This window comes from Bos mutus, chromosome 13, assembly GCF_027580195.1.
Source record: "Bos mutus isolate GX-2022 chromosome 13, NWIPB_WYAK_1.1, whole genome shotgun sequence".
In the NCBI taxonomy this organism is placed as follows: Eukaryota; Metazoa; Chordata; class Mammalia; order Artiodactyla; family Bovidae; genus Bos; species Bos mutus.
Genome location: NC_091629.1, coordinates 51177615 through 51413287, shown reverse-complemented (window position 1 = coordinate 51413287; position 235673 = coordinate 51177615). Strand labels below are relative to the sequence as shown.

Here is a 235673-nt window from a genome sequence, read left to right as displayed (position 1 = left end):
GCTCCACATTACGCCTTTTCCTCCCCAGAGGGCTGAGAAATCCAGACTGTGAAGTCTGAGAAATCCACTGGGCAGTGGCTGGAGGCACAGGTTGGACCGAGCCCAAATAGAAGTTCAGGCACTTTACAATTTACAATGTGGTGGGGTTTTTTTGTTTTTTTTTTTGTCCATCCATTTCTGCATCCAATATTCCCTACCACCCTGAGTGCATGAAATTCACACTCTAGTATGTTTCCATTTTACAGATGAGAAGACTGAAGACTGGAGAAGAGAGGCGACTGGCCCAAGGTCACACAGCAAGGGAAAGAAGGACCAGAAAACGGGAACCACAATTTGGATTGAGCTCTGGTGCATGCCCACTCCAGGAGAGCAGATGTGAGCCACTCTGAGGTGGGCACCCCACACCCTCAGGTCTTCAAGTTACCCACATCAGACCAAGACAGGGCACCTGGCAGCACAGGCTGCCCTCTGGGTACAGCAATGTTCTGTTCTCTGTGAGCTGCGAACTGGCTTTCAGCCCAGGACAAACCCATCAGGCCCAAAACCCCACCCTCTCCCAGCTGCAAAATAGCTCTCTGAGGCCAGAACCAGTGGGCTCCCTGGAGAATAAACAAGTCCTCTGGCCAGGTAACAGGACCTTTGGATCCCATCCCCTGCAGTCTGGGGCATGACGGGGATTTGGGTGAACCGCTGCACTTCCTCAGGCCTTATTGTCTCCATCTGTGAAATGGGGGGATTGGTCAAGACCAGAGATGGCAAGGGGGTGTCATCTGGCCTGTGGAACCCTCCCAAGTCTGCCTCCTTCTCTGAGTACCATCCATTCAGGCACCCTGGTTGGAAACCGCAAGTTGTCCTTGAACTGCCCCAGAGCCCCCAGATCCACCCTCCTCATCTCTCTCTAATCTACTTCTTTCTCTTTCCATCCTCCCATCCTCATCCCAGCCTTCATCTTCTTTCCCCTGGACAGTTGTAACAGTATCCTCAATGGTCCTCCTGCAGCCTCTTGGGCCCTTTGATCTGCCCTCCGCACAGAAGTTAGAGGGACCTTTGCAAAATGTCCCTCTAAGGGCTTCCCTAGTGGCTCAGACGGTAAAGCATCTGTCTGCAATCCAGGAGACCCGGGTTTGATCCCTGGGTTGGGAAGATCCCCTGAAGAAGGAAATGGCAGTCCACTCCAGTATTCTTGCCTGGAAAATCCCATGGACCGCAGAGCCTGGTAGGCTACCATCCATGGGGTCGCAAAGAGTTGGACACGACTGAGCGACTTCACTTTCCTGCAAAATGTAAACTAATGGTAGTCCCCACTTAACACAGCCTAGTGGCATCCCATGGCACTCCGGGTAAACCCCACTGTGCCCATCGCTGTGATCTACAAAGTTCTGTGTGATCAGGCCTCTGCCCATCACTTTAGTCCCCACTTAACACAGCCTAGTGGCATCCCATGGCACTCCGGGTAAACCCCACTGTGCCCATCGCTGTGATCTACAAAGTTCTGTGTGGTCAGGCCTCTGCCCATCACTTTAGCCTCACCTCACTCCTCTATCTCCATGCTGTCTGAGTTCCAACAGCACCTACCTTCCTCTTAGTTCCTGAGCTGTTCCAAGCTCTTTCAAGTTCCCCTGGAAGCAGACCTGGCAACAAGGACTAAGATACTGGTGATTTGCTGAAGAGGAGATCATGAAATCAGGGAAAGGAGAAATAGGACAGAGAAGGGAAGCAAGCCAAGGTACAATTTCAGATCTAGCCTCAGTCTCCGCCTAATTACATGGAGATTGCTGAAGGGTATTTTCCCACTGCAGGCCTCTGCAAAAGCCTGCTGCACAAAGCAAGGCCCAGGAACCCTAGAGCAGTGCTTGCTTGGAGGGTTATAAGTGTGGGCCCATAGAAGATAATATTCTGTATTACAATACATAGCAACTTCTCACCACTAAATTATAAATTTTTTAAAGTTCAACTGAAAAATAGGGAAAGGAGGGACTTCCCTGGTGGCCCAGTGGCTAACACTCTGAGCTCCCATTGCAGGGGGCCTGGAGTCTGATCCATGGTCAGGGCACTAGCACACGCCACAACTATGACCTGGTGAGGCCAAATAAATAAATTAAAATATTAGGAAAAATGGGTAAAGGATATGAATAAGTTTCTCTAGATAAGATACACAAAATTACAATAAGGGCATGAAAAAAATTCTCAACATCATTAGTCATCGAGGAAATGCAAATCAAAACCACAATGAGATATCATTTTACATTTATTAGGCTGGCTAGAATTTAAAAGTCCAGTAATGTTGGCTGGATGTGGAGAAATTGGAACCTTCATACATTGCTGGTGGAAAATGTGAAATAATGCAGATGCTTCAGGGAAAGATCTTTAAATAGTTAAACATCAAGTTATCACATGACCCAGCAATTTCCTTCCTAGGAATTATACACCCAAAAGAAATGAAATCATATGTCCACACAAACATTTCTACATGAAGGTTTAGAGCAGAATTATTCGTCATTGTTAAAAGGCAGAAGCAATCCAAATATTGGTCAACCAACAAATGGATAAACAAAATGTAGTATATTCATACCATGAGATATTATTCAGCCATAAAAAGGAATGAAGTCACTTCCGAACTTATTCTATGAAGCAAGCGTTATCTTGATACTGAAGCCAGATAAATATATCACAGGAAAAGAAAATTACAGATCAATATTACCTTATGAATAGAGATATAAAAATCCTCAACAAGATACTAGCAAACCAAAGAATATAGCACATTGAAAGAATTATACAGTGTGATCAAGTGGGATTTATCCCAGGAATGCAAGGGTAGTTAAAGATAAAACAAAATCAATCAATACAATATACCACATCAACAGAATAAAGGGAGAAAAAGCATGATCGTCTCAATTGTCTCAGAAAAGACATTTGACAAAATCCAACAGCCTTTCATGATTAAAAACAAAATAAAATAAAAACAAGAACAAAAAGAAAAAATACTACTCCGAAAATAAAAGGGAACTTATTCAACATGATAAATGAAATTCATGAAAACCCAACAACTAAAATCAAATGAGTGGTGAAAGACTGAAAGCTCTCTCCCTAAGGTCAGGAGCAAAACAGGATGCCTGTTTTCACCACTGCTATTCAATATTGTACTGGCAGTTCTGGACAAGAAAATTAGATAAGAAAAACATATAAAAGAAATTCAATTAGACCGTAAAAAGAGCAATTAACCCTCCAAAAGAAAAAAAAGGCTTCCAAACTGAAAAGAGATGAGTAAAATTGTTTTTATTCACAGATGACATGATTCTGTATATAGGAAATACCAAATAATCCACAAGAAAGCTACTAGAGCTAATAAATAAATTTAACGAAGTTGTGGGTTACAAGATCAACACACAAAGATCTGTGTTTCTACACACCAGCAATGAGCAATCTGAAAAGGAAATTAAGAAAGCAATTTCATTTCCAAAAGCATCTGAAAGAATAAAACACTTAGAAATAAATTTAGCCAAGGAGATGAAAGACATCATATTCATGGGTAGGAAGGCTGAACATTGTTAAAATGTCAATACTATCCAAAGGGATCTGCAGATTCAACATAATCCCTATCAAAATTCCAACAGCCTTTTTTTGGGCAGAAACAGAAAAACTGATCCTCAAATTCATGTAAAATAGCAAGTGGCCCCCGAGTAGACAAAACAACTTGAAAAAGAAGAACAAGCTAGGGGAACTCTCAGTTTCCAATTTCGAAACTTACTACAAACCTACAGTAATCAAAAGAGTGTGGTACTACCATAAGGATGGACATCTAGACAGAGGGAATCAAAATAAACCCATACATCTACAGTCAATTGCTTTTCAGCAAGGCTGCCAAGTCCATTCAATGGGGAAAGAATGAGCTCTTAAACAAATGGTGCTGGAAAAACAGAATTTCTTCTTGTAAAAGAATGAAATTGAACCTCTTCATTTGCATAAGCTTCACAGCATATAAAAAATCAACTCAAAATGGATCAACAACCTAGACTGTAAGGGATAAAGCTATAAAACTCTTAGGAGAAAACATAAGGGTAGACCTTCATGAACTTGGATTTGACAATGAGTTTTTAGCTATGACACCAAAGGCATGAGCAGCAAAAGTAAAAGTTGATACATTGGATTTCATAAAAATAAAAAACTGTACATCAAAGCATATTATCAAAAAAATGAAAAGACAACGTACAGAATGGGAGAAAATATTTGCAACTCTTATATATGATGAGGGTTTAGTATCCAGAATATATACACTCTTGCAACTCAGCAAGAAAAAGGCAAGTAACTCAATTTAAAAATAGGTAAAGAACTTGAGGAGAAGGCAATGGCACCCCACTCCAGTACTCTTGCCTGGAAAATCCCATGGACGGAGTAGCCTGGTAGGCTGCAGTCCATGGGGTCGCTAAGAGTCGGACATGACTGAATGACTTCACTTTGACTTTTCACTTTCATACATTGGAGGAGGAAATGGCAACCCACTCCAGTGTTCTTGCCTGGAGAATCCCAGGGACGGGGGAGCCTAGTGGGCTGCCGTCTATGGGGTCGCACAGAGTCGGACACGACTGAAGCAACTTAGCAGCAGCAAAGAACTTGAATGAGACATTGTCCCAAAGAAGATATATAAATGGCTAACAGGTACATAAAAAGATGCTCAACATAATTAGTCATTAGGGAAATGCAAGTCAAAACCGCAAACAGATATCACCTCACACTACCAAGATGAATATAACTGGAAAAGCAGAAAACGAATATTGGTGAGGATGTAGAGAAATTGGAACACTTGTACATTGCTGGTGGGAATGCAAAATGGTGCAGCCCCTGTGGAAAACATTTTGGTGGTTCCTCAAAAAGGTAAATATAGAATGACTCAGCAATTCCACTCCTAGGTATATATCCAAAAGAATTGAAAACCGGGACTCAAACAGGTACTTGTACACCAATGGTCACAGCAGCATCATTCATAATAGCCAATAGGTGGAAATGATCCAAGTGCCCATCAAAATGTGGTATATATGTACAATGGAATAGTATCCATCTGTAAAAAGAATGTTCTGATACATGCTACAGTATGGATGATCTTTGAAAACATTTTGTTAAATGGAACAAATCAGAAAAAAAAAGAACCAATATTGCATGATTTCATGAAATACCTAGAGTAGGCAAATTCACAGAGACATAAAGTAGGTTAGAGTTTATCAGGGGCTGGGAGGAGGGAGGAATAAAGAATCATTGTTTAATGGGTCTAGAACTGGCAAATCTATAGAAACAGAAAGTAGATTAGTGGTTGCTTAGGATTGGGAGTGTGGGGTGAGAGGATATGAATCCTTAAAGAGCAAAGTTTTTTGGGTTTTTTTGAGGTCATAAAAATGTTCTGAAATTAACTATGATAATGGTTGCAGGTATCTGTGAATATACTAAAAACTATTGATTTGTATACTTTAAATGGGTGAATTGCATAGTATGTGAACTATATCTCAATAAAGTTTTTTTTTCCTTTAAACAATCAAACAAACAAAAAAAGCAGACAGAAGCCAAAGGAGGGATGCAGAGAAACAAACAATGATCATAGGAAATCTGGATGTAGCACTGACAATTTCTGCTTACAATCTATTTCTTGTCTCAAGGCCTGGAATGTTCTTCCCCTATCTTTTCAGTTTACTAAGCCTTCTTTATCCTTCAGATATCAGCAACAGGGTCAGACTTTCCTGACTACCCTTAAGGAGTCAAAATCCCCCTTTATGCAGACCATGTAGGTCTTCTTCATATCACTAATCTCAATTGCTATTTTATTAATGCACATATCCCCCACTAAACTCCTGTGAGTTTCACAAGAACAGGAACTGAACCGGCCTGCTCAATGTACCCTAGGCACAGGGAAGGAAATCAACAAAATTTGTTAGATGAATGAATACCAACTCTGATTGATTAGTAGGGACTGTCTAGAGCACCTGGTTCTCTCAGTTAGAAGGACTTCTATGATTGATTAATGATGTCTGCCATGGATGAGTATGTGACCGAGATACTAGTGTTTGGTGCTCCTGCTTAGTCATCTGACTCTTTGTGTCCTCATGAACTGTAGCCCGCCAGGCTCCTCCGTCCATGGAATTTTCCAGACGAGAATACTGATGTGGATTGCCATTTCCTACTCCAAGAGCTCTTTTGGCCCCAGGGATTGAACCCGCGTCTCCTGTGTCTGCTGCCTTAGTAGGTAGATTCTTTACCACTGATGCGCCCCCAAATTGCCATCCCTGAGCTACAAAGGGCCATCCCTCAGGGTCTCCCATCAGAGGGCGCTCTAGAAACAGTCTCATCTGCCTCAGCTCCCAGGAGGAGAGTGCAGTTGTCATCCCAGCTGGCCTTGATAATCAATCACACAACCATGTGATGCCATTAGGATTTGTCACTGAATCACATCCAGGTGCGCCGGGCAGGAGCAAGCGGCCTCATTTGCATCTCATCTGCATGGAAATTTGCATACGCCTCCACAGCTCTGTCTCCTTGCAATTTTCAAGTTAAAATGTCATTATCACTCCTGTGAAGCCTGTTAGTTCTTGATTTCATTTTCCCTGCTCCTCTACCCAGACTCCCTCCTAAGCCTTAGACATTCAAGCCTGGGCTGGGAGAAGAAAATAGGTTTGAGCTTTGGTTCTGTTGCTGATTAACTTGTGATTTCCCTCCCCAGGCCATGTCTGTGCCACTCCTATGGGAGCTGCCTATGGGAGCTGCCCTTTAAACAGTCCCACGAGGGCTACAAATTTAGCCACTAGGACTGTCCCTGTGAAGCCTCAAATTCCCCACCTCTAAAAGCCTTTGACCTTGCTGTGCCCTCCTCCTGGAAAAGCCTTCTCCCTTGTCTTCAGGGTGAATGTCCAAGATCCCACCCTTTCAGTTCAGTTCAGTTCAATGCAGTCGCTCAGTTGTGTCCGACTCTTTGCGACCCCATGAATCACAGCATGCCAGGCCTCCCTGTCCATCACTAACTCCCAGAGTTCACTCAGACTCACGTCTATCAAGTCAGTGATGCCATCCAGCCATCTCATCCTCTGTCATCCCCTTCTCCTCCTGCCCCCAATCCCTCCCAGCATCAGAGTCTTTTCCAATGAGTCAACTCTTCGCATGAGGTGGCCAAAGTACTGGAGTTTCAGCTTTAGCATCATTCCTTCCAAAGAAATCCCAGGGCCGATCTCCTTCAGAATGGACTGGTTGGATCTCCTTGCAGTCCAAGGGACTCTCAAGAGTCTTCTCCAACACCACAGTGCAAAAGCATCAATTCTTCGGCCCTCAGCCTTCTTCACAGTCCAACTCTCACATCCATACATGACCACAGGAAAAACCATAGCCTTGACTAGCCGGACCTTTGTTGGCAAAGTGATGTCTCTGCTTTTGAATATGCTATCTAGGTTGGTCATAACTTTCCTTCCAAGGAGTAAGCGTCTTTTAATTTCATGGCTGCAGTCACCATCTGCAGTGATTTTGGAGCCCCAAAAAATAAAGTCTGACACTGTTTTCACTGTTTCCCCATCCATTTCCCATGAAGTGATGGGACCAGATGCCATGATCTTCGTTTTCTGAATGTTGAGCTTTAAGCCAACTTTTTCACTCCCCACTTTCACTTTCATCAAGAGGCTTTTTAGTTTCTCTTCACTTTCTGCCATAAGGGTGGTGTCATCTGCATATCTGAGGTTATTGATATTTCTCCTGGCAATCTTGATTCCAGCTTGTGTTTCTTCCAGTCCAGCATTTCTCATGATGTACTCTGCATATAAGTTAAATAAGCAGGGTGACAATATACAGCCTTGACGAACTCCTTTTCCTATTTGGAACCAGTCTGTTGTTTCATGTCCAGTTCTAACTGTTGCTTCCTGACCTGCATACAGATTTCTCAAGAGGCAGATCAGGTGGTCTGGTATTCCCATCTCTTTCAGAATTTTCCACAGTTTCTTGTGATCCACACAGTCAAAGGCTTTGGCATAGTCAATAAAGCAGAAATAGATGTTTTTCTGGAACTCTCTTGCTTTTTCGATGATCCAGCAGATGTTGGCAATTTGATCTCTGGTTCCTCTGCCTTTTCTTAAACCAGCTTGAACATCAGGAAGTTTACGGTTCATATATTGCTTGGAGAATTTTGAGCATTACTTTACTAGCATGTGAGATGAGTGCAATTGTGCGGTAGTTTGAATATTCTTTGGCATTGCCTTTCTTTGGGATCGGAATGAAAACTGACCTTTCCCACCCTTTAGTTCTCAGTTTATACTGTGCTGCAGCCCTCAGTCATAAACTGATTGGCTGAAAAGATAGACATGTGACCCAAACTCACCCATAAGATTCCCTTCCCAGGATTTGGATTTGGGACTCAGAGATGCTGGGCAGTTTCTGAACTGAGTATATGTAAACGAGTTCAGAGGGCACTTGTGTCCAGCTGTATCCACAGAAAGTAGAGAAGTAGTTCTGGGGAAGGAGGGGGAGACCAAAGCTGATGGGCCCAGAGCCAGCCTCAAGAGACCCAGAGTCAGCAAAGAACAAGGCTCCCAATCCAGTCCCCACACTCAAGCACCACCCCTGAGGCCGGGCTGCCCTGCTCGCTACTGGTTCCACCCTGTGTCTCTTTTCATGCTTCAGCAAGCTCTAGGGACTTGTATTTCTTGCGACCGAGAGGAAACAATAAGGAGATGAAATGGAAGCTTGAGGACCCCGAAAGGAACTTTCCAGGGGAAAAAATTTGATACTTGACATCTCAAAAAGAGCACGGAAGCTGTTGCGAAGATAGAAAGCAGAACTTAAAATTAACTTTCTTTTTTGATGTTTATACTGAGAAAAGGGGGCATCATAAGTTCTTTAGAAACAGGAGCTATGACTTTCTCTTTCTTTAAAAAAAAATTGTATTGAGGTATAGTTGACTTACAATATTATATGTTTCAGGTATACAACATAGCAGTTCACAATTTTTTAAGATTATGCTCCATTTACGGTTATTTTAAAATATTGGCTATATTCCCTGTGCTGTACAGTGTATCCTTGTAGCTTATTTATTTTATACACTACAGTTTGTACCTCTTAATCTCCTACCCTTATCTTGCCTCTCCCCACTTTCCTCTCCTCACTGGTAACTGCTCGTTCTCTGTATCAGAGTCCATTTCTTTTTTTGTTATATTTGGTTGTATTTTTTAGATTCCACTTATCAGTAATGTCATACAGTATTTATCTTCTGTCTGACTTAATTCACTTAGCATAATACCCTCCAAGTCAATCCATGATGTTGCAAATGGCAAGATTTCATTTTTAATGGCTGAGTAGTAGTCCATAATATATACATATTTGTATGCATGTATATATATAGACGACATTTTCTTTCTCCATTCATGTGTTAATGGATACTTACATTGCTTTCCTAGCTTTCCAATTGTAAATAATGCTACTGTGCACACTGGAGTGAATGTATGTTTTTAAATTAATCTTTTCTTTTTTTTTTTTTAAGAAATAGGAGCTATGACCTTAATCTTCCAAAAAGCTTGGATCATCACCCTGCCCAGAGTGCCCTTCCTCTTCCAGGAAGCCCACCCACATGACCCCAACCAAATCAGAAAGGCTCTCCTAAAAAAAAAGAAAAAGAAAGGCTCTCCTACATCTCTGAACCTCTCAGTCCTCAGTTTACCCTTCATGCTGAGCACTCATTCCCTTAATCTGACCTTCATTCCCTTGGGACTGTGTATAACCAGAGGGCTCCATCTGAGGCCTGAAGGTCTGCCCCTCTCAGTACCTGACACTGTTTGTTACTACTAATAAAAACTAATACAAAATGACAATGGCCTTTTATTTACTGAACGTCTATTCTGTGCCAGATTTGTTACAGGTGATTTGCCTGAGTTATTGCATCATCACAACAGGTACATCAATTTTATAAAAGATAAAATTAAGGAAATCAACCCTAAATATTCATTGGAAGGACTGATGCTGAAGCTGAAGCTCCAATACTTTGGCCATCTCATGCGAAGAACTGACTCATTGGAAAAGACCCTGATGCTGGGAAAGATTAAGGGCAGGAGGAGAAGGGGGCAACAGAGGACAAAATGGTTGAATGGCATCACTGACTCAATGAACATGAGTTTGAGCAAACTCAGGGAGATAGTGATGAACAGAGAAGCCTGGTGTGCTGCAGTTCATGAGGTCTCAAGAGTCGGACATGACTTAGCGACTGAAGAACAAATGGTCAGAGAGGTTAGGTAATACATAATAGCTCACACAGCCCCTAACTGGTAAAATCAGGATGTGAACCCAGGAAGTCTCACTTCAGAATATGGGCTCTGAACCTCTCCACGTAGATTTGAATTTCCCTAGGGATGCCTGGAGAAGGCAATAGCACTCCACTCCAGTATTCTTGCCTGGAAAATCCCATGGATGGAGGAGCCTGGTGGGCTGCAGTCCATGGGGTTGCTAAGAGTCGGACATGACTGATCGACTTCGCTTTTCATTTTCATGCATTGGAGAAGGAAATGGCAACCCACTCCAGTGTTCTTGCCTGGAGAATCCCAGGGACGGGGGAGCCTGATGGGCTGCCGTCTATTGGGTCGCAGAGTTGGACACGACTGAAACAACTTAGCAGCAGCAGCAGGGATGCCCCATGACTTGAAGAGTTCTCAAAAATGTACCTGCTCCAGAAGCCTTCTGCACTAGCTTGTGGCTGATGCCTCCGTGTCTGACATTTATGCTTCTAATACTTTGAGTTAAGTAATGATCCAACCATAGGGTAGCCAGACATTTGCCTGGGACAGTCTCAATTCGTTCCTACTGTCCCCACATAATTATTAATAGCTCTCCAAAGTGTTCCCATTTGGCCAATAAATTACATGGTCACCCTACCCATCTGGTGTATTTCAGTGAAGAACAATGCCTCCCTAAGAACAGGGGGTGGGGATGGGCAGGTCTGGTGCCCCCCCTCGCTGTTGGAGAACAAGGCTGGGGCAGGGAGGTGGAGGCCAGGGGAGCCTCAAGGCCACTGGGATGTGGGGATGAGTCATGGGACTGTCCGCCCAGCTGAAGTCTGGGCTTGTCCCCATTCCTCTATCATTCCCACGCATCCCATTCACCCTGGGGAAGGAGCCGTGGGCAGGATGTCAGCTAGGGTCCAGCTGCAATTTCTGCTCTCCACCCTCAACTCCCCCCCAGAAAAGGGGTGACCTGGTTTCTCCTGTGGAACTCAGTTTGCCCATCTCTTCTAATGGGAGCACTTACCCTGGTTCTAATGGCCAGGAAGCTGGAATAGGATAACTGGGGATGAGATGCCTGTAAGGAACACCTGCTTTCACACACACCCCCACCCTGTGAACTCCTGTGGACATAGCCACATCTGGCTGGGACTCTTGGGATTTCCAGCTGCCAATGACCTGAGACAGGAAGCTTCAGTGAGCCTGAGCAAGGGCTGGGACTATCCCAGCATCCCCAGTGCTCTCAGGGAGGGTCACTTCCCTCCCCCTAAATGTGCACTTGAGAATTTAGTGTTTCATCTCACTCAATCATTTATTTCCTATAAGTTATTTCCTCCTCTGGAAAGAGAGGATACCAGTAAGAGTCCATAGCCTTCAGGGCTGTCATAGGGTTGAAGGAGATGTATGTAATTCTCAGCCTTGGAGGGCCATGTGTGGGAGGTAGCATCATTATTAATGACCTATTTACAAGGGATTCTGAACCCCAAGAAGCCTCTGCTGGGCTACCTCCGTGGAAGGAGATGGGGCCTCAGATTTAAGTCCCAGCTCGGCCTTTGGTGAGAAGCCAGGAAAGTCACTCCCTTCTGTAAGCCCTGGATTCTCCTCCAGTTGCTAGGGAAAGTATTAGATGGTGGAGGAGGTGGAAGTCTGGAATCATCTGGATCAGGGAGCCAGCGCTAATCTACCTGAATGCTGGCCTGCCTCTCATGTCTCCCGCTGAATCTCAGCAGCCCTGATCTCAGTGATTCTTTCTCTGAAATCTGCTCATGACCCTGTGCCCCTGGGGTACTCTTGACCTCTTACAGGGGGCCTATTTCTACCATCCGCTCTCCGAGAGGCCCTATTTTCTGGGTCCAGGCCAGGATATCCCAGCTCCAGCCTTCAACCCTCAACACAAAACCACGTCCTGTGGCTCAAGGAAGGATTTTGCAGCTGGTTCTTCTCAACGTTTCCCTATCTGCTTGGCCAACCATCCTGCAAAGCTGGGATCACTGGGGCTGTTGTGTGGGTGGGGGTTTTCTTCTTGTTTCCTTCATTGTTTGTAGGAAAAAGGCTTAGCCACTCTGCTAATATGTTTCCACTGCAGGAAGGGCCCCAAGATTAGCTCTGCAAGGAGGTCCAAGACTGAGCATGAGCCGGATTCGACCAGAAAGGTCATGATTGGGTCTGAGGCAGGGATCCGAGCAGTGTGGGCTCCAGTGACAGTGCCGACGCCGCCTTGACCCAGGGGATCCCAGGCCCGGGCCCCACTCTGGGGCCCTTACAACACGCGTGTGGGGCAGACTGCATTTCCCAAAGGCGGCTGTGACAGCCCCTACCATCTCACTTGCTTTTCTTACCACGTGACCCTGACTCTTCTATTGAGCACAGATCAGAAAAAATGCAAACCTAGGGACTTCCCTGGTGGTCTAGTAGTTAAGAACCGGCCTTCCGATGCAGGGGAAGCAGGTTTGATCCCTGGTTGGGGAACTAAGATCCCACCTGTCGAGACACAACTCAGACAACGGACCACAACTAGAGAAGTCAGCGAGTGCCACAGTTACTGAGCCTTTGTGGTCTAAAGCCTGTGCTCTGCAACAAAAACCCAGGGCAGCCATTGTTAATGGATGCAGTGGGTCTATCGCTTAGGGTGCTTAGCCAATGGAAAATACACACCAAGTACTTTCATTAAAGCAAAAGCACTTGTGACAAGTAAGGGGACAGGAGTTAGCTCTCAAAGTACGATCTCCCAAACAGCAAGATTAAGGAACGTTTAAGCTAAGGCTGCAAGCGTATTCATGGAAAGGCAAGTGTGACCTTCCACATAGAGGTGGAGTTTGAGACCCGCTTGCACGGTATGACAACATGGTGGTAATCCCCACCCTTGGGCTGGAGATTTTAGCGTTAGAATGATGCAAAGCTTACTCTAGGTTGTCAAAATCCAGGCAGTTAGTTGAATGAAGTCACCAGGGTCAGCAAAAGTCAGTATCATCATTCTTTAGGCTCCGGTTAGTCTGGTGGATGAGTGCTCAAGGGGGGTTGGAGCCTGCAACACCACTCAAAAATGTGCTTCAGGCTGATCTCTACCTTTGAAACAGAACCAGGAGTCTTTGTGATTGATTTTTTAAAATAATTTTATTTATTTATTTTGGGCTGTGCTGAGTCTTTATTGCTGCCTGGGCTTTTCTCTAGTTGCAATGTGCAGGCTTCTCCTTTCGGTGGCTTCTCTTGTTGCAGAGGGTGGGCTCATGGGCTCAGTAGTTGTGGCTTCTGGGCCTTAGAGCACAGGCTCAATAGTTGTGGCCAACAGGCTTAGCTACTCTGAGGCATGTGGGATCTTCCTGGATCAGGGATAGAACCCGTGTCTCCTGCACTGGCAGGCAGATTCTTTACCACTGAGCCCTATGATTGATTTTTTATCTTTGCTGAAGTTATTTCTTTCGCCTGATCACAGTTGTTTGTTCCTGCATTCTTTTTTTTTTTTTTTTTTTTTTTGCAGAAGATCTGGTTCGATCTCTGGGTTAGGAAGATCCCCTGGAGAAGGAAATGGCAACGCACTCCAATGTTCTTGCTTGGGAAATCCCATGGACAGAGGAGCCTGGTGGGCTACAGTCCTTGGGGTCACATAGAGTCAGACATGACTGAGCAACTAACACTAACTACTGAAATCTATTCTTTGTTTCCACCTGAAGACCTATAGGAGGCTATCGTTTACCTTTCTCGAAATCATCAGTAAAGAGAACACAGAGGGGTTCTGAAATTCACATTCTGGTTCTTGAGTTTATTCAGGGCATATTACACTTTCTCTCTCTCTTTTTTTTTTTTTTTTTTTGGTAAGATTTTTTTTTTTAAAGTGGACCATTTTTAAAGTCTTTATTGGATTTGTTACAATATTGTTTCTGTTTTATGTTTTGTTTCCGTTTTTTTTGGCCATGAGGTATGTGGGATCTTATCTCCCTGACCAGGGATCAAACTGGCACCCCCTGCATTGGAAGGCAAAGTTTTAACAATTGGATTGCCAAGGAAGTTCCTACACTTTCTCTTATTGCCTGCTATTCTGCTTCTGCAAAATATGACATAGTCTGGTTTAACCACATCCTTTCCTTATCACTGTACTTCCCTGGTGGCTCAGACGCTAAAGCGTCTGCCTACAATGCGGGAGACCTGGGTTCAGTCCCTGGGTTGGGAAGAGCTCCTGGAGAAGGAAATGGCAACCCACTCCAGTATTCTTGCCTGGAAAATCCCATGGACAGAGAAGCCTGGTAGACAACAGTCCATGGGGTCGCAAAGAGTTGGACACGACTGAGCGACTTCACTTTCACTTTTCCTTATCACTGTCTTGCTAACATCTGGGAATGCAGCCACCAGGCTACAAGGCAGCCCCAAACTATCCAGCTAGAAAGGGACCACCAGGAGGGGCCCTATGTAGGGGTTTTGGTGACCGCCCCAACTGAGCTCCTAGCTGACAGTTGGCATCAGTCTCCAGACCTGTGAGTGAGGTTGCTTCCATGTGATTCCAGCCTCCAGCCACTGAATCACCCTCCAAGCACTTCCAGTTGACAACATGGGTCAGGACAAACTGTCCCTAATTGTGCCATGTCCAAATTCTTGGACCACAGAACCAGCAAGTATCATAAAACGCTTGTCTTCGGCCACAAAGTTTTGGGTGGTTTGTGATGCTGAGATAGTACAGGAATACTGGCCCTGCTAGAGGTTGCCCCACCCAACATCCTGAGCCCTCCCCCATGGTGTGGGTCTCATCCCCTTGCTGAACCTCACCCAGAACCTTTCCCAGAATATCCCATCCTTATTCAGATGGAGAGATGGGTTCAGGGGGATCAGGGACTTGCCTAGGGTACCACAGACCTCAGTGGCTAGCTGCCCTGCTGCAGGGGAGCTCTGATTAAACCACATCTCTTAAAGCAACTGCAAAGGACAGCTATGGGTTTGGCCCACTGTCTGTTTTTTTGTAAATAAAGCTTTGTTATCACATAGCCATGCCCATTTATTTACATATCTCCTTTGGCCGCTTTAACCCGGCAAGGGCACAATCAAGTATGGCCCACAAAGCCTGAAACAGTTAGTAACTGATCCTTTACTGAAAGTTCAGTTCAGTTCAGTTCAGTCGCTCAGTCATGTCTGACTCTTTGCGACCCCATGAATCACAGCACGCCAGGTCTCCCTGTCCATCACCAACTCCCGGAGTTTACTCAAACTCATGTTCATCGAGTCGATGATGCCATCCAGCCATCTCATCCTCTGTCGTCCCCTTCTCCTCCTGCCCTCAATCCCTCCCAGCTGAAAGTTAGCCTTCCTTAAAGCCCTGAGAAAGCTGCTGCCCCTCCCAGAAGCTCAAACCTCCCCAAGGTATGAAATGGAAAACTTTCAACTGAAAGTTTAACCCCAAGAGACCTGGGTGCTAATCTCCTCCTCCTCTCCAGACCTTACTTTTTTCTTTAACGAAAGAGAGCAATTATCTGTTCCTGCCTCTGATAGTGCAGGAAGGATGCAGGAAGTAAGGAAGGTAAAGACCCTCAGTCTATGAGCCTGTAGCCTACAAGCCTGTGGGCTCAGTCTTGTGAGCACCTCCCTTCCACCCAGACAAGTTTCTGGATGAAGGGGAGGAGCACGAATGGAGCTGGAGCCCCCAGAGAAATTAGTTCTTCTGGCCCCAGTGGCTTCACCTCATTTGTGATGTTAATTGCATAGATTTGCATAATGTGCTCACGGAGTTGTTATTTTACTTGCGCATTTAAATCATTTAATCATCTGTCTTCCTCCCCACCCCCGTAATCTTGAAATGTCAAGATGAGGAGGGGGAGGTGAAAGAAAGACAGAGGAATGTGAGTCTCTAGGTTTCTTTCCCTGACTGTGTCTCTGTCTCTCTTTCTTTCTCTCTGTCACATAAACATACATACACTCTCACCCTGACAAAGCGCACTCCCAAACGCAACTCTGATGTTTAACACTCTCCATCTCCATCACTGGACTCCCATCACACTACTTCTTGCTCTCCCTGATTCATCCCTGCCTTCGGACCTTGGCACGTGCCTTCTCCTCTGTGTGGTACCGTTTCTCCAGATATCCACAGTTCCCACTTTTGCTTTATTCAGTTCTTGCCTCCTCAGGGAATTCTTCCTTGACCTTCTTGTCTTATTTAGTAGCTTCTATCCTTTTTGCATTTTTCTGCAAAGCACTCGTTACCACTCGACATTGTGGTACATTCTTTTGTCAACTCATTTACAGAATGTGAAGTTCACAAAGGCAAGGGTTTTGTTTTTATTTTCCTGCTTGGTTTTTGTCTACTGCTGTCTCTCTAAATGCCTAGAACAGTGCCTGGCACATAGTAGGTATGCAGTAAATATTTGTGAAATTCATGAATACACAGTGAAGGTTTAAAAGCCCTAAAAGGATAAGATGTAATGACTATACAGTCACAAGCTGTCCAAGGCACTGTCAACTCTGAGTCCAGGACCCAGGTTTGCTATCCCTGAGGTCAGGCTTTCTCCAGAAATGGAGCTGTTTCTGAAAGAGCCCTTGAAGCAATGACCCCAGGTCAGCATCCCCTGGGGACTGACATTTCCTGGGCAAGCAAGCATAGCTGTCTAGGGCCTGAGTCCAGGGAGTCTGAACTGGCAGCCTTTGGGGGAAATGGGCAGTTGTTTCACAACCCTAAGCGTCACATGTGGCAGAATTCAGCAGTCAGACTGATAAGCACAGAGGTCACAGAGGGCACAAGGAGGAAGGCGTGGGTCGCAGAGTGAGAGGTCATTGAGAGTCCTGAGAAAGCTGCTGTTCTCACTGCTCAGTGAGTGTTTTGAGCCGGGGATCAGAGCTGGAAATTCAAGCCTCCTCTGCACCATTGTGCAGATGAGGAAACTGAGGCTCAGCCCAGGGAACTGGCTTGTTCAAGTGTCCTGAACAAGACCCATCTCCCAAGAGGAAAGGCTCTGATCCCACTGCCTGTATTGTGCCCCTTCCTCCTTCAGATCCTCCTTAGGCATCCCTTCCTCCAGGAAGCCCTCCTTGATACCCTTGGTTTAGGTCAAGTTCCTCTGTTCTCAGAGAGTAACACTCTCTCCCTTCCAGGTCCACATCTCTTCAGTGACAATCTGGCATTTGCGTCCCCAGCCAGGCTCTAACCTCCAACAGGGCAGGGACCATGCAGGGCTGTTCCAGTCATCCCTGTTGCCAGAGCCTAACACACAGTGGTTGTGTCACAGGGATTCGATGACTGTTGGTTGATTGAACGCACACAGCACGTGCAGAGGTGTGGACAGAGCAGGAGCATTTTGTAGGTGACAAGGAGCCCACAGGGACTGGCCCAGAGGCTGGGATGGTAGCTCAGAAACTCTCAGGATATGCTCTGCCCACATCCTCAGATCCCTTTTCTGCTTCCTGCACACCAGCTTCTGGTCCACACTCATTTCCACAGCCATTACCTGGGTCTCTGTCCTGGGCTGCCTCAGGCTGCCAGAAGCCCCATTTCTTGTGTCTGGGAGGGAGTTGGAAGAGCCTGGAAGAAACTGACCAGCTTTCAACTTCCAATCTCTGCTGAGTGTCCTTGGTCCTGACCCTGGCATACTCACAGCATCCTCTTTCCCTTGTCTGGGTCAGAGCATGTGTCAGGGTACTCAGAGACAAAAGCATCAGAGATCTGCATGGTTTCCCCAAGCCTTACTTTAGGATGACTGGCTTTCTGGCTGTTATTTAAAGAAGCTGCACTCTCCCGCTCCTCCAGGCCTTTGAACCTGCTGTTTTCCTATGCCTGCCCAGCAAACTCCTACACATCCTTCAAAGCCCAGCTCCAATGTCACCTCCTGCTGGAAGCCTTCCCTGACCATGCTCTTCCCCCAGGTAAGGTTTGGTGATTTCTCTGGGCACTGACTCAGAGTCTCCTGTTCCTGACCCAACATAGAGCTGGCCACATACGTGCCTTTTGGTAACTGCCTCTTTTCTAGTCTGCCTCCAGGAGAACTGGAACTGGTTTGCTCATCACTGAATCCCAAATGCCCAGCATAGGGTTTGGAATACAGTAGGTGGTCGAACAACTGTTTGGTAAATGAATGAATGAAGACATCAAGCCACTCCTGGATTTATCATGTAAGTATGTAGCTCAAGGGTCAGGATCGGCAGTGGATCCAACTGCTCATTGTGGGGTTTTCTGGTTTGGGGTTTCATTTCATGTTGGTTTGTTCTTTTCTAAGGAAGTGATTTCAGTCCCAAGGGGCCCTGTCTTAACTCTCTCATGACCGGGAAATTGTGGGCCTTGGCATCATGGGAACATTTGGCAGGTCCTGGGGGAGCTACTGATGCCCTTCCCTTTGGGGATTTCACATACACACTGCCCACCCCCACCCCTGCCCCCTGCCCTACCCAGGTTCTTCCTGCCTCCTTGGGGAGGCCCTGGGCTGTGTAGAGAGCTGGGCTCAAGAGTCCGACACATGTCTACTTTGCTGGCTCACTGACCTTGGGTAAGTCACATCCACACTCACTGCCTCAGTCTCCCCAGTGGATAAATGGGCATCTTAGAAGTCTGTGTGGGCCTTCGGGGTCTCCTCTCCCTGTCCCATGGCCCTGGGGAAAACGAAGGGCCAAGACATGTCTAGGGAGACAACAGGAGTCTGTTTTCAGAAGAGGAAGCCAGAGCTCAAGGCAGGGCTGGGAGCCTCAAACTCTTGGGGCTGAACGTCCTGCCAACCACAGCCTCAGCCTCAGGGAGGGCGGCCTTGCCACCAGGCCCCCAGCAGGGCTGGGCAAGCTGAGCTGGCAGAGAGGGAGGAGGCTTGTTTTTCAGTGCCTGGACTTCCCTGGGGGAGGCTCCTCCTTAGCCTCAGGGCTCAGCCCAGTCCCTGGCACAGCCAAGCCTCAGCTGGGGCGGGAGTTACCAGGGGGCGACCCTGGCCTGGCCAGGCTCAACTTTGGCATTTCCTGCTTTTCAGCCTCGACGTATCTTCCCTGGAGGCCACCCTCAGGAGCCTGGTTCTCTTAGGCCAGAGACTAGTAGCTGTGAGGGCCAAGGGGTCTGCCTGTAGCAGTGACCGTAGGGCTTGACCAGGGTGAGATCTCTGGAAAAGTATAGCATGTTGGTGAAGAGCCTGATGGCTGCTTTTGCAAATCCTAGCTCTGCCTTCTAACTTTGCTGGGCCTCAGTTTACCCATCTTTAAAATGGGACCAAGAATAGTGTCCATGTCTTGGAGTTGCTAAGAAGCTTGGATAAGTGATAGTATATTCACTTGGCACACAGCCAAGGCTCTATAATAAGTTTGTACTTAGGTTCAGAGACCTGTGGGAGACCCAAAGTCCAGACCCTTTCTTGAAAGTCTAGTTCATGGGGGCCTGAGCAATGCCAAAGAGATGAGCAGCAGGACAGACAGGGAGAGTGTCCCAGGAGGGAGAGAAGAGAACAGAGGGAGACTCCCGGGCAAGGCAGAACATGGAGAAGGTGGAGGACTGGGGGGATGGAGCGCTTTACTGTAGGTTAAGAGACCCTGAGGGTGTGTGCATGTTGTAGGGGTAGGTGGGGGTGAGGGCGATGACCTGGACTGGGGTCAGGAGCGCCGGGGAGCCAGTTCTACCCTGTGTTGCTTGGTGACATAGGAAAGCCATTGCCCAGTTGTAAGTTCTGGATTTCTTGGAGGCTGGGAGCTAGAACCATCTGGTGTTGAGAATTGCTTCCAGTGCAACTGATGGGTTGAGGCTAAATCTCAGAAACCCAACTCAAAAGCCCATTGGACTCTGAGTCAGTGGCAGGAAGACACAGTTCTAAGCCTCACCCTGATTATCTTCCTTCCCACGCAGAAAGGACCTTCTGCTCACTTTACGGATGAGGAAACAGACTCAGCAGCTCACTAACTTCTCAGCTTTTAGCAGCAGGAATGGGTTCCAGAGCTCTTTCGCATCCACAGCCCACTTAAATAAAGTGTCTGTCTGTTACCCTGGGACTTTCCCACAGCGGTAAAGAATCCGCCTGCCAATACAGGAGATGCAGATTTGATCCCTGGGTCAGGAAGAACCCCTGGTGGAGGAAATGGTAACCCACTCCCGTATTCTTGTCTGGGAAATTCCATGAACAGAGGAACCTGGTGGGCTACAGTCCATGGGGTCACAAAAGAGTCAGACACGACTTAAGGACTAGACAACTACAGCAGCAGCAACTGTTACCATATCACGTGACGACAACTGAGTGGATGTTCACACACCAGAGAGGGTAGGGTTGGGATGTGTTAAGTGTTAGTCACTCAGTTGTGTCCAACTCTTTTGTGAAGCCATAGACTGTGGCCCGCCAGGCTCCTCTGTCCGTGGGATTTCCCAGGCAAGAATACTGGAGTGGGTTGCCGTTTCCTTCTCCGGGAGATCTTTCCAACTCAGGGATCAAATCCAGGTTTCCCACATTGCAGGCAGATTCTTTACCATCTGAACCACCAAGGAAGCCCATGATGTTAGATACAGGCCACCCTCGAGTATTTAGAACTCAGGCTGGACATTTCAGAAAGAAAGCAGATACCATCGAGCGGGGCTGGACCTGAGGCACAAAGAGAGACAGGTGGGAGATGAGGCCCGTGTATTTAGGAGCCAAGTAAAGAAAGAAAACAATCAGGGGAGGAGGGATGGATATTCCAGATACAGACACTGATTTTTTTTTTTTGACAGCATAGTGTCCCACGTGGGATCTTAGTTCCCCGACCAAGGATTGAACAGTGGGAGCACATAACCCTAACCACTGGACCACCAGGGAAGTCCCAGATGCCAATTTTCTATGAAGATATCATCACCAATTCAAGTGCATGCCGTCGGAGTCAAGTGCTTCTCTGGGAGAGACAGCAGGGGTTATTTATTCAATGACGATCAACTTGATGTTTCCACTTGAGGCAACTCAAACTTCCCAGGTCCCAAACCAAACTTTTGCTCTAGGCTACCAGTCCAGCTCCTCCCACAGCCATCCCATTGTAGACAGTAACAACTGCCTCCTTCCTTAGTCAAAATCCTCGTGATAATTTTCTTTTTAGCTGCCCCACATGGCATGCGAGATCCTAGATCCCCGACCAGGGATTGAACCCATGTCCTCTGCAGTGGAAATGCAGAGTCTTAACCATGGGACTGCCAGGGAAGTCCCACCTGGAATCCTCTCTGATGCTTGTCTCTCAATCTGTTGGCAAATCTTATTGGCACTACTTCAAGATACATCCAAATAAGGACTTCTCCGGTTCTTCAGTGGTTAGTACTCTGTGCTTCCATTGCAGGGAAACAGGTTCAATCCCTGGTTGGGGGAACTATGACCCTGCAAGCTGCATGGCACAGCCAAAAATAAAAAGAGATATATCCACAGGTATCACCACCTGCCCAACTGCCAACGTCATCGCTCACCTGGATGACTGAGGCAGTCCTCTCATGCAGCCGCTCCTCCCACACACAGAATCCAGAACACCCTGTCAAAACCTAAGTCAAATCACTTGTCTGCTCAAATACCTTCATTGTCTCTCATCTCATCCAGAGTAAAAGACAATGTCTTTGGAATGTTCTAGAAGGTCCTCCTTGCTGGCTCTTGACAATAGCCCTGGGAGGTGAGCAAGGGAGGAGAAATAGCTTTCACTTTACAGAAAGGGAAACAGAGGGCTGAAGGATGGCGATGCTGCTTGGGCCACCCGTCGCAGGGCTGTGTCCGCCAGTCTGTCCTGGATGCCTGAGAAGGCAGCTGCTGGTGTCTAATCTCGTGAGCACTCATCCCACACACTCCATGGAGTGCTGGCCCCCTGCCCATCCTCCAGAGACAAGCCAGATGCCAAAATAGACTTGTGGACACTTTGCCCTTGGCTGGGAGAGGCCCCTGGATTCCACCCCTTTTTAGGCCAGCTCGGAGCAGTGCATGGTCCACCCTCGGCTTCTGAGTAGCCATCAGAGGAATGTAAATCTCCTGGAGCCTGGAGTGGGTCAGTTCTGGGGAAACCAGCTGTACCCCAGCTGGGACTATCAGTTGCCGAACGACCTTGGGCAAGTCAGTTTTCTGTTCTCACTTGTGCTCCTTCTGCTCTTATGAAGTTCCAGCATTTAAGCATTCTACTTAAGAACAAGCTGATGCAATGTGGGCTGCATCCTATGAGACCAACAAATAACCAGCAGCCAGAAAATATCAGATGTCAGCTCCCCGCTGGCCTGAGCAAAAGTCTAAAATGGACTGTCATAGGGTTCTGTCCCAGCTCCATCCTGTTCGACTGTCTATCCATCATTTTAAGGTGGAAAGATAGCCCTTTCCAGGGTATCCGGGAAGGGGGAGGGGCAACAGGACGCTGGGTATCAGGGAGGCCAAAGACTTTGATCAACAGGAACAATGGGCTGACTATACGAAGATGAAATATAATAAGAGTGAATATCAACTCCTGTACTTGAACCCAAATGCCAACAAATGCGTTTGGGATGAAGACAAAATTGTGATGAAGTCGATTTAAGTCAGTAGTTCTCTAGCGGGGCATTTAACATACTCACAGGGTCATTTTGGGCTGTCACACACAACTGGGGGCCCTAGTGACATTTAGGGACAAGGACCAGGGATTCTGGGCATCTCACTATGCATGAAACAGGCTCAGCCTGTTGGAAATTGCCCTGCATCCTTCACAAATTTCAAACGCCCATCTGGTGAAAACTCAAGACAAATATAGATAGATCAAGCTTTAGTGCATTACAGTACTGAAAGCTTTTCATGAGCTGTCACACGAAAAACTCAATGACTTAGGAGAAGGTTGTTATTGACAGGAAAGCATAAATGGAATAAAGACATTAATTTAATTATTGAATAATTTTCTCTTTCTGCAGTCTGTCTGATCAATGTATTAGACCATCACTGATTACATATTGAGAGGAAAAGGTTCCAAGGCATGGATGATGTTACTGCAAAAAAAAGTGAAACCAACTGTAACTATTTAGTAGAAGAGATATGTAACTCATAATCCATTATGTACACATAATCCTTTTTTTTTACAAGTTTAGAGCCAAATATTAATAAATTAGAGATGGATGAAATCTGAATTTATTTAAGGATGGTTGCTTTGAATTTATGTTGTGAAAATTTAACATTAAGATGATTTACTCGGAGGTTACCTATCATTTTTCAGTCTTACTCAGAAACTGTCTTCATGGAAGCACCACGAGGTTTCTTGACAGCATTGATTGGAAAACTTCCTTTTGTGATCCACCTGCTAATCCCTAATGAGGGATGCTGTAGCAAAGGACTTTTTTCTTTTAAAGTCCTGAAGGCAGAATGCACCTGTCTGTTGAGGAATGGGATTCTAAAGAAGGTGTGTTTTCTGTGTGGCCACACCATTCCCCTGTCCTGTGCCAGCAGTCAGTTCAGTTCAGTCGCTCAGTTGTGTCTGACTCTTCGTGACCCATGGACTGCAGCACGCCAGGCCTCCCTGTCCATCACCAACTCCCGGAATTTACTCAAACTCATGTCCATTGAGTCGGTGATACCATCCAACCATCTCATCTTCTGTTGTCCCCTTCTCCTCCCGCCCTCAATCTTTCCCAGCATCAGGGTCTTTTCAAATGAGTCAGTTCTTCACATCAGGTGGCCATAAAACGGAAATTATTTATCACTACACTCGGCTTCCCTTGTGGCTCAGATGGTAAAGAATCTGCCTGTGGAAAAAAAAAAAAAAGAATCTGCCTGTAACATAGGAGACTCAGGTTCGATCCCTGGGTTGGAAAGATCCCCTGGAGAAGGGAATGGCAACACACTTCAGTATTCTTGCCTAGAGAATTCCATGGACAGAGGATCCTGGCAGGCTATAGTCCGCGGTGTCGCAGAGTCGGACACGACTGAGTGACTAACACTTTCACACTCAAATGCTCACCTTCCTTTCCTCTACCTGTCTTGGCATGTTCTCCTTACTCCAGTGAAGGTTATGTCTCTTTCTCTTATCTTACACAAATGAGGTGGGTCTGTTGTGTCTTGCTCTAACAACTGTTTTGATTTTAATTTTCACCTGCGCCTCCTGCCCTGTCATTTTCCTGCACTGCTTATGTATCATGGCGTCTGATCTGTAATGTCCTTGGAATCCAAACTTATTCATTACGAGTAGATATGGGTTATTATGTCTTTTGGGGTGGTTGTTCCCAAGAACATATGGAGTTACACATAATTTTATTGTAAATGACTTCCCTTTTATACCTCCTTTATATTACAGACTAGGCATTCTATTGACATATACATGTTTCTGTAGATTATCCTTCATGAATTTCATTTTGGAAAACAAAATGCAAGGAAGCATAAGATATTTGCTATGAAAAAGGGGCTTTGGCAATTACAGTTTTGTGTTTATAGCCGACTAGAATTGTTACAAGTTTTCACTGATAAACATGTGTAAGAATGTTGCTAATGGCACATTCCTGATAATCCCAAACTAGAAACAATGGAATATCTATCAGAGCTGGATGGATACATAAACTGAGGTGAGCCACACAATGGAATCCTCCCGAGCAAAAACAACAAGCTCTTTACAAGAACAGGCAACAATGCAGATGAATCTTAACTAAAAACTGGATGAGAGAAGCCAGAGACAACAGGGATTGTCCTGAGCAAAGGCTATTTCTATAAAGTCCTCAAACCAGCCCTATCTGATGCTATTAGAAGTCGGTATACCATACATATTAGTATGGATTAATCTATGCTATTAAAAGTCAGGATAATGGTTACCTCTGGGGAGTCAGTGATTGGATGGAAGCACAGGGAGGACGATGGTTGTGTCCTGTGTTATCATCTGTCGTGTTCAGTTTGTGAAAATTCATCAAGCCTTTATGTCCACTTTCTGTGTATATGCTTGTATTAAGAATTTTCCAGAGAAAGAGAACCAACAGGATATATAAATACATGTATCAGTTCAGTTCAGTTCAGTTCAGTCGCTCAGTCGTGTCTGACTCTTTGCGACTCCATGAATCGCAGCACACCAGGCCTCCCTGTCCGTCACCAACTCCTGGAGTTCACTCAGACTCACGTCCATCGAGTCAGTGATGCCATCCAGCCATCTCATCCTCTGTCGTCCCCTTCTCCTCCTTCCCCCAATCCCTCCCAGCATCAGAGTCTTTTCCAATGAGTCAACTCTTTACATGAGGTGGCCAAAGTACTGGAGTTTCAGCTTTAGCATCATTCCTTCCAAAGAAATTCAGGGCTGATCCCCTTCAGAATGGACTGGTTGGATCTCCTTGCAATCCAAGGGACTCTCAAGCGTCTTCTCCAACACCACAGTTCAAAAGCATCAATTCTTCGGCGCTCAGCCTTCTTCACAGTCCAACTCTCACATCCATACATGACCACAGGAAAAACCATAGGCTTGACTAGCCGGACCTTTGTTGGCAAAGTGATGTCTCTGCTTTTGAATATGCTATCTAGGTTGGTTGTAACTTTCCTTCCAAGGAGTAAGCATCTTTTAATTTCATGGCTGCAGTCACCATCTGCAGTGATTTTGGAGCCCCAAAAAATAAAGTCTGACACTGTTTTCACTGTTTCCCCATCCATTTCCCATGACGTGATGGAACCGGATGCCATGATCTTCATTTTCTGAATGTTGAGCTTTAAGCCAACTTTTTCACTCCCCACTTTCACTTTCATCAAGAAGCTTTTTAGTTCCTCTTCACTTTCTGCCATAAGGGTGATGTCATCTGCATATCTGAGGTTATTGATATTTCTCCTGGCAATCTTGATTCCAGCTTGTGTTTCTTCCAGTCCAGCGTTTCTCATGATGTACTCTGCATATAAGTTAAATAAGCAGGGTGACAATATACAGCCTTGACGTACTCTTTTTCCTATTTGGAACCAGTCTGTTGTTCCATGTCCAGTTCTGACTGTTGCTTCCTGACCTGTATACAGATTTCTCAAGAACAGGTCAGGTGGTCTGGTATTCCCATCTCTTTCAGAATTTTCCACAGTTTCTTGTGATCCACACAGTCAAAGGCTTTGGCATAGTCAATAAAGCAGAAATAGATGTATTTCTGGAACTCTCTTGCTTTTTCCATGATCCAGTGGATGTTGGCCATTTGATCTCTGGTTCCTCTACCTTTTCTAAAACCAATATATATATATACACACATATATATATGTATGTATGTTTGTATGCATATAATTTGGGGTAGTATTTTAAGGAATTGATTCATATAGTTGTGGAGGCTGGCAAGTCCTTTGTCTGCAGGGGAGGCTGGCAGACTGCAGACCCAGAGAAGAACCGATGTTGCAATTCATGTCCAAAGGCCATCTGCTGGTAGAATTATAATTCTCTCTTTCTTGGGGAAGGTCAGTTGTTTTCTATTAAAGGCTTCAACTGATTAAACAAAACTGACGGGGAAGCCTGGTGGGCTGCCATCTATGGGGTCGCACAGAGTCGGACACAACTGAAGTGAATTAGCAGCAGTAGCAGCAGCACCCACGTTATGGAGAATAATCTGCTTTGTCCAAGGTCTATTGATTTAACTGTTAATCTCATCTAAAAAATATCCTCACAGAAACATCTAGAATGTTTGGTTAAATACTTAGATACTGTGGGTCAGCCAGGTTGACACATAACAATGTTTTATGTCAATAAAAAGCTATTAAGGGAGGAGTGTCTCTGGACTGACAGGGTTGAGAGCCACCAATTTAGCTGAAGTTCATAAGGAAATCCACAGTAAGTTACAGTCACCGGGGAACCAGTTCTACATTAAACTGCATGCATGGGAGTATTGTACCTAGATCAAGGGAGTTGATTCATTCAGCTTCTCTCTTTCTCGCTCTCTCTGCTGATTAGTCATCACTTGGAGAGTTTTGGTCATTCCTAGAGGCTACACTTTTATAGTGACCCAGGTTGTCATTGGAATGTTGTAGCCAAGAGAGTAGCTGAAGGAAAATGATTGGCATGTAAAAGGGACATGATTCATGCAACAAAATGAGTCTTAAAAAATGGGTGAGTCCTTATCTTGATAAAGGGCATCTATGAAAAACTCACAGCCAACCTCCTACTTACTGGCAGAAGACTAGATGTTTTCCCTCTAAGACCAGGAACAAGAAAATCATATCTCTCCTTCCTATTTCTACTCAACATTGTACTGGAGATGCCAACCAGAGCAATCAGTTAAGAAAATAAAATAAAAGACATCAGATTGGAAAGAAGTAAACTATATCTATTTGTAGAAGACCTAATTTTATATAGAGAAAATCCTAAAGGAACTAACTAGAAAATTATTAGAACTAATGAGGCTAGCAAGGTTGCAGTATACAAGATCATTACAAAAAGACCTATTATATTTTTATACCCTAGCAATGAACATATGAAATGAAATTAGGAAAACAATTACAAGAGTATCAAAAGAATTAAATATTTAGGAGTACATTTAACAGAAGATGTACAAGACTTGTGTACTGAAAACTACAAAACATTGTTGAAAGAAGTGAAAGAAGATCTAAATAAATGGAGAGATATCCCATGTTTATGGACCAGAACACTTAATATTGTTAAAACGGCAATACCCTCCAAATTGATCCATAGATTCAGTGCAATCTCTATCAAAATTCCAGCTGGCCTTTTTTTATTTAGCAGAGGATGATAAGATGATCCTGAATTTCATATGAAATTGCAAGGTACACCAAATACTGAAAACAGTCTTGAGAAAGAAGAACTAAGTTGGAGGATTCACACTTGCCAATTTCAAAACTAACTACAAATCTACAGTAATCAAGACAATGTTTTCTGGCATTAAGAACATAGAGATAGATCAAGAGAAGAGAACTGAACGTCCAGAAATAAGCTCTTACATTTATGGTCAATTGATTTTCAACAAGGATGCCAAGACTATTCAGTGGGGGAAAGAAATCCTTCAAAAAATGATGCTGGACAACTGGATATCCACATGCAGACCATACATAAAAATTAACTCAATGGATCATATATCTAAACATAAGAGTTAAAACTATAAAGCTGTTAGGAGAAAATACTGGCATAAACGTTCATGACCTTGAGTTAGGCAAAGCCTTTTTAGATATAACACCAAAATCACAAATGGCAAAAAAAAAAAAAAAAAAAAGGATAAATAAGGCCTCATCACAATTAAAAATTTTGTGCTGCAGGGACTTCCCTGGTGGCGCAGTAGATAAGAATCTGCCTGCCAACGCAGAGAACAAGAGTATGATCCCAGTCTGGGAATATTCCACATGCCTCGGAGTGACTAAGCCTGTGCACCACAAGTACTGCATGCCCTAGAGCCTGTGCTCTGCAACGAGAGAGGCCACTATGATGAGAAGCCTGAGCACCACAATGAAGAGGAGCCCAGCTCGCCACAACTAGAGAAAGCCCATACAAAGCAAGACACAGTACAGCCCAAAACATAAGAATAAGTAAACAAAACCAAACTTTTGTGCTGCAATTTCATCAAAAAGACAACCCAATAATGGGAGAACATATTTGCAAATCATATGTAGTATAAGGGATTCGTATCTAGAATATATAAATAACCTTAACAACTATATAAATAATGAAAAGTTTTTAAATGGGCTAAGGATCTGAATGGGTTTCCCAGGTGGTGCTAGTGGTAAAGAACCCACCTGCCAACACAGGAGGATCTGAATAGACATTTCTCCAAAGAAGATATACAAGTGACCAATAAGCACATAAGAAGACATTTGGCATCATTAGTCACTGCTGCTGCTGCTGCTTCTAAGTCGCTTCAGTCATGTCTGACTCTGTGCTAGGGAAATGTAAATCAAAACCATGATAGCCACTAGAGTGTTTATAATAAACAAAGAGACAACATTAAGTGCTGGGGAGAATGTGGAGAAAATAGAAATTCAGACGTTGCTAATGGGGATGTAAAATAATGCTACAACTTTGGCAGTCTCTCAAAAAACTATACAAGAGCTACTGTGTAATTCAGCAATTGCACTTCTAAGTCTATACCCAAGAAAAATTAACACATGTGCTCAGTCACTCAGTCGTGTCCGATTCTTGTGACCCTTTGGACTGTAGCCCATCAGGCTTCTCTGTCCATGGGGTTCTCCAGGCAAGAATACTGGAGTGGGTTTCCATTTCCTCTTCCAGGAAATTAAAACATACATCCACACAAAAGCATGCACACAAATGTTCACAGCTGCATTCTTCACAATAACTTAAAACTAGAAACAACCCCACTGTCCATCAACTGATAAATGGCATCCCCACTAATGGAATACGACCGGGCAATAAAAAGCAACAGAATTTTGATGCTATATGTGCTACAACATGGACACACCTTGAAATTATAATGCTAAGTCAAAGAGCCCAGTGAAAAAGATCACATATTGTATGATCCTATTTGTAGGACATGTCCAAAATGGGCAAATCCATAGAGACAAAAAGTAGATAAGTGGTTGCCTGGGATGAGAAGGAGGGTAAAGAATAACTGCTAATGGGTATGGAGCTTCTTTTGGGGGGGGGAATGTTCTACTATTAGACGGTGATGATGGATGCACTACTCTGAATATATTAAAAGCCATGAAACTGTGCACTTTAAATGAATGAGTTTTATTGTATATTAATTATATCTCAATGAAACTATTTAAACCAAAAATGGGTCCTTGATTCCATGATTAGAAATTTATGCTAAGGCAATCACTGCCAACAGACTGAAAAGAGTAGTTTGCATGATTCAGAGTTCAGTTGCAAGAAACAGAAACCACATTTTCTATTTCTAGTGAAGACTTAATAAGGGAAGTTGGGTTCTTTCAAAATTATTGAAAGACCTAGAGAGTGGGATGTGCTTCCAGGAGTGACTCTCATAAATCACCACTGTACTGCTGACCTGTGGGAGCTGCTGCCTCTACCACTTCCTGGAAGTGTTGTCGTAACTGTTGTCTTCAGAAATTTGTCGCTGTGGGGAATTTCCTGGCCGTCTAGTTGTTAAGACTCTGTACTTCCACTGCATGGGGCACAGGTTCAATCTCTGGTCGGGGAGCTAAGATCCCACAAGCCATGTGGCATGGCCAAAACTTTTTTAATGGAAAAAAAACTGTCACTTCAGTTTTAATTTAGGGATCAGATGTGCTGATGCCCCCTCACCACCTCTTGACACCATGAGCTGGTGGCAACACTAAGACCACAGCTGCAGAAAATCTTAACGCCTTCACCACCAGCAGTAAACAGCCAAAGCAGGAAGATAACCTAGATATTGTTCTGCCTTTAGAATCTCACACAGTTCAGTTCAGTCGCTCAGTCGCGTCTGACTCTTTGCAACCCCATGGATTGTAGCACACCAGGCCACCCTGTCCATTGCCAACTCCCGGAGTTTACTCAGACTCATGTCCATTGAGTCGGTGATGCCATCCAGCCATCACATCCTCTGTCATCCCCTTCTCCTCCCGCCTTCAATCTTTCCCAGCATCAGGGTCTTTTCCAGTGAGTCAGTTCTTTGCATCAGGTGGCCAAAGTATTGGAGTTTCAGCTTCAACATCAGTCCTTCCAATGAATATTCAGGACTGATTTCCTTTAGGATGGACTGGTTAGATCTCCTTGCAGTCCAAGGTACTCTCAAGAGTCTTCTCCAACACCACAGTTCAAAAGCATTAATTCTTCGGTGCTCAGCTTTCTTTATAGTCCAACTCTCACATCCATATATGACAACTGAAAAAACCATAGCTTTAACTAGATGGACCTTTGTTGGCAAAGTAATTAATGTCTCTGCTTTTTAATATGGTGTCTGATTGGTCATAACTTTTCTTCCAAGGAGCAAGCATATTTTAATTTCATGGCTGCAGTCACCATCTACAGTGATTTTGGAGCCTCACACATGTGCATCCAATGGATATGAACAAATAGGTCTCCAAACTTTAGCTGCAAGGGAGTCTAGGAAGGAACATCAAAAGAAGTTGAAATGAATGTCTAAATGAATTATAATAAATGTCTGCAGTGATGACCACTGTTTGCAATAGTGAAAACATGGAGAAAAAACTAAATGTGCAACAATAGGGGTTTGATATAGTGGGCTTCATCTATTTTATGAAATTCTGTTGTAGAAATACCTCTTGCGACCTGAAACATGTCAGACATACAGTGAAAAAAGGCAGGTGTCAGAGTAGTACTTATCAGCACCTGTCACGACTTTAGGAACCACGTATGTTTTGTCCTCCTGTGTATCCCACTAGCTGGCACATGTTGGCACAAAGTAGGTACTCAATAAACATTTGTTGGACCATGAAAAGTAATTCCATTTTTAGAAGTTAAATCCAAAATAAGAAGTTAAATGCACACTTATATACATTTATATACATGTAGGTAAAGAATCTGCCTAAAATACAGGAGACTCAGTTTCTATATCTGGTTCAGGAAGATCCCCTGTGAGGAGGGAAAGGCAACCCATTGCAGTATTCTTGCCTGAGAAATTCCATGGACAGAAGAGCCTGGTGGGCTACAGTTCATGCAGTCACAAAGAGTCAGACACGACTGAGTGACTGAGCACACACATATATACACATATACTTAAATATGGTATAACCAGCCTGAAAGAAATACAGCAAAATGTTAATAATTCTCTCCAGAGATAATATTTGAAATGACTTTTACTTTCCTCTTTTGGCTTTTCTGTATTTTATAAATTTTGGAGAGTGAACATGCATTAATATCAATTAAGGGGAAAAAAATCACAGATGTTCTGCTAAAGCCACAGAAAAGAAATATGCCTGCCTCATTTCTCTGTCTCCCACAGGGTCTGACACAGAGGTGGACCCAAATCTACATGTGGTGACCAAGTGACTGTACCTCTATTTTCTGCCTGAGTGGTTTCTGGATCTTTCTCAAGCAGCTGGAAGGTAGAATTGAGCTTTTAGGATAATCCTGACTCTAACATAGTATACTTCTTCCAGCTAAAACTGGCAGAGTTCCAAAGCCATGTGCCCATCTCCCCAAGAGCCAGTCCTGAGTTTTGCAGAGGCTGCGTCAGAGTGAGGTCATGTTCAAGGGTCTTTAAGGGACTCAATCAATGACTCAGTGCTGCCCCTCCCATGCACCCGGCAGGTCCTGGAGCCATTAATGCTTTGGCTTGCCAAGTCAGCAAGCAGACCTGACATCCCTGCTACCAGCTGGGCTCAGCCAGGTAAGGTCTCGGGAACTAGAAGAGGGGTCTCTGTACTTCTCCAGGGCTGTCCCTCGATATTATGAGAAGTCCGTCAGTGGATGGTTTTCACTACTTTCACTTACACAGCTGTTGAGGTCTTAGTTCACATTAAGAGGAGCACAAGAAAGTGAATGTACTAGTGCCTCTGAACTGTATGGTTAAATATGGTTAGAATAGTATGTTTTATGTTATGTAACTTACATCACAATAAAGACAAAATTAGGGCTTCCCTGGTGGTCCGGTGGTTAAGAATCCTTCTTAACAATTGCAATGCAGGGGACACCGATTTGATCCCTGGTCCAGGAAGATCCCACGTGCCGTGAAGCAATTAAGCCCATGCCCCACAACTACTAAGCCTATGTTCTAGAGCCTGTGCTCTGCAACAGGAGAGAACACCACAATGAGAAGCTCTCACACCACAACTAAAGAGTAGCCCCTGCTCGCCACAACTGGAGAAAGCCCTTGCGCAGCAACAAAGACCCAGTGCAGCCAAAAACACATAAATAAATAATTTTTTCATTAAAAAAAAAAAGAAGAAGAAGTATAGGGACCTGAATGAGAAAAGTGAGAATCCAGTTAGCTCTGTATCTCAGAGTCACATTTGGACTAATCATGTAAATTATTTTAAAAAGTTGTTTTTCCAAACTTTCCCTAGTTTTTCCAACTAACAGCAACCTTCTGCCTCACACTTTTTGCCATGGTCAGGAAACCTGGTCATGACTGGCCTCCTTCCTCCTTAGGAAGTGAGGGCTGGAGGAGGTCCCAGAATGTTTGATAGTCAGCACCAGCCATCACTTCATTTATTTTTTTAGATTAATTTTTGTTGGAGTATAGTTGATTTACAATGTTATGTTAGTTTCTGCTGTATAGCAAAGGCTCCTCCGTTCATGGGATTTTCCAGGCAAGAGTACTGGAGTGGGGTGCCATTGCCTTCTCCAATCAGCTATAGAAATACATAAATCCTCTCTTTTTAAGACTCTTTTCCCATATAGGTCATTAGAGAGTACTGAGTAGGTTCCCTGTGCCACACAGTAGGTTCGTATTAGTTATCTATTTTATATATAATCATGTATGTATGCCAATCCCAGTCTCCCAGTTTATTACCCGCCCCCCCCCACCATTCTCCATTGGTAACCATAAATTTGTTTTCTACATCTAAAAATATGGAACGCTTCACAAATTTGTGCTGCATCCTTGCTCAGGAGCCATGATAATCTCCTCTATATCATTTTAATTTTAATATATGTGCTGCACCATCTCTTCATTTATCATACCCATTAACCAGATGAAAAAACTGAAGCTCCCAAGGGAAGGGACATGGTTAGGATCACACATCTGAGAAGGAACTTGTAAGAAGGGGGCTCCCATATGCACCATTGTCTTTGGAGACTATGAAGGGCAGGACCAAAGAAGAGAAATGGAGAGAGAGATGTCACAGAAGGATGGGACCTCATCCTATTGGGAACAGCTTACCTCACAGGCCATGCAAGCATACCCAATGTCCCAGTCTCAGAATCAGCTCACCTACAGAGACAAGGTGGGAGAAAATGCTTCTCCTGGCCAACTGTGGGCAACACATTTTGACCTCAATTTGTTAATCTTTAAAATAAGGTCCAGAGATCATGACAATCACTTAGTTTAAGCTCTAAAATTCCATGGTTAATGATTAGATCATTATCTTTCCCCAACTCAGCCCTAATCACACCACTCCACTGTTTAAAAGCTTTCCCATGACTCCCTATGGGCTAAGCTGAGCCTGGAATTGAAGGCTGGCTGTGGTTTGGGGCCCACCATGCTTTCCAGCCTTAACATTCCCTCCAAACATCCCTAAACTCCACTCACACTATTTGACATTCCATTCCCATGAATTCTCCACAGTCTTTCTCACCCCTATGATTTTGCCCCTATATGCACCGATAGGTTCCTTTTGCAGCAAATGCTCTTCTTCATGGTATCTGCCGACAACCTCCTACTCATACTGCAAAACCCAGATTGTGTTACCTCTTTCATGAAGCCTGCCCTGATCTACCACATGGGGAGAGTCTCTCTCCCAGCTGGGTTCCCTCAGGCCCCAAGCTTTCCTCCACCGCAATCCTGAACACAGTATATGGGAAGTAATATTTACATAGTGAGTGTCTTGTAGCCTATTTCTCCCACTCACTTGAGAATTCTTTAATGGCAGGAACTGTGTCTTATTCATGATTCACCACATAGTAGGTACTCAATAAATATTCAATAAATAAATTATCCAATAGGTAATCTCTTTAAAAAAAAAAAAACCACAGCTTTATCTTGAATGCTTTATGGGTCTCAAAACAACATGAACCCTCTCTTGACCTCAGGATCCCTAATTATATAATGACAAGGCTAAACTGGTTTGTTTCTCAGGACATGACCTCTCTCTCCCCACAAGCTGTGAAGAATCAGCGTCCCCAGTGACGCTGTCCATCTCTTAAGAACTAAGGAGGAAATTGAGACAGAAGAGAGTTAAGTAATCTCCAAGTTTTTGCAGCAACCAATGTGTAGGAGCCAAATCTTTACCCCTTCCTTCATTGAGTTTCCTACAAGCCCACCATTCAGATGTAGCAAAGCCTTCTCAGGCACCCACATTGTGCCCAGGTCTCCACACCAGGGAAGAGCATGTCAGGCAGAGGGAATAGCCAGTGCAAAAACTCTTAGCTGGGAGCATGCCTGGTGAGCTAAAGGGGTGGTGGGGAGGCCAGCATGGTGAGAGCCGAGTGAGCAGGAAGGGAACAGGGTGGGGGATGGAAAGCACAGGTCCACAAACAGAGTGAGCACTGAGCGAATGATGGCCACACATATGCTGACGTATCAGTAGCAGCCATCATCAGCACATGCGGCCCTGGAAGTAAGATGGGAAGGACAAGCACAAAGAATAGAAGACAAAGGCACGGAGGTGCAAACAGGGCCCCACCACCTCCTCCCTAGCCTGGGCTTCCATCCTCTCCCACCCGGACTCTGACACCAGCCTCTTCTTTGAGCTCCCCACATGAGAACTGGCCCTTTGACAGGGGAAAGGTATTTTGCAAAAAGCATGGGTTTTAGAGCTGGGCAGACCTGGTCCTGGGCAAATGCATCAGTTTCGCCCTCCCCAGTAAAAGGCGGAGGGGAGCTGTGTGGCTCTGAAAGGCTTTAATAAAAGGTGGCTTTAATGGGAGGTGGCTGAGCTGGTGTTTGCTGCTCCCTGTGAACCTGGGAGGGAGGGCTGATGAAGGTCAAAGTCCTGCTGACCTCTGCCTCCTCAGGGCACCACAACAGATTCTCTGCCCAAACTCCAGCAATGCAGTCCCAGTGGGTCTGAGCTGCTGGTCTAGAAAGATGCACCTTTTCTAGGCCTGCTGGATGGCAGCTGAGAAGGGGCGCCACGTGGAGGTGGTCCACTGTGTTCAGCTGGAGGGATGCGTCAGAAGATGGAGCTGGGATCCACAGGGAAGGGGCAGACCAAGTGTGAAGCCACCCACCAGCCCCAGGGTCCACCCCAGCTCTGGAATGTCCACCCAGTGACCGTGGGTGCTCAGTGAACCTTGTTGCCCTCTCACAACCTCACTCTTCTCATCTGGCAATTGGGGGATGGAGCCATTCATCATGCAGATAGAGAATTATGGAAGAGAAGGACAACTTAGGGTCTTTGTAGGGCCAGATGGGGCTGCAAACAAACCAATGAAGAGCAAGTACATGCAGAAGGCTCCTCCCTACAGGGCCAGCACACAGTGGATGCACAAGATGCTAGCATCCCCCTCTCACCCACACCCCAGAGCTGACCTATGGGAACAGATGGCACTTGAAGGCCCTAAAAATAATGAGTCATTAAAACAGCCAAGGCTTGTGTGGCTCCCACTGTGCCCTATGCTGTCCCATGCAATAGCGCATTTATTCTCAAGTCTGGGAGACTGGAACTCTCATTCTCTCATTATTTGGGTGAGAAAATTGAGGTGAAGTTACATGTAACATGAAGTTACATGCATGACCTGTGTGCGGGCCTGTGCTTTCCATCCACCACTTTCGTTCCCTTCCTGCTCACTCCGCTCCCACTACGCTGGCCTCCCTGCCACCCCTTTAGCTCACCAGGCATGCTCCCAGCTAACAGCATGTGGCTGTTGTACCTGGAAGGCCTCCATCTCTCTGCCTCTGGGTTTCCGGAGAGGCCTGGGTACCACCCAGGGAGGATGAGGATCTGAGAAGAAGGCGGGTTGAGGCATCAACCTCTTCCCTCTTCTCACCTCTCCATCCCCCAGCAAGGCCAAAAGCCCAACTGCCACTTGGGAAAGGACAGGGTTAATCTAATTTGAGCCTCCAGACCGTGTTCAAGGTGATTCGTTTTATTCTTAAAAAAAAAAAAAAAAAAACCGTCAACCTGTCAGGTCTTGTTTAGAAACCTGAACATTCTGAAAATATTGACAAAGAGAGGGGGCTGCACCCAGGAGAAGATTCTCAGCGAGAGGGGTGATGTTAATCCAATGTGACAGGGGTATTTTTTTTCTCAGGCCAGGAAAGCAGAGAGTGCAAATTGCTCTGCTGGGGGTCAGCCAGGCAGGGTGCAAGCTCAGGAAGCCATCTGTGGGGGGTGATGTGTGTGTGGCGGGTGTGCTGGGCTCCCCTCCCCCACCAGCTCCATTTCCCAGGAATGGTTTATCAGACAGCTCTATCTTATTAATAGTCATAGTGTGTTGAAACCAGTGAATCTGGAGCATCAGAAATTCATTGTTGGTCCAATCTTGTCATTTCTCCAGTGGACAAACTGAGGTCGGAGTAAAGGGGTGAAGCATTTATTCTACCGACTGTCAGCCAATCAATATGAGTTAGAACCCTCATTATGAAGCTGTTCTCCCACCAAGGTGACCAGGGATTTAGAAAGGCAGCTATGACTCCCTTTAGGACTTTGATTTGGATTCAAATCCTTGCTCTGTGGTTCAACGCAGGTTATTTAGGCTCTCTGAGCCTCGATTTCCCCAGTAAAATGAGGACAATAATCCCTAAATCCCTTAGAGTCGTTTGGATAATTTAATAAGATAAATGTCCGTTTCAGTCTTTGGTTATATGAATAGACACAGACTCAGGGGAGCTTAACAGTTTACAAAAAAAAAAAAATCAATTGGAAGGACATGGGGATGGCTTACAGGTATTTACACAAAAGAAGTGAAAATATATGTCCACACAAAGAACTGTAGCTCTGTATTTATAGCAGCTCTATCCATAATCACCCAGAGCAACTCAAATGTCCTTCAACTGGTTAACGCAGAAATAAACTGTGATGTGTTCATTCAATGGAATACTTACTACTCAGCAACACAAAGGGAGGAACTGCGGGCACTTGCAACAATTGGATGAATCTCAAATGCACTGTGTTAAATGAGAGAAACCAGACTCAAAAGGGTATCTATTGTCTGATTTCACTTACATGACATCCAGAAAAGACAAAAAATAGGAACAGTAATCAGTTAGCGGCTGCCAGGCACAGAGGAAGTGGGGAGAGAATTGCCAGGAAAAGGGCAGGAGGGAAATTTGGAGGCTGTTGGAGACGCTCTAAGTCACAATTGTGATGTAGTAACAGGACAGTACATGATTGTCAGCTCATTGAACTGTGTACGCAAAAAGGCGAAATGGAATGCGCGTATAAATTGCAACTCAATAAATCTGACTTTTAAAAGTCAAACAAAAGCTAAAAAGCTGAGCTTCAGAAAAGACAAAACGTGAAGTAGTTTTAGGAACGAACCAGCGAATTTTACCATCATTTAGAACTTGTATCAGAGTTGGAAGATGCCAAGTCCCAGAAGAGCTTCTGATTGGCTGAGTTTGGGTCCCAGGCCTGCACTTAACTAGAGTTGGGCCGGGCCATTTGATTGACAGCCCCATCAAGCCCACAGAAAAGGGCAGTTTTCCCAGAAGCAAACAAGCTGTATCTACCAAGAGGGCTCCAACTGCAGAGGCCTATAGCCTAGGGGTTTATTATCCTAGACACTGAGCTCTGTCTTTGTAGGAACGTGGCCAAAGCTTCCATCTTCTGTGACGATGGGACATGGTGCTGGCAGACTACCCTCAGATATGAAAGTTGGGTTTCAGACTGACTGGGTCAAGCTGAGGGCTGCTTCAGACCTACAAGCACTGGGTTCAGACAATCACTTGAGTGGCTCATCAAGCAGGCGGGAGAAACAAGTGGTTTGTTAAAGCCACACAAGTGTTCAATAAAGCCGGACAAGCTCAGCCTCTGCCCTAGAGAGTCATTTATTTCCATGAAAGAAAGTGTGTTTGACCAAATCGGGTGTGTCAGGCAGACACAACCAATGACTCAGTCTAAGTAGGGGAGAAGCAGGGTAATGCTACAGAATGCAGTGGTTCATCTCCCAGGCCTCTGCAGCCGCAAATGGCCATGGTGGCTTAGCCAGGCTCCCACACCAAGGCTGAACTCCCCTGGCATGAAGTTCCAGCCATATGGATTCCAAGTATGCACTTTGGAGCACTTGCTCTGCCCCTTCTGAGTTAGGTGGCCTTGGGCAAGTCACTTTACCTCTCTGACCCTCCTTTTAACACAGGAAAGGATTTTTCAAGCACTTTCTTAGATTTCACTGGGATTATGTGCTCCAGAAACATTTAAAGACATAAACAGGATTGGGAAGTAAACAGAAACTCAGTGTACCCTTTTCAAAATTCCAAATTTCAGATGTGGGAACGTTTGCGTATTTCGTCTTTACTCATGTGCTGTGGTCATGGGTTTGGTTTTGTAAGATTGTGCCAATATTGACAAAAGTTGTTGTTGTTTTTTTTTAATGGACTGATTGTGGATTATTTTTTTGGCAAATTTCTTTTCTTTTTTCCCCCTCAGTCTGTATTTCTTTCTACCTATTAGAATTTCTTTTGGAGTATTTCCATTTTTATAAAAACTCAATTCTAAATGTAAACAGGTTATTCTTTTCCTCTTGAAAAGTTAAGCTTTAATTACCAAAGTGATACATAAAAATACTTCTCCACTTAAAAATTTTATCACCTTCCAGGGGATACTGAAATTACCTTTAATCACCACTTGGTGTTTAGTCACTAAGTCGTATTTGATTCTTTTGTGAATCAATTAGATTCACCAGGCTCTTCTTTCTGCACATGGGATTTTCCAGGCGAGAATACCAGAGTGGATTGCCATTTCCTTATCCAGGAGATCTTCCTGACTCAGGGATCAAACCCTTATCTCCTGCACTGCAGGCAGATTCTTTGCCACTGAGCCACCTGGGAAGCCTTTAATCACCGCTACCGCCCCCTAATTATGGTCCTAATACTCCTCCCATCACCGTCAGCAATTTGGAGAGAAATTTTCCAAACCTTCTTCTGTGTACTTCTGTTTACATATTTTACATATGTTTACTTATTATTTTCATAGGAAATGAATAGTCTTATGGAATCACATCCTAGTTAATGTCCTGCAATTTGCTTTCTTTGCTCAACGATGTGACTTGGAATTACTTTCATGTCCATACACAGAGGACTACCTCTTCTGGTTTTTAATTGTTGTATAATATTCCTCAGTTCAGTTCAGTCACTCAGTCGTGTCCGACTCTTTGCGACCCCATGAATCGCAGCACGCCAGGCCTCCCTGTCCATCACCAACTCCCAGAGTTCACTCAGACTCATGTCCATCGAGTCAGTGATGCCATCCAGCCATCTCATCCTCTGTCGTCCCCTTCTCCTCCTGCCCCCAATCCCTCCCAGCATCAGAGTCTTTTCCAATGAGTCAACTCTTTGCATGAGGTGGCCAAAGTACTGGAGTTTCAGCTTTAGCATCATTCCTTCCAAAGAAATCCCAGGGCTGATCTCCTTTAGAATGGACTGGTTGGATGTCCTTGCAGTCCAAGGGACTCTCAAGAGTATTCTCCAACACCATAGTTCGAAAGCATCAATTCTTCGGCGCTCAGCTTTCTTCACAGTCCAACTCTCATATCCATATATGACCACAGGAAAAACCGTAGCCTTGACTAGATGGACCTTCCTAAGCATGGCTTGTTTATCCATCCCTTTTTGCTGGGCACTTAGGTTGTGGCTGGTTTCACCATAACGAATAATGCTATAACGACCCTCCCTGTACAGGCCCTTTGGGCACAAGTGCAAGTATTTCTGTTAAGTTTAATTCGAAAATGGGACAATATTTGCAAAGGCTTCCAGAGTTTTATTCTTTCTTTATGTTTTTTTTTAAATCCACTGCCATTTTATTTATTTATTTGGCTGCACTGGATCATAATTGCAGCATGTGAGATCTAGTTCCCCAACCAGGGATCAAACCCGGGGCCCCCCCGCATTGGGAATGTGGAGTCTTAGCCACTAGACCACCAGGGAAGTCACTCTACTGCCATATTAAAAAGCCATGTTGTTGAGACATAATTTACTCCCCAGAAAATTCTTCCATTTATAATGTTCAATTCACTGGTTTTTAGTATAGTCACATATTTGTGCAACCATCACCACAATCTAATTCTAGAACATTTCCTTCACTCCCCCAAAGAAACCCTGTACCCATTATTATCCACTCTTTCATTCCCCACTCCTCCCTTCAGTCCCTGACAACTACGCTCCCACTTTCCCTTTCTATGGACTTGTCTGTCCTGTCCATCTCCTATAAATGGAATCATACTCTATGTAGACATCTGTGATTGACTTCTTTTCCCTGAGTGTGATGGTTTGGAAGTTCACCCATGTTGTAGACACATCACTACTTCATTTTCTTAATTGTCAAATAATCAGTCATCCATTTCTGAGTGTTTATTCTCTACCAGACATGGTATTAGTCCTCACAGAAAGCCTGAGAAGAAGTAAGCACGATTATTATCATACCCATTTTTACAGATGAGGAAACTAGGGCTTGGAAGTGCTATGACTTAGCCAAGATCACAGAGGAAAGTATTGGTTTGCCCAAAAATTTCTTTGAGTTTTCCTATAACATCTTATAGAAAACCTGAACGATTTTTTTTTTTTTTTGCCAACCCAATAACTGGCAGAGCTGGCTGTGAACCCAGGTCTGTGGAGCTCCCACATACATCTGTGTCCTTCTAGCTGAACGTCAGTGCTGTGAAAAGAAGCAGGGAGGGAGTGAAAAGTGTCTCAAGGGCTCCATGGGCAGATCATAAAGTCCCTTTTACTCATAGGCTGCCTGCCTCTGGGTCACTGTCATGACCAATGATGACGGCCCCATGAGGCTGGACTATTAACCCAGTTCCAAATGCCCCCAGACCTTACCAACGTCAGAGCTCTCTCGTCTACTTGTGCAGCTTTTCTGACGTCTCCCTCTCTCTCAGCACTTCCCACCTCTAGTGTTTCTTCTCCCCAGTCCTAATGTCTCAGTGTCTAACCTTTAGGGGCTGTTGCACATAAGGGTGTTACATCTTTATTAGGACTGTATGTCAACTAAGTGATCACTGGTTGTGAGTAAGGGTCTGAGATGGATTTTCCCACGGGTAAGGCAAGTCTTGCTGCCTGAAATGAACAGGGCTCGACTCTCCAAAAATCCTAAAACCCTCCATTCCCTGGGGTGTCTGGAGAGTTAAGAACTGCAACCACACAATGGTGACAATAATAGGATCGGCTTACTCTCCTTGGGAGGGGCTGTCACTACTTTGGGCCTTCTCCTCGGAGTCCAGCGGGCTGTGGCGGGGGAGGGGAGGGGTTGTCCCATTTTATAGGAGATTTAAGACTTGAGGTCGCACAGCCAATAAAGGGAGGGAGAGAGGGCTGGAGCCTGGCACTCTTGGACCCTGTGTCAGCCCCTGCCACACCAACTCACCCTGATTCCATCACGCAAGTCTCAAGTTTCACCCCATTCTCAGTTTCAACTGATGTCCAATTGCCAAGTTAAATAAAAGCAACTTTCTGCCTTTCCAAAATTGAAAGGAGAGGTACAGGCCAAGACTTATTGTTCTATAGGGTTTGGAGGCCCTACCTTGACTCTGCCCTAACTTGCTGTGTGATCTTCAGAAAGTTATCTGCACTCTCTGAGGCTCAGCAGTGGGTCTGTCAGCTCCTAGGATCGTAGGAGATATGATTGGAAAGTAAGTTGGGCCCTGACCTCTTGTCTCTGGTGGAGGCAACAAGAACTGAAAGATGCCCCAGAATCATGTCCTTGCCCCAGGCAACCAGCACCACAGGTCCTGCCAACCAAGGCTCTAAGCTAACTGTCAGAGCCTGCCCCAGCGCCCCTCTGCTCCCCCTTCTCTCTGTCTTTCTCTGAGGCAGCTCATTTGTTCATTCAACAAACATCTATTGAGCAGCCACCAGGAGTCTGGTGGGCGGTGGGAGACAGACACACACACATGAATCCTTATACAAGGCATATACTAGCTGTGCCCTGTGGGTGCTGGGCATGAAGGAAGGAAAGCCTGCTCGGGAGCATGGAAAGCCTGGTGAAGCTGATAGGTGAAGAGGGATGGCATCTCAGATGGCACAACTTGCGTCCCGGCCTGGAGGTAGATAACTGCAGGATACATTTGGAGGGGTTCTGGTGGGGCTGGAGGGTGCAAATGTGGGAGACGCAACTGGAGGCTAAGAAGGGCCAGACCTACAGGGCCTCGACTTTTCAGCAGGAGTGGGGCAAGCTCAGATCACTTCTTGGAAGGCTCCCCGTGGCTCCACACCTCCTCCCATCCTCCCATCAGCCCCCTGAGGTCTTGGTGGTAATTCCTGCTTTCACAGAAACTGCAGTTTCAGAGAAATGAACTAAAGGGTCCATGGTCTCCAGAGCTTAAGAGGCAGAGTTGGGGCCAAGGCCCTATGCTGGGGGCCAGGGACCGTGGGGAGTGGGGGACACATTGTAAGGGTGGAGCTGAGGACCATGGCCAGGTCGGCTTTTCCATCTGCAAAATGGACACATTGGGAGGGCCCTCCCCAGTCAGGTGTCCTGCTCTCTGCTCCCCATGGCCTGGGACACCCAGGTTCTGCCTTAGAGAGGCCACCCACCTACTCCCTCTCAAAGGGCTGAAAAGGTCATGCCTGCCCCCTTGACATTTTCCCCAAGGCCCCTGTCCTGATGTCCCTACCTCAGCCCCTCCCAGCTCAGGGGAGTCTGGCCCTGCCTGCTCTGGGCTTTAAGCTAGACGCTGCTCATCCGTCATTAGTCACCAGCTGGTAGAAAAGCTGAGACTATGTCCTATGGTGGTCCCACCCACTACTCCCCAGCCCTCCCTCCACTCCCAACTCAGCCAGCCAAGAGGATCTCTGGTCTAGGGGTCCCTGGTCCTTAGGGAAGAGCTGAGTTCAGCCAGGGCTTGGGAGCCTGACAGGCAATTTCCCCAACCTCTCTGAACCTTAATTTCTTCCCTTCTTTCCTTCTTCCTTTTACTCTGATTCATCCTCACACCACCCATCCCCATTGCCACCCTATGCCATAGACATTTATTGAACGTCTACAATACACCAGACTCCATGGGTCACAGTCACGGACCACAGCCCTTAGAGGTCTCACTTGCCAAGAGCTTTAAGACTAAACATGACCCAGGCCCCTGAGGCCCCACTCCTAGGTGGGTGGGAATGGAGGGTGGAGGGGTGGGATAGGACTGACCTCTGAACCCTGGAAAAGCCAGTAGAGGCTTTTGAACCAAGCCCAGGTTTCACGTCCCCACTTACTGACTGTGATCTCAAGCAAGTCACTTCATCTTTCTGAGCCCCCGTTTTCTCATTTAATAAAGGACAAAAATCATATTGTGAGTTTTAAATGAGACATCTGGCTGGTAATGGGTTATTTTGAAGTTCTAAAAATTCACCTTTGTCTCCACCTCGAGACCTGGAAATCCTTACGGAATGAAGGACTGATCCCTCGAAAGGGGGAGTTCAGGCCTCAGTCAGTGACCCTGGGAACTGGGAGTTCTTCTAAGTAACCCTCACCAAATAGTCTACGTTGTTTGCAACCTGCTTCACCTACACACGTCAGAATCTCCTTTTGTGGGGAAAGGGGGATCCTCTCTATTTTCTTTTTGGCTGCACTGGGTCCTCGTTGCGCACGGGCTTTCTCTAGTTAAGGGGAGCAGAGGCTATGGCTTCTCTCGTTGCAGAGCATGGACTCTGTGTGTGGGCTCAGTAGTTGCAGTGCCCAGGCTTAGTTGTTCCTCAACATGTGGGATCGTCCCAGATCAGGGAAGATAAAACCCCTGTCCCCTGCACTGGCAGGCGGATTCTTAACCACTGGACCAAGCAGGGAAGTCCTGGAGTCCTGACTCTTGATGACATCATAAAAATTTTTTAGGTGATATTGAGCACTTACTATGTGCCCCCCGTTGCACAGATGCTATCTTTAATTCCCAAGAATGGTGACTCTTATTATACCCATTTCAGAGATGAGGAAATTGAGGCTTAGAGATAATTTCTAGTAATTTACCCAGGATCATACAGTCAAGATGACCTCAACTGTGCCCTGCCCTGCACTTCCCCTGCAAGGGATGATGAAAGACCCCTTCCTGCTCTGTCTGGGACCTTGAGCCCATAACTATGCCCCCTGGACCTCAGTTTCCCCCTCAGTAAAATGCTTTTGAATTTTTGACTTGCCCAATGAGATAAGACAAGGCAACATTTCCCAGGCCTCCTGAACAGATGCGAAAATGGGGTCCCAGAGTGAGGCAAAGGCCCCCTGGTCAATAAGCCTGGAATTCAGGTTTTTGGGCCCAGCCTGGGTTCTAGTCTTTATTTACCACTTCTTGGAAGTCAGTTCTGGGATTGCTCAAGGCCCTGCATCACGTAGGTGGTCACAGTTCTACAGAATCGGGCAGAGGAAGGAAGAGGAGGTGCCTGTCTGGGTCAGGAACAGATATGGGCCTGTGCCAAGCCCCAAGCCAGGCCCCAGGAACAACCTGATGGGCATTCTAATAAGATTCCAGTCCATTCCTTCCCTCCAGGGAGCTCCTAGGTAGGGACAATAAAGAAAGATGAGTACCACGTGGAGAAGAACATGTCATTTTCAAATGGAAAAGAATGAACAAAGGCAAAATTCATCCATTTCTTTGGGGCAAGGCTGGCTGTTATAGAAACATTTAACCTACAGCCTTCCTTCTGCAGAGCCTGACTGTCCCCAGGCCTCCTGTCTCTCTTTGGGGTCCCTGTCCCTCAGGGCCAGGTTTCTGGGACACATGGCATTTTTGCTCCAAAACTCAGACATTCCATTTATCTAGTGCTCACCAGGTACTAGTTGCCCAACCTTAGTCATTTTGGTTGAATCTTACGCCAGGCCTGAGAGGGAGGAATTCTCGCCCCCATTTTGCAAAGGAGGAAACCTAAAATACCTGGAGACCTAAAACGCCTGCCCGTGGCTCCATAGTGGGATCTCAGACCCTGGCTTCTTGACTGATAGTCACTTGCCCCTTTTCCTCCTCGGAGCTCTCGTCAGCTGCAGGGGACACTTTCTACAACAACCTATCAGTTCAGTTCAGTTCAGTTGCTCAGTCATGTCCGACTCTGTGACCCCATGAATCGCAGCACGCCAGGCCTCCCTGTCCATCACCAACTCCCGGAGTTCACTCAGACTCACGTCCATCGAGTCAGTGATGCCATCCAGCCATCTCATCCTCTGTTGTCCCCTTCTCCTCCTGCCCCCAATCCCTCCCAGCATCAGAGTCTTTTCCAATGAGAACTCTTTGCATGAGGTGGCCAAAGTACTGGAGTTTCAGCTTTAGCATCATTCCTTCCAAAGAAATCCCAGGGCTGATCTCCTTCAGAATGGACTGTTTGGATCTCCTTGTAGTCCAAGGGACTCTCAAGAGTCTTCTCCAACACCACAGTTCAAAAGCATCAATTCTTCAGCGCTCAGCCTTCTTCACAGTCCAACTCTCACATCCATACATGACCACAGGAAAAACCATAGCCTTGACTAGATGGACCTTGGTTGGCAAAGTAATGTCTCTGCTTTTGAATATGCTATCTAGGTTGGACATAACTTTCCTTCCAAGGAGTAAACGTCTTTTAATTTCATGGCTGCAGTCACCATCTGCAGTGATTTTGGAGCCCCAAAAAATAAAGTCTGACACTGTTTCCCCATCCATTTCCCATGAAGTGATGGAACCGGATGCCATGATCTTCGTTTTCTGAATGTTGAGCTTTAAGCCAACTTTTTTCACTCTCCACTTTCACTTTCATCAAGAGGCTTTTTTGTTCCTCTTCACTTTCTGCCATAAGGGTGGTGTCATCTGCATATCTGAGGTTATTGATATTTCTGCCGAAAATCTTGATTCCAGCTTGTGTTTCTTCCAGTCCAGCATTTCTGGGGCAATTACAAGGTTCACCTGTGGGACTGTTTTATGGGTCAGCAGGGCCCCAAATCGTTGTGTTTTGTTCACTAAGATCCCAGGCAGGGTCCATTTGACTCAGGGACAAACATCTACTGAAACAACACAGGTTTATTCCCTGCACTGTGTCACACAGGAACGGAAACTGGGGCCAATTTTGTAAGCCCCAATCCATCAATAGATATGGAACTTTCAGGAAGTTCCATTCAGGAAGAAGGGTTGGGGGAGGCTCACAGGCCCCTGTCTCCCCAGAGACCCTTCCTGCTCAGGACTCATGGTGGATAAGAAGCACAGAAGGCTGGAGGATCAGAGGGAGAAGACTGGGTGATGCCTCCTGCCCCCAGATGCTAGGGGTGAGAAGGCAGAGGTTGAGTCCCTGGGAGACTGGCTTTGTCTCCTTGTGGCACAGGGTGGGTCTGCAAGGAGCATCATCAGTGGAAGTGAGAGGGGGAGGGGTAAGTGGATGATGGATGGATCGATGGACAGATGAGTGGATAGATGAGTGATTAGATTAGATGGTTGGGACAGAGGAACAGCTAGAGGGATGTCTGGGTTTTGCTACAGAGACAGTGTGGTATGTCTGTCTTTGCGGGTGTGTCTGCATGTCTGTACATGAGGCCGTGTCCCGCTCCCAGGATCTGCACCTTTGTGTGTCTCTAGGTGCCCCAATCTGATTTTGTGTCCACCTCTGACAGTGTGTTGTCTGTGTGTGTCTGGGAGCTGAGTGCCTCCGGACACCTGCTTATTTCTGTGTGGTTCTCAGTGGGTACCTGTCCAAGTGTGTCCGGCTGTGTCTACGTACAGGCATGTCACTGATTTTACGTCCATGTCACCAGCTGTGTGTGTCCAGGTTCATCTGCTGTATCTGTCTGTCTGTCTGTGTGTCCACATCCTTAGGTCTCCATGAGTCTGTATCTGAGGATGTGTGTGTCTTCTTCATCCCGGGTCTGATCTAACTGTGGGTCCATGTCTGTGTATCCAGGTATGCCTGTGTGTCTTGATGCAACAGTGTGTCTATATGTGTGTGTGTGTTTCTGTATCCAGGTGTCTCTGTCACCCAAGATCTGACTTTGTGTATCCAAGTCTGTCTGAGTGTCCTGGCTTGTGTTGCCTGTGGCTGTTGTCCCAGCCCTGCGCTCGTGTCTGCTTCCCCAGAGGGCGCCCTTGCCCAGCCCTCTCCCTTCCTCCCTGGGCTCCTGCCTCCCAAGGCGCCCCTGCCGGCTGGTGGAAAGCACGTGGGCCCAGACCGGGCAAAGCCGGCCTCGCCGGGCCCCGCCTTCCCGCGCGGCCCCGCCCCCAGCCCGCCCCTAAGCGGGCTATAAGTTCACTTCGCGCTCAGCCCCTGCATTGCCCGCCGCCAGTGGTCTGCACTTGCAGTGTCCTGCCACCAGTCCGAGGAGCACAGCCACCACCTGACCATGGCCGAGGGTGAGTATCAGAGTCAGGGGTGCCGCCACCGCGCAGGGTCCCCGGGGTCCAGGGGCCAGCCATCTCTCCCTAGTCTCGGTGGTCCCACCGGTGCAGTGGGGGTCAGGACCCGGCTGGACTCAATCCCTAAGCCCCCGATTTGGAGCACAAACAGGAGGGCTGGGCTGGATGAGAGGTGCCCGGCCCCCAGTTCTGGCTCTGCTTGGGACCTCAGTTTCCCCATCCCCAGGGCATATCCATTAACCCCTGCCTCCCTGGATCAGATGAGGCAGTGGACCACGAAGGCGTGTTCTAAACCGTAAGGTACCTTGTTCACCGACCTCTGTCACTTGTCCTCAGTCAGTCAGTGGGGCCTGGCTCCCTGCTTCGTGCTGGGCACGAAGCTGTGCAGAGAATGCGGTCCCTGGCCTCAGGGACTGAGTTTTGGTTAGTCCCTCATGGTGTGTAGGCCAATCCTGGCTGTCTCCTTGGTCTCAGCGGATGGAGGGGAGCTCCTAGCATCCAGTGGAGGAGAGGCCTGAGAACAGGCTTGCTCTCGCAGGCTGCCTCAAAGTGCTGCATCCCCTGTCCTTGGCCACTGGTTGAGTCTCGGTTTCCCATCCTGTAAAACATGGACAGTAACTCCAGCCACTGGTACATCTGTGAGGAGAGGAGTGGAGAAGGGGCTCAATTCACTTCCTACCTGTCCCCCTCCACACACACACACACACTTGGGCAGGGCTACCATTTCAGAGGCAAGATTTCTATGATGGGGGTGAGCCTGCACTAATGCAGCTGTGCTCAGCACCCTGGCTGACTCTTGGGTCAAGTCCATTTGGAGGTGGCCTTGGCACCACCGCAGCCCCCAGAAAGGAGGGGGGCAGAGGGGACATTGGAGGGGCACATGGGGCAGATGGAGCGGGAATGAGTGGGAGGAACCATGGACGTGCCCTACCGGCTGTGCGTTCTCCGGCCACCTTTGTCCCTCTCTGGGACCCAGCTCCCCAACACATGTGACCGAAAGCCAGCTAGGTGGCCGCTTGTGTCCAATGCAGTTTCTCATCCCTGTTCCCAAGAGTGGGGCTCAGTAGGGCCGGGGGACCTGGAGTGGCCAGTTATGATGAGCCCCCTGCCCCATTGCCAGAGTGGCCACTTCCTACAGGGGTCCCAGTGGCCTGGAAGACCTCAGGTCCTTTCTTGGTACAGAAATCCTAGACCCTGGTGTTTCTGCACCTCTAGAGCTGGGCATAATTTCTGGGAATCCTTCACACAGCATGAGACAGCAGCCCATTTGCCCCACACCAGGGTCTGACCATCTCTCTAAGGTCTCCCATGGGGACAACAAATTTCAGAGGCGAGATGCCTACGATGGGGGATGTGCGTGGACTAATGCTGCTGGACGCAACACCCGAAGCCTCTTTGCCGCGTCAGCTGTCTGGAATTGCAGTTTTCCTTCTTCACCCCAGGAAGCCAGCAGGAAGTTCTTCCTTGTGGCTAGTGGAGGTCTCTCCTGCTGTGATCCCAGGGGCCTCACCTTCCTCCCAGGTCTCCTCCCAGGTGTGAAACAACACAGGATGTGGGTGGGGGATGGACAGCAGATCCTGAGCTGTGAGTGAGGTGGTTACCAGGCTGGGCTCCAGACTCTACAGCCTTGGATTCTGGATTCAAATCCCCAGGCTTGGTCTTGCGCTTGCCATGAGACCTGGGGCCGCATAATGTCCCTACAAAGTGAAGATAGTGATAGTAGCTGTGTCTGATGCAAAGAACCCACTCATTGGAAAAGACCCTGATGCTGGGAAAGATTGAAGGCGGGAGGAGAAGGGGACGACAGAGGATGAGATGGTTGGATGGCATCACTGATGCGATGGACATGAGTTTGAGTAAACTCTGGGAGTTGGTGATGGACAGGGAAGCCTAGCATGCTGCAGTCCATGGAGTCGAAAAGAGTGGGACACGACTGAGCAACTGAACTGAACTGGGCAGTTGTGGTTTAAGTGAAGATAACCCACGTCAAAGTCCTTGGCAGTCACTGGGCAATTTGCGCATCGTTCAGAGGATGTTCAGTGGCGGGAGGAAGGAGAACTGCATGGATGACCCTATGGGAGGACCCACTTGCTAGGTGACTTTGCCAGTCCCTGCCTCGGGGCCTCCTTGGGAGAACTTACTCTCAAGGGCCCCATAGCTCTGGGAGTCCTGCCTTGCCCATTCTTCCGACCCTACTGTCCCCCCTAATCTTGACCTTGATTATGTCAGATTGAGCTTGCCAAGGTTATGAGACTTCTGCTTTCCTTAGCCCCTCACTGTCCCTACTTTGGCCTTCAGCTCCTTCAGAAATTATAAAAAGAACTTTCACATATCAAACTTTTGCTCTGGGCTAAGCCCTTGAATCTTCAGAAAAGGAGGCACAGAGAGGGAGAGACACCTGCTAAGGATCACACAGCAGTACATCCAAACTGAAACCTAGGTCCTGAAGACTCTCAAACTCCTGTCATTAAAAAAGAAATTTTATTGTAGAGAATATTGTGCACATATAAAAGTAGAGAGAATAGTGTAATAAATGCCTGTGTTCTCATCACCCAGTCTCAGCCACCACCAACTTATAGCTACTGCTGCTTCCTGCCCCTTCATCACTGCCTTCTCCATTATTTGAAAGCAAATCCCATACATCGGGCTTCCCTTGTAACTCAGCTGATAAAGAATCCACCTGCACTGTGGGAGACCTGGGTTCGATCCCTGGGTTGGGAAGATCCCCTGCAGAAGGGAGAGGCTATGCACTCCAGTATTCTGTCCTGGAGAATTCCATGGACTACAGTCCATGGGGTCGCAAAGAGTCGGACATGACTGAGCGACTTTCACTTTCACTTCACTTCCCATACATCACATCTGTAAATATTTCAATATTTCTCTCCAATGAATAAGGACTCCTTGTTAGACATGAATAAAAAATTCCTTAATATCACCATTTTCTATCAGTGTTCAAATTGCCAATTGTATGTGATAAATAGTTTTTAAAATCAAAATCCAAGTAAGGCTCATACAGCACAGTGGGTTATAATGTGCCTTAGGTTTCTTTTAGTCTACCCCCTTCAACTTTTTTTTCTTGTCTTTTTTCTTGATTTCTTTCTGTTTTGCAATTTATTGGTTAAAGGAACCAAATACTTTGCTTGTAGTTTCCCAGAGTATGAATTTTGTTGATTGAGTGCAGGTCCTGGGACTTCCCAGGTGGTTCAGTGGATAAACAATCCACCTGCAGTGTAGGAGATGTAGGTTCGATCCCTGGGGCAGTAAGATCCCCTGGAGGAGGGCATGGCAACCCACTCTAGTATTCTTACCTGGCAAGTTGCATGGACGGAGGAGCCTGGCAGGCTGTAGTCCATAAGATTGCAAAGAGTTGGACATGACTGAAGCAACTGAGCACCCATGCGTGTCCTGGTCCTAAATTTAATGACTTCCTCAGTCCTCTGTATTTCCTGGAAATTGAAAATTAAACCTAAAAGGCAAAGCCCGTGTAACTAACCAATACCAAATATCACCCCACTTTTTACCAAAAGAACCCTCCAGTCACAATAGACTAGCCCATGTCTAGAAGGTGCTTTATTATGTGCAAGGCACTGGGCTTAATGGCTCACAGCCAACCTGGATCCTACTGTCTCTCACTGTGGACTCAGGTGGGCAAAGTGAGGCCCAGAAGAGCTGAGTCGCCGGAGGGCCACCGCTAGGAGGTGGCAGAGCCTTCCCCACCTGCCCCAGTGTCCACAACCTGTGATTAAGGGTTGGGGAGGATTTCCCTGGTGGTTCAGTTAGAACACTGAGCTTCCACTGCAGCAGGCCCGGGTTCGATCCCAGGTCAGGGAACTAAGATCCCGCAAGCAGTGTGGCATGGCCAAAAAAAAAAAAAAAAAAACTGGGGACATTTAGACCTGGTTAACTTCTGCACAACAGGGCAGTTGAGGGTTGGGAGGGCCCTGAACACCACATGTCCAGGGAGCCTGGGGCACACAGCTGGCTGTGAGATGGAACCTTGGCTCAAGCCCCTCACTGTCTTCACAGAGCTGGTCCTGGAGAGATGTGACCTGGAGCTGGAGGCCAATGGCCGTGACCACCACACAGCTGACCTGTGCAGGGAAAGGCTGGTAGTGCGGCGGGGCCAGCCCTTCTGGCTGACTCTGCACTTTGAGGGCCGGAACTATGAGGCCAGCGTGGACAGCCTCACCTTCTGTGCTGTGACTGGTGAGTACTACCCTCCACCCCTTCCCGTTCTGATTTCATTGTCCCCTGCAGACCATGGGAAAGGTGACGCCATTCCTCCTCCTGGGAAGAAATTCCTGAGAAATTCTCAGGAATTCCCCTGAGAAATTCCCAGCAGTCACTGCCCCGTTTTACAGATGAGAGAACTGAGGTCCAGAGAGTGGAGAGATGTCATCCCACACCACTCAGCTTTATAGAGAAGTCTGTGATTCTGGGTGCCTGGCTTCCTGACGACCTGTTATCACCAGGGTTGGGTATGCGGGGGTCGGGGGCGGCGTTTGCTAGCACACAGGTCCATCGAGATCCTGCCTGCCTTTTCCCACATCCAGACAATTTTCTAATTATCAACAGCTTCTTCTCCAAACCCACACAACCTAACCAGGCCTCTGGGATCAGACCCAAAGGGAGTCTGGGTGGTGGAGAGAACCCAGCTTTCTCTAGCTTTCTGAGTGGGCAGTTTTGTGTTTCCGTAGTTCTTTCTCTAAGCATCAGGAGGCTGCCTCAGACTCACAAACTTGGATTCTGGTGTGGACCAGACTGCCTGCCCACTGTGTGACTTGGGCAAATTACTTAGCCTCTCTGAGCTAAAGCACTCCTAAGGTAAAAAGCCTGACATGAGGGAGTGCCCTGCAGATGTTCACAGCAGTTGCTGATCTTGCTCCAGGGACTCTAGTGATGGGTGAAGGGACATTGAGGCCCCAGCAGCCCATCCCCAGATACCCAATGCCCAGTCATCTTTGTTTGCCATACCCAGAAAGTGACCTTAAACGCCACTGGGTTTGGCTTCTGGTGGGAACCACTCCCTTGAGGTCAGCGAGGGGCCACCTGGCTGGGACTCTGGCCCAGGGGTGGGAAAGGCCAGCTCTAGCTCTTTCTGAGGTCTCTGAGGCCAGAGAGCAAGCAGGCTGAGGCTTGTATTACCTGGGCGGCCGTTTGATAAAGCTTATCACAGTGCCTGCAGACCCACTACGGATATCCCCTCCATCCCTTTCCTCCCTCCCCTTTCCCTTCTGGCAGGGACACACCTACTAACCAGGGCATCCCCCCCGCACACACCCACACCCAGCAGCCTTGGGGTTCATGCTATAGACCTGAGGGCCCTCTGGCAAGTTTTCGATTTTTCCAGTCTCAGTTTCCCCTTCTGTAAAGTGGAAGCCTGAATCTATGGAACTTAAGGGCTGGGGGTGGTGCCCTGAGAAGAGTCAGGCTTGGGCTGGAGAGAATCACATCTGTGGTGTAAGTATACTTATCCAGAATCCTTCTGTTCTGAATGCATAACTAGCCCCCATTTTACAGATGGGAACACTGAGGCTCAGAAAGGTCCATTTACTTGCCCAGATCACACAGCAGGATTCAAACCCTGACCGCAGAGTTGAGGCTTTTTGTTGCTGTGATCTGAGAGCAGAGACATCTACTTGCTCACCACAAGGGCCTGCTGGCCTTGGTTTTATTCTTCTGTGAAATAGATGGTTGTTGAATTGCTGGTATGGGAATTTCCCACCTTTTTTCCCCTTCTTTCACTCTCAAGGTGTCTTATTTCTTCTTCCTTCTTTTCCATTTGTCTAGGCAGCCTGGTGCTAGATAATGAGGCCCCTAGTTCAGGGTTGGGACCTCAACGGGAGGCAGGCAGGCAGCCTTCTTACCCCAGCAACTAATCTCTGTTCTCTGGTCTCTGCCAACCTATCTCAAGCCATCACCAACCTGCCCTGCTAACTTCCGCAGCCCCCAGGGCAGCCATAGAAGGCAATGTATTTCTGGGTGCTCTTGACTTCCCTGTCTGAGCTACCAGGACCCTCCCGTGGGCTGAAGAAGCTGAGGGACAATGCCAGGAAGCCAGGCTTCCCACCTCAAGGCCTAGCTTGAGTCAGCCTCTGGCCAAGCCTGGCCCAGGCACCCTGCTTTGGTGTTAGAACATTCTAGCCTGTGATCCGCTTCTCCTACCTCTTCAGGGAAACTGAGGCCCAGAGAGGGGAGAGAGCTGGTGAAGGTCACCCAGTGAATGGAGTGTGTGGCCTGATGCCACCCATGCCCAGATGCTGAGCGTCTCACCCTGACACTTCAAGGCCGGACAGGCCTGTTGTGGGGTACAGACCACAGCAGACAAGCACCATCCTTGTTATGGACTAAAGCTCTACTTCCCCCACAAGGGAGGCCAGGGTTTGAGGGTGGAGGGGTAACAGTGAGGTCAGCCTGGAACAGTGAAAAGAACCCTTATGAGGCTAATAGCAGGCTTGACTCTGGAAGCCTCCCCTCATCCACCCCACCCAGCCCCTCACTGCTGTGGTTAGGATAGAGGCCAGGACCCCTCAGGTCTCCAGGGTCATTTATGCCCAGTGTGATCTCTGTGGAGCCTCTTGCTCCACAGAGAGTACCACATGGAACCGCAGCCAAGGAATTTTCTAAGCCAGTTTACGTGAACAGTGGTGGGGTTGGGGGACAGCCCATCCTCATCCCATCCCCCAAGACCCCTCAGAAGAAAGGGGTGTGTGTGTGTGTGTGTGTGTGTGTGTGTGTGTGTGTACAAGGCTGCCACAGGACAGAGAGCAAGTGTTTCTTGGCTGGTCCCCAAGGGCGGTGTGTCAGTGGTGACAGTGACTATGGGACCCAGCCCAGCCTGTTACTGTGGAAACCAGAACATTGATCATCCCAACAGAGTCTCTTCTGAGAATGAAAAGATTATGAATAAAAGAATTATGCTGGGACCACTGGCATGAAAGGGTTTCCCTGGTGACTCAGTGATAAAGAGTCTGCCTGCAATGCAGGAGATGTGGGTTCAATCCCTGGGTCAGGCAGATCCCCTGGAGAAGCAAATGGCACCCACTCCAGTATTCTTGCCTGGGAAAACCCATGGACAGAGGAGCCTGGCAGGCTATAGTCCATGGGGTTACAAAAGACTTACCACCTAAACAACAGGCATAAAATGGGACTATCCTGGGAAAACTAGAATGTATGGTCACCCAAACCTTATCACTCTCAGCCCTGGTTTCCATATCTGTGAAGTGATGCAATTGAGCTAGGCAATTACTACATTCCACTGCAGTCTCAAAATCTGTTATTTGGTATGAGAACTCTGATTTGTAATGGTCTTGTTGGATGACATTGAGGATAGCTCATGTTTACTGCAAAATTAGTATATGCTGGGCACCCCACTCCAGTACTCTTGCCTGGAAAATCCCATGGATGGAGGAGCCTGGTAGGCTGTAGTCCGTGGGGTCGCTAAGAGTCGGACACAACTGAGCGACTTCACTTTCACTTTTCACTTTCATGCATTGGAGAAGGAAATGGCAACCCACTCCAGTGTTCTTGCCTGGAGAATCCCAGGGACGGGGGAGCCTGGTGGGCTTCTGTCTATGGGGTTGCACAGAGTCGGACACGACTGAAGCGACTTAGCAGCAGCAGCAGCAGCAGTCACTGCTTTAAATGCTTTCTATGAACTCTCACCAATTCCTCTAAACGGCGTTTAGAAGGTGGTAGTGACAGTAGTAAATAATTAACTATTACTTATGAGTGCTTACTGCGTGCCAGGCACCTTGTAATGTGCTTTACAAGCCTCAGCTTCTTTAAGCCTCACGATGACCTTATGAGGAGGTGCTGCAATTGACCCCATTTTACAGATGAGGAAACTGGGGCACAAAGAAACGAAATAGCTTGTCCAAGGTCACAGAATCAGACCTGGAATCAAACCTTTCCGGGAATATAGTCTAAGCCTGTTTTTGTCTTTGATGAGAAAATTGCAGATCAGAGAGGTCTCATGACTTAGCCGAGGTCACACAGCACTCCAGGTCTCATTGGGGGAAACCAGACTCAGGCTGGCTCTTGGGCCCCAGTGCTGCCCAATTCCTCCCCTAAATGCTAACTCTGGAAGACAGGGAGTGTTTAAAGGACAGCTGGCTCCTGGCACTCAAGGCCCCAGAGGCCGACGTCATGCCTGTTAGTTCATAGTTATATTTGGGCCCGGGTGTGGGCGGGGCTGGCAGGTAGCCCCTTACTGGGCAGGCCCCGTACTGTCAGCGGTGGACGGCAGAGTGGCAGGGAGGGAGATGGAAGAGTAAACAGAAACCCTCCCGGGCAGCCGCCCAACCAGGCAGAGAAAGTTCTGTTTCTTCTCTCCACCACCCAAGTCCAGAAGGGGGGACCGGCCCCGCTCGCCCTCCCTATGACTCAGACCTCCCTGCAAAATCTGGGCCCTGCCCTCCCCCCGAAAAAGAGCCAGTTGGAGGCAGGCCCTCAGCACACTGAGACCTGAGACACTATCCTCCCAACTGGGGAAACCTCCCCTTTGGGAATGAGAGACAACGTGGAGACCTGGGCCCAAATGCTGACTTTGCCACAGACCCCTGGAACATTCTTGGAAGAGCCCTTCTCTGAGCCTCGGTTTTTCCACCTGTACAAGGGGTCTCGGGGGAAGCAGGAAGTGCCAAGGGCGCTTGGTAAAGTGTCAGAGGCTGTAGGGAGGTGAGGGATGGTTCTGGCTCTTCAGAGTTGCCTGTGGAGATACAGAGGCCAAGAGGTGGAGGGGGCTTTGGGGAGACAGACACCTGGATCTACAATGGCCAGCACCCTCTGCTAGCCAGGAGCAAGCAGGCTCTCAGACAGGCCCCACTGGCCACTTCAGAGGACTGAGGTCCCATTTTACTCAGAGTCTGGCCTTCTTTTTCTGAAAGAGAAAGCAGGATGCCAGCAGGTAAAGGATTTAAGTGGGAATGGAGGACCGTTGGGGAGTACCTTGCCTCATTCCTGGCCATTTTACAGATGGGCAAACTGAGCCCAGAGAGGAGGATATTCTTGCTCAAAGTCACACCAGTCCAGAACAGTGTCACTGTGACCCTGTCCCAGGCCACGCCGTCCCCTCTCCCAGGAGACTGAGGACGTGCTGTGTGCCTGCCACTTTTCGTGCATTCCCACAAAACCAGCCTGTGCATTTTGGAGCCCAGTCCCCAGATGAAGAAGCCAAGGCTCAGAGAGATGAAAGCACTCCTCCAAGTTCCTTCTGGGAACTTGGGAACTTCTCACACCCAGGCCCAGGACACCCCCCAGGCGTGCACTCTGCCCCTGCCAGGCTTGGTGCTCACCTTCCCTCACCACCCCCAGCTCATGGCCCACTGCTTTCTTCCTCTGCAGGCCCAGACCCCAGTGAGGAGGCCGGGACCAAGGCCCTCTTCAGGCTGTCCGATGCTACGGAGGAGGGGGCCTGGGCGGCGGTGGCAGCGGACCAGCGAGACAGCACCCTCTCGCTGCACCTCAGCACCCCGGCCAATGCCCCCGTTGGCCATTACCGCCTCAGCTTGGAGGCCTCCACTGGCTACCAGGGCTCCAGTTTCATGCTGGGTCAGTTCACCCTGCTCTTCAACAGCTGGTGTCCAGGTGAGCTGCACTCTATCCACGGGCAGGATGGGGAGATGGGCAGGGCTGGACCCACCCATGGGAACCACGTGGTGGCAGGGGGGTGGTGGGCGGAAGATGGGGCAGCAGAGACATCCAGGTGGACTGAGTGAGGCTCTAGCCTCCCAAGATTTCGTGATGTCAGAACTCTCATTATTCCCATTTATAGAGGTGGGGACAGGCTCACAGAAGCAAAATGACTTGCCCCAGTCTACACAGCTACCAGGGCTTCCCTGGTAGCTCAGAGGGTAAAGAATCCACCTGCAATGTGGGAGACTCTGGTTTGATTCCTGGGTTGAGGCTACCCACTCCAGTATTCTTGGGCTTCTCTGGTGGCTCAGATGGTAAAGAATCCACCTGCAATGCAGGAGACCTGGGTTCGACCCATAGGTTGGGAAGATCCCCTGGAGGAGGACATGGCAACCCACTCCAGTATTCTTGCCTGGAAAATTCCATGGACAGAGGAGGGTGATGGGCTAAGAGTCATGGTGTTGCAAAGAGTCAGACACAACTGAGCGACTGAACACAGCTACAAAGGGATCCCACCTTGCCTGGAGGTGGCCTGGGTTCAGAGCCCCATTCAGGAAAGGACTGTCCAGTGGAGGCCCAGGGCCATGGCCTCATACCTGGTTCTATTTTGTGAGGCTCTGTTTTAAATCTCACCAGATTGGCTTGGGGAAGGGAAGCAGGGAGATGGAGGGATGGGGTACCCAGAAGAGGTGGGCAGGAGCAGTTTGGCCACCTAAGTGCTCCTTATACACTCTTTTATTTTTTTTAATAAATTATCACTATCACCATTTTTTTTTAAACTTCTCTTTTGATTTCTATTTTTAAAATATATCTTTATTTATTTATTTTTGGCTGTGCTGGGTCCTTGTTGCTGTGAGGCTAGTTTCTCTAGTTGCAGTGAGCAGGGGCCACCCTTTGTTGGGGTGCCTTCTCATTGCAGTGGCTTGAAGCACAGGTTCTAGGCGTGTGGGCTTCAGTAGTTGCTTCACTGCAGCACGGGGGCCCCATAGTCGCAGCCCTCAGAGTCTGTAGAGTGCAGGCTCGGGAGTTGCGGTGCACAGGCTTAGTCGTCTCATGGCAGGTGGGATTTTCCCGGACCTTTACCACGGAGCCGCCAGGGAGGCCCCTTTATACACTTTTTTAATGGTTGCTCTCAACAACCCCCAGGGGCAGAGATTAGCATCCTTGTTTTACAGACAGGAAACTGAGGCTTAGAGATAAGTGGCTCTTGGCAGCTCCTTCAAGAAGTAAGTTGGCGGATGCCGGACAAAACCAGAGAATCAGAGAAAGGGCTGAGTCTGTCTTGAGCAGGAAAGAGGAGGGGATCACAAAGAGTCCATGGGGTCACAAAGAGTCAGACACGACTGAGCAACTAACCCTACTACTGCTGCTTATACCTAGCCAGGCAGAGAGAGGGGCCATGTGGGCAGGCCCAGCTTGGTGATGGACTTGCCTCCTCGAAGCCCGGCCCCAGAACAGAAATTCTGGCCTCCTACTGGGCCAGACCGGACCTCCAGACCACCAGCCTCCTACTGAGCCACCGCTTTATTTATTTATTTTTCTTCTCCATTTGGGGGCATTTTCTTTGAACAGAAAGATTTTTTATTTTCTCTTTTATATACTTTGGCTGTTCTTTCTTTTTTTCATTTCATTTTGGCTGTGCTGGGTCTTCCTCGTTGCACGGGTCTTCTCTAGTTGCGGAGAGTGGGGGCTACTTTCTATTCATAGTTTGCAGTGCGTGGGCTTTTCACTGAGGTGGCTTCTCTTATTTTGGAGCACGGGCTCTAGGCTCACTGGCTTCAATAGTTGTGGCTCCTGGGCTCTAGAGCACCGGCTCAGTAGTTGTGGCACACGGGCTCAGTTGCTCCCCGGCATGTGGAATTGTCCCGGATCAGGGAGCAAACCCCTGTCTCCTGCATTGGCAGGTTGATTCTTTACCACTGAGCCACCAGGGAAGCCCTGGCTTTTATTTTTAATTATAACAGTAAGATATGAGAACTCCCTCTTTATAAAAGCTTCAAGCACTACAGAGAGATAGCCTCCCATCCTTCACTCCCCTCCTTAGGAAACACCATTATTAGCTGTCTCGGGAGGGGTTATCTCCTTAGATTCAGTGTTTGTGTCTGGAGACATCGCTGTATTTTTTTTTCTTCCAGTTTTATTGAGATATAATTGACCTACACCACTGTATAAGCTTCAGGTGTACAGCATAATGATTTGACTTACATGCATCATGAAATGATTATCACAATAAGTTTAGTGAACATCCATCATCTCATATACATACAAAATTAAAGCAAAAAATATTTTCCTTGTGGTAAGAACTCAGGATTTATTCTCTTAAGAATGTTCATATGTAACATACAGCAGTGTTAATTATATTGATCATGTTGTAGAAGACATCATTGCATTATGGATTTCCCTGTCTTAAACATTAAAGAATCCCCATTGTATACATCAGCCTGCAATTTGGGATTTTTTTTTTCTCCCTCTACCGTCTTGAGGCTCTTTCTGCATCAGTTTGCACACGTCTGCTCATCGCTTGTTGTTGTTTTGTGTTTGTTTTGTTTATTTATGTGGCTGCACCGGTCTTAGTGGTGGCCTGCAGGATCTTCAGTCTTTGTCGTGGCGTGCAGAATCTTAAGTTGTGGCACGCAAACTCTTAGTTGCAGCATGTAGGATCTTATTCCCCGAACAGGGATCGAACCTGGGTCCCTTGCATTGGAAGTGCAGAGTCTTAGCCACTGCACCCCCAGGAAAGTCACTGTTCATCCTTTTTAAGAGCTGCAAGTGCCCCGGGCCTTGCCATCTGGCTCCCATCCACAGACATGAGTTGGTTTCCTATGGCTTATCACAGGGAGGAGTTTCCTTGCTCACATGCCCTGTGGCCACACAGAATGGTTTCTCAGGACAGAAGTGGCCTTGCTGGTCACAGTGTCTGCTCATTTTGATTTTAATCAGTGTGAACTTACAGGTAGTTGGCGACCCTGCCCCTGGGGCAGACACTTGGCAGTGCCCCTCCCCAACCCCATCACCGTGGGGTTTCAGAGTTCAAGGAACGGGCAGTGAGGTTCTAGGGGATGACCCCTCCCTGTGGCCTTGCCTCTTCCCTGCCCAGAGGGATGGGGTGGCAGCCAGCCAAGCACCACAATGACTAAAGGGACCAACATCCCAGAGAGGGGGTGGGCTGGAAATGTGGAGATAGGAAGTGGGGCTGAGTTGGGGTGTGGGGCGCTAAGGGAGGAAACTGCTCTCCCTCTTGGGGGAGAGGGCAACATCTGCCCATGACCTGGGGGCCTCTGGTCCCTGAGTTCCAGCATAGTCAGGATCCCAAGTGAGCATCCCCAAGACCTCCATCTTTACCAGCCAGAGACCTGAGTGGGGACATCGTAGTCCCAGCCTCCTGGGCTGAGGTGGGGACAGTTCAACATGTGCTGACCCTCCCACTGGATGGGGAAATAGCACGCCCTTTTCGTTCTCTCAGATTCTTTCTCCCACGCCACCAGCTCATTTGCAGCCACATAGCTCGTTTATCTGAAGACCGGTGTTCATTGCGCAATCGCCCAAGCCTCCTGGCAGGATGCATAAGGTGCTCAGCCACTTTCACATTTGTTTTCCTCCAGGTGGTGCAGGCGGGGGCTGCCTGCCTGTTGCTGTAGAGGGGCCCAGGGGTCTGAGGGGCCAGGCAGCTGCTTCCCCAGGCACTGGACACGTTTCCCCAGGCCGATTTCAGTAGGCACGCTGCCTGGGTCCACCATACTCTTAGGGACCTGCGAAAATGTGTTAATTTCTTTTAAAATCAGAAGACCAAGAAAAAAAAGAGGTTCAGGCCAGAGAATATGTTTTAACATATAATATTAATTTATTTGGGCTTCCCTGCTGGCTCAGAAGACAAAGAATCCTCCTGCCAATGCAGGAGACCTGGGTTCAATCCCTGGGTTGGGAAGATCCAACGTTATACAAATGCAGTCAAAAAATATATTACAAAAAGATTTTCTTTAATGGAGGAAGGAGCCCATAAAGGCAAAAACGCCTAGGACTGATCAAAGCCATATGATGGCTCTGGATTTCCCCTTCCCAGCCTTAATTTCTTCACTTTTGTGAGTGGGAATTGGAAAAGTTGGACTAACCTTTGCCCTCCAGCTGGTCCCACCGCCTCAGGCCCTCTGCTGTCGTCACAAGCCACAGGGAACTAAGTATCGTCCATTTTCCAGCAGCTGCACCGCTCATCTCTCTAGTCCTCTGCTTAGAATGTCATCAAGGCAACCTTCAGATGCCACCTGACCCCCAAGCTGGACAGATCTTCTCCCTCTGAGTTGCAGCAACCTTGCGTTGACTTTCTCGGAATCATGCTCCTTCCTCACACCGCCTGGGGGCTTCAGCTTGCAAAGCACCTTCCTGTTCTGTGATCACATTTGACCCTCAGGAAACACAGTCAGGTGGCAGGAGAAGTGACCTGCCCAGAGTCATACAGCAAAAATCCCCTACTCAGAGCTAGGGGATTCCTGACTCCTGGCCCCTGTCAGTGCTCCTCTGTCTCTTGTGCTGGTGTGATTTTCCCATCCGTAAAATGTTCTTGAGCCTCAGTTTTGCCATCTGTAAAATGGGGCTTCCAAGGATATCTTCCACGTGAAGCTTTGGTGGAGGTTAAACAAGTTAACTTATGTCATTACATTTATCACAGGTCCTGTCAGGTGGCAAGTGTTGGATAAAAGACAGCCATTGTTATCACCAACTGATAGTACTTTATCTTACTGGTGTGAGATTATTACTTAATGATTAGTTTTTCTGACTAAAAGAGAGAATGGCCTCAGGGAAGCTGCCCTGGCCCTGAAGGGTTGGCACCCCAGCTGCCATGTCTGTGGGGAACCTGGGCCTTGCCAGATGCCGAGTTGAGGCCTTTTCCTTTTTACCCACAGCGGATGCTGTGTACCTGGACTCAGATGAGGAGCGGCAAGAATACGTCCTTACCCAGCAAGGCTTCATCTACCAGGGCTCAGCCAAGTTCATCAAGAACATACCTTGGAATTTTGGGCAGGTAGGGCCACACTCTGCCCCTCCTAACCATCTCTGGCTTGCTGTGAGCTGGGCCCTGGGTCTGAGACAAAATCAGAAAGTGTAAGCAAGGTCTCAGAGTCACCCACCCCATGCTGTCAAGGATTCAAGGGCTCTGAAATGGCTGGAGGCTCAGAGAGGGCCCAGGCCAGGCCTGAGGTCACACAGCAAAGGACGGCCCTGTGCACTGTGGGAGCGGCAGCTCTGGATTCAAGGTGGGAGAAAGTCAGAGAGCCTGTAGGAGCCGTGGGGCTGGCGAGCACTCCAGGAGGGAGGGAGCCATTCACAGCCATAGCAAAATAGTGGGCAGCCCTTGGAGAACACTGACTGTGCTAGGCATGTACTGAGAGGGGCTTTAAACCATTGTCTAAATTAGTGGTCCTCAAACTTGAATTATATGTCTAAATTGCCAGAAAATTTTGCGTTAAAATACACTTTTAACATATTGGTGTCCTCGGGAATAGCATGAGCAGAAAGCACAGAGGTGAGAAACTTTACGTTGTGCCTAAGAAGTGTCTTGCAGCCTGGTGAGCGCTTGCATGAGACGGGGCCCCAGGAGATGACCTGGGAGAAGCCCACAGTATCCAAGCTGTGAACAGCCCTGAATGTCAGGACAATGGCAATAGGGAGTCAAAGAATGAATGGGTCAAGCCAGGGGAGCTGCTCTAAGTCATGGAGGGAGGCCTGTGATGAGGCCTGATTTGGGACAAGGCCACAGACACAGAGAGCCGGGAACAGACGGGCGAGCCTTTGAATGTGACCGAAGTGGTCTGAGGGGTGGTGACAGGGAGAGATTTTGATAAAGACAGCACCTAAGCTGCAAGGATGAGAAGGTGTGAGTCATAGAGAGAGGGGCAGAGAGAACATTCCAAGCAAAGGAAACAGCATGTACAAAAGCCCTGGGGCAGAGTGAGTGTGGTTGAGAGGTGAGGTTAAGATGGGGTGGGACACCGATCATGAAGGGCCTTGCAGGCCACAGGGAGAAGTCTCCATCTTACTCTGGGTGCAGTGGAGATAAGAGCGATGAGATTAGATTTACATCTTTACAATTTATACTTTGGTTCCAATCAGCGCAGTGTGTAGGGGTGGGGGAGGAGGGACACTTATCAGCTCTGCCGGGTGAGTCAGGCTTTAGGGAAGTGAAGGTTTGGCTGTCGGGTAAGGGAGGGCAGCGGCTGGGCCTGAGGTGACTGAGGGCAGTCAAGCTCCAGGGACTCTGGGCTTACCTTCCACTCCAAGTTCCCAGGACCCCTGCCCGACCCCCCCCCCGCCAAGTCTGGATGCAGGCACACCCCATCCCCTTTCTCATACACTCAGTCATCGTCCCATCGCACCCCGCCCCCCTTTCCTGGGCCAGGAAAGCTGGCACCACAGCAATGTGACTGACCCAACCCGAGCCTCCAGGTGTGATGTGTGAGACAATGCACGGGGCTTCCCACAGCCGCTGGACTTAAAGGCAGGCTTCCTGGAGGAGGTGACGTCTCAGCTCCCTCATCCTCCTGTTCTTTCCTCTGACACAGTTTGAAGAAGGGATCCTAGACATCTGCCTGATGCTCCTGGACGTCAACCCCAAGTTCCTGAGGAATGCCGGCCGAGACTGCTCCCGCCGCAGTAGTCCGGTCTATGTGGGCCGGGTGGTGAGCGGCATGGTGAGTGAGCGCAGGCCCGCCTCAGGTGATAATGGAGACCAGGCCCTGGGCTGTCATGGTCGGGGAGACCTGGGAGATGGGTGAGTCTCAGCTAGGAGACCTTGTATTTAGACAGACAAGATGTACACAAATGAGGGTAAGGCCGTGTGGTCCCAGAAAGCAATTCATTCATTCACTCACCCAGAAAGTATTTATCAAGTGCTACCCATGTCCCAGGCACCAGGGAAAAGCAGGTGGAAGACATGAATAGTCTCTCACTTCCTAGAGCTTCCATTCTAGGGAGTGTGAGAGAAGACGGGAGTTAACCACAGGATCATGTGAGCGCCCAGTCATGTTGCAATGCGCTCTCAAAGGGGCCAGACGTGTGATAGTGTCTGACCACAGGGTGCAACCCCAGTGGAGGACTGGGGGACTTCCCTAAGTGATGATTCTTGAGCTGATGTAACTGAGAGGAGAAGAGCGTCCCATGCAGAGGGGACCGCTCGTGCACAGGTTCCCCGAGGAGGGATGACTGGCAGATTTGAGGAGCAGAAAGGAGGCCAGTGTGAGCGGAGCGGAGAGCAAAGGGGCAGGGGGCCGGGGGCCTGGGGAGGGTTGCAGGTGGGCTGCAGAGGGGGCGGGGCCAGACCCTGCTTGGCTCAGGGCCAGGGCAGCAGGATGCTGAGAGTCTGGGGGCAATGACACCGTCTGGGCAGGGCCAGAACAGGCCTCTGTAAAGCTCAGATCATGCCGCCTGCCAGCCCCCACACACATTCATATCTCCAGCATCATCCTTATGGCCCTGACCCCTCTCCACCTCCTCTCCCACCCCCACTCCTATCTCCAACCTCCCCATCAGTCATACCTCGGGATCTTTGCACCTGCTGCTCCTTCAGCCTGGAAGGCCCCGCCCCTGCCTTTCACCACGTGCTGAGTTCATGCCCACTCTATCACAGCCGTCACTAACCACAGACTTGGCCCCTCTGACGCTTTCATGGGTCTCAGGTCAACTGCAACGATGACCAGGGCGTGCTGCTGGGGCGCTGGGACAACAACTACGCAGACGGCATCAGCCCCATGTCCTGGATCGGCAGCGTGGACATCCTGCGGCGCTGGAAGAGAGATGGCTGCCAGCGCGTCAAGTACGGCCAGTGCTGGGTGTTCGCGGCTGTGGCCTGCACCGGTAAGCAGCAGGCGGACGTGGCGGGGCCTGGAACCGCCCTCGGCTTCCAGGAACTAAGGCTGAGTCAGGGTCCCTGTGGCCTTCTCCCAGGCCTGATGTATAACAGATCCTGGGAAAACTCGGTCAAGTAACGGGACGTCTGACCCCGGTGGTTGTGGGGTTTCTTCTCTTTTTTAATATTTATATTTATTTGGCTGAACCAGGCCTTAGTTGCAACATGCAGGACCTTTAGTTATGACAGTTGAACTCTTTAGTTGCAGCATGTGCGGTCTAATTCCCTGACCACAGATCAAAGCCCAGCCCCCTGCATCAGGAGCTCAGAGTCATAGCCAGAAGTCCCAGCTGTGGGGTTTCTGCAGGCAGTTGAATAGTGGATCAGCCCAGGGACTGGAGTTGGACTGCCTGGTTTGAATCCCAGCTCTGCCTCTAATCCCTGGGCAAGAGAATCGGTGTCTCCAGGCCTCAGTTTCCTCACCTGTAAAACAGAGACAGTGGTAACTGACCTAAGTCACAGGTAGTTCTTAGGACCCAGGGGAGGTCACTTAGCACAGTCAGTCAGGTTAGGTTGGGTTTCAGGGTTTCCAGGGGCATCTGGGATTCCCCAGCTGGATCCTGAGACATCTTCTCTGTGTCTGTTAGTTGGCCAACAGTGGTTGGACGGATATTTGCAGTGACGGGCACGGTGACACACTTCTGTTCTGCCAGACTGCTCACACCCATCCCTCTCTGAATCATTACAGCATCCCGACAAGCTGCTATTATTAGCTCCTCTTAGAGGAGGAAGTGGAGGCTCAGAGAGGAGAAGTGGCTTGGCTAAGGTCACAAAGCTGGTGATCTGCACAGCCAGGCGTGGAACCAGGTGGGCCCGCTTCAGGCACAGCCTCCTGGTCTTAGACTGTGAGGATGAGGCCCCCGAGGGACCCCATCCCCTGGGACAGGAGTGGAGCTTGCTCCTGGATCAGTGGGGACAAGCCTCCTCCAGCCTGAAGTCTGTACTCTGAAGCTTTTCTTGATGGGGCAAGGCCTGGAATTGGAACACCAGCTCTCCCCATGGGCAGCAGAGAGTCTGGCCCCTACCCAGACCACAAGGCACAAGAACCAGGCAAGAGGTGGAAGGTCACAGCTGCTCCTTCCTCCCTCCTCCTAGGGCTCTCACATCTCCTGACCTGAATCCGGGGCCTTCGGGGAAGTTTATGCCCTGATTGATGGCAGGCACTGGGCAAAGTTCACATTCCTGCCTCTCCCCCATCGCAGAGACTCAACCTCATCAAAACTAAAAGTAAAACAAAAGTCCTACAGCTTGTATTTAGTAGGCCTTTCTGCTTCACTTCTTTTTTTAGATGTTACTTTCTTTATCTTACCCTGAGAATATGTTACTTTTACATTTTACATAAAAAGTATACTAAAAAACGAAAGGGAAAAAGCACCCATAATCTCCTCTGTCGGGAACACCCAGCACCACTATTTGAGCAGGATTCTGTGGCCTATAGATGCCAGTTGACCTCCTGCCTCCTTGTCACCTATCACTGCAACACCAGCCCCTTTCCCAGTCACTCCGGCCTCTCTGAAAACCGTGCCTCCACACAGTGCAGGCCCTTCTGGTCCACAGTGGAGCCCCAGAGCACTGGAACTCTGAGCCAGAGAGGACGAAACAAGGCCCAGAGAGGTGGAGGGACTGGCCCCAGGCCACACAGCTGGAGCAGCTGGGGCTGGAACAAAGGGTCCTGACCTCTGTTGCCTCATCTGCCTACCCCACTGTTCACTCCTCGCCCTGAATCTGTCATTCCTTTTCTCCTTCCATTCCTCCTTCTCTTTCTACTTCACTCCTTCATCCCATTTGACCGATTAGTCTGTGCCGGGTCTTGCAGGGCTCTGGGACTGTAACATAAGACAGATCGCTCACTGCCCTCAGAGGACTAATTAAAGAATCCCTCACATACCCATATATTGAGAGTGATGATGCATCCCTAGTCTTACTGTGAATGCAGATGATAGGGTAATCTAAATCTGGCGGGGTGGCCTTCCCGGCTGAGGGATGGGCATACGCCAGTATCCTGGGGCAGGTGGGAGTGAGGTGTGCTGGAGGCCAGTGTAGCTGGAGCAAAGTGTGCAGAAATTGATCAAGGGCCAGATCCCGCAGGGCAAGGCCCACAGTGGAGGTTTGGCCTTGACCTTGAGGGCCTTGAAGAGCCATTGAGGGTTTAGTAGCAGACTGTTAATGTCAGATTTGCATTTAGAGTCTGCTTTTGTTAGCTGTGAGGTGAAGGGGAGATGGGGAACATGGGGCAATCAGCAAGGTGGGCACCATTGTCTGGGCAAGGGGATGGCACAACTTCACCACTTGGACAATGAGTACAGTGCTCCCTGGGGTACAGATGGGTATGTAGAGGCCCAGGCAGAGCAGATGTCTCTAGGGCCCCAGCCCACCCCCTAAACTCTCTCCACCATGTCTTCCACCCAGTGCTGCGGTGCCTTGGCATCCCTACCCGAGTCGTGACCAACTATAACTCAGCCCATGACCAGAACAGCAACCTGCTCATCGAGTACTTCCGCAATGAGTTCGGGGAGATCCAGAGTGACAAGAGCGAGATGATCTGGTGAGGGGTTGCCCAGTAGGGAGGGTCACCTGAAGAGGAGACGGGGCGATGTCTCAGACGAGATCACCTCTGAATTGGGTTTAAAAGCTGAGCAGTATTTGGACAAAAGGAAACAAGACTTGGAGAGGCTCCCAGGGAGGCAGGAACAGCAGGAGCCAAGGCCGAGAGGAAGGAAAATCAACACAGGACACGTGAAAGGAGAACGCCTTGTCCAGAGTCTGCACTGCAGGCTGAGGGTCTGGGCTTGATTCCAAAGGTTTCAGACTGGAGAGGAGTGGTCTGATGACTGTGAGGATAGATCAGAAGGAAGGGGGTGGGGTGTGGTCCTGGTGGGTGGTGATGGGGCCTGAATCCAGGCAGAGCCTGTGGGCTGGAAAAGAAGGGGCAATCAAGAAATTAGGAGGTCAAGTCAGCTGGACTTGCAGAGCCACTGAGAGGGGAAGGGAGGTGGGCAGAGGGGTTGAGGGATTGAGGATGACTCTCAGTGTAGGAAGGAATACCTGGCTGGGACCCCTGGAGGAAGAGCAAAGTGTTGGGAGAGCGTGATACGCTCAGCTTAGGACAAGGCAAGTGTGAACAGCACGTTGGAGGTGACCACGAACGTCTGCATGTGAGTCTGGCTCCATATTCTGCTTTGTTTCCCCAACAGGAACTTCCACTGCTGGGTGGAGTCGTGGATGACCAGGCCAGACCTGCAGCCGGGGTACGAGGGGTGGCAGGCCCTCGACCCCACGCCCCAGGAGAAGAGCGAAGGTGGGTTGGGCAGAAGTGGCCCCATCACTGAGATGAAGAAGCAGAAATGGGAGGAGACCCACCTACCCGAGGGACTCCCCAGAGAAGGGCAGAGCAGGGATGCTAACCCAGGTCTGGCTGACTCCAAAGGAACTTTGAGTGTTGGTGTTTTATGAAACACCTCTTTTATAATTTGAAAAGCGATTCATGCACATTGTGGAAAACAGAAAATATGGAGAAGCACTAAGGAAAAAAAAATCAAATAGCATCTTTGTCCTCTTCCCCCCAAAGAAATTTCATTAACATTTACACACAGTTTCCAATAATTTCAAATGACTCCTTCCTCAGAAAAATATTTTAAATGCACACAATATAACACCTATATTGAATATAGTACCTTCATAAAGATGAAGCTTCTTTCTGCTACTAATGTTAAATCAGGAGTGGAGAAAGGGTTGAATTCCATTGAAACGTGGTTATCAAAAAATTTTTAAATATTTTTGTGATATAGTAATATAAGTGTTACATAACATGATCTAGTGGCTGCACATGACCTTTTCTCCTGGCCCCCTCGCTTCTCCATATAGCATTAGCAGTTCTGTATCAGATCATTTTCCGTGATTTGAATTTTAATTGAATGTTATTATGTTCCATCAGATAGATGCATTGTAATATAGCTACTGAGCCTCTAATCCTCAACATTGCAATTGTGACTGGTTTGAGGCAGTTGTAAACCACACCTAGATAAGCATCAAGCTGTCTTGTTCATGAGCTCTCTTGTTCATTCAATCAACACACACTCCCTGAGTCTGTGTCGGGCACTGACTGCTACTCTCATTCTGGCAGGAAACCAGACAGACACACACCCTTGTAAAGTATTGCCTACACTTGGCTCCCTCATTTCCTAAAGTGCCTTGGGATACATTTCTCTTTATCAAACACATAGCGGATAAGAGTTTGTGAGTCTTCATTTGCAGGTACAAATGTCATCACGTGAAGCCAGGACTCGGAGAGGTTAAATGAATTCTCCAATGTCACACAGCTAATAAGAGGCTGTGCTGAGATTTGAATTCCAGAAGCTGAGTTCCAGAGTCCCTGGACTTCTCTTTTTTGACTGCATTGTGAGATTTGCCAGATCTCAGTTCCCAACCAGGGATTGAACCCAGGTCCGAGCAGTGAAAGCGCAGAGTTCTGACCACTAGACCATGGGGAACTTCCTCTCTGGGGGTTCTGAGTTCTTGCCTGATGCTGCTGTCTTAGAAATGGAGTTCCTGGGTCAAAGCACTGTATCATCTTGCGGGTTTTACCCACATGTGCTTTGATGGTGGAAGGTTTGGGAGGTGCCATCCTCCCATCAGCCCAAGTCCGTCTCTGTCTCCTCCTCCCCTCACCCCAGGGACTTACTGCTGTGGCCCGGTTCCCGTTCGTGCCATCAAGGAGGGTGACCTGAGCACCAAATACGACGCCCCTTTCGTCTTTGCCGAAGTCAATGCTGACGTGGTGGACTGGATCCGGCAGGACGATGGGTCTCTGCACAAATCCATCAACCACTCCCTGGTGGTGGGGCTGAAGATCAGCACAAAGTGTGTGGGCAGAGATGATCGGGAGGACATCACCCACAGCTACAAGTACCCGGAGGGTAGGTACTGGGGCTCATCACTGCCCTGCAGATAAGCAGCGGGTTTTACCAGCCTGGTGGGCGTGCGTGCCTGTGTGTGTGTGTGCGTGTGTGTATTTTATCTGGCAGCCTGCACGTGACCTGATCTGTAGCTTACTGTCTATTTCAAGAAATTCCTTAGAAACAAGTGCAAATTTGACACACACACTGTGGAGGGGGAGGCGATGGTAAAGGATTACTCATTTAGGGAAAGAATTTTATATTCCACAAAAGGATCCCATTTGGTTTTTAAGCCTCACTTTCTTGGTTGGTTTGACTCTTAGTAAAACCGAAAGGGATGGCTGTTAAACAGGAGAGGCATGCATCGTAACAAAAAATTAGGATGTCCATGTTTATTAATAGTGCGTGCGTCCATGTTGAGTTGCTTCAGTCGTGTCTGACTCTTTGTGACCCTATGGACTGTAGCCCTCCAGGCTCCTCTCTGTCCATGGGATTCTCCAGACAAGAATACTGGAGTGGGTTGTCATGCCCTCCTCTAGGGAATCTTCCCAACTCAGGGATTGAGCCCATGTCTCTTACATTTCCTGCATTGGCAGACAGGTTCTTTACCACTGGTGTCACCTGGGAAGCCCCTTATTAACAGTACTCATTAGTCATGGGAGCTACAATAGACGGGCAGTTCCATGCCTTTTTACTGCAGTGTATGTGCTGAAGAGGCTTGGAAGGCCAGAGGGGCCATGGAAGAGAAGCCCGTGGAAGACAAACTGTAGTGTTTATCGTTGCAGTATTTCATATAGAGCCGGGGAAGTGGGTATGAAGGTAGATTGGAAAGGTTCAAAGAGAAATGGACCAAAAGAAGCTTAAAGATAATAAGATGGGCTCAGTCAGACAGAAAGATGAAGCTTCTTTTTGCTACTGATGTTAAATCAGGAGTGGGGAAAGAAAGTGGTTTATTTTGCACATCCAGTGGCCGATTCAGTAGACAGATATTTTTGAAGCATCTACTGTGTTCCAAGCACAGTAGATTCCACAGAAGTGACCAAGAAACCACAGCCCTCATCTGACCCCCATTGACCTTTGAAGGGCTGCCTGGGGATTGGCTGTGAAGTGGCCATGCTCCTGCAGGAAGGGATAAAACAGAAGGAAAAGATGATTTCCCTGGCCTCTGAAATGTCTAGAGCTGTTGATTTAATAGAAGAAATGGATATACACCCAACAACACTTGGGAAAAAATAAAAGGCACATAGGGGAGAAATAAATGGTATAAAGGAGGGGGCAGTTCTGCTGGAGAACTCAACAGTTGGAGAAGTGATGGAAAGGATTTCAGGTAAAAGCAGTCCCTGTGCAAATGCTTGGAGGTGAGAAAGTTTGAATTGTATTAGTGCCTGCTAGGCACTAAGCAATGTTGTAGGCATTGGGTATGACTTAAGATTAAGTGAAACACAGTCTTAGTCCCTAAGAGACTTGCGAGTGTAAGCATATGAACAGAAAAAAAAAAAAAAAAACAAACCCTAGTGGGCCAAAAAAAAAATGGCAGCTATGAAACTCCAAAAGGTATTGTGAGTCATTCATCCTGGGGAAGTAGTCAGAGAAGGCATCCTGGAGGAGGGGTCATTTGGGGATGGGTCTTGAGGGATGTATAGGAGTTTGCTTGTGGGAAGTAAATAAAATACTTTCCTCCTCCTGGCACAGTAATGTAAAGAAGGGGCTCCTTCTGGGTGTTCTGAGTCACCAAGACTTTGAGAAGCCAGCTTGCTCTGCCCCCAGCCGCCTCCTCATTGATCCCCTGTCCAGCTGTGATGAAGCTCTCTACCCTATCCCCACAGGGTCCCCAGAGGAAAGGGAAGCCTTCACAAGAGCCAACCATCTGAACAAACTGGTTAACAAAGAGGAGACAGGGGTGGCCATGCGGATCCGTGTGGGCGAGGGCATGAACAGAGGCTGCGACTTCGACGTCTTTGCCCACATCACCAACAGCACCCCCGAGGAGCACACTGGCCGCCTCCTGCTCTGTGCCCGCACTGTCAGCTACAATGGGATCCTGGGACCTGAGTGCGGCACCAAGGATCTGCTCAGCCTTTCCCTGGAGCCCTACTCTGGTAAGGTTCTGTGTTCCTGGAGCAGCTGTTGACCACACTGACTGGATTGTGCCCCGAGCACTGAGCATGTACAATCTACCTCACTGCAGGTCTGGCCCTGTCCTTGGCACTTTATAAATAGCAACCCAGTTCCTTCTTATAACAGAAGTAGGAGGTGGATTCTTGTATGGCTCCTGTTTTCCAGTTGAGAAGACTGACAACAGAGAGGTTAAGTAGCTTTCCTAAGGGCACACAGTTAGGAAGTGACAGGACAGAAACTTGAACCTGTACTCGCAGCAACTGTTCTATTTTGTTTCAGCTCATCCTCATGTGACCCCTGACTGCTTTCCCAGACTCTCTACTTACTGCCCCTTCCAGCAAATTCCTGCCCTCTGCCTCCAGCAACTCACACTGCAGCTGTCTCGCCCCAGAGCCCTTTAGAGAACCGCTCCTGTTCTTCTGGAGGTTCTCAGGGAGAAGAGATTCAAGACTATTGCTGCCCAGAGAACTGTCGGAGATATGAGAACGTTCTATATCTGCGCTGTCCACTAGCTCCGTGTGACCACTAGCTCCATGTGGCTATTGAACGTTTGCAGTGTGACTCACGCAATTGCGGGACTAAAGTTTTCATTCCATTTAAACAGCCATATGTGGCCGGAAGCTGCCATGTTGGACAGTGTTGTTCCCACAGGGATGGGAAGAGCCTTGATCTTCTCTTCTTAGGTTTTTATCTTTTTAATTGGGGGTATAGTTGCTTTACTTTGTTGTGTTAGTTTCTGTGTACAGCAGAGTGAATCGCTGTATGTTTACATACATCTCCTCCCTCTGGGACCTCCCTCTCACCCCCTGCTCCCTATCCCACCCCTCTAGGTCATCACAGAGCTTGAACTGAGCTATACAGTAGCTTCCCATTAGCTATCTAGTTTACACATGGTAGTGTATATATATCAATCCTAAATTTCCAATTCACACCCCTCCCAACTGTGTCTACCCATCCATTCTCTATGTCCGAGTCTCTATCCCTGCTCTGCCAATAGGCTCATCTGTGCCATTTTTCTAGACTCCACATTTATGCGTGAACATATGCTCCAGGGCCTGGCCAGACCTCCCTGGGAGCAGATCCTCTTCCATGTTTGGGGCTGAAATGATGTCAGCGACTCACCCAGCCCTCACCCCTGGGCTGAGCCTCTGTCGCTCTTTCTTCCTGGTCGGTCGCCTGCACAGTCATCGTCCCCTTGATCCGTTTCACTGTCCGCTTTGTCACCATGCCTGGTTATCTCCCTAAAAATAAGCCGGAGGCCCTGAGTGGGGTTGTGGCTGATGAGGTCACTTAGTGATGCAGCGTGGAGCCTGGTCTCTCCCTCAGCCCCTGCAGTGGCCCTTTCCTGGCTTCTGCGTTGGGAGCCTACGGGCATGAGGAGGACAGGGGAGTCTTGGAGTTGGGAGAGGACCTGGGAACAGCGTGGTTTGAGCAGAACATCAGTCAGCTCTAGGGCCTTTATCTCAGGCAGGCACTCCTGGAGCTACACGCCAGGACAGAGCAGACTCTGTCAGCGTCCAGGAGCAGCGGGGAAGCCTTGGGGACAGAGCCAGTTGGTACCAGGCTAGGGCCCCAACACTTTCACTGCCAAAAGGCATGTGCAAAGGCCAGACTTGGCCTTGAATCTGGCTCTGCCACCTTCTATTATTATTCTTAATTATTGGTCACACCATGCAGCACGTGGGATTTTAGTTCCCAGACCAGGGATCGAACTGCTGCCCACCTGCATTGGGAGCGTAAGGTCCTAACTACTGCACAGCCAGGGAAAAACCTCTCCCACCTTCTAGATGTACAGCCTCGGGCCTCACACCACACTCAGCTGTCAGTTTGGGGCATTGACACGCCCCTTGTGGGTGGCTCTGAGGACTGAAGGAGATGTGTGTTCTGGAAAGATCTGGAAGATGTAAAATGGTGCCCGGCCATGGTGGGGCCCTTCATGCCCCACTGAGCAAGCGCAGACAGGTGTGGGGAGGACAAGAAGCACCTTTGCTGAACAGCTGCTGTGCCGGACAGTGCTCTCCAGGCTGGGCTCAGAGCTTCCTGAGTCACGGCCAACATTGCTGGTGTCTGGAGGACCGGGCTCTCAACTCTGCCTCTGGGCCCCAAGTCAGGGGCAGGACGCTGGCCCTCCAGGTGTGTGGGGTGTTTGGGAAACACCCAGGTCCTACTTTCTGCACTTCCGCCTGCAGGCTGTGAGCTCCTGGGTATTTCTCTTCTCTATTCCAGGCCTCAGCTTCCCTATTTTTAGAAAGGTGGTTCATCTTTTCTTTTTTTTTTTTAAGTCAAATGTTGATTCAGGGAGGAAACCCACTCCATAAACAGAGTGGGGGCCACCTCCAAAGGCAAGAGAGACCTGGTTCATCTTTAGAGCGCGCCAGCCCGTTGTGCGAATGCACGTGTCAACTCTTCCTCACATTCAGAACCTCTTCAAAGGGCGGAAGTGTCTTTCCTGGAATATGTTTCATAAGGTGAACCCCAACCTGAACCAAGATGCCAGAGTGACTTCCTCCCGGGCCGCTGTTGAGTCACACTTTGCCTCCCAGATACATCTGGGCTCCTCACAGCATTGTTCTGCTTCAGCCACGCCTGCCAGTGTCTGTTCCTGGGAAAGTGTTCATAGCAGAGGGGTCCCACCTGCTCTGTAGACCCCCGAGGGGCACAGCCTGTCGGGAGAAAGCGGAGGAGGGCAGCAGTCCGGGGCACTGCCCTTAAGCTGGAAGCTGGGGCTAGGCCAGGGTGCGCTATTGAGGCCTCCCAGGCCAAGGTCACCCTGATTCTCCCACCCTCCGAGACCCTGAACTTTTCCTGAGTTGCTGGTTATGCTTTGATGATAAGATCCAGGGGATTTCCACATGCTGGTGGACAGGAAGCCAGGCCTAGGACAGCTGAACTGAAACCAGCGGCCCTTACCCTGGCCTCCTGGCTCTGCGGCTCTCCCGCTTCCTGCCCGTGCCCCCTCTCTCTGGGGCCCTCACCCCTCCAGGTGGGGCAGCACAATCTCTGTGATGGTCAAAGGGGTATCTAAGTAATGAGTGACAGTAACCGCACACGTTTCTTTTTTTCGGCCAGCGCTGGCCTGAAGCCAGGCCAAGGCCCCTAGCCCGTGGATGGCAATTCTCAAAGGTCCTGTCCCACCCTGACCTCAGCCTCCGGAAAAGTTAACAGCAGGGGCCACCCCCTCCAGGCTCCTGGAGAGCCGTGTTTTCCTTCTTCTCCGTGGAACTGGTCAGAGTTTCCACTCCGCTCCACCAATTCCTGACCCAGGAATTTTTCACTCCTTTTTGTCCTTTTTGGCAGAAGCTGTGTTTTTTTTCCCTTCTATGTCATCGGAGCCGAGGTTGGGGCAGGTCCACCCGGGGAATGAGTGATGAGAGGGCTGGGCGCTCATTTTCCAGAGAGCAGGATAGGGGGCACCGAGTGTGCATGGCCAGGACCCAGACCTTGACCCATGCAGAGAGAAGGTGGCCGTCTGCTCAGGCCTTCACAGTCCTGTAGATGACCTCCCAGCGGGTGCTCACTGGCCTGGGCACCCCTGACCCTTGCTAATCTCCCTCGTTAACAGTAAACTCAGGTCCTGAACTCAGAGCACTCAGCAGACAAGAATATGACCCTGAATGAATAAACTTGACGTTGTTTGCTGGTGTTTGTTTTTACCAGCTTCCTCCTACTTGTGGTAAATAGACAGGTTTGCTGCAAATAATGGTAACAAGATTCCCTAACCAGAAAAGGTTGAAAAGTATGAAGCAAGCAGACTGAAAGAAAAATAATGAGCAAATAATGAGGATTTACTCAGACGTGTGAAACATCACATGAATGACTAGAGTTTGGGAAACTCGAGTCTCTTGGGGGGAGGAAGGGAGCAGATGACAGAAAAAGAGGAAGCAGCATCGCCCATCATGGTTGACTGGGCTCCACGGAGTCCCAGCACCATCCTTCCAACATTCCTGTTTGATGGGGGAGGCTCTGCCTGCAATGCAGGAGACTTGGGTTCAATCCCTGGATTGGGAAGATCCCCTGGAGAAGGGAATGGCAACCCACTCCAGTATTCTTGCCTGGAGAATCCCATGGACAGAGGAGCCTGGCGGGAGAGTTGACACGACTGAGCAGCTCACACACACACACACACACACACACACACACACAAGGGACAGAAAGGATTTCTCCCAAGGTTCTCTGTGACCACGTGAACAAGCAGAGCCTGCCGTAAGCCTATGGATTCTCTCTTTTTTTAAAAAAAATAGCAGTATAGTTAATTTACAATGTTGTGTTAGTTTCTGCTGTACAGCAAAGGGAGTCAGTTATACACATATATACACTGTTTTCTAGGCTCCCTTCCCAGACAGGTCATCTCAGAGTATTGAATAGAGTTCCCTGTGCTATTCAGTAGGTTCTTATTAGTTATCTAATCTAAATATAGTATGTATATCTCAATCCCAGTCTTCCAATTTATCCTGCCTCCTCCCCTCTCCTCCACTGGTAACCAGGAGTTTGTTTTCTACATCTGTGACTCAATCTCTATTTTGTAAATAGGTTCCTTTGTATCGTTTCTTTAGATTCCACATATGAGCGATACCATTTGATATGTGTCTGTCTGTCTTCACTCAGTATGATAACCTCCAGGTCCATCCATGTCGCAGCAAATGACACTAATGCTAATGCTAACGCTAAGTCGCTTCAGTCGTGTCCGACTCTGTGTGACCCCATAGACGGCAGCCCACCAGGCTCCGCCATCCCTGGGATTCTCCAGGCGAGAATACTGGAGTGGGTTGCCATTTCCTTCTCCAATGCATGAAAGAGAAAAGTGAAAGTGAAGTTGCTCAGTCATGTCTGACTCTTAGCGACCCCATGGACTGCAGCCTACCAGGCTCCTCTGTCCATGGATTTTCCAGGCAAGAGTACTGGAGTGGGGTGCCATTGCCTTCTCTGGCAAATGACACTATTTCATCCTTTTTTATAGCTGAGTAATATTCCACTGTATATGTGTACCGAATTTTCTCTGTGGTCTGTGGATAATCCGTCCAGTTCCTGTGCCCTTTTCCACTGCTCCTGCCAGCCTCTCATAAGCTGACCCTGGTGCCCTAGGGCTTCCGTGTTCTTGTCTGAGAAACAGGGCTAAGATCCACACTTTGCTTCTCTGCAGTGGGGAGATTGGCTCTGCCAGCTTCGTTCTTACCCCCATCGCTGTGTGACTTTTGCTCTGAACTGATCTCTGGTCTTAGCTCTGCCCTGTGGGATCCAGATGCTCCTGGGAACAGAGAGGAAACGAGCAGAAACAGAGGGGGGAGGTCATCTCCCCAGGCTCACACAGTCAGTCAGTGGTCCAAACAGGACCAACTCTCCCTTTCTGAACACTTATGGGCAGAAGTGTTTCTTCATCTGTAAAATGGGTACAATTCCACCAACCTCGTGAGGGGAAATGGATATCCTGAGAGGTAGGGTGACTCACCCAGCATCCCCAGGTAGCAAAGGGCAGAGGCAGGATTAAAACCCAGGCCATTCCTCCCACTTCCTTTCTGGGAGTGCTAGAGCCAGGGCAGGTGGGAGAAAGTGCTGGGACCTGCCCAGTCATTCACCAGCTGTGTGACCTCAAGCTCATCCCTTGCCCTCTCTGTGCCTTGTGGAGGTGCCATAGGAGAGGTGGGGGCCATGATTCAGATGGCATGAGTGTTCTCCCCTCTCCCCTTCTGCAGAGAAGAGCATTCCCCTTCGAATCCTCTACGAAAAGTACTGTGATTGCCTGACCGAATCGAACCTTATCAAGGTGCGGGGCCTCCTTATTGAGCCAGCTGCCAATAGCTACCTGCTGGCCGAGAGGGACATCTACCTGGAGAACCCAGAAATCAAGATCCGGGTAAGGGCTGGGTCCCCAGGTCCAGATCCCACACCTGCATGTACCTCCCTCCCTGCAGACTCAAGATCTCTGATGCCCCAGGATTCCTCAAATCTAGCTTCATCAAAGAAAAGCATCGTGAAACAGAATTTGGGACTCATAGCCTCCAGGGATGAATCCGCACATCCCAGAGTAGTAGGATCATGACATTTAGGGATCTCAGAATTGTGGGCCCTTAAAAGCTGAACTCCCAAGGCAAGATTCTGAGGTCCTGGGGCCCTGGTGGGGCAGGAAGGGGTGGAGTTGTTAAGGGCTCAGACTCTGGAGTCTATTTGTTCATCTGTAAAATGGGTGTTATAAGGATTAGCTGTGAGTCTACAGGAAACACATAGACTGTATCCAGCATGTCATGAGGGTGCAATAAAAGCTGATTAATACTGACCATCAGCGTCATCATGGTCATCACAGTGATTCACTTGGAGCAGTCTCAGCCCCAGGTCCTCAAGTGCTGCCGTTACAAATAAATGGTAAAGAGCAGGGGGTGGCGGGGTGGGGAGTGAGTGCTGTGTGCTGGACAGTCTGCTAGGATCTTGCATATGTTAGCTCAGTGAATCCTCGTGAGAACCCTGCAGTCAGGCATTTCTCTCCTATGAAGAAACCAAAGCTCAGAGAAGGTGGTGGTATCTTTGCCAAGGTCACACAGCAAGAAAGGGACAGAGATCAGCCTGCTTCCAAAGCCTCTGATTTTTCCACCCCAGACCTTAGAATGAAGGAGGCACTTTACACATCCCGTGGGTCACGTGGAGCCTCTCTGCACCTCCATGAAGGAGGAGGCCTGGGCAGGAGTCATCATCCGTGTTTTCTGGGCGAGGCGAGGAATGACAGCGGCGGAGCTGCGCAGACATGGGGCCAAATTGCAGTGGAGATGGAAATGGCTCATTTGGGACCCTGCCTGCCCTGGAGCGGCTCTGGGCCCCTCTCTCTCTCTGCTGCCCGTGACATCCGCCCCGTGTCTCCTCCAGATCCTGGGAGAGCCCAAGCAGAACCGCAAGCTGGTGGCTGAGATATCTCTGCAGAACCCGCTCACTGTGGCGCTGTCGGGCTGCACCTTCACTGTGGAGGGAGCAGGCCTGATTGAGGAGCAGAAGACTGTGGACGTGTAAGTGCCCGTCCCTCCCACCAGGGCCGGGAGCAGAGAGTGGACGCTCGTGGAGGGGACAGGTGCCCTTAGACACTGAGCCCTGGGCTCTAGCCCCCTCCTCTCATCACCCACACACTCACCCACACAGGTCTATGTCCAAACACCCACACATCAGCTGCATCCTGCGCACACGGTTCACACAACTGAACAGGTACACATTCAGTCACTAAACCCCCGCCTCAAGACACACAAGTCCTCCCATGCACACAGGTGCACACGCGTGCCTGTGCCGTGTACCCTCACAGATAATTGTCTATATACACATATGCTTATGAGCATTTACACTTGTTTTTTCACTTTTTGTTGTAATATCATTTGCATACAGTATACAATACAAATCACATATGTACAGCTCAGTGCATTTTCATGCATGTGGTCACATGAGCATCCACATCTTACGCCCTGGCACACCATTCACTCTCATACACACACACACACACACACACAGGAGGGCGATGGCCCAGGCCCTTGAGAGTTATGAGCAGGGCCCATTTTATCCTGTCGTTATTCAGCTGTACATCCGTGGAGGCACTGGGCTGAGATCTCAGTAGTCACGTGTCATCCCCATCCCTCATCATGGGGACCAGGCCAGAGCCCCTCTCCTTACCCTCTTTCTCTCTCTCTCCCAGCCCGGACCCCGTGGAAGCAGGGGAGGAAGTCAAGGTGAGGGTGGACCTGCTGCCTCTGTACGTGGGCCGCCACAAGCTGGTGGTGAACTTCGAGAGCGATAGGCTGAAGGCCGTGAAGGGCTTCAGGAACGTCATCGTTGGCCCCTCCTAAGGGGTCCCTGTGCCAGCCCCACCTCAGCCACTGAGGGCCCCCACATTGACCCCAATCTTTATCCCAAGCTAATGAACAAAACTTGCCCCTCCTTGGGCCCTGGACCTCAGGGCAGGGGTGGGCTGCCTGCGGGGGCCCTTTGGAATCGAATGTACTTCCCGCCCACCTTGTCCCCCTGAGCCTGTCTCCCCACACCCTTCACCTATGAGGGAGGCTCTGTGCCTGCACTGTGGGAGCTCTCCTCTTGGCTGACTGAGCCTGGAGGGTAGGCCATCTCCCCCTCCGTTCCCAGCCCAGAGGCCCCTTAAAAAGCCACTGACCACCCACCAAACTGATTGATTGACATCAGAGCCCCTTTCTAGGAAGCAGGCAAAAAAAGTGTGCCCAGTGACCAGATCAAGGAATTCAGCTCCCTAGAGTACCCTGAACCCTTTCCCCAGGTTGAGCCCAGACCCTGGGGGCCCTCGGCAGAGCCTGAGCAGGTGCAGATGGGGAGGGTCCCAGGAACAGACCACACCCCAAATCCCCTCACATCCCAGCAGCCCTGACCCAATACTTCCTCCACCCTCTCACAATGGCGAGGCGCCTAGTAAGTACCTGGCACTTCCTGGGCATACTGGTGCTCACACGCCCATCAGCCCATTCAGTCCCCATGGGAAACTGCAAAGCGGGAGCTGAGGAGACTGGGCTCGGAGAAGGGAGGCGGCTGGCCCTGCTCCCATGGGATCCTGGATATTTGCAAGGCTGGCTAATGCAGAGGCACAAGAAAGGAGCCCGGCTCTTCTGACTCTGAGTCCAGTGCCCCATCCACCACTCCAGCCCTGACCTGGCTGCGTCCGAGAGGCCATTTGGAACCTGATCAAAAAGGATCCAATTAGGACGAGGAGACGGGAAGGGCTTAGAGCCCTAGGTTCAAGGCCCAGGTCTGGCCAGCTACTGCCTTCCCCTCCTCTGGGCCTCAGTTTCCTCTTTAGTCACAGGGAGTGATTGAACCAGCTCATCTCCAAGGCCCTCCCAGCTCTGCACTTCCGGTGCCTTGTATGACCCAGCCTCGCCAATGACAGCAGGTCCTCCTCCAGGGCTTCACAGAGCCTTGGGACACAGACCCAGGATGCTTCAAAGTGTGAGACCATGACCGTGACCACCTTCCTGTCCCCAGTCGTGTCTGGGTCCCCCCACCTGTGCCCAGGCATCTGCCTTCGGAGCCCATTTATAGGGGGGAAGAGACCCCCCAAGAAACCCCTGTCCTAACCATGAGCCCGCCCACCGCAGTGCCTAGACGTCACAATAGCCTTAGTTGCCTATGCTGATCACCCAGCAACAAGGCTGGCATCTTAGCCATCTCCTCTTTGAAGAGCCAGAGTCCTGGAACACAGCCCCTGCCCCCTGACTAAGCTTGGGGACCCCACGAATTGCCATCTCTGACTTTATTCCTCACTCTCTCCATGTGACCAGGCTTCCCTCAGCCTGGAGGAGGGAAGTGGGAGAGAATTCTGTGAGTGGGGTCAGAGCCTCCAGGGAGCCCCCAAGCCCCAGAGAGGGACTTGGGGAAAGTCACGCTTGATACACTTAGAACTTTCTGCTTTGCACAAGGAGAAGCACAAGATGAGCCAGTATATATTCGTTCTATATAAATTTTGCTCTGTTTCCCTATGGTTTTATAAACGCTTTTGGGTTCCAAGCAAGCAGTAGATGTGCTTTTGAGCTACAAACAGCGAGCACTGAAATAAAAGTTTATTTTTCACATTCAAACAAGGTCTGGTCATGCTTTTGAGGAGAGTGAGTGGGTGAGCTCATTTAGCATCTGGACAAGCCACTTCATGCTAAGAGCCTTTCCCTAGCTTCAGTGCTTCCCTCAGATCTAAATTTAACCAGTATTCAAGGCTCTACAACTGTTTAGCTCCGTCTCCAATCCCATCTCCAAACAGCCATGTTCAGATCAGAATGAAGTGCCTGTTTCTCTTCTAACATCCCACGCACTTTCAACCTCTTACCTTGGAAAGCCGCTGTGTTTTCCTTACTCAGCTTATGAACTCCTATTCATTTCATAATGCTTCACATTAAAGTCACCTCTTCTGTGAAGCCTACCCAGATTTCTTCTCAGAACCCTGGAACGTGGACCAACTCAAACATTTATCACAGTGACTTTTAGCTCCATGTTGATACACCTGCCCCTCACTTCCTGTCTGAAGTCCTCAAGGGTGGGGACCAAGTATCTCTTAAACAGACCCTAATAAATGCTGAATTGGTGAATTGATGTGTTTCAACTCAGTTCCCCTAAGACCTGTGTTGTTCAGTAGAAAAATAATGTGAACCACAAATGCAAGTCATATATGTAATTTAAATTTTTCTAGTGGCCCTATTAAAAAAAGAAACAGGTAAAATACATCTTAGTAATGTATTTTGTTGAACCTAATATGTCTGAAACATACTATGTTTAATAAGCATGTATAATAAACATTGTTATTGCAACACATAATCAACATAAAAATTATGAGTGAGATATCTTACATTCTTCTTTTCATACAAAGCCTTTGGAATGCGGTATGTATTTTACACTGACAGCCCATTTCAATTAGGACTAGCTGCATTTCAAGTGCTCCATGGCCTCAGGTGGCTACTGACTACCACACTGTGTTACCGAGCAAGGGCTCATGTGCCTGCCACACAGAAAGCCAAACGCTGACAGCGGGTATTTGCAGCAAAGTAAGGTTTTATTTGCAAGGTGCCAACTGCCAACAGTGTGTTTTGAGCTTCCCTGATGGCTCCATTGGTAAAGAATCTGCCTGCCATACAGGAGACCTGGGTTCAATCCCTGGGTTGAGAAGATCCCCTGCGGAAGGGATAGGCTACCCACTCCAGTATTCTTGGGCTTCTCTGGTGGCTCAGACGGTAAAGAATCCACCTGCAATGCAGGAGACCTGGGTTCGATCCCTGGGTCGGGAAGATCTCCTGGAGGAGGGCATGGCAACCCACTCCAGTATTCCTTGCCTGGAGAATCCCATGGACAGAGGAGACTGGCAGGCTACAGTCCATGGGGTTACAAAGAGTCAGACATGACTGAGCAACTGACGCTTTCACTTTCTTTTCAAGCAAGGAGAACAGGCAGCTCATGCTCCAAAGACCTGAACTCCCCTTTGGCTCTTAGGGAAGGGTTTTAAAAACAGTGTAAGGGGAGAGGGTCATAGGATGCATGATCAGCTGGTGGACCTTCTGATTGGTTGGTGGCGGGGCGATGGGGGCGGGGGACGGGTAACAGGTGATGTGTCAGGAATCTCAACCTTCTGGTTCCAGCTAGTCTAGGGTACGTGCTTGTGGTCAGCACAGAGCCTCCATCCTCCACCTGGGCGGGGGTCTTAGTCTCTACAGAGCAACTCAAAGATATGCACCAGATTGTTATCTATATCCCTTCAGGAGGAACTAGGAAGCCTGTAATTTTATAGTCGTCATTGTTAACTGCTTGCACCTGCTCCTTGGAACTTAAGGAAGGTCTAGAAGACTAAAGCCTCCCTCCACACCTTTTTTTTTTCTTTCCACTAACAAGAAACAGGGGACACAGAGGGATTTTTGTACCTGGGAAATCCCCACAAGGTCCTGCTTGGTATGGTCCCCCTTTTCCTTGACACTCCTCAATCTTTAGGGGAACGGGGGTGGGACAAGAAAGGGAATAAAGTTTTGAACAGAGACATTAATCATAAACTCACCTGGGGAACTCAGTTTCAGGGGACTCAGTTTCAATTGGATGGCGCTGGGTCTAGACTATTTCCCGAAGTGCAGGGACCTGGTCGTTCATCTCATTCCACAGCGATGAAGCACTCATCAATGTTCGTTGATTGAACAGAGGCTGGGAGACAGTCTCTTCCTTCAGGGAACTCGTGTTGAAACACCTGACATGCAAGTAAAAAACTCAAAGTGCGTTATCACATTTTTCAGGCTGCTGAATCTTTCTGTTCCTAAAGAATTACACCTGGGGCGTCCCTGGTGACTTAGTGGTAAGGAATCCACCTGCCAATGCAGGAGACACAGGTTTGATCCCGGCTTTGGGAAGATCCCACATGCTGTGAGATCCAAGCAACTAAGCCTGTGCCCCAGAACTTACTAAGCCTGTGCTCTAGAGCCCAGGAACTGCAACTTCTGAAGCACGCGATCCCTAGAGCCTGTGCTCCACAACAAGAGGAGCCACCGCCATGAAAAGCCTGAGCCCGCAATTAGAGAGTAGCCTCCGCTCTCCACAACTAGAGAAAAGCCTGTGCAGCAATGAAGACACAGCACAGCCAATAAATAAATAAATAAATAAATAATTTAAAACATTGCACCTGGATCTAGCCTACATGACCTGAGCATTTTATCAATTAATGCCCAGCAAGAAAACAGAACCATTATTTCAGGCGGGGAAGGAGTTTATAAGGGAAATGGACTCCCAAGGCATCTGAGGTGCTGGAAGAGCAGAGAAGAAGGAGTGGTATCCAGAAATCAGGAGTCAGCTACTGTCCAGGAAGCTCAGCAGCCCAAGAGCTGTTCCCCACCACCCAGCTGCTGGAGGCACTGTCACTACAGCCCTGGAACCAACAGAGCTGCTGAATCTACAAATGCTGCTGAAGTCAGTGCTGGCAGCAGCCAGAGGCAGGCTGGCATCTCTCATCCTCCTGCCTTCTCCCCACTGGCAGATCCTCACCAGAAACTGGCTGGCAAGGGTCTCTGGTAGTTATCATTTTTAGGCTTCCAGCCCCTGAAAAACAGAGATGGCTACGCAAGGGTGGGGGCGGGGGAGGGAGTTGAGTAACTGATACCTATTGCCGCTCTCTCTTTAAGAACACCCATCCCTTCATCTCCACCTAAGTAACTCTTACTCAGCTTTCAAAACCCTAATCCAAAGAGACCTCCTCTGGGAAGCCTTCCTGGACTGCAGCCAACTGCTTCAGCTCTGATTCCACTTAGCATATGGTAGACAGCCCTTTACAATTATCTACTCAGTCTAGCTTAGGATGTTCACCCATGCTCTAGAGCACTCCAAGAGCAGAGTCAGGGCACACGTCCCAGGAGGGGGCCCCCAAGTGGACTTGGTAGTGCCAACTCTAGCTCCCAGGCCTGACTGCCTCCCCTTCTAAAAAAAGACAAGGCCTCCCTGGCCAGGCCTGCCAGTGCCCTGGCAGATTCGGACCTCCCAATAGGCTTGCCCCAACCCAAGAGCTCACTAACTGGGAACCCAGGAAGGAGGAAGGCTTTGTGGGTCATATAGGCCCATTTTATAGACAGGAAAAATGAGCCTGAGATCCTTTCCCCAAGCCAGAGCTGAGGGTTGTCTGGGGCCCTATAGGACAATGCTAGTCACTGACCTATTGGAGCTCAAGACTGCTGGGCCCCTGCCCAAGCTCAGCTTATAAGCCAAGTTGTCAAGGGCCTGGATTCTGGAGCCAAACAGACCTGGGCTCAAATCCTGGCACTGCCACGGGTTCACAATGTGGCTTCAGGCAGGTTCTCAACCTGTCTGTGCCTCTGCCTCCTCATCTGTCAAATGGGGGTGATTTGGGGTCTGCTTTAATGATTGGTGCACACGTTCAGTAGAGCGCTGCACACAAAACATTTAGCTGGCTCCTGGCACATTCTAACCTAACAGCTAACTTTCCTCTGGGTCAGGAAACTTTTCGCCCAGTGAGCTATTCACGCCTCAAATATTCTTACCCAGAGTTCCCCCATTTTACAGATTTGATAGTCACACAGTTGGTGAGGCACAAAGTGGGGATTTGAACCCAGGCAGTCTGCCCTGCACCCCCACCCCAGTGCCTGGTCTAGCCCAGAGAAGGCCCAGTTTTTCCTGGGACCCTCCTTTTCCACCATGTGCCAGAGTATGTTAGCAGAGACCTCCACCACAGCCCTCGTGGAGTGGGGTGTCTGATTGGGTCCATCTTTCCGCTTCCAAAAGTCCCTCTCCTTTCCAGCTGCTCTTGTTTACTTGGGAAGTCTGCCAGCTCACCCCCCAGCCTCACGGCAAGCCCAGAATAACAGAACTTTGACAGACTCCAAGAGGAGAGGTGTAAGTGGGAGGGCCAAGAGGGGCCTCCTAGAAGCACAAGCATGGGGCCAGGACCAGGTCAGAACATACACTTTCCCAGCCTCCCTACCTCCCTCCCCAACAGACCTGAGCACATCCACAGAGACACGTATCTGCAAATCTATGAAGCCCTATGGTTTGTGAAGCCCATAAAAAGGAGAAGGGATGACAAAAATGATGGAGTGTACAGTCTTGAGAGGGGCTTCCCAGGTGGCACTAGTGGTAAAGAACCCGCCTCCCATTGCAGGACACATAAGAGACGAGACGCAGATTCAATCCCTGGGTCGGGAAGATCCCCTGGAGGAGGGCATGGCAACCCACTCCAGTATTCTTGCCTGGAGAATCCAATGGAAAGAGGAGCCTGGCGGGCTACAGTCCACAGGGTCGCAAAGAGATGAACACGACTGAAGGGACTTGGCATGCACACACACACAGCCTCGAGAATGCAGGATCTGCAATGACCTGAAGTTGAGCAACAGACGCAAATATGAAAGACCATTTTCCACATAATTCCACTTGGATGAAGGTCTTGAACTCATCCATGGTGTTTAGAAATCAGGGTCCTGTTTTCCCTGGCAGGGGAGAGATTTGGCAGAAGCACAAGGTGGGTTTGGGAGCATGGAGATGGCTTTGACCGTCTTCATCCGCGTGCTGGGTAAACAAGTACATTCAGCCTGTGAAAATGTGTCTAGTTTAAAATATATCATATTAATATTTTCTTGAAGTTTCTAAAATTAAGTCCAAAGTGGGGTGGAGACTTGATCCATAGACTCTGGCCACTGGGAGTAGCAAGTTTCCCCACATAAGCACCCCTCAAGGTCTAAGAAAGCCAGTGTTGAAAGGCTGGACTCATAGACATAGTTGCCATATGATCCATTATTTCCACTCCTAGGTATAAACCCGAGAGAACTGAGAATACACAACCACACAAAAAGTTGTCTGTAAATGTTTACAGCAGCGTTCTTCATAATAGCCAAAAAGTGGAAACAAACCAAATGTCCAACAACCGATGAATGGTTAAATAAAATGTGGCATGTCCATACAGTGGAATATTATTTGGCAAGAAAAAAGGAATGGAGTACTGATACATGTTCCACCATAGGTGGACCTTGAAAACGTTACATTCAGTGAAAAGAAGCCAGTCACAAAAGACCACATATTGCATAAGTTCATTTATAGGAAATGTCCAGAAGAGGCGACTGTATGCAGACAAAGTAGATTAGTGTCTGGGGCTGGGAAGCTGGAAGGCTGACTGGGAGGGGGTGACAGCTAAAAATCATGGAGGTTTTTTTTTTTTCCTAGGGTAATGAAAATGTTCTCAAATTGATTGTGTGATAGGTGCACAATTTTGTACTAAAAGTTACTGAGTTACATACTTTACAAGGGTGAGTTGCAAGAAAGCAATGCAAGTTGCATTGCTGCTGCTGCTGCTAAACCACTTCAGTCGTGTCTGACTCTGTGCGACCCCGTGGATGGCAGCCCACCAGGCTCTTCTGTCCCTGGGATTCTTCATTAGGTCTCAATAAAGCTGTTTATGAATAATTAATAATGAACAGGGGGGAAAAAAGGCTGAGCCCCAGAATCTGACTTGATTTGGATTCGGGAGGTCTGTCTAGGTGTGCTGGTGACCTTGGGTAAAGCTCATCCCTTCTCTGGGCCTTAGTTAGCCCAGCTGTCATGAGAGAGAGATGAGGGGAGCAGCAGAGAAGCACTGAGACACCACTGATGTGGCCATGATGTTTATGACCACGTCGGTTCCTTGCCCAGCCTGTGGAATCCGAGGGTCACCTGGGGGCAAATAACTTGTAATGATTCATTGAGATCTTTGCACTCCTTTTAAAATGGCAGAAGAGGAACTTCCCCAGAGGTCCAGTGATTAAGACTCTGAGCTTCTATTGCATGAGGCACAGGTTTGATCCCTGGTGAGGGAACTAAGATCCTGCATGTCCCACAGCACAGTCAAAAAATAGAAGGAAAAATGGCAGAAAGGACATTTTTTCCAAACCTTGCTCTTGGCCACTGCTCAAGGATACCAGAGGTACAGTAGATACCCTGGTTTCTCTTCAAGCGATTCATCACTTCCCAGCTCCGTGTCTGTACTGTGCCTAGTTGACTAGTCGTGTCTGACTCTTTGCGACCCCATGGACTGTGAGTAGCAGGTGATATAGTCTCCTTGATGCTTTAGGAAGCTCCCTCCAGCCACCCCAGGGAGAGAGTGGGGAGGCTTGGGGGAGGGCAGAGAAGTCTTCCTGGGCAGCCACTCAAGGGCAAGACAGGCTTGGAAGGTGGAGGGAGGGGTAGGTGGGAAGGATTGTTCAGGTTAGGACAGGGGCAGCCAGGGTGGGGGTCTGAAGAGGAGAGGAAGGCTGGTCTCCGACCATTCTGCAGTGAACTTCCCTGGCCCCTGCCTGGCCAGGCTCGAGCTCCAGCCCTGCCCAAGCCTGGCACGCCAGCTCCACCTGGAAGCCAGCTCTCTTGTCAGCCAGTTCCTCCTTCACTCCTTCCCAGGCCCAGCCAGTTCTGCTCATGGAAACTCTGAGGGGCCCACAGCCAGCTCTTGGCAGCCACCCAGATGCTCACAGAGCTGAAAATTTGTCTCTCCTCAGTCATGACTGTTTGTTTTTTTTTTTTTGTCTTCCCTGTTTTATTGACCAAAACTCTTGTGACACCTTTCTTGGGAAGGGGAGAAAACACTTTTCTTGGGAACAGTCTTTCATTTTCATTTCATGAGTAACTTAAAAATAGAAAGAAAGAAAAAGTATGAGGAGGGCTTTCTTGGGAAGGGAAGAGAACACTCAGGAATAGTGTTTCATTTTCATTTCATGAGTAACTAAAAAAAGAAAAAGCATTTCATGAGTAACTAAAAAAAAAAAAAGATCCTAGTTGGTTTAAAATTGCCTCATTTTAAACTGATTGATAAACCACAGGTCTCTGGCTTAGACACACAGAGAAATGAGATTCAGGGAGCTTCGCCTTAACAGCAGAGGCAGACTTGGAGCTGGACGATGCGCCTCGTCTCCTTGAGAAACCGCGTGGCCCTGGCAAAATGGGCGGCACTAACCCATACAGGCTTCCCGGGGGGCCTCAGTGGCACAGAATCCACCTGCCAATGCAGGAGACGCAAGAGACTTGGGTTCGATCCCTGGGTTGGGAGGATCCCTTAGGGTAGGAAATGGCAACCCATAGGAAAGTACTTTTGTTCCCTATCTTCACTGACAATTCAAATTATTTTCTTTTGCTTTGTGTTTTAGCCATTCTGGAGGCTGGAAGGAGCTTCCTAAAGCATTAAGGAGATCATCAAGGAATATTCTTGGCTGAGAATTCCACGGACAGAGGGGCCTGGCGGGCTGCAGTCCATGGGGTTGCAGAGTCAGGGATGACTGAGCAACTGGGTATACACATAGCACTACCCATTTTACAGATGAGGAAAGTGAGGTCTGATGAGGTGAAGTAACCTGGGGCCAAGATCATTCACTCCATCAGGGGCAGAGACTGATTTTTAACAACAGTTAACAGCTGCTGTGTATTAGCACTAAGGGGTGCCAGATACTGTGTACGCATTCACCCATTCAGTCCCCGCAATGACCCAGGGGAGGAAGCTGCACTTATTATCACCCCCTTAAAAAAAAAAAAACAACTGTTGAAGCCTTGTGTACATGTGCAGAAAAGTCCACAAATCATAAACTGAACCCACCCATGAAACCAGCACCTAGGTTGAAAAAATGGAACAATTCATACGCCAAAAGCGTAAGTGGTAAAAGAGAAGATCGGTAAATTGGACTTCACAAACGTTTAAAACTTCTGTGTTTCAAAGGATACCATCCAGAAGTGAAAAGACAACACACAAGATGGGGAATATATTTGAAATCATCTATCTGATAAGAGACTAGCATCCAGAATATGTAAATAACTCTTACAACTCAATAATGAAAAGGAAAATAATCTAATTTTAAAAGAGACAAAAGACTTGGAAAGACATTTCTCCAAAATAGATATACAGATGCTAATAAGCAAATGAAGGGATGTTCAACATCATTAGACATTAAGAAATGAAAATTAAAACCACAAAGACTCACCACTTCATAGTAACCAGATGGCTATGCTCAATAAACAGATAATAACAAGTATGGGTAGGATGTGGAGAAGCTGGAACCCTCCTACATTGCTGCTGGAAACATAAAATGGTGCAGCTGTTTTGAAAGAACAGTTTGACAGTTCCTCAAAAGGTTGAACATAGAGTTACCATTTGATTCATTAATTTTACTCCTACTGGAGTTAGGAAAAAAAATTAAAAAACATAAGTCCACACATAAAGTTGAACATGAAAACTCATAGCAGCATTATTCATAGTAGCTTAAGAGTATAAACAACTGCCCCCCCAACAAGTAGGAAAAAACCTAAATGTCCACCAACTCATGAATGGGTAAATAAAATGTGGTACATCCATACAATGGAATATTATCCAGCAATAAAAAGGAATAAAGTACCGATACATACCAGAGCGTGAATGAAATAGGAGAACATATCCTAAATGAAAAGACCACACATACTATGATTCTATTTATTCATGATGTGTCCAGAATAGACAAATAGAAAATAGATTAGTAGTTGCCTAGGGTCAGGGAATGGCACCGCACTCCAGCACTCTTGCCTGGAAAATCCCATGGACGGAGGAGCCTGATGGGCTGCAGTCCATGGGGTCGCGAAGAGTCGGACATGACTGAGCGACTTCACTTTCACTTTCATGCATTGGTGAAGGAAATGGCAACCCACTCCAGTGTTCTTGCCTGGAGAATCCCAGGGTCGGGGGAGCCTGGTGGGCTGCCATCTATGGGGTCACACAGAGTCGGACACGACTGAAGTGACTTAGCAGCAGCAGCAGCAGCAGGGTCAGGGATGGGAGGGTGGAGGTAGGGTCGAGAGTAGGGTCAAGAGCATAGGGAATGACGGCAAATGAGTGTTTTCTCTGGGGGATGATGGACATTGTTCTAAAGTTATATTATGATGGTTGCCCAGCTCTTCAATACACGTAAAACCATTGAATTGTACACTATAGATAGATAAACCTTATGGTATGTGAACTATATCTCAATAAAGCTGTTTAAAAATAAAAGCATATTCCATTCCTTTTTTCATACTTTTCCCATACCCAGATTGTCCCTACCTTCTGCTAGTTCTCTGAATGCCCCCAAAACAACCGATTCTAAGGCCCAACTCGAATGCTATTGCAAAGATCTCCTTGATATATTTCCATTAGAAATAATTTCTCTCTCCTCCGAATGCCCACGTTAATTCACATCGTTCACTCAGGGATGATTTATAAGGCATATATCATGTGTCTGGCACTTATTACATTTCACAGGATTATTTAAGACCTGATTTCATCTCTTTTACTCTGCTGTGAAATTTTGGAGGGAGGAGATTACATCTTGTTCCCTTTTGTGTACTCAGAACCCAGCTATGTGACAGGCACCCAAAAGACATTCAAGGAAGGTATGTAAAATTCATTCTACATTTCCTTTTTCTTTCTTTAAATAAATATTTTACTTATTGGGCTTCCTTGGTGGCTCATTGGTAAAGAATTTGCCTGCCAACGCAGGAGACAAAGGTTGGACCCCTGATCTGGGAGGATCCCAGATGCTCTGGAGCAACTAAGTTCGCCTGTCACAGCTAGTGAACCTGTCCTCTAGAGCCTGAGGGCCACAACTACTGAGCCCACATGTCTAGAGCCTGTGCTCTACAAGAGAAGCCACTGAAATGAGAAGTTGGTGCACCTCAAGTAGTGAGCCGCCCCTGTTCCCTGCAACTAGAGAAAAGCCAGTGCAGCAACGAAGACTCGGCACAGCCAAAAATAAATAAATAATATAGTATAGTATTTTAAGTACATTTTAAAAATATATTATTTATTTATTTATGTTAATAATATTTTATGTGTTTATTTTTGGCTGTGCTGGGTCTTCGTTGCTATGTGTGGGCTTTCTCTAGTTGTGGTGAGCGTGGGCCAGCCTTGCTTGCAGTGCTCGGGCTTCTCCGTTGTGTAGCTTCTGTTGTTGCAGAGCACAGGCTCTAGAGCATGGGCTCAGTAGTTGCGGCACACAGGCCTAGTTGCCCCACAGCATATGAGATCTTCCTGGACTAGGGATCAAACCCATGTCCCCTGCATTGGCAGGTGGATTCCTAACCACTGGACCACTAGGGAAGCCCTACATTCCCTTTTCCTCAAATCAGCCTTCTCCCAGGATACAGCGTCTCAACATCAGGTTGAGGCATCATTGTCTCCTCCACAGGAACAGCTTAGCACTTAGTATATTTTTTTGTTGAGTAAACAGAAAACGATTAAATGATGAAGATGGCTTTAGTTTCCATTGTGACTATCCAGTGAAAGGTTTTGAAAAGAAATGAGACTTGTCTCCAGGTGTGGAGGATGGAGAGGGATAGATGAGGATTTGCAATCCAGATGGGGAACAGAAGAAGGAAGCAGTGTGATCCTGCAAATATCTGCATGGTACAGGAAACCGTGGAAGGTGCCCCAAATCCCACGGATGCTTCTAGGGAAAGTGTGGAGGTAGCATGTGCACGCTTGCTCAGTTGATCAATTGTGTCTGACTCTTTGAGACCTGCATAGACTGTAGCCCACTGGCTCTTAAATCCCTTAGCCCAGAAGTTACACATATCACTTGCATTCACATCTTTTGCTAGAACTGGTCACATGTTCTCTCCCATCTCTAAGGGTCCTGGGAAGTGTAGTTTGCCTATGTTTCCAGAAAAGAGGAAAACCAGGTAGGAAAGAGCATTTATACTCCCTACTCAGAGAATTTAAACAAAACAATGAACAAACTTGACCTAATAGACACATGTAATTCTGCATCCAATGCCTTATTTTCAAACACAAAAGACAATTTACAAAATTTGACTATAACTTGGGCTACAAACCCAGTGTCACTAAATTTCAAAGAACTAAAATAGAGCTTATTATTTAACTGGTTATTTCTTATAATTAAGGTATAAATCCATAAGAAAGCATTAGAAATTTCCATATTCTAAGAAATTAAAATACACTCCTAGGGACTTTGCTGGTGATCCAATGGTTAAGATTCCAAGGTTCCAATGCAGGGGGCATGGGGTCGATCCCTGGTCAGGGAACTAAGATCCCACATGCTGTGTGGTGCAGCCAATAAGTTCATGGGGGGAATTTTTTTTTTTAAATACACTTCTAAATAATGCATGAGTTGAAGAAGAACTGACAAAGAAAGCTAGAAAATATTTTGAATTAATTGATAATAAAGAAAATTCATATTAAAATTTGTAAGTGTAGGTAAATTGTACATATAAGGGAAATTTATAGTCTTAGACACATATGTCAGAAAAGACAAGAAGCTGAAAATTGATAAAAATAAACATCCACCCCAAGAAGTTATAAAAAGAATGTTAAGATAAATCCAATAAAAGTAGGAAGAATTAAATAATAAAGGCAAGAACAGAAAATAAAGTAAGAAAGCAAAGATTAAACCAGAGCTAAAAGATGGTTCTTTGGAAATACAGCAAAATTGAAAAACCCCTGAATGAAGTTAGTCTAGAGAAAAACAGAACTGGCACCAAAAAAACAATATTAGGAATAAAAAGTGGAACATCACTACAGATGTTGCCAACATTAAAGGAAAAAATAGGGTACTTGGAACAACTCTGATCAATACATTTGAAAATTTAAATGAAACGGACAACAACTTAGAAAAGTACCTTATACCAACTTCGGCACCAGACAAAATAGAAACCCTAAAGAATCCTCTAACAATTAAGAGCCCTGAGAATCTCTTTCATTAAGGAAACTTCAAGTCATCACTGGCATATTCTATCCAACATTCAAGGAAGAAACAATTTTAGTTTTCTGGAGACTAGAAAAAGAGTAATATAATCCCTAATTCATTTTAGCAGATTAACATAACCCACAGACCAAAACAGCACAAAGATAAAGCAAGAAAAGAAAGTTACAGGCCAATTTTATTTATAAACATAAATGAAAATATCCTTAATAAAGTGTTAGCCACAAAAATCACTATATAAAAGGATACTACAAAAGTAGGCTAATCCCAGAAACACAAAGTTGATTTAACAATAGAAAATCTATTCATACAAGTCAGCACATAAACTGATTAAAGGACAAAAACTACATCCAGAAAACCATTTGATAAAAGATTAATATTTATTCATTATTTTAAAGCTAAGAACATTATGAACAGAAGGAAATTTCCATACTTTGATAAAGATGATGTCTGTGGCTACCATAATTAATGGTAAAATATTGCAAGCTTTTCCTCTTGAGATCAGGAAGTCAAGGATGCCTACTGCATCCGTTTTATTCAACATTTTACTGGCAGTCTTATCCAGTGCAGTGAGACGGGAAAAAGAACTGAAAGATGTAAGATTTAGAAAAGAAATAAAAATCCTCTTTCAAAGGTGCTACAGTTAATATGTATACAGGAAGGCAAAATGTTCTACGACTATGTTGTCTAAATTAACGAGAAAATGTAGCATTTTTATTGGACTCAAAATAACCATATTGCAAATATGTTTCCATACAACCACCCACTGAATTATTGAAGGAAGCTACCACAGGGAAGAATTGCACTTGGAGGACAAGATCTTCTGAACATTCAGAGATAAACCTGTGGGAACGGTTTACTCCGTGTGTGAGTGAGCTTCCTGTCAGTGGAAGGGTTCAAGCAGGGACAGGATGAGCTGCGTCCAAGGGGGCTGAAGGCTGGTTCTCCCCAGGCTGGACCTCAGCTCTTCTCACACTTGGCCCCAGGAGGCAGCCTCTCTTCTTTCTTTTGGCTCTTGTCAAAATTAACTTAATGCTTCTGGCAACGAAGGTAAAACGAGCCAGGATTTACGGCTCCAGAATGCAATTGCTAATCTTATCCACTCCCCTTGCCTAGGCTCCCCTTTCAGAGAAAACCCACCATGGTATTTCTCTTGCCTTGCCTCCTGCCTTCCATCCCCACCCCACCAGACTTATCTACCAAGTCCAAGTTCTCTGGCAAACAAAACAGCTCCCCCTAGGGGGATGAGTGTTGGCCTGGGGGTTTTCCACAAGGGAAAACTGGAGGTTTACCCTGTTCAAAACCTTCAAAAGCTCCCTGATGCCTAGAGTCAGGGCTTTTTCCCCAACACCGCAGACCCCTTGAGAAAGGCAAATCCTTCCTTGCACAAAGCACTCTACTGAGATTTACTCTGTGTCCAGCACTGCGCTTAGGCTTGACTTCACTGACTCCCCTGTGAGACCCCATGAGGTAGGATCTATTATTAGCTCCAGGTCACTAAGTGAGAGCTTGGGACTGGGTCAGTCTCACTTTAGGCCACACAGTCTGAAATACCATATTAATCTGTTTTTTTGTTTTTTTTTTTGTTTTGGTTTTGGTTTTGCCCCCACATTATTGTCTTCCTTCCTTTTTTTTTCTTTCTTTCTTGGAGTATAATTGCTTTACAATGTTGTGTTGGTTTCTGCTGTTCAACAAAGTGAATCAGCCATAAATATACATATATTCCCTCCCTCTTGAGCCTCTCTCCCAGCCCCCATTCCACCTCTCTAGGTCATCACAGCGCACCAAGCTGAGCTCCCTGGGCTACACAGCAGCTTCCCACAAGCTATCTATTTTCTCACTGAGAGTTTATATAAGTCAATGCTACTCTCCCAGTTTGTTCCACTCTCCCTCCCTATGTCCACATGTCTGTTCAGCATCTCTATTCCTGCCCTGCAAATAGGTTCATCTGTACCATTTTTCTAGATCCTGTATATATGTGTTAATATGCGATATTTGTTTTTCTTGGTTTGGTTTTTGTAACTGTTGTCCAAGTGAAGCTTGACATAATCCTTTAAAGGCACAGTCATGCCTGGACTGCTAGATTTTTCCACCTCATTCCCCCAAGCAGCTCCCTCAACGGGCACTCAGCCACCAAATCCACCGTCCTCACAGGAGGGGTCCAGGAGACAGAGACATATGGCTGCAGACTTTGGAGTCAGACCTGTGCTCTCTAGTTACCTGAGCTTAAGCCTTGGTTTTCTCACCTGAAAAATGGGGCTAAGGCCTTCCTGCTTTTGTAGGGTTATAGTGAGGATTAACCATGATCGCTAATGTAAGGGCTCATCACCCAGGAGGTGCTGCATACATATCGCCTGTTGTTATTGGCAGTCTCTGGGGTTTGGGGTAGCTCCTCAGCACCTCCTTCTGGCCTCCCTGGTGGCTCAGATGGTAAAGAATCTGCCAGCAATGTGGGAGATCTGGGTTCAATCCCTGAGTTGGGACGATCCCCTGGAGAAGGGAATGGCGACCCACTCCAGTATTCTTGCCTGGAGAATTTCATGGACAGAGGGGCCTGGGGGGCTACAGTCCACAGGGTTGCAAAGAGTCGGACACGACTGAACAGCTTTCACTTTCACCTGCTGTTCTTTCAACACCATAAATCAAGGGCCATGATCTCTAGAAAATGCTGTGACCAGGAGCTGAGGCAGCCCTGACCCCTGCCGGGGACATGGCCACAGAGCCTCACTGGCTTTCCTTGCAGCTGTAGCATCCGGGCTGATGTAGGGAAGCATGGCTGTGAATAAATCTGTCAGTTTCCTGGATGCTCCCCATCTTCCCCACCCCTATGGGGGACCCTTGCCTCATAGGAGGGCTGAAGCCTAGCTGGCAGCAGAACCACATGTTGGCTGAGCCGCTAGATAACTCTGTTAACTCTGTAAGGAACTGTCCCTCAGGCTGGAGGCGTTAACCTTGCTGCCTGGGCCCTGGGGTTAACCCTTTCACTTCCCAGCCCCAGGGAAGCTAAGAGCAGAGCACATGTGAGGGAGGACTATATTGATTATCCCTTGCTGCTGAACAAATTACCCCCATATTTAGCAGTTGGAAATAACTATTAACGTTCAGCTTCTGTGGCTCAGGAATCTGAATGTGGTGTCACTGGGTGGTTCCAGGTCAAGAGATTTCATGAGGCAGGAAGCAAGATGGCAGACACGTCGAGGCTTGACTCTGGGAGGATTGGATTCCACCCTCACTCGTGTAGCTGTTGGCCAGCTTCCGAAGAGCTATGACCAAGTTCACTCACACGTGCCTGTCCACGGAACTGCTTGTGTCAAGGCAGCTGGGCTCCCCCCATGCCCTCCCGGCTCCACCTCTGCGTAAGAGGTGAAGAGGGAGAACGACAAGCATCCAAGGTGGAAGGCACAGACCTTTAATAACCCACCCTCTTCACCCACCACTTGTGATGCTGTTGCAGGAAGGGGGATCCCTTCCTGGGCCGAGAGTGGGCTCTTGTCTAACACTCGGAAATGAATTGTCTGAGGAGACACACATGTTGACAGAGCAAGAGACTTTATTGGGAAGGGTTGCCTGGGTGGGGGCAGGAGGGTAGGAGGGCAGGAGGACTGCTCTGCCATGTGGCTTGCAGTCCTGGGTTTTATGGTGTTGGACTTACTTTCTGGGTTGTCTCTGGCCAACCACTCTGACTCAGGGTCCTTCTTGGTGGTGCATGCATTGCTCAGCCAAGATGAACTCCAGTGAGGATTCTGGGAGGTGGTGGGACACGTGATGTCTCCTTTGGACCTTTCCTGAACTCTTCCGGTTGGTGGTGGCTTCTTAGTTCTGTGTTCCTTTCCAGTACCCCCTGCGGTAAAATGTAAAATAACTCAGGCAAATAGTTGCTATGGTGCCGGGCTAGGGTGGGCAGTTTCAGTCAGTGTGTTTCCCCTGCCAGTGTTTCCTATTTCTTAGCTGTAAGTCAGTAAGCCCAGCCCACACTCAGGAGGGGAATTATATGAGGGTGGGAAAGCCAGGAAGCCGGGGGTCACTGGGGACCATCTCACAAGGCGCCCACTTCAGAGGGGCCGCAGCTGGGACACACAGGTAGACCTAAGGCTGACTCACCTTCAGATGAACCTGTGCAAAGCTGGGAGTTGGCCTCGACTCCTCATTCCATCTATCACCAAATCCTGTTAATTCAAAATCCTAAATCGTTTCCGAGTGTGACCACTCTGGACTGTCGTGGCTCCAGTCAGGCCCCCATCATGTCTCACCAGGATGTCATCACTCCATCACCATCTCCTCACTGGTCCCCCTGTATCTACTCTGCTCCTCTCTGCCCCCACCATCCCTTCCACCATCACCTGTCCCTTCCTAATAGTATTCAGAGGAGTCAAAATGCTGACTTGATGCTGTCCTCCTTTGCTGAGAATTCTTCAGAGGCTCTCCGTGATCCTCAGCATGAGACTTCTCCACAGACAACAAGATTCTGCAGGGTCTGACTCGCCCGGAACCTCGACAGCCTCACCTCACAGCACTGCTGGCTCCTCTCGGTGCCTCGAACAGGCCCTGTGCCCTCTTGACCCAGGTTTCCCACATGCTGTTCCTCTTCTGGGAACACTTTTTTTTTGTACCCTTCACCTAGTCAGACCCTCATTACCCTGGGGATATGGGCACAAGAGTCACTTCTTTGAAGAAGCTGACCCTGTCCAACCCTGACTGAGTTCAAGTCCTCTGTTGAAAACTCATCCTCTAGTCGTAGCGTGTTGCCAGGCCCACTGTGCCTTTATCTGATTGGTCGCTGTCTGTCCTTCCCTGAGACTCTTAAGTGCCATGATGGCAGGGACTGAATCTGGTTTTGCTAGCTGGAACCATTGTGCCTGTCACCAGTGGGTGCTTAAGAAACATATATTTAAGGGACTTTCCTGGTGGTTCAGTGGTTAAGAATCTGCACTTCCTTTGTAGGGGGGCACGGGTTCGATCCCTGGTTGGGGAACTAAGATCCCGCATGCCACTCAGTGCAGCCAAAACATTAAAAAAAAAAAAAAAAAAGAAACACAGAGAATTAAAAAAAAATTAAAGTCCTTGGGAAGATAAAACTACAATTTTAAAACAGAATTCATTAGAATCATAGAATTTGGGGGCTCAAAATGGGCTCAGAAACTAGCCAGAGGAAATTAAGGTCCAGAGATGAGGAAGGGCTTTCTAGGCTGCAGAATGAGTGGAGACCAAGACAAAAAGACAGGGCCCTGGATGACCCCCTCACCTCCCACTTTCCGTCTGCCATGAGCCCCACTAACCTCCTATCACCACCTAAACTTCACCAATGGCCCCTAACAAACACTAACAGATCACCTACGTCAGTCCTCAGACCTCGGCACAAAAACTCCAGAAGCTGCTGACAAAGCCTCCCTTCAGGTAAATTCTTTTCTTAGCTCTGCAACTACCAGTTCCAAAGATGCACAGCCAGTCTGAAAACAGCCATTTCACCCCACATCAAGAACAAGCCCTGCCTTTAAAAATTCTCCATTTGGGGCATTCTCCATTCCTCGCAAGTGGAACTTTCGACCTTTTGGTTTGGCCAGGACCTAAGAGGTTCTTGGCCAGTTTCAAAAGGGAAACTGAGGCCAGAGAAGAGCAGAGACTTTTGCAAGGTCACTCAGGGAATCAGTGACAGGGCGGGGACCGGAACCCAGGCCTCTCCAGTCTCTGGCCAGCAGCCCCTGCGTCTCTACAGTAGGGTGCAAGAAGTTGGACTGGATTAACTTGAAGCTTCTTACAGGCTCTGATCTGAGGCTAATAGATTCTTCTTTGAACAGAGATTCTTCCTCAGACTGTGCTCAGCTGTGCAAATTTCTATCTCAGGTCTTTAGCCAAGAGTAACTTTCTAAGTTCTGAAATGAAAATATGGCATTCCAAAACAAATCAGCTTTCCCAGAACCAGCCAACCAACATTCCAAAAAAAAAAGAAAAAATTCCAAGCTGGTATTCAAATTAGTTGCCAACATTTAAAAACGAAAATATTTTTACATGCAAATCCAAGTTCCCACATTCTTATAGAAAAATCAGCCAATCTGGTATAATCCTGATCTTCCCCTCCAGTGTGTGACACTTGGCTAAACTAGCCAGCAGCCGTCACACTCTCGCCTGTCCACAGCTGGCCACATTGCCTGCTTCCTGTTGCCTTCCCAGGTCCTGAAGGCATTTGAATTTGGAGCCCCTGTTCCTTCGGGGTTTACAAATTCCCTCTGTAACTATTCCCCAGGTAACGGGTCACGTAGGCACTGTTTGATGCCAATAGAGACAAGTGGTGTCCTTCCAGTCCGTTCTGTGGCTGGCCAAGCAGATGGTGGTGGGGAGGGAGAGCTTGATTTAAACCATGGCTTATCTGAATCCATGTATAACAGGTCATGCTGTAAGGTACTTCCAAATTCTAATGAACTTTAATTACCTCAGAACCAGGACAGTCCATGCTTGTTTTGGTTGAGACAGATAAGAAATGACTCTAGGAAATGACTTCATAGACTTACAGGCCATCAAAATGAAATCCACATGCCATCGCATTCTGGCCAAACTGGGGACCAGGTCGGGATGGTCTTTTTGGTTTTGAAGGAAATCCATGCTGATATCAAAAGAGGGTTTGGAGGTCTGTCTTCGGGTTCTTGAGCAACGACAGTGCTCAGATAAATTGCCTTTCTATGACCCTGCCAGGAGCTGTCATCACTGCCTGCCCCATGTTTCATAATCCATGGGTGTGGGGGGAGTAGAGGGTGGGGGTGAGGGAGAGTGCTTAGAGTAACGTTAGGCCACTGAGCACTTCATCAGGAGGTGGCCCAGAGAATCTGGGCAGATACTCTTACAGAGCTCTTGGCAAGCTTCAAACTTTGGAACTTTAAAAGCAAAGGCTTTGTTCTTACCACACTTATCAGTAGTCAAATCTCAAAGCCAGCAGAAACATTAGAGTCCAGGACTATATCTCAAAGCCAATAGAAATATTAGAGTCCAGGACTATTCAATACGGGAGGGCCCTTGTATGTTTCAACTTGTCTAACTCTCCACCTTAATTGAGTAGCTTCCAACAGCACCCCAGACAAGAAGACTCAGCCAACCTTGGTGGGACATCTTTCTGATAATGGGTCAGAAGCTCTCCCTATTGAAACCTCCAGCTTCTGGCCCCAGTTTTATCCTCAAAGTTAGGACCATGCTTATGCCCTTCTTCATCTATGTATATTGAGCATCACTATATTTACTCTCTCATCACCAGGCTACACTGTTCCAGGTCATCCTTCCTGGGAGACCTTGATAGAAAGACCTAGCTTCTCCCCTACACTTGGCCCATGCCTCTCTCCAGCATCTTTTCACAACAGCTATGACTTTAAGAGGACACAGCTCTTGCTCTATGATTTCTAGAGAAGAACGGCTGAGTCCAGCTGTACCACATTTCAGGTTGACATGCCCAGAATTTGCACAAAGTGTTCCATATTGGTTAACAGCTTTTATTTACTTAACAAATACTCTTGTAGTTCAGCTTACTTTAGTAATATTCATTAAATCCCCATAATCCTAGGTGGTGCTAGTGGTAAAGAACCCGCCTGCCAATGCAGAAGACCTAAGAGATGTGTGTTCAATCCCTGGGTGGAGAAGATCCCATGGAGAAGGAAATGGCAACTCACTCCAGTATTCTTGTCTGGACAATCCCACGGACAGAGGAGACTGGTGGGCTATAGACCATTGGGTTGCAAAGAGTCGGGCATGACTGAAGTGACTTACAGCAGAGCAAATCATCATCCCCAGTGTACAGATGATGGAGCTGAGACACAGAAAAGTAAAGTCACTTGGCCAAGGTGTCACTTAAGTTGGGAGATTGGGATTCAAACTCAGATCCTTGGAGTTTGGAGCTGAAGCTCCTAACTTCCCTGTGCTGCTTCTCCATGACGTTTGTTCATGTTAAGCTTGAGAAGAAAGATCTCCAGGGAGGTCTGGAAATCTACATCATCCTGATAAGGTCAGCCTCACCCTAAGATGTGAAGCGACTTATCTAAAGTCACTCCATTCTGCAGTGATGGAGTTGGGACCTCAACTGGTTTCAAGTCCAGGGCTCAAACTGTGGGAAATTCTTCAAGAGATGGGAATACCAGACCACCTGACCTGCCTCCTGAGAAATCTGTATGCAGGTCAAGAAGCAACAGTTAGAACTGGACATGGAACAACAGACTGGTTCCAAATTGGGAAAGGAGTATGTCAAGGCTGTATATTGTCACCCTGCTTATTTAACTTATATGCAGAGTATATTATGCCAAATTCTGGGCTGGATGAAGCCCAAGCTGGAATCAAGATTGCCGGGAGAAGCATCAATAACCTCAGATATACAGATGACACCACTCTTATGGCAGAAAATGAAGAACTAAAGAACCTCTTGAAAGTGAAAGAGGAGAGTGAAAAAGTTGGTTGAAAACTCAACATTCAAAAAATGAAGATCATGGCATCTGGTCCCATCACTCCATGGCAAATAGATGGAGAAATGGTGGAAACAGTGGCAGCCTTTATTTCCTTGGGCTCCAAAATCACTGCAGATGGTGACTGCAGCCATGAAATCAAAAGACACTTGCTCCTTGGAAGAAAAGTTATAACCGACCTAGACAGCATATTAAAAAGCAGAGACATTACCAACAAAGGTCTGTCTAGTCAAAGCTATGGTTTTTTCAATAGTCATGTACAGATGTGAGAGTTGGACTAGAAAGTTGAGCACCAAAGAATTGATACTTTTGAACTGTGGTGTTGGAGAAGACTCTTGAGAGTCCCTTGGACTGCAAGGAGATCCAAGCAGTCCATCCTAAAGGAAATCAGTCCTGAATACTCATTGGAAGGACTGATGATGAAGCTGAAATCCCAGTACTTTGGCCACCTGATGTGAAGAACTGACTCACTGGAAAAGACCCTGATGCTGGGAATGATTGAAGGCGGGAGGAGAAGGGGATGATAGAGGATGAGATGATGTGATGGCATCACCAACTCGATGGATGTGAGTTTGAGTAAGCTCTGGGAGTTGGTGATGGATAGGGAAGCCGGGCATGGTGCAGTCCATGGGGTCGCAGAGTCGGACACGGCTGAGCAACTGAACTGAACTGAACTGAGAGCATGCTGTGTGCACTTATCAGATTCAATCTTACCTAGGGAAGTGAAATGCGTTCTAAACTGGCTTTGAGCCCACATGCATATATAACACACCACAGTTAACCCAGTGGGTTCCTGGGCCAGGGAGAGGAGAACTACCCAGCTTAGGCTTCTGATAGTTTGAAAGTGCCCATGTTAGAACATACATGGAGACCTCATTCATTCATAGTCCATTAATTCAGAAGGCATCATGGTCTCTGTTGGGTTGAAATGCATATTACATTAATCCAAAGATGGGCAAACTTTGGTAAAGGGTCAGAGAGTAAGTATGTTGAGAAAGTCAGTCATCCGTTGCCTAGTGATTGTTTTGTTGTTGTTGTTAAGGTGTACCAATCCTTTTAAAAAATAATTCATTTTTGGCTGCACTGGGTCTTTGGTACTTTGCACAGGCTTTCTCTAGTTTCAGCAAACAGGGGCTACTCTGTTGCAGTGCATGGGGTTCTCATTACAGTGGTTTCTCGTGGATACAGGCTCTAGGGTTCATGGGCTTTGGTCACATACAGGCTTCGATAATTGTGGCACACTGGTTTAGCTGATCTGCGGCATGTGGAATCTTCCTGGATTGGGGATTGAACCCATGTCTCCTGCACTGGCAGGCAGATTCTTATCCACTGTGCCACCAGGAAGTCTCAGGCTGGTGATTCTTGCACAGTTGCATAAAAGTGTTCCTGGGACATTTCCTTACAGGAAGGTAAGGAGCTCTCATAGCCAGTGTTGGGCAAAGCACTTGTTTGCAAATATCTTTTCCCTGCGAACAGGCTTGATGTGTATGTCTTTGTGCTGCTTGAGTGGCACCTGGCCAACCCCACCGCTTCTATCTGTTCCTGGGGAGAGGGAACAGGGTCCTCCCCCTGCAGCATGAGAGGGGAGCAGGCAGACCATCTTTCTGTGTCAGCTGCAGGATAGGACCTGCTGACCATGGGAACCAGTGCTCACTCTTAAAGCAGACTTTGCTCTCTTCTCTCTGTGAGTCAAGCATCATTCCATCTAATCTAATGCCTATGTGAGTCATGTCTTACTTGGTGACTCCAACACCTGAAACCATACACTTTAAATTTCTTATTATTGTGAATTCCCTGGCAGTCCAGTGGTTAGGGCTGTCACTGTGAGGGCCTAGGTTCTATGCCTGATGGTGCTGTGCTGTGCCTAGTCACACAGTTGTGTCTGACTCTTTGTGACCCCATGGACTGTAGCCCGCCAGGCTTCTCTGTCCATGGGGATTCTCTGGGCAAGAATACGGGGGTGAGTTGCCATGCCCTCCTCCAGGGGATCTTCCCAACCAAGGGATCGAATCCAGGTCTCCCGCATTGCAGGCAGATTCTTTACTGACTGAGCCACATCCCTGGTTGGGGAACTAAAATCCCACAAGCCATGATGTGTGGTCAGTAAAAAAATAAGCAAATTTCTTAGTACCTGACTTTTAACTGAGGTATTCAGACGTTTAATGTGATTACTGACATGCTCAGATTTTAACATATCATCTTGCTATTTGTTTTCTACATGTCTCCTCTATTCTTTGCTCTATTTTTTTCCCTTTAACTGCCTCCTTTTGGAATAATTGAATAATTTTAATGATTTCATTGCATCTCCTTTGCTTATTAGCTACATACAGTTCTTCAGTATTTTCATGGCTGTTTTAAACTTTCTAGTGTATATCTTTATCTTATCACTTTTTACCCTCAAGTGCCATTATGTCACAAATACTATGATCCTTTTAATCTCATCTCTCCTCCTTCTGACTTCATGCTATTGTTGTCATATTTTTTGTCATATATATATATTGTTGTCATATATTTTGCTTTCTTGTACATCATAAAACTAAGTAGATTATTATTTTTGTTTAAACAGTCAATTATCTTTTAAGGACATTTAAATTATAAGAAAAATTATATACTCCCCCATGGAGTTATTTTCAGTGCTCTCCGTTCCTTTGTGTAGATCCAGATTTGTATCTTGGTATCGTTTTTCTTCAGTCTGAAAACCCTCCTTTAACAGTTCTTATTGTTCAGGTCTACTGGTGATGAATTATTTCAGCTTTTGTTGCTTTGAAAACATTTTCCTTTCATCTTCATCTTTCTCTCTTTTTAAAAACAAAGTAAAACTGACTTACACTATTAAATTAGTTTCAGGGGTACAATATCATGGTTCAGTATTTTTATAATTACAAAGTGGTCATCATGAAAAGTCTAGTTACCATTAGTCGCCATCAAAGTTTTTCCAAAATTATTGACTATATTCCCTGTGCTACACATTACATGACTTATATTTAGTTTGTAACTGAAGTTTGTACCTCTTAATCTCCCTCACCTGTTTCATACACCACTCCTGGCAAACATCAGTTTGAGCTCTGTATCTCTGGGTCTGTTTCTGCTTTGTGATGTTTGTTTTGTTTTTTAGGTTGCACATATAAGTAAAGTCATATGATACTTGTCTTCTTCTGGCTTATTTCACTTGGTATAATACCCTCTAGGTCCACCCATGGTGTCACACATGGCAAGATTTTTTTTTATATAGCTTAGTAATATTTCATTATGTGCATATACCTCATTTTTATCCATTCATCTGTTGATGGGCACTTAAGTTGCTTCCATATCTTGGCTGTTGGCAATAATGCTGCAGTGAAGCTGCTGCTGCTGCTGCTAAGTCGCTTCAGTCGTGTCCGACGCTGTGCGACCCCAACATAGGGGCACATAAATCTTTTCGAATTAGTGCTTTTGTTTTCTTCAGAAAAATACCCAGAAGTGGAACTGCTGGATCATACAACACTTCTATTTTTACTTTTTTTGAGGATTCTCCATACCGCTTTCCGTAGTGGCTGTACTCATTTGCATTCCTACCAACACTGCATGAGTGTTCCCCTTCTCCAGTTCCTCACCAACCCTTGTTATTTCTTGTATTTTTGGCAATAGCCACTCTGACAGGTATGATACCATATCTCATTATTGCTTGATTTGCATTTTCCTGATGATTAGTGGTATTGAGCATATTTTCATGTATCTGCTGGTCATTTGTGTGCCTTCTTTGGAAAAAAAGGTATATTCAGGTATATAAGCCCATTTAAAAAAAAAAAAAAGGGTTGTTCGTTCTATAAAACTCTTAGAGGAAAATATAGGCAGAACACTCGATGACATAAATCAAAGCAAGATCCTCTATGATCCACCTCTTAGAGTAATGGAAATAAAAACAAAAGTAAACAAGTGGAACCTAATCAAACTTAAAAGCTTTTGCACAGCAACGGAAACTATAAGCAAGGTGAAAAGCCCTCAGAATGGGAAAAAATAATAGCAAATGAAACAACTGACAAAGGATTAATTTCCAAAATACACAAGCAGCTCATACAGCTCAATACCAGAAAAACAAACCCAATCAAAAAGCGGGGAAAAGACCTAAACAGACCTTTCTCCGAAACAGACGGCTAACAAACACATGAAAAGATGCTCAACATAGCTCATTATTAGAGAAATGCAAATCAAAACTACAATGAGATATCACCTCCACTGGTCAGAATGGCCTCCATCAAAAAGTCTACAAACAATAAATTCTGGAGACTTTATGGAGAAAAGGGACCACTCTTGCACTGTTGGTGGGAATGTAAATTGATACAGCCACTATGGAAGACGGTATGGAGATTCCTTTAAAAACTAGGAATAAAACCACCATATTATCCAGCAATCCCACTCCTAGGCATATACGCTGAGGAAACCAAAATTGAAAGAGACACATGTATCCCATTGTTCATTGCAGCACTATTTATAATAGCTGGAACATGGAAGCAACCTAGATGTCCATTGACAGATGAATGGAGAAAGAAGTTTGGTACATATACACAATGAAATATTACTCAGCCATAAAAAGGAATGCAGTCCATTCTAATGAGCTGGATGAACCTAGAGCCTATTATACACAGTGAACTAAGTCAGAAAGAGAAAGATATATATCATATTCTAATGCATAGATACCGGAGAAGGAAATGGCTCCCCACTCCAGTACTCTTGCCTGGAAAATCCCATGGACGGAGGAGCCTGGTAGGCTGCAGTCCATGGGGTCGCTAAGAGTCGGGCACGACTGAGCGACTTCACTTTCACTTTTCACTTTCATGCATTGGAGAAGGAAATGGCAACCCACTCCAGTATTCTTGCCTGGAGAATCCCAGGGACAGAGGAGCCTAGTGGGCTGCTGTCTATGGGGTCGCACAGAGTTGGACACGACTGAAGCGACTTAGCAGCAGCAGCAGCAATGCATATATACGGAATCTAGAAAAATGGTACTGAGGAATTTATTTGCAGAACAGCAATGGAGAAACAGACATAGAGAATAGACTTATGGACATGGGGAGAGGGGAGGAGAGAGTGAGATATATGGAAAGAGTAACATAGAAACTTACATTACCATGCGTAGAATAGATAGCCAATGGGAATTTGCTATATGTCTCAGGAAACTCAAACAGGGGCTCTGTCTCAACCTAGAGGGGGGGTGGGGAGGGAAATGGGAGCGGGGTTCAAAAGGGAGGGGATATATGTATACCTATGGCTGATTCATGTTGGTATTTGGCAGGAAACAACAAAATTCTGTAAAGCAATTATCCTTCAATTAAAAATAAATAAAATTAAAAATTATATATATATAAAGAAAAAAAAAAAAACATTTGTCTTTTTGATGCGAGTTTATTTTGATGCGAGTATTAACCCCCTTTGGCTATATGGTTCACACATATGTTCTCCAACTCAGGCTTTTTTTTTTTTAAACTTTTTATTTTATATTGGAATATAGCCAATTAACAACATTGTGATAGATTCAGGTGGACAGTCAAGGGACTCAGTCATACATATACATATATCCATGCTCCTCCAAACTCCCCTCCCATCTAGGCTGCCACATAACACTGAGCAGAGTTCCCTGTGCTGTACAGCAAGACCTTGCTGGTTATCCATTTTAAATACAGCACTGTGTTCAGTCAATTCCTAACTCCCTAACTACCCCTTCCCCCCGACCTATCCCCTGCCACCACAACCATAAGTACATTCTCTAAGTCTGTGAGTTTGTTTTGTAAATAAGTTCATTTGTACCATTCCTTATTAGATTCCACATGTAAGGGACGTCATACACGCTGTTTCTCACTTATTTCACTCAGTATGACAGTCTCTAGGTCCATTCATGTTGCTGCAAATGGCATTATTCCATTCTTTTTAATGGCTGAGTAATATTCCATTGTGTGTATGTACCACATCTTCTTTATCCATTCCTGTTGTTGGACATTTAGGTTGCTTCTAGGTCTTGGCTATTGTAAACAGTGCTGCAGTGAACACTGGGGTGCATGTATCCTTTTAGACCATGTTTTCCTCTAGATATATGCCCAGGAGTCTCCCACTCAAGTTTTTAAAAAATGTCCTCTTTGATTTTTTCAACAATCCATCATTTGCTTGCTTATTTATTTAGGCTGCACCACACGGCATGTGGAACTTCCCCAACCAGGGATCAAACTAAAACCCTACAGTGGGTGACCTACCTGAGGGTGCGGGTCCTGGTTACACTGCATCTTCACCCCTCCTGCCGTCTTGTTGTAGTTCTCTACGTCTTTAGTTGTGGAGAACCTATTCTGCTAGCCTTCAAGTTGTTCTCATAAAGAGTTGCTCTCTAAATAGTTGTAATTTTGGTATGTCTGTGGGGGGAGCTGAGTTCAGGGTCCTCCTACTCCACCACCTTGGCCACACTATCCATTTTTGAGGGATGTTTTTGCTAAACACAGAATTACAGACTTTCCCTCCGTAATGGGGGGACTTTTCAACACATTAAAGATGTCATGGCATTCCTTTCTGGCTTGCATAGCTTATGACGAGAAGTCTGCTGCTATTCTGATATTTGTTCCTCGGTGTATGTTTCTTTTGATTCATTCTCAGTGGTTTATCAATTTGACTATGATGTGTCTTAGGATGTAAGTTTTTTTTTTTTTCCATATGTATTCTTGTTGAGGACTACTGAGTTTCTTGGGTCTATGCCTTTATCGTTTTCATCATATTTGGAGAACGGTCATTATTTTTTCAAGTATGTTTTCCTTTTCTCTCTCTCATCTCCTTCTGGTATGTATTTTTGATACTTGGTATTGTTTCACAGCCTCTTCTGTTCATTCCTTTAAAAGTATTTTGTCTTTGTGCTTCATTTTGAATATCTATTTCTGGGCCTTCAATTTCACTGGTATTTTCTTCTGTGTGATCACTTGTGTCTGACTGTTTGTGACCCCCATGGACTGTAGCCCACCAGGCTCCACTATCCATGGATTTTTGAGGCAAGAATGCTGAAACAGGTTGTCATTTCCTACTCCAGGGTATCTTTCCGACCTAGGGATCAAACCTGCATCTCCTTCGTTCCCTGCATTGGCAGGTGGATTCTTTACCACTAAGCCACCTGGGAAGCCCCCATTCTTCTGGGAGGGTCTAATTTCTTCTGCTGTCAATCCTATTCAGTTTATTTTAATTTCAGATATTTCACATATCATCTCCAAAATTTGACTTGGATTTTTAAAAAAGTATATGCCCTATGCCTTTCCTCATTACGTTCATGCTTTCCTTTACATATCCTTATGTGTTTATAATATTATCTGTTAAGGTCTTTGTCAGCTAATCCTATCATCTGTGTCATTCTGGATCTGTGGAATTATTTTTCTCCTGACTCTGATCATGTTTCTAATGCTTTGCCTGGTGAATTTGTTTTGCACCAAACATAATAAATTTTAACATTGTTGAGTGTTGGGTTTTGTTGTATTTCTTTAAACATGCTGGACTTTGTTCTGACAAGCAGTTAAGTTGCTTGCAGATCAGTCTGAGGATTAATACTGAGCTTGTTTTATGGCAGGCCAAAAGCAACCTTTACCCTAGGATTACTTGAGCCCCACTTCAAAGGCATGACCTTTGCAGGACTCTATCTATCACCGTGTGTTAGAATGTCCCTTCTCTGGCTGGCAGAGACTTCAACTATTCCCAGAACTATGGGAACCCTGGGAATTACTTGGCATGCAACTTTCTCTTTTTTCTTTCCCTGGTCGCATGGAGTTTAATTCCATGTCCTGATCAGAACTCACCTAGGGGTCCAGGAAACCCTGTGGGATTTTCTGAGCTCTATCTCTGTGCAGCTACCTTCTCTGTTATGTTGTTCAGTTGTTCAGTCACTCAGCTGTGTCTGACTCTTTGTGACCCCATGGACTACAGCACGCCAGGCTTTCCTGTCCTTCACCATCTCCCGGAGCTTGCTCAAATTCATGTCCATCGAGTTGGTGATGCCATCCAATCATCTCATCCTCTGTCGATCCCTTCTCCTCCTGCCTTCAATCTTTCCCAGCATCAGGGCCTTCTTCAATGAGTCGACTCTGCATCAGGTGGCCCAAGTATTGGAGCCTCAGCTTTAGCATCAGTCCTTCCAATGAATATTCAGGGTTGATTTCTTTTAGGATGGACTGGTTTGATCTCCTTGCAGTCCAAGGGACTCTCAAGAGTCTTCTCCAACACCACAGTTCGAAAGCATCATTTCTTCAGCACTCAGCCTTCTTTATAGTCCAACTCACACATCCATATTTGATTACTGGAAAAACCATAGCTTTGACTATACAGACCTTTGTCAGCAAAGTGATGTTTCTGCTTTTTAATATGCTGTCTAGGTTTGTCATAGCTTTTCTTCCAAGGAGCAAGGGTCTTTTAATTTCATGGCAACAGTCACCGTCTATAGTGATTTTGGAGCCCAAGAAAATACCTGTTGCATGTCCATGTAAATTTTAGCTGCCTCGGCCTTCCTGTACCCCTACCTCTGTCTCTTCAATTCAGTGATACAGTGGGTGTCAGTTTCCCCATCTCTGTGCTGAAGGTTGGAGGCATCCTAAATGAGTAAGATTGGTAATCACCCCTTCCTGTGCATTTCCTGTTTCTCAGGAGTCACAGCCTGTGCTTCCTGATGTCCAATGTCTAAAAACATTTGTTTTATGTATTTCATCTGCTTTTCTGGTTGTTTATAGTGAAAGGCAAATCCCACGCACTTAATCCTTCATGGGTGGAACAGAAAATCTCTATCCTAGTTGTTTTCACCATTGGTTTATACTTTAAAATATCATTTATTTAATAGATGGTGGTTTCATTAAAAGTTGTTAGAGACAGTTTAAGAAAATTGTGTTGGAAGTTAGTTCATGAATATTTTTGAGTTTTACAATTCTATCAGGAAGTCTGGCTCTGTGAAGATTTTGTGAAAAGTTGAACTAGGCAAAGATCTTCAAGGTTAACTTGAATTGATCAAGACACAATGCATTACTTAACCTTTAAATTTGTTTTCTTAAAGCATTCAAGATCTTGACAAGGATGCCAAAACCATTCAAGGGGAAAAAAATAATCTCTTTGGCAGATGGTCCTGGGTGAGATAAATGGATATCCACATGCAAGAGTGAAGTTGAACTCTCACCTCACACCATACACAAAAATTAACTAAAAATGCAGCAGTGACTTAAATATAAGAGCTGAAAGTATAAAATTCTAGAAGAAATCATCTGTCTCAATATCCTGATGATTTTCTCTGGAAAACCCTAATATAGCAGTTCTCATCCACTACTCATGGATATGTACATGGTGCCACCACTGTGGAAAAGCATTTGGTGGTTCTTCAATTAGTTAACAGAGAAGGCAATGGCACCCCACTCCAGTACTCTTGCCTGGAAAATCCCATGGATGGAGGAGCCTGGTAGGCTGCAGTCCATGGGGTCGCTAAGAGTCGGACACGACTGAGCGACTTCACTTTCACTTTTCACTTTCATGCATTGGAGAAGGAAATGGCAACCCACTCCAGTGTTCTTGCCTGGAGAATCCCAGGGACAGGGGAGCCTGGTGGGCTGCTGTCTATGGGGTCGCACAGAGTCGGACATGACTGACGTGACTTAGCAGCAGCAGCAGCAATTAGTTAAACAGAGTTGTCATATGGCCCAGGATTTCCACTCCAAAGTATATTGCCAGAAGAATTGAAAATAGGTGTTCAAACAAAAATTTGTACAAGAATATTCATGGCAACACCACTGACAATAGCCAAAAGGTAAAAAACAACTCAAATGTTTGTTGACTGATAAATATTGATGAATATGTGGCATATCTATACAATATTATTCAACCATAAAAAAATAAAATTCTGATAAATGCTATAACATGAACGTTGAAAACACTATGCTGAATGGACAAAACCAGACACAAAGATCACACAATGTATAATTCTATTTACATTATAAGTATCCAGGATAGGCAATGTCATAAAGACAAAAAAGCAAACTAGTGGTTGCCAGGGGCTTGGCACAGGGGCTTCCCTTGTGGCTTAGCTGGTAAAGAATCTGCTTGCAATGTGGGAGACCTGGGTTCAATCCCTGGGTTGGGAAGATCCCCTGGAGAAGGGAAAGGCTACCCACTCCAGTATTCTGGCCTGGAGAATTCCATGGACTGTATAGTCCATGGAGTCGCAGAGAGTCAGACACGACTGAGCGACTTGCACTCACAGGGGCTTGGAATTAGGAGTGACTGCTTAATGACTATGGAGTTTCCTTTTGAGGGGTGAAGATATTCTAAAACTAAGCTGTGATGGTTGCACAATATCATGAATGTATTAAATACCAATGAATCATACACTTTTAAAATGGCTAAAATGGTTAATTTATATCATGTGCATTTTACTACAATTAAAAAATGTGTTCAAGTACACAGAGAAGGATGATTCTTGAAATTACTAAGAAACAAATTAAAGATACGGAAGTGAACTTTTTAAGTTAAAAAAAAAAAAAAACAGTGAATGAAGAATTAGAGGGCGTAAAATAAATCACGTGTGTAACCGTAAGGAAATGGCAACCCACTCCAGTGTTCTTGCCTGGAGAATCCCATGGACAGAGGAGCCTGGCGTGGGCCACATGTAGTCCATGGGTCACAAAGAGTCAGACATGACTTAGTGACTAAACAACAACCACTGTTACAATAAACAGGCAGGCTTATAGAGAATTACAATCACAAAGCAACTTTATTTTTGTCTCCTACTCTCCCTTAAAATCCAACTTGAGACTAGTGTATCCCTTAATTCTAGAAGAAAACTCGGGCCTCTGCAACTTCTCTTCAGTCATGTCCAACTCTTTGTGACCCCATGGACTGCAGCGATGACAGACCTCCCCATCTTTCACTATCTCCTGGAGTTTGCTCCACTTCCTTAGTGCATCTTAGTATCATCCTGTAGTCACATTTGGGGCTTCTCAGGTGGCACAGTGGTAAAGAACCTGCCTGCCAATGCAAGAGACACAAGAGATGCCGGTTCGATTTCTGGGTCGGGAAGATCCCCTGGAGAAGGAAATGGCAACCCACTCCAGTATTCTTGCCTGGAAAATTCCATGGACAGAGGAGCCTGGCAGGCTACAGTTCATGGGGTTGTAAAGAGTCAGACATGACTGAGCATGCACACACACACACAGTCACACTTAAGGTGTGTAACAGTCTCAGTTCAGAAATTTAAATGTCCAATTCGGTTATAATCAAAATGGCTTATCACTTGAAGTTGAGGCTTCTCTAGGCCAGCTGCAGACTGGAAGCCAGCATTAGGGAACTGAGGTCTTGCTTGTGTACTAAGGTTTCTGACCCTTCCAGGGATAGGGCCGTGGGAGTGAGGAAATGAAGGCAAAGCAGGAACAATATCCTGAGTTGAGGTGTTGTGGTAACTGGACCCTGACCTGGCAAGAGTTTTAACTGTGTCTTTCTCCCGTGGACTCCTCCTGCACCCCTCAGGGCAGCTTCTCCCTCCCAGTCCTGCCATCTTCATGCCCAGAGATCCCTCAGGAGTGATGCCCACCCTGTGGCTCTGCTTTCTGCTCCTTTGTCCGCACTGTGAGCCGAAGTTCACCTCCTGGAGGAAACCCTTGCCTCTTGTTCAGGCTCTGAGATGACACGTGTCGGTTTCCTTACACGCACACAGCCTACATCCGGTCCTAGGGAGGTATGCACACACCCCCTCTCCCGCTCTGCCCCATCCAGGCTCCAGGAGTAGAGGCCATACTCACCTCTGTCATCTGCTCCATCATCAAAGCACGCAGCCAGACACAGGTAGCTCATCCTTTAGATTTTTCCAGGCTGGGGTCTGTGTAGTCCACTGGATTGTCACCCTACAGGGGATGCTCATTAAGTTTCCAACCAGGCCCCCTTTCCTTGGCCTTGAGGTGAGGGGCAGCTGACACCCACTACTCTCCCTGAGGAGACTCAAAACACACGAATGGCTCTTTCAAAGTCACACCAAGAACTCTCCTCCTTCTCCTCTAACTCTTCTTTTACACCTTCAGTGTGGGTTAGGGAGTTAAAGAGGGCTTCAGGTTTTTGACTATCTCCATTATAAATTCAGAGTATGTAGTGTCTTCCAAAAGACATGTATTTTAACACTTTGTTACACGCACATTTAAATAAGTACGACCATTATTGAATACAGTTAACAGCCACTGTTGAGCCCCTAATTTGTCCCAGACATGGTATTAGGCCCTATTTTACATCTCATTTAAAGTCGGAAGGACTGATGCTGAAGCTGAAGCTCCAATATTTTGGCCACCTGATGCAAAAAGCCAACTCATTAGAAAAGACTCTGGTGCTGGGAAAGACTGAGGCAAAAGGAAAGGGGGGGGGGCGGCAGAGGAGGAGAGTGCAATGGACATGAGCTCTAGGAGACAGTGAAGGACAGGGAAGCCTGGTGTGCTGCAACTCACGGGGTGTCAAAAGATCTAGACATGCCTTAGCAACTGAACAACATTTAAAGATATTAACAGTTTAAATTCACTGAAAGTTATTAATAGTTATAATTACCTTGATTTATCAATTTCATGAGTTCCCACAGATAACTGGCATTAAAAAATCTACAGAGTGAGGTGGTATTAATAAGATTCTCAGTAGGAAGAAATATTTTGAAACCCTAGTTGCAGAACTGTAGATCTGGAAATGATGGCAAAGGTTATTCAACCTTACTCATTGCCCTTAAGCAGCAGCTGAGGTCCCGAGAGGCTGAGGGACGTGCCCAAGGTCATCAGAGTGACAGGAGATTGGAAGATGGGGGCTGCCATTTGCTGCAGCTCTTGTTTGTGAAAAGCATTAGATACATTCTGATGCATACTGCTAATTTTAATATTTATCAAACCAGTGGTAGAAATGACTTCTTAATGCAAAATAACTATTTCAGAGTCTTAAAAAAATTGAACAATCTGGGCTTTCAACACGAGATAAAGCTGTGAGAATCCTAATCTACTGTACAGGAGAATAATGGATTCTTAATTGAATCTGTGCCTCAGAGTGGAAGAATGGTTTTTAAATGGAAAATCTCACAGAGGTGGTGATGAGAAATGAGTTTAGCTAGATGAATGATCTCAAGAGAAAGTAAGATAGCAAAGCCAGGATGGAGAGCGGCTTTTTCTTAAAGATTTCAAATAAACCAAATACAGGCAGTTTGTACCCAGATAGTGAACTACCGTGCTTACTCTCATCTTCCTAGTCTTGGCACTGTCTCATGTTCTGACCTTTATTGGCTACAGTACCCCAGGGTTTCACAGATATTTCTTAAGAAATAAGTATATATGGTATAATGATGATATTATTACTCTATCAAGTACTGTTGGCAACCCAGGACATGCCATTCAGCATTCTCAGACTTCAGTCCTGCGTTCATTTCCTCGGACACAACAAATCATATGCTTCAGGGCTGGCAGGGTGTCTAGAAATAATTTCAACCAATACAATTCAAAGATGGGAAAACTGAGGCCCAGAGAGGAAAGTAACTTGCCAGGAAGGTCACACAGTTAATGGCTCCCATCACAAAAGTAACGCAGTTTGACAGATTCATGAACTCTTGGGTAGTTCCACCCTCAGCTCTGAGGACCTTGGAGTCACATTTTGTAGCCTGAAGTGTTAATTAAACCTGAGGAATTATGGACTTACTATTTATAGGTAGGAGTGAAGACATTAACTAGGCCATGAAACCTGGGGACACAGAAGGAGATTGTCTCCTGAGATCCACATATTACATCAAGCCTTTATATTTTAAGGAAGAACTTGGCTAATGCCATAGTCTCAACTTTCCAACTCTGATCTTCATCTCGAGTTGCTACATATGTAGCCCTGAAGGACCATGACTGCAGCAGTTTTTTGCATCATGAGATAAACAGATAACTGTACTTCTGATAAAGGCTATTCTCACCAATAACAAAGGTTAAAACCATCCTTCTAAACGTATCAATTGCTTCAAAGGACTGTATTTCAAACCGTTTTTCAATATTTTGAATTTTAACTGGTAATAGTCAATATGGTCTCATGAATGTAAAAGTGAAAAGGAAGCCACAAAAAAATACTTTTTTATCTCCCATGTTTCTTTTTACTGTTCAGAGTGGCTTTCACTGTACCGCCAGCATCAAATCTCTCTTAGGAGGCCTGGTGGTACGAACAAAAGCACTGAAATCAAAGAACTTCCAAGTTTTAATCTGCCAGAGACTGTGTGGTACTAGAGAAAGAGTCATGTGACCTCTCCATCCCATTTCTGTACAATGAGGATAAAACTCTGGAGGTACCTCTCCTGGATACTGTGTGGACTGGCTAACTGACCCCCTGGAAAGAACCAAAAATTCTATGTAACAGCTGAGTATTTATGGGCCACTAACTGTCACAAAAACTCCTAAGAGACAGGATTCTGTACAGATAGTACAATCTCTATTGGTAATTACTAATTACCCACTGATTACAAAGAAAGTTTTGAGGGTTCCCTAAGAGGGAAGGGAAAAGAAACACTGTACAATGTTGTTCAACAACACCATCTTTATTCAAAAATATATATCTATGAGACATTTCAGAATATACTGCTACCGCCAATGGCAGCCTATACTTCTAAATAAAGTCCTAAATTAATATACAAATTTAAGCTTTAAAAATATTCTTTAAGAAAAAAAACAAAAACAAAAACAAAGGAAGATTGAAGACTTTCTGAGGAACATGACCTAAAGGAAAGGTCTTGGAGGCCGATGGATGTCCTAAGTGTAGGAAAACACAAAACAAACCCCCACCCCCACCCCACCTGGTCACCTCATACACACAAGGAGAAAGGGTCATTTAAATTAAACAAACGAAGTAAAAAGTACACTTGGGGAGGATGTGGGAGAATTGAGAGTTAAAAACCAAAAGCATTTCATTGGGAAAAAAAAAAAGGACTAACCTCCTTATAGGAAGTCTACTAGTAACAGGTGTTAAGAGGCCAACACATTCATTTACATAATTGCTACAGTTTCATTTCTTGCTCTTGCTGTAATAATTACGCACCAATCTCTAGTCAAAGACTCAATCAGATAAAACACAGCAGTGGGCAAAATCCATTATGTTATATAACATTTTCATCTAGCTGATGAGACCAAATGCCTTCTCCACCTTTCTGGTTGGTTTGTGACTGCTAAGACGCGCCTCCTTTGAAAGCACAGAGTGCGCCCACGGCGATCTGTTTGGAAGCGGCTCGCCTGCAAGACCACAGCAGCACACCACACGGGGAGGGCTTATATGCAGATACAGCAAAGGCTGGAATTCATTCTGCAATTGTGCTAAAGTCATTTACTGCCCTTTGGCCTCTGGGAGAAACACTTTACAGACAGACCCATTAATTTAATAATGACAGGACGACAGGCAGTGTCGATATGTAACCAACACACAGTCCGTATTCAATCTGAAAAATAGCTTAAATGCTACGAGGTTCTACAGAGTTAAACTGCATACCTGCTGTGACTTTTCCTTGTTTTCACTTCATGGCAGGCAGGAGAGCTTCCTGAAGGGAAGCCTGTTACACTTCTAAAAACAGACATCATCATGCTCTAACATGTTGAACATGTAGAATCACATGTAATTGGCTTTTTTGGTAATCCTGAAAAGAGCAACTCAAAATGATGGAAATTCTGAAGCCCCCTCCAAGGAATTCCTTTTATAGCTTTTGGATTTCAGCCTCAGGGCTCTAATTCCTATTACACTATTAGGGCGAATTGTTTTCTGCCCTTTCCAATGTCAAAAATCAGCCCGCCAAATGAGAATGATTTACAGACAGCAGGCCTAGCCTTTACTAAAAGTAAGATAAAAATCCTAACTACATCATACAGTCATAACGTCAGCTGGCATGATAATGGAATTAAGACCCCCCCAGTTAATATCCCTCACTCTCCCCCTTCCCGAGATGGGTTAGTCAGCGGCACCTAACACAAAGCACTCCTCCTCCCCGGGGCACAAGGACACATATAGTGGCGTGAACTGAAGGACAGACAAGCATGCAGCGTGTCAGGTCTGCAGGGGAGAGTTTCAAGTTTAGTCACCATGCTGTGGACAAGCACCCACGCAATGAATTAACTGGTAGTGTGTGCCCTATTCCCCCAAAGAAGGGGTCAAAGCAACAGCAGAACCCGGACTCCCAGAAAGCCTTCAGTTTCAGGGGCCCACTGTGCCATTTCTAATAACTGCCTTCAAGCTTTCACAATGTGGGGCAAGGATAATGTTTCTAGAAACGTGCTCCTGACCAGAGGTTGGGACCCTTGATCAGAGCAGCCTGGGAAGGTTGATAGGAACCTTGAGGAAATACCTTATTTTTGATTCATGCTTGTGATCCCCGTGAGTCTGTCTGTCTCGGAACTGTGGCTTGATGTCCCAGATCAGCTTTGAATCTTTACTGCTAGATTCTCTAGTATGCTCACAGAACACATGCACCTAACCTCTGACAACACATTGCCAGAAGTCACAACAAGGGAGAATCTGAGATTTGGCAAACTCTTTATGGCGAAGACGCTCAAAACAGTTGTGCCTCCAACCTCTGGGGTGGATGGCAGCCAGGAAAGCCAACGATTCCAGACCTGAGTCCCTTGGCGGAAGCCTGCCCTGAACTTGAACAAGCCCAGCTCGAAAAGGAGCAACTGCTTTCATGACACAGTGTCGTCATGAGGGACAAGATTCTTCTACACATGATTTTCGTAACTTCTTAGGCGTACAGAGTGGGCTAAAAAGGGAAAACCAACAGGGGCATGGAAACATGAAGTGAGTTTGTATTCTTTCCAAGTATACACTGAAACTGGATTCCATTTGCCACTGTTCTCAATTGTGCTCGACAGAGGAGAGGCGGGAGAGGGAGGAGAATCAGAGTCTGTGGTTCTTTCTTGAGGATGGGGGCCGACTGAACGAGGGACAGAACCAGGGGCTTCCAGGTTATTTCCAACCATGACGCGCCCTCTTCTTTCTGCTGGTACAGATGGGAATCTGGGGCATGACACCTGCCCTAGTCAGTTGAAAACAGGTCACCAGCAGAGGGCAGGGGGGCCAAGCCCCCTGTGACGTTGGGCAGCAACGAGAGGTCTGGCAAGCTCTGAATGTGGGACTTGAGTTCCTTGCGGACCTGGGTTACCCGAGCAAGCTTCTGTTTATATTCCTGAGGAGACAAAGAGTTACGTTAAGGACAAAGAGAAAACAAGCTTCTGTTTATGGTCCCGAGGAGATGATGCAGTTACGTTAAGGAGCTGATACAGATACTCTCAGCCTCCTGGCCTGTGCTCCTGACCAGAGAGCCCCTCACACATTCAGCTAAGCTACCAGGCTCAGGTTTTCAAATGCTCAAAAGCAAGACTGTACACAAAAAATGAAAGCTCTAGAGTTCGATACTGGAAATAGTGAATTAAATGGTATTTAACTGAGTGTTTGAGATCTGGAAGTAAAAAGTGATGTTATGTATTTGTAGTGTCTTTGGTGCTTATCTATTTCAAAATGCTCTGTAAGATAATGCTTGAGCTTTACAATTATTTTGAAGGCTCCACCTAGACATGACTAGGAAAACCACTCTAGAGGTAACTATTTTCTGTGTTAAACTTAGATTAACCCAGAGTTAGCATCTTCATAGACAAGGACTTCAGAAGCTCAAAATTCCCACCGCCACCGCCTGGTTCAGGACTTCCTTGTTCCACACGTAGGCACTGTAGCAAGGCCCTGCTGAGGCCTTCTGGCAGTCACCCCTAAACATGCCCCTGGACTTATCTTTCAGAAGCCCAGCTTTCATCAAGTCCCTCCTCTGATAAAGGGAAGCATAGGGCCACACTATCTCCATGACTGATCTGAGTGCAAGGTCTTCTAAAATTAGCTCCTGCCCACATGCTGCACAGGCCAGAGCCTGCACTGGCCGTTTGTTCAGGATCCCCCTAAGCCTGAGGGGCTCTTTCTTCTCCTGGTCTCGGCAAGGTCCTGACTTTGCTCCTTCGCCAACTGCTGAGTCCCGCCTCTCTAGGAAAATCTTTCCTCCTCATCCAATACACTGGTCCCCCTCTCCGCTGGCCTTCCTGAGCACTGCGCCCCTCATGGACTGCTCTGAGGTGCTCTCTCCACATGTCAGAGTTCTACGTTCCTCTAAAATACGACTCCCTTGATGATAGGAACTGAATATACTATTTTCTTTCCTCAGCTCCCAGCTATAAGGTCTTGGGTAACAACTCTAGGCCAGAGGACATGCGTGGTTTATGGCTCCTTTGGGGCTCGACTTTTTCTTTTTTCACCCTCTTCGGTGTTTCCGCAAAGACAAGGTGGCTCCTGAGACGGGGCCCTTGCTGACTAAAGCCTCTCCTCCAGGAACATAACAGAGCACTGGGCTGAGACACAACGCCCTGGGCTTAGTCCTGGCTCCGACTCCCAAGTTCCAGTGTGACTGTGGAGGTGTTCCCTCCTTTCCTCCATCCTTCTTTATCTGAAAATGAGGGAAGTGGAGTACCCATAAGGTTTTTCTTCATGTTCTAGATTCCTTCATGCCAGACATCTTCCACATACTTAGAGAGGCAAAAGGTTTGAAGAAGAGTGATAAGATAGGAGATAGGTTAAAAAAGAACACTTAGCTGAAGCTGTAAAGACAAATTCCAAGCAAGGAGTGGGAGAGGGAAATGGGGAAATGAGCAGGGAGGCTCTGCCCCTATGTGACTGCTGGCAGTCAGCCTTCCCCCTGAAGTGACAGCTGCTCACACAAGCCCTCAAACAGAGACAAGGGGCAAGTAAAGAAAGGCAGCTCTTCTGATAGCCCCTTCCTTTCCTCTGAGACTTAACACAACTAAAATAATGACTTGTATAAATTATTCCTAGTAACTCCCCCAACAAACCAGTAAGCATCAGAAGGCAAGGACCAAACCCAACTGCCTCCCCAGCATCCACCATGCCCAGCAGTGCCCTGCAAACAGTAAGTATCTACACAGCTGCCCAATGAATTAACAATATATAAAAGATAGGATTATGTACCAGTAATTACCTTTCATTCTTGAAACAAAAAACTGATTTCAAATCTGAGGACCTATTAATAAAATGTCAAAGTTCTCTGCTCTTCCTTCTACAAACAGTTTTCTCCTCTGGTTTTACAGACATCACAAGAAGCTAACAGAGGACACCTATTCTCTGTTACTGGACATGGATTCATTTATTGAACTTCTCCTGAATTCTAGTACAAAAAGGGTAATAGTTACCCCTTGTTCCCTGTGACCATCCTCTGACCAAAGCTGACACATGAAAGCCACCTCAACTCACAGCCATCCAGAGTAGACAGAGAGCACTTCAGTTGAAGGAGGAATTCCTCAAGGACAGTTTGAAAATCACCGACTCCCTGGAGAGGTGACCTAGGATCAGAATCCAAGGGTCCCTACTCTCGGGTGATCCTCAGACTAATTTAGCAAGTCCACCTGAGATCAAAAGGTGGTTGATTGGATTAACACTCCCACACCATCTTAAATTCAAACAATTCTCATCTTAAAAAAAAAAATCTCATTTGTTCCTCTTTTAGGAGTACAAGAGGTGGGAGGGTATCTCATCATGTTTCAGTTCAGTTCAGTTCAGTGGCTCAGTCGTGTCCAATTCTTTGCAACCCCATGAATCGCAGCACGCCAGGCCTCCCTGTCCATCACCAACTCCCGGAGTTCACCCAAACTCATGTGCATTGAGTCGGTGATGCCATCCAGCCATCTCATCCTCTGTCGTCCCCTTCTCCTCCTGCCCCCAATCCCTCCCAGCATCAGGGTCTTTTCCAATGAGTCAACTCTTAGCATGCATGAGGTGGCAAAAGTATTGGAGTTTCAGCCTCAGCATCAGTCCTTCCAATGAACACCCAGGACTGGTTTCCTTTAGAATGGACTGGTTGGATCTCCTTGCAGTCCAAGGGACTCTCAAGAGTCTTCTCCAACACAGTTCAAAAGCATCAATTCTTCTGCGCTCAGCTTTCTTCACAGTCCAACTCTCATATCCATATATGACTACTGGAAAAACCACAGCCTTAACTAGATGGGACTTTTCTTGGCAAAGTAATGTCTCTGCTTTTGAATATGCTATCTAGGTTGGTCAAACTTTCCTTCCAAGGAGTAAGCGTCTTTTAATTTCACAGCTGCAATCACCATCTGCAGTGATTCTGGAGCCCAAAAAAATAAAGTCTGACACTGTTTCCACTGTTTCCCCATCTATTTCCCATGAAGTGATGGGACCAGATGCCATGATCTTCATTTTCTGCATGTTGAGCTTTAAGCCAACTTTTTCAGTCTCCACTTTCACTTTCATCAAGAGGCTTTTTAGCTCCTCTTCACTTTCTGCTATAAGGGTGGTGTCATCTGCATATCTGAGGTAATTGATATGTCTCCCAGCAATCTTGATTCCAGCTTGGGCTCTTTCCAGCCCAGCGTTTCTCATGATGTATTCTGCATATAAGTTAAATAAGCAGGGTGACAATATACAGCCTTGACGTACTCCTTGTCCTATTTGGAACCAGTCTATTGTTCCATGTCCAGTTCTAACTGTTGCTTCCTGACCTGCATACAGGTTTCTCAAGAGGCAGGTCAGGTGGCCTGGTATTCCCATCTCTTTCAGAATTTCCCACAGTTTATTGTGATCCACACAGTCAATGGCTTTGGCATAGTCAATAAATAAAGCAGAAATAGATGTTTTTCTGGAACTCTCTTGCTTTTTCCATGACCCAGAGGATGTTGGCAATTTGATCTCTGGTTTCTCTGCCTTTTCTAAAACCAGCTTGAACATCTGGAAGTTCATGGTTCATGTATTGCTGAAGCCTGGCTTGGAGAATTTTGAGCATTACTTTACTAGCGTGTGAGATGAGTGCAATTGTGTGGTAGTTTGAGCATTCTTTGGCATTGCCTTTCTTTGAGATTGGAATGAAAACTGACCTTTTTCAGTCCTGTGGCCACTGCTGAGTTTTCCAAATTTGCTGGCATATTGAGTGCAGGATTTTCACAGCATCATCTTTCAGGATTTGAAATAGCTCAACTGGAATTCCATCACCTCCACTAGCTTTGTTCATAGTGATGCTTTCTAAGGCCCACTTGACTTCACATTCCAGGATGTCTGGCTCTAGGTGAGTGATCACACCATCATGATTATCTGGGTCGTGAATATCTCATCATGTTTAGATTGCTATTATATTCTAGACATCATTAAAGAAAATTCATTTTAATGAAAGGAAGTATGTTCCACATTAAAGTCCTCTTTTCATAGCACTCTGAAAGTGGATGGATCAGGCCCACACCTCCTTGTGACCCAGGGAGGTCTTCTTGTTTTCTACCCACAGACATTTCTATTTTAAGGGCAGGTTCATGAGTCTAGGAGGAGGGCATCACTAGACAAAGGATGAAAGCAGGAGCCGATGAACAGGATTAAAAAAAAGAGTTGCAAGATACAACATTAATATATAAAAGTCAATTGCTTTCCTATATATTGGCAATGAACTAGTGGAATTGAAATTAAAACCCAATACCATTTACATTAGTCTTTAAACAATGAAATAAGTATAAAGCTAACAAAATATCTATGACATCTACAGGAGGAAAACTACAAAATTCTGATGATCGAACATAGAAGAGGTAAATAAATAGAGAGATATTCCACGTTCGTGGATAGGAAGATGCAATTCTCTTACAATGTCAGTTCTTCTCAACTTGATCTGCAGATCCAAGGCAATCTCAATCAAAACCACAGCAAGTTATTTTGAAGATATAAACAAACTAATTCTAAAGTTTATATGGTGAGGCAAAAGATTCTGAAGAGTCAACACACTATTAAAAGAACAAAGCTAGACACTACTTAACTCTAAGACTTAACTTTAAGCTGTTGTAATCAAGAACGCAATACTGGCAAAAGAACAGACAAAAAGATGAGTGCAACAGAACAGAGGGCCCAGAATATATCAACAGTCAACCGATCTTTGACAAAGGAGCAAAGGCAATACAATGGACAGCAGATAGTATTTTACATACAACATCAACAACATGATCCATGAAAGAAATGACAAACTGGATTTCATTAAAATGAAAAATTTCGACTCTAGAAAAGACTGCCAAGAGAATGAAAAGATAAGCCAGAGAGTGGGAGAAAATGTCTGTGAAAGACATCATATGTCATCAGGGAAATGCAAATTAAAACAATACCGAGGGCTTCCCTGGTGGTCCAATAGTTAAGAGTCCACCTTGCAATGCAGGGGATACAAGTTTGATCCCTGTTCCAGGAAGATCCCACATGCCTCAGGGCAACTGAGACCATCTGCCACAACTACTGAGCCCGTGCTCTGGAGCCTGTGCTACTGAAGCTCACACACCCTGGAGTCTGTGCTCTGCAGCCACTGCAATGAGAAGCCCCCATACCACAATGAAGAGTAGCTCCCACTCACTACAACTAGAGAAAGCCTGCACACAGCAACAAAGACCCAGCACAGCAAAAAATAAAATAAACATTAAAAACAACAACAGCATTGAAATACCACCCCATACCTGCTAGAATAGTCAGAGTGCAGAAAAGACATCACCACATGTTGGTGAGGATGCAGAGCAAGAGGAAGGCTCAAATACACCACTGGTGGGAATGCAACATGGTACAGCCACTCTGGAAGACAATTTGGTAGCTTCTTACAAAACCAAACATACTCTTACCATACGACTATGCTTGCTGGTATTTATCCAAAGGAGCTGAATATCTGGGCCCACACAAATACCATCACACCACCGTTTACAGCAGCCTTATTCATAATTACCCAAAGCTGGAATCAACCAAGACGCCAAGTAGAGGAGTGGATAAACTCTGGTACATCCAAACACAGTATTATTCAGCACTAAAAAGAAATGAGTACGTCAAGGCTGTATATTGTGACCCTGCTTATTTAACTTCAATTAAATAAGCAGAGTACATCATGCAAAATGCTGGGCTAGATGAAGCACAAGCTGGAATCAAGATTGCTGGGAGAAATATCAATAACCTCAGATATTGATGACACCACACTTATGGCAGAAAGCAAAGAGGAACTAAAGAGCCTCTTGATGAAAGTGAAAGAGGAGGTGAAAAAGCTGGCTTAAAATTCAACATTCAAAAGAGGTGAAAAAGCTGGCTTAAAATTCAACATTCAAAAAACTATGATCATAGCATCCAGTCCCATTGCTTCATGGCAAATAGATGGGGAAACAATGGAAACAGTGACAGACTTTGTTTTCCTGGGCTCCAAAATCACTGCAGATGGTGACTGCAGCCATGAAATTAAAAGACGCTTGCTCCTTGGAAGAAAAGCTATTACAAACCTAGATAGCATATTAAAAACAGAGACATTACTTTGCCAACAAACGCCCATCTAGTCAAAGCTATGGTTTTTCTAGTTGTCATGTATGGATGTGAGAGTTGGACTATAAAGAAAGCTGAACACAAAAGAATTTATGCTTTTGAACTGTGGTGCTGGAGAAGACTCTTGAGAGTCCCTTAGACTGTAAAGATATCAAATGAGTCAACGCTAAAGGAAATCAACCCTGAATATTCATTGGAAGGACTGATGCTGAAGCTTCAATACTATCGGCCACCTGATGTGAAGAGCTGACTCACTGGAAAAGACCCTGATGCTGGCAAAGACTGAAGGCAGGAGGAGAAGAGGATGACAGAGGATGAGATGGTCGGATGATATCACCAACTCAATGGACGTGAGTTGGCAAGCTCCGGGAGATGGTGAAGGACAGGAAAGCCTTGCGAGCCGCAGTCCATTGGGGTTGCAAAGAGTCTGGACATGACTAAGTGACTGAACAACAAAAATAAATGAGCTATCAAGCCATGAAAAGACAGGGAGAAACTTTAAATGCATATTATTTCTGAAAGAAGCCAATCTGGAAAGGTTAACTACTGTATGACTCCAATTATATGACATTCTGAAAAAGGCAAAATCATGGATACAAAGGTTGGAGGGAGGAGGTAGGGATGAATAGGTGAAGCAGATGATTTTCAGGGTAGTGGAAACACAATAGTGATGAATTACACATCGTCCAAACCCAAAGAATGTCCAACAGCGATGTGAACTCAGGTAACTATTAATTTGGTGTCAGCATAGGTTCATCAGGGCTTCCTTGGTGGCTCAGATGGTAAGGAATCCACTTGCAATGCAGGAGACCTGGGTTCAATCCCTGGGTTGGGAAGATCCCCTGGAAAAGAGAACAGCTACCCACTCCAGTATTCTAGCCTGGCGGGCTACAGTCCATGGGGTTGCAAAGAGACTGAACAACTTTTACTGCTCACTATGTGGGTTCATCAGGAGCAAAAATGTACCCCATCTGGAGGACGTAGATAGTGGGGGAGACAAGACAGGTCTGGGGATAAGGGAGTATATAGGAAATCTCTGTACCTTCCTCTTAATTTTGCTGTGAACCTAAAACTGTTCTGAAAAATGGTGAATCGGCCAACTGGTTAAAATGTATCAGCAAGAGCCACTAGGTACATACTCTGAATATCTAAATACAGGTAAAGACTGCCTTTAATACTGTTAAAACATCCCTGGACAGGGGGAGAATAAGATCCCACAAGCCATATGGCACAGCCGAAAAAACAAACAAATAAACAAACAAAACTGTTAAAATATGTAGCTGCTTAACTGGGACAGCTGAATGACCCCACTTAATGCCTTGAGGAAAGACAAACAATTCACCCCAAGCTCTAATTAGGTCAAACTGAGGCTATAGTAATTTTATAGTCCCCTAAATAAAGGAAATGGCAACCCACTCCAGTACTCTTGCCTGGAGAATCCCATGGGTGGAGGAGCCTGGGGGCTACAGTCCACGGGGTCGCAGAGAGTCGGACACGACTGAGCAACTCCACTTTCCAAACAGATTTAGTAGTAACTGACTCTGTGATATCCTAACCGTTTTTTTTTTTTTAATTAGAGTCAGCCTTTTCCCAAGTGTATATATGTACAGCTTGTGTCAGAGTCTGTGCGACCCCATGGACTGTAGCCCACCAGGCTCCTCTGTTCATGGGATTATCCATGCAAGAATACTGGAGTGGGTTACCGTTTCCTCCTCCAGGGGATCTTCCCAACTGAGGGACTGAACCTGCATTGGCAGGCAGATCCTTTAATACTGAGCCACCTGGGAAGCCCTTAATGCTGCCACTGACCAACAGAAAATTAAGCATGAATCCAAATAAAACTACTTCCCCAGACACAAATCCAGCATTTACCTGTCTCTACGTCTTCCCTCAGTAGGGGCAGGGCACACCCTTGATAGCTGCCTTCCTGTTATTCTCTTAGGTTCTAAACAGGCAAAGGAGACAGACCTCAGGAGAATCCAAGCATCTTTTTCCTCAAGGTACACTGTGTTTTCTGACAACTAAGACCCACAAGCTCGGCAAGGTTCCACACTGAGCCCTCAGGAACTCCTGTTCTCAGCAGAAATCAGGAATTCTTTTCAAGACACCATGAAACCAACTTCCAGGTGATGAGACCCATTCAAATTCTTTTGACTCACTGAAGTGTGCTGCATCCCACAATCTCTTCAGCACACAGACAAATGATGCGACAAGGTGGTCACATGCTGTTTGCTTAAAATACCTTAGACCTGTGTATAACAGAGGACTCAGCCTTTAATCTAAGGCTCCCACTACCCTTCCTGGTCCAGGAACTCGAGAGATGGAGCCCTGCACCATTTACACCAGCAGATGCCACCCCTGCCCTGCTCCTGTTTCTCAGTCTTCTCTCCCCACCAGCTGATTCACCTCACCCACACTTCACACGGCTCTTTTTCACACCTGTATCTTCAGACACTTGCCTTTTCCTCCACTACCAGGCAAGCAAGAAGACAAGACAAACCCAGGAAGCGCTGTTGCTTTGCCTTCCCTGCTCATGCATAATTTACACTGGGGTGGTGGCAGAGGCGAAGCGCTGAGCTGAATCCGCCGTTCGCTACAGGCACTCACTGCAGCAAAACACGCCCCCACCGACCCCCACCATGGGGAGCCATGAAACAGGCAGGCGTTCTACCAGACTTGCGGCTACTGCTGCCCTGGTGCAGGATCCTGGAGGGGAGGTAGTGCAGGGGGAAGCAGGCACACATGATGAACTGCCTGGGTTTCTGTGATCGCCAAGAAATGCTGAAAACAGAGAAGGTAAAGGACGGAGGTGTGGCTCTAAGACTGAGCCTAGGATTTATGTTCCTGGCAAAACTCTGGAATTTTGCCTCAAAGATTCTTTGAACCAGAAGTAGAAAATGTGTCCAACATCCCCCTGCTTCCTATGGATCCAGCTGACACTGTGGGAACACAGCCCAGCACAGCACATGGAGACAACTGGCCGAGGGAAGCAAGGCTGACACATTCTTTGCCTTTTTTGGTTAGAGGGGTAAGCCAGAGCTGACATGCTGCAGATGAGCTGGGGGATAAGACGGTTAGAAATGACAGGGGCCAATGTCGCAACGACCTTTCGAGGGGAATTTCACTTTCAAAACAAACAAAAATTGTAAGCATTTCCTCTAGCAACTCATGTAAGAAATACAGATCAAAATGTAAACTGTCAAACCTACTTTTTTCTCCTTGCTAAGAAGTATTTACACAACAAAAATTGTGTTAGAAATAACACCAAAGGCAGGGGCTTGATTTGATAAGATTTCCAGTAACAAGATGTCTGTTTTCCTTTATCTTGCCCTGTTGTGCTATAGGACACATGGTATATAAAAATCACCCACTGCCCAGCTACTTCCAATTAAGAATTATAAAGGGTTATTATGCATGAAGAAGTTTATGAAGGGCCCTGTTTGAAACGTGACCTGCCACACTGAATTAAAGTCAAAGAACGGCTTCATCACAGGAAAGCCAAGAGAGCCAGGCAGAAAGGGAAAGCTGAGTCTTGCCCCAAGGTTACTTAACATGCCCCCTCAGCCCTCTTGTCTTTCCAGGAGGCTTAACTCTATAGTTGCTGATGCTATAGACTTAGAAATCTACACTTAGAAATCACAGCTTCAACTTAAACTACAACTAATTAACTCATCCTTCATTTTTTATGGGAAAATACAATATCTAAATCTTTGGGCTGAAAATAAGAATGCTGCTTTTAATTTTTCTTCAAGGATCTACATGGGAACATTAAAAACCCATCGCTAACTCGCACCTCTCTCCCAGCCAGCTCCATTGCTCCATGTGACTTAGTGGCAGCTGCAACATTTCAGAATGATCCCTTCTGAGGTGTCACAGCAGGGCTGGAGCTGCTGAGTTAAGATGCTGGGGAAGATACAAGGGAAAGAGAAAGCTGTGGCTCTGATTCTAGTCTTCAGTGGCTTTCAGCTCTGTTACCAAAACCAATAATAAAGGGGCTACTACTGCTGGGGCTCCGAGTGGGCTACCTCAAAATGGCTATACCATGGCATATTAATTATTTGAAGTTGCATGAAAAGCACTGATATAAGAAATTAAAAAACAAGAAAAATTCTGATCCTCTTCTGTCTCCCTGAAAAGCAGGAAATAAATCTCTCAAGTGAAAGGTTCGCTTTCTGCATCTGGAGGTGGAAAGACAGACACCCTTATTGTCAGAGACAGGAATTCAGAGCTGAGAAGCCTGTATAAACAAACTCTGTTACTTCTCTGATTCACTACCCCACACTCAAATTCTGTTTAGATTCTTTTCTAATTAAGCACCCAAAGCCTAAGTTTCTTTGTGCTGTCATTCCTCACAAATTTACTATGTAAAACATATAAAAGCTGCCTGCTTTGGTTACTTCTTAGGTCTCATTTTTAGAAGACCTCTGTGTATATGAAAAAAAAAGACAAAACATTTCTTTTTTTCCTCTTAATCTGCCTTCTGTCCTTTTTGTTTTTCGTTTTAGTAGTACAATCACAAGAACTCAAGAGGAGCAGAGGGGGAAATTCCCCCTCTTCAAAAGTACCCATAGTGTTTCCCAGGAGGGAAAGTGACAAAATGACTATAATTCAAAGTATTCGCAGAGCAATACATTACTTTACCAACAAAGGTCTGTCTAGTCAAAGCTATGGTTTTTCATAGTTATGTATGGATGTGAGAGGTGGACCATAAAGCTGAGCACTGAAGAATTGATGCTTTTGGAGTGTGGTGTTGGAGAAGATTCTTTAGAGTCCCTTGGACAGCAAGGAGATCAAACCAGTCAATCCTAAAAGAATTCAGTTCTGAATATTCATTGGAAGGACTGATGCTGAAGCTGAAGCTCCAATATTTTGGCCACCTGATGTGAAGAACTGACTCATTGGAAAAAACCCTGATGCTGGGAAAGATTGAAGGTAGGAGAAGAAGGGGATGACAGAGGATGAGATGGTTGGATGGCATCACCGACTCGATGGACATGAGCTGGAGCAAGCTACAGGAGTTTGTGATGGACAGGGAAGCCTGGCGTGCTGCAGTCCATGGGGTCACAAACAGTCAGACACAACTGAGGGAATGAACTGACTGGCGGAATCAAATGGGAACTGGCTTCTTAAGCTGGAAATCATACCACAAAGTGTTTTTGGAGTATTTCTTTCTCCCCAGAAGACCCTCTACACAAAAGGTTTAAGGGAGCTTCTACTATCACAACAAAAACCCCCTTCTGAGAGGGATTTGCAAAAGCAAGGGAAGAAGAATGAAAAGTTACTATGTATCATGTCCAACTCTTTTGCAACTACAGCCTGCCAGGCTCCCTCTGTCTGCTCCATTCTCCAGGCAAGAATACTGGAGTGGGTTGCCATTCCCTCTTCCAGGGAATCTTCCCAACCCAGGGATCAAACCTGGGTTTCCTGCATTGCAGGCAGATTCTTTACCATCTGAGCCACCAGGGAAGCCCAACACACAGAATTAAACTAATAAAAATGAAACTAACAAAAATAAAATCCATTTTGCATGCATGTGTGCGAAGTCATTTCAGTTGTGTCTGACTCTTTGTGACCCTTGGGACTGGAATCCACCAGGCTCCTCTGTCCATGGGATTCTCCAGGCAAGAATACTGGAGTGGGTTGCCATGCTCTCCTCTACGGGATCTTCCCAACCCAGGGACTGAACCCACATGTCTTGTCTTCTGTATTGGCAGATGGGTTCTTTACCACAAGTGCCACCTGGGAAGGCCAAACTCCATTCTGGGACTGGGCAAATTTTCAAATCTTAATGTAATCATAAAGCTAAAACTTAAAATTGAACAGATGCCTGTGAAAGTGCTTTAAAAAGAGACTAATTTTAAAATGCACCTGGGTCCCTCAAAAATGCTTATACCAGTTATACAATGGGTCCCTCATACAAAACCAGGTAAAACCAAACCACTAATGCACAGGAAGTATATTTATAATTAATTCATTTTTTAAAAAGTTAACCTTCAAAAAACATAAGCTTTATGCAAATAAAGCCCCCACAAACTGATTTCCTTAACAACCATTTTAATAAAAAACCAAGTTATTGATGTTGTGCAAACATGAAAGGTGCAGGCAGACCTTTCAGCTGTTTCTCTTGTCGAGCCCAATACTGGTGGAGTCAAATATTCCTGCAGGGCAGCAGTGAGAAGCAAAGGGTAGAAAGGAAAAGGGCATTTTTCACACTAAATAACTTTAAGCAATGTTTGTTATAATTTAAAGTGCTGAAAGGTCTGCCTGGAGCAAGGTGGCCTGTAGGTTACTGCTCTGCATTTGATACAGCTCTCTCTACAAGCAATAAAAAGTTTTCACTTCCTTCCGTTAGCCAAAAAAAAAAAAAAAAGGAAGTAAAATGCATTTCCTAACTCTCCCAAAAGACTGAGGGTACGTCACCCTCCCATGGGAGGGAGGTCTCCATAGTAGAACAGAAAAAACCTGGAGTCAGAAACTCCAGATTCAGGGATTTTCCTGGTGGCCCAGTGGCTAAGACTCCACTTGGTGCTCCCAATGGAGGGGACCTAGGTTCAATTCCTGGTCGGGGATCTAGATCCTACATGCCGTAGCTAAGACCCAGCTCAGTCAAATAAATAAATAAGAAAGAGTTGGACACAAAGAGTTGGACACGACTGAGTGACTGAGCATTCACACACTCAGGTGAGAGATGGTGTCAGTTTGGACTACACCGGTAAGTGGAGACAGAGATGAAGAGAAGGAGGACAAATTCAAGAAAAACTGAGGAGATAAAAATCACAAGGGCTTAGCAACTACTCCAATGTGGAAGAGTGGTGATGGGAGGCTGTCTTGCAGAGCTGCAGAAGTGGAGCTGAAGAAGCGACTGGGACATGAGGTGAATGAAGTGACTCACGTGGGAGGTGGGAAAAACACAAAGAGAAACACTGGATGAGGCCCAGTGTCTGGCTCTGATGAATGGCAGCTGGAAGGGAGAAGATGGTGAATGTGATCATATTAAGCATAAGGTGTTTGTGGAAATTAGATACATGGGTCTTAAGTACAAGGAAGGATCTAGGTATAGACCTAAATTGAAGCCATCAGCACAGAGGTGGTAGCTGAAGCCACTTCAGAGAATGAGAATGAGAAAAAAGCTAAAGGAATATCCATTTATTGGGCAAGAATAGAGAAAAGCATATTAAAGGACAAAAGGCCTAGAACCAGCAGAAGGTGGGATCCAGAAACCAAGAGAAGGAAAACACACGAAAAGTAATAAACAGTATTAAATGCTATAGTTTCTAGCCTCTAGCCCTTGCTGGTCTGGTGGCTAGGATTCCTGGGTTTTGTATAGATGACTGTTAGTCACTAAGTTCTGTCCAACTCTTTGTGACCACATGGACTACAGCCTGCCAGGCTTCTCTGTCCATGGCATTCTCCAGGCAAGAATACTGGAGTGGGCTGCCATTCCATTCTTTCTCCAGGAGATCTTTCTGACCTAGGAATTGAACCTGGGTCTTCTGCATTGTAGGCACATTCTTTACTAACTGAGCCACCAGGGAAGCCCCCATTAAATGCTATGCTACTGCTGCTGCTAAGTCACCTCAGTTGTGTCCGACTGTGTGACTCCACAGACGGAAGCCTACCAGGCTCCCCTGTCCCTGGGATTCTCAAGGCAAAAACACTGGAGTGGGTTGCCACTTCCTTCTCCAATGCATGAAAGTGAAAAGTGAAAGTGAAGTCGCTCAGTCATGTCCGACTCTTAGCGACCCCATGGACTGCAGCCTACCAGGCTCCTCCTTTCATGGGATTTTCCAGGCAAGAGTACTGGAGTGGGTTGCCATTGCCTTCTCCGATTAAATGCTATAGAGAGGGCCAAAAAGAGAAAAGAAAAAGAGAGCCAGAGACTGAGAAATATCTTTAGGCTTCTGAGATTAGACTACTGGTGTGTGTGGGTGCTCAGTCATGTCCAGCTCTTTACGACTGACTGCATGGACTGTAGCCCTCCAGGCTTCTTTGTCCATGGGCTTCTCCAGACGAGGATACTTGAGTAGGTTGTCATTTCCTCCTCCAGGGGATCTACCGGACTCAGGGGTCAAACCTGAGTCTCCTGAGGTTCCTGCACTGGAAGACTGATTATTTACCGCCGAGCCATATGGGAAGCCCTAGGCTACTGTGGGGGATTTTAAAGACAGTAACGGAGATGTACCTGCCAAGCTGCAGTGGGGTTAAGCAGAGGCAAAATGGGGAGCCACGATGCAATGATGTGGTAAAAAAGGGAGAGTAGTAGTGATGCGGGGTGTGCTCGTGTGAGCGTGACGTAAAAACCATATTAGAGAGGCAAGGCATGATACATCTGCTGAGAAGGAGCCCTTCAGCCAGCCTACTGGAGACTTTTTACACAGAAAGGAAAATAACTTGGTCCTAAAGGTCCTGTGCGCTAAGGAAAGGCAAACACTAACTACTGAGGTTGGACAAGCGCTGGAACCTCTTTGTTACGGGTGAAGGTAAAATTATTATTTTATAAATGAAAAACCATGCCAAAGATAGGAGGCTGCCAAAACCACTGACTGGCCTCAGTAGAGAAAGGCACAAAGAGCCTGGAACGGGCACTGCGGATCCTCATCACTAAATCTTGACTGGGGTTAAATGGTATATTTCTGGGAATAACTCCTTGTGAGTCTTATGTCCCACAGAGCAGAAACAGTGGTGGGCAAAATAAAAGCACCAAACAGAGCCTACCAGACGCCATGAAGGAAAAGTGGGATGAGTCTATTTTAATCATTATCAAAACCTCAAGAATGCTTAGAAAGCCACCAGCAAATTTTTGCTGAGTTGAAGTTCACAAAGTTACTCTGCTTAAAATTCTCAAAGAACCTCATGACTGGAGTAAGAGAGATGTCCATACTTTTTCCTAAAGATGTTGAAAGAATCTGAATAAGGAGGAGAACAAATAAGGAGGCTTGCAGAGTCATAGAGAAAGTTGACTGGTACCATCACTTCTTCACGTGAAGCATGCCATACCTTTGGGAGCTCAGGGACTTTGTAAAGGTTTCATGTTGACTCCTTATTATAAGCAAGCAAATTTTTGCTCTAAACATGGAAAAAGACTCATTCTGACCTTACTTTAAGCCCTTCATTTTATAAGGGAAAACAAAGTCAGAGATACAACTTGCAAAAGCAGAGCATGCCATAATCTAGTTTCACTTTCTTCAAAAACCACAACTTACGGTAGGAGCAGAAGGCCCACCTGAACAGGAGTAGGAACATTCATAAAAACCAAAATAGAGCTTTGCTCAACGTAACACACAAGAGCTCAAATTTCTGTAATCTGAACTCTGCTCTCAAAGCTATGCTCACTCAAGTCAATGTTATAATAAGTAGTTGCCATCTTCACACAGCTGTTTCAAATGTAAACAGTTAATTTAAAACCCAGAAGAGAGCCCCATTTGTCTAATTTGTCTGCTTCAATGTTCACTCCTTCATAAAACAAAGACTAATCCTTAACTTGTGGGTATATATCCACATTACACACATACGTATGTATCTTCTACCTATCTGTCTGTCTATAAAGCTCAGTGAAGTTCTAGTCTACTTAAGATGCTTTGAAAAAGATCAAGAACCCATAAGTCAGAAATGCCTACTGAAGGCAAAGACCTTGAAATACATATGACCTGGAGTATACTTAAAGACAAGCAGACATCTGCACACATACAGAATCCATTTTTTTAAATTTCTAGGAATTAAAAAATCCAGATACTAAAAGTTAGCCCAAAGTTTAAAAAAAAAAACACTTCAATAAAAGTAACTGAATATCAAACCATATTCAAGAAACCATTTAAAATGTTTACAAAGTTTTTTGCTAATAAGGGAAAATAACCACGTAAAGTTTTTAAAGGCATATATGATCATTTTAATTTTAAAACAGGAGGAAAAAATAAAAGAAATATATCAAAATTAAAAGTAGATATCTCTGAATAGTGAGATTATGATTTTTTTTTCTTTATATTCATTTTTTCTAAGTTTCCTGTGAGTGCTTCTTTTGTAATTCAAAAAAGAAAAAGAACTGAATATTAGTTGAGTAAGAATGAATGTTTGGGGACTTCTCTGATGGTGGGGTGGCTAAGACTCCAAGCTCCCAATGCAGAGGGCCTGCTTCAATCCCTGGTCAGGGAACTAGATCCCACATGCTGCAACTAAGACCTGGTGCAGTTAGGCAGCTAGCCAAGTAAGTGAGTTAAGTTAGTTTAAAAAAAAAAAAGAATGAATGAATATTTTGGCAGACAAAGCAGTGATGCAGGGCTTGAACACTGTTTTTATTCAATGTATATATGCACTTCATAATAAATCTGAAGAATTAGTGCTACACACACTTGCTAAAACTCAGTGGAGCTGTTCTGGGAAGGAGGAGGAACCATCAAAAGTTGATAAATAGGAAAACAATGCTGTGGCTAAAGGTATGGATTTACAGCTGGGAGAGCTTTGAATTCACGTCACTGTTTTCAAAGTAAAGTCTCAAGTGTCAGGGAACCATGCCCTTAGGTCACCAAGTAAGTGAAGTACATTATATGAGGCCTTTTCTCCCCTAGAGTAATGAGAGATTAATATAGAAAGACACACACACACACACACCCGTAAGCGCACACACGGATAGATAAGAGCTCCAGCTACAAATCTGGCCTGAGCTAAAAGGGTCAGCAGTACCTAAAAAGAATGGAAGGAATCCAAGGATTAAACACACCTTCCAAACTCCGAATCACTTACAGAACCACGCAACTCAAAAAGTCCCCACCTACTGGAGGGAAACTTTAAAAAAAAAAAAAAAAAAAGGGGATGCACATCAAAGCAGGGGTGAAAAAGCAGTGAGCGAGCCAAGGCCTGCTGTGTGGGGAAGGACACAAGTACAACCCCATCCCACCAGCCCACCACTGATCAAGTGACCAGTGTGAGCAGACTGGCCTGCTTCCGCCCATGGTGCTGACAGCGCTGCTAGTCTAGGGAGGGGAGAACACGCTAAGGAAGGGAGTAGTACAGAGGACCCACAGGCAGGGCCTCTCAGTTCCCAGGGAACATGGTAGATGATCACTGGGGTCAGGATTCTGCAGACTGGGGTTCTCTCCTCACTGACTTCCTTCTGTGACCCTGAACTGCTCAAAGGAACGCTGAGCTCTGTCTTCTCATCTAAAAGAGGGATTATATCGCCTGCTCCCATCTGCCCTGACTGTAATGGACAATGAGATACTGGCTTCCCTCACCATGGAGAAAGGGGAGGATTTGTCCAAAGCTGACCAAAAATGGAGCTCTCTATCTCTACCTACTGCCCATCCCATTACTGGAATGAACATCTTTCACCATCTGCACCCTGCAGGGGGGTGGGGGATGCCGCCAGAAATAACAGATGCCGTTAGTGCCCCATGAGCTATAGCCCAAGAATCTCTCAAGTTTGTTGGAACCAAATTACAAACAGATATAAGAAGTCACAAGTCAGTGCTGGATTCTGGGCCATTTCCCCCTTCCCAGCTGTGCTGTGCTGTCTTAAGTGAAAGTGAAAGTGTGAAAGTGTTAGTCACTCAGTTGTGTCCAACTCTTTGTGACCCCATTGACTATACAGCCTGCCAGGCTCCTCTGTTCATGAAATTCTTCAGGCAATTATACTGGAGTGGGTAGCCATTCCCTTCTCCAGGGGATCTTCCTGACCCAGGGATCGAACCCACGTCTCCTGCACTGCAGGTGGATTCTTTACCATCTGAGCCACCAGAGTCTCAAAGGAAAAGTCACATGTACTCTTGAGTATTCATTACAGTGGAGGGCGACCTACCAAGTTTGGGAGACACAGCAACAGGCCCAAGTTCAGTGACCAATTTCTCCCTTCTTCTCAGAGCAAGAGAATGCAGAGTTATGGCAGGAGGGTACTTAGGAGCTTGGTGGCAAAGTACGCTCTCTCAAACTCAGAAAGGTTTTCTCAGGGGCCATTCCAGAATGCTTTCCTGCAACCATTTTAATGCCCCTATATAAGACATCATGTCTCTAAAATAAGATTCTTGGGACTGCTGAAATGATCAACTCTGGCTACTCTTCTGTGTAGAGCGTCTTTCTGCTGTGACCTGACCTAATGAAATAAATAAATAAAATTTTAAAACCACAATAAATAAACCAAAACAAACTTGATAAAATGACAAGATGTCTGCTTTAAATTGTATTTCTGGTCTGCGCTAACTCTGGGTCTGAAGAGAAGACTATATGATTCAGAAGCTGGACTATACACCTCCTGAGGTCCTATCCAGCTCCATAATCCTGTTAAAGACCTTACCTAGACATCCAGGCCTCTCCTCTGCAGAATAAAGCTGGCAGTCTTGCCTGTGCCCTGGTGACTTTGCTAAACACACATGCATACACACGCAGGCCTTCCAGAGGTGGGTGAACACTGCCCACTGGAAGGAGAGGCGCACACTGCCGTCTACTGCAGCTCTGGACACTGAGGGCACCTAAACAAGGCCTCCGTAAAACCAAATGCGCTGGGAAACGATGCTCTAGCATGTCTGAAAATTCTGCAGCAGAAATTAAAGAATTATCTAACTAAATGGGAAGACATTTCACGTTCAGGGACTGGAAGGCTTAAGACTTAAGATGGCAATAGTGCCCAAAGCAATCTCCAGATTCAACACAACGCCTATGAAAATTCCAACAAACTTTATTGGAATGGAAAAGCTGATCCTCAAATTCCCACAGAACTGAAAGAGGCCCTGAACAGCCAAATGACACTAAGACAGAACGAAGTTTGAGGATTCACATTTTCTGATCTTAAAACTTACTATGAAGCTACAGAGATCAAAGTAGTTGTGTGTGATACTGGCATAGGACAGACACACAGATCAGTGGAACAGAACAGAGTCAAGAAATATACCCATACATCTATGGCCAATCGATTTTTAACAAAAGTACTAAGTATTCAGTGGGGAACAACAAACAGTGCCAGGGCAACGAGGCATCTATATGCAAATAAAGGAGGTGCACTCACACTCCCCTGGCCCACCTCACATCACAAGCAAAAATGAGCTCAACAACCTCAATGTAAAAGCTAGAACTAAAAAACTCCTAGAAGAAAACACAGAATAACTCTTCCTATGACCTGGATTTTGCAATGGATTCTTAAATGTGACACCGAAACGTAAGCAACACAAGAAAAAACGATTTAGATCTTATCAAAACTTACTGCTTCAAACAGCATACTGAAGAAAGTGAAAAAACAGCTTACAGAATGGAACAAAATATTTGCAAAGCATTTAACTGGTAGAAGTCTGATATCCACAACATACCAAGAACTCTTACAATTCAAGAACAAACAACTCAGTTCAAATTTGGGCACAGGACTTGAACAAACACGCTCTTAAAAAAGATACACAAATGGCTAACAAGCACACGCTAAGATGCTCATCCTCGTTAGTCACCAGGGAAATGCAAATCAAAACCACGCGATACGACTTCACGTCCGCCAGGATGGCTAGAACTTAAAAAGGACAGACAACGCCAAGTGTTGACAAGGATGTGAGAAAAGCAGCCTCATACACTGCTAGTGGGAATGGGAAATGGCACAGCTGCTATGGAAACCAGTTCTGGCGTCTCCTCAAAAAGTTAAACATAGACTTCACCTTACGATTCAGTAATTCTATTCCCAGGTATACATATACCCAAGAGAAATAAAACATATGCCCACACAAAAACTTGTTCACAACTGTTTATGGCAACACTGTTCATAATGGCCAAAAGGTGGAAACAGCCCAACCGTGCATCAGCAAAGGGACGGGTAGACATTTGTGCATATCTATAAAATGGACGATTCAGCCATAAGAAGAAATGAAGTACTAATACATGCTACAACCTGGATAAATCCCAAAACATGCTAAGTGAAAGAAGCCAGACCCAATTATATGAAATATCCAGCGCTGGCAAATCCATGGGCACAGAAAGCTGATTGGTGGTTATGAGGGGCTGGGAGGAGGGGCCCACAGGGAGGGACTGGTTAATGGGGCACAGGGTTTTCTTTTGCTCTGACAGAAAGCGAGCTATTTTAGAATTTGATACAGGTGGTGGTTTCTCAATACTATGAATGTACCATGTGTCGCTGAAATGCATATACTTTAAAAGGGTTATTATTTTCATGTTTCACCTCGTATTTTTAAAACATCTGCAGACAAGAACACAGTTCTCCAGAGCTCGTCCCTGTGTGGCATTCAGTCTGAGTGTGTACCACTGGCAGGGACATCACACACAGACCTGTCTCCTTTCAGTTTAGAGCACTGCTAGAACGTCAACAAACATCATGATGTTTAAAAAAAAGGACCGATGTGTCAAAATTATGAGCCCTTCCCATTCTGATTTTTTTCTTCAATGCATGTACAAGTAAGATTTCCCTCCCTCTCTCTCTTTCCCCTTTGCATATGCCCAGATGGAATATACCATATCAGGCTTTCTCCAAAGTGACAAGACTGGAACTCTGTCCACCCTACTCTACAGCTTGTGAGCTTCTAGCAATCACTTGGGGTTAATGGTCACCTCTGTCCCCCAGAAACAAATTCTCCCTTTGCTCTAAGAACTGAAGTTTTAGAGGCTTTTCTGGCTCCTTTTCCCTTATTGAATTCACTTTCTTCTACCTCCTCCACATTCCTGATCCTCCCTTTCAGGCTGCTATTTGTGCTTCCTGCTGCATGTCCTCTTTCCCATTTCTATGTTTTCTCATGTTCACGACAAAAGCATGACAAATATTAAGCAGCTTTCCTTCTAACTTGCCTGGAGTTTAAGGCCAATGTCTATTATAACATCCAAAAGCAAGAGCATGGGGAAAAAAGAAAGGAAAAAAAAGGTAAACAAAGAAAAAATGAATCATGATTCTATTTAAAGGAAAAAAAAATACAAAGGAGGAAACCCACAGTTTCCATCAAATACTCACCTTTCTTTACTAATATAGTCTTTACAACTAAGAATTAGTTTTTAAATGCAACCTAAAAAACCCTCTTCATTGAGTAAGGTTGTATCAGGTGATGAATTTCACTCCCAGAACAAATATTTACTGAAAAAAATTACGTTTCTGATACTGGAAGAGCTACCAAAGAACACCTATTCTAGTGAACTCTGGAAGACCTGCTGAAGGCATTTTTGTTGAGTTGCTAGGTTGCATCTGACTCTTTGCAATCCCATGAACTGCAGCCTGCCAGGCTCCTCTGTCCAAGGGATTTCCCAGGCAAGAATACTGGAGTAGGTGGTCATTTCCTTCTCCAGGGGATCTTTCCCACCCAGGGATCGAACCCATGTCTCCTGCATTGGCAAGTGGATTCTTTACCACTGAGCCACCAGAGAAGCCCACTGAAAGCACAGCATTGTTCAAAAACTGTCTGTGCATTTTATAATTCACTTCTATTTTAAATAAATGTCTGATCGATACAGTATATTAAACAAATAACATTATCAACTTTCCTCAGTTGATTTTAGCTTAGACATAGTGAGTTAAGGTATTCCCCTTATTGAGAACATTTCTCACATTCTACTTTAACTTCATTCTTGCTTCTACTAGAGTGGAAGCTCACTGAGGGAGAGCACATATCCTGCTCATCTCCACTTATCTCCTGCCTGGCGTGGGTTCTGCTAACTTCATGGCTGAATGAGCAGCTGCTAAGAGTTTTGTTGTTGTTGAAAGAGTATGACGCCGAATTCCCACGGGAGGGCTCTGGGAGCCCGCTTCCCGTACCTTCTGTCTTTGTCTTCCTTTACTCATCTGTCTGCACCAGTGTGGTTGTTCTCCATTTACAAATGTATTTCCCTTCTTCAGTTGCTACTTCCTCTTATGAAAAGTCTGTATTGCCTGCCAGGAAGTTTAGACTTAACCTTAAACCACAATCATAACTGCAACCACAATCGTAATTGCCAGCTGCCTCCTTGATCTATATTACGTACAATCCCTTGGTTTGGTTTTACGTTCAACCATCCTGTTTATGCAAAAACATTATTTCCTTGAGGGCAGAAACACAATTTCTCTGGGAGCCATAACTCTTGTCTTCTACGTCTCAGGGTCTGAATCATCCTAGGCTCTGAATCATTATACTTCCTATCCCAAAGTTCAGGAGACACTGAGAATCTAAGATAAAATTCTCAAGTGAAATAATAAAGAGGTATACTCATTATATAAGGAAGATATAAACCTGTAGAAAAAAATGTTATGTGTTATCAAATTAGAACTCTGGGAAGAAAAGAGACTCTCAAGCAAGTAACTACATTTCCAGAGTTCTAAGAATTCTATGTTCATACACTGATGGCAATGAAAAGATTAAAAAATAAAAGTAGATTTCATTACTCTTCTGACGTGGCAGTTTTAAAACAAGGACTGGTAATACTAAAAAAAAAAAAAAAAAATGTTAAAAAATACATATACTTTATGTACTGTCCCTATCAATAAGACACTTTTGGAAGATTTAGAAGAAATCATAGTAATAATGTGTCTTTCAAGTGGCACATACTTATTAAGTTTTATCATCCCCATAAAGATATAATGGAATTAAGATCAGTCTATTACGGGATATGAGAAAAAAATCTCAAGATTCTAGGGAGCAGACTGTTCATATTTTTAGCAAACATGGATAAAGAATGAAATCATCTCTCAACATCTTATATCTAACAGTTTGCTTTTTTAAAATGTAGCAAATTTAGCTCCATTTTTACAGTGAATAATTTTTACTCATGTGTCTGACAGACACAGTTTGGGATAAGAACTGGGAGTTCAGAATCTATACTTTCGGGTGATGGGACATACCTGTTCTGATTCTTAAAGCGATGGAATTCCAATGCCCAAGTGAGTAAAAAAATTGGGGCTGGAAAGCAACGATCCAAATTTCTGATCCATTTCTGCCTTAATAACCTCCTGTGGCATTTAGCAAACCATTGGTTCTACAGAAACCAGGAAGATTCCCCCAGAAGAAATATAGGGAGGAAAGTGCAACCATGAGAAAAGGAGACGAACAAAGGGTTAATTCACTCTACCAACCCAATCTCCTTCTCAAAGACTCTGTCCTCTATGGTAGCCTGCCACGTTCCACCCAACAGCAGCTGCTCATGATAATCAATGTCTGACAGATCAGAGAAAGCCCTTAATGTGTCGCCAAGGGGCAGTTCAACAGATGGTATGGTGACTTACAACCAGAATCATTAATTACACTCTCTTATTAGTCCCGGGGCACAGGGCTGAAAATGCTTCCTCAGTGAAAGATGAGCATTTCAGATAAATGACCGTCTGGTACTGCCTATGAAACTCCCTTTAGGACTTCTGATCAGTGTTGATTTCTAAATCTAAGCCATACTATTTTTATATCTCTTTCCCATTTTCCACTTTCAAGCTGGCTAGGAATATGAAGTCCCCCCTACCACTACCCATCACAGCTCCCGTAACCATTGCAGTAACGACATGGGAAGAAGCGCATCTTTCATTTCCCTGCACAAGTCAAATGACTATGTTGAAAGGCAGACATAATCATGGCAGCCTCAGGGCTAGCTCACTTTTCCGTCCCTCTGGGCCAGAGAAAGTGTCTCTTGAGTGCAGGGTTGGCAGATGGGGACAATCCCCTCCCTCCCTGACCTACTCTTGTTTCCTATAAGAAGTGACTGATTCTTCAACTCAAAACTGTCTTCCCTTCCCAAGCCACTGGTTGCAACTCTTCTCTATATATCTTTGAAAAAAAGAAGGGCAGACATTCCTTAAAAGGAAGCTTAGCTGCAGGATGCAAGCAAAAGTTCCCAGATATCCACACGGCTGGTTCAGGTATCAAAGGACTGAGATAAACCACCAGGTATTTAATTAAGCCAGACAAATGCATGGAGAGAAACTAGTTCTGGAGCCGCTCTCCAAGGGCATTCAGACAACGTCAACTCAGGGTAAAAATCAGCTCCTTCTCAACAGTTTGAGAACTGGGCTCCACAAACATTATTAGGTTTATGTGGAATTTTAGAAGAGACTGCAGACAGAGCTTGGAGGCACACTACTTACTGGCCTTAGAAAGGATATAAGTTGGAAATAAATCTCAATATAATCCAAAAGAAAGTTTTAACCATTTCCCAAATGCAATCATTCCTTGGCTGTGCTGAATGCCTATTCTTCTCAAACCTCAATCTACAATTGTTTTTCTTGAAATATAAGCTCAAACTAAAGCAATGAGACCCTAAATGCTATGATTTAAGACTTCATTGCTTGCTTTCTGCATTCCACTTTGTTCTTTCCTGGACATATAAAAAACATGACTTCAATTTTCAACTTGGTTTAAATCATTACAGTATCTGATGGATGTTCTCATCTCATGAATGTTTTAAAGAAAAAAATGTGCTAATTAAGGCATAATAAAACCCTCCTAACGCGGGCTCCAGGAAGGTAAACTTGGGGAGTTTGGGTCTGCCTTGCTGTGTACTCACTTCCAGTTTTTTCTCCTTTTCTGACAAAACGTCTTTCTGGTTCTGGGTGTACTCCACCAACATCCGAGCCAGCTGGCGTCGGTCTTCCAGCTCCGCCGCCAGGCGCCCGTTATATTCGGCTAGTAACAGACATGCTTCATCTACTGTTTTTGAAAGACGTTCAGCTGCCTCTTTGTCTAAATACAAGTGAGACCAAAAAGAGAGAGACAATAAATAATGACACAGGCATAATTGCAAAGACTTCTGGGGGAGGTTAGCAGTTTCTCCCCTAACACCCAAGTCCAAGAATAGGCTGGAACCTGTAGACAATGGACTGGCTGGCAAAAAAATCAAAGGCACTTACTCCTGTCAACAAGATGGGACTTTCTGAACTACCTGAAGTGAGGCAATTGTACAAAGAGGTGAATCCGACAAAGGACTTCAAAATGCCTATTCCTATAAAAGCTCTACAAATAAACAGAGAGATTTACAGTCATATATGAAATAATATTTCCCTGTCTCTGAAAATTTCAAAACTGCTTTCTTCATATTACGTCATTAACTACTCTTTGCATATCCATCTGAAATACAAAAGTAAGCACCCATTTCTTGAGTGTGAAAACTAAGACAATAAAAGCTACACAACAGATTCAGTATCGTGGGCTTCGCTGAGGAGCTTGGACTCAAAACCATAGCTCTAAAATGGACCTATAGGGACTTCCCTGGTGGTCCAGTGGTTAAGGCTTCACCTTTCAATGTAGGAGGTGTGGGTTCGATCCCTGGTTGGAGAGCCAAGATTCCACATGCCTCATAGCCAAAACACCAAAACATGAAACAGAAGCAACATTATAACAAATTCAGTAGACAAAACAAAAAAAGCTCGATTAAAAATAAATAAATAAAATGGACCTTTAAGATTATATTTCTTAATCTGTGTAAGCATTAAATCTCTTGTTCAGCAAAATATACAGTCTGGTAAGACAGAAGTTTTTAAATGCTTTTGAATGTGACCCATGCTAAGAAATACACTTTATATAAATATATATTAAAAAAGAAACCAAAGTTTCATTAGACAATACTTCCTTCAGTGTGTGCAGAGCATTCTATCTGCCATCTCATTTAAAAAAAAGAAAAGGTTGGTTATTATCTACCAGACTGACTTCAGGCCCAATTAATGGGTTGCAACTCATTGTTTGGGGAAGAAACTGCAGAAGAATCAAAGCATAAGAAAGGGTATCCTTGGGAAAAAGTGGTGAATCACACTCAACCTCAGGAAGTAAAAAAAGACAAAGGATGATTTGTATTAAAAAAAACCTGACGTAATTAATTACACGTGGGGATGGCGAGATTAACACTGAAGTATGCATGTTGTTGTTGCTGTTGTTCAGCTGCTAAGTCGTGTCCAACCAACTCTTTGCAACCCCATGGACCGCAGCATGCTAGGATTCCCTGTCCTTCACTATCTCCCTGATTTTGCTCAAACTCATGTCCATTGAGTCGGTGATGCCATCTAACCATCTCATTCTCTGTCGCCCCCTTCTCCTCTTGCCTTCAATCTTTCCCAGCATCAGGGTCTTTTTCAATAAGTCAGCTCTTCACATCAGGTGGCCAATAGTACTGAAGCTTCAGCATCAGTCCTTCCAATGAATATTTGGGGTTGACTGGTTTAATCTCCTTGCTGTAAAAGGGACTCTCAAGAGTCTTCTCCAATACCACAATTCAAAAGCACCAATTCTTTGGCACTTAGCCTTCTTTATGGCCCAACATTAGTACATGACAACTAGAAAAACCATAGCTTTGACTATACAGACTTGGCAAAGTGATGTCTCTGCTTTTTAATATGCTGTCTAGGTTTGTCATAGCTAAAAAGGCTTTAATGCTTTGAAACAAAGCACTAGAGACGCCAGTAGCTCCATGGGATAAACTGAAAGTGAGTGTCAGTGATACAGATTTGTTGCTTCCTCTGAATGCAGGTGGTCAAGGTGAGAGAGTTCAGCATAATCATAGGTAACCCAGATTTAAGAATTCCCCACAGAGTTTCTCTGGCAAACAGTGTCTGACTATTAGACGCTGCCTCAATATGAATACTGGAAGGTGAACTGTTGAGGGATTCCAAATTAGGCCTGATGCCAAAGATCAGGTACTTCTAGGCTCCTCGGGGACAGGGAAACAACAGGATGTTCTTGGTGGAGGAGGAGTGAGCCAAGAGAAAACAAAGGAGAGAGACGATTTCAATCACCGAGGGTAAAGAGGACAGTGAAACTTATTCTTCAAGACTGGTGGCACGGTCTAGGAACAAGCTGCTGGGTCGTTAGGTTGGTTACCTTCATCACTGCTGAATTATTTTTGTAATGGTTAATTTCATTAAAATGTTTCAGGGCCTGTGGCAGAAAATGACAAGTAAAACACTACTTTTTGAGATTAAAAAAAAAAAAAAATCAATTCTCACACTCCATGAAGTTGTACAAGGGAAATAATTCATTCACACAAATAATTACAACCCAGAAAAAGAACCTGTGATATTTTTATGAGCCAAAGAAAAAAATGCAGTTGAAATGTAGCAGTGAGATGCTCACTTTGGGGAACTTACCCGTGGCTACCCTCAAATGCTCTGCCCTCCCAAGTCCACAGACAAGCGCTGTGTGCCTCTCTCAGCCACTCTGTCACTTAGCACGGGCACCCATCTGCTGCCTCCAAGACTCAAGTGTCTGGGACTGTCACCTGCGTGTCCCCAGCCGTCTCTCCTTCCGGAAGCATTCCCACTAGCATGCACACACGCTGCTCTGCCTTCTGACCACGTGTCCCTCCCCAGCTACCGTGCACGTGCCTGCTCCCCTTACAGCGGAACTACTCGACAGAGCTGTCTCTCCTCCTGGTCCCCACCCTCTTTCCTACCAGGTCACTAAACTCACTCCAATCAGACTTTTATACCCCAACCCTTCCAAGCAGCCTGACATATATGTGGACTCCTATTGTGTGTCCAACGCTGTTCTAGGCTCTGAGCCAAAAGGTAACAAAAAGACCAAAACTTTCTGCCTTCAAGTTTACATTCAAAGGGAGGAAAAGAAATAAATAATACACTATATTTTACTTATTTACCAGCTGAAGATAAGAACCCTAGAGAACAAAAAGGCAAAGCATTTGGAAGGAGGTGGCGTGAGAACAAGTCATGTGACCATCTGGGGAAGATCATTCCAGGCAGAAGAAACAGTCAAGTACAAGGGCCCTTGGAGAGTGCTCTGCAAGGAACCCACATGACTAGAGTGTTCTGAGCAGAGTGGGGCATGATCCAACTTCTATTTTAGTGGATCACTCTGGTTACTATGTTGAAGACAGACTGATGGCTGGAGGACAAGAGGCAGCAGGGAGAGCAGACAGGAAGCTACTGGGATAATTCAAGTGAAGATGGTGGACACTCCCACCAGGTGGCAGCAGCGGAGGTGGTAACAGGTGTCAGGTTCAAGCTGTAGTTCAGATCAACAGGAATGATGAGAGGGTCCATCTATTGAGATAGGGAAGACCATGAGACAAATTTGGGGGGAAGAGGAGGAGTCTGGTTTGGGACAGGTGAAGTCTGAAATGTCTTTCAGGATATCCAACTCAGTAACACTCAGAGCAGGAGGCTGGATGTATGGGTCTCAAGTTCAGGAAAGAGGTCAACCCTAGAGATGTAAATTAGGTGATCATCAGCACAAAAATTGTTATTTAAAGTCATCAAACAGGATGAAAGGAACTGTCAGTGAAACTAACTAGGGAAGAGAGCTAATTACTCAAAATTAAGAGGAGAAGAAGGGAAGAATCAACAAAGGAGCCTGAAAGACAAGAGACTAGAGAGGAAAGCTAGAACACGTGGCATCCCAGCCTCCTCCTGCTGCCAGAAACACAGCATCAGAAACAACACAGACGTAGCATCCTGACATTTATCGTAGTATCATGGCCCTTTCCTTCTATCTTCAAAATGCATCTCTCCAACTGCTGCTTCCCCAGTCATGTCTCTTACTCCTGCTCTCCTTGCTCTTCTAAGGACCCAGACCACTTGACTAACCCAGGAGAATAACCTCCCCACCGCAAGATCCTTCACTCAACCACATCCACAAAGTCCCTTTTTCTATGTGAGACAATATATTTGCAGGCTCTAAGGATCAGAACATGGACATTTGGGGAGGACCATTATTTTGCCTACCACACCAAGTGAGAAAGTATTTTTAGGAAGAAGAAATGATCAACTGGGCCAAATTAAGAATGGGCAAAAATGTATAAGGCCTTGCTAAGACTAGTAAGGGGGCACTCTCTGTCCCCCTTCTGATGCCTATGTCAGAAACTTCCTCTGTCTGTTTTTATACTTTAATAAAACTCTGCACCCCCCCGCCCCAGACACACACACACACAAAAGAATGGGCACAAAAAGTTCACCACTGAATTTAGCAACATGGAAGTCATGAGCCAACACTGATAAGAGCAGTCAGTGAAGTAAAACCAAAGGGTGGGTGGCCGGGGGTGGGGGTGGGGGGGCCGGCGGTAGAGAATAGGGACAGATGAGTATACGCCATCTATTTAGAATGTTTAGCTACACAACAGAGAAAGGAGACAATAGCTGGAGGAAGGTACTAGGCCAAGAAAAAAAAATTTTTCCCACATGGGAAAAAAATATGTATTTTATGCTATGGAGAATGGCCCAGTAGCGGGGTGGGGATGGACTGGAGATGCAGGAGAAAAGGGGAGAATTGTCAGAGCAGTGCCCTTGGGTGGGTAAGAAGAAATAGGCTTACTAGGATAACGGGCTGCTTTACAAAACAGCTCATCCACAGAAATAGGAAGAGAAGTTAGCCAATGTTAATCATTTGTTTTGCCAGCCACATACAATTGTGAGTGGTGGCCGCCAGGAGCTGGGGCGTGGGTGGGGACAGTGAATTGTTACTTTAATGATAGAGAGCTTCAGTTCTGCAAGATGGAACGAGTTCTGGAAACTGCACGTGAATGTACTCAGCACTTCTGAATGGCGCACCTCTGAATGGCACACTTCAGAATGGTTAAGATGGCAAGTTTTGTTAGGTGTATTTCACCATAATTAAAAATCAAAATAAATACTTTTTAAAAGCCATGTAAGTCCTTTAAGTCAGTGAAAACAGACAAATGCAACTACACATGCTGCTGATTTTATGTTAACTTGTTTTCAGTTTTGCAGACTGTGATTCAAAAAGTTGAGTTTTTCCAGGAGATTATAGGGTGAAGGGAAAAAAGAGCAAAAGGCACTGAGGGTGTGTGCGAAGGGTGATTATAAAGACCCGAAGCCGAGTAACAGAGAACATGAGGCCAGGAGGGGGCTCAAGGCTGGGAAAAGGGGGAAAGATCAACAGCCTGTGCGCTCAACAGGTTGTTCGATCCAGTGGGTTTGATTGCTGGGGTTGGGGGAGTAGAGAGCGAGCCAAGAGGCCTGGCTGTGCTCTCCAGTAACCCACTCCTGCCTGAGGGGCTTTCCGCCCCCTCTGTCTGGGCAGCACTGTCTTCCCTCACTTCTCCTCACAGCTTGCTTCCTAAATGAAGGAGGCGGGGAGTTCACCCTCACTCCTTCCTCTCGACTGACCAAGCATAGAGCGGGAAGAATGTCAACTGCCCCTCCCTGTTTAACCGGGGGTTATCATCAAAAGTACTCCTTGGAAGGAAAGTTAGGACCAACCTAGATAGCATATTCAAAAGCAGAGACATTACTTTGCCAACAAAGGTCCGTCTAGTCAAGGCTATGGTTTTTCCTGTGGTCATGTATGGATGTGAGAGTTGGACTGTGAAGAAAGCTGAGAGCCGAAGAATTGATGCTTTTGAACTGTGGTGTTGGAGAAGACTCTTGAGAGTCCCTTGGACTGCAAGGAGATCCAAACAGTCCATTCTGAAGGAGATCGGCCCTGGGATTTCTTTGGAAGGAATGATGCTAAAGCTGAAGCTCCAGTACTTGGGCCACCTCATGTGAAGAGTTGACTCATTGGAAAAGACTCTGATGCTGGGAGGGATTGGGGGCAGGAGGAGAAGGGGACGACAGAGGATGAGATGGCTGGATGGCATCACTGACTCGATGGACGTGAGTCTGGGTGAACTCTGGGAGTTGGTGATGGACAGGGAGGCCTGGTGTGCTGCGATTCATGGGGTCGCAAAGAGTCGGACATGACTGAGTGACTGATCTGATCTGATCATCACAAGGGCAAGGTGATTAAGAGTAACAATACAAACCACTGAAGAACCTCAAGGGGGCGTGGCAGGGTACAATATAAAAATCATGACACTGAGTCATACATGTTTTTTTTTGTTAAGAGGGTCATGAGTTTAATGCTTCCCTCTCCTTTGCCCTCCTGCACACACAGTTTGTACCCTGATTTCAAAAGACCTTACTTGAACTGAGTACCACAGGCTGTGGCACGCTAGCATTTCTGCAATAATTCCTAGAGTCACTATTCAAGCTCAGACTATCCCAGCAGCTCCTTTGTTCAGTCCGTGAGTTATGTTTGCAAATCTCAAGACAATAGAGAACCCAGCCCCAGGTAGAAGGTCTGTATCTGCAGACGTTGGCATGTCCTGGGGTCTGATGCACTGGAGATATGTTCCCCTTCCCTCATCCTTCACCCGACCTCTAACTTCTCACCTGTTATTTTTTCCAAAAGAGAAACGTCTTGCACTTCCTGGGGTAAAGAAGCAATTTTCTGTCGGACAGTAGCATCCCCCGATGCAGCATTTTCTAGGTCCTGCAAAGCTTTGATCAGCTCCTCAGTCTGTACAAGGAAAACAAAGATAATACCATCCGTGAAGATATGTGGGGATGTGGGGTTTAGAGAAACTTAGCTGGAGTTCAACAAGGTGAAGGCGAATTCTAAAATTGATCATCCCTGACATTTAAAAAAGAACCACTGTCCCTACCCCAGTGTATACTGAATCAGTGATACAAATTCTAAGAGAATGCACATAGTATTTCTAAGTGTGAGGCAGAACACAAATGAAATTCTACATAACTGTGGAAAAGAATTTTTTTTAAAGGGTATGTTTCTGGAAACTTAAGAAAATGGAGTCTGGTTCACACTGCTTAGTTTCAAAGGATGCATGGTCTCTAGTACAGAACGGCCTCCAGTTTAGAGTAAAGGAACATGTATCAAATGCTCCAGCAACCTGATTAAATGAAAGGACACTACCTACTTCAATTCTTTCCTGGATTTGCTCTACAAAATGAATGTCACAAAGATGACGTTTTTGATTTCGGCAGCCACTACCAAAACTAAATGTGTCAAGCTCGTTAATTATAAACAAAGAGGGAAGAAAACAAAAACAAACAAAAAAACAAACCAAGAACGCATATTCTGTATATACCAAAAAGGGGTCTTTTAATTATCAGGGAAACATACAACATTGACAGGTTAGCTAGTTCACAACGACCCCCAGAGAACCCTGGAGACAGCAGTCAGGTTAGCTAGTTCACAACGACCCCCAGAGTGCCCTGGAGACGGCAGTCAGGGTGTCCTGAAAGTTGGTCATTTGGGCTGTTCTCTTGCTAGTTTTTAAATGCAAAGATACATGGCCTAACACTGTTTTCATTTAACTCCCAGGCTAATTTGACATCTTAACGTAACACAGATCAGACATGCTTTCTATTTACACAGGCCTTAAGCACACCCATGTGTAATAAAATAAAGCTGCATTAGGCAGAATGAGAGGCAGTGCAACTCAGTGAAATGTGTATGAGCTTTGAAGTTAGCCAGGCCCAGATTCAGTTCAAACACCAAGTAAGTTACTTAATTTGTGTCCTTGAGACTCACTTTCTTTGACTGTAAATGAATACATAAATAAACAAACAGCTAAAACGAACCAACCATACAGAGTTCATGAACTAACTTACACAAGGGGGTCAAACAATGCAAATATATGGCTAAAAACTCAGTCAATGCTAGCATCTGGTCTAATATTTAAATAGGCTATAGTGTAGCAAATTTGCTGTTGTTACACACACTATCCTCAGATACTAACACCTTGTTTACTTATAAGATAAGCCATAGTAGAGGACTTCTGAATGTCTTTGTAATATCTACTGCTTTACAAAAACTACTTTTAAAGAATATTTTAAATTTCTAGGAGTGAAAAAACGCCAAATCCAATTACTCTGTAAAACACAAATCCATCCCGGAGTTGAGGCACGCAAAGACAAAATCAAGCCTGCTTCACGACGTGGATCCTGCACCCAGTGCCAAGAGCTGCCCTCTGGTGATTCCACACTACTGATCACTAGCTCCACCTTGTGGCCAGAATCTTCAACTAGGGGTCACTTCAAGCCATTCGGCCCAGTGCTCTGGGGGGTCCGGACGTACCAGGAGGGGCCCTGCGGAAGGATCCTGGGGAGAGTAGCTGCCCGGATAGTCGTCATCCTCCTCCTCCTGTATTTGCTGAAAAGTTCGCTTCAGAGATTTCTTCTCCTCTGTTGCTAGAGGAAAGAAAAGAGGGCACACGTGGGTCACTGCAGCCTGAAGAGGTAGGTCAAATGCTAAGCACAACGGGTCACAAGTAAAACAGGGTAGAAGGGTGCACCTTTCCAGAGATGGCTTAACGTTAACCCTAACTGCCACTTATTTTCCAGTGGTGGTCATTCCGTACATTATTGAGAAGAGTCAAAACGGCCTCAGTTGGTCGTCTCAGACTGGCTCACTGGAAAACCACCACCGGAAAAAAGCATCTAAAAGTGAAACTTACCAAACTAACATATTTCACTAAAAAACTTCATTATCTTTAAAAGAAAAGAAGAAGTTAACAGGGAAAGTAAAAAGGTAACAAACCTCACGAGAAAATATAATGAAGCAAGCCAACGTGTGCCAAGGCCTGAACAGACTATACCGTGTGTACAGTGAGAGACTTTACACTTTCCGGGATCATTTCAGAAAAAAGTAGTAGACAGACCCATCGATAAGACTGTGTCAAAAGCTCTAAAAACAAATACCCTTTAAATCGTCCCTTTAAGAACAAAACAAACCTAGTTTTGCACTAAAATTTAAAATAACCATTACTGAGCATGATGATACTACTAAGAGAAATGACCTAAGTCAACATTTAAAATTAACCACTTTTGAGGCTAATGGGTTACATTTTTTAATTATCTGTATCATGTGCTCTTAAATTTTTATGATGGATGTATTAATTCCAAAATCATTCCTTTTGCATCAATTGGACAATACAAAATAAACGCCAAACAACTGAGGGACATAAATGAGAAATTCAAGTTTGGAAAGTAAAGAAACTACTGGACGCCTAACATGTGCCAGGCATCCCAAGAGCCTCTTTACATTTGACCCTTTCAACAATTCTAAGGCGTGGTGTGTCTCCATTTTATAGGTGAGAAAATGAAGACCCAGAGAGGCTGAATAACTCATGTAATGGTATGATTTCAACATCTGTGTGCTTTCCACCAAATTCAACTAAAACTTACTTAGTGCCACACAACTATCCTCTCCTCTTGTCAAGGGAGGGGCACCATGCACCTGCCTCAGATTTCTGTGAGTTATAAACAGGACAGGATACTTCCTGCTTAATTCAACATTCTCTTCTGGACCCCAGGATGTAGCTTCTGTTCTCTACCTTACATATTAACTGAGCAAACTGTGTTTGACGTGAAAGCCAAGTCAATATTGTGGGTTTCATTTTTTTTTCTTAATGTTCTGTTCGCTCTGCTAAAGAAGAGAAACAGCAGCATCTGTATGACGGGCAGTCCTGTCTTCGTGCTATTCTATTATGCACAGATTTATTACCACGGTTTGGTTAAATGATACCATTCCCCCAACACACTTTAAATTTCAGTTGTCATGGCGTATTTATTCGGAGTAACTGCATCAACCACAAACCTCGCTGCTAACTTCGGTCCACAAATCACTTTGTAAATAACAAAAGGGCATCATGATTAGTGACCGCATCACTTCTTTCAAGGTAAGTAACTGGTCACTGTTATTCAGTTCACACATAGGCAACGAAGTGTTTAGTCGTGTTGTTAGTCTCCCAGTGTCAAAATCCACATGACATTTTATGAAAATAAATAATCAAAACAGGGAACTGACTGACAAAGATGAAAGAGAAACAAAGAAACTAAAACTAAAATTAATGCTGGAAATGAAATTCACACGAAACATAAACATAAATGGGGCTGTACAAGAGACTGGGGCTGTAGGGATGCAGACCCTTGTCATGTTCTCCAGGAGACTCTGGATTCATAGCCAGAGGGAACTTAGTGAAGACCAACTTATCAACATAAATGAAGAAAGTGGTTGTGATGAAAAGAATGTCCTAGAGGAAGTAATGTTGACAAAATTCACTTTGGAGGAACGCTTAAGAGATACTTCACAACACTGACAGCACAAAGGAAAAAATGTTAGAAACTGATCCAAAGTTAGAAAGGAGCATGACAAAGATGGAAAAGATGCAACAAGCTTTGTTCAAAGCACTCTTGATAAGTCTGTTACAGAGAAATAAACATTGCAACTCATGTTTCTAATTTATGTTAAAACATGCTAAATAAATCTTTATTTTACTTTTTTGTTTTCTTATACAATTGAGATCAACAGTGAGTTTTTCTTTCTTTGATAAAAAAATTTTAAAAGTCACAGAACAATTGTAATTTTCCACACTGATTATTAAGATCACTTTGATGGTATTCAGCTTGACCAGTCATTTTTACAGTCCTGCACTATGCAAAGCAAGGATGGCTATATTTTTCAAACAGAAAACCTGTAAGGCTATAATTTGCATATGAAATGTCTTTGCACACACTGGCTGCCTAAGTAGTGTGTAGCGTGTGGTATGATCCTGTCAACATTCAGTCACTACAGCGTCAAAGTGGCTATGTTTGATTAGTGGCCACAAGAATGTAAGCACTGGAGCAAAAATGAATTTATAGTATTGTTCTGTTCACTTCCAAACACCTAGAAGAGAATGCTCAAAAAATAACTGTTAAAGACACTAAAGAAGGTAGAAAAAATTATAAAACTTCAATTTTCCAACTCTCATACCGAAATTATTACATATAAAAACCACATATCACTGAACATCTCAGGACACTAGGAACCACTGAATTCAGATAGTGGAAGCCCTTACACATAACCATGTCTTTGCTTTCCCCACTGCTCCCCACCTCATTTTTCATGAGAATGTCAAGGCCCATCAGCTGAGGTTTCTCTAAAGCCAGAGACCTTGTTTAGTAAGTCTGGGTCCTACAGCAAAAGCTTTCTGTCTCCTAAGCGGGAGTTCTTGCTGTCACTCACTCACAGCAATGCAAAACTAAAATCAAACTGATGACAATTTTAGGGCTGTTTCCATCCTTCAACATCCTGATGGAAGAGGGTGTAATAGGAAGTAACCATCATCATCCTGTTTCCGGTTCTCTCCTGTCTCCACTTAGAGGACCTATTGGAAATAAATCATTTATCATTTCCCCCACAAGGCTCCACCTTTCCTGAGCTGTCTAGTTCCACTGGCTCCATCTTCCAAGTACCATGCCTTGGAGAACAGCAGACTCTCTCCCCGAGTCCCAGCTTGTAACAGATTCCACACCTGTGAGGAATTCTTCCATATGTCCACTTTCTGCTTCTTCCCAAAGCCTCTTATCAGCCACCTGTCCTTTCTCATGCCTCATCCAGACCGCTGTCCCAACTGCATCCTGCCTCTTCCAACCACTTCTTCTCCAACATAGACTATACTCCCTTCTCTTACTAAAGCTGAGCTCTGGCCCCATCAGACCTCTATTCAAAACCCTGGAAAGGCCACCGAGGCTCAGTTTGCTTGGTAATGAATGGAAATGGCAGCATCTCTCTTAGCACTCGCTTTCAAGCATCACCGTCTCCCTCTAACCCCACGGGCCTCTCTCTGAGAGCAGTTGGCCCTGCTACTTTGCATGGCCGTTGGCAGGCACAGGCCTTCTGTGCTGATAGAAACCTTCAGCACCTTATTCCTTTACAGCCCTACGATGCTCACTAAAGTGTCAACACACCTGAGCCTGAAACCTCCCAAGGGCAGAGGAAGCACAGTGCTTGGAAAGCCCCAGGGCTGTGCCACAATGACCATCCCCACTGTCCTTTACACCAACCAGACTCTCCTCTGCTCATGTGCAGGGTTAGCAGTGAGGATGCTCAGAATCCTCAATTGAGTCACACAACCATTCAAACGACCCAGGCATCTGCCAGGCCCGTTCCTGAGTGGATTTCAGACCAGGCACCTTCCGCTATCCATCCGGCTCTGACCACAGCAGTTCCACTCATCCCCTTTTCACGCCCTCACTCACGCTGTTCACAGGCAGGGCAAAGACCTTGGGGGCAAAGTTCCTTCTGTCCTCATCGTGCACACCTTCTGTTCCGTCCTCCAACTCATTCCCGTGTCTCCAGGGGGCCTTGCACTCCGCTAACCGTCAAATGCTCTGGTGACCGAAGGGTTTACAGTATGCACAGACCTGACTATGATAGAATTTCCGACAATAAAACTAATTCTAAGGCAAAAAGTTAGCCCGAATGGTCCCCAATCACATTAGAAAATGCAGTCATCTACCCAAAAAGCTGGACCTTCTAAAGATCTACTAAAAATTTCTAAGATTAAAAAAAAAAAAGAAAAAACCCCCCACAGATTTTATATTACTTTTATAATGAAAAAAGAATCAGGAAATACTATTTCTAATAGCTCCCTCATTCTTTGTTCCCTCCCTGCAAAAGAGACTCTTCTTTTAAAAAACACATTAACTTCTACTTGTGGGGAGAAAAAGATGTGCAGCAAACCAAGGGCTGACACTCGAGGCACAGTTCTGGAAACACCCGACCCTTCTCATCTCACTGGACTGAACCGCCAGGTCCAGCCCTGAACCCAGGAAGCTAAGCCTAGAGTGTGCGCTCTGAACCACCATGCTTTCCAACCTCGCGCAAAGTCTCAGGGACTGAAAATACTAACAAGATTCTTCCTACTTTTGCTATTGGCTTGTATTTAGAAACTCGGAATATTAGATATTAGAACTGGGAGGGGGTGCCAAAAAGAAGCCATGTGATCACATTAATAACTTCATATCTACATGATCTCAAGAAATCTTCACACAGGCCTATGAGGTATTACTATCAATAGCCATACTGTACAGTGAGGAAGCTGGGGCTCAGAGAGGTCAAATGCCATGCCCAAGGTCACACAACTTGCAAGCGACAGAGCTAGGATTCATACTCTGGAAGTTTGCTTTCAAACCCTTGCCCCGAATAGCTAAACTAACTATACTAAAGGTCCAGGGAAGTTGAGTGACCTACTCATGAATTCATAACCTAATTCAAGTCAACTGAATCCATGTGCTTGCAAGGAAAAGTTAAGGTGTGAAGAAAATAATGCTTTTAAGTTATACAGACCTGAGTTTATATAGACTTACTTATCAATTGTATCTACTTGGACAAAAGTACTCTATCCTTTCGAGTCTTAATACTGTCATCTGAGATACAGTACTAAATACATATAGTCCTTAAGTACCTAAAATAAATTAACAGGAAAAGAAGCCAGCAGAGAGACTGGAGTTGAATAAATGCTACTTCCTTTGTACTTCGCTTTCCCTTCCAAAGTCTACAACTATAGGATGCTGTGTGATTTATGCGGGACTCAAGTAAATGATGACGTTCCACCCAGACAAGCAACGACTTGAGTATTCCCAAGAACAGAGCGACAACTTTAGAATCCCTGGGTCCTGTACCTGAGAGACAGGTGAGCGAGTCAATTCCTAGGCAGGTTGATAAGAATTCCGGGGGTCCCCGAGGAGAGAGGGGTCTGGGGTTCTCAAGGAGGAAAGGACAAACATTTTTTTTCTCTACATTCATTAATCTTAGTCATATACAACGTTTTTTTCTTTAAGTCTGTAACTGATGATTACACAACAACTCAGTTTAAACTCTGCTAAGGATTATATAACAACAATGTATCCTGCTTGAGGGCAGTTCTCCTTCCTGAAAACCTTCTGGCTAATTCTGTTATCTTAAAATGTAAATTGTGGGAGTGGGTCTGGTAAAATTTTCACAAACTTGAGACATTCTTTTGATTTATTGTAATAATTAAAAAGTATGTAACTCCCTTGCTAACACTAGCAAGGGGGGTATTCTCCATCCCCCTTCTGATGTCTATGTCAGAAGCTTTCTCTGTTCCTTGTCTTACGTTAATAAAACTCTGCTACACAAAAGCTCTTGAGTGATCAAGCCTGGTCCCTGGTCCCGTAGCTAAATCTTCTTCGGAGATCAAGAATCCGACATTGTTCACCATAAGCTATCACAGGTATATAAACTCAAAAAAAGTCCAATTCTAAAAATTCTTGAACTCATACATTCTAAAAGATTAGAACTGCCAAAGTTCCACAAGAAAATTTTTATTCCGAGGGTAAACTTTTATAAAGCTGTCTGCAGACAAAGAATTACTCATGAATTAACACTGCAATATAAATGGACTATTTAAATCTGGAAATAAGCTTCTGGAAAAATTCATCAACATTCTGAAAGGACTGTGTAAAATATTCTGGTAATTGAAGTTTGAAGAAGACAGTGAGAAGACAGTGAGTTAGCTGAGACGAATACACACGCTGGAACCTTTTGATAAGTGTTTTCATCTTTACAAACTAGAAAAAGAGAAATTATCTTTGGATCAGCATCATCCTCCACAGTAAAGGAATATTGTCTCTATTGTTAATGTCTAGACACTACAAAAAAAAAAAAAAATCAGAAACCTAATGGAGCTATTTTCAAATCTACTGCTACCACAAATCCCCCAATTAGTCTGACTGCTCCCTGAGTGCAGAACTATTTCTCACTCCTCTCTGCTCTTTCCTATACTGTCTAGCAGAGCTGTTTACTCATAGCATATGTCTGGCAAATGTTTGCTGAATTGAAATTCAACACTTGGCTTCAAACATCATCTTTCAGAGCTCTCCTACTTGCCCAAAGGTGTTTTTAAGAAATCAGCACTGTTTACCAATGAACTTGAAGTCAGAGGAGAGAAAAGAATGCTGGATAATTCACCGACGCTGTGCAAAACACCTCCAAAGGACACAACACGAACACGGCCAGAATCCAAAGTAGGAAATATCTTGCTCTTCAGAGCGACCCCAAAATTGTCTTCTGTCAACTCCAAGTAAAACAACAATGATCTGCAATCTGAAAGCACTTATGCCATTCTTATCAAGCCTCTAACCTATAATTTCACAGGAAGTTATCCTACCTTAAAACACATATAAACTCAGGTCTGGAAGGGATCATGAAAGGTATACAATAAAGAGTTGTTGAATGAATATCATCACGTATGCTGCTGCTGCTAGGTCGCTTCAGTCGTGTCCGACTCTGTGCGACCCCACAGACGGCAGCCCACCAGGCTCCCCCATCCCTGGGATTCTCCAGGCAAGAACATTGGAGCGGGTTGCTATTTCCTTCTCCAATGCATGAAAGTGAAAAGTGAAAGTGCTAATCATGGTTAAATTCTATTACAGACGCATGTATAAAATACTAGAGGAACAAGGAGGGAATTGGCTACATGTACCCAGTCAAGCTGGCAAAGATGTTAGAATGAGAGTAGCATTCTTGAAGAGTAGGTTCACCATGTACAAGGGGGCAGAGAGACATTTTAGGCAGAGGTAACAGCAGATGCAACGGAGAAGGCAATGGCACCCCACTCCAGTACTCTTGCCTGGAAAATCCCATGGACAGAGGAGCCTGGTGGGCTGCAGTCCGTGGGGTCGAGAAGAGTTGGATATGACTGAGCAACTTCACTTTCACTTTTCACTTTCATGCATTAGAGAAGGAAATGGCAACCCACTCCAGTGTTCTTGCCTGGAGAATCCCAGGGACGGGGGAGCCTGGTGGGCTGCCGTCCATTGGGTCGCACAGAGTTGGACATGACTGAAGCGACTTGGCAGCAGGAGCAGCAGCAACAGCAGATGCAAAGGAAGGGGAACCACAGAGCATTCAGAAGGGAAGTTGTTAGGAATGGCCAAATATGGTACATGTGAGGAAATGGGAGAAGAATCTGGAAAAGGAGACTAGTTCACATTATAAAGAGAACACCATGTCAGGACTCGGACTTGATCCTCCAGGCAATGGGTATATATGCAGTCACATGAGAGCTGTGCCAACCAGAATTCAATCACAACTAACCAGAAGCCAAAGAACCAAATAATGTTTGGTCTTATTTCTCTTCAAAGGAAAAAACAAAATAGCTTTTAAGGACTTGGCAAAATTCACATACATGCATGTACACATTACCTGAGGATATTCTTGGTTCAGTAAAGACCAAAACCAATTTTTGATGATCGCTGACACCCGTCAAAGGTACATCACCAAACCACATGAATATTTAATGAAACCAAGTTCCAAAAGGGCTAAAGGACTTATTCAAGAGCCTATAGTAGTTAACGGCAAAGCTCGGACAAAATCTTACCCAGGGTACTTCCTAGTTCCCTAGAACTCTCAACAAGTTTGTCGTTCGTTCCCCTTGTGCAAGGAAAGTCTCAGAAAGGCAGGAGCGACCCAAGGAGAGTACAGAGCAAAAGGCAGGGAACGAGATGATGAACAGCATGAATACAAGAACCAGGCTTACACGCTGCAAGCACTATGTAAATTCTCACCATCATATATGAGCATTTCTCTCTGAAGAATCATACAATCGCTGGTGGTTCACAGCAACCCCCACTGCAGCTTTTCATATTTGATTCGAAAGTAGGCAAAGACCAAGAGCTGTAAGCATGTGGTGATGTCTCTACCTTTGGGGGGAGGGCTCTTGGAGTCCTCCATAGACAGCTTCAGCTGCTGGATGAACTCGCCGCCATACACACTTCTTTCTTGCCAGATGTTCAGCAATCTTTCTAAAGGTTTTTTACAGCCTTCATCTGCCTCTCTGCCCAGAAAAGATGAAAAGATATATACAAGCTTAAGATTTTTTATTTTAATTAGGACAGATTTACTTAAAAAAAAAAAAAAAAAACAGAAAACACCAACAACTGACTACATGATTTACATATTTAAAAACAGAAGGAAGAGTAAGGTACATACTGTAATTAATGGATACTCAAAACTTCACCAGAAACTATATTATTCCTGTGGTGTGTAGGGAAGAGAGAAGGATTATGTTACAAAAGTAATCTGTGTCTTTTATCCTCTTTGAAAGGCAAATAGGGCAAAAGCCAAAGGCTCATTTTCACTGACAGAAAATTATCAAAAACCAATCATATCAATTGTGACAGCCTGCTTTTTAGAATGCATTAACTTAAATCTAGTGCCAGACATACTGCTGGAAAATTAAAGCAGGCCAAAACTTTTTAGGATGAGAAAAAAATGATTAAAATCAAATGTTTAAAATGGGGAATACATTTGTAACAACGCATCAATGCTAACACACCAACACCTCTAACATGCACAAATACAACTGTACACATATGTATGTCAAGACTAATCTCAACTTTATACTCACTACTTCATAATTATTTTCATTCCTTGCTAGGTCTACATTCCAGGTTCACACAAAGGTGTGGAGCAGATAATCTTAGAACACACGGAGCATAATACAGTTCTTTGTAATTTATATCTGAATGAAAGAAGCTAGATAGTTTTATTCTTGACATATTACTCTTCTTAAAACAGACCATTTTTCAGGGCAATGACCATAGCTCACAAGCAGTGTTAGACAGTTGTTTACCATAAAGTGTCAGACAGCAAGTGGAAGCGTCGGGGAAAGACTTTTCGAAAGGAAAACAAATCCCCTCACCATCCGCTGTATCACTATGAATTGTTCTGTTCCGTGAAGCACTGAGGGGCTTTACACAAGAAAAAATACCCCGATATTTTAGCATCTAAGTCAATAAATAGCTTTAACAAGAACCTCAAAAAGTAGTGAGTGAAAGTCACTCAGTCCTGTCCGACTCTGCGACCCCATGGACGGTAGCCCCCCAGGCTCCTCTGTCTAGGGGGATTTTCTAGGGGGTTGGACAATCTGGAGTGGGTCGCCATGCCCTCCTCCAGGGGATCTTCCCAACTCAGGGAAGTTGGGAAGTCCTGCATTGCAGGCAGATTCTTTACCAACTGAGCCACCAGGGAAGCCCTCCATACCAAGTTCAACTTAGGTGGGAACTTCACCCACCACCAGCCCTGACAACACTTTTAAAACTTAAAAGATGAGCTGAGGTTTTGGCGTCATCTGGTCAGATTGTATTACTTACGAATTATTAGTGGCAAATTTTGCTAAATTGGGGGGGTCAAAGTACTAACTAAATCAGGACACATGCAAAATTAATTATTCTTTTGTTCAGCCTTTTTTTAAGTCAGAGGTCAGGATGAGGAAAAGGGGGGAAAACTTTCCACTGATAGCTTATAAAACTTAAAGATATGACCTTGATATTTATAACAAAAACATCTCTACTCCATCTTCAAAATACACCTAGAAACAAATCCCTTCTCTTTCTCTGCTATCAGCCTGGTCCAAGTCGCCATCATTTCTGGTCTAATGGCTGCAGCAGGCTCATTACTAGTCCCCCTACTTCCACCCTGTCCTCCATCTAGTCCCAAGTTTTCAAACTCCAATTCCTACCTGTCTTGTGGAGGCAGTTCACACGTCACTTTCTTTCTCCAAACTTTCAACAGTTCTTCCTATTCTCCCTCAGAATAAAAGTGAAGGGCCTAATAGAGCCTACAAAGCCCTTCTCGGCCCAGCCAGTCATCTCCCCGACTCACCTCCTGTCCTCACTCTCCCTTCCCTCCCTAGCAGCTCCCTGGCCCTCCTGCCTCAGCGCCTGGCCCAGCCCATCATCTCCCCGACTCACCTCCTGTCCTCACTCTCCCTTCCCTCCCCAGCAGCTCCCTGGCCCTCCTGCCTCAGCGCCTGGCCCAGCCCGTCATCTCCCTGACTCACCTCCCGTCCTCACTCTCCCTTCCCTCCCCAGCAGCTCCCTGGCCCTCCTGCCTCAGCGCCTTTGCACTTCGCCTGGAACCACATTACCCGACACAGCTCAGGCCCGACAAGGCCCCTCTGCTCTCCTTCAGGTGTGTCTGTTCACACAGCACCTTTCCAGTGAATCCTTTGCTAATCTTCCTATTTAAAAGTACACTCCTTACTCCTGCTTAATTTTTCTCCACAACGTTTAATATTTGGATGTGCTGTATGTATAGTTTCCCTGTTTATACTCTTTCCATTTGAATGTAGTTTTCACAAGGGCAGGGATGTGTCTTCCCCCAACTGCTATATGCCCAAGAATAAACACAATAAATGCTGAACTGCAATGTTTTTAATAAAATTTTAGATAAGTTTCAGTAGGCCAGGCAATTAGTTAGCTTTCAAAGACTATTTTGCCACATGGAGGTCATTCATGTCAGATGTCATTTCAATTAAATATTCATCTGCTCATTCATTGGGGTTTGTGAAATACCGTGCTTGGAATACACTGAACAAGGTCTAAGTCCTCACCTCTAGGACTTGATCTAGCAGCACCCCACCTCTCCACATCTTCACATTCTAGAACACTCAACTGTGTTCTCTACTCAGCATTTTGCTGCCACTGGTGAATGTGGCTGTGTTCATGCTATCTCCGCTCCCTGGAATGGAACCCCCAAAACAGAACATGGTGAAGAGCAAGAAGCTGTAATTCAGGTAGCTGAAGTGTATAGGGAGTATGTAGAAACAGCAGAAGAAACTGGAGGGATAGAGACAGAGTGGCCTGAGATTATAGAGGACCTTATTTTGTTGTTAAGTCGTTATGGCCTTTATTCTGGAGGCAACAAAGTCCCTAATGTGATCAAATGTAGGCTTTAGAAAAATAAAGTCATTTTAACTATTGTAACAACAAAATCACAACTAACCAGAGTTTAACTGGTTGGTATTTTAACATGAAATCTGTTCTCTTGGGCTTCCCTGGAGGTCCAGTGGTTAAGAGTCTGCCTCACAATGGAGGGAATGTGGTTCAGTCCCTGGTAGAGGAACTAAGATCCCACATGCCAAGGGGCAACTAAGCCCACGTGCTGCAAAGACTGTGCGCCACAAGGAAAGCTCCTGCTGACGCAATGAAGACAGCGCACAGCCAAATAAGTAAACAGCGCACAGCCAAATAAGTATTTTTTAAATTAAACAAATAAATAAAATCCATCGTCTGCAAATTTTCCTAAAAGAGAAAGCAATCATGTCAACAAATTCCTGAAAGGACTGAGGGACACCACCCAAACACCACGCGCCATTCCTGAGGCAGGTGGCCTGGTGCTCCATTAAGGCCGGCAGTGCAGCTGCAGTCTCACTACCGGACAGTGGATACTGATGCTCACATCTGTCATCACCAAAAGATTTTCAAAAGGCTTTCGCCACTAAAGTGAAGTGAAGTTGCTCAGTCATGTCTGACTCTTTGTGACCTCATGGACCATAGCCTACTAGGCTCCGCGGTCCACGGGATTTTCCAGGCAAGAATACTGGAGTGGGCTGCCATTTCCTTCTCCAGGGGATCTTCCCAACCCCAGGATCGAACCCAGGTCTCCTGCATTGCAGGCAGACGCTTTACCGTCTGAGCCACTAGCCCAAAAGGGCACTCTAGTTTAATGAGTGAACTAATTAACCGTGATAGGCTGATTCCTTGAGCACTATAGTAAAACAAAGTTTTGCCACCTAAGGTCCAAAGACAGAGACACAACAGTCAACAAATCTTTTTACAGATGGGGTTTTGCTATAAGTAGCTCCAATGAAGCTGAAGTCACTTTAGTACCTGAACTGGATACAACCAAAGCAATAAAATCATTTTATGATAGGAGGAGCTATCTTTTCAAGTTGTACTAAGTCCATTCTAATTAGAGATATTTAAGTGAAAAAACACCAAAAAACCCCTTGCCACCTATCAATGAATAAACTGAGAGATAAGTACATATATAAGTTATTTTGTGGAACACAACTTAGTATGTATCTTAATTCTAATTATTATAAATTCAACCACTGAAAATCTAATCTAAAAAGTGAAAAGTATGTGTTATACCCATGTGGGACTGCTGATTGAAGTGTCAGCTGAATACCCGAGGGCCCGCCAAGCCAGGTTACAGGTCTTCCTCTGCAGTGCTAAGGGCACTGCCTTCCTTGGCACACCCACCATAGCTCGTATGTTTCTCTCTAATCCCATGCACAGTAGGCCAATGGCAGGCCTACTCAGGATAGAAATGCTAAGTACCCTCAGCACTTCCAAAAGCACCTCAGGTTAACAGCAGAGCAGAAACAGTTCTTTGCAATTGTGTAGAAAATAGGAAAAAAGTTAGGAAAGCCTGGCGTCCATGCAGCCCATGGGGTCGCAAAGAGTCTGACATGCCTGAGCAACTGAACTGAGAAAAGAGTTAACACGGCAGGCCTGAGACTGCTGCCCTGACAAAGGCCTGCTCACAGGGCTGGCCCCTGACTGGCATCTGGGAACTTGGATTTCAGACATGGCCCCATCACGTCCTAATGGAAGAGGGTGGTTTTCTGTGCTTAAACTGTTTGTACAAACAGTATGGTTTTATGCTGAACACCTGCTTTTCTTCTGCGAGTCTAGAATTTTGGCCAAGAATACCTGTGACCAACCCCAACAAAACCCCTAGGTACTAAATCTCTAATGGGCCCCCAGGTAGTTGACACTTGGCGTGTGCCATCGCAACTCAAAGTGGGAAGAACTGAGTGTGTCTCGTGGGACTCACCACGAGTGGACCCCGGGAGCTTATGCCTGGCCTCCTCTGGACTGCAGCCCTTGCCTCTTTTCCCTCTGCTCATTTTGCTTTATATCCTTTCACTGTAATAACTCACAGCCATGAACACAACTACACACTAAGTCCGGTGAGTCCTCCTAGAAAGTCACCAACCTGGAAGTGGTCTTGGGGACCCATGATTGTTATAACAGGAAATAAATATGTATAGGGGGATAATTCCAAATTCATGTCTCCAGAAATTAATTTCCTACTGAGCTTCCAACTATTTCATCCATCTGCCTATCTGGCATCATACCTTGGAATATCTATCAGCCATCTCGAACTTAATATAGCCAAAACAAAATTCCTGATTTCCTCTACCAATTCTTTACCCCAATCTCCATCACAGTAAGCAGGGCCATCAGTCATCCATATACTCATGTCAAGAACCTAGAAATATGCGCTCTTTGACTTCTCTTTTCCCTCACTACCAGCTTCCACTTAATTCCCACAAATCTACTCGATTTTACATGGGAGTGGGCCACACAAATCTATCCATACACATTTAATAAAGCTGTAATTTTCTCAGCGCTTCTGAGTCCTAGCCAATGTCATCTCTACCCCATGCAAGTGCAAGACCCGCCATGCCCATGTCCCTGCCCTTTATAATTCATTCTCCACCCCAAAGTGGAGGGATGCTAGAACAAAAGTAATTGGAATACATCATTCCCCTGCTTAAAATCCCTCACTGACATCCCATCAGGACAAAATCCTAACACTCTGCCAAGGCTCACAGGGCATATGTGACTGTCACCTGGCCTCTCTGGTTACTTAAACTGCTATTCAAATTATATCTACTCCCAGGAGCTTGGGTTCCAACCTGTAGCTTAGATGGTAAAGAATCTGCCTACAATGCAGGACAGCCCGGTTCGATCCCTGGGTGGGGAAGATCCCCTGGAGAAGAGAATGGCAACCTACTCCAGCATTCTTGCCTGGAGAAGTCCATGGACAGAGAAGCCTGGGGGGCTGCAGTCCAAGGGATCAAGGAGAGTCAGACACAAACGATCGACTAACACTTATTTACTTACAAGCTTGGCAAGCTTTCCCAGACTTGAGAGGTTTGTTCCCCTCCCCCCACCCTAGGTGGCAGGGGGTTTGAAGGAGGAAGTAAGAAATTATCATAAAGAGATTCCTAATCAATTTTAGTCAATATTAATGGGTCTATCTTTGTTCATTAATTGGACACACAAAAAACAATACAGACAGCATTTCTCATTGTTGATAAGGTGCCTCGGGATCAAAGTGGAGTGGCTGGACTTTCTATCCTAATAATGGGAGTGGGAGTAGGGAGGGAACTTAGAAACATGGGCATCTTGGGAATAATATCCAAACAGAACCTTAAAAGAACTAGAAGAATGCAAAGAGGAAAGGTAACAGGCCTATTTTATGTTTTTTAGGATCAGGTCTATTTTCCCCACGATGCCATGGAATTTGCCAAGACATGTTTACAATGTCTCCTGGATAGGTTTTAAGATGAAACCAAGTAGAAAAGGAATTTTTAATCTTGGTATTGCTCATCCCTCTTCTCCCACCCCTTTCTACTTATCCTTTTCTGATTTGGGGGCAGCTAATGATTACTGTTCAATGTTTAAGGAAAATGTGTGTTATCCCTACAGGAATTATTTTAGTCAATTTCCTATACTCTAAATTAGTTAACTTATTCAGTGACTATTTACTGTATCCCTACTCTGTGCCAAAGCTGTGCAACAATATTGCTCAGCTCTTGGGATACCACTGATATCAAGACTAAACGGTGTTACCTAAGCTATGTAAGCCAGTAGCTCTACGCCAGACACTGCACCAAGTGCCTGGAACACAGCAAAGAACAAAAATGAAACAGTCCTTCTCTTCACAGAGTTTATAATTTAGTGCACTCCCATGAATGAGCAAAGACTGTTTTACTTTAACCTCACAACAACTCTAAGGAGATAGGTGGTAACATCCCCTTTTAACCAATTAATGAAACTCGGGTTCAAAAAGCTAAGTAACACATCCAAGGCCACTCAGACAGTGTTGGAGGTAGAGCTGCAGCCCACATCTAAGAAACTGTTAACTAAATCTCCTCAAACAAAGAAATTGCCTCTCTCCAATTTCAGATGGCTACTCTAGTAGTCTGTTCTAAGTTTATTCACTGTTACGAGGATTCCATGTTTTCAAGTTCCTAACACATTCTGCTTTTTCAGTAGCCATGTTCACAAAAAAAGTCACTTGACAAACAAATATTTTGTTTCCATCTCTATAAAGCTAGATGTCATCTCTTCAAAATGTTCTGAATTTCTCATTTCATTCTTTCAAACTTTCCAAATCTTTCACGGAATGCCAGACTTATTTCCACACTTAAGGTCTTTCACTTACACTCTAGACCCTACAACAGTTTCTGTTTAACCCACTAGTCTCCTCACTGCCAGTCTCCTTTGGCAAAGATGTTTACTTTCGTATGTTTACTTAGTAACATTCTAGTGAAAAGTAACTTTTCTTTGCTTCTTCTGGGCAACTAGGTGTCAAAAGCAGTTTGCTTTTAAATGAATAAAAATGATTTGTAAAATTTTTAATGAAATGTATAATTTCCATGATCTCAGCTATAGGTATGCCCTACGCTCCTGTCCTCTGTCACAAAACACAACAGGGGCAGAGTCTCAGTATGATAGAGCCAGAGAAACTTTTAACACTAATAGTTCCTATCTTTGCAGTTACAATAATGACTACTATTTTTAGTGAGTTAGACATCCAGACACCCAGAAGGAAGTAAATAAAAACAAAGGCACAAGCAACTAATTTCTTGCTAAATAGCATGGTTTTGTTACCGGAAGGTTCCCTTGTATAATTTAGCTTTGTTTTTTGATCATAAGCTAATGAGGTAACTCAGCCAAACCAAGGAAAATACCATATTCTAGAAATAAATTCAATAGTGAGTACCTCTAAGAGACAAGATGTGCTTCAAGTGCTAGACTGAATCCCTTCAATACAACAAAATATTTACATGTCTGAGAGAGTTCTCAAGGGCCCAGGCAAAATATAAAACCACACTCTCTATAAAGCACATCTCTTTTAAGTATGAAGTTGGTGAGGTACAAAGGCTATCACAAAAAAAGAACAAAAGGGAAAAAGTAATGCATTTAAAAATAAAACATACCTGGCAACGTGAGAAAAAGCATCCACAAGGACAGATTCAAACTCCCTCGTGAATTCGGGTCCTTTCCTTTTACTGTTTTGAATGACATCGTTGGCTAAGTATAGAAAAGTAAGCTTTCTATTTGATTTGGCTGGAAAAAAAGAAAAGATAGCTTACACCAAGGAAATTCTCAATCCACAATTCTTTTGCATTATGCTACTCCTAAAGAATACTAAGACAAACATTATCCACTTGAGGTCTAGACAGCTATGTTTGAAAACAAACAAAAAAAACCACAATTTAAGGAACTCCTGGAGGTGTGTCTAGTAAAATAGGACTGAGAATACAATTTTGAAAAAAACAGGAAACAAAAAAAGCCATCTTAATTTCTGTGTTATTTTAATCAGTGTAATTAATTGGCAATAAAAATGAAAATAATCCAAAGAAGATTCCTAAAAGATAAGCAGTCAATATTTTCCAGAAGACATGTTAAAAGCAAGATTTTCATTTATTCTGTTGCAAAGATGAACATTTCTAAGTGAAGTCGCTCAGTTGTGCCCGACTCTTTGCGACCCCATGGATAGTAGCCTGCACCAAGCTCCTCCATCCATGGGATTTTCTAGGCAAGAGTACTGGAGTGGGTTGCCATTTCCTTCTCCAGGGAATCTTCCCAACCCAGGGATCGAACCCAGGTCTCTCACATTGTAGACAGACGCTTTACCATCGGAGCCACCAGGGAACATTTCTAACTCACTGTTAATTATCAAATACCACAGAATGAAAGACTGAGTTAGGTTTCAATTTTAAAATAGATTCTTGTAATTTATGCTCCTGGACCAAGAATTTGAATTTCTTTTTCAACAGTTCAATAACCATAATCAGTCAATGATACCATCTCTACAATTCAGAGGAATCTCTAGATGTACCTATCCGTGGATATTCATCTTAAATAAAAATACATGTTAATGCTACATAATCAGTGAAAATTTACACACGTCTGAAACCTGGATATGCAAAACCATGGCTCCCACAAAAATTCTTCTCTCTTATACCTACTAAATGCAGCATTCTCTATTACTCTACATGGCATCATATATTAAACCATAAAAACCTCATGCAATCTATCTGAGTTACAGTTGCTTAGTGGAACATACTGAATTTCCCAGCTTCTCTGCACATAACTTTTCAACCATGGAGTTACATCAATATCATTTTTGGTCCCAGCTTTCCTTTGTAAGAAACAAATTGTAACACAATCAGTTCAAAACAAAGTTTTCTTCAACATCAAAGTGCCTGAAAAACTCAAGCAAACCCTATGTCAAACTTTACACACTGAATTACTAGTCCTTATTCCTTGCTCTGAGAAACCATTTCTGTTTCTTTTGAAATGCACACAGCATGCATAAATTCTGACACAGCAGGCATAAGATCTGACATTTTAAAATGTAGTACAGAAGAATAACTCAGGTAAAAACAAGATTTTTAAGGCATGTTATAGTTTAAACTGATGACTTAAAATGCTCATAAAATTATACATGGATACACTGAACTGTATTAACCTTCTGGTAATAACCTAGTTTAGACAGCCAGCTGATGTGAATATTGAACACCTTGAGCTATCTTTAACTGTTCTAATGATTATTCAAAAGCAGAATGTAAGCGTCAATAGTTTCAATATGCCACTGTTGCTACAAAGGTATGATTATAGCAAAAAGCGCTTTCTTCAAAAGGCACTTTTTTTAAAAAGTAAACCTTTTTCTAGGATATTGCAGCAAATTAAACTATCACGTAAACAACACCATGAAAGCTTAAGATTCAGAAGTAAAACAGAACTTCTACAAAGCAAATCGAACTAAGTGAAGGTTTACAAATATGATATACTTTATGTTAAAAAAAAAAAAGCCCAGAATCCATATTGTAAAATGTCTATTAGGCCATTCAAGACCTGATATATTGTGCATTATTACAAATATGATAGCTAAGAAGATACAGAGCCAAGGTTTTCACCATCTATGATGTAATTAATTCTCATCACCCTCAAACTAAGCAATGGGAATTTGTTTAGGATAAAACTTCATCCCTCCACATTCAATGTCCTGAATAGTCAACATTAGCACCATGTGTGCAAAGGCAATATAACAAAGTCTTAGACGGAATTCCCTGGTGGTCCAGTGGTTAGGATTCTGAGCGCTCACTGCCTAGGGCCTGGTTCTAGCCCTGGTCAGGGAACTAAGATCCCACAAGCCACAGCCGAAACAAACAAAAACAACAAAAAACCCCCCACAAAACCCTAGAATACTTGAAAATACAGTCATAATACACAGAACACACACACACACACACACACCCCCACCCACCCGTCTACTCCAGCCCTGGGTGATAACTCACTTGTTCAGGTGTCTTTCCAATATGTCAGTACAGATTCTTTCACTCCCTACAGAGGCTCATTCCAAATTGGTTGAAACAGTTATTGAGCAAAGTTTAAGTAACTGGCTGTCCAAAATTTTTCACTTGTTTGGCTAGTTCAGACATCTAGGGAAACTAACTTTTTTAAAAAAGGTTTATTTACCTGCATTCAGGCTAAGGTACAAAACACTACTGAAAAATGTTCATCTAAGAGCATTTTCCCTGGAGAAGGAAATGGCCAATGACTCCAGTATTCCTGCCTGGGAAATCCCATGGACAGAGGAGCCTGGCCGGCTACAGTCCATGCGGTTGCAAAAGAGCTGAACACGACTTTGCAACTAAATAACAACAACACAGAGTATCTTACACCAAATTGTTTCAAAAATTAAGGGAGTCGTTCTACCTAGAACAGAGTCCAAAGGGATAAATTAAGACTTATTCCTAGGAAATGGAAAGAAAATAACAGTAGGCATAGAAATAGTATTCTATTTCCAAGCAGGAAAAGGAAAAAGTTTAAAGTCTCATAAATATTTAGAGGCATAAAGACAATCTGTGAGTGTCTTAAAGAAATGACTACAGACAGAAATGTCCACTTTTAAAGACTCAGGGTGGGCTAGAACCTAAAGGGCTAGTCAATCGAACGATGGGGCACAAAATCCTTTTCCACTTTAGTGTGGAGGCATTTTCAATTCATGAAGGAAGCTTGGGTATTAGAAAACTGTATCCTGAGGCTTGGAAGACCAGCCTCTAGTCCTATATTGTCCAATATGGTAGCCACTAGCCACATGCAGCTATGAATATTTGCTTTGTACGTAACAAAACTCAGGAACTGAATTTTCCATTGTATTTATTTGAAACTTCCTTAGTCACACATTGTGAGTGCTCATGGCAAGAGGCTACCTTATTGGACAGCAAATGTAAAACATTTCTTTCATCACAGAAAGCTCATGTCCCAACTGGATAACCTTTAACAAAGCATTTAATCTCTTCGTATCTTTATCTTTTCATCTATAAAACAGGGATAATAATGCTGACCTACTTACAACATAAGGTTCCATTATACAAGATTAGGGTTTAAGGAGCTTCATAAACAAAAGAACTCTAAATTGTTACTCTCAATAACTCAAATAAGGTGAGGTGGGGAATCAAGATGGCATCACAAAAGAAGTGACATTTGAGATGGATTTTGACATGCCTCTGAGATCCTACTAGAAAGGATCCTATAGAGGCAATTCAGATTTTCTCCCCACATCTCAGATGATCTGAGTGGCACAGTGGGGTCCATGAATGAGGTTCTGGGAGCCCCAGGCTCTATTCTCCAACTACCTAGAAGGATGAGGGGGCTGCCCCCCCCCACATCTCGGTACAACACGTGATATCTGGAGGGGGTTGGGGGGAGGGCCTCTGCCAGAGGACTAGAATTGGGTCTCCCCAAAGAATCCTGGATTTTGGTGTCTGCCAATCTGATGTTATCCGAGGCTCATGGGTTCTCTCATCTGCATAACAGGGTGACATCCTGAGCTCACAGAGAGCAGAGGACACATGTAAAGTTACCTCCTATGCTATAAAAGGTCTACCACACACAGGCTGTCCAAAACAGCGCTAAGCTTCATTTCCTCAGCTTTTTGCTCTGAAACTCACCAGGGCATAAGACAGCTATGTAGGTGCCCATCTTTCCTCACCTGAAAGCAACTGTGGCAAAGACCGTGTCACACATGGAGTCACCAGTATCCCCCCTCACGGTATCCATCCAATGCCTACACTGTGCCTGACACCATGCTAGACGTCCATGTGGATTAGGCTGATTACTCTTCACCATACACCCTTTGAGCCTCCTTTTTTCTCACCTGCCAAGTTCCTACTTCATAGAACTCTGGGAATTTTAAAAAATGACATGTGTGTAAAGAGATGGGTACTGCACTTGGCACAGAACAAACGCACCGTAAGTATCACTTATCATCATCTTCATTTTACAGATCAGGAAACTGAGAAACAGAGAAGTTAAGCTGCCGGGGCTCAGTAAATGACAAAGTCGGGCTTAGATTTGAGGCAGTTGGCCTCTGGGGCCAACAGGCTTTCAAGCACCCAACCCAGTGCCTGGTACATGACAGGTTGAGCTCAATCAATGGCAGCCAGATCCTGAGCAGGATCTAGAACCAAGGAGACCTGCATGAGAAGAGGAGCCTGAGAGGCTAGGTGTAGGTGGAGTGGCCTCTTAACTTCTCTGTAATGGCAGTGACTATATCCACTCCCCAGGACAGTGCTGAGCATTGAGTACAAGGATGTACGAAAGGTCCTAGCACACTAACTGGCACAGAATAAAGCCTCTGTAAGGGCCAACTGTCCTCATTTTCGTTTGACAGATGAGAAAACAGAGGCTTAGAAGAAACTTGCCCGATATCACTCAGCTAGTAAAAGTGGCTGAGCCAGGGCTCGATCTGGGCAATCTTACTTCAAATCCCTAGCCAGCTCCTGGCACACAACAGGCCAGGGCTTGTACCCTCCACCTGGCGCTCAACGGGGCCGAGAGAATAATAGTCACTAGTGTCAGAAAAAGCCGGAGGGGGAAAACGACTGGATGAACTGAGAATCCTGAGCCCCGGTCGGTGGAACTTAAGACAAGCACCTTAAACCTTCCGAGGCCTCGGTTTCCTTCTCCGAGAAATGAGGATAACACTGTTTCCAACCTCAGCAAGCGCAATCGATCACAGGCCCGGGCCTGGAAAGCCAAGGCTCAGCAAAGCAGCTACAGGAGCCGCGGGAGTGGGTGCGGACGAGGGCTACCCGGGGTAGGACCGGAGGGGGACGGAAGGGATGTTTACCTTTGCGGAGCTCGCGATGCCACACCGACACGATGGGGCCCGCGTGCTTGCGGTGGTGGATGAGCCACAGGGAGAGGGTCTGCACGCTCTGCTGAGAGTTGCTCAGCTCCGAGAGCTTCTTCTCCAGCGCCGACTCGGAGAAGGAGGACATGGTGGCGGCGGTGAGGCCCGGCAGGGAGCGGCCTAGGCCGCCCAGTGCGGCGGGAAGAGTGACGGCACGAGGCCGGGGCCTCACTCCACCCGCCTGCGGGACTCTTTACGGACTGACAGACGGCCGGGGGGCCCGGCGGGGGAGGGGATGGGTCTCCGCAGTAACAGCCACCCGCACCGCCGCCACAAGATGGCCACCGACCTCTCACCCCGCCGCGAGCGCAGGGTCAAAGGGCAAGCGCAGAAGTGGTGGGACACCGTGGGGCGAGAGTCAGAGTGTAGAAAACACCCTAGTGTTGAAGGCCTCTTTGAAACTCGCTCTTGAGTAGTCCGAGAGCGGCAGACCGGGAAGAAAAGCGCAATTCGACGGCCTCCGGAAGGCGCTTTGACCGCTCGCGCCCGCACGCCGGCGCAGTGAGTCTCATCGGAACCCTTTCTCCCGCTCCCGCAGAACCTTTCTAGCGCTGGGCGGTGCGCGAATTACGCGTCACTTCCGGCGCGGCGGAGGAGGCGGGAGACTGAGGGAAAGGCTGGAAGAAGAGGTAAGGGAAGACTGGCGCGAGCAGGAGGGAGCCCAACAACCTCGAGCCCTTAGAGGGGAATCCCAGGGAGACGATGAGGCTGAGAGATCATAACCTGGGAATGGAACGGGGCCTTTCTCCCTCACCTGGCAGGCCGCAGCCACACTCTTCCTCCTGCTTTCTGACCTACCACCACAAAAAGCTTTTTTTTGGTTCTGCCAAGCCACGCACGTGCACTTTTTCTGCCTCCACACCTTGGAGTTTGCTCTTCTTTCTCTAGAGGTGACGCCCCCCTCCCCACGTGGTGGGTTCCTACTCCACCTCCAGAACCACCCGTAGTGGCTAGTTCCGATGTTGAGTTTGTGACAGCACCGCTGTAAAACACACCTTTGTGCTGTTAGTTGTGCGTGCCTGCGTGCGTGCTCACTAGTGTTTGACTCTTTGCAACCCCTTGGACTGCCGTGCCAGGCTCCTCTATCCATGGGATTTTCCAAGCAAGAATACTGGAGTGGGTTTGCCGTTTCCTACTCCAGGGTATCTTCCTGCTCTTCGGGGAATTAAAGGCTGCCCTCTTGAGGGGGTGGGGTGAGGGGTCCATTTGACTGTTGCTCAAATTTAAGTACCATATGTTAACTTTGTGGGTGGATAAGGAAGTCAGTGGGTTCGTTAACCTCCTTTAAGAAACACTATTTGACACTCTGTTTTCAGAAACAGAAATACTCTGTACCCTTTTCCTATTTCAAAAAAGTTATAAATTTCAGTTATCAAATCAGCAGAGCAGTTTGTTCTTTTAACTGATAATGGGGTTGGTGGTAGGGAGTTAGGTTATTGTAGACATAACAGAATTTTAAAATGTCCCGATCACAGTGGAACCGACCAGTTGAAGCAGATTGCACTTCGGAGACCCTGTTCTATTATAGTTGATGCCTGTTTTTGCTCTTACTGCCCTGTTTTTTGCTTAGCTGCTTTTACTTTTCCAGACTGGAATGGTGATAATCATAGCCAACATAATGAGCTGCTGCTGTGAGTTAGACACGTTGTTTTCACACAGTGACTCATTTCATCATCGCAACAAAGCTATGAGATGGTATTATGTATTCCCATTTGGCAAATGAAGAAACTGAGGCTGAGAAAGTTTAGGTGACCTACCTAAGATCACATATCTAAGATTACAGGGAAGGGACTCTACCTATATTTTTTACCCTAACACCTTATTTGTAGCTGATTGAGTGAATTAATATCAAAAAGCTGAAAAGCCTAAAATCACAGTCAATATCCAGTCATAATTATAACCTAGGGCCTTTGAGTCCAGTTGCTCAGTCGTGTCCGTCTCTTTTTGACCCCATAGACTATATAGTCCACGGAATTCTCCAGGCCAGAATACTGGAGTGGGTAGCCGTTCCCTTCTCCATGAGATCTTCCCAACCCAGGGATCGAACCCAGGTCTCCCGCATTGCAGGAGGATTCTTTATCAGCTGAGCCACCAGGAAAGCCCAAGAATTCTGGGGTGGGTAGCCTGTCCCTTCTTCAGCAGATAGTCCCAACCCAGGAATCAAACCAGGGTCTCCTGCATTGCAGGCGGATTCTTTACCAGCTGAGCTTCCAGGAAGCCCCAAATCTAGGCCATCTTTCTGTATTAAGTAACAGGGTCATATAGTGAGCACTTTTACACCAAGTTCCTATGTATTAAGCATCTTACATACATTCTTTTATTTAATCGTTAACAACAGTCCTATGGGGAATGGGTATCACTATTTGATATATGAGAATACATTAAACATGGATGAGTAATCTGTTCAGTGTCACTTGGACACAAGAAACAACGGAACTGGGAATCAAATTGAGGTTATCTTGTCACAGATTTTTCACTGTCAAGCCAGGGGTTCATTTATTCTTTCAGCCAGTAATTTTTGAGAGCCTTTGTCTGAAGCACTATTCAGAATAGTGCAAACAGACTGAATCTTTGTCCTCAGAAGCCTATCTTCTGCACAGGAAGATAAACATAGTCGTGTGTAAAATGAGCCCAAAAGTTGTAAGTGCCTTGAATAAAAATAAAGGAGGGTAAGAGGGTTGGGGTGGAGGGGGGGTTCCCTGCTAACTCAGTGGTAAAGAATCTGCCTGCCAAGGCAAGAGACTTGGATTGGATCCTTCAGTCCGGAAGATGCCCTGGAGAAGCAAATGGCAACCCACTCCTGTATTCTTGCGTGGGAAATCCTACGGACAGAGGAGCCTGGTGGGCTACAGTCCATGGGGTTGTAAAAGAGTGGGACACGACTTAGCGACTAAACAACAACAACAGAAGTATAGCACCTTATCCTATACAGAGTGTCCCATTTGTCTTCCGCACCTGTACACTATGGCACAGAGGTCTTATATCGCCCATGCCTGTGACAAAGCAGAAAGAGACGGGGAGGAGGGGGAGAGGTTGCCAGGGAAATGAGTTCACTCAAACACTGATTGCAGTTCTGTTCTAGCACCTCCCCAGGGACTGCTTTCCACAACCCAGTAGGGCTCCACTGAAGTTGGAAAAGATTAGAGTCGAGAACTGGTTTATTCAGTCATTCTCTGCCACAGTTGAACTCTGGGTTGTCTTCTCTGCTCACCCAGAGAATCAGCTTGTTCTGAGTGCCTCGTCCCAGTATCACTTTCTGGGCCAGAATGCCCCTTGCTATAAGTTATATAAATATCAGACTTTGCAGTACCACTGTAAATAATCAGGGTTGCATTTTATAGGAGTGGAATCTAGGACACCTAAGCTAAATCTCTAAACAGTTTCTTCTGTAATTGACATATTGTCACACAGGTGTGATTTCATGGCCATCCCATAAAGGTGTTATATATGAGTACCTTTTATAGTCATGCCAAAGTAGCCATTTGTTACACTCTCTTCCTTACAGAAAGCTGGTTTATGTATTTCTGAACCCATAACCCATTCTTTGAAGATCTCCAATTGTGGTAAATCTTCATCTGTACAGGATCCCATTGGGAGAATATACTGCTATTTATCCATTATACTATAGATGTGCAGTAGTTTTTAATGTGGAGGCAATTCTGGATAGTGTATTCCAGAACACACCTATTGTATGCATTTCTGTCGGGTATATTTATCAAAGAATGTAATTACTAGATCATAGTGTGTATGTTTATCTTTAGAATAATAGATACTGCCTGAGTATTTTCCAAAGTAGTAGTACCACTTATACTCTTACCAGCACTGAATGAGAGTTCTAGTTGCTTCATATCCTTGCCAATACCTAGTATTTGCTTTTTTCTCCCCCTTTTTACAGTTTAGCCCTTCTAGTTGTTGTGTAATGGTGTTTTGTTGTGGTTTTATATTGCATTTTCCGTACTAATGATGTTGCTGCTGCTGTAACTCTGTGCAACCCCATAGACGGCAGCCCACCAGATTCCCCCATCCCTGGGATTCTCCAGGCAAGAACACGGGAGTGGGTTGCCATTTCCTTCTCCAATGCATGAAAGTGAAAAGTGAAAGTGAAGTCGCTCAGTCGTGTCCGACTCTTCACGACCCCATGGACTGCAGCCCACCAGGCTCCTCCATCCATGGGATTTTCCAGGCAAGAGTACTGGAGTGGGGTGCCATTGCCTTCTCCAACTAATGATGTTAATATCTGTTAATATCTTTTCATATGTTTATTGGCCATGTGGATATACTCTATTGTGGTATGCTTGTTCAAGTCCTTTTCCATGTTTCTGCTGGATTGTCTTTTCCTTAATGATTTATAGAAAATCTTTATTATAAATATGGATGTGTTATCAGACATGTCAGATATCTTTCCTCACTTTATGGGTTGTCTTCACCCTCTTAATGGTATCTTTTGATGAACAAAAGTTCTTAATTTTAACATCATCCAATTTATCAATTTTTTTCTATGGTTAGCTCTTTTCTGTGTCCTGTTTAAGAAATCTTTGGCTACTCCAACATTACAAAGATTTCCTTTTTCTTTAGAAAGATTGATTATTTGACATTTCACATTTAAATCTAGTGTGAGATGTAATCAAGACCTCTTCTTTGCCAGTTTATTTCAGTGTCACCTTTGTCACGTATGTGAGCCTACATGGGGAGTCTCTGTTGAGGTGGTTAAGTCTCTTTGTGTGGGGGTTATTTCTGGACTGTATTTTGCTCCATTAATTTGTCTTTCTTTTTGCCAATAACACACTGCCTTTAATTATCATATCTTTACAGTAAATCTTGAAATCAGGTAGTGTAATTTACCAGTTTAATTCCTCTTCTTCAAGATTATCTTAGCTATTATAGGTGGTTTGTATTCCCATATCAATTTTAGAATAATTTTGTAACTTTCTACAAAAACGCTACTGTGTTTTGGTTGGGATTGTGTTGACTCTGTACCAGTGGTTCTCAGCCAGAGTGATTTTTACCCTCCACAGCACATTTGGCACTAGCTGGAGACATTTTGGTTGGTACTCTTAGGGGAGTGCTCCTGGCATGTTGGGGATGGGGCCAGAGATGCTGCTCAACATCTGACAATGCACAGACCAGTCCTCTACCAATAAATTATCCAGCTCAAAAATGTCAATAGAGCCACTGTAGAGAAATTCAGAATTAACATAATCAGTGTTTCTTTGGGCTTCTGTCTACCATCTTATTAAGTATTTGTCTTCTGTTTGACTCACTGGTTTTGCTTCCTTTTTTTCTCATTTTTCACCTTCTTTTGGATTAATAAAAAATATTTATTATCCCTTTTCATGCTATTCATGGGGTTCTCAAGGCAAGAATGCTGAAGCAGTTTGTCATTCCCTTCTCCAGTGGACCACATTCTGTCAGAACTCTCCACCATAACCCATCTGTCTTGGATGGCCCTGCATGGCATGATTCATAGTTTCATTGAATTATACAAAGCTGTGATCCCTGTGATCATTTTGGTTAGTTTTTTGTGATTGTGATTTTCATTCTGTCTGCCCTCTGATGGATAAGGATAAGAGGCTTGTGCAAGCTTCTGATGGGAGGGACTAGCTGTAAGGGAAGCTAGGTCTCGCTCTGGTGGGCAGTGCCTTGCTCAGTAAACCTTTAATCCAATTTTCTGCTAATGGGTGACGTTGTGTTCCCTCCCTGTAGAACCAGACATGGAACAAGGCTCCATGGATCAAGGCTGTGGTCTTTCCAGTGGTCATGTATGGTTGTGAGAGTTGGACCATAAAGAAGGCTGAGCCCCTACAATTGACGCTTTCAAACTGTGGTGCTAGAGAAGACTCTTGAGAGTCCCTTGGACATCAAGGAGATCAAACCAGTCAATCCTAAAGGAAATCAGCTTTGAATATTCATCAGAAGGACTGATGCTGAAGCTCCAATACTTTGGCCAGCTGATGCGAAGAGCTGACTCATTGGAAAAGATTCATGCTAGGAAAGATTGAGGGCAGGAGGAGAAGGGGGCGACAGAGGATGAGATGGTTGGATGGCATCATCGACTCAATGGACGTGAGTTTGAGCAAACTCCAAGAGATGGTGAGGGACAGGGAAGCCTGGCATGCTGCAGTCCATGGGGTCGCAAAGAGTTGGATGCAACTGAGTGACTGAACAACAATGAATTTATTATCCATTTTTACTGCTCAACTACTTGCTGGTACTACTAGTGTCTTAATATCCTTATTTCCTTTTACACCATCCATGCACCTTTTGTGCATTATTGTCTTGCATTTTACCTTTAATTTTGAAAGATATTTTTGTAGAGTGTAAAATTCAAGGTTAGCGGTTACTTTCTTTCATCGCTTTAGAGATGTCATTCTGTTTTGTGGATTTCATCATTTCTTTAGAGAAGATACCTATCACTTCTACCACTGTATTAAGATTTTTCTCTTTATTTCTGGCTTTTTGGCTGTATGATGTGTCTCTGTGTTTCTCTTTGTATTATCAGCTTAGAGTTTCTAAGCTTCTTGAATCTGTGGGTTAATCTCTTTCATTTTGTTAGCCATTTATCAGCCATTTGTCCCCCAGCAGCAGCCTCCTCTCAGAAGTCATGTGTTTTGAGATTCCTGAAGACTATGGTTTTGCTTATAGGACCCCAATCCTATATGACCACATTAAAAGCATCATCGTTGCTTTTTCATCAGTGACAGCCCTCGGCCTAGGCCTCATCATAAGCTTGAGCCACGTCCAGAATCAGCAAATAGACCAAAGGAAAACAAACAAACCAGCTGTTGGTTGTTGACTCACTGTGACTTTCATCCTTCGCTGGAGTATTAGTCCATCTGGTCTTTGTTGCTTCTACAACTATTTGATGCTTTCAGTTCAGATCAGATCAGTCGCTCAGTCATGTCCGACTCTTTGAGACCCCATGAATCGAAGCACACCAGGCCTCCCTGTCCATTACCAACTTCTGGGGTTCACCCAGACTCACGTCCATTGAGTCAGTGATGCCATCCAGCCATCTCATCCTCTGTCGTCCCCTTCTCCTCCTGCCCCCAATCCCTCCCAGCATCAGAGTCTTTTCCAATGAGTCAACTCTTCGCATGAGGTGGCCAAAGTACTGGAGCTTCAGCTTTAGCATCATTCCTTCCAAAGAAATCCCAGGGCTGATCTCCTTCAGAATGGACTGGTTGGATCTCCTTACAGTCCAAGGGACTCTCAAGAGTCTTCTCCAACACCACAGTTCAAAAGCATCAATTCTTCGGCGCTCAGCCTTCTTCACAGTCCAACTCTGTGCTTCACAGTCCAACTTTGATTTAAGAAGTGGTTTTTAAAATTTCTCTGGGCTTCTCTAGTTGTCACCAGGTGTATTGGCCTGCTATCCTCTACTGGAGCTACTTGAAAGGAGAATCTGTACAGATGTTTTTGAGTGCTTTGTCATATGCCAGATGCTCTTGCAGCTTCTAGGTGTATGGTTGCCTAGTCTAAAGTAGGTAAAACAGGCACAAACAAAATAATTCAGCGTGCTGAATACTGTAGTAGCAGTGTATACAGTGCAAGGAGAAAGGTGACTATGACAGCACCACCTGCTTAGGGAATTGCAAGTTTTGTCATTTCACATGGTGCAGTTTCCACTTCAAGGGGCGAAGCAGCAAGAAATGAAGTTGATGAGCATGGGCCCGATGGTGCAGAGCCCCGTACGCCATGGTACAAAGGCGTTTGTACTTTAAGCAGGCTACAAAGAACAGGTGATGAATTTTAACCGTGGAAAAGAGTGATCCAGGTTTTTGTTTTAAAAAATTACTTACATGTCAATGTGAAATGTGGGTTCAAGAAGGACATACACACAAGGCAAGGGTTGCCAAAGAAAAAACATTATGATCAGTCCAATGTTAAATAGATGATTATAAGCATCAGTAGATTTGAAAGATATTGAAGGCGTAGAACTGATGAAGCTTAAGGGAAGAGTGGAATTAAGAGAAAGGTGAGGGCTTCCTCGGTGGCTCTGTGGTAAAGAATCCACCTGCCAACGCAGGAGACACAGGTTCAGTCCCTGGTCCAGAAGAATCCCACGTGCCACAGAGCAACCAAGCCTGCGCGCCACAACTACTGAGCCTGTGCTCTGGAGCCTGGGAGCTGCAACTACTGAGCTCTCCCACCCCAACTACTGAAACCTGTGAGCTGCGACTACTGAAGCCTGTGCTCTACCACAAGAGAAGCCACTGCAGGGAGAGCCCAGCCACCACAATGAGGCGTGGCCCCTGCTCGCCACAACTCTAGAAAAGCTTGGGCAGCAACGAAGACCCAGCACAGCCAAAAATAATTTTTTTTTTAAAGGGAGGTGAAAGAATGCAGAGTCTAAGGTGTCTAGCCCAGGTGAGGACCATAAATCACGAAGGGAATACAGCAGAAAGAGCAGATGAGTTCAGTTTGGGACAGGCTGTGGTGTCTTCACTAGCTCTGTTACAGTTTTCGTCATGTAATCTGAGAACGTAGTTCCTGGGACCCCCAGGTTATCTTCCTGAAACTCCTGAGATGAATAAGAGAGATGCAGGACCCCAGGCCATCGCCTTCCACCCAGCTTTAACCAGACACTGATTTTATCAGTTTTACATGCTGGGCTTCCATTTAAACTGTTCTATTTGAAGGAAGTTTTCCATGCTAAAAGATAAGAAAGTTACTAAGCAGTGTTTCCTTCTTCATTCATCTTCCCATTTTAAGTCTGTTTTGAGTCGCTTGCTTGAATGGAGTCCTTTGGTAGGACATGCAGTGCTACCCTCTCTGAATCCTTGTCTGTGGCTCTTTGACCCTGATGGGTGCATCTCTTTACTGTAAGTAGGGTTTGGGGGCCACAATCCTTAATTTGCAGTCAGTAGATGCTATTCCACTGTCTTCTATTGCAAATGAGAAGTCCAAAGCTGGTCTTTTTCTAAGTTATTTGTTGTTTCTTCCTGAAGGCATATATGATTTTCCCCCCTTTTATCTTTTAGTGTACAGGAATTTTACCAGAATGTGACTAGGTGTGTATCCTTCAGTCTTTTCAATCTCCAGGTAAATCCTTTTGCAGCTCAGAGAAGTGTTTCAGTTGTTTATTTGTTTTAGCTCCTCCATCTGTTCTTTTTTCTCCTTCTAGAATTCCCATCCTCCAAGCCTCACATTTTCTGTCTCTTTGTATTTCTGCTCAGTTTTAAGATAGCTCTACTTGATCTTGCCAACCACTAATAGGATCACAGCGATTAACTGTCTTTAAAAATTTTTTTTTAATCAGTTGAGTTTTTTTGGTATGGAAAAACATATTTTTAAAATTCTAAGAGATATCTTTTTGTCTTGTAATTGAATTTCCTTATTACTGTTTTTTGGATTTTTATCTATCTCCTTTTGTTGTTCTTTGGGTCATGCTAAGTGGAGTTGGTGATGGACAGGGAGGCCTGGCGTGCTGCGATTCATGGGGTCGCAAAGAGTCGAACACAACTGAGCGACTGAACCGAACTGAAGTGAAGTCCTGTCTGACTCTTTGCAACCTCATGGACTGTAGCCCACCAGGCTCCTCTGTCCATGGGATTTCCCAGCCAAGAATACTGGAGTCGGTTGCCATTTTTCTTCTTCAGTGGGTCTTCCCAACCCAGGGATTGAGCCTGTGTTTTCTCCATTAGCAAGCAGATTGCTTACTGCTGAGCTACCAGGGAAACCTTGTATCTCCTTCAGTTGTTCTGTTACTCTAAGGTTCACCACCTCAGGGGTGCTCTGTCTGCCTTTCCTACTCCTGACCTCTGTGTCCCATTAAGTGGTAACTTCTTTCTTTCTGTTGTTACAGTTACTAGTACCTCTGGATCATCGGTGTGTGAGCTGGTGTTGATGGAGCGTCGGTAGTCCTTGACTTAGCTTTCTGGCATCCATACCTGGCATTTTGCTAGCCTGGATTAGAGAGGATTTGAGCTTCTTCCCTTCCCTGGCTTCTTAGAGGTCGCAGAGACCAGGAACCTCACAGACCAGCAGTGCCCTTCCTCTCGTGGAACTCTGGGGACCAAACTCTGTACAGGGTATGAGAACCTAATTGTTGCCCCAGAGCCCCTTCCTGACCCCAGGGGAGAAATCCAGGACCAGCTCTCTCTCTGGGCTGAGCCGGTTTTGCCCACACCTACCAGGCACCACTTGCCTGCCAGCTGTAATGGGAGGGAGAAGCAACAGACACTTTTATAAAAAAAAAAAATTATTTGTTTGGCTGCCTTGGGTCTTAAGTATGGCATGCAGGATTTTTATTTGCAGCATGTGGAATCTAATTCCCTGACTGGGGATCGATCGCAGGTCCCCTGCATTAGGAGCGTGGAGTCCTAATGCAGCGTGGACCACCAGGGAAGTGCCAGCAGACACTTTCTTGTCATTATCTGTTCAAAAGCCCCCAGCAAATAAAGAGAGTGAGAGAGAGAGAGACACCACCAGGCTAGTGATCTCTAAGCCTCCATCCATTGCCTGCCTTTTACAGCCACATGTATTTATGGTCTCCAGCTTCAGCTCAATCCTCAGTACCCTGGGACCAGACTTTTATGTCTTCCCAGCATGCTTTGCTTTCCCCAGAGGGAATATTGGAGACTTTTATTTCTCTCCTCAAGCCCTCTGTTTCCCCTCCTTCTTGTTCACTGTCAGCCCATGACTTTGCATTTCCCCTCGTAGAGAAAAAGAGCTTCTCTTGTGTAAAGTTGCTGAGCTCCTTCGATTACCTATAAACCTGTCTCCTTTCCCTGCCTGCCTGCCGTCCACCTCTCCATCCTGCCCCAGCCTCTCTTCTCCCGTGGTCTCTGTGATCGTGTGCGCTCCTGGTTTTCCCATCTCTCTGGCCGCTCCCTTTCATTTTGTGTTGCTCTCAGCCCCACCCAGTTCTGAGTCTTCTGTATTACTAGCTGCCAGGAGTCTTTTTCAGTGAGTAAAGTTGATCCAATCACCCTCTGCTTAGAACCTGTCTATGATAAGAACAGGTGTAACTAGTCCACACTGGTAAAAGTCAGAGTAACGGTTACCTCTGGGTGAGGAACCCATGGGTAGGGGAAGTGGGAATTGATTGCAAAAGGGAATGAGGGAGCCTTTCAGTGTGCTGGAAATAACTCTGTATTTTATTTTGGGTAGTGTTTCATGGGCCTCTGCGTATATTGAAATCCACTGAGGTTTCTATTTACTCCTCCCTTGAGTCTTGCCTCAGCGTTTTCCTCCTGTGAAACCCAGGCTATCTGTCTGAGTGTTAAGACACGTAGGTCTTCCAGGCTCATGTAGGACAGTAAGCACAGGTCTCTCCTAATTCTTCATAGACCGTGTTGTCACTGTATATCTGCTTCCCTCACTGGACTGAGGGCTCCCGAAGACCAGGAACCGGCTCTTTTCCGTCCGTTGCTCCCCCAGCACCTCGTGCAGTGACTGGCATGTAGGCCCCTGCTGAACGTCTGTTGAGTGATGAATGCGAGTTCACTTTGTATTTGCTCTGAGCTTGGCCTTCTGTACTGAAAAGTCTCCTTCCCTCCAGCCTGCAGGATGTTTCCTCAGTGAGAGGAAGGCTGTTGCACAATGGCGGTATTTGATACCCCGGAGGAGGCCTTTGGTGTCTTGCGTCCGGTCTGCGTTCAGCTCACCAAGACACAGACGGTGGAGAACGTGGAGCGTCTGCAGGCCCAGTTACAAGCCGTAAGTGACTCTGCCCTTCAGGAACTTCAGCAGTACATTCTCTTCCCTTTGCGATTTACCCTGAAGACCCCAGGCCCCAAAAGAGAGCGCTTGATCCAGAGCGTGGTGGAGTGCATCACCTTCGTCCTCTCTTCCACATGCGTCAAGGAACAAGAGCTCCTCCAGGAGCTCTTCTCGGAGCTCTCTGCCTGCTTGTATTCGCCCAGCTCCCGGAAACCCGCGGCTGTGTCGGAGGAGCTGAAACTGGCTGTGATCCGGGGCCTCGGCACGTTGATGCACTCAGCTTATGGGGACATCCTTCTGACTTTTTATGAGCCCTCCATTCTGCCTCGCTTAGGATTTGCCGTATCTCTGCTGTTGGGCCTCGCAGAACAGGAGAAATCCAAGGAAATTAAAATGGCTGCCTTAACATGTCTGCAGGTTCTGCTCTTTCAGTGTGACTGTCCGGACCATCCCCGCACCTTGGATGCGCTCCAGCAGAAGCATCTGGGGGATTTGTTTGCTTCCTTTTTACCTGGACTCTCCACTACCCTGACCAGAGTCATCACAGGAGACTTCAAACAGGGGCACAGCATCGTCGTGTCTTCCCTCAAGGTCTTTTACAAGACAGTGAGTTTCATTATGGCCGATGCCCAGCTCGGAAGGGTCTCAGAGGTCCAGGCAAAGTCTGCCGTGGAGCGCAGGGTAGCAGAACTGATGGTTCACAGGGAAGCCAGCTGGGTAAAAAATACTGGTGACAAGTTGACCATCCTTATTAAGAAGATAACAGAGTGCATTTCAGTCCACCCACACTGGAAGGTCAGGCTGGAGCTGATAGACTTTGTCGAGGCCCTTCTCTTAAAGTGCAGTCGGTCACTGATCGAGTCAGCTGGCCCCCTTCTGAAGGCCCTGGTGAGTCTGACAAACGATGAGAGTCCTGACGTCCAAGCCCAGTGCGATAAAGCCCTGAGGCGTTTCGCAGACGAGAAGGTGGTAGTGGGCAGCAGAGCCTTCGCTGACATCCTGTCAGAAAACCTGCACTCCCTGGCCACGTCCCTTCCCCGCCTGATGAGCTCCCAAGACGACCAGGGCCGATTCTCCACTCTCTCCCTGTTACTCGGATACCTGAAACTCTTGGGCCCCAAAGTGGACTTCGTCCTCAACTCTGTGGCCCACCTCCAGCGCCTTTCCAAAGCGCTTATCCAAGTTCTGGAGTTAGACGTGGCCGACGTCAAAATTGTTGAAGAGCGGCGCTGGAACTCTGAACATCTGAGCGCTTCTTCAGAGGCTCCAGCCGCAAGGCCCTGGGCTCAAATGCAGAGGAGATATTTCCGCTTCTTCACCGACGAGAGGGTTTTTCTGCTCTTGAGGCAGGTTTGTCAGCTGCTTGGCTTCTATGGGAACCTCTACTTGCTTGTGGATCACTTTATGGAACTGTACCACGAGTCCATGGTGTACCGGAAGCAGGCCGCCATGATCCTGAATGAGCTAGTCGTGGGAGCTGCTGGGCTGGGGGTGGAGAATCTCCATGAAAAACACACTCCAGCTGACCCGCAGGAGCTGAGGGAGATTGTGACCTCCATACTGGAAGTGTACACGAGCCAAGAAAACTGGTATTTGGTCACTTGTGTGGAAGCTGAAGAAGCGGGAGAGGAGCCGACGATGAGGTGGACGGGCCTTCAGGCCCTCGCTTCTGGTCCACACTCCTGCCCACCTACCTCTTTCCCTGAATTCTCAAAGCCAAGTCCCACGGTCTGCTCCATGAACAGCAACATCTGGCAGATATGCATCCAGTTGGAAGGGATAGGCCACTTCGCACACGCACTAGGGAAGGACTTCCGTTTGCTCTTGATGTCAGCCCTATATCCAGTACTGGAGAAGGCTGGGGACCAAACCCTGCTCATCAGTCAGGCGGCCATCGGCACCATGACAGACATCTGCCAGGCTTGTGGCTACGACTCCCTGCAGCACCTGATCAATGAGAATTCCGACTATTTGGTGAACGGGATCTCTTTAAACTTGCGTCATCTCTCTCTGCACCCCCACACCCCGAAGGTCCTGGAAGTCATGCTGCAGAACTCGGACTCGAGCCTGCTTCCTTTGGTGGCAGACGTGGTTCAAGATGTCTTGGCCACCCTGGACCAATTTTATGATAAGAAAGCTGCAACTTTTGTCAGTGTCCTGCACACCCTGATGGCAGCGTTAGGTAAATTGAGAGCCCTTTTTAATGCTGATGGGAGGGAAGGACTAGTATCCTTGTTTGTTGCATCTTGTTTTTGTTTGTTTGTTTATTTGTGGTTATGCTATGGAGGACATTGTTTCATTATTTGTATAGTTGTTTATCTGGTCCCACATGTTATGCTAGGGTTCCATTGCTTATGTTCTTATGCTTATAACAGTCTCTTCCATCCCAACAGGCTCAATGCCCCTGCTCCATCCCAGGGACATAAAACCCTGCACACTTTAAATATAAACGTTATTTTTATTTTACAGAGAAGGAGAACTAAAGCTCAGTGAGCTCCTACTTAGCCGAGGTCACACAGTTAATAAGGAGGAAAGTCAGGATTTATGACTTTTTTCTCTTCAATATACCAGACTTTTTCTGACAGTATTTAGAGTTAGCAGTATCTTTGCTAATGGAGAACAGAACTAGCATGAATTATTCAGTCCACAGATAATCCAGAACAGTACTGTCCAACAGAACTTTCTGTGATGGTGGAAATGTTCTATATCTGTTCTGTCCAGTACACTAACCACATGCAGCAAGTGCACCTGAGGGACTGAAGTATTTTTATTTAAATAGCCACACATAGCCAGCGACGGCCACGTCAGAGCAGGCCTAGAAACTTTAACCTTTTAATTGTATGAGTTGGTTTGAATTTCTCTCCTTCCTTTTCACCTCGTTGGGTGTCTGTTGGAGGTATTAGCCACCATTGGCAATGGCAAAGTTTTGGACTCTTAAGAAAAAGAGCCCTCCACTGGATAGTCCATCTTTGCATGAAAAAATAAAAAACTAAAAAACGAGCTATATACATGAGCTCCTTTTATCCAGAGAACATACATCCAGTATTTATTTCAGTACCGCTAGTAGCTGCCAAAGTAGGTGGAAAGGTCACTGACCTCATTCTATCAGCTGACAAAGCCAAGACCACTTAAGAAAAGTTTGTCAAGGAAGATGACTGAACAGGGACAGTCTTCTGCCCTGTAGCTGATCCCGCTTCCAGTGTTCATTCATGAACATGCAATGTAAATGTTCTGTGATTCATTCATTAAATAAAGAGTGCCTGTTAGATGTCAGACACTGTGCTAAATCAGGGTACAGCAGTGAACAAGACAGATAAACTCAAGGAGCTTTCCTGCTCCTGTGAGAGGGTAACAGGAACAGTAGCAGAGTGGTCAGGAAGGGCTTCTCAGAAGAAGGGACATTATAGCTATGACCCAAAGTTTGAGAAGGGCTCATCATGGAGCTTTCATGTCCTTTTCAGGGTTTTAAAGAATATTCAGGCCAAGCAAATAGCAGATGCAAAGGCCTGGAGGGAAGAAAGGGCTTGGGGTCTTTGGAGAATGGGAGAGGGGTCACTGTGGAGAGAGTGACACCAGATGAAATTGAAAGGGTGGGTAAATGTGAATCCCACAGGCCTTGTAGACCAAAGGAAGGAGTAGGGGTTATATTTTGCAACCACGAAGAAGCCTGTGTCCTGGGCTAGTCACTGGGATAGCAGCCATGACCAAGGAGAACCTGGTGGTCCCTGCCCTTGTGGAAGTGCAGCTAACACTTGCTGACTGTTTATAGATTTTAGATTATGAATGGCTTCCATGGCCCAAATATTCCAGGGCCTAGACTCCTGCCCGTAGTGCTTTGGAGAACTCTGCTGCTGCTGCTGCTGCTGCTGCTAAGTCGCTTCAGTCGTGTCCGACTCTGTGCAACCCCATAGACGGCAGCCCACTAGGCTCCCCCGTCCCTGGGATTCTGCAGGCAAGAATACTGGAGTGGGTTGCCATTTCCTTCTCCAAAGCATGAAACTGAAACGTGAAAGTGAAGTCGCTCAGTCGTGTCCGACTCTTTTCGACCCCATGGACTGCAGCCCACCAGGCTCCTCCATCCATGGGATTTTCCAGGCAAGAGTACTGGAGTGGGGTACCATTGGAGAACTCTACTATGTCTTAATTTGAGTTTTAAAAAATATATTAAGAAAAAGCCTATTAAAAATATCCTCAGGGACTTCCCTGAGAGTCCAGCAGTTAAGACTCCATGCATCCAGTGCAGGGGTTTCGGGTTTGATCCCTGGTTGAAGAACTAAGATCTCACATGCTGTGCAGCATACACACACTCATTGTAGTTGTGCCTGCTCAGTTGTGTCGAACTCTTTGTGACCCTTTGGACTGTAGCCCACCATGCTCCTCTGTCCATGGGATTATTCAGGCAAGAATATTGGAATGGGTCACCATTTTCTCCTCTAGGCGATCTTTTGGACCCAGGGATCGAAACCTCTTCTTCCTGTATTTCCTGCACTGCTGATGGATTCTTTATCTGCTTTAGCCATGGAGAAAGGCCAAAGTGTGTTAGTCACTCAGTCACGTCTGAATCTTTGCAACCTCATGGACTGTAACCTGCCAGGCTCCTCTGTCTATGGAATTACTTATATATATATATTCTCTCAGGAGATATCTCATTTTGGGCCTTGAAAATGGAATTGCCTTGGATTGCCAGTGTCTTTGATCATTTCTAAAGGAGGGATCCTGTATAGCACCCTTTCCTTAAATTGTAGAAAGGATAATGAGGATGGCAAAAGCTTGACTTGATAACATCCTAGGAAAAGCTGCCAAAGTGGGGATAGCTATTCCAGAAGTTTCAAAATAACCCAGACAACACTTGCATTTTGGATGGTAAGCAGTTCTGTGGGGAACGCACATGTGGGGATCAGCCCTGCATGAAGCAAAGTAGCACTGTCTGCTGGCTTTCTTTCTTCTAATTGATGGTCACATTCTCTTAAGACAGAAGTGGAAGTGTGGTCTCAGGGAACTTCCGAAAGGTTTTAAAAGAACCCGGTATGCCTTTTAGGAAACCGAGTTACTATAAGCACAGCGTTTCACACTCATTGACTAAAAAGCCGTAAGGTTCCATAGTGAAGGCAAGAACTGTCAGTTAAATTACTGCTTAGCACCAGCTACTGGTTGGCTGATTATTTGTAACAGCAACAACAACAAAAAATTGAGTCTCTTTGAAAAATGAGGAAGCATCCATGCCACACACCTTGGCCCCCGAAGAACGTGCCACATGCACACACGGAGCTGCTGTATTGTTTTGATGGCCGCATAGTGTTCTGTTGCATGGCTGCACCATGGTTTAAGCAGTCCTTTCTTGGTGGACATTTTGTTTGTTCTGATCTTTTTGCTCCCCCAAAAAAATGCTGCAGTGAGTATCTTTGTAGGTCATTTTGAACATGTCTAAGTGTATCTATAGGGTAAATTCCTAAGACAATTGCTGGCTTAGAGAGTGTTACATTTGAGTCTTTGATAGAGAGATACAGTTTCAAATTGCTCTGTAAAGAGGTTACACCAATTTAAACTTCGATCAGCAGTATAAGAGAGCAGCAATTTTGCCACCCCCCACCCACCCTGTATATTACCTTAGCTTTTTGATCTTTGCTAATCCAGTAGGAGAAAAATTGCACCTTATTATAGTTTAATTTGCATTAAGAGTGAGGTTGAGCTTCTTTTCATATGTTTAAAAGCCATTTGTGAGCAAAGACTTTTTAATGTCTGGCAGTAGCCTTAAATCTAGAAAATAATCTTCGCAGCGTGTCTGCTTTCAGCAGTGTAAATGCTGGGTACTGGCTTTAACCCATTGGGACTGCAGTCCCTCAGAGTACAATAAGGACAGGTTTATGTCTGGGCAGTGAAGCACTGGCATAATCGATCCCTTCATGTAGGAACCTTCAAATACTGAACCAGGGGTTCTCATGTCCAGCATTCGCTCTCTGCCACTCCCAGTTGCCTGGCCCAGGCATAGCCCATCTGCTACTGCTGTGACTCTTTGCAGATACTCCTTGATAGAAAGGAGATTGTTGCTGCTGTTGTCTTAGTTGCTAAGTTGTGTCTGACTCTTTGTGACCCCATGGACTGCAACCTGCTAGGCTCCTCTGTCCATGGAATGTCCCAGGCAAGAATACTGGAGTGGGTTGCCATTTCCTTCTCCAGGGAATCTTCCTGACCCAGGGATTGAACCCACGTCTCCTCCTTTGGCAGGTGGATTCTTTACCGCTGAGCCACCAGGGAAGCAGAAAGGAGATTAGCAGGTGCCAAAGGTTATCAGAGACTTTCCCCTGCTGTCTGCAAAAGGAGGACAAAAATTCAGGCTACAGGGCTTTCTTATTGTTTTGTTCTTTAAGTATTAACTGCCATTTTGAACTGAAGCCCTGGGGGACCCCAATATATAAAAAGAGTTAAAACTAGAGCAGTGCTGGCCACAGAAAGTGTAGAAACCCTGTTCCCACCCTTTAACCTGCTGTCTGTGGGTGCCCTTCCTCTTGTGACCCTGAGACGTTTCTGCAGAGCCCTAGGGCTCCTCAAGGCACAGTTTGAAAACCAGATTCGGTACTGTTTGAAGCTTATTCCGTGGTGACACATCAGAAGTATTAGAGGATCACTGAAGAAGGAAAAGCTTTGGAGAGAAAATGCCAGCCTTCTGAAGCATTTTGTATCAAATACCTGTGTGAGCCTTGTTAGTTCTCAAGGCTCTGCTGAACCTCTCTTGTGCTGATGAGCAATGTAGTCTGCACTCAGAATTTTGTCTCTTGTAGCTGTCCTTCAGTCTAGCGTATTTATTCATTCAGCGTGTGTTTTGAGCATCCACTCCATGCTGGGCAGACTGACTTTGCAGGGGTAATCACTGGAGCACAATGTCTAATGGGAGATTCAGGCACTAAACAAGACATACAAAGTAAATACAGTAACTGCAGATGCTGATGAGTTGAAATGAAAGAACATTAGACGTGAAAAGAACATATCTAATATAGCATACAAGAGACTGAAGTTGGGATGGGGTACGGGAGTCAAGGGATGGCTTTACTGGGTGAGGTGTATTTGTATTAAGATACTAAAAGTGAGTTGGAATTAACCAGATGTGACATAGGGGTGAAAGTATTCCAGACAATGAGAACAGCATGTGCGGAAGTTCACAGGCGGGAGGACATCTGACAGACTGGAGGAACCAGAAGACGGTCAGTGAACAGGCAGCCAGGAGTGGTTAGAAGAGAAGATTGGAGAGAGGTAGAGACTGGATCCTGTGGTGGCCACACGGGCCATAGCAAAGAGCTTATTCTAGTTAGAAGGTACTAATGCCTATCGTCAATGACCAAGGTGATCGTTATAACACTTTATTTACAGTTCAGTGGTTCCCAGACGCGGGTCATCTCGGGCAACTCCAGGAGCAAAGCGTAGGGGAAGAGGGAAGTCCTTTGAGCCAGAGACCAGCAAGTCTTGAGAAAGGCCTTGAGAACCCCACCACAGCTGAAGACATCGAGCAGTTCGTGCTGAACTACCTCAAGGAAAAGGATGTGGCAGCTGGGAATGTCTCAGATCTTGATAATGAAGACGGTAACTATCATTTATTTTGGCTTCAACTGTTTTGTTTGTTTGTTTGTTTTCTTTTTGAAGTAGATTATTGTAAAAAAATGAAACATCGTTATAGACAGTTTGGAAATAAGAAGTGTCATTCATAAGCCCACCATGCTGACGTAGGCATCCTCACTTTGTGTGCTGTCTTTTTTCCATCCTTTTCTGTTGCAGGCCTGTTTTTATTTGATTGCAGCCACAGTTGAAATGTATGATACCCCTTTTGCATTTAGTTATATAAGAAGGAGCTCTTCATGTTGCTATGGAGTTTTCATAATTAATGTTTTAATAGCTGCTCCTAAGCATCCATTCCCCTGTGGGAAGTTTAGGTTGCTTCTAGCTTTTCACTCTGATAAACAGTGCTTCAGTGTATGATTCTGCGCATGTGACCTTTTCCTTCCTTTTGCATATTTCTTTATAAATCCCAGAAGTGGGATTTCTAGGTCAAGGATATGAACATTATTTTACGCCTGCCAAATTGCCTTCCAGAAAGGTTGTGTCAATTTACGCCTTCCCCTTAGCAGTACAGGATTAATACTGGTTTCACCACGGCCTTGCCAACAACGACTATCACCAGTTTTACTCCTCGCTGAATCAAACTGGTTCTGATTATTTCACTTTGCATGTCTTGGATCACTAGAAAGGTCAAACATCTTTCTGCATGCATCTTTCCTAACAGTTTTTTTTTTTTCTTATGCCCATTATCTTTTCATACGCTTTGTCCATTTATTTTATTTATTGGTAGGAGGAGATTCCAGTGTTTTTCTTACCAACTGATATGATAAAGAAGGGAGTTTAGGCTAATTGAAGCTTTGGCCTGTTGTTTTATTCACAAGCTCAATCTGGAGCTTCAGGTCACGGAAGGATTAATAAATTATTAGAATCTCCTCTGCAAACATAAAATGCCAAGTCATAATGAGCTTGGTGGTCTCAGAACTATCCTAAATCGAACTGAGTCCCAAATTAGTTTGTTAGGTTGGAGTTGAGCATATTTCTCTCTCTTTTTTTTTTGGCAGTCTCTACTCTGAGGCTCTGGTGAACTGAAGCCAATACTTTTTCAGGATAACAGGAAATAGTAGTTCAATGCAGCAAACTACAACAGATTCCTTCTAAATAGCAGGGGAGCGTCACAACCAAGAACAATTTATGCAGAGCTGAGTTGTTTTTCTCTCCAGAAACAGAATTTTCTAATCAGAAATCCATCCAGCTTTTTCTTCTCCATTTTGTTTCTGGAGCCAACCCAATCCTTGTAAACTGCACCCCTTAACCAAGCCTAGAAACCATGAAGGAGAGGCATCTTGATCCCTGGTAATCCAGATCGCCCATTCCTGTTTGAAATTCTAGCATCGTCCCTGAATCCATTCTTTCATGATTAGGAGCTTCTGGTTCTAGTTGATGTTTGCCAGGAGCGGAATGAATGAATCAAATTTTTCTTCCAATAGCAAGAATCTGCAGCTCTCAAATAGCATTCCACAGTAGGTGAATTTCAAACAACCAGTCCTCCTCTAGAAGCAGAGCACAGCCTTGTTGTTCTTATCGTTATCATTCATCAAGTACACACCACACACTTGGCATTATAAGGAATGTTTAGATTGATAGTGGTTTGACATGGGTTTTTTTGTTTTAGCTATAAACGCACCTTGGGTATCTGAAGCCTCTTTCACCAGGAAATCCAAGCATCCTATAAACACATTTTCCTTTATCTTTTCAGCATTGTTAGAGACAGATATGGACTCTTAAGATTCTGTTTTTCCAGCAGAGGAAACTGAAATGGAAGAAAGTTAGGGGAGCAATGCTCAACTCCGTGTAAATGAGCACAGCTGATACTGAGGATCGGGGAGGAGGCTAGAGGCTATAAGCAGAGGGAGGAAGAATTTCAGGGAAGGCGTTTTGGCCTGGGTTTCACGCTTCTCAAGTGTTTTTTGTTTTAATTTACAAACTTACACTTATCTCATGCAATGTAGCACTCCAGGCGGTGAAAGCAAATAACTGGTGACATTCATCTCATTTAATTCTCTCAACAAGCCAATGCTTTATCCCCATTTTTGTCAGGTGAGGTAACATGGGGTGAGAGGAGCTGCTCGTAGGATGAGGAGGCAAGACTAGTCCTCTGACCAAACCCCATCACTGTATGTTGCATCAAGCTGCCCTGGTGTTATCCCTCATACCAGGAGGTACAAGGCTTGATCTTGGCCCTCCAAAGAGCTTCCAGGCTGGTAGAGAAGACAGACACGTACCCCCTTAGTCAAAAGGAGAGGAAAGAGAATAAAGGGCCAGAGGCCCACCAGGGAACTGCCCAGCCTCAGGGCTCCCAATTAGAACCTTGCCCTCTTATGTTTTTATTTTAAATATTTATGAATGGCAACTTAGAAAAGGCTAATGGTGTAGGGAAAAAATAAAAATCCTTATCTTGTGACCCCATCTCTGTTAATATTTTGTACTTCCTCCTGTCTTTATATAAAACTTTATATAATAGTACTCACACTGTGTATGCAATTTTGTATCCTGCTTTTCTCTTTTTAACACAATGTTATTTCATAAGCATTTTCCCTTGTCCTTAAAGCCCTTGATAAACACAAATTTTCAGGCCTTCATAACATGCCGTTCATTTTATGGATCATACCATGGTTTATATAACCATCCCCCTACAGTGGACATGGAGGGTTTCCCTAGCTGTTAGAGGTAGTATTTTGGTGAATATCTTGACTCAGAGCTTGACCCACCTTTTTTACATGGTTTTCTTGGGATCAGTTCCTCGACATTTTCCCTCTAAAATCTTACTCCAGATCTGAGATTGGGAGGTTAAGTTGAGGTGCGGCATCTCTCAGGAAACACTGCCCCCAGGTATCCATTTTTTCCAGAGGAGCAGTCAGACCCTCCCGAAGTGGAGGGGGATGACACCGGTCCCCACGTGGAGCCACCACTGCCAGTGCAGATCCAAATAGCCACGGACGTGATGGAGCGCTGCGTCCACTTGATGTCAGATAAAAGCCTGAAAATGCGCTTGAAGGTCAGTGTGCAGCCCTACCCCTGCGTTCACAGAGCAGCGGGATGAGGTTTGGTCTGCGGGCAGTGACTGCAGGGTGAGCAGGAGCCACCCTTATTTCCGGTGCATGTGTGGTGGCCGAGAGAAGGCCCCAGGAGGAATTTATCTGTGGGATGCCATCTTATTCTTTCTGTATCGACCCAGATGCCAAAAGGGAGCTGAGTCCCCTTGATGGAATTAAAAAGCACAAAGTTTCAGAGAGTCATCGCATCTCCAAGGGCGGCGGGGAGGGAAGTCATAAGCTTTGGGAAGGATATCATTTTCCGTGCTGACTTAATGTGGGACACAGGTTTTAATACTTTAAAGTGGTCGTTCTTCCAAGCCTGACTGTAGCCCTTATCTCTGTTTCCGCTTCCATTCTCATCCTAGGCCGAGCATCAACACTTTTCTTAATCTTACATCCTCACTTGCTGGCAGTTTCTGAAGCAGCAGTTTCCTCCCCATCAGCAAGGACTTAAACTATACAGTAGTGATTCTGATAACAGGCTGGGGGCATGGGGGCAGGGTGAGCATGGGAGACACAGTTTTCAGATCACCTGGGGGCAGATCTGACACCCAAAGGAAAGCACAGCCTGACCCGCTCCTGCCCACCCCCAAGCAGGAGTGAGGAACACAGCCGCCTCCATGAATTACTGATAGTGACTAGGGCACTTCGCCCTGACCAGGGGCAGTGGGCTGGAAAACCCTGGCCCACAGATTACTTCAAACTTCAGCATCTGGGTTTTGTGGACTTGTTTAGTCTTCCCAGAGATACTTCTTAGTATTTTCTGTTCCATTCAGGAGTCATTTTTCAGGTGCCTTTTGTTAGTGGTGTCTGGTTGATACATTAACAAAGTGTCTTCCCTCTTCTGGACACTTTGTAGCAGCCATGTATGAAAGTGAAAGTCACTCAGTCATATCAGACTCTTTGTGATCCCATGGGCTATACAGTCCATGGAATTCTCCAGGGCAGAATACTGGACTGGGTAGCTTTTCCCATCTCCAGGGGATCTTCCCAGCCCAGGAATTGAACCTAGGTCTCCCACATTGCAGGCGGATTCTCTACCAGCTGAGACACAAGGGAAGCCCAGTTGCCATGTAAACACTGTAGCTATGGAGAACGTCAGCACTGGAGTCAGATCGGCATACCCGAGTTCAAATCCTGGCTCTGCCCCTCACTAGCCACATCACCTTTTTGAGCATGTTCTGCTTCATCTGTAAAGTAGACATGATGATGACCTGCCTCACTGAGTTGTTGGCTATAAGTAAAAAACAGCATCAGGTGTGGCATTTATACTCATTCACTTATTCGCTCAGTACTTACTGAGGACTGCTACAGATCAGACAGAGGGTGTGTAGAAGGAAGTGAAGCAGACATGATCTCTGTCTTCATGGAAATTTCTGTCTCTCAAGGGGAAAGAGGTGATGCACAGATACACACATGTACATGGAGGAAATGCTGTGAAGATAGTAAGAGGTTCTATGATAGAAAATTCACCCCTGTAGTAAACGTGTTTGGAAACCTACTCTCCCACGGCCTGTTGAATAAGAGGGAGCTTACGTTCTGATTTAGACCAGGTTGTTGGGTGATGTTTAAGCTTAAAGGCTGAGAAGGAACCAGCCCTGCAGGGGCAAAAGGGAGAGGAAGAACATTCCAGGCAAAAGGGGGAAAACATGCATCTTTGAGTCAATGAAGTATGGTGTAACTTGCCCAGTTAGTGACAGAACACAAATCCAAAGCCAGTCAGCAATCCCAAAGCCATTTCTCCCTGAGTACTACCCTTCTCTCCTGAGGTTTCTCTTCTTCCCCTAACTATTCAGCCCTCAAGGGCAGGGCCTATTTTGTTCTCTGTTTCTATTCCAGTCTTCCTATGACCAGCACACACTAGGCATCCAATCTGCGTTTCCTGCAGACCTCACTCTGTCTTCCTAACTCACATACGCACCCTCACCTCTGTGCTGGGGGAAAGCCTGCCCTGGTCATCATGGTGACCGCTGCCTGTGACCCTGAGCAGGCCGTCTATCTTCAGTGAACTTTGAGACATGAGAGATCAGGAGACATATTTTCAGGAAAGGTAAAAAAACCAATTGACATCTAGGCTATCCCAGACCTCTCTTCTGAGGTCTACCGGTGTCCCAGCTGCCTACTTGACCTCTCTGCTTAGAGGTCACAGAACCCGATCTCCCTCCCCTCTCCCAGTTTCCTCCCTCTCCCCTGTTCTTGTCTCGTAAAGCTGCACCTGCATCTGTTCAGTTGCTAAGCCTGAATCCAAGCAGCTCGCTTTAATACTTTTCTTCACCTCCCCAAAGAGCAAGTCCTTCAGCAGTTTAAGCCATTTCATCTCCAAAACAGATCTCAAACACTTCACATCCTTGCCTCTGTCTCCAGCGTGTGGCTGTGTGACTCCACCCCCACGCCACCCAAGTGGACATATGTCTTGGCTTCCTCCAGGGCCTCCTCACTTCTTCTCACTCCCCCTTCAAGTCCTCTCTCCACTCAGCAGCCAGAGTGACCTTTTTAAAACATGAATTGTATCATGTCACGTTCCTGAACATTCCCCTGGCTCCCCACCACATTTAGTACCAGATAAAAAAAGTCTTAACGTGATGCCTTCATGGTCCAGCCCCATCTTACCCTCCTCTGTCATGCTCCATGCTGCCCTGCTCTAGTTTCTTTTTAATTTTATTTATTCATTTATTTGGGTGTACAGGGTCTTAGTTGCTGCACACGAGATCTTTGTTGTGTCATGTGAGATCTAGTTTCCTGACCAGGCATCAAACCCAAGCAACCCTGCATTGGGAGTGCCAAGCCTTAGCCACTGGACCACCAGGGAAGTCCCAACCCTTCCACTCTTTATGTGACTAGCTCCTGCTCATCCTTTATGCCTCCTTGTGGAAGTTACTACCTTGTTTCTGCCTTGCTTATCTCCTTACAGCAACCTTGCAAGGAAGATACTGACATCCCCACTTTTGACAGAGGAGGAAGCCAGCCCAGCAGCCCTCCCGGCAGCTTGTATGGTGTAGATCCCTCCCTTTAGTGTCTTTGCATTTCTCCCTTGATTTTGTCCTTCGTAGCACTCGTCACAATTGGCGATCATTCATCCGTTTATTTGTCTTAGCTAAGGTCTGAGACCTTGGGTCTTTCCGCAGTTGACCATAAGCCCCTCATGAAGGCAAGGAAACACGTGTATTATGAACACACATATTTTGTCCCTGTGTGCTACCACCCAGTATACCTCACCAGTGGTTGACATGTAGTCAGGAACTCATGAATACTTATTTGACTTAATGAGTGTCTAAGTTTTATTCTTTTCAAGTGGCGACTTGATCGCAGATATTTGGTTTCAAGCCTTTATGGTCTGCTGCAATCACGTCCTCTTCCCTTTCAGGTCCTGAACGTGCTGGATCTGTGCGTGGTTGTTCTGCAGTCCCACAAGAACCAGCTGCTTCCCTTGGCTCATCGGGCATGGCCCTCGCTCGTACACCGACTCACCAACGATGACCCCCTGGCGGTGCTCAGAGCCTTCAAGGTACCTCACCAGAGCCCCACTGCCATCAGTCATAGGGATGGGGAGATGTAGGCTGAAAGCTCAGCAGTGTTTTGGGGGGATTGGTTCTCTTTTTATCTGATGTGACCTACTATACCTTGAAGAAAGTACAGAAAAATAAGAAAAGCACAGAGAAAAAGAAATGAAAGTCAGTTTCCTTTTGAATTTGAAGCAGAATGAGTGAGCTAGTAGATGAAAGGGCCACCAGTATCCACTGAGCACCTCCTGTGCCCCAGGCAGCATGCTTGGCAGTTCTCCATGTGTGAGCTCATCTTACAACACCCTTGCAAGGAAGATAATAACATCCCCATCTTTGACAGAGCAGGAAACAAGCCCAGAGATATTAAGGAACTTTCTCAAGATCACACAGCTAGGGACTTCCCTGGTGGTCCAGTGGTTAAGAATCCGCCTGCCAGTACAGGAGACACAGGTTCAATTCCTGGTCCCGGAAGATCCCACATACCTCAGGGCAGCTAAGCCCTTGTGCCACAACTACTAAACCCACAGTCTGGGCCCAGGCTGCACAACAGGAGAAGCCACCACAGTGAGAAGCAACGAGAGGGTAGGCCCCCACTCAGCACAGCTAGAGAAAGCCCTCACACAGCAGTAAAGACCCAGATAGTCAGTGATAGAACCTGAGTCTGTGAGTCACCGCAACTAGAGGGTAGCCCCCCACTCAGCACAGCTAGAGAAAGCACTCACACAGCAGTAAAGACCCAGACAGTCAGTGATAGGACCTGAGTCTGTGAGTCACCGCAACTAGAGGGTAGCCCCCCACTCAGCACAGCTAGAGAAAGCCCTCACACAGCAGTAAAGACCCAGATAGTCAGTGATAGGACCTGAGTCTGTGAGCTCATGCCCACCTCTGTGCATGGCACAAAGAGTCAAGGTGAAGAGGCCGAGGGTCTGCAGTCTAGCAGTGGGCATCCTCTGTCCAGCTGAGCAGCTCTGGACAAAGCTTGCGGCCACCCAGCCCACCTTTCTCATAGTTGTTGTCAAGGATAAAATGGGACTATTTGATGAAATGCTTCAAAAAGGTAAAAGCCCTCTGTGTATGCATGGTATTATTCTCCCTGAGTTAGTTTGGCTTATGTTAGCACACATATTTTGGCTTATTTATTTATATCCTTCCTTGTTCTAAAAAGCACTTAAGGCAGCTTACAGAGATACATTTACCATGGCAAGCTAACATAAATTAGAAGTGAGTGAGCAAGATAAGGCAAAGAAAAAAAGATGTGTAGGGATATAAAATGAAGCCAGGGATGCAACTGATATACTTGGCAGAAGTATATTGTGTTTCTGTAAGATTCTTTAACATATACTGGACCAAAATGCAAGCTTACATTGATAACATACAAAATTGTTAATGTATTTTCAAAAGCAAAATGTGCAAGGTGACACACAGATGTGTTGGTGGTGGGGCGGGGTGGGGAGAGAGAGAGAGAGGGAAGAAGAGAAGTTAGGGGAAGGGAGGAGGAAGGAGGTCTTGCTCAAATTGTACTCAGCTGTGCTGTTTCCTTTAAGAAAATTAATAGGTTATCTGAAATGACAGCAAGTGTGGAAAAAAATATAAAGGTGTATGCACTGTAACTGAGGCTGCTTTCCCACTGCCAGACCCATTGGTGACCCTTGAGCTCCGTCAGGCCTTGTGCAGCCCAGCTGAGGGCGCTGAAATAAGTGCCTCGTTCTCTACAAAGTCAGCAAATGCTCTCTGTGCTGGATATGCCTTGCTTACCAATTTTTAAAGAAATTCTTATTATCCTGTACACTCAGTCCTGTGCAGTGGGGCAAAACGTTTCAATATGTTCTGCTAGAGAAAGTTTAAAACGAGACATGCAAAGAGACTGCCTGTTGTGAAAGTTGGAATGAGGATGATGTACATAATAGATTGTGCCACGGAACAGAAGGAACTCTGACTCAGCTCTGCCCACCAGGGTCCCTGCCCAGACCCAGCCAAGGACCTCGGCCAGTCACTGCCCTCCCGACACCTGCACATGGCAGCAGCTGAGCTGGGCCTGGGCTCCTGGGCCTGTTTGTGTGTTTTCAGCCAACTCTTTCAGAGTTAAAAAGCACAAGTCTTTCCTTCAAGGGCTGTTAGGAAGATTCGAGAGATGATCTATGTGAACTGCTTTAAGCTCTTGTTTTTTTTTTTAACAAAAAAGAAGGAAAATTCAGGTATTAACCATATTATTCATCCAACCCAAGATTCCTTTGAATTATTCTCCACGTAATCTGTATTTATGGATAGAAGCAGCCATGCCTCGGGAACAGAGACCTCCGAATTCATAACTGTCAGAATCACAAACCGTGGGCAAGGAATTAACAGCAATAATTCTATTTTTTTTTTCCAAGCAGAGACTGAGATGAAATTGAATTACCAAACATTCTCCTAAACGCTCTTGCTGCCTTAGCAATGTTCAGTCACCGGATTAGGGACTGTTTCCGCAGGTTTTGCGTACCCTGGGAGGCAAGTGTGGCGATTTTCTAAGGAGCCGGTTCTGCAAAGATGTCTTGCCAAAGCTGGCTGGCTCTTTAGTCAGCCAGGCTCCCGTCAGTGCCAGAGCTGGACCAGTTTACTCCCACACGCTGGCCTTCAAGTTGCAGCTGGCCGTCTTACAGGGCCTGGGCCCCCTCTGTGAGAGACTGGACCTCGGTAGGTACCAGCCCGTTTCGCCTGGACCCACACCCCATCCTCTCTGTCTCACCTGCTCTGTTGCCCTCTTTACTTGGCCCTGCTCCCCTCATCTCCCTTCCTGTGCACATCCTTCCATCTCACTTTGGCCTCATTTATCCGTTTACCTTGCTGTGTTTTTTGACTTGGGGATGGAGTATAGAGCCCATGCATCTTGCCGGGCTGTTCCAGTTTCATGCAACAGCAGTGGGTTACTGCTCATCCCTGACGAAGTCTGAGGGCCAACGCTTGTTTTGTTTTTCCTCTCTGCAGGTGAGGGTGACCTGAATAAAGTGGCGGATGCCTGCTTGATTTACCTCAGTGCCAAACAGCCCGTGAAATTACAAGAGGCGGCCAGGAGGTACGTCTGCTTGATCACCTGCATCTCTTTTACGTTTGTCCTAAATTATGGATGATTTGCTAATGGTGAGCAGAGTGGAGGCATTTCTGCTCCTTTCTCTTCTCTCTCTCCTCGCCAGGTTAAGATGGGTTCTTTAACTGTGCCAACATCCAGAGATGGCATTTTGACTAGATGCCTTTCTCTTTGAAAGTAACCTTTTCCTCTGCTGCAGTATCAGCAACAGTTCCAAAGGGGCCAGAAGCATAAAGACAGTGTCCTGGACGGGAGCAGGCAGAGGGTGATTGGCTTCTAGCTCTCCTCCCTGGTGACCCTGGCACCTCTCTCTCAGCTCCCCCACTCGCAAAGCAAAAGCATTGGGTTATTGATCTACCAAACCTTGGCTCCACAGAATGTCTGAATGGTCTTCAGGTGCCACAGACCCTCACAAATCGTATGCAGCATTGTGTGTGTGTGTGTGCAAGCAGACACGTACATGTCTTTCTCTAGATGGAGTGTACATCATTCATCTGATATATAATAGGAGTCTGTGAACCAAGAATTATTCAAAACCCCTAGACTAATGATTTAAAGGGCCTTTTCAACTCTGAAATTATGTGATTCTCATTTCTAAAAGATTTGCTTATTGAAGAATAGCTCTACTGCCTTCAACAGAAGAACCTATGTCTGGTTCCGAGAGTCCTAAGGAATATTCAGCAAAAGCTAAAACTGAGCACAGCAGCCTTCCCCCGACTTGAGACCCACAGTGCACCCTGACCCTTCTGTCCCGAGCCCTCCTTCTAGCCGGCAGCAGCCTGCGCCCTGGAACTGCCATCTTTGGATGTCTGCAGCGGAGGTGAAAGCTGGCCGGTCTGCCTGGCACTGCCTTCTGCCCTGGGCCTTACAGTTCCACCTCCCCAGGCAAAGAAACAGCCCCTCCAACTCCATCAGTTTCTGGAAATGTGCCCCTAATCTTCCTTGGTGGGCTCAGTGTCGCCTCACTCCCTGAAGGGCTGGAAGGCTGCTCTCTGTCTGTGAGTGAGGAAAGCCCACTTGCTCCCTTATAAACCTTGCACTCTCTGGGAGTGATGGAAATATCTCTTCGAATTGATTTATTATCCTTTCCAGTTTTCTGCTCTTGATTTCCCCACTTCCCTTTTTTCTTTCTGTCCCTTTCCTGTCACATCCTCTAGGCCCAGAATCAGTCATGGTTTCTCGAGCGCAGGGGCGCATCTCAACCAGCTTCTTGTCCCCAGACATTCTCGTTCCTTAAAGATGAAAATCGTCCTCCCCCAGGCAGAGTCCCTGAAGCTAATTGTGCTCTGATTTAAAGTACAACTCATGAACATGATGGATCCATCTGGAAGCAGATTCTTCTGGGTGTCTGCTACAATCGAGAGTCTGAAAGGTCTGGTTTTTCTCATCTCCCATCTCATTCTACTTTTCCTCCACCCTCCCCATAGCTGTCCTTCCAATTCAGACCCATCAAACAGGCTAATATTCACAATTCATTATCTTTTCATTTCTAATTTTTTTTTTTTTTTGCCACTGAAAGCAATCAAACCCAAACTGGACCTTGCTGACTCTTGAGTTGGAATTCCAGGTGCCTCAGGAGGAGGCGGGTGGGGAAGGAGGAGGTTGCTGCCAGCCTGATCGAGGTGCCTTTTGTTTGCTCCACCGCATTCCACTCAGGGTTGAGTCAGATGACCTCCTTCTGCCGGGCGGGCCAGGCGGGGAGGAAGTACAAGGTTGATTGCTTCACGAATGCATCATCTGCAAACTTATTTTGAAGTCAGGGGAAAAAAATACCTGTGTTGTCCTTGATCCGGAGCTGATTTGGCATCTTGATTCAGAAATTAATAAGCTGTCTAAAGGGGAGAAGAAGCGTGAGACAATAGGCAACCTGGTCCCTTTGTGAGTCTGATTGCAGAGCAAAGCAGGGAGAAGGGTGGGCCAGTGAGTATGAAAGCAGTCAGACCTCCAGGGACTAACGAACGAGGTCCCCTGAGTGAGACACAGGCCCCAGCTCAGCAAATGGCCGCACATCCATCCTGTTGTTTGTCCTTAATTCTCCTCTTTCCTTCACATGCCGCATCCGTTCCAGAAGTGAAGCCTGTCTATCTAACTTGCAATATCTCTCTTAACACTGTCTGCTTCTCCTTACCTCCAAGCTGCCAGGCCAGGCACCCTCATCTCTTTACGATCCCCTGCAGAAGCCTCACCCCAGCCCCCTGCTTCCACTCCTGCCCCTCAGTGTTCCGCCCCGACAACTGTCAGTGACACCCCTACCCACTTGGGGGAGAAGTAAAGGTGGTGTGTTCTTTGCCAGCGCCCATAAGGGAGTTCTGTAGCCAGAGGGTTACAAAAACTCCAGTCTCAGCTCCGTATTCAAGAGAACTAGTACAGACTAGAGCCGTTCAGAGACGCCCCAGCTCCCTCCAGGGCAGTGACTTCCTGGCACCGGGCAGGTGACTGGCTGGGCTGTGGTAGGGCTGGTGAGGATACCTGGGAGGGCAGGTGGCTGCTCTGAGCCCACCCCCACCCCAACGCAAAAAGGAGATGGAGGAGCAGCTGTGTCTGTAGGTCTGGCAGGTGGGGGTTCGGTGAGACCTCGGCAGGGTGGCCTGCCTCATGTGGGGATGGAGGCAGACTCAGCAGCTCGAGGCGAGTTCCCCTTTGCGTGTATTCACGGTTGGATTTTTCCTTCCTCCTGTTTGCTCCTCCTGGCTCCAAAGAATGACCAAGCCTGTGTTTGCTTTTTTAATTTGTCATATTAAATATAGCCTTTGTGGCAGGCTTTTACATCCTGGCTGTAAACTCTAGAAATGGAAATTGATCAGGGGGTGGTTGATATAACCAAGGCCATAAATGCTAAGAACGGAGATGCCATTCCAGTTTAATGCTTTTATCTAGCGAATGTGCCTTGTAAGGAGGAACATAAATCTTGCAGCTTGGTTGGGGGGAGGGGGGCGGGATGGGGGGCATGGGGGTGGGTGGTAGGAGTAGGGGTATAATCTTGCTGTTTGTTACCACCAGGTGTCACTGTTAACTGGCTGTGCAAGAGAAAATACCAACCCTCCCAGAGTTCACCTAGTTAAGTGATTTCAGTGGGTAACAAATGAGAAAACCATGTTTGGGGTGTGGGAGGAGGGGTCAGCATGTCAGGAGCTATAAATAAGGCCCAGTCCTGAGAATAAGCACTGGAGTACAGAATAACACGTTCTCTCAGCCACGCCCCCGTCTCAGCCTTGGAGAACTTAACTGACATCAATTCCCCAGTGGCCCCAGTGGCCTTTGAGGCACCTCCCGGCATGCATTGGGCCTCCACGGTTCTGTGCCTTTCTGGCCACGGAGCTTTTCCTTCTCCTACATGAAAGGAATCTGAGATGAGCACGCATTCCCCCAAATTCCTGTGTTTTTCCTTCCAATCAGTACATGCTCTCAACCTGGTTCAGTTCAGCTCCATTAAAACCACACTCCTCAGGCCTCTCTCCGAGCAGCCTCTGAGGTTCCCTGTCTTTTGCATACATCATCCAGTCAGTCTCCCACCCTCAGGCTAAACAGAACTAGAACTGGGCAATATCTGTTTTTTCAAACTTGGAAGCCCATGCCCAGCAAGGGAGGGACAATGCTTTCAGGCCACCCAGTTTCCACCCCCACAGTCCTAACTCCGCCTGTCACTCTGAGGTGCCAGGTGGGGGTGCAAGGTGCCAGCAGTTAGCGACCAGCTGGTACACCTCCTGGTTGGGCAGGTGTGGGATGCTGTGGTTCTTGATGCGTGTGGTGGGAAAGGGAGAGAGCCTCCCCCATCTACCTCTCCTGGACATTGTGTAGACAGGCCCGGGGCTGCAGTCCTGGACGCAGGCAAACCCAGGTTCACATCTTCCTAGCTCTGCGACCTTGAGCAGGTGGCTTCGTTTCCTTGCCCCTCATCTCCTTTCCCTGTAAACCGGATTTGGTGATAACAGCTTCCTTCCGACATGTCACGCCAATGCTTAGCGTTAGTGTGTAAGACTCCACTCGGCAATCATTCATGCTGCTGATTGACTGAGTAGCTACTCCGTGCCTGGCACTGTTCCAGGCATGAAAACTAGAGGGGAGCAGGAGAGAGAAGGCCTGCGCCCTCATGGTGCTCCCATTCTGGAGTTAACATTTGTTTGTATGTGCACACCTGTGTGGAAAACGTTAGTCGCTCAATCATGTCTGACTCTTCTGTGACCCCATAGACTGTAGCCTACCAGGCTCCTCTGTCAATGGAATTCTCCAGGCAAGAATACTGGAGTGGGTAGCCATTGCCTTCTCCAGGGGATCTTCCTGACCCAGGGATCAAACCAAGGTCTCCTGTGTTATAGGCAGACTCCTTACCATCTGAGACACCAGGGAATCATCCATGTGGGGAGATATATAATTTGCCAAATATATGATATGTTTTGTATTTGTTACACATACATGTATACCCTTGGGCATGGTATTTTTGTTGGAAGCCTGCTTCATCTTGACTGAAATCTGAAACGGGGTATTCACCTCAGAAGGATCTTTTTCTTAAATCTTATGTACTTATCTTGACTGCACCTCGAAGCACGCGGGATCTTGGTTCCTGAACTGGGGACAGAACCTGTGCCCACCGCAGGGGAAGTGCAGAGTCTTAACCACTGGGCCTCAGGGAAGTCCCTGAAAGGTCTTTTTCATGTCAGTTGTTAAACCTTTCCCTTACCACTTTTGCTTGAGCAGCCAGGACCAAGTTTGAATGCTCATTTACTGACTGACTTCCCCGCATTCTTTCTAGCAGTAGGATCTCAGCCCATCAAAGATGCAGCCGCTGCCTCAAACCCTGGACGAACTCAGACTGGCAGAGGCTTGTTCATTTCATCCCCGTCAGAGCCCCAACTCCTCTTTACCCACATGTGGGCTTATTATATTTGAATGGATCAGCAGCCACAGAGGTGATCCGTTAGTTCAGCTGAGCTTGAAATTAGCAGCTCACCCCCTTAAATGGTGTGGGCAATGTGTTTGAGCTTGGGCTGCTGAGCTGTTTCCCCCTCAGACTACACCCAGCATGGAAATGAGGGCACTCCTAATATTTTCCCTTTTGATATTTGATTAATGGTGGACAAATCCAGACCCAGTAGTTAGCTTTCCTATTATCCATCTTTTGGCAGGCACTGCTGCTTTTCAAGTCTCATTGTTCTAAAAATGCACTCAGATCTGAGGCTGTTCACTGTGTGGATATAGGCATGATTTCCTGGTGTCAGAGATAAGAGACATCTGCCATGCAAATTACAAACGAAGAGGGTTGCTGGGTTTCAGATCAGAAGGCAGGGACCTCTGTGCCACCAATTAAATCAAACGCTACCAGTCCTTCCCCTGCTTTCTCGGTGGTGTCACATGACTGATAATCTGCCAGGGTCATCCATTCTACCACCCAGTGGTAAAGCCCAGTGTGGGGCCTGCATGCACACTTATATGTGCCGTACTGGGTCGGGAACCATGATGCTCATGATGGGAGATCGAGCCTGGTAGCTGGACAGCCTGCACCAGGTAGATTTCAGATATCAGAAGCCTTGGCCGACTACAGAGTGGTCATTTCATCCCTTTGCAGGGTCTGAGGTCTGTCTTGAACACCTAAGAAGCAGGAATGAATGTTGACAATCTCAGTGCTTAGTGAAGTAGCCAGGGACATGGCCTCAATTGTCTTATTATATATGTATTTATTCAAAAGATGCTTTAGAGTCTCTTATTCGCCAGATACTGTGCTGAGAGTTCAAAGGTAAAGACCACGGTAGAGTTGGCCTCACATGACTGCTTAGCAGTGGTATCACCTTGGGCAAATTAATTTCCTTCTGGAAGTCTCAGTTTCCTCATCTACAAGACTAGAATAAGCATATCTTTTTTTTTCTGCATGATAAAATTATTACAAAGATTTAGCAAAGTCATGTATATTAGTCTATAGCACAAAATGTCAGCCCAAAGTAAAAACTCAATCATTATCATTATTTAAACTTCTTCCTTATTCCAAAAAAGACCTTGAGTATCTTACAAACTGAAGTGTATGCAACAAGGTAAATAAGAACTGAAGACATTTTTTAAAGGAAAAATAAGAAGAGGGGAAACAAAGTGAAGCCAGGGCTGAGGTTCATTTGTAAAACACAGACTTGGAGCTCTTCACCTGTGCTAGAGATGAGCCTGCAGCAGGCTCTGGGCTTCCTAACACAGGAGGCAGAGAGGGAGACATGCCTGCTGTGCGACTTCCAGTCATCACTGAAGTCAGAACAGAAAGCTTTTAGAAGGCAGCCCTCTGGAATCCCCTTGGTACTAAACCCTGAGAAAATGCACCCCCTGGGTCATCTTAAAAGAACACTAGGTACCTTTGTGACTGATGACTCCTAACATCCTTGCAGTAAATACAGAAGTATTTCCTAGAGCTGTTTCTTACAGCTCCATCAGTGGAGGCTGCTGGCTTGGTGCCCAAGCGTGGGTTCAGGAAAAGAGTTTGAGGGTGGCAGGGAAGGGGTGCAAAACAGGTAGGCTACCAGGAGGATGTCTTTTTCTGCAAGGGTGTGAATCTTCCAGGGAGGGTCAGGAAACTCGGCATGCAGCCGGAAAGTACAGACGGGCAGGGCCACTTTGAGATCCATGCCCAGCAGCGTTGCCATCATGGGATCTGGGCTGTCAGTGGGGCCTGGAGCCGTAAGAGCTGGCCAGATGGGAAGGACTGCTTTTAAATCCGGCCCCAGTGGGATTTAAACCCTTCTCGGCTCTGGCTTATTTTTGAATTGTCGGTAACAGATTGGGCCTCTCAGTGCCATATCTTTTTAAATATGCACAAAGCCATGGAGTCATTCCACTGCAACTATGATACTCTGTCTTGTGATACTTTAGGGACTGCATTAGCATCGTAAGCTTTCACTAGTGTTTATGGTTTTAATTCCTATCCCGGTTGCATTTAAAAATGTTTTTAATACCGGGCTCTGCATGAGTGTGCGGGTTGGCGATCGATAGATGAATGGCTGTGAACAGGTAAATATAGTTAAGTCGAACGAGTATGTATAGCTGCAAAGGCAATTGGTGGTATTTATTTGGAGAGTAAATCGTTGCTCCAAGTCATAATCCTCCATTTCCAACATTTAGAAACAAAAAAACGGCCTCTGTGCAGGGGAAGATAGCTAAATTGAATAGCAGGAAAGGACAGGCTTGAAATACTGGTTAACCAATGAAGCGAGACCCATTAGAGTAAATTACCGAGTATGGAAGCATCGCCCCACTGCTTTGCTGACTCCAACACGTGGATACCCTTAGCATCCGTTTATTTAAAAGGAAACGCACAGCCTCATTTGTAGCCTCAGCATGTACTGAGTCAGCAGGTACAGAATCATGGGAGAGGAGGTGGCCGGAGAAAAGAAGAATGTGGCGGCTGTTCTGCCAGAAAGGGAACCACAGGGAAGCCAAAATCACTTTGCAGTATGCCTGCTTTCCAACAAGTGAGTTTATCCTCCAGTTGCCTTTAGTTGCACCCACATTGAGACAGCCTGTGTCGTGTCCCTAAGGAGACGCCCTGAGTAACTTCTTTCAGTGCTCCAAATAAATAAATAAATAAACCTCTCAGAGCCACAAGTTCTTTACCACTGGCATTTATGCAGACAGCTCATGAGAGCATTTTATAAATCCAGAAGGAGACAAGGAGCAGCAGATCCCTCAAGCAAGTAATTGACAGAGAAAGAATAGCCTGTCACCCAGGAGAACTGGGAGCACTGAATTTCAGTTACGGTTTATTTAGCTTTGCCGAGCCTCGATTGGCCGGCGGTTTTCTAGAATTCCCCTTGAAGCCAGGGCGGTCTAGCACGAGATGGTGAGGACACACTCCATAATATTCACGTCTTCAGCAGGAGGGTGTCTTTTTGGTTCTGCCCCACTTGGGATGGACAGGCCCAGGACTCAGCCCCCAGATTTGAGAACTTCTGGGGCATGTTGGAGCTGGAAGGGGCTTAGAAGCAATCTCACTGATGTCCAGGAAAGACTTGCGGGTCCCCACCTCAGGAGTCCTTCCCTGGCTCCGGCCCAGCCGTGACCTGAGCCTGGCCCTCTTCATGTCACACTGTGGGTGTCTGTGGTCCGTCTGTCCTCCCCCACCAGACAGGGAGCCCTGAGGCCAGAGCCTTCGTCCACCCATCTTTGTGTCCCACACACACCTGACACAGCTCCCTGCGCTGGACCAGGTGCCAGTAAACATTTGGTGAACCACACAGGGATGGGACCAGACCCAGCCAATCAGATTCCAGCAGCACGTTTCCCAGCCCCCCAGGCGCCCTCACCCCTGGCTTTGTCACTCAGAGCACCTGATACTGATCGTAAAGGAATGAGTCGCTTCTGTTGGTTTGGTGTCTGGAGTTTATTAGGTACTTACTGATACCCGTCAACTGTAGATAGGGCTGAAGTACAGGGAAATGGCTGCCTGCATGAAGTGAAATTCAATAAAACCGCATTTTAAGTGAAAAATCAGTATAAACACCAGGCATCTTTGCCATGGAAACAGAGGTTGCTTAGAAACTGCCTAACGGCGAGTTCTAAATTTTTTAAAGTCAAGTTATCATTTAAGCTACACGGCCCTACAGGTTATTGAGAGATAATCACTCGCCTCAGGACACTCAGAGGCAGGAGGCCCAGCTGAGTGCCTCCCAGAACTCTGGGGACCAGATAATCTCTTGATAACTGTGCTCCCTGGAGCCACCGATTTGGGCCTGGGGGAAAGAGAAAGAAATTTTTGTGCAGGAGTTAAATGGTGTACATATATATATATTTTTAAAGTATTTTTCTTTGGGCTTGAAAAAAGATGGAGTTGGCCATTTGGCGTGTTCACCAGCCATCCCGGCCATGTCTCAAGATGTATTGGGAACATTTTCCAGGCAGTTACTCCAATCAATTCAAAGCTGAGGTCTCCTCTTTGTCTTTCATCTTTCGATTATGCAGAAGGATGCTTTCAGGGTCTTTGGCTTTCTGCCTTTCCCTGTCTGGATGCCCGTCTCCCCAAAAAGGCCAGGAACCTGGCCTGGGACAGGGTGATCCTAGAGGTTGGAGCAAAGCTGGGCCTCTGAGTAGTCAGACAACACCTCCTGGGTCTCAGGCTCAGCTCCCAGGGCCTCAGAGTGAGCGAGGGTTTGGGTTCAGAATTTGTCAGTGTTTAGAGTTCAGCAGGTCGCATGTCTTTTGCCAAGCAAAGAGCACAGCTCTGCCTACCAGGCACCTGGCACAGTTGAACGGCGCAGTAATTGCTCGCGACCTCAGGCACATGGAGGGCAAAGAACAGTGCATTCATTTCTTCCTGAAAATAATGGGCAAAATTACAACCCCAGTGGCTGAGAATTGGGACCCCTACCAAGTCAATATGAAGGAAATTATGACTGAAGCAAAAGACAAATGTTCTGCCCTTTTCAGAGCATCTGAGAATTTTCCATGGTGTGGCAGTCCTGCTGGGGTTGGTAGTGATAATTATTCCTGAGACACACACACTCTTTCTGGAAGGAACAGTTGTTTTCATCATACACTTCAAAGTGTTTTCCTGTACCTCATCTCCTTAGAGCCTCCGAACAAACCTGTGAGGAGGGTGGGGCCAGTGTGATTATTTTCCTTTGGAGAAAAAGGAAAACAGGTTCACAGAGGCAAAATAATTTGCTTCCAGACGCAGAGAGAAGAAACCAGCATTGCCAACCTGCCATTCTGGGGATTCTATCACTTTAGGAGCTCAAGAATGAGACCCAAAATAATTCTTCCAAGAGTTTGGCCCTGGCTTCTAGAAGAAGATGAACTTTGCACGTGATTTTTCCTTTGCTTCCCCGTTAGTGTCTTATTTAGGGTTCTCGAAGGGCAGAGAGAGTGGTTTCCTTCCTTTTCCTTTCCTGCCAACGAATATAACACCCGAATTTAGCAAGTTAAAAAGGGATGCCGAAAATGAACTTCAGCTTTGCAGAACAGAGCGGTGACTGAACTGGGCTGCAGCACCACTTGGCTGGGTGTCGCCCAGATCAAAATACTCCTTGAAGTTGAGAGTGTGCACCCATGCTATCGCTTGAAGAATTGTTCCAGTTCTTGAAGGAGGAGAAAAAAAAAAATCAAATGAAATCATTTGCATTCTAACAGCCTTTGGCACCAGGGAAAACTGTCAACTGTGTCACTTGTAAATAGAAATCTGCTTCCCAGTTTTGGTGCATTTTTTCATCACTTCCCTCGCCACTCTAATTATCAAAGATATTTTTGTTTTTAAACAAAAATTGTCTCCTACGCAGGCCCCATCTCCTTTCTGCGGTGAAGTGGAAACAATGCATTAGAATATTCTAATCACTTCTCCAGGAGCCACCGCTGAGGTTATAAACTCAAGATTATCCTGAGTAAAGAAAACTTCAGGCACTAGACAGGTCAGAAAATCAAAGTGCCCCCTCCACCTGCCTCCCTGGCCACCTGAGCCCACATCTGTTATATCCAAGGAAGGAAGCACAACTGGCTCCACTGAAGTAAAACCTGAATCCCGTCCCCCAAGGGCACAGGCTTTTCAGATTAACAAAATTAAAAGCCAGAATTTAGCGCCAGTTAGCAACCGTTTTGGACATGACCAACCAGGCACGCCACAACTGTTTAAGTTCCTATCCGACACCCAGTAGTAGGGGAGAGGCTCCTCAGAATGGTCATCAAGAATCAAACATGATCCATCAGATAGATTCTGTCCACTGTTAACTGGTAGACAGGGATCCCATGAGGGCAGCCCTGTGTAGGGCCAGATCTGTGTTTTCCCAATTAAACCCCAGCAGAGCCCTGGGTGAAGTGTTATCTCCCGTTTTCAGAAATGAGGAACCTGAGATGAAGATAAGTCACGCAGCTAGTGACGTCTGTGGTAACGTGACTACCGTTAGTGACATCCGTGGATCCTTCCTTAGTGGTGAGCCATTCACCTCTTCTTTAGGTCATTTTACAGAATATCGCTATTTCAGCTCTAATATTTTGGTCACCTGATGCAAACAGCCAACTGATTGTAAAAAACCCGAGTGCTGAAAAAGATTGAGGGCAGAAGGAGAACAGGGCATCAGAGGATGAGACGGCTGGATGACATCACCAATGCAATGAACAGGAACTTGGACAAACTATGGGAGATGGTGAGGGACAGGGAGCCCTGGCATGCTGCAGTCCATGGGGTTGCAAAGAGTCAGACATGAGTTAACGATTGAACAACAACTATTTCAGCGAGGGATGCCATCTGAAGTCGTTAGTGGGCAGCGTGATAAGTCCCTTCCTTATTAAACATGAAACCTGTTCAATCAAATGTTGGTTGAGTGCTTACCGTGTGGACACCAAACACCCGAGATACATCAGTGAACCAAACAGGCGTCCCTGGCCTCAGGAGCTTGTGCTATAAGGAAGGGAGATGGTCAGTCAATAGGCTGTTGACAAATGCTGGAAAGAGTGTCCTGAGAAGGAAAAGTCGGAGCAAGCACCTAGGCAAGGTGGTCGGGAAGGCCGCCCTCTCTGTGCAGGTGGGCCAGGTGTGAGATGGGCACGATGGCTGCAAGAGAGCCACCCAGCTAGGGGAGGGCCTCACCCTTCCTGAGACTGAAAAGCCAGACTCTGCATCGCTGAGTCAGCTGAGCGTAAGAAGTTTACACCTGGGTTGCCCAGTGCTATGGCCCCGGGCATTGTTTAGAAATGAAATGTGAGCAGATACGAGGCAAGGGTTGTGACCCCACAATTCAGACCAAGATAAAGAACCTCACCTGTGGTGGGTGTCTGGCGCTGGGTAGCCTGGGCCCTTCTGCTGTGTTTGTGTTGTATGTTCGTGACCAGTACTTGGCATCTGCTAAAGGTCTCAGGGCAGGGCTTAGCCGATCCTGCCACGGGAGAACAACTGGATCAGATCTCTTTGTGGGTGAATCCAGACCACCGAAATTCCATGGCTCTCAGAGGCCTCGACTACTGAGTTCATCAGCTTGCCGGAGGGAAGAGATAAGGACCTGAGGCCCACGAGTTGAGGGTTGCCCAGGTCCCCAAGCAGGACAGGGAGTCCTTGCCCCCGACTGGTCCCGTGAGCGGAGAGGACCGTGTAATGGAGGTGGGCCCTATCCACTTCCTTCCTTCTAAAAACTGCTTTGTAGCCAAGAATTTAACCACTTTCTTTGCCAAGAGCTTGTTTGATGTCAATATGGTTCCACTCAGACTAATTACTTTCCTTCTTTTTCTGTCAACGGAAATGAAACTCTTTACCTCTCTTTCTGTTAGAAGGAGACCATCTATGGGACCATCATAATGGTTTTCAGAACTAAAGTGGGTTTTGTTCTGCTGTTTGAAGTGATGTGGTTATCAGTTGTTTTCACAAATAGCCCAGTATAGAGCCTCTGGGGGTGCGGGGAGCCCAGCAGCCACCCCCCACCCCATGCCCCCACACTCCTTTTCCATCTCTCCACAGCGTTTTCCTCCACCTGATGAAGGTCGACCCGGACTCTACCTGGTTCCTCCTGAACGAACTTTACTGCCCGGAGAAGTTCACGCCTCCCCACCCCAGCCTCCACCCTGTGCAGCTGCGGGGGGCCACCAGGCAGCAGAACCCCTACTCAGCCAACGTGCTCCTCCTGCTCCCGGAGCTGCAGTGACACCCCTCCCCTTCCAGGGTGGGCAGGTGGATGCCAGAGGAGGTCCCTTCCCTCCCCTGCCGAGGAGGACGAGGTCGTGGGGCCGACCCCACCCTGGCGAGGGCGGCGGCGGTGGCAGCGGAGAAGACTGCCAAGGTGGATTAGACAGCCGATCGATTTATAAATTGATCGATCACACAACTGCTCAGAAATTGGATTGAAGGAAAGCAGCCGACTGTTATTTATATTTCATACCTGGTGTTTTCAAATGACATTGTCTGGCAGCTCTAAGGGCTTAACTCCTTAGCTTACCACCTCTGCGGCCCCAGCTGCCTCACAGGCCACCCCACACACACACCCATACCCGAGAGCTTGGGGACACATGGGGCAGAGGCCTGTGCATTGTGTGTGTCCTGTGAGCGCTCAGGGGCCACGTGGAAGCGACACCCATCCACGAGTTTTCCGGTCACTGGCCGGCAGCACCAACTCACACACCTCTCTCTCCTCAAATAAGGAGATGGAACCTCCCCTGTTCTTTGGAAGGAAATGAAATAAAGGCACTTCTTGAATGAAAAGTATGATCAAGACCTCACTTTGAAGTTTGTTATTTAAATTGGGTGACTTTTTAAAAATGAGTTTATGTTTGTAAAGGGATAACAGACTCATGGTATAAAATCCAAGTGGTACAAAACACTGAGAAGTCATTCTCCCCATCCTCATTCACCAGACATCTAGTTTCCCTCTCTAGAGGCAAACTCTCCTGACAGTTGTTTGGATGCCTTTTAAGTATTTTTCAACTGTCTACCATGGATAATGGTCTACTGACGGCCACGTGGCCATGACGCAGTTGCACCAGTCAGGACTTGGCCAGCCCTGCTTCATCCCTCCCCTTCCCAGTTACCTCCACGCCCCCACTCAGCCCCTGCGTTATTTTGAAGCAAATCCCAGATGTCATATCCAAACTGTTTTTTGTGTTTTTTTTTTTTATGGACAACCAGAATACATTGGGCTTCCCTGGTGGCTCAGATGATAAAGAATCTGTCTGCAATGCAGGAGACCCCGGTTCGATCCCTGAGTTGGGAAGATGCCCTGGAGAAGGGAATGGCTACCCACTCCAGTATTCTTGCCTGGAGAATTCCATGGACAGAGGAGCCTGAGGGGCAGCAGTCCATGGGGTTCTAAAGACTTGGACACGACTGAGCGACTAACCCACAGAATAGCATTAAAAAATGTTTAACAATGGTCCTTTAATATTATATTCAGTCAGTGTTCAGATTTTCCCAGTGTGTTTGAATCAGGATGCAAATAAGGTGTATACATTGCCATTGTCGATATGTTCCTTAATAAATCTCTTAATTTATAGATTCTCCACCTCTCTTTTCTTTTCCTGGGAAGTTTTTGTTAAGGAAACAGGCCATTTATTCTACAGCACTTCCCACAGTCTGAATTTATTGATTACATCCCCTGGGGGGTCATTGCACAGGCTCCTCTTGTCACCTGTGTTTCCTATAAATGAGGCAAAACAAGAGATCAGGGTTTTTTTGTTTTTATTTTTTGGCAGCACTCCTCTGTGGGTGGTATCACTCACTTCCATCAGGAGGTGTATGATGTCTGATCTCTTCTTGTGATGTTGGCAGCCACTGGTGGGTCGCGCCTGGACCTAGTCATTCATTACAGACCGCAGAGCAGTGCTCTTCCCGCCCCACCATGCCAGCTGGCTTGTAGCTAGAGCCTTGCATCCCTTCATCAACCATGCGGTAACCTTGAGAGAGTTTGTGTGGAAAAGGCAGGATAAACACTTGATTTTCATAGCTGGGAGACTTAAAGCCCACAGATCATGTAAATTCAGGTATACAGCCACACACACACACACACACACAGGTGCTGAAGGACACATGTGCAGGAATGATGAATGCTTTCTCAGCAGATGCATGGTGAGGCACTAGCTAGATAACTCCTCCAGTGACATAGATAATCCCCAAGCTCTAAAAATAAAAAACAACCAGAAGACGGCTGGCATGGGGACCTCGTGGAGCAAGGGTCCCCAGCCCATTCCAGAGAGGTCCCACTCCTTGCCTTGCAGAGCCTCCGTGCAAGGGCAGCGGATGCCCAGCTGGCTTCTGGTCTGGCTCTGTCAGTGAGTCATCAGCTCCCACCCCCCACCCCCCAGCCCCCGCCAACAACTTTGGGCCTCAGTTATCCCACCTGGAAAGTGGATGGAATGGGCCGGAGGGAGAACTCTTAAACTTGGACGATTCTAGACTCCGCTAGGAATCACCCCCTGAAAACATTCCTCCTCCCGTCACTCCCTGGAGGGTACAGCATCCTCTGAGCCTGCAGTCACGGCAGGCTCCACCTCCCGCTGGGTCCGCTCAGCTGACCTCGAGAAATTCTGTGTCCAATTTCAGATACCTCACCTGTGACCCCCACAGGGACTCCAAGTTAAGAAGCCCTGAAAAGAGATAATCACTTAACTCTCTTCCAGTTTGAAAATTCTGGAGTGATTTCCTTTGGGCAAAGGGAGGAAATGCCCTCTAATTGAGGGGATTGTCAAAGGATTCACAGAGCATTGTTCCCGATTCCGCTGGGGACAGAGTGATAGACTAATTCAATCTCTAGGTCCTGACAAATGAGAAAAAACAGGTCAGAGAGGTGGCGTGACTTGTCGAGCATGACCTGGCTCCCAGAGAGATTAAAGCAGCCTGCCTTCCTTCACCAGGTGCCAGGGTATGGCAGGCCAAGATGGTGTGCCAAGGAGTCGGGGTACATGCACACCCACCCTGTACCATGATATTAGAAAGCTCGTGCTCTGGGGAAGCCCTCCAGGGGATAACCTGCACGAGAGAATTTCCGTGATGTTCCGAAAACCCACCGCTTCCTCAAAGAGTTAAGATATCCTGAGTCTCTTTCAGATTCCTGCAGGCAGATTGTTGAACTTGATTAAAAAAAAAAAAAAAACTAATTAGAGTGCCTCTCCAGTTATTATTATATTCAGGCAACTTTAATTTTGAACCTGTCCTGCTGACTCAATCTAGTCCTTGTTAACGTCCGCTTCGCAAAGCGATCGTTTCCCCCTGTTAAAATTTCTGGTGCAGCGATGGTTTCTCCTCTCATTCAGGGTGTACCCTGAGTACCCTGAGTGACTGTGTGGCTGGAGTCAGGGGTAGGGGAGGAATGAATAGGCAGATGCTGAAAGGCCCTGCAGTTGGGGTTGAGATGTTTGAGCTCTGATCTGCAGGAAATGGAGGATTCAGGGATGTGTAAAGCTGGACCCAGGGGATCCTGAGAAGAGTTAGATGTGACCCTCGGTTGGGGCGGGGTTGGGGGGCACCATACTCTGGAAAGAACATGGATGTGGAGTTCATCAGAGCTGGGGTTGATTTCTGACTCTGCCTCTTCATAATGGCATGACCTCATTGGGTCACTTTACTTCATATTCAAATCTCTAAACTGGAGCTGCTGGGACTGCCCTGGTGGTCCAGTGGTTAAGAGTCCACCTTCCAATGCAGGGGGAGTGGGTTCCATCCCTGATCAGGGAACTAAGATCCCACATGCCAAGGGGCAACTAAGCCCCCGCACCACAGCTAAAGAAGCCTGCTTACCTCAATGAATATCCCACGTGCTGCAATGAAAACCTGATGCAGTCAAATAAATAAATATTTTAAATAAGTAAAATGGAGCTGCTGCCACTGCCTCTTTTGGCGGCTGCTTCAGGAGGAGTAAATGCTATAGTGTCTCTGGTGAGTAAGTGCCTGGCTCCCAGGACAACACACTGTCCTTCCCCCATCTCCCAACCCCACTGCTTGTGGCTTTGTTAGGGATGCAACACCTACTCCTCCAAGACATTTAGAGCTGAGCAAGTAGATGGTTATGTCTCTGAATGAACTATCCAGGAACTACAGGGCACCGCAGCAGAGGAGGAGATAAGATCCTAAAAGATAAGCAGACAGGCAGAGAGGATAAAGGACATTCCAGACAAGGTAATAACATGCCCAAAGGCATTGGGCATACCTGCCAATATCTGTACTCATCATAACTCCTTCCCTTGCAGCTGGCAGGAGACCCAACTCAAACTGGCTTCAGCTACAAAGAAATGTCTGGGCTCGCATGATCAATGGGCCTAGCTGGCTTCAGCTCCACAGCCAGCCTCTGCCTTTTGATTCCGCTTCCCCCAGTGTGGCCTTCCTTCTCAGGCAGCCTTCTCTGTTAAGTGCCTGAGGTGGCCACCGCTAGCTCCAGACATAGGTTCAACAAACCTGGGAGAGTGTGCCCGTCCTTCCGACAGCTCCAGTTCTCAGCTCAGCCCGTCTGTCGCCACGCTCCAAACCAAGCACTGTGCATCCAAGCAGGTATCCACAAACTTTCTCTGTAAAGGGCCAGCTGGCAAATATTTTAGGCTTTGCAGACAGGTTCTCTAGGACAGGGGTTCCCAACCTCTGGGATCTAATCCCTGATGATCTGAGGTGGAGCTGATGGAATAATAATAGAAATAAAGTACACAATAAATGCAATTCGTTTGAATCATCCCCAAACCACTCCCTCCTCTTTGGTCTATGGGAAAATTGTCTTCCATGGCTGGGGACCACAGCTCCATGGCATCTTCTTCCTTGATATTTTTTACAACCTTTTCACATGTAAGCACTATTCTTAGCTCAGGAGCCCCTCAAAATAGGACAGGGGCCTTTTTTTTTTTTTTTGCCTGGGGACCTTAGTTTGCCCTGATCTACATTTTCACAGGCAGGCCTGGAGGCAGGTGTCAGGTCAGCTCACCAAACTATATGGAGAGGGAACTGGACTGGTTTCCCCTAAAAGGAAGTGCTGCATTTCCGTTACCAGGAAAAGAGATGCGGGGTGGAAAGGGGCCAAGTCTACAGGCTGTGTCTGTGACAGGTGACAAGGGTGGCTTGGCTGTCTAGGGAAGGGGTGTATGAGGAGGTTGTGGTGGCCGAGGCCACATGTACGAAGGGCCTTGACTTGTCAACCTGGGGATCCTAGCCTTAAGAGGTCAAGAGGGGAGGCCTTGGAGGGTTTTTGAATGGGTGAGTAATGCGCTGAAAGCAGCGTTTTAGGAATATTCATCTCGTGGCAGCGTGCAGGAGAAATTGGAAAGGAGAGAGCCTGGCAATGAAATTGTGTTTCTGAAAGTCCCAGGATGAGAAAATGTACCTCTTCCATCAACCCCAAACTGTTTGACACGCCGTGGTTCATGAGCAACTCGAGGCACATAAATATGTGCTTTAAAGTTTAAGAGTAAGAAGTGAGATGAATGGAACCTCTGATGAGGCTCCCTCCTTGTTCAGAAGCCCAGGGAGTGATTTTCCAAAAGCAGCTCCGGCTGCGATGAGCAAGGCAGGGCTCCTCTCCCTTTGTGTGACTCACCCCAGCCTCTGTGTCGGCCTTGATTGGAAGCAGAGTTGCCCGTGTTGCCTTGCCTCCAGAGTAAGGAAGAGAGGCCAAATTTCAGAAAATAACTCTGAGTGATGGCTGTCTCTGTGGAAGCACTGATTGCTTTATAAATGGCCTTCCTCTCCCCACCCCCCACCCCCTTCCCCACAAGTTTGGAGGCAGCAGTGGCTTTCCAAATTATGCTTGAAAAGCAGCCTGATTTCCCTGAGGAATCCTCTCCGAGATGAGGAGCTGTTCTCCCTTTTTTTCCGACACTTTCACCCAGAGTACAAAGCCTGTCTGCCAAGGGCTCAGAGGGAGCGGTGCCCACCTCCCTTCAGAGCCATCAGCACCAGCCGTTTATGAAAATCTCTCTGGGCTGCCCGCCTGTGCAGCAGGAAAGGGTTAAAAAGCGCTGATGACCAGCTGCCTCCAGCACCCCCTTCTGTTTTCCCTCCTTGGGAAATTCTCCATTCTTTTCGCACAACAGCTCCCGGGTCTCAACCTGCTCTCTCAGTCAGTACCTTCACGTCCTCAGCTTCCTCCCACGCAGGTGGCTCAGAAGTAAGGAAGCACCTTCCGGAATCTCTGAGGCCGTTTCCAAGGGAAAAGATGGCGGGGGCGGGGGAGGTGGAGCAGGAAGGAGTAACGGAGATGAGTCAGAAGTTTCTTCAAGAAATAAAACACGGGAATTCCCTGGTGGTCCGGTGTCTAAAATCTGCCTTCCGTTGCAGAGGGGCGTGGGTTCAATCCCTGGTCAGGGGACTAAGATCCCACGTGCCGGATGGCACAGCCAACAAAAAATATACAAGAACTAAAACCTGTTACGTTCCCCAGGGCAGAGGTGTGCCGTGGACACAGACCTTGGTACACCCCATTTCCCCTCTGCCCCACTTTCACATCCTTTCTTACCTCACAGACCCCACCTCGTGCTCTCACACGTCCCACCGGGACACTGCCCAGCCCCCGAGAAGAGGCCAGAGAGGCCAGAAATGGGAATCTAACCATGCCACAGTTTACAGGTGACCTTGGGTGGACCCTCCTCCTCCCCAGGGCCTCAGTTCCCTGTCTGCTAGATGAAGGATTTGAACCAGTCTCTAAAATTGCTCCACTTCCTAAATGGTGACGGACTTGATAATAACCTGTTGCAAGTATGTGGGGAAAACAGGCATGTACATTGGCACGAGCTTGGGGTTTCCCTGAGAGTCCAGTTAGTAAGACTCCTTGCTTCCAGTGCAGAGGACATGGGTTTGATCCCCGGTTGGGGAACTAAGATCCCACATGCTGATCTTGCGTGCTGTGCAGCGTGGCCAATATCTGTATGTATATATCAGATCAGATCAGATCAGTCACTCAGTCGTGTCCGACTCTTTGCGACCCAATGAATCGCAGCACGCCAGGCCTCCCTGTCCATCACCAACTCCCGGAGTTCACTCAGACCCATATTATATATATATATATATATATATATATATATATATACACACACACACACACATACACACACACTCCTCTCTCCATGGAATTCTCCAGGCAAGAACACTGGAATGCGTAACCAGTCCCTTCTCTAGGGGAACATATATATATATAATAGGCATATTGGAGTAAGCTCTCTGGAGGTCAAGTTGACCATATCTCATAAGTTTCGGTGTACACGCCTTGTGACCAGCAATTCTGCCTCTAAGAATTTAATACTGATGCATGTGCACAAAGGGTACCTGCTCAGGCGAGTCACTGCAAGGTTGCTCCTGTTTTGCAGAAACCCACAATACTGAATGCCCAGCATGCACCAGGCATTATGCTTAATGCTTTACATTAATACCTCAAGAGACTGGGAGCGAAAGATAGGAAACAACCTAATCACAGGACTTCAAATCCACCCAGAGGAGGCTGAAAGACCCCCTCACCCTACCCCCCAAAAAGCCCCACCAGAAGTTCTAGTGAGCTATACTGAATAGTGGTACATCAAATGCCATGAAATGTTAACTATTTCCTAAAAGTAAATACGGAATTAAAAAGAAAGCAGAAGGAGAGGTTGGGGAGGGAGGGAGGGAGGGATTGGTTAAATGAACTATGGTCCATCCGTATAGCAAAATGAATGAAACAACAATGGATATGAGACTTTTAAATCTACATACTCTTTGACTCAGCAGTCCTGCTTTTAGGGATTTCCTTGTCCATATGCAAAGATGAGGGCTTCCCTGGTAGCTCAGCTGGTAAAGAATCTGCCTGCAATGCAGGAGACCCCAGTTCAATTCCTGAGTTGGGAAAATCCCCTGGAGAAGGAATTGGCTACCCATTTCAGTATTCATGGGCTTCCCTGGTGGCTCATATGGTAAAGAATCCATCTGCAATGGGGGAGACCAGGGTTTAATCCCTGAGTTGGGAAGATCCCCTGGAGGAGGACATGGCAACCCACTCCAGTATTCTTGCCTGGAGAATCCCCATGGACAGAGGAACCTGACGGGCTACAGTCCATGGGGTCACAAAGAGTCAGACATGACTGAGCAACTGAGCACAGCACAGCATGCAAAGATGGTGAACACAGTGTTCATTGAAGCAACGTTTGCATTAATAAAAGTTTGGAAATTACCTCAAGGTCCATGCAGAGGGTCTTGGCTAAATAAGTGTCATACTGTTGTGCCAAATAGACTTGAAAAAGAGCTAGTTCTCTGTGTACATCACCAAGATTTATTATTAAAGAAAAAGGCAAGCAGGGCAATGCTAGTATTTATGGGGGACAGAGATACTTTATGTGAGGAATTCCTCTTAAAGAATACCCAAGTGGCAGCCTTCTAGGAAGAATAGCAGGATCAGTGATGAGAAATCTTTTCACATTGCACCCTTCATATCTTCACATTTTAAAGCCATATACATAATCATATGTGTAACTTCTTCACTCACTCAAAAATTATTATTAAAATATAAGGCATTTGTGAGTCTGTTATTCTACTCACATTTTGGTGATAGGAGTATAACATCATCTGGGCTTCCTCTCATGTGCTTTGCATTTCTCCAGGACAACCAGGCTTGGGAAGAGGAGGTATTGCTTCAGCCAAAGAAGGAAAGGGATCTTGGCAAAGATCCCTTCACAGGATGGGTTGTGTACTGTACAGGCAACCACCGCACAGCTCCTGTATGCATGGAGAAAGACCATCCCCCCCATCAGTGCCCCAGCTCATCTGAGCCCCTCATAGCCCTAAAAGAAGAAGGTGGAGGCTCAGAGGCTTTCCTGGCTGCCTTAGTGCTCTTGGGCATTGCACATTGCCCTCTGCCCTAGCCTCTACTGTGGCTCTGTCAGGCTGGCAGCCTTGTCCCTACGGAGAGATGGCGTTCCTGGCTGCATCTTCAGCACCTTGGACAGGGCTGTGGCATGTACCTTCCTCTCACTGTTAGGATGACAGCCACCTAGGCATGGGCCCAAAGGCACCAAATAGAGGGCAACCATAGAATTCAAACCGGAGCAGCCAACATCCCATGATGAATTACATGATCAGTTACACCAGGTTACTCCACAGAATCCAGAATCTGCAGGTTGAAAACTTCAATTCCGTCCAACAAGCATTTTTCCAGGCTTTTTGTGTGCCAAACCCCAAGACAAAAAGGCATACATTCTGTCTCCTAAGAGCCAAGCCCAGAGGAGAGCTAAACAAGACAGTCATCATGAGGAGGCAGTGATAAATTCTGGATTGGAAGAAGGTTGGGAGCAGCAGTTAAGAGCATGGCCTCTGGACATACAGCCTGGGTTTGACTTCTGACCCTGCTGCCTTGGCAAGTCTCTTCATTGCTCCAAGATTTAACAGAATGGGCATAAAAATCATACCTCTGTGAGAGCATGGTGAGGATTAGAGCCTGGTGGGAATAAAATGCTCGACTCAGGGCCTGGCCCCTGGGCAGTGCTCTGTAGGAGCTTGTTGTTGGGCGATGATGATACCTTAGAGGTATAAGCGCCAGCTCAGAACATGAACTGAAAGGAAACTGGGAGGTTTCATGGAAGAGAGGCCATCCAAGCTGGCTTTGCAGTATTTGCTCCTCAGACACAAAGAGAGGGGCCCCTCTGGGAAGAGGGAAGGAGGTGAGGACAGTAAACAATAAGGCTGGGGATGTTCCTGGTGGTTCAGTTCAGTTCAGTCACCCAGTCATGTCCAATTCTTTGCGACCCCATGGACTGCAGCACGCCAGGCTTCCCTGTCTACCACCAACTCCCGGAGCTTGCTCAAACTCAGGTCCACTGAGTCGGTGATGCCATCCAACCATCTCATCCTCCATCACCCACTTCTCCTGCTTTCAATCTTTCCCAGCATCATGGTCTTTTCTAATGAGTCAGTTCTTCACATGAGGCGGCCAAAGCATTGGAGTTTCAGCTTCAGCATCAGTCCTTCCAATGAATACCCAGGACTAATTTTCTTTAATTGACTATTTTGATCTCCTTGGTCTCCAAGGGACTCTCAAGAGTCTTCTCCATGGTTCAAAAGCATCAATGGTTCAAAAGCATCAATTCTTTGGGGCTCAACTTTCTTTATGGTCCAACTCTTGCATCCATACATGACTGCTGGGAAAACCATAGCTACCTGGTGGTACAGTGAGGATAGGAATCTGCCTGCCAATGTAGGAGACATGGGTTCAATCCCTGGTCCAGGAAGATTCCACATGCTGCAGAGTAACTAAGCCTGCGTGCTACAACTGCTGAGCTCACACTCTAGAGCCCACGGCCTCAAATACTGAACCCACGTGTCACAGTTAGTGAAACCCACTCACGCTAGAACCCACGCTTTGCAACAAGAGCAGCCACTGCCATGAGAAGCCCACACACCCCAAAAAGAGTAGCCTCCTCTTGCCACAATAGAGAAAAACCTGTGCAGCAATGAAGACCCAGTGCAGCCAGAAATATAAATAAATAATAAATAAACATTACAAGCACAAAATGAGTTGATGTTATTTTTTTAAAAAGCATTGTGCTGAGGGATGAGAGGGGGGTTCAAGAGGAAGGGGATATATGTATACTTATGGCCAATTAATGTTGATGTATGGCAAAAAAAATCACAATATTGTAGTTATCCTCTAATTAAAATTTTATTCTGTAAAGCAATTATCCTTCAATTAAAAATAAGTAAATTTTTTTAAAAGAAAAAAAATTTTTTAAGCATTGTGGTACAATCCTTAAGAAATAAGTCTGGAGGGGAAGGCGCCAAGATGGCGGAGGAGTAGGACGGGGAAAACACTTTCTCCCCACAAATTCATCAAAAGAGCATTTAAACGTCGAGTAAATTCCACAAAACAACTTCTGAATGCGGCAGAGGACATCAGGCACCCAGAAAAGCAACCCAACTCCTCGAAAGGAGGTAGGAAAAAATATTAAAGACAATAAAAGAGACAAAGAGGGAGGGACGGAGTTCCGTCCCAGGAAGGAGTCTTAAAAGAGAGAAGTTTCCAAACACCAGAAACCTTCTCACTGCGAATCCGTGCCGAGCTTTGGAAGCACAGAGGACAACATAACAGGGAGAAAAATAAATAAACAATTAAAACTCGCAGATTGCGAGCCCTACGGTAACTCCTCCAGCGGAGAAGCAGCGCAGATGCCTGCATCCGCCATTAGCAAGCGGGGCTGGGCAGGGAGGCGCGGCGCAGGCTGCATCGCTGAGAGTAAGAATCTGGCCTGAATACCCCGGCTATCTGAGCGAAATAATTTGGGCTAGCAAACCAGACTGTGGGATACCTACCACGCGAAAAGCCAGCCCTAACCTAAGACACCGCCAGCCCGCGCCGCGGAACAAAGGACTAAACAGAGGTAGCCGGCTGCAAACCTTCCCCCCCGGTGACAGGCAGCCAGAGCGGAAGGGGGCAATCGCAGCCCCAGAGAGACATTATCTATAAAACTGTAAGCAGGCTTCTTTGCTAACTAAAACTTATTGGGGTCTGGATGGTCAACATCTGCCTGAGAAGGTGCGCGGTTTTTTACACCCAGATAACCAAGTGGCGGGGAGGCGATAAGTCGCAGCATTGGCGCTCGCCAAACACCTCATCACCTGAGCTGCTCGGACCTGGGAAGAACACAAAACACAGCCCCAACTGAGTCTGCGCCTCTGAGGACTACCTGAGTGCCTGAACCTGAGCGGCTTGGACCTGGGAGGTGCATGCAACCCAGGGCCAGCCTCGGATTGTTCCCGGTGGAACAACCTGGAGCCCGAGCAGTGTGGGCAGGGAGGCTACACGCGCCGTGAGCGGGGGCAGACCCAGTGTGGCTGAGGCACTGCGAGCGCACGCCAGTGTCATTTGTTTGCAGCATCCCTCCCTCCCTCCCCATAGCGCGACTGAACAAAGAGAAGAAATACAGCTCCACCCACCAGAACACCGACACAAGCTTCCCTAACCAGGAAACCTTGACAAGCCACCTCTACATACCCACACACAGCGAGGAAACGCCACAATAAAGAGAACTCCACAAACTGCCAGAATACAAAAAGGACTCCCAAACTCAGCAATTTAAACAAGATGAAGAGACAGAGGAATACCCAGCAGATAAAGGAACAGGATAAATGCCCACCAAACCAAACAAAGAGGAAGAGATAGGGAATCTACCTGATAAAGAATTCCAAATAATGATAGTGAAATTGATCCAAAATCTTGAAATTAAAATGGAATCACAGATAAATAGCCTGGAGACAAGGATTGAGAAGATGCAAGAAAGGTTTAACAAGGACCTAGAAGAAATAAAAAGAGTCAATATATAATGAATAATGCAATAAATGAAATTAAAAACACTCTGGAGGCAACAAATAGTAGAATAACAGAGGCAGAAGATAGGATTAGTGAATTAGAAGATAGAATGGTAGAAATAAATGAATCAGAGAGGATAAAAGAAAAAAATTAAAAGAAATGAGGACAATCTCAGAGACCTCCAGGACAATATTAAACGCTACAACATTGAATCATAGGGGTTCCAGAAGAAGAAGACAAAAAGAAAGACCATGAGAAAATACTTTAGGAGATAATAGTTGAAAACTTCCTAAAATGGGGAAGGAAATAATCACCCAAGTCCAAGAAACCCAGAGAGTCCCAAACAGGATAAACCCAAGGCGAAACACCCCAAGACACATATTAATCAAATTAACAAAGATCAAACACAAAGAACAAATATTAAAAGCAACAAGGGAAAAACAACAAATAACACACAAGGGAATCCCATAAGGATAACAGCTGATCTTTCAATAGAAACTCTTCAAGCCAGGAGGGAATGGCAAGACATACTTAAAATGATGAAAGAAAATAACCTACAGCCCAAATTATTGTACCCAGCAAGGATCTCATTCAAGTATGAAGGAGAAATCAAAAGCTTTTCAGACAAGCAAAAGCTGAGAGAATTCTGCACCACCAAACCAGCTCTCCAACAAATACTAAAGGATATTCTCTAGACAGGAAACACAAAAATGGTGTATAAACTCAAACCCAAAACAATAAAGTAAATGGCAACAGGATCATACTTATTAGTAATTACCTTAAACGTAAATGGGTTGAATGCCCCAACCAAAAGACAAAGACTGGCTGAATGGATACAAAAACAAGACCCTTACATATGTTGTCTACAAGAGACCCACCTCAAAACAGGGGACACATACAGACTGAAAGTGAAGGGCTGGAAAAAGATTTTCCATGCAAAGTGGGACCAAAAGAAAGCAGGAGTCACAATACTGTATCAGATAAATTAGACTTTAAAACAAAGGCTGTGAAAAGAGACAAAGAAGGTCACTACATAATGATCAAAGGATCAATCCAAGAAGAAGATATAACAATTATAAATATATATCCACCCAACATGGGAGCACCATGAGTATGTAAGACAAATCCTAACAAGTATGAAAGGAGAAATTAACAATAACACAATAATAGTGGGAGACTTTAATACCCCACTCACAGTTATGGATAGATCAACTAAACAGAAAATTAACAAGGAAAAAAAAAAAAAAAAACATGTATCTATAAAGTTCACTAAAGCAAAGTACAGTAAAATGAGGTATGGCAATAAAAGGCGTTAAATTTATCAAATAAAAAAAAATAATAAAAAATAAAAATTAAAAAAAAAAAAACAAAACATCATAAAGATGCTCCCTGGAAACAATACAAGAGCAAGAGCAAAGTGAGAATTTCAACAAAGAAATAGAAATATAAGAAAATACCAAACAGAAACTAGGAAGCTGAAGAGTACAATAACTAACTTGAAAATTTTACTACAGGGATTCAAGAGCAAACAGGAAGATCAGTGCCCACAGTCACAAGCAAAGTTCGAACTTGAACCCAGCTCTTCTGACCTTAAACCTAAGGCACATCCCACTCTAGTACAATGTTAGCCACAGGATGAATGACCTTCTCTACCCCACGGGCTTCCCAGGTGGCGCTAACGGTAAAGAATTAGCCTTCAGTGCAGGAGATGCAAGAGACTAGAGTTCCATCCCTGGGTCAAGAAGATCCCTAGAGAAGGAAATGGCAACCCACTCCAATATTCTTCCCTGGAAAATTCCATAGGCAGAGGAACCTGGCAGGCTACAGAAAAAAAAAATAAATAAAATAAAATAAAATAAAATATATTGTATTCCCTATGAGCTAAAAAAGGACAAGATAATGACAATTTCTTCTTTTATTTTTTGGTTATGAACTCAAACAGATGATAAGTTAGATAAATAAACTATATTCATTTTAATAGCACATATTAGTGATGCTCAGCTATGATCAATGGCTCTTTGGAAGTTGCATTCCCAATCCTTTCCTGTTTGCTTGTGAGTAGGAATTTGTTCAGAAGAAATAGAAACCCTGGTGAATATTTGAGGGAAGTCACACCAAGCTGGAAGGGTACAACTATGATCCCTGAAACAGAAAAATATGTCTTCTAATGTGAGGAAAGGACAGTAGTTCTTTAGGAGTCTAAGAAGGGCGAGATCTTTTGTGGTTAGGCAATGACAAGAACTGGGCTTCCCAAGTGGTTCTAGTGGTTAAAAAAAAAAACCCGCCTGCCAGTGTAGGAGCCAGAAGAGACATGGGTTTGATCCCCTGGTCAGGACGATCCCCTGGAGGAGGGCGTGGCAACCCATCCAGTATTCCTGCCTGGGGAATCCCCTGGACAGAGGAACCTGACAGGCTGCAGTCCATTAGCTCACAAAGAGTCTGAGACAACTCAAGTGACTTAGCACACACACAGGCACCATATTGGGCTTCCCTCATGGCTCAGTTGGTAAAGAATCCGCCTGCAATGTGGGAGGCCTGGGTTGGGAAGATCCCCTGGAGAAAGGAAAGGCTACCCACTTCAGTATCTGGCCTGGAGAATTCCATAGTCCATGGGGTCACAAAGAGTCGGACGCGACTGAGCGACTTTGATTTTCTTTCTTTCTAGGCACCATATCTTCTTTATCCAGTCATCTGTCGATGAACATTTAGGTTGCTTCTATGTCCTGGAAGAGCTGTTTATTTTTAATTGAAATATAATCAACATAGTGTATTAGTTTCAGATGTATGTCAGAGTGATTTGATATTTGTTAGGTGTTGTGAAATGACCACCATAGTAAGTCTAGGTAACATCCATCACCATACAGTTACACAGTTGTTTCTTATGATAAGAACTTTTAAGATCTATTTTCTTAGCACTTTTCAAATATTCAATATAGTATTATTAATTATAGTCCCCATGCTATACATTACATCTCCGTGACTTACTGTGTAACTGGAAGTTTCTACTGTTTGATCATCTTTACTCATTTTGCCTACCCCAAGTCCTCCATTTTTGGCAACTATCTGTCTGTATCTGTAAGTTAATTGTTTTTGTTTCTGTTTTTTATAGATCGGTTGTTATCCACATATAAGTGAGCATATGGCAAATTGTGTTTCTTTGACAGACATTGCACTTAGCATGATGCCTTCAAGGTCCATCTGCGTTGTCACAAAAAAAAAAAAAAAAAAAAAAAGAAATAAGTCTGAACAAAAGGATGAAACTTCAGGAAGGGAGACTGGTCTATTCCACACCCAAAGGCAGACACAACTCTACTTCCAGAGGGTGCTCAGTGTGTGCCTGAGGAATAGATCGGTAGCATTGCCCCGGGGAAGTTGTTCTCTGTAATTTTTCTGCAGGACTGGATGGAGGGCCGAGTTCCCCCTTGCCAGGCTCCCCCCAGTGTTCCCCTCCACTGCCCCTGAGGCCTCTTGTGGGGACAGAACTGTCCTTCATGCGGTGAAGTGCATGGGGTCTGAAGGCAGCCTGCCTCTGCCATTTATGCACTTTCCAGCCACGACCATGTGACAAGTCAGTTTCCTCATCTGTAAAATGGGAGTAATAATAGCATCGCCTCTTGTCGAATTTTTGTGAGGACTCACAAAAATTTGATGTAGGAAAAGTGATCCCACATGTGGGATCTTAGTTCCCAACCAGGAATTGAATTTGTGCACCCTGCATTGGAAGACAGAGAGTTAAGCCCTGAGGCACAAGGCAAGTTCCAGGAGCCTGGTTTTTAACAAGAATGAAAGAGTTCAGGACACTGGGGCTGCCAGGTAACTACATTCTCAAATAGACCCTCTATCGACCATCAAGGAAGATAACACCAGGGTGTGAGCTGATACTCCTGGCTACACAGCTCTCTCTAATCTTCACAGCAGCCCTGAGACTGAATGTTGTGCCCATTGTACAGGAGCAAAAACTGAGCTCAGAGGACCGAAGAAGCAGATTCCCAGGGTCCCACTGCGAAGCAGGGCTCTCCCAGGGCAATTCCAGCTTGTGAGTCCCTGCTTTCCAGACTTTGGGGAAGTCTGCACAAAATAGCCGGGGCAGGGTTGGGGGGAGCCCTAGAATTTACACTCCAGTGTGGGAGGCCAGACTTTTCTGAGAAAGGTTTTCATTTACTAATGGATTTAATGAGTGTAGAACTTCCTGTTTTAAACAAACAAGTGATTAGCATTGACTACAGAAGTGAAAACGAATCCTAATGAATTGCTAATTAGCCTCCTCCTCTTCCTGGGGTCTTTAACTGGTAAATTCTCTCTGGCTACTGGAAGTTCTAGTCAATGGGACTGGAATTCATTCATTTTTCATTCATTCACCTCATATCTATTTCTTGAGGACCTACTGTGTGTCTCTGTGAACAAGGACAAGCAAGATCCTTCCTTACAGTCTGATTGCAAGACAGTCTATGAGGAAGACATCAACTAACCTCACAAATATATAATGACACACTTACAGGACAGGGATCTGGGCTGGTGTGCAACAAGAGGGCTTGTACTTGTCCTGGGGTGGGGGTGTCCCTCAAAGAAGGCTACCTAGAGGAAGGGATGTTTGAGCCAAGATTGAAAGACTAAGTAAGTCTTGACTACATGAAAGGGGACAGGAAAGAGTAGCAGAGTGCTTCAGACATCTCTAGAACAGCACATGCAAAGGTCGGTGGTGAGAGAGAACAGAGTGAGTCTGAGGAAAAGGAAGAGGCCAGCAGGAGGGGTGTGCAGGTGTGTGTGTGTGTGTGAGAGAGAGAGAGAGAGAGAGAGAGAGATGAGGCTGGGGTGAGGGATGTTGGTTCTCTCCTCTGTAGCATACAGGGCCCAGTGTCTAGCCCACATCCTTGTCTTACCATCTCAGTGTGCGCCCACTAACTTCCTGCTACCCCGTGTTTGCATCTCTTTGCCTGAAGACTTTGCATAGATAAGGAGGGCCTTCTTAGCAGACCAGACGTCTTGGTATATTAACAGCTTGGGGGCAGCCTTCGGCCAATGACTGACAGAAGTTAATGTATAAAAGCCACAGGTCCCCCAGCCCTAGGGATGACTTTGAGGTCCATGCTCTGCGCTGGCTCCCAGAACTCCCTGGTAGGACAGAGCCCCACTCGCTCACAGTGGCTGCTTGCCTGACCACTCACACTTTCCCTTTCTCACTTTCCCACTCCCCTTCTGGTACTTTCTGGAATCACCTCCCCCAGTAAACTACTTACCCTTAAGCCTCTGTCCCAGGGACTTCCCTGGTGGTCCAGTGGTTGAGAGTCTGCCTAGCAATGCAGAGGACTTGGGTTCATGTATGCACTAATATAGGGTATTTGTTTATTTCTTTCTGACTTACTTCACTCTATATAACAGGTTCTAGGTTCATCCACCTCACTACAACCGACTCAGATTCGTTCCTTTCACATGTATTTATTTACATCTGAACTAATAAAATATTAAGTCCCCCAGTTGTACCAACCACATTGCAAGTGCTCTGTGGACACAGTGCATATATTGGAGAAGGTGACGGCACCCTATTCCAGTACTCTTGCCTGGAAAATCCCATGGACGGAGGAGCCTGGGAGGCTGCAGTCCATGAGGTCGCTAAGAGTCGGACACAACTGAGCGACTTCAGTTTCACGTTTCACTTTCATGCATTGGAGAAGGAAATGGCAACCCACTCCAGTGTTCTTGCCTAGAGAATCCCAGGGACAGGGGAGCCTGGAGGGCTGCCGTCTATGGGGTCGCACAGAGTCGGACACGACTGAAGCAACTTAGCAGCAGTGCATATATACGGAATCTAGAGAAATGGCACACAGGAGCCTATTTGCAGGGCAGGGACAGAGACACAGATGTGGAGAATGGACTCGTGGACACGGTGGGGGCAGGAGACGGGGGAACGAACTGAGAGAGTGGCATTGACATATGTACGCCATGATGTGTGAAATAGACAGCTGGTGGGAAGCTGCTGCATGACACCGGGAGCTCAGCCCTGTGCTCTGTGACGACCTAGATGGGTGGGATCGGGTAGGGGGTGGGAGGGAGGCTCAAGAGGGATGGGGATGTACATATACATATAGCTGATTCACATTGTACAGCAGAAACGAATACAGCAATGTAAAGCAATTATCCTCCTATTAAAAATAAAGAAATAAAATATTATGAAAAAATATGTGTGGCTAATGGCTATTATATTGGACACACAGCTCTGGGATATGCCCTACTGTCTGTAGGCTGCTGTTTCCTGGACATCAAGTCTGATGGATTATGGGAGGGATAGCCAAGTGGACCCAGCTCTCTGCACCCAGCTCTGCCAGTGGGCCCATTAGAGATTCCTCAGGTAGGCCACCAGAAGGCAGCCACTCAGGTCCCAGGGTGGTCAACAGTGTGGGTCTGTCTACAGATGCCATTATTAACTCCCCCTTCTCTGAATGGACCACCCTTCAGCTGCTCCCCACCCCACTCTCATCCCCTGTAGCTGGAGCAGAAAACCTTGAGGGAGAAGCTACCGTGGCTGATCTGGTGGTAGTGGGTGGGAGTTTGGAAGTGCTGAGTGAGACACCTCCTTACCCACCAGCCTGGCTCCCTTTTGTGTAGTGAATTAAAAGGTTCTCTTTGATTTTGAGGAATAATTGTATTTTTCTACTAAGATAGTATATTAAACTCAGAGTGCCTAGAGTTCAGGACAGAGGCAGGCTCAGAGTAGGGCCTTCTAGAAGTTATCAATAATTAACCTCCCCTTCTTCTAAACAAAAGAACCCTGCTATTTATCTAGGCACACAGCTGGTCAGAATAAAGGTCACCCTTTCCCATCTCCTTTGAGCCAGATGTGGCCATGTGACTATGATAGAGAAGCAGAAATGATCTTCAACTTCAAGCAAGCATACTTAAAGAGAGGCTGTGTGCCCCTCTCTCCCTTTTCCCCCTTCCTCCTGGCTGAAATGCAGACCCAGTGTTGGGAGGTGGAGTGGCCGTCTTGGGCTATGAAGAGATATCTGGCCAAAGGGACGGTAGGTCCCACAGTAATTAGAAATGCCAACTAGTTCAAAACAAGGGTCTTGTGATATTTAGGGAAGGAGAAAACAGGGCTCCAAAACACTTCCTTTGTTTAAATGAGATACAGTCCAAACTTTGACCCAACCCTTAAAAGCTGTCAGTGCCTGTCAGGGACAGATCTTTGTTCATCGATTCATTTATTGAGTGCATGCCATGGACCTCGAGACCTGTGCGAGGCACTGGGGACACAGCAGGGCGCTGAAAGTCTGGGCCCTCACAGAGCCTTCATTACCATTCCTGACATTTTATAGCTCGGGGTAGTGTTTTTACAGTCACCTACAGTGAAGATGGCATTGAGTTCACGCTTTAAAAATAACCTGCTCCTCAATCAGAATGCTCATATATTGCAGATGGGAATGCAAAATGGTGTAGCCACTTTGAAAAACAGTTTGGAAGTTTCCAGACATACACTTACTTTGCTGCCCAGCAATCACATTCAGGTATTTACCCAAAAGAAGTGAAAATGTGTCCACACAAAGATTTGTGTATGAATGTCCATGGCAGATTTATATATAATGGCTCCAGCC

The 235673-nt window shown here is 45.9% G+C and overlaps 3 protein-coding genes and 1 pseudogene across 6 annotated transcripts; 2 read left to right on the top strand and 2 right to left on the bottom strand.

Moving 5' to 3' along the window:
* Positions 1 to 33461: 33461 nt before the first annotated feature.
* LOC138990597 (U6 spliceosomal RNA) lies at positions 33462 to 33558 on the bottom strand (annotated as a pseudogene).
* A 14276-nt stretch (positions 33559 to 47834) lies between these two features.
* Positions 47835 to 82105, top strand: TGM2 (transglutaminase 2). The gene is made up of 13 exons (XM_005895992.2): positions 47835 to 47990; positions 52020 to 52199; positions 57339 to 57581; positions 62528 to 62646; positions 64184 to 64312; positions 65297 to 65474; positions 67936 to 68071; positions 68721 to 68824; positions 70200 to 70442; positions 72248 to 72520; positions 78230 to 78390; positions 79392 to 79528; positions 80200 to 82105. Exons 1-13 carry the CDS (start codon positions 47981 to 47983, stop codon positions 80348 to 80350), a joined length of 2064 nt encoding a protein of 687 aa, XP_005896054.2. The 5' UTR covers positions 47835 to 47980; the 3' UTR covers positions 80351 to 82105.
* Positions 82106 to 117175: 35070 nt separating this feature from the next.
* On the bottom strand, positions 117176 to 174986 carry RPRD1B (regulation of nuclear pre-mRNA domain containing 1B). The gene is made up of 7 exons (XM_005895995.3): positions 174477 to 174986; positions 169270 to 169399; positions 161165 to 161298; positions 152751 to 152863; positions 151043 to 151169; positions 144433 to 144608; positions 117176 to 119821 (listed from the first exon to the last, which is right to left on the bottom strand). Exons 1-7 carry the CDS (start codon positions 174625 to 174627, stop codon positions 119672 to 119674), a joined length of 981 nt encoding a protein of 326 aa, XP_005896057.1. The 5' UTR covers positions 174628 to 174986; the 3' UTR covers positions 117176 to 119671.
* Positions 174987 to 175070: 84 nt separating this feature from the next.
* TTI1 (TELO2 interacting protein 1) lies at positions 175071 to 217309 on the top strand. Of its 4 annotated transcripts, XM_070381714.1 has the most exons (10): positions 175126 to 175168; positions 180243 to 180602; positions 184345 to 184570; positions 186043 to 188385; positions 193569 to 193778; positions 196658 to 196806; positions 200211 to 200351; positions 202818 to 203022; positions 203314 to 203401; positions 215820 to 217309. In XM_070381714.1, exons 4-10 carry the CDS (start codon positions 186084 to 186086, stop codon positions 216001 to 216003), a joined length of 3279 nt encoding a protein of 1092 aa, XP_070237815.1. In that variant the 5' UTR covers positions 175126 to 175168; positions 180243 to 180602; positions 184345 to 184570; positions 186043 to 186083; the 3' UTR covers positions 216004 to 217309. The 4 variants fall into 4 exon arrangements, with proteins under 4 accessions (XP_005896058.2, XP_070237816.1, XP_070237815.1 ...); XM_070381715.1 differs by lacking the exon at positions 180243 to 180602 and having other exon boundaries at positions 175122 to 175168; XM_005895996.3 differs by lacking the exons at positions 180243 to 180602; positions 184345 to 184570 and having other exon boundaries at positions 175071 to 175168.
* Positions 217310 to 235673: the final 18364 nt, after the last annotated feature.

Bases quoted from the DNA above. Each gene is read 5' to 3' on its own strand.
- TGM2 (XM_005895992.2), top strand. The intron at 57,582-62,527 runs GTGAGCTGCACT...TTTTACCCACAG, and splicing joins CTTCAACAGCTGGTGTCCAG to CGGATGCTGTGTACCTGGAC. The intron at 70,443-72,247 runs GTAGGTACTGGG...CTATCCCCACAG, and splicing joins CAGCTACAAGTACCCGGAGG to GGTCCCCAGAGGAAAGGGAA.
- RPRD1B (XM_005895995.3), bottom strand. From the start codon at position 174,627: ATGTCCTCCTTCTCCGAGTCGGCGCTGGAGAAGAAGCTCTCGGAGCTG. The intron at 161,299-169,269 runs GTATGTTTTATT...TTTTCTGGGCAG, and splicing joins GCTTTTTCTCACGTTGCCAG to AGAGGCAGATGAAGGCTGTA. The intron at 151,170-152,750 runs GTACGTCCGGAC...TTCCTTGTACAG, and splicing joins CTTCCGCAGGGCCCCTCCTG to ACTGAGGAGCTGATCAAAGC.
- TTI1 (XM_005895996.3), top strand. From the start codon at position 186,084: ATGGCGGTATTTGATACCCCGGAGGAGGCCTTTGGTGTCTTGCGTCCG. The intron at 193,779-196,657 runs GTAACTATCATT...CATTTTTTCCAG, and splicing joins AGATCTTGATAATGAAGACG to AGGAGCAGTCAGACCCTCCC. The intron at 203,402-215,819 runs GTACGTCTGCTT...ATCTCTCCACAG, and splicing joins TTACAAGAGGCGGCCAGGAG to CGTTTTCCTCCACCTGATGA.